General features: G+C 38.4%; 5 protein-coding genes and 3 pseudogenes across 19 annotated transcripts; 3 read left to right on the forward strand and 5 right to left on the reverse strand.

Moving 5' to 3' along the window:
• The first annotated feature begins 9,318 nt into the window (after window positions 1-9,318).
• Window positions 9,319-43,222, forward strand: PAPOLG (poly(A) polymerase gamma). 4 transcript variants are annotated; one of them, XM_024552762.3, is made up of 23 exons: window positions 9,319-9,563; window positions 12,336-12,497; window positions 14,030-14,096; window positions 19,273-19,354; window positions 19,577-19,686; window positions 20,703-20,756; window positions 22,797-22,908; window positions 25,914-26,003; window positions 28,127-28,265; window positions 29,101-29,173; window positions 29,915-30,035; window positions 30,392-30,476; window positions 30,871-30,924; window positions 32,698-32,817; window positions 33,243-33,352; window positions 34,763-34,884; window positions 35,108-35,283; window positions 35,678-35,769; window positions 35,852-36,072; window positions 36,793-36,858; window positions 37,041-37,097; window positions 39,105-39,199; window positions 39,367-43,222. In XM_024552762.3, exons 1-23 carry the CDS (start codon window positions 9,547-9,549, stop codon window positions 39,482-39,484), a joined length of 2,343 nt encoding a protein of 780 aa, XP_024408530.2. In that variant the 5' UTR covers window positions 9,319-9,546; the 3' UTR covers window positions 39,485-43,222. The 4 variants fall into 4 exon arrangements, with proteins under 4 accessions (XP_024408530.2, XP_024408531.2, XP_045045341.2 ...); XM_024552763.3 differs by having other exon boundaries at window positions 35,681-35,769; XM_045189406.2 differs by having other exon boundaries at window positions 39,105-39,224; window positions 39,367-39,496.
• On the reverse strand, window positions 34,822-114,282 carry LOC123478940 (WAS/WASL-interacting protein family member 1-like). 7 transcript variants are annotated; one of them, XR_011651251.1, is made up of 6 exons: window positions 113,717-113,970; window positions 109,192-109,300; window positions 104,112-104,163; window positions 83,080-83,267; window positions 68,739-68,872; window positions 34,822-34,953 (listed from the first exon to the last, which is right to left on the reverse strand). XR_011651251.1 is itself a non-coding variant. In XM_071221559.1 (4 exons), exons 1-2 carry the CDS (start codon window positions 114,273-114,275, stop codon window positions 68,807-68,809), a joined length of 339 nt encoding a protein of 112 aa, XP_071077660.1. In that variant the 5' UTR covers window positions 114,276-114,282; the 3' UTR covers window positions 54,759-55,061; window positions 59,611-59,738; window positions 68,739-68,806. The 7 variants fall into 7 exon arrangements, 2 of the variants coding, with proteins under 2 accessions (XP_071077660.1, XP_071077661.1); XR_011651250.1 differs by lacking the exons at window positions 83,080-83,267; window positions 113,717-113,970 and adding an exon at window positions 114,003-114,090; XR_011651249.1 differs by lacking the exon at window positions 83,080-83,267 and having other exon boundaries at window positions 113,793-113,970.
• Window positions 88,598-89,068, reverse strand: LOC112298141 (large ribosomal subunit protein uL23 pseudogene; annotated as a pseudogene).
• Window positions 107,317-108,165, reverse strand: LOC112298140 (sodium/potassium-transporting ATPase subunit beta-3 pseudogene; annotated as a pseudogene).
• Window positions 114,153-153,524, forward strand: REL (REL proto-oncogene, NF-kB subunit). Of its 2 annotated transcripts, none has more exons than XM_024552760.3 (10): window positions 114,153-114,283; window positions 124,947-125,089; window positions 126,996-127,144; window positions 131,416-131,507; window positions 142,858-142,998; window positions 144,132-144,236; window positions 144,347-144,559; window positions 145,124-145,192; window positions 145,325-145,396; window positions 146,461-153,524. In XM_024552760.3, exons 1-10 carry the CDS (start codon window positions 114,274-114,276, stop codon window positions 147,246-147,248), a joined length of 1,782 nt encoding a protein of 593 aa, XP_024408528.2. In that variant the 5' UTR covers window positions 114,153-114,273; the 3' UTR covers window positions 147,249-153,524. The 2 variants fall into 2 exon arrangements, with proteins under 2 accessions (XP_024408528.2, XP_024408529.2); XM_024552761.3 differs by having other exon boundaries at window positions 145,328-145,396.
• A 2,800-nt stretch (window positions 153,525-156,324) lies between these two features.
• PUS10 (pseudouridine synthase 10) lies at window positions 156,325-216,742 on the reverse strand. 5 transcript variants are annotated; one of them, XM_045189403.2, is made up of 18 exons: window positions 215,837-216,742; window positions 212,273-212,413; window positions 209,578-209,832; window positions 208,780-208,866; window positions 188,485-188,519; window positions 184,796-184,907; window positions 182,636-182,697; window positions 182,301-182,346; window positions 179,773-179,837; window positions 178,326-178,411; window positions 177,143-177,268; window positions 169,400-169,456; window positions 168,477-168,610; window positions 168,328-168,383; window positions 167,214-167,331; window positions 162,931-163,073; window positions 159,693-159,792; window positions 156,325-157,855 (listed from the first exon to the last, which is right to left on the reverse strand). In XM_045189403.2, exons 2-18 carry the CDS (start codon window positions 212,396-212,398, stop codon window positions 157,817-157,819), a joined length of 1,647 nt encoding a protein of 548 aa, XP_045045338.2. In that variant the 5' UTR covers window positions 212,399-212,413; window positions 215,837-216,742; the 3' UTR covers window positions 156,325-157,816. The 5 variants fall into 5 exon arrangements, with proteins under 5 accessions (XP_045045338.2, XP_045045336.2, XP_045045337.2 ...); XM_045189401.2 differs by lacking the exon at window positions 215,837-216,742 and adding an exon at window positions 215,149-215,308; XM_045189402.2 differs by lacking the exon at window positions 215,837-216,742 and adding an exon at window positions 215,092-215,308.
• Window positions 215,576-232,889, forward strand: PEX13 (peroxisomal biogenesis factor 13). Its single transcript, XM_024552757.3, has 4 exons — window positions 215,576-215,719; window positions 224,518-225,209; window positions 228,127-228,252; window positions 230,298-232,889. The coding sequence occupies exons 1-4, from the start codon at window positions 215,628-215,630 to the stop codon at window positions 230,594-230,596; spliced, it is 1,209 nt and encodes a 402-aa protein (XP_024408525.2). The 5' UTR covers window positions 215,576-215,627; the 3' UTR covers window positions 230,597-232,889.
• A 127-nt stretch (window positions 232,890-233,016) lies between these two features.
• On the reverse strand, window positions 233,017-234,132 carry LOC123478939 (small ribosomal subunit protein eS1-like; annotated as a pseudogene).
• Between the last annotated feature and the right edge of the window lie 10,830 nt (window positions 234,133-244,962).

Here is a 244,962-nt window from a genome sequence, read left to right on the forward strand (position 1 = left end):
GTCATTACAAAGGCGCTAAAGTATTTTCACACTAGCTTTTTGTGGAATTCAGAGTGGTGGCAACAATTCCTGGCAGGACTGTCTTTTCCTACACCATAAGCGATATTGGACAAGGAAACTGTATATCTGATTCAGGAAATCAAAGTAATAAAACTGTCAGCAACAGTGCAGCCAAGTGATTAGAAGAAGGCTGGTTGAAAATTTAAACACCCTTTTTACTCATTAATCTCCAACTGCTAAAGACAAACAAAAAGCAAAATTAACATGATTGTAAACTAAGCACTTGTGTCCTGTGGCTACCAGGTTGGCCTGCTGAGAGGGAATGAGTTGATCAAAGCCAGCGACTCCGTGGAGAACTGAGGGATTAGTGCTGCTTCGGGGAGCACACAGCCAGGATCCATTACCCAGCCTGTTTCAGGAACAGGTGAACACCGTAATTAATCTTGGCTTCAATTTGGAGGGAAGCAGGGAACCTACCTGCCCTGTCCACTGAGTTTATATGTTAATCCTCTGAGCTCTGGGAAAAAGTTGTTAAATTGGCATAAAGACTTTTTTCTGCCCTTCCGAATGTGTAGAGAAGAAATAGTTGGGGAGGGGTTGCTGGTTCCCTAACTTCAGGCAGTTAAGACAAGATGCCTCCCAGGAAAACTGTTGATTGCCACCTTGCTTGATTCGATGCATCTCAGCACACAGGGCAAAGGGTCTTCCAATGAAGCTAGCAGGGTTTTTAATGCAAGAAAACACTCGGAGATGCAGGAGCCTTACCCACAAACATGAACCATAAAAATCCATGTACTTGGAATTGGAGTTGCTCTCAGGGGCGCACTCATCTAATCAATGGGCTCCTGAATTGCTTAAAGCTCGTCCAGGACTTTACATATTATTCTAGATACAGAAAAATGAATAGGCATGTGCTTTGTCCCTCCTTTGCACCAATTTCATATATTTTTTAAAAAGCAATAAAATGTGCAAATGAAATATCTGTATCAGCAATCGAAATTTCACATTAGAAACACTGACAATTTGTCCTAAAATTCAATGCTGAATGAACTGGGTAGCAAAATAAAACCAAACCACAGAAGGCAATCCTTCTTCTGAGAAGAGACAATTTACGAAAATGAGCAGATGCTACAAGGTGTCCTCTGATACCCTAACGTGGAGTGGCAGAGGCCACGCCATTGCAGAGGGCTGAAAGAAAAGCAGGTTGAGAGGCCTGTCTGGAATTGTAGCACTTGGGTGCCCCTACCTCTTCCACACCTCAGAGATGGGCTGAGACCCCAATGGGGCACAAGCTAGCCATCCAAACATAAAGCTGTAAACAGTACGCTCCTTTTCCCAGAGACCCTCCACATTGTTAGACGCATGGCTTCACTATGACAACCTCCCCCATTTCACTCTGCTCCTCCCCCACAATTCTGTAACAAAATATTACTACATTTCTGGAATGTCATAACTGCCAGCTTCCCCCCCCCTTCTTTATTTCATCTGGATTTGATGTCCTACTATTAAAAATTTGTCTGGGGACCTGTCTTAGTCAAATTGGACTTCTATAACAAGATATCAGAGACTGGGTGGCTTAAACCACAGAAATTTATTTCTCACAGTTCTGGAGGCTAGAAAATCCAAGATCAGAGTGCCAGCCAATTTTTTGTCCGCCGATTTTTTGTCCTTGTCTTGGTTTGTAATAGCTGTCTTCTAGTTGTCTCCACAACAAGGCTGTGAACAAGAGAGAAGAAAGCTCTCCTGTCTGATCTTATAAAAGTACTAATCCCATCATGAGGACTCCACCTTCATGAACTAATTACCTCCCCAAAGCCCCACCTCCAGATCAGAATTCCAATTCATGAATTGGGGGTGAGGGGTGGGACTACATGCAAACAGGCAGTCCATAATAGAACCCATAGTGGTTTCTGACAACTGGATATGAATCATTGATAGCAAAGTCAACCATTCTAAATGATGTTCCAAGCAGGTAGGGCGTCCCGGCATAGTTGCTAACAATGGTGCAGCAGGGCTTGGGATGAATTCCACACCATTGTTCTGCTTGAGTTAAGGAACAGGCTATAATGGGGAAACTTACAAGGAGAAGATGGCTTGGCCTCAGATTTTCCCATCATCCCAGAGAGAGGGATGCTATGGCTAGGTGCTGTGTGTGTACCGGTGAAAGGAGATGTCCCCTAAAAGACACCTTTTTCAAATAAAATTGTGAGAAAGCAGCCTTGTCAGTATGTGAACAAAGAGACTATTTAGAGCCAGGGTGACTGAGTTTATAAAGGTACCAGCTGCCAAACACCTAGGGATCCCAGAGGCCCTTAGGAAGTTGCAGCCCCTTTTGCTAGGGGCCATTCTGGGAAGCTGAGTTTGAGCACAACCTCTCCTGCTAGCAGAAGCGGAGACCCTAGTCTCTCCTGGCACTATGTGTTGGCAACCCCAGGATTAGCTCCCAAGGTCATTTTTGGACGATCCTACCTGAAGCATCATACTCTTCTAATCATTCTTTAATAAGTGTTAGTCATAACTAGCTAGTGACCAATGTGAATAATACCATGCTACAACAATCTGCCTGGTAAAGGAGAAGTTTTGAGTAGATGAAAGGTTGATCAGAGATGAAAGAATCTCAGCCCTGGCTGGTGTGGCTCAGTGGATTGAGCACCAGCCTGCAAACCAAAGGGTGATGGGTTTAATTTCCAGGCAGGGCACATGCCTGGGTTTTGGCCAGGTGCTCAGTAGGGGGCGCAGGAGAGGCAACAACACATAGTTGTTGCCCTCTTTTCCTCCCTTTCCCTCTGTCTAAAAATAAAATAAAGTCTTTAAAAAAATGAAAGCGTTTCAGTGGAGTAGTTGTATAACATTCAGATACATCCAAATATTAAGTCAGAGGGAAAAGGCAAAATGGAGAAAACCAAAGCAATTGAGGAAAAGGAGGAAGAGATAATGAGATGAAGAAATAGATGAGGGAATAATATATGAAGTAAATTCATTCAACCAATATTTATTAAACACCTGAGCTAAGTCCTGAGCATGAGCTGGTGAGCAAGACAGAAATGGTCCCTATTTGTCCCACAGACCAGTAAACAGCGCAGGAAATCATATAAAGCTAAAATAGTAATTTTAAAGATTTTTTTTCCCTGAATTACTTGCTCTAACATTTTAACTCTCCGAAGTTGCAATTCTGAAAAGGAAACCAGTACTTTTCCTTTATAGTAGGAAACGCATCACAGAGTAACCTAAAAGTAGGAAATAACAATTTGCCACCCTTAAGGAAATGATTAAGTAAGCCAAGAATTATCAGTGAATGCTGAAACCCTTAGGTGAAAGGCTGATGGAGGGCTGATATTCACCTGGTGCCAAAGTTATCGGCCTGCAGGTTACTAGCTAGTTCCATGATGACTGTCATCACATAAACCCAGTGGTCAATCTTAGTATCAGCAATAATGGGGTTACCAGAGCTTCATTACGTAACCTCTGGTGTGATGCACTGTTCAGCTGAATCTAATCAAGCCTTTAGATCCAATGTCCAATAACAAAATATATGGGGTTTATTGTTAAATGACACCAAAAGTAAGCAATCAGAAAAATCCAGAAATTGGGACACTCTAGGGAACAACTGTCCTAATCTTTGAAAGTCAACGTCATAGGAAAAATAAAAAGCTTGGGTGGGTGTGAGAGGGAGATGAGGTGGAACATGAAAGCCAATGTCTGTTCTAAAGTAAAATACACTCGAGACCCAACCACCAAATGCAGTCAGGGTTCTTGAGTGGGTCCTAATACTGAACAAACTTGCCTCCGAAGACATTTGGGGGACAAGTGAGGGTAACTTGGGTATGTTGATATTATTGTGGTTATGCAGGAAAGTGTTCTTATTTAGATATGCAAATCAAAATATTTAGGAGTAAAATGTCATATCTGTACTTACTTTAAAATACTTTAATAAAATATAAGTGAAACATAAAAAATGCCAATCATTAAATCTAAGTGATAGGTATATGGTGTTTATTATACTATTCTCTATACTTTTCTGTACATTTATAATTTTCATAGTAATTATTAAAAGTATCTTTAATACCTAGTATTTGTGAGGGTTTGAGAAAACAGGCCATTCCATTCCTATTGTTGGTTGAACTGTAAGTTGGTATAGTCTTCACAGAGGACTATTTGGAATATATAAACTTTGTTTTGTTTTTTGTTCTTTTAAAGATTTTATTTATTTATTTTTAGAGAGAAGAGAAGGGAGGGAGAAAGAGAGGGGGAGAAACATTGATCATTGCCTCTTGTACACGACCCAACCAGGGACTGAAATTGCAACCCAGACACGTGCCCTGGACAGGAATCAAACCGGTGAACTTAGGCTTTGCAGGACAACACCCAACACACTGAGCCACACTAGTCAGGGCTAAATTTTGTTTTAAAACGTACATAGCCTTTGACATAAAAATCCCATCATTAAGAATCTATTCAATGACTAGTGACAACAAGTATAGAGGATGTATCCATAAGGATGTTTATTATAGCATTATTTATAATATAAACAAATCTGAGATAACAGGGAAACGGTTAAATATATTTTGACAGTTCCAGGTCTGTCAGAAAGTATCCAGCATTGTAATATGAAAAACACATTTATTGAAGATATAAGATACAAGAAACATTGTACATAGGACAGTGACACCTCAGTCCCCTTTGAAGTAGACACCTGGGGACCTCACACAGTTCCAATCACCATCAGCTGCCCAGTTGTATTTTCCTGAATTCCACTGACAGTCTGAAATCTCTTCCCTTTCAAAGGTGATGTTATTTTTGGGAAAAGCCAGAAGTCACAGGGCACAAGATCTGGGTTGTAGAGGGGCTGAGTCACCTGGGCGATTTGATGTTGCACCAGAAAAACTCTGCATGAGACGTGATGCATGAGTGGGCATGTTGTCATGATGAATCTGCCAACCAGTTGCCCATAGCTGTGGCTGTTTTTGTCATATTGAATCTCTCATCTGAAGAATATTGAAGTAGTACTCCTTATTAGTTTGGCCTGGTTGGGGGGGAGGGGTGTACTCATGATGGACAACACCTTCCCAATCAAAAAGCACAGTTACCATGATCTTGATCTTGCTGTGACTTTGCCCTGCCTTGTTTGGGCATGGAGAACCAGGCAACTTCCATTGGGGTGACTGGGTTCCCCTTTCAGGATCATAGCCATAGACCCACGGTTAACCTCTGGTTATGACCTTCTTGAGGAAACCTGATTCATTGGTAGCAGTTTGAATCAAGTCATTAGCAACTGCAGCACCATGTTCCTTCTGCTCCGGTAGCAGAAGCTGCAGAACAAATTTTGCCACTAATGTTTCATGCCAAGATCCTTCGTCCGAATCTCGGACACAGTTTTGGGAATCCACAGATCAGCTTCTAGTTCTCACACTGTCAGTCACTGATCTTTGTTGATTGCAGCCCGTACACGTTCAACATTCTCAGGTGTTCTGTTTGTTGCAGGCCTTCCAGAATGTGGATCACTTTCAACAGATTCTCGATCATCTTTGAAGTGTTGTGCCACACTTTTACTTGTGCTGTACTCACTGCATCATCCCCAAAAGCCTTCTGAATCATTCAAATAGTTTTTGAGGAAAAATGTTCAAGCTTAATGCGAAATTTGATGCAGATTCGTCGCTCTACTCGCTCATTTTGAATATAATGGCCACATAGTACACATGCTCACTCAATGGTGTCTACCACCCCCACTGACGAGTACAGTGAAGTCGTCATTGTTTGCACGTGCATATTCTACTCCACTCTTCTTGGCTGCCAGGTTACATTGATGTTGCACAAACTGTTCTCATTATATTAACAACGGCTGGACTTTTTCCGGACAGATCTTGTATGTTATATATTATATATAACAAAGAATACCATGTCACTGTTAAAAATAACAAAGTAGGCTACCACAGACTGGGCGGGCAGCTTAAACAACAGAAATTTATTTTCCCACAGTTCTAGAAGCTAGAATTGAAACAAGGTGTCAGCAGGGCTGGTTTCTTCTGAGGCCTCTCTCCTTGGCTTATAGATAGCCATCTTCTCCCTGTGCCTTCACACGATCTTCCCTCTCTACCCATTTGTGTCCAAGTTTCCTTATAAGGACACCAGTCTTATTAGAATAGGAGACACACTAATGACTTCATTTAAACTAAATTATCTCTTTAAAGACCCTGTATTTGGATACAGTCACATTTTGAGGTACCAAAAGTTAGGATTTCAATATGTCAAATTTAGGAGGATGTAATTCAGTCCATAACATTTACTGCCATGGAAAGATGTTTATGCTTTTTAGGTTAAAAAAAAAAAAAAAAACCCAGGGAGCACAGCAACATGTACGGTATGATCCTCTTTTTAAAAAAAAATTTTAAAGAACAATAAAATCAAACCCTCTGGTATGTGCTTACATGCAGTTTGGGGTATATTAAAAACGTTCCGGAAGAATAGATACCCAACTCTGAATAATGGCACCATCAAATCACTGGAGCCTAACACATGCTTGGCACAGATAAGGCTTTCAAAAAAAAATAAATATTTTTGAATAAATGAATAATTCTATAAGTAATCTCCTCTATTTACTGTGACTTTGAGTCATATTCCAAGAAAAAGCAGCTTCTTGACATCCTTTTTCTTGTAATGATTTAGTATTTCACCTTGTGTCTACACTTCAACATTTGAAATAATTTCATCATTTTATTTTTGTGAATAAAATGACGAAAGGTGGGTACAGATTTCCACTTCTTTTTACAAGCCCAATGGGTTAATTTAATAATTGGAAAATTTTAGCTAAAAAAAGGCACAGCTACAATGTTAACACTCCCTGCCAAAAAAGGAAAATATGTTCTTTCTTGAAACAAAGTGTCCTTACTGAAATGGGGGTTGGGGACTGGCATTCAATCCCAGGTAGATTAACAAAAAGGAGAAAATTGGGAAGAAAACAACTAAAAACAATACTTTGACACCATCTTAAACATTGGGGTGGAAGAGACACAGGACATCCAAATTGTCTTCGTCTGCCAGCTCAGAAGAATGAGTGAGTCAGGGTTGTTGGGGGTCTTTAACACAGCCCCCCAGATCCACCATGGATGAAGAAAAAGACTACCAAGACATGATCTGCTTGGGGAGGAAAGGTGGCCAATCTCTCAAGGGAGAAGGGCCTTGATCCTTTTTCTCCATGGGCTTTTATTAGGTTCATTGGCATAGGAAAACAGATAAAGCTCATCAATCATTGTCAGCCAGTAAGGATTAAACAATACAGGATTTACAGAGAACCTTGAGGGCTTAGTCTAAGCTACAGCTAATCAGCTAGAGGGCCATAAAACTTTAAGTGCCAGACTCATCTCAAGTCTGGATCCTTATCTTTTAAGCTGAGGGTACAGATTAAGTAGGTTTCACAGGAATGTAAGTATTTTCCTTAGGCCTGATACCCCAGGGAATCCGCCCCTCCCATCACAGGACTGCACTGCCCTCTGTTATTTCTTCAGGCTCAAGTCAGACAGGGAAGTAAAGCAGCCAAGAGATTAGGAGACTTCTTGCAGACAGAATGAGGACTCAGGCTATTTCAAAGACGAGGGGCGAGGGTCCATCACCCCCTTTTGCCACAGCCCCCCGAGTCCTTCCCTGCGAGCTTATCCCTGGTGACCAGAGCCTGTCTTAGGTTGATCCTCCCTTGAAGATTCTTACCCTAAGTCACTGGCTAAATGGCCAAGCTCAGGGCCAAGCAGGGTGAAGTGGGCAGAGGTGGCACTTCTGCCAGGGAGATAGGCTTTGTCTCCCTAGCGGCTTATGGTCCCAACTCTGACTCAGCCTTAACCATGGGGGGTTACAGCCTCTGAAACCAGGCAGGGTGGTTCCTAACACAGGGTAAAAAATCTAAGTGTTAGAAAATAAAATGGTATTTCTTCAGATTCATATGTTTATACATACTCTTCTCATTTAATTCTCTTGCAATCCTAATATCTTCATTTTACAGATGAGGAAAGAGCTTTTTAAGGTTAATTTTCCTGAGGTTACAAAACTAGTACGGTAGCAAAACTAGAACTCAAATTTGGGTCTCCCTTGCCCTGAAGCCCGTGCTAGCTACTCCTCTGTGCTTCCTACGATAGGTTTTGCCTTCTCCCTATCACCTGCACCCAATTGCTACTCCCAAATCTTGCTAATTTGGGCAGCATCCCCTCCCCCAAGTTTAGGTGGCTCTCTTTAGGTCTCCCTAAATCCCCTGACTCCGTATGTATCACAGACCATAATGTAGTCTGATGATCTCTGTATATGGTTTTTCTCCTCCACTGGACTGTGAACTCTTGAGAGCAGCAACTAAGTATCACGCGTGCCTGGCACATAGTAGGTGCTTTAGTTCTGCAACAGAAGGCTATCACTTATATTTGTTTCCTTACAAAACTCTGAACTTCATAAGGTTAAAGAATACATCTGGTTTTATGCACCATTAAATCACTGGAGCCTAACACATGCTTGGCACAGATAAGGCTTTCAAAAAAAATAAATATTTTTGAATAAATGAATAATTCTGTAAGTAATCTCCTCTGTTTACTCACATTTACTCACAATGTTTAGTCACATTCCAAGAAAAAGAAGCTTCTTGACATCCTTTTTCTTATAATGATTTAGTATTTCACATTGTTTCTACACTTCAACATTTCAAAATTCGTCATTATTTTCCCGTTTTCATCCTTACACTCACATGGAACACGATCTCCACTATTTGGGAGTGTGCGATTCTGATTCTGCCTTACATTTATCCTCCTATTGCAAACTGCTAGCGATTTCTTTCAACTTCCCTCACTCAACTGCCAGAAAGTCCTGAAAGTCCTGAATGGAGGCGGGAGGGAGGTATTTAGAGGTAAACAATTAACCTCCATTTACAAACTTGCTTTTCCCTGGGGTAATTGCAAAGTTACAAGTTCCTGGACGTGAACCTCTCGTGACAGAATCTCAACGAGTGGATTGATGACGTATGACTGTGACTAAAGTTATGAAATAACAGAAGTGTTTAAACAGTATTTGCCGGGCAAAGTTCTGATCTTTTAAAAAATGTGATGCAGACTCTCATTAGAGGAACAAGAAAAACATATTCCAAATTACCTTCCAAGCAGTTTGCCTGGATTGAGTCCCACGGACAGACGAAACGCTCTTTCCGAACGAGGTTTGCAGCTCGAATCCTTGCTCCTGTGGGCGGAGCCAGGAGCCCCCAGCGACCTAAAGAAAGAGGGGGCGGGATCAGGGGCGGGATCGGGGGGGCGGGCCCAGACTTCCAGGGGCGGGGCCTCGAGAACGAGGGGCAGGCTGGGAAGCGGCGCCATATTGGCGTCGGCCGCGCTGTATTGTCATAAATAGAGCCGGTTATGTGGTGGTTTCACTACTCGGTTGGATGCCTCGGCCGTAGTGAGTGAGAAAGTGAGCGAGCAACAGAGTTACAAGCGACCGGAGGAAAGTGGACAGGTAGAGGAGGGAAGAGCAACAACGGGACTCCACAGCGGGAGACACTCGCCGGTGAGGGAGACGCAGGAAGCGATGAAAGAAACGTCTGCGTAAGTGGTGGGGGGCGGCGGTTGAGGGTGAGGTGGTGCGGGGTGGGCTGAGGTGGTCGGCCCGGGACTCCGTTTCCGTGCTCTGTCAGGAGCTCGCCGGAGTGGTCTTTTTCCCTGCTCCGGTCCAGTCGGCAAGGGTACCTCCCTTACACCCAGCGGCTCACCTGGCTACCCCCTGCACAGTCGGGGACTCCAGGAGTCGCCATCTGCTTTCGGCTGTCCCGCATCCGAGGACGCTCCTAAGCGAGGGTGCAGCGGGAGGGAGGTGGGGAGAAATTGTCGGTCACTCTCCTGCCCCCAAGTACTGTCTGAACCGGTCTCTTCTGCCTGCATTGGCGCAGATACCATCCCCCTACTTCCCCCTCCTCCCTTCCGGACCGCTGTCTCCAGGTCTTCAGGAGTGAATGACCTATCTATCCCAGCCCGTTTCTCTGGAATAAAGGCTGTGGTCTTTGCGCCCTCCCCAGTCCTCCCCACCTGCTCAGAACACCTACGGGTCTATACCTCCTGCTCACACTTGGATAAGTCACAAACGGTTTCCGTGCTTGGCGGAAGATTTTGTTGTACATTATTACATTTGGGTTTATTAGGAAATAATGGGAAAAATGCGAAGAATAACATAAGCATCACTTGTGTAAACAATATCCATCTCTCCTAAAGTATAACATTGTGTGTGTGTAGACACGTATCTTTGTTTTAAAAAAATCAGTCCCAATACATCTGAAGGATTCTCCTACTTCCTAATCTTGTCACATTTGCCTCCCTCCCCAGAGTTCCCCACAGTCCTGAATCTGATGGTTATTGCTGCATGTTTTTTTAATGCTGTCACTACATACTATGTATATGCCCATAATAACTGGCATTGTTTTTGAGCTTTATATAACCAGTATCACACTTGTCATTCTGCAGCTTCTTTAGTGCAGTATAATGTCTCTGAACTTTGTCCATGTTAATATTTTTAACTCTAGTTATTAAATCATATTAACTACTGTATTGTATTCCATTGTAGGGGTACACCCTAATATAGTTATTTTCCTGTTAGTGACTATTTTAGGTGGTTTCTAGTTTTTAATGTTACAGTGTTGCAGTGAACGTTCTACATATCTTCTTGTGCTGGAATTTCTCTATAGCATGCTATCCTATAAGTGAAATTTATGGATTGAAGGGAATGTGGAATTCTGTTGCTCGCTTTTTTTTTCCCCTCCTGTCCAGAGGATGGAGTTCAGAAATACACACTGGGAATTTCAGTGCTAGTAGGAACTTAAATAGCCAACTTTTTCAGCATACATATAAAAAAAAACGGGACCCGCGATTGGGATTAGTGTCAGATCTGAAGTAGTTCTGGAATGGAGAAGAAATGATGGAAAGATCTTGGGTTTTGGAGTTCAGATTTTGACTCCTGTCTTTCTGGATCTAGGGTACTTAACCTGTAAAGTGGCACTCAGGGTTATTAAGGTTAATTGAATGATCATATATAATTAATTTCTTCCATTTACCATACACATATAAACACACACAAACTATACCAAAACACCGCTCTAGCTGTCTTAGAGGTAAAAGAGCTAAATCTTTTAAAAAGAAATTACAGCATGAAATAACTAATTGAAATTTTGTTTATTCTACAGCAGAATAAATACCAGAAAGAAATTAAAGTCACTAGTATTGTTGTTTCCCTTTTGTTTCTTTGAGTCATTAAGGAAGGTATATAGACTATTTTATCTTTTACTTGATTCTCCCTATCTAAAGAAAATTTTAACCAAAAAGCATGTAATAAGCCAATGTTTTGACCAGTCACGATTATGTTTTTGTGTGTTATGTTTACAGGGCTAATTTATTCATTTAAAAGACTGTTCTTTGAGGTTATGTTCTTACTATAGGTGTTAATGGTCCTTCATGAAAGAAAGGCTAAGATAGATGATACGGTTAGTTGATGATTGTGTTGTTTGTTTTTACTTTCCTTTTTTAGCATAATTAAAAGTTTTACCATGTTGGGCCCAAATTTTATTTTGAAATTATTAGTCTGTGTAAATCCAAAATCTCAGATACTTTGTTGCGCTGTATTCAAGACTATAATTTCCTGATGGCTAGAATCTTTTCAAGGGTAGCTTATATCCTGTGAAGGGTTGCCATTTAGTGTAAAGAATTTGACAGTTGTTCAGTGTGAAAATGGTCTAGGTACCAGTTTAAATGAAGGAACAATTAACTATGGTCACAAAACTACAGGACTATAAACTCTGAGTCAAGCAAAGGGTGTTAATTTAAGTATCTCAAAGAAAAATCTAGTTGTGATTTCTTTTCAAAGAATATTTCAGAAGGACCTTCTAATGGGATGTTTTTATTTCTTTCCTGAAGGGGGAAAACATTGTTTTTACTTAGAGTTTTCTTCCAAGTGGCTGACTGCTTTTCAGAGATTGAATCTAGATGGTACTTGACTTAAGTCTGTAGGGTATAGTGGAGGTGGCCCTGGCCCAGTGCCCATTCAGGCTCTTTGCATTTGGCTGAGTGGTGTTGGCATAGTTGCCCTGGTGCCAACACATGCTGCTTTTGGCTTGAAAAGACATCCTAACCATGAAAGATGGAGACAGTATGAATAGCCTTTCATCAGTATAAATACAAAATAACCCTTTTTCCTTTAAAAAAAGTGCTTGCACTGACAGTACTAATAAGTAAACTTTTAAAGTAGCTAAACTAATGAGTGGATTGAGAGATTCAGTGTATCAGTATGATACGATGCTTTAAATTTTTTTCCTGCCATTTCCTTGTCTCGAACAGAAACACTGTGCTGGACAGCCAGCGTCAACAAAAGCATTATGGAATCACCTCTCCAATTAGTTTGGCATGCCCTAAGGAAATTGATCACATTTACACACAGAAATTAATTGATGCCATGAAACCATTTGGAGTGTTTGAAGATGAAGAAGAATTGAACCACAGGTATGTCACTTAAAAATGCAGAATGTTTTACAGTATGTTACGTAATCATTAATTCTACAAACATGTATCAGGTACCTACTGTGTCCCTGCTTTAGGAATTTAAAAGAAGGATGAAATGAAGAGAAATCTTGGCCTTCTTGGAGCTTACATTTTAGGTGGTTAGGGAAGGAGATTAACAATTAGACAAATAAGTAAAATAAATACATGTTACATGTGATGAATGCTGCTGAGAAAAGAGTAGTGCTGAGAAAAATAAAGCTGGAAGTAGAAGTAGAAGTTGTCAGTGAAGGTTTCATTGACAACTGAGGGAAAATCTGAAGGTCAGGGGTGGAACTATGTGGATAGTTGAGAGAAGAGCATTCTAGGCAGAAGGCTTGAGGGGGAAGTATACCTGTTTTGTTTAAGGAATATATAGCAAGGTAGCCTGGGTCTCTGAAGCAGAGTAAGCAGACAGGGGAATATGGGCTTAAAGAAAGTGAGGTGGAAAGGTGTTTGGAGGGGAAGGTAACTTAGGACATTGTAAGCCATTAAAGAAGTTTTGGCTTTTACTCTGAGGGAAATGGAAAGCTGTTAGGGTCTTGACCAGAAAATTGACATGATTTACTCATGCTTTAACAGTCTCTCTGGCTCCTATATTGAGAATATTCTGAAGAGGGATTAAGTCTGAACTGAGGAAACTAGGTAGAAGGATATTCTAATAATCCGGGGAGGAAATGATGGTGGTCAGAACTGGGGAGATGGCAATGGCTGTAAGAAGTAGTAGAATTTTGGATATGTTTTAAAGATAGGGTTGTGTGATGATTGTGGAATGTGTGCTCACACACGCGAGATAGAGTGCGTGAGAGAGCTAGTGAGGGAGGAGGAGGATCAAGGATGATGCCAAGCCTTTTGGTCTCAGCACTTCAAAGGATGGAATTTCATTACCTGGGGAAAGCTGAAGGAAAAGCAAGTTTAGACAGGTCCAGGAATTCAGTTTTTCGTGTTACCTTTAAGATAACCTAACTCTACTTTTTTTTAGTGTGGATGTGGATATGCCGTTGAGTGGAAATTTGTTTTAATATCAAATTGCTTTTATTAAGAAAATTATTTCATGAAAATTAGTAATTAATTTACTCATTTTAATTATCCAAAGATTTATAGCTTTCAATGAGAGAATGCAAATCTCTATTATTACCACATTGAATTGATTTTATTCCATAGTAAGGCCCCAAAAGTTGACAACTCGTTTGGCCTTTGCCACCTTATTGAAGGTAATTTTGATTTTATAAGGCTTTTTGAATTTTGAAAATAGCTCAAACACCAAAATACTATTATCACATTTATCGTCTCTTTGGAACTCTTAGGGACCTAAGAATGCCAAAGAGATGTGCCATGTATCAACAGATGTGATCGCATTAACATGTGTATAATAGGCTTTTACCCTAACAACAACACAAAGGTACTGCCTATATGTTTAATTACTTTTTAAAGTATTGTCTGTTTGTGTGTTTGTTTGTTTGTTTTAATCTAAAGCATGTTATTTTTTATTATAGGCTGGTTGTTCTTGGTAAATTGAACAATTTAGTAAAAGAATGGATTTCTGATGTTAGTGAGAGTAAGGTAAGACTTCAAACTACAATGAATTCATAGTTTCATTACATCCTGGTATTTAGTCCTGGTAATAAGATGCAGGAGTTGAGAATAATCTCAAGTACATTAAAACTGGCTCTTTGTTGTACTTGGTAATAAATTGGCCTAGAGTCTAGACAATTAAGTCTCTTAAAAAAATGAGAATTTACCACAGAGGTAGCCAATGTCTAGCTAAAATTTCACACAAATGTTTTGCAGGCCTCACAATAGTGGGCCATGATTTAAATATCAAGAGATTTTACTTAAAAAGCCAGATTTCAAACTTCTTGTGAAATTCCAGGTCTGGCAATACTAGGCCTGCCTTCGTAAAAGGCAGGAAGAGGCTTGAATGGAATAGGGCTCCTGCCCTCCAGGAATGCCTTGCAATTTCCAGCATTCCCTGCCTTCTCTGAAGCAGCAGCTGTCATTTATCAGTCAGGTTCTGTGTTATGGGTACCTCTCATTTGCATACCTGCCTGGCCCCTGAGACAGAGGAGTTTGTAAACCTTGATTTATAATTGTACAACTTTTTCTCCTATGGTAACTTAACTATTTTTCTTCTGAAATCGATTACATTTTTCTTGCCTTCTTATTTTTAATATAATTGCATTTTTATTTGAGAATCATCACTATGAATATTATTTTACTTGCTGTACTAAAATGGATGAGGTAGAACATGTTCAACTGGGTGATACTATTTACCCGCTGACTAAGAGGCCCAAACTGTTGTATTTTAACTTTTGTTTGTTTTTTATAGTATTCCCATCTTGCCCTTAACAGACAACAGCTGTGAGTTAATGTCTCCTAGCAGTCAATGCATCTCTCTGCAAACTCCCTTACTAGTCTTTAATCTGCACAGGTTTAGAAATTACATGAACACCTGTTAGTCTTCTTTTCTTTACAACTTTTATTCTTTCTAAACCTATGATACATACTTAAAATTGGTTGTTTTAAACAAAACCATGAATGAAGTTGTGAAGACTGCTAAGTCTATAGTCACTGAGTTTAAATAAATGGTCTTTATGCTGTTTACTTTTGCTGCCATATAAATATTGGCTCATTTCTGAGCTCTCAGCAGGGATAGCAGTACTTGAAGTTTTCAGATAAGTTGAATTCTGATCAGGTTAAATGCTAGTTATGAGTAAATAAATTCATGTTAGTTTCACTGCTACTAGGTGATCACCTCCTTAAGAAAAAGACCTGTCTCATTCACGAGCAGAACCCCAGGAGAGGGCTTAGGTATTGAATAAATATTAGGGAAACCTGTTGTCCCCTCTAATCAGTCATAATTACAATGGGTATACAAACCAAATACCCAAATTGCTAGATTAATTTTGTAAAGTCAGCGTAACAAGGTTTCTAACTTCTTGCTTATGGTCTTTACATCAATTATTGTGACTGTACAGCGGTCTTTGTTTTCATCCCCATTCAAGGATGCATTCAAGATAACTCATGTTATTGTTTGTAAAGAGAACTATATTAATTTGTTGAGGGGTGCACCTGATTTTCTTATTGCATGGTGTCTTTGCGCTTTAAGAAAAAATCCAGTAGAATTCTGTTCCAGAGTCAAAGGTGTTTTTTTTTAAATAAAATTAAAAAATTGCTTTTTATTACATTTTAATTACTTTAGTGCTTTAATCTGCAAGAACAGGTAGCTAGTTATTTCATTTCTGGCATAAAACCATTGTTAAAAACTTGAAACTTTGCCACAATATGGCTTTTTTCTAAAGCAAATAAAATATCTAATTAAAAAAGTTTAAATTGGTTTTAACATCTTCTATTGCGTGGATAAGGTGATAGGTCATTTTCTGTATCAATTATAATTCCCTTTCAATTATGCATGTTTTAGTTTGTAATCTGAAGGACTTGATTTAGATAAAAGATCATTTGAATATTCTACACACAATTGAGATATTTAAACTTTAAACAGTCTAGAACTACAAATCACTTTCTTTTTAATCATTCTATTCTTTTAAAAATTTATTTTTTGTGTGTGTGTGTAAAGTATATTTATTTACATTATCTCATTTGAAACGACAGTCCTTTGAGATGACTGAAGTTGTAAAGACCTACTTCCTATTTTTCCTATCTCACAATATTTTTAAGGTTGATCCTACATAATATAGTATAATTAAGAACTAAATTTGATGCTAATACTCATCCCAGTTTAATAAAGAAACTGAAGCTCAAAGAGGTTAAATCACTTTAAAAAGGAAGGAAATCAGGGAAATGAGTTGTAAACCTGTATTTTAAACAATAGACTTAAATATTACACTTATTATTTCATTTAATGATTGTAACAAGTCCACAAAAGAGGTTTCCGATGACCCATAGCCTTTTTTGTTTGTGTAATGTCGCTTGTTCATCTTTTTCTGACTAGCTCTTTCCGTATTTGATTCTAGTGATGCCCTCTTCTCTCCCTTTGGCTTCTATTGCATATTGCATTCTCCTGGTTTTGAGTCTTGTTCCTCAATGTTTCTACTCAATCTCCTTCAAGAGCTTTTCTCCCTTTTCCTGTATTTTAAGTGACCCTACTCCCCTGGGTTTTATCCTTGCCTGTCTTCTTTCTCATGTATATCACCTCCTATTATGTCAGCGTTGATGGTTTCCAAAACAGTATCTTTTTTTCTTCTTTTTTTATATTTTGATGCGGTTGTGATTGAACTTTTTTTTTCTTTTTTTAAATTTATTTATTTCCAAAGAGAGGGAAAGGGAGGGAAAGAAACATCAGTGCGTGGTTGCTTCTTGTGTGCCCCCAACTGGGGTACTGGCCTGCAACCCAGGCATGTGCCCTGACTGGGAATCGAACTGGTGACCCTTTAGTTCTCAGGCCAGAACTCAGTCCACTGAGCCACAGCAGCCAGGGCCCAAAATAGTATTTTTAAACCTGATTGTTTCCCAGAATTCATGCATGTGTATTCAACCATCTACAAGCTATCTTTCTTTCTTTTTTTAATATTTTTTCCCCATCACCATTTATCCCCCTTATATTCCTCTTTTCCCACTTCCTGCAATCACCACACTGTTGTCCATGTCCATGAGTCCTTTTTCTTTTTTGCTCAACCCCTCCACCCCTTACTCCTCCCCCAACCCAGAGCTATCATCCTGCTCTATAAGTCTCCGTTTTGCTTTTTCATTTTGTTCATTAGATTCCATATATGAGTAGAATCATACGGTATTTGTCTTTCTCTGACTGGCTCTTTTCACTTAGCATAATGTTCTTCAGGTCCATCCATGCTGTCACAAAGAGTAAAATTTTCTTTTTTATAGCCAAATAGTATTTTTTGTTGTTGTTGACACTATTACAGATGTCCTCATTTCCCCCACTCCTTTGCCCACCTTCAGCCACCCCCACCCTCCCTTTTCCTCTGGCTGTCACCACACTTGTCTATGTCTTTGAGTTATGCATGTGTGTTTTTTGGCTAATCCCTTCCATCTTTCATCATCTGGTCCTCCCCCATTCTCCCCTGACAGCTGTCAATCTGTTCCATGTGTCACAAATCAAATCATTTTAGTTAATATGTTTGTGACAAAAGTATTTTATTCTGTAATTCATTGTGTAACTTTCTCATAAATCATGCAAGAATCATATTGAAAGTAGGAAGATATGAAGGAGGAAGGTAAACTAAAAGGTCCTGGCTTCCCTATTCTTTTGATTCATGTTAATCATCAATGAACTTACCGACTCTTTTCTGGCTATAAAATTATTTGTGATACTCTTCAAACACTAATATCCATTAAGCAGAGGAAATAACAAACACTATCCTATATACATATATTTTTATTCAAGTTAATTGGAGAATATTATTCTTCAGAACTTGCACTGGGCATTGTGGGGAATAAGAGAAGTTGGAAACATAGTTCCCACCTTCCAAGGAATTTAAACATAGTTGAGGAGATAAGTACTTAACACATAGAAAAAGAAAGGTCACTAAGTATAGTATAAAATAGGTTAAAGATAACAGTAGAGGGGCATTGAGGGGAAATAAAGAGATCATTATGGAGGGGAAGATAATTAGAGAAGGCTTCATGAAAGAGGTGGAACTTAAAGAGAACTTTGAAAAATAGATGGTATTGAGAGACCCAGAAAGGATGGGCAAGTATTCAAGACAGGGAAAATAGCAAATGCAATGGGAAGGTGACCAGATTATGTGACATGTTGACAGTTGGAGCTTCAGAAGGGAAGATCAGGAGACAAGGCAAGAAAGATCCATAGGAGCACAGTGTGGAAATTCTTAGGATCCAAGGATCCTTACCTCAGTAGTCAGGGAAGACCGCATTGGCAAGTTTTAAGTAGAAGAGTTATAATAGAGTAATTTAAGAACATCAGTCAGTGAATTTTATACAAAATAAAGACTAAGGGCAAGAGGAGGATAGTTTTATGATACTATTAGACAGCCAAGAATTGGTGTGGTAGTTGAATAGAAAGGAGGTGACATAAAGATACAAACTAAGAATTGTAAGCAAGAAGGATGACTGACTGTAGGTATAGGCAGAAAGGGAGGGGAATGAGGAACAGAAATAAAGGATTCAGGAGGGATACCTGGTTTATCATAGAATTTTTTGCTTGTTTTAGGCATGGATATTGAATTGGATCAAGAATATCCAAGTGAAAATATCTGCTGGGCAATTAGAATTGGCTCTAGAGAGAGGTGAAAATTAGCATTATAATTCTAGTACAATCAAAAGGATGTTAAAGTTGTTACATTAGCTCTCATAAGGAAATCATGTCAAGATGACCTTTCTTTGCAGAAAGGTTGCTGAGCTAGAATTGAGAAATTAAGTATATCTGTTACAAAAACCAAAGGACAGATGGGATTAGTCAAGAGTATGAGGATGTAAGGAGCCAAAAGCACATGTGTTTGGTAAAGTTCTTGTAACTCTTGAGAGTGCTGGAGCCAAAGACAGGCTACTAGAGGGGACAAGTAGAGTGAAGTGATAAAAAGCATTTTTCTTGAGATAGAGATGAGTGCATGTGTGGTGGGCATGAATTTGTTTTGTCTTCCCTCTTCGGATACCCTCATTACTTTAGGGTGCAACCAAAAGAGCTCTGAAGTTTTACAAATCTCAGCAAAGTTGACAAATACAACATATATCTGTAGCATTTAGCCATTTTTTTGCTAAGTAATTTGAACAATTGAATGGCTTTTGTTTAATTTTATTTTAGAATCTCCCGCCTTCTGTTGTGGCTACTGTTGGTGGTAAAATTTTCACATTTGGTTCCTATAGGCTTGGAGTACACACCAAAGGTAACTGCTTTTCTATGTTCTACTGATAAGAATTTTCAATAACAAACTTTTATTCACAATTTAAAATTACAAAAGAAAAAATTTCCCCTATCCCACTACTGAGAGCTAATTGTTAACATTTTTCTATATTCATTACACACTTTCTTGTACATATGTTTGTGTATACTTTAAAAATATAATACATAATATACTCTTCTTGATAAGAAATACTTTGATTTGCAGGAGCTGACATTGATGCACTTTGTGTAGCTCCAAGACATGTGGAGAGATCTGATTTTTTTCAGTCTTTTTTTGAAAAATTGAAGCATCAAGATGGCATTAGAAATTTAAGAGTAAGTGTCCTCTGGTATTTAATATTTTGAGCTTGTTAATAAGTAGCTGTAAAAGCTAGAGCTTATGATTGTTGAAGTATTTCTTAAGAAGTTGCTATATCTTGTTAAAATAATGTAGAATGATTGAGAACAGGGGCTTTATAGTATTATATATCTGGATTTGAATCTAGAAATCTACCATATATTAGCTTTTAGATTTTTGGTCAAGTTACCTATTATATCTGAGCCAATGTGCTTACTTGCAAAATGGAGATGGGATAATAACATTTTTATAAGGTGTTTTGAAGATTGATGAGATAATTTACACATAAATAAAGTTCAGTTAATATTGAATAGTAACTCTTTTTATGTGTATATATAGCCATTCATTCAGCAAATAAAATTTCAGCACCAGTGATTCATCAGAGATATTGGCCTTAGTCCCACAGATACAATGGTGAACAAGACAGTTTATGGGAGGGAGGGACTGGAGAACTAACTGAATGAATACTTTTAATACAATCTGAGGTGCTAGGGTCAGATGAAGTTCAAAGGATCTTCATCATTTGGGTGTCTGAGAATGGAAAAAGAGATTAAAAATTTGTTAGGTTGAGGGATTAAAGAAGACAGACATTTCTACTAAATCTAAACTATATTGACTATTATTTTTTTATAGATCAGTTATGAGTTCTGATTGTACTTTAATTTCTGACAGTAGCGCTCTTTGTAAATTATCAGTTTTCAATTTAATCTCAACAAATAGTAAGTATTCAGGTGATAGCAGTTCTGCCTGCCAATTTATAATGTATATTTTTAGGAGAATAAGTTAGATAACAACTCTCATAGGCATTTTGTGTATCTTAAACAACACAGTCACGACGTAGAAGTACTTACCTAGAATGTGAGGCTAAGAACATTTTCACTTATTCTGTTGAGTTAAAATATAGTTTGGGAGCAAAGGTATTCATATTATTGGCAATTAGGAAGGATGTAGAAGGGATTACATCTTACATATAGATAATTGTTTTCTTTTTTAGGCTGTAGAAGATGCCTTTGTACCTGTTATAAAATTTGAATTTGACGGAATTGAAGTAAGTGTTCTTAATATTTTTCTGGCTTTACAGTTGAACTTCTTAACTCATGAATGATATTTTTAGGTTTTTTTTTTTTAATCAGACTTAATTATTTTAAAGAATCAAATAGCTTTTAAATAGTCCCTCACCTTCCTCTCCCCTGTATCTGTTGATGCCTCATGGAAAATGAACCAACTTCCATTCCTACCCCATTCTTCTCATTCCCATAATCTCCTAACATAGTTAAAATTTTGCTTGGAACAGTATTTAGTGTTTACATTATTGTGATCTTATAAGTAATGGTCAAAACTGAGCACAAAGTGTCTAGTTTACCATTTTTTGCTATGTGGCGTTTTGCTTTTGGGGGGAGTTAATTGCTCTGTGATTTGTTTGCTTGGGCTTTAAACTTAAGACTAATTCAAAACCACCCTGTCCTTAGTTATCTAAATCTCCTTTAAATAGATTTAGATTTCTCAGGTATTCTGTAATCATCCTGAAAAAAATATCTGTCTTCTTACCTACTCCAATCCACATTTAATATTCTCCATGGCTAGCATGCTATTATACAGCTGTCATCCTGACATCTTTTTATTTTATTTTATTTTATTTTACTATCATCCTGGGATTTCCTTTAGTCTCTCTCTAGGGTTTACTTTATTGACTCTTATTTTAGTGGCGCTCATCCACTAGCTTCCTGAGAGAGAGCACATGTTTTTGAGATCTTGCATGTTTAAAAATGTCTTTATTCTTTCCTCAAGCCAAACTGGTAGTTTGGCTGAGTATGGTGTTCCACATGGAAAATGATAGTTCTTAGAATTTTGAAGGTCTTGCTTCATTGTCTTCTGGCTCCCATGCTGTGTTGAGAAGTGTGATGCCATTTTGATTCCTCATCCTTTGTATGTGATCTGTTTTGTCTTTTTGGACACTAATATGATTTTTTTCCTAGTCTTCACAGTTGTAAAATTCATAGTAATACACATTCATCTGTGTCTTTTCAATCAAATATGCTAGGTATTCAGTAGTCCTCTTTCAACTTGGGAACTCCTATTCTTCAGTTCTTGGAAATTGTATTGACTTCTGTTGGATTTCCTCCCTCTGATTCCTTTCTCCTATCTGGAGCTCCTAATATTTGTATGTTGGACCTACAGAATGGCCACCCCCCCCCCACTTTTTACTAATCTTTTCTCTTCCATTTACTGGCCACATCTGCTTCTTGTGATTTTCTCATCATCTAAACTTTCTATTTTGTTTTCCATTCCTGCTGTCATATTTTAATTTTTAAGAATACTTTTTTATTCTCTAAATATTTTTATTTATATATGCATTTATTTACAGCTTTCTGTCCTTATTTCTTGATTACAGTATTTTTTTATCTTTGCTTTCTTAGATCTGCTGAGTCTGTTACCACTTGCCCATCTACTTTCCAGCTTTCATAATATTTGCTTTTGTCTTGTATTTTTCTTTGTTGTAGTGGATTATGTCTTTAAAAACAAAATAAAACTAAAGAAAAACAAAAAAAAATTGCTGGTGTTTTAGAGGGGCCAAAAGGGAGTGAATGTAAATGTGTGTTGGATCTGCCATCTTTATCTAGAACAGGGGTGTCAAACTCATTTTCACAGGGGGCCACATCAGCCTCGCGGTTGTCTTCAAAGGGCCGAATGTAATTTCAAGTCCTTAATGAATAGTTACATTTATACAGTCTTAAAATTATTTTGGCCCTTTGAAGGCAACCGCGAGGCTGATGTGGCCCCCAGTGAAAATGAGTTTGACACTCCTGATCAAGAAATTCGCTCATAAGGTTTTTATTTATTTTTGGTTAATGCTTAGCACATATGTTCAAATTAAAATGCTTTCCCTTAATTTGAAGATTTAATTGCCCACACAAAACTTTTTGATGATTTCCCATGTGAGATTCCTACATAGTCCTTTTGGAGTTTTGGTAGAAATTCCGTAACTAGTAATTACAACTTTTTACATTTTTGAAGTGGGGAGGGAGGAGAATGGACTAGAAGGAGAAAAAAAATAATATTTTTCTCTTCTTTTTGCATCTTTCCAAAGATCGATCTAGTCTTTGCAAGACTGGCAATACAAACCATATCAGATAATTTAGATCTAAGAGACGACTCTCGACTGAGAAGCCTTGATATAAGGTGTATTCGCAGCCTAAATGGTAAGCCTCTAAAAAGACATCTGAGCTACCTGCCTGAAGAAGTTTAACAAATAGAGATCTTTTAGCAGAATTTTAATGAACTCTTTAAGAGATTGAACTGAGTTTAAAAATGATGATGTGATTTTCTTTATACAAGTAATCTGATCACATTTAAGCATCTTTAAAAGAAATTTGTTTGAATATTGTTTGTGTTTATAGTAGTGGTTCTCAAATGTGTTGGTCTCAGGACCCCTTTACACTCTAAAATTTTATTGAGGACCCCAAAGATCTTCTTTTTACATGGGTTATATCTAATGTTGGCCATTTAACATGCTCAGTATTTAATATATCAAATAAAAACTGAGAAAATTTAAAAATATTTATTAGTATTAGTTCATTTTAAAATAACAATAGTAAATCCATTTTAAGTGAATATAAATATGGTTTTGTATGAGCAATGGCTTTTTTTGCATTTTTGCAAATTTTTTGATATTTGACAATAGGAGACAGCTAGATTTTCATATCTGCCTTTACAATCAGCCTCTTACAATATTTTGTTTTGATTGAAGCACAGGAAGAGAATCTGGCCTTGTAAAGATATATAATTGGAATAGGGAGGAGTATTTTAATAGACTTTTCAGAAAACCGTGAATGTTCTTTGTTACTACACTAAAACTTGACCAGTGACAGTTTTTTTTCTTTTCCATAGCTTTATTATATACTGGTCTAATTATATACTGTAAAATTTATCATTTTTAGGTGTACAATTTAACAGGGGTGTCAAACTCATTTTCACTAGGGGCCACGTCAGCCTCGTGGTTACCTTCAAAGGGCCAAATGTAATTTTAGGACTGTATAAATGTAACTACTCCTTAAATAGGGGAAAGGAGCTTGGCACTGCCACTGGGTAGAAACAAGGTGGAGGGCTGGATTTGGCCCACGGGGTTTGTGTTTGCCACTTGTGATTTAGTAGTCTTTAGTATATTCAGAGTTGTGCACAACAGTTCAATTTTAGAACATTTTCATCATTCTCAAAAGATCCCTCATACCTATTTGCAGTCATTCACCTTTTCAAACCCCGGTCCCAGACAACCACTAATATACTTTCTATTTCTATAGATTTGCCTTTTCTGGACATTTTATATAAATGATATCATACAATATATAGTCTTTTGTGTCTGGCTTTTTTCACTGAGCATAATGTTTATGAAGTTCATCTATGTTTGTAGCATATATCAGTAGCTTTTTCCTTTTTATTGCTGAGTAAAAGTGATCTTTTTTTAAAGGTTAGTTAGAATATTGAAACTAAATTCATATCAGTTAACTTTTTATACTCTGTTACATTAAAAATCCATTGGTCTGATTCTTTGACTGGATGTTTTACCCATGCATAATTTTGTACTATCACGCCTTGATCATTTAGAAAATACTGGTGCGCAAAGTTATTTGGCTCTTCTAAATATTAATTCACATTTCATTATAAAATATCCAAAAAAATCACATTAATTAATATCATCACCAATTTTCATCAGAAATTTTTTTTATTCCCATGTCAATAAATTTAGAAAAGTCTTTAAGTATTAGAATGTTGTCAAGTTTACAGGAGCAGATACTAGTTGTCCAAAATTCTAATTTTTACTTGGAAGCTCAAATTTATTATAATCAACAAATTTTTGTCATTTGTTTTCCTTGATCCAAGACTCACTTTGTTTTGTTTTTAGAAAATATCTGCTAAATATATAAGCATGAATAACCATAGTCTGTCTGTCAATCATTATTTCAAGTAAAACTGGTATTTCTTAAAGAAAACAGGTAGTTGAACTTACCTCAGACATGTTCATATATCTGCACAAGTTTCTTTTCCTATCTTCTAACTGTAAATATATATTGTCTGCTTAGTACAGTGTTTCCACAGCTTTGGTACCACTGCTATGGTTCCAGCAGTTGTACTCACCACTGCTTTTACACCATCAGTGCAAATGTTAACACAGTGAAACAGGCAAAGAAAGCCTTATTGTAATTATAAAAATATTGGGTTGGCCAAAAAGTTCGTTTGGTTTTTTTTCTGTAAGGTGGCTCTAGTAGCATTTAGTTGTCTTTAACTTCATTTGAAACAATTTTGTTAGATTGTATTGTGACAACTGTCATACAAGTGTGCGTTTAAGAAAAAAAACATCAAAATTGATGAATTTTTGTGTATCCATTTTAAATGGAAGATGGAAGAAAATTTGCAACATTTTTGGCATTATGCTTTTTTTCAAGAAAGGTAAAAACATAACTGAAATGCAAATAAAGATTTGTGCAGTATATGGAGAAGTTGCTGTGACTGATTGAATGTGTCAAAAGTGGTTTGCAAAATTTTGTGCTAGAAATTTCTTGCTGGATGATGCTCCATGGTTGGGTAGATATATTGAAGTTGATAGCGATCAAATCACGACATTAATTGAGAAGTCAACCTTCTACTACTCCGTAGATAGCTGACATACTCAAAATGTCCAAATCAATGAAGTTACTGGTGTAAATGAAAAATGTGTCTTATTTTATGGGAAAAAAACTGAATGAACCTTTTGGCGAGCCCAGTAGGTTTGACATAACAGATTCCCAGGGGTCCACTGACTGTACTTTGAGAATTACTAGTTTATAGTACCTGTTGTTTAGCTGAATCATTATGTTTTGTTGTACTTCCAGAATGCAACAGTAAACCACAGTGTTTGTGGATAAGATTTTCATTAAAGCATTAACATTTTTGTAACTTGGGGTCATTTGATTAACAGTGAAGTCTGTGGAAGAAAGCTGAAAGATAGACCCATCTCTTATTTTAGTATTGGATTGCCTTACCCATGTGCTTTTGAATTCGTCAAAAGCAAAGTGATTTTTCATATATAATTGCTAAATTTTGAAGACAGAAAACAAACCCTGACATTTTATTATCTTTGATATTTTTAGCATTTGAGAGTCAGGAAGTTAGACATTTGAACTAACTGTTTTTGTTGCATAATGAAAAATAAATGCTTTATCTTTTTCAGGCTGTAGAGTTACTGATGAAATTTTGCATTTAGTGCCAAATAAAGAAACTTTTAGACTCACCCTAAGAGCAGTCAAGTTATGGGCAAAACGTAAGTATCCCAACTCTTTTATGTTTGAATGATAAAATCATAATTTTCAGTTGCTAATGATAGAAGCATACATGAAAACTCCTGAGTATCTATGATATTGGGGGATTGAGGTCCAATAAGATTTGGAGAAGCTGTTTCTTTTTCAGGTGCAACGGTTGTGGTGCTATAATGTGTGGCTTTATCTCCTTCTCCCTTGGGTGAAAACTGAAAAGCCCCTGACTTTCCATCTTAGATTTCAGCGAGGCAGTCAGAATGAGGTGATCTTGAAGAGCGCAATCCTCCCTGGTCTTTGAGCTCTCTATGGGCAGGAGCATCTTACTTATCTTTTTCTCCCCATCACCAGCAAAGTTTATAGTAGGTATTTAGTAAATTTATTAAATGAAGAGTCTACAGTGATGGTTTTAACTTGTTTTTACATTATAATACTCTTCTAATAAAACCTGGAAGTAACTACACTAGTTTATATGTATAGGACATAGTTGATAGCCCAGTGCTGAGGTGGCACAGCACACTTGTATTATTTGTAACTACTTATTTGTATTATTTAAGTAGTACTGTGCTTCTGGCACCAGGTTTTACATAGTCCTAAACAGTGCTCTCCAATAAAACTTTCTGTGATGGTGGAAATGTTTCCTGTCTGTGCTGTCCAATGCAGTAACCATGTGGCTACCCTTGAAACATACAAGTGAAGAACTAAATTTTTTAATTTTATTTAATTTTAATTTATTTAAATTTAGAATTAAGTGACACCTAAGAGAAATGAAAAGATATGTTCACTCAAAAACTTAAACACAAATGTTCATAGTGGTATTATTCATAATAGTCAAAAAGTAGGAACAACCCTATGTTCATAAATGGATAAACAGAGGAACCAAAAGTGATATATCCATAATGTGAAGGATTATTAGGCAATAAAAAAGGAATGAAGTATTGATATATGTTACAACATATATGAACATTGAAACCATTATGTTGAATGAACGAAGCCATTCATAAAATACACATTTTGTACAATTGCACTTATATGAAATGTCCAGAATAGGCAAATCTATAGAGACAGAAAGATTACAGGTTGCCTAGGTTTGGGAGGATTGAGGGGACAGGGCATTAGAGGGTTGTGACTGTTAAAGGTTTCTTTTGAAGATGATGAAATGTTTCAGAATTGATTGCAGTAATGGTTGCACAATTAAAAGCCACTGAATTTTATACTTGAAATGGATGAATCTTATGGTGTGTAAATGATATCTCAGTAAAAGCTGTTACCAAAAAAAAAAAATAGCCATATGTAACTTGTGGCTACCATTGTACTAGGTAGCGCACATCTAAAAAGACCTTAAGTAAGCAGAATTTGTCCTTTGGCTCAGTTGTATAGTTGGGGTAAAGTAATTTGCATTGAAAGTATATCACAATTTGTCTTTTGCTACAGATTAAATTAAATACCATGTTTTGTTAATGCTTAGATGCATATTTTTCACATTTAACATCTGAAATTGATACTTTGTATTTTTCTTTTTGTTAATGGGATATAAAATCATGCTATATTATGTAATTGAAAGGATCTTAGGTTTTATGAAACATGATAATGCTTTTTTATGGACTGGTGTAAGAAATAATAATATAAGAAATGAGTAGTATCAATGGTGTGCTGTACTTTACGGAGAAGATCCAAATTATACAAAATACTATAGTCCCCAACTTTATACTTGATTTTAAAATGCCCATGAATATGATTACTAACGAAATGCTTATTCTTCCCTGCTTATACCCTCCAGATATCTCGCCTCCTTCTTTTCACTTCCTTCTTAACCATAAATATGGAAGTGTAGGAGATTCCAGTGTTATGTTGGAGGACCCCAGTTGGGCAGTCAGAACTGAGGAAGGGAACAGCAGTGTGTTTGTTGGAGGGTGGAGTCCGGGGTTGGGGGGCTGGTAAGGTGAGCAGCTTCTGGCTTACTAATAAGACTGTGAACCTGGCCTGACGGTCTGCTTGCTGATTTTAATGTTTCTATAAGGGAAAGGATTTCTAATCAACAGTCTTAAGAAGGAAGTAATCCTGTTCTTTATGATTGAATGGCATGGAGAGTAGGTCTTAACAATAATTAACAAATATATTAATTTTTTAGGACGTGGTATTTATTCCAACATGCTTGGATTCCTTGGTGGTGTCTCTTGGGCAATGCTGGTTGCAAGAACTTGCCAATTATATCCAAATGCAGCAGCTTCTACTTTAGTTCATAAGTTCTTTTTAGTTTTTTCCAAGTGGTAAGTATTCATATGCATACTTTCACTATTTACTGACCTCTGCCTATATGTAAATTTGTTTGGAAATTTAAAAGCTATGCATAGACTTTTTCTGTTGTCTTACTCCTTTTTTAAATTAGAAGTTTAAGCCCTGGTTGGTGTACCTTAGTGGATTGCGTGTTGGCCTGTGAACCAAAAGGTCACAAATTCAATTCCCAGTCAGGGCACATGCCTGGGGTTGAGGGCCAGGTCACCAGTTGGAAGTGTGCAAGAGGCAACTGATGGATGTTTCTTGCCCTCTCTCCCTCCCTTCCCTTCTCTCTAAAATAAGTAAATAGTCTTTAAAAAAAATTTTTTAAACATCAAATTTGAGGCAACGATGGCACACCAGGATAGCGCTTTCCAGCAGTCTGTAAATGTGCACCTTTAGCTTGAGAGTGGTCATAATGCTAGCCAATTAGTAGCTATGCTTAGGTGGTTTAAGATCTCATACGTAAAATGGAGATGATACTCATATCTACTGCATGGATTTTTAAGGAGTGTTTTCAGACACTCCTTATTAGCTATTGCTGTTATTATCAGAGTAAATCCATGAAAGTAAATGAAAAGGAAGGGAAAAATTCAGACTTGAATTAGATGCAGCTAATTGGCAAAGCAGTATTTGCCCTTTGAGAGAACACTGCTTTAAAATAAGCACCCTTTATCTCTGTTACTTTCTTTCCTTTCCCATTTTTTTAAATAGCAAATACCCCAAACATTTGCTGTTTGAAAGTTGGAACCAAGTCTAATAATTTTAACATTTTGTGTAGTTGCTGAAGTGAGGTCCTATGTGAGTTAATTTTCTTATTCATGTTAGGGAATGGCCAAATCCTGTTCTGCTGAAGCAACCAGAAGAAAGCAATTTGAATTTGCCTGTTTGGGATCCTCGGGTATGTGACTTACTATGAATTTTCATTAAACTTTTTATGAAAAGGACAATTCCCTAAATTACAATCTAATGATAATGCCTCTTGTGTGCTCATCTTCTGTTTAACTATAGTCCTTTTCCGCCTCTGCTGTGTTTTTTGGTGCAGATGATATGCTTCTCCAATGATAATCCAAATGTTATGTCATTAAAAATCACCCATATAAAACTAGATGAGTGGGTGTAGCAACCAAAATGTCATAACCCATTGTTAAAAACTGTCTTACAAATAGTTTCTAATAATAAAGTACTAAAGTATATAAAAGATTTGCTTTGCAGTGCAATTTAGAGCAGATTCATTATTCCTAGATAGCATAACTCTCACTCGTCTTGCATTTTAATATGCTTTTAGAGTAAGTTCTAGTTTCTCTGAGTAACATAGGGGAAGTCATCCACTGAGTAGGTGCAGAAAGAGTATTAAGAACCATTGGACCTTTTTACAGCTATGATACTATATCCTTGTTCTAAAAGACCATTGTTCATAAGATGCACCACCAGTTTAACAGCTTTTCAGGGGAAAAATTAACTTCTGCAGAGTTTCCTTTGACTGTCAGTCACATCTGACTTCAGAAATAAAGGCAGTTGGGGAGTGGAAATGTACTTCTTAGAAATGGGGAAAGGTAGTGTCAAATTTATATTTCGTATTCAGACTTTTGGGAAAATGAAGTAGGAGAATAGATCAGTTATTTTGTTTCTAATTTCACAGGTAAATCCATCAGATAGGTATCATCTCATGCCCATAATCACCCCTGCCTACCCACAACAGAATTCTACGTATAATGTGTCCACATCAACTCGAACAGTAATGGTAGAAGAATTCAAACAAGGTAAACAAACCTGTTGGCTGTATTGCCCTTTACATATTCCCATGTTTTGGTTGACAGCAATGCAATTCTATATTGCAGTTATGCCTAGTATTTCTTAAAATTCTTTCAAATGTGTGTTTATTTTTTCAGTAATTAGTTTTCCAGAATATATGATAATATGTCCAAAAATGGAACCAGCCCAAACTGGTTGAAATTGATAATTGTGTTCTGAGAAAGAACATAATAAATGTATATTTCTTTTACTCAAGAATTTAGTGGGGTGAGAGGTTTGGGGGTAGGGTAATACAGGAGCTAATAATATGATGGTCAGTGTTCAAAATCAGTCTCTCAGTCTGTCTCTCTCGTTTTAAACTTAGGTCTCGCAGTCACAGGTGAAATTCTTCAAGGGAAATCAGATTGGTCCAAACTACTTGAGCCACCAAATTTTTTTCAAAAGTATAGGTATTTCAGATTTTTCATTTTGTGTGTGTGTGTAAAGAATATTAAACTTAGAAAGTTACTATATGATAGATGAGAGTTGTCACTTACATTTCAAATAAGGTAGAGAATAGGTTAGCAGAAATCCTATGTGATGAGATAGTGTCTATATTATAGTAGTAAATGACCCAGTGTTAGTAAAGGTTTTTTGGTTTTTGTTTTTAGTGAATAATTTTTTAATTGCGGGGTCTGGAATTAATTTTGTAAAAATCAGAGAATGTTTTGATTTTTATAAACTGTGTGCCTGCATTAGTGCTTTTGTTCATTGGGAGAGAGAAGGAAAAATTAATGATTGAAAAGCAGATACTGACAATATTGATGGCTTTTTTCCCTGATTGTTGCTGAAAATCCTTTGTAGACATTATATAGTATTGACTGCCAGTGCATCAACAGAAGAAAACCATCTGGAGTGGTAAGACTTATATTTCAAGTTCTCTACCTACTATATGGTGATAACATTTATATGGTGCTTTACCATTCATTTATAAAACACTTTCTCTATTTTCAAAGTTATTAAATCTTACTGATGACTGTTGTACATGACCATGGAGCATCAGTGTCTAAGAAATGCCATCAAATTAATGTTTCAGAATCAAAAGTGATACAAGATAATATGTGAACAGATCTTTGCCTTTTGTCACTTCTCAGTCAGTTTTCTTTTTTAAGCAATGGATTTTCTTAATGATGGCTTTTTGTCATCTTATTTATTCATTTTTAGCGGGGAGGTGAGATACATCACTGTGATAGAATCACCAATTGATTGGTTGCCTTTCGAACACTCCCCCAACTAGAAACCTGACCCACAACCCAGACATGTGCCCTGATGGATGATCGAACAGGCAACCTTTCAGTTCTCAGGTTGATGCTTAATCCACTGAGCCACACCAGCCAGGGCTTATGTATTCTTTTAATTTAGGACATAATGGCATGAAAGTTTTCAGAATTTTAAGGTTCTGTCAACAGAGGAGATACTTTGGTCAAGGAGCAGTGCATTCTTTCTAGTGCATGTAAATATATTTCCATTCCCTCTAGTGTATTGACATCCATAGCTCCATCAGGCAGAGGCTGTTAGGCCACCAGAGAAGATTGTGCTTTCCTCAAGTCTGACTGTTGGAAAAGGAGAACAGAACAATACTGTCTTTTGCTTCAAGGGCTTAATGCTTATTTCATGATAATTAAAGGGACCCTGAAAAGAAACCTTTCATTAGAACAGAGTGTTTCATTTATCTAGATCAGGGGTCAGGAAACTATGGTCTGGGCCAAATCCAGCCTGCTATCCCTTTTTATAAATACAGTTTTATTGGAATATAGTCACACCCACTGATTTATATATTGTCTATAGCTGCTTTCCTGCTCGAAGGCAGAATCATACATTGCAACAGAAAGAGAATGGCCCACAGAGCCTAAAACGTTTATTATCTCTGGGCTATTTCTCATTTTGAATGCGACAGCCACACAGTACACATATTCACTCAATGGTGTCTACCACCCTTAACAGAAAAAGATTGCCAGTCTCTCATTCAGATTGCTCTGAGGAATAATTCAGTGTTTTGTATATGTGCTCTTGAAGCACACACAGTTAAACACTAGCTTTTACTAGTGTTTAAAAAATGTAAAAATGTTCTTGTAGCTATTCTTTCTAATTCATAAAATAATTAGTATGATAGCTGGCAGCAGCCACATTTGTTAAATGGGATGGAAAAGTTGCAGAAGTCTGATGAAACTTTTGATATTTTAGTCATATCTGATCTGATTTTAGTGACTTTTTAACTGCAATATCTGTTATCATTTTGTGAAAATAAGAGAATGTGTATTTCATAAATTAAGTGCCAATTATTAGCTTTTGGGGTCACATTATTTAAATATATCTTAACCTTAGGGTTTAGACATAAAATTTGAAAGTGGAAAAAGATTTAGAGACAGATGAACCATGTTCAAATTATGACTATTTTATGGTCTTTACAGGCAGATATTTTAGATCAGGGATGCATTAAATAGGTCAGTTCTTTTTCAAAAAGAAGGGGGATTCAGTTATTTACTTGAATGGTATTTTAAAGAGTTATTAAATATATTGGACTGAATTTTTTCAATGAATATGTAAAGCATCATAGCTGATACGCTGTTTGGTTTACTTGGATATAGCTTCCAAATTTAATATGGAAAAATCTTGTCTCTTTTATTTTAGGGTTGGATTGGTAGAATCTAAAATCCGAGTACTTGTTGGAAACTTGGAACGGAATGAATTTATTACTCTTGCCCATGTAAATCCCCAGTCATTCCCAGGAAATAAGGAACATTATAAAGAGTGAGTTAATTACTTTTTAATATTATATTTCTTAAATAATGTTATTTGACGTATGCATTGTTTTAAGGTCAGTTGTCAGATTGTTGTTTAACAGGCATTGATGGGGGATGATACATTACGTATTTGAGTAGTCATGCATTAAAACAAAGTACATGCTATGTTGGTAGCCCGCAGACCCCAGCAAAAACTCCATCAGAGTATTTGGAGCATCTTTAAGTATATGTTCAGTAAGTCATTTTCAAAACCATTTAATTCTCTTTATAACAACACAGTATAACTTACCAATGTCTTGGTGTCAGTTTTAAGAATTTGGCCAAACCACTGAAATTTGTATTTATGCTTCCATAAAGACCAAGTTTTAATTACCAAATAGCATTTGTAAAATTGCAAAAAATTAATGGAAATTCTTATATTTTATTTTATAGCAATAATTATGTATCAATGTGGTTCCTCGGAATAATTTTTCGAAGAGTAGAAAATGCAGAAAGTGTTAACATAGACTTGACATATGATATACAGTCATTTACTGATACAGGTAAGACCTTGTCATCATAGAACTATGGTTCTCAACCTTGGCTGTGATGCAGTATTATCTGCCTGCGATCTGTCTGGCTATATTTTTAAAGTTCTACAATTGGTTAAGTGAATATGGTACATCCATAATAAGAAAGTCTATGCTGCTATTAAAGGCATGCTGAAACAATTTCCATGACATATTTAGGGGGAAAAAACTGCACAACAGTGCAAATAGTGCTCTACTATTTACATAAGTAAAAAATATATATATGTTTGCTTATAAATAGAATATGAGGTCTGTACAGAAGGTATCCAGCCATGTAAGATGAAAAATAGAGACATTATCAAAGAAGACACAGATACAGGAAACACTGTACATAGGACAGTGATGCCTCAGTCCCCTTCAAAGTATGCACCATAGGATCTCACACAGTTCTCCCAGTTTCATTAGCTGCCCCTTGATATTTTCCTGAATCTCACTCACTGATGGTCTGAAATCCCATCCCTTTCAAAGGTGATTTTAGTTTTGGGAAAAGCCAGAAGTCACGGGTGCCAAATCTGGGTTGTAGGGGAGCTGAGTCAGTTGAGTTTAGTTAAGGGATTGTATGTTTCACCAAAAACTCTGCAGGAGACATGGTGCACAAGTGGGTGTACTGTTGTGATGAAGCTGCTAATCACCAGTTGCCCATAGCTGCAGCCTTCTGAATCATTTGAATAGTTTCAACAGAGGAATGTTCAAGCTTAATGTAAAATTTGATGCAGATTTATTGGGCTATTTCTCATTTTGAATGCGACAGCCACACAGTACACATATTCACTCAATGGTGTCTACCACCCCCACTGACTAGCACAGTGAAGTCATTGTTCAGGCATGCACATTCCAGTCCACTCTCCTTGACTGCCAGGTTACATCCTTGTCATGCAAACTGTTCTCGTTATATGGAGAACAGTGGGGAGTGGGGAGTATGGGAGTATATATAACCCTTAACAATGGCTGGACTTTTTCTGGATGTGTTTCTGAAAGGATGTATAGTTTTTTAAAAAAAGAAACTGGCAGAATTGGTTGCTTCTGGGTCAAGGAACCAGTTGTATTCAAGGAACAGGGGTGAGGAGACTTTACTGAATACTTTTGAACCCTTTGAGTTTTGTACTGTGTGAGTGTATTGTCTGTTCTAAAACAAAAAGAAAGACTAGAGAAACCCTACAGATGATTCTTGTGTGCACAGCCAGGTGAAATGTTAGAAATTGGACATGAGAAAATGTAGTACTTAAATAGAACTGTGACCTGGTGAAAATGTTTTAGAAATACTTGTTCTGTAAGAGGGATGTGTGTGTTTGTATAGTGATGGGGAGTATGCATTTCAGAAAAAGAAAATGGAGCCCTTGATTGAGAAAGAAGTTTCCATTTAACATATTGACATTGTTACAGTGTACAGACAGGCAAACAATATAAACATGCTAAAGGAGGGAATGAAAATTGAAGCAACTCATGTTAAAAAAAAACAGCTTCATCACTATCTTCCAGCAGAGATTCTTCAAAAGAAGAAAAAGGTGAGTTTGTAATCTTAACTTTCCAATATGGTTCCTGGGACCAAATTTACATTCCTCCAGCTCCCAAACCTATTGAGAAGAAAGAGGGGCAATACAGACAATTTAAGACCATAATCTCACCTTCATTAATCACAAAAGATAATTTATTTTATATGTACTTCAGAATTGAAAAGTCATTGTTCTCATTTGCTTTTTGAAATCCTAAAAGCTTTCCCCTTTTCAGCAAAGTCTTTCTGATGTCAATCGAAGTTCAAGTGGACCTCCATCCAAAAGATCATCTCTGGATGGCAATTGTTTGGATAGCTCCAGAGACACTGATAATGGAACACCCTTTAATTCCCCAATATCTACAAACAAACCTTCTAAGCCTGATATTTCTCCTTCAGGAGAAACAGAAAGGTCTGTGGTTAAAATTTCTCCTTTCAGTCGTCTTTATGTAAGGATAATATAAAGTTTTCTTTACCTTGCTAAGTACCTTTTTTCATTGTTAAATTATTTTATTTTACTAGTTGCTAGTCAGTTTAGAAATACTGAACTATTTTTGGTAATCCCGTGGGACCCATATGGTATAGATTTATGAATATGTAGGATTACATTAGTGCACAGAAATGCACGTTTTCTGTTTAATTTTTTCTCTTAAATCTCACTGGGTCCTCTGCCCTTTTCTCCCCTTTTGTCTTTTTTCAATGAAATAGTAAAGTAGGAATGCTTGAAAGAAGTAATCCTAACTGTTAGAAGTGTTTTAAATAAGTAAAATTGTAGTCATATAATAATTATAATTTAACACTTTTAGTAGGAATAACTCTGAGCCTGCTGCTGTAATTGTGGAAAAGCCACTGAGTGTTCCACCAGCTCAAGGACTATCTATTCCAGTCATTGGTGCAAGTAGGTGTCCACTCTTTTGTTAGTACTGATTCTACTACATATATATATATAATTACTAAAATCTTTCCTTTTTCCTTTTCAGAAGTTGACTCTGTAGTAAAAGCTGTATCACCGCCAGCTGTGTGCACCATTCCTACTGTAGTAGGGCGAAATGTTATTCCTAGGATCACAACACCCCACAACCCTGTCCAGGGACAACCACATCTAAATGGAATGTCAAATATAGCTAAGAGTGTTGCACCCAAGAGATCCCATTCCCCACCTATAGATGGGTCTTCAAAGAGGTTGAAAGACATAGAAAAGGTAAAGTTACAATTTTAGTTGTGATTCAGTAGTTGAGTTTTTAAAAGTTAACTTTTAAAAAGTACTAAAGAAACTCTCAATTCTCCATAGCTATCTTAGTGTTTGGATTAGGATTTGACTGTTTAAAAAGAATATTTACCCTCACCCTAAAGAAACAATTCTAATTGTTCATCCTAAATTCAAATTATTAATGTGTCTGAAAACTTGAATGAAATACAAGTTTCTCCTTGACTTACACAGAAGTCGTCATTGGTAACTAAACAATCATATTTATTGAGTTATGTTTATCTCCTCTGCCTCCAGTAGAGGGTGGTAAAACTACTTTGTTATAAACTGAATTGTCTTAACCAAAAGATCACTCAAACTATAGAAATTAAGGGTAGTCATTAAATTCAGTCTAATATAAATTCTGTTCCATAATCAACCCATGTTTGTAAATAGTTTTTTCTTTTCTTTTCTTTTTTTCTTTTACACCATTACAGATGTCCTTCATTCCCCCCACACCCTCACCCCTGCCTTTACTACATTGTTGTCTGCGTCCATGGGCTATGCATATATGCCTATATATTCTTTGGCTAATCTCTTCCAGTCCCCCCACCCCCTCCCCTCTGTTTGTAGGTTGGTTTGATGATAGCCTAATCACTAACTAGTTTCTCAGTTTATATAGATTTTGTGTGTTTGTAGGTAATAATAGCAATCATTTTAATGTTTATATTTTAGTTTATTCGACTTGAATCAAAGTTTAAGGAATCGCGTGCTGCTGAAAACAGAAAAAGAAAATCAGTGGTAAATATATTAATAGTGTGCTTCAAAATACTAATTTTAATGAATCATGTATCAGGAAAAGTAATATATTTGAAAGTGGATCAGATCAGACCTATCTGTCAAGTTTCGTTATTTCCTGTAGAAATAAGCATTTGCATATAGGAGAGAAAGTTTACCCTTGTATATAACTCTTCTGTTTTCAGGATGCCATTGGGGGAGAATGTATGCCTATTCCAACTATTGATACATCACGCAAAAAGGTAACAGTCTTATTCATAGGTAATACACATAGGTTAAAATGCATAACTAATGTACAGAGACAAAAAGCTTATTAAGAGCCTATCACTGGGTGAAGGAAAGGGTAGTAAGATTTTGTACCTATCCCTAAGTCCAGCAGTATAGTTGAGAATTAGGAATGGAAATAGCAAACAAGGTACAAAGAATATCCTAAATGTATGTGCCTCAAAAGTCTAGAAAAGACAGAATAGTTTAAGACTTCATGGTTTATTCAGATTATGTTCAACCTTTGTTTGATACTCATCTTTAAAGAAGCAGTTTGGTGCCCAGCAGTGTAATTTCTTACCAACACTTGATCGTATATCTTCTGTTGTGCACTCCTGCTTACTATCAGAATTTAGGTTTGATAGGAAACATTTATTAATATTTTGAAGGAACCAAATGTACCAGTGTATATACTAAGTACCTTAAAACATAAGCTAAAGAGCCTCTACTCAATTAAAAAATTTATTTTTCAAAGAATTACCATTGAATCTAACAATGTATTATTAAGCACAGTAAAGTAATATACAGGTCCTCAAAAGTCAGCCTTGTATAAATCAGAGAAAGCCTTTCTCTGAGAGTTTACAGTGAACAAAGAACAAAATGGCTTATTAGGCCCTCCCCCTGTAAGGAATAAAGTGCTTCTCATCACAATCAACTGTCACCCTGGCAGGTTCCCCAGGATATATTGTTCATTCTAAAGCAAAATAGAAAGTGTCCTCATATTTTCTATTAGTTGTAGAATTTGTAAAATTTCTTTTAACATAAGAGTGAGTTATAAAAATAGGATTGGATAATTAAAACATGGGTGTGATAATTGACAAAAAAGCTTTGAAATGGATATTAAAGGATGAAAGCATGAAGTGGCATGTCTGGGTTTCGCTTAAAATATTTCATGTATAAAGGGTAAGGGTATAAAACCACACAAATGTGGCAAAATGTAAATGTCTGAGTCTTGGTTGTGATGTCTTAGGTCTTCATTGTCCTATTTTCTACTTTTATATGTTTGAAGTTTTTGGGGTTTTTTTTTAAGGTGTTATTTATTTATTTTTAGAGAGAGGAGAAGAGAGGGGAAAAGAGAGGGAGAGAAACATCAGTGTGTGGTTGCCTCTAGCACACCCCCAACTGGGGTCCTGGACCACATCCCAGGCATGTCCTCTGACTGGGAATCTGCCAGGCAACCCTTTGATTCACAGGCCGGCACTCAGTCCACTGAGCCACACCAGCCAGGGCTGACATTTTTTTATGTTATTTTGAATGGATGTGGATATCATATAGATATTTGTTTAGCCAAGATAACATACAAGAAGAATTAACTCTTGCATTCATCTCTTGACAAGAAGCTAACCCATTCTTTCCATCACACAATTGTCTGTATTTTAGGTGTCTTTGTTTCTCAATTTTTTTAGACTTTGCCTTTATGATACAATAATCTTTAGTATTCTCAGAAGCTCTCATATAGATGTCCCTGAATTTCACCATCACTGAAATTACCTTGCCTGACCACAAAGTCAGTTTTTATCTCACAGTGTTCTTCATGAATGTATTACAGAAAACTAATTGAGGGATATAATCACATATCAAAGTTTCCTCTGTAACACACTCATTTTACACCTCACACCCCAACACTTTCCTGTTTAGTGACCAAGCTCTTCCTATTTCTGTTCACCATTGCCTGACTTTGAGGAGGACTGTGTTCTGTGTGTATTTCTCAGTCCAGAAATAGTGATTGATTTAACAAAGTCCTCTTTCCTATACATCACACTCCTCACACTTCCACCCTTTTCCTATCCCTCTGCTTTTCACCTCTGATTGTGAAGTCCCCAAAATCAAAAAGTACCTATGAACATTTGGAGAAAATATTCACACAACTTGAGTATTAGGAGCTTAAGGGATTTGGAAAAACAAAAAAACTCAGTTTTATGACTTATAGACTATTTGGGCCTTATATTTGCTTTTCCTTCTTTGTTTCTATTTTTTTCTAATAGAGACTGCCCAGTAAAGAACTACCAGATTCATCATCTCCGGTTCCAGCAAATAACATTCGTGTCATCAAAAATTCCATTCGACTGACCCTTAATCGGTAAAAGCAGTGCCTCCTTACTTAGGTGAATATGCAATCATTAGTGACAAGATGCAGCCACTGTTTTAAAAATAGAAGTGGCTGTCATACATAAAATAAGGGAAAGTTACAGTCATCGGCCTAGCAACCTTGAAGTGGTTTTTGAACTCTCACACTTTGACCTGCAGATGCTGTAGCATCCTCTCATTGATTGCTACATACACTTCTCTGAGGATCACCTGCTGTCAAATTGTCATCTACAATATTATGGCTTTGTGTTGGAGGTTTCACTGCCTTAACTTTTGATGCTTGTTTCTTGATAATGGGAACCAGTTCTTGGCTCTTTGGACATTGATAAAACAAGTTCTGAACTCCCTTTTTTTTTTTTTTTTTTTTTTTTTTGTCTTATGTTGTAATCATTGTATAGAATTGAAAAGGTTGAAAACAAACAAAAAAAAAACTGTCTTGTAATTTTCCAAACATTAACACATTACTTTAGTATTGAAGCCACTTTGTGAAACCTGAGATAAATGAATGTGAGGTATCTTTTCTGCTTTCCTCATTTGTGTAGATGTACTTACTGTCTGTTATGTTGATTTAAATTATTTTTTTCCAGATTGGCACGTGGAATATTTAAATCTTTTTTGTGCCTTTCTGTCCAAGTGTTCCATAGTTACCAGGGAGGATTAGTCTAGTGATTACATCAGAGTTGGGCACCATAAATTCTCTTTATCTTTTGCCTCCCATGGAGGCCTTCAAAATACATCTTAAGAATCCAAATAGAATCAGGATACTACAAGTCAGTATATGAGTGGTGAAATTGTTACATATCCTATCTCATGCCATTCTTGTTAGCTGACAGGTATTTTTTACCGAGAAGCAACTCATTCCAGCCTCAACAATAACATACCTTTAAGTATGGCAAACTTGTATTTTTGAGGTGTAAAATTAAATTGGCATGGTAATTCCTGACCATTACTTTACCCCACAACTTCAAACATTTTCTTCACGGACTAGGCATGCAGAAATAAGCAGTGGAATTTATTGAAACCTAAAGGAATTTTTGAATGACACTGTTACCAACCAGTAATTGGCTCAGGACCTTTGTAATTTTTATTTAACTATATGAGTTGTCTTTTTTTACACTGCTTTTTTCAATGCATTTCGTAATATTTTTTAAGTTTCATGAATGCATGCTCAGTTTATTAAGATCATAACCATGTAATTCTTGTAATATGTTGATTCAGTGTTTTGTAAATGAAGTCGTATGTATTTTCAGAGTATTTTTGTATGTACTGTAAGATACCATCTTTTCAAAGAGAAAACTTTAAAACCTTTATGTCTCTCTTTAGTCTAATTTTTTAAATATGGATTATGCTTGAATTATTCTTAAAATGAAAATGTATAGATTACACAGCCAGGAATGCTGGTGTATATTATCTTCTTCAGCTTTCACTCAACATTTAGTAGATCCAGTAGGAAAAACACAAAATGGTACTTTTGAATAATGCAGGGAAAATACTTGATTGTGTATTTTATAGGACTTATTGGTTACCTTTTAGCCAGTGAAGTAATAGTAGTCCATTTTCTCTTGTGAGCCCTTTACCATTGATTGAAATACTTGAATTCTGATTGTGAGAGAACAGTATCCTCCTCCTACTCCTGTTCCCAGGATCCTTAGGTCTCAAATGAAAATTAGAGTATTTAACTTGTACAGAGGAAAACTTCTTAGAAGTACAGAAGAGCAAGGAAAACGTAATGGTTGTTCCATTATTCACTTTTTATATAGCAAAAGACAAGAATGAAATCCCACAACCAAGTTGTAGCTTCCTTGGCAAAGCTGTTCTTTTAGCTGAACCTTTTCCTTTATTCAAATACTTTGAGATTTGTTCCACAAATACTCTAGTCAAGCAAAAATGAATCATTCTGAAAGGACAAAATAATTGTCAACTGACTTCAAACTTTGAAAATTCTTTAGTAAGGGATTTAATTTTTACACAATGTGTTTGCATTTCTGTATTTAATGTCTACCCATTACCCCCTCTATTATCAGTCTTCAGTCTCTTTAAGAATCCCCTATATATCCATGCTTATTTGTATTTTATAAACAGATTCTTTGGAGTGAATAGTGGAGCTTTTCTTTAATAAGAAAACAATAGGCATAACCTTTGTGCCATAGTATAGTCATTTCTCTTGTTTTTTAAGGGTCCATTCAACATGGGGTTAAGACATAGTGGTTCAAGTCGGACCTCCAAAGATAGCATTCTTCAGCCTGTTTGGTAACTGGGGAGTTGATGAGATGTTTTTAAGATGGTGTGTTTGGTCAGAAATGAAGTTCTTTTAATTCTGAACAGCAGGTAGAATGTTCAGTAGATTTTGTTACTGTTGTAGGAGACCTCCATTGTACTAGTTCCAAGTAAGTAAAGGGAGAGTATGATGGGAGGTGGGGGTGGTTATGTTATGAGGGACTAAGTAGATGTGTTTGATTTCAGGTGTGAAACTCTACCTAAGAAATACATTTTTAAAGTCCAATGATCTGTTCTTCATTATGTAGACACATTCATTTTCACAATGGTATTAAATTTTAATCGGCTCATTTTTCAGTGACTGGCTCTGAAAAATAGTTCATGTCAAAGGAAAACAATTATTTGCTAGTTTACCCTTAGGGACAATTTGAGAGAGAGTTTATGGCTTAAAACCTTATAAAATCAGGGCAGGAGAATGAATTTTGAAAAGACTGTGTTTGTGCTTACAATAAGAATAACTTTGTCTTAAGGCAGCAGCAGTTTTAGTAACATTATTAAAATCCTTACTATGGGAGCAGTTAAGTGAAGATGGGCAATGTTGAAATGGGCTAATCTTGTTTTCCACTGTCTCACAACTTTGAAATCAGAATTCCTAACTTGGGTGTCATGAACCTGAGGGAATCCTTTGCAAATGAATAGTTTTTGTTTATACGCATTTTTCTAGGTCGGGGGAGAAAGTCATCACTTTCATCACCTTCTCAAAGTGGTTCATGACCCTAAAAGGTTGGGGAGAGGGGCTGATGGTTAGGAACCACAGCTGTACAGAATTGGATAATCCCAGAATCTTAGGAAACTCACCCCCCCCCCCGCCCCCCGTAACATTTTTCTTTGGTATAGTTCTGAAAATGTACTGTTGCTCTTAACTAGTACAGTGGGCTGATGGAGGACGCTGAAACACGAAATTTCTCTCCTAAGTTTCTTTATATATTTCAGATGAAACGCCTTCAGTATTTAGAAGAATGCTTCCTATTGGATTTATACATGCTATAAATGTTAACTTAGATGCATCTACAAGGTCAGACTTTAGTTCAACAAATTTCAATCTAAGATTGATCAGAGTAGAATAGCTTAGAATGACCATTAGAAATGGTAAAAAGTACAATTAATCATTAAAAATCCTGTTTGATTTCTGTATCATTAAAGTTCTCTTGTCCCTCCACGTTTGTGGTTCAGACCAGAACATACTGAACAGACCAGTAAGTAGAACTTTAGTTTAAAAAATATTTTTTATAAATAAAAGTGTGTGTGCACTTAATAAATAACTACCTTAAATTTTCCAAAGCTTAGAATTTAGGTCATAATGATAATGATAAATAGCGCAGATGATGGGAGAAAACCAGGTTCAATACTGGTGACTACGTATTTCCTTAGGATTTTTTCAAAAGAATTGTACAAGGTCAGATCCTTCCCAAATTCCCTATTTTTTCTGGAATAATTTTTCTGATATAATTTTATATTTGAAATTAGTATAATTTTTAAGCTATTGCTACATTTTAGCAAAGACCCACGTAATTACCTTATAAAGTACATAGGATATCTTTGAGGTAAATGGTGCTACATCACTCACTCCACAGTGTTATGTAAAATGAATGCAGCTGCTTCTACCTTTCTAGGTAGCTGTTTGTGTAGTTCATATTAATTTTTCCTGCCTTTTATTTGGATTGTCTTATTTCTTAGTTGTATACATGAGCCTCATTATTTGTCTGGAATAAGTAATCAAATAAACTTGCTTTGATAACTAGGTGTTGATGAGTGATGTTATTTGGAAGTAATTTAAGTATACCAGACATCTTATTTTTCAAACTGACAGCCAGTTTGGTCTTTACCACTCAGTTTGTGTTGGACAGATTAATCTGAAAGCGAAACTCAGTTTGTCTCACAAGAGTCACTTATTAAACATTAACACAGCAACATCTGCCTCATGTATTAGGGGCAAAATTCTGTCAGTCTTGTGAATATTGGGTGACCAGAGTCCTCTACTAATGGCGGGGCAGAGGTACATTTAGCAATCATACCTTTGGTACTGTCTACAGGAGTACACCTTACCAGCTTGCTACATTCTTGTAATGAAGAGTAACTTGTTTTTAGTCACTCCACATATCTTGAATACTACTACCGAATTCACAAATGAGAACCTGTGTCTTCCTCATTTAAGATTAGTTGTAAGCCACTTACAGCACCAGTAAATACACATTTGATATTTATTAAGCTCATTAGCAAGGCTGCCTGTATCAAGTGAGCAATGGATAACAGAAGAGCCCCCATTACTACTTGTGAAGCATGGCCTTCCTGGTTGGATTGCCAGCTCACCATCCATGGAGTGTGACTTTCTGATTAGGGCAATTCATTGCTCCAAGGATATATATAACACGGTTGTCCCACTAGGCTGAAATGTTTCAAAGTGAGTGAACATCATAACAGGTTCTTTGTGAATCCAAATACATTAAAATATTAAGGGCAAAATAGAATTTATTTTAAAATACATGTTCTAAAACTCTCTCTTTCAAACCATATGATCCAGCCAAACTTAACCTATTAGTCCTTAAAAAGACATACTTCTGAATCCTTAACAATCTGATTGTTGACATTTGGGGCCTAATGGCTGCATAAAGCCTTCCCTGAGAACTTGGCCATAGTGAATCATCATACATTCCCTAACATGTTTCTTGTACCTTTTCACATTTTAATTATTCTTGTGTAATGTTCAGTTTACCTGCTTGTTTGCCCTGATGTGAAGTTGTAGGTTTGAGAGTAGTAATCTTTATCCTAGGATCTATGTAGTGGATGCCAGAAGATGCGAAAGAAGAAAATACATGGTCCTATTTGGTTGGTGGTTTTAATTTTTTTTTTAATAATTTGAATAGTATTATCTAGCAGAGAGGCCTGATGAAGGACCTAGGGTGCAGAGGCAAACAAAACTTAGTGAAAATCATTTAAAACATGTTTTTCAAACTTTTTCAACTCTAAAGCTTAGTAAGAAATATATTTACATTGCAAGTCAGCACCTGTATACACACAAATGAATTTATATTTGTAATGTGTGTACTACAGGTTGATACTTTATTTCTCCATAAGTGCTAGTTGTGATGTAACTAAGGTGATTTCACAGCCTGTCCTGAGTCGTGAACCTATAGTTGAAATATATTGCATTTGAACTTCCCCTAAAGTTCATCTCAAACTTGGGTCATCTTTCATTATTCAGTCCTAGAATGCGGACTGGTACAGGAAATTGTACCAGAAAGGACAGTGAAGCACATGAAAGAAGTTGAAGTATGTAGATACTCCTTTCTCCCAAGGAAAAATGTTACCCAAGAAACTTGACATCTATGCATCAATCGATAATTTTTTTTAATGTAAAAGCAAAAATTCAGAAAGAGCAAGAATTGGGACATTTGGATGGTATTTACTTTGGTATTGGTCAGTTGACCTTGGCTGGCCAAGAGATGTCATCAATCCCTGGAGGGTGGACTGGAGGTAAACTGAAGGATGACAGACATATCTTAATAACCAAGAGTCATTCACATGAGATGCACAGATTATTAGAAAAGGTCTCATAAAATATCTCAGCCTGGTCTGGGAATTCAAGGATATGAGAAAACTGAGGTCCAAGAGTAAAAGTATTACTATCTCCTGAGAAATTCTAGACCATAATTATAAAAGTGTTTAACATTTACTAAGTATTTAGATGTGCCTTTTAAAACATTACGGTACTTAATCCTTAAAATGGTCCTATGAAGTAATAGTTACTTACAAATGAGAAAATTGAGGCTTAGAGATTATGTGAGCCCAAAATTGCACAACTATTAATTGGCAGACTCAGGAAGTATGATTTAAGGCCTAGTGCTCAGCCATATCTCCCATTTATGGAAGAAGTCAGATGCATGGATCAAAACCTTGCCATCCTGTAATTCTTCCATGGAATCTGGAGCTTGACTTGTAAACCTGCTCAGCAGCATCAGTGGTCATTTGTGCCGGGCTGCAGGGGGCACTGTGGCTTCCTGCAGAGAGCCACAGGCTGAGTCAGGACAGCCCAGTTCTAGCCAAGCACTGCCACCAACATCTGGGTGACTTTGACACTCAACCCCCACTGGCCTTTGTTTTCTCCCATCTGAAACACTTGCCCTTCACATCTCACAGAGAAGCTGTGACATGAAAATATTCCAAAAGATTAGCAGAGTTCTACAAACAAGATGGACAGATAATCTCCCAGAATTACAGCTTTGTAATATTCCTTTGCCATCAGTCTTAAGTTGGAGTAGCAAGAAAAGGGATTCAAGAGAAATGATACTAAGAGAAAAATGAAGGTTTATCTGATAAGCTTGATCATAATGAAAGGAAATTAACATTTCTGTCAGAATTTGAGAACAACCAAGTAAATGTTTTAAAGCAACACATTAATTTTGGGGAAATCAAAAGGCTAAATAAAAAGGAACTATAACTACAGTGTGTCACATGGCTCAGCTATCACTATTCATATAGTTGTAATAAGTAGAGAATATTGAACTAGCCCCAAATTGTAACTATACTGCGAAGGTGGGAGTGGAGAGAGGGAGACGGGGTAAAAGTGCAATCCTCATCTTCAGTGGTAGTAAGTGGAAAATATCTAAAACTGCAAAGTCTAGAATAGTGTAAATGTGATATTTAGAAATAATAGGAGGAAAGTTAATAGAAAACTAGGAGTAACTAATAGGAAGAAAGTCTTAAAAATAATTGCCTCTAGGGAGCAGAAACTGGGAATGGGGGGAGGAAGGGAGGAGATGACTTCTTTTTTAAAAGACTTGTAAGACATTTTGACTTTCAAACTAACGCATCCATGAACCAGTACACAGTTAGAGAACATGCTGGACTGTGGAACAGATAGTCCTCGGGTGCATCTCATACCACTTGCAGGCTCAGATTCCAGCTCTTCCTGACAGACTATGAGAAACTGGGAAGTACTTGATTTCTCTGTGCCTCGGTTTTTCTCTGCCAAAAAGCAGTGCTGAACAGAACCTCCCTCAAAGAGTTGCTAACTGGATTAAAGGAATCCAGAAGCTCCTGATGCTTAGTGGAGTTCAATGAATAACTTAGAGGCATTATGGAGTTTCCACAGCAGCACAGCATGCACTATGCATGGCGCTTGACCCATGACGGGCACCCCCTTCTCCTAAAAACACCCCGGAAAAGTCAAGGAAGAATGCCAGTGGCTGCGTCCCCAGCAAGACTGAAGTAATAGATCTCTACCTTCAATGCAATGATGTGGAGCTAGAGTTTCTTGCCCTGCCATCGAGCCCTCTCCAAACATAGTTCTCAGAACAGTTGTTTTAGTTGAAGAAAGTGTGTGAGACTTGTTTAATTCTCACAGAGTTTCTCTGGCTTGTTCTTCAATCTACTTGAAGGTTACAGCAGGTGCCCTGGCTAAAAAGCTCAGTTAGTTTGAGTGTCATCCCGTAAGACGAAAAGGTTTTTGGTTCAAATCCTGGTCCGGGCACACGCCAGTTTACAGTTTTGATCCTCGATCCCTGGTGGGGGCATGTACGAAACCAATCAATGTTTCTCTCTCTCTTTCTCTTTCTCTTTCTCTCCCTCTCTCTCTCTCCCTCTCCCCCCACCCACCCTCTCTCTCTTTCGTGAATAAATATATCCTCGGGTGAGGATTTTTTAAGAAAAAGGTTACAAGTTAGGCTGACATGAGAAGCCTATCAAGGCTGCCCCCGCCAGCCCGGGACTCCTGGAGCTTCTAGTAGAGCAGGTGAACCACCAACGTGCAATAGACACATCCTCTGATTTCAGATCAGACTACATCTTAAAACTCCACACATGGAGAAATGGCCACAGGAATGATCTAAAGCCACACCCATTCCCAGATGTACCTGTACCTCATTACTCCCACCTTTCCTGCGAGTGAGACAAGACTGTCTAACCCAGATCCCAAGTCACTTCCTGTCAGGGTTTCACAGCAATTCAAAGAACTTCTAAGTACAGGTTCTTTCCAAATAGATTGGTTTCTTGAAACTCACAAGACGCCAAACACCAGAAGAGAGGGGATTTCTGAAAGCCACCCACCAGGGTGGCAACTGGTACTTGATAGTTTCAAATATTAAGAAAAGAAAAAGAAATCGGCGTTGATTAGGCAGTATCTAATCTCCCTGAGCACAGGAAATGGCGACTGAGCCTGATTTGCACAGGAGGCCCTGAGGTTGCACAAAGCAGCCACTCCTCCAGCAAGGCCCACTCACTGCCTCGCAGAGACGCCTGTTTCGCTTGCCTCCATCTGAGCACACCAGAGGGAAAGCACCATTAAATTCCCTGTGAGCTCGGAGCCAGTTAGCTGCACCAAGGTCACCAGGTGAAGGGGATGGGGAAGGAGGGAAGAATGGAAGAAAGGATGAGATCTGTTTGACAAGGCTAAGTTAATAGGGCTAGTGTGAAACAGTAGCCATGAAGCTATCCATTTCACAAATGGTTGTCAAGCCCCTAACAGCCACCAGACATTGAGGTAGGCACCCAGGACACAAACACAAATCAAACTTGTCTCTACACTGATGGACCCCTCAGACTAGCAGGAAGTGGGCTGACAGCTTGGCTATGTCTGCAGTGGTCAGGGATGGAGTTAGGGAAGAATAACCTCAGGGTCCCATGTTGTAGGGCAATAAGGAGTTTTCCAGGCAAACAGTTGGGATAGGTGGGAGGGTGGAAAGCAATGCAGGGAAAAACGCATGTACAAAGGATGAAGGGTCTGGGAATTAGATGTTGTAAGGGCATGGATGCATTAGGGGAAAACATACAAGAAGAGGCTGGAAATGTAGGCAGAGTCATACGACCTGTGGATGGTCAAGGAAGAGGCAGGAAGAGAGTGAGGCTTCTGGTATGCTCCAGCTAAGAAATGGGGGGAGAAGAAACCAAGGAAACAGAGAGGGGACATGTTCTGAGAGTTTTCTGAGGTAGAACAGGTGGGATCTGCTGACAAACTGGGCTAGGGAAAGAGTAGAGGGGCTAGTTCCCTAGGGCTGCGAAACATTGTATTGTCATTAATTCTGAAAATACGGGGTGGGGTGAAAGGACAGGAATTCAGGTTTGGCAGTGTTGAATTTGGGCTGCCTTAAATTCGTCTGTGTAGAGATGTGCTGCAGACAGTGGGAAATACAGGTCTTCAGCACAGGAGAGAGGCTTTGGCTGGGTCGTCTTTTTAGATCTATGTTAGGAGGGAACTAGCCTCATCAGAGGGGGTTCTGCTAGAGAAAGAGGGAGGGAGCAGATTATCTGATTGGTCGGCCTGAGGAAGGAACTGAGCATGCTCAGCCCAGGGGGCAGGGAATTACCCCCTCTTGATCTCTCTTGCCGGGGGCAGAGTGGCTCCCAGGACTGCAGTGGGTTGATCTGTAGAGTGAACCCTTGGAGCAGACCCAAAGCCATGCTCTCCAATCAGCTTTGTCAGTAATAAAGCAAAGGTTTTGCCCTCCATCTGTCCCCTCTGAACTCAGAAGGGAGAAAGTAATAATTATTGAAACCACTGTCAAAATCCCAAAATATCAATGTATATTTTGTCTGTTGTAATTTTCCCTCCTCTGCATTCCAAGCAGGTGGTCAGGCCTGTAGTAGTAGCCTTTTCTGAGATGATTTTGCAAAGTGAAAACAGCAGTCACGGGTTTTCTGTGCATGGTGTTCGTGAGGCAGGAGCTTTGAGAGCTGCAAGTGGAGAGGAAAGAGATTCGGCCCCAGGAATGAGAATAGGGAAAAGATCAGCAGGTCCCCAAGGACTGCGGTCTGGACATTGCTTTGTGCCACTCTCTAGGGAGGTGACATGTCCTCAAAGAGGGCAATTGGTCAGGATAGTTAGGAAGGCTGGACCCCAGGCACAGGAGCACTAACTTTGCCAGAGTCCTTTGCTCCAAGCAGCAAGGCCATTGGACCTGAAGGGATCATGTGGTCAGACCAGGGAACAGCTCAGCAATCATAGCCAGAACCAAAGACCAATGGCTTTGCCTAGGGGGGCCTCCCAGGAGGAGCCAACATTGGCACATTCGGGGGTGGAAGAGGGGACATTCAACAATTCCTGAGATTAATTTCCTGCCAGCTCTGTAGAATGGGGCCTCTTTGTTAGATTAAAGTTGGTATAAACAACAAAATCAAGAAATGTGTTAGGAATACTGACTATGGAAATTCAGAGGGAGTGAAGCTGAGGAGTGTGAGCGAAGCCTAGACAATGTCAGATTTAAGGGTACATGAAGAAAGAAGGGGCTGAAAAAGTGAAGTCAGCAAGTCAAGAGACGCTATAGAGGAGAGTTAATAGCATTAAATACTGCAGAGGTCAACAAAGAAGGATTAAAAGGTAGCCATATGATCTGACATTTAGGATGACCTTAGCAGAGCAGTGGAGGTGGAAGTGAATGCAAGGAATAAAGGTCACATTCTCAAGAAGAGTAGCAGGGGAAGGAGGGAAAGATCAAGGGTCATAGATCAAAGTGGAGGGAAGGTTTATTTTATTTTACTTTGTTTTATTTTTTTAGGGAAGGTTTATTTTTAACTTAGGTGATTTCTGAATGTGCCTGAAGGGTAAGGGGAAGGAGCTAAAGGAACAATGATAGATACTTCACAGTGCCAGATCCAGAGGACAGGAACATCTGTACATTGAGGAACTAGCCCTACCAGGCCGCGTAGGAATATGGGAAGGAGGGGTAAAGTGGAAAACTGCTTTGAAGATGCCCCCATCAATCTCCACCTCCTGGTATTCACACCCTTGTGCAGTGCCCTCCCCTTCAGTAGGGGCTGGGCTTAATGACTGACTTCAAACAGAATGCTCTAGAAATGATGGTATGCCACTTCCGATATTCGGTTATAAAAAGACTGTGGCTTCCATCTTAGGCACTCTCATCTTTCCTTTCCTTGGCTCGCTCTCCCAGGGGGAAGTCAGCTGCCATGTTGTAAGACAGCCCCCTATAAAGGCCATATGAATGACCTTAGAAGAATATCCTTCAGCTTCAGTCAAGCCTTGAGACCACTGCTGCCCCAGCCAATAGCTTGACTGCAATTTCATGAGAGACCTTGAAGGAAACTCACCCAACTAAACCACAGCCAGAGTCCACAAACTAAGATAATAAATGTTTGTTAATGTAAGCCAGTAAAACTTGAATGTGGCAATAGATAAGTAATAAGAATTAAATAAGTTTGCATGCGTGGAAAGCAAACATTTGAGGAAGCATGTGCCTGTAAGTCTTTCATTTTCTGTGTTGAAAACAAGTTGAAAAGAAGAACAAAGGTTTGGCATGGTCAAAGTGGAAGATGGGAAATTTAGCTGGCTAAGGGATGCATGAAAGAATGGACCAGGCCCGGCCAATGTGGCTCACTTGCTTGGAGTGTCAACCCCTAGATGAAAAGGTCGCAGGTTCGATTCCTGGTCAGGGCACATGCCTGGGTTGCAGGTTCGTTCTCTGTTGGGGCATGTACAATAGGTTGGTGTGTGTAAGGGAGGCAACAAATAAATGTTCCTCTCCCCCTCTCTCTCCCTCCCTTCACCTCTCTCTAAGGTCAATTATCATACCCTCAGGTATGAGGATTAAAAAAAATGGACCAGTACTCTAAAGTGCCCAACTGAAACTGGTGACAATGAAGTCGAAGCTATTGAGATACACATTTCAGGAATTGTTGCCCACCACCTCGACATCCTGAAATAGAAGAGAAAGAGGTTGTTGAAATGACCAGGATTGGGAGATTATAAAATGAAGTAGAAAGCCAGAGAGTCAAATCAGTTGAAGATGCTAGTAAGAGATAGGCTACAGGAAGGGAAGAAGAGGTGATTAAAAGGTCATGTTTGGATGGGCAGAACACGGCAGTCTCAATGAAACTGATGAGCTGATGTGATGGGTTTAAGAGTGAGAAGAACCAAAAGGCCCAGGCCTGTGTTCATAGGGGAGTAGTTCTGGGTAACCAGACAACTCAGGGTGTACCCAAGGGTGCAGCTTTCTTAAATGGAGTGCCCTCTGCCAGCTCCTCCAGTCTGACTCAAGCCAGCATGAGCTCCCTCTGCCCCATCTCCATGAACACCATGCTTCAGCCACAAATGATGCCAATGGTTCTGTACTTGTCACGTCTTGCTGGGTTGCCCTCCTTTCCACCCCCCTCTTTCTCCAACACATTCAACTTTCAAGCTCCAGCTGATGTTCTACTTCCTAAGTGAGGTCCTCACAAATGCCTCCATTCTGAATTAATGTCTCTCCACCTGAAGCCTAGGAGTGCACCTGTCACAGCCCTGTAATTTGCCGTATGTTATCATCAGGTCTTCTCCATTGGAAGGTACAACCTCAGAGGATAGACAGTATGAGCCAGGATCTTTAGGTTCCTGGTGTTTCGGCAGAACAGCTGATATGCACTCAGTGGTTTGTATGGAACTGGATAAAGCAGGTAAACAAGAAGACTGAAGATGCTGAGCTGACAATATGCCTCCTGAGGAACTCGTAAATGAAAAAGGCAGTGGGAAAGAGCTGTGATGCGCACTTCATCCATTGTGCATGTGCCAGCACTCACAACTGTACAAGGTGGATCTTGCGTCGTTTGGAAAACTAAGGTTCAGACACTTAGCCATGATGTTTGTCTTTACTCCTCCCTACGGTCTCAAGACTAAATTCTATGAATATGTGGATCACTCCCAGATTTCATCTCCAGCCCAGACTGTTCCTGCACTGAACTCTAGATGACTCCCACCTGCCTATGCAGCATCTCTAATAGACCTCTCAAACTTCACACAGTCAAATCCAAACTCCTGAATCCTCCCCCAGATGTGTTGCTCCGGCAGTTGTCTTTATCCTAGTAAAGGGCAAGTCCACTCTACATGTAGGTCTAAACCTTTGACTACTCTATTTCATGCCTCTGACCCAACTATCGTCACCTCCTGACACTTCTCCCAGCAGAGGGGGTCTAAATTCAACCACCTGTTCTCCTGCTTCCAGCACCTGCTGGGAGCCACTAGCACCTGTTACCTGAATACCATCGCCCTGCTTCCACACCTGGCCTTACCCCCGCCCCAGCCCATTCTCAGAGCAGCAGAAAGGGTCTTCTCAAATGTAAACCCCCTTATTTTAGTCTACAGCTTAAAACCACCTAGTAGTGCCCTGCTCAGAGCAAAAGCAAAAACCCTGATAATGACCTACCCATTCCCGCATGACTCAGTCTCCAGTTGGTCACTGCTCTGATTTCTGAAAGAGCTTTTTCAGATAAAATTCACATACTATATAGTTTACCAAAAATGTGCAACTCTGTGGCTTTTAGCATATCCACAGCGCTGTGCTGCCATCAGCTCAGTAAATTCGAGAACACCATCATCTTAGAAATCCTACACACGCTGCCATCACTCCCCAATCCTCTCCCATCCCAGCCCTAGGCAACCTGCTCTCTATAGGCTTTCCTGTCACCGTCTATTTGCATGGTGTAGGCATTTCCTATAAACCTCTCCAATTTTATCTCCTACTTTTCAAAACCCCTCCTCCATCTTCCTCCCTGACTCCCAGCCCCAAACCACACCTTGGTCTCCTGGTGCCCCCAGCACTCCCAGCACACTCCCTTCTCAGGGCCTTTGCACTACAGTTCCTTCCACCTGAAACCCGCTCTCCCCAGATCTCTGCACAGCCACACCGTGCCCTCTTCATGTCTCTGGTCAAATGCCACCTTTTCCAAGAAGCCTTCCCTGACCTTCCCACAAAGCTGCACTCCCACCATCCCCTTACTCCAGCACCCTACTTAATTTTTCCATGTCGTTAATCATTTTACATAAATATATCACAATAGCATATATTATAATTGTATATGATAATATATAAAATCATTGTCAGTGTCCCTCTGTCCCCCATGGAATATAGACACCAGGGGCCAGGGTGTTGCCACTTTTGTGCCCTTAGTGCATGGAACAGCACCTGAAGTATACTCTCTGAATATTGTTAAACAGAAGGCAGAAATGGGATTTGAATATGAGTCTCGTAGACTCCAGAACCTATACCCTTAATCATTATGTCCTGCAGAACTTAGAGAACAGGAAGGATTTGAATGGGCGGTAAAGGGCAGAAAGTTCTAATGCCCATGCTCAGAGTGGTGGGTGCTAAGGTACATTGCCCAGCTTTCCCTCAGGATGGGGCACTCACTACCCACTGCTGGGAGTGTTGGCGGCCAGTGGCTGGCAGCTGCATCAGCAGGACCTGCCCAGCCCTGAAGAGAGCCACCTCACCCAGGCCCATGGCCCCTTCCAGAGCAGCCTGTGGCCAGTGGTCCATCGGGGGTATAAAGCCTGCCCAGGCTCCAGTTTTAAAGGGCCATTCTAGTTCTAGAGCTCCTTGTGGCACTGGCTGCAGCCTGTGTTGTGACAGCATTGAAGTTCAACTTTTCCCTCTGCCTATCCTGCTTCCTTCTCCACCCTCTTCAGGTGTTGATCTTGAGAGCACTCCCCAAACAACTTGTTCACACAAATCTCTACTGCAGAGCCCGTTGCCTGGGGAGCTCAACCTGATGTTCAGAATAAACTACCCAATGTTTTTTTGGAAAGGTCGAAGGATCTTTGGGTACTGGACACAGAATAAGCTGGGCCTCTGAAAGCCACGCCAACAACATGATGAACCAACCCAACATGCATTGGAATGAGTCTGGTTCCTCATATTCCTTTGAACAGAATGGAAAGGACAAGAATGTGGTGGTACGCATGGCCCATGATCACCTCCGCAGCTCTGGAGCATCCCTCATGTAAAAGCAGCTCCATTTCTTGGCCAAGCAGACTTGGGCTTGGGCTCCCAGTCTGTGCTGTGACCTCACACTGCTGAGCAAAATGTACTGTGACTCAGAAGTCATTGTCTCAACTAAAATTTCCTCTTAGCTATGTGTCCCACCTCCACCCCCAACACGGTGGTTATCAACACCTCCCCCTTCTGGAGCATGGCTGCTTGCTGAGTGGAAGGAAAGAGGAAAGCAAGTCAATCAAGAAATGACAACCCCAAGGGGGCAGCAATATCCCTACCTGCAGCCCAGAGGGGAACAGGCAAAAATTATTCAAGGTATGTTTGCCTGTCAACCTTTTAGTTGAATAGGAAAATAGAGGGCAGGTATCAGCTATAAGTAATAGTAAAGGCCAATGCTCAGAGGAGACTGCGTGCCAAGCTCTGTTCTGAGCACTTTTACATATATTGACTAGTGAATGAGATAGGTACCATTATTATCACCCCCATTTTGTAGATGAAGAGACTGGGGCACAGACAGCTTAAGAAAAAGTACAAAACTTATGAAGACCACATAGGTTATAAATGGTTTTAGCTGCTGTATTACACTGTTGGTGTGTATGTTTCAAGGCTGAAGTCAGGGTTTGGGGCTTACTGGGATACACTGACCACATACCAACTTCTTAGGAGCAAGCAGAGGTGAACTGCCCACTAGAAACCTGGGTTACAGAGAACACGGGTTAAGAAGAACTGCAGGGCCTTCTCTGAAAGCCCCTCTTCTTCCTGTCTGGTGTCCAAGGGACGCGTGAATCTCCCCCTGGCTTGATTCATGGTGTCTGCTTCCGCTTTGATGCATTCATTCTTTCCAGATTTTTACTTTGTTTCCATTTGCTCACAAGGGAAGGCCTGCTGGGGCGGAAACATCACGCATGAGTTAAAGGAGAACAATGGGTGCTGGGTGCCGAGGAAGCCTTGAGTGTGGTAGCTATATTGTGGTTCCTGAGCTTCCTCCAAGCAAGATCTGATTGCCACCGATGGAGACGTCATCACTTCCTCCCTCAACAAAAGGTGCTAATAAAAGAAACTTTTCCTTTCATGGGCCAGTTGGCTACTGGTTGAGTAAAACAAGATCTCTACAGACTGGTAATTTACTTGTCCTTTCATAGTATGATTGTGTCCTTGTACCTACAAGCCCCAGCTCCTCTAACACTCACCCAGGAACTTAGCTGTGTTTTCCCGTGGGCATCTCTGGGTAGTGTTGCTTATTCCCAAGATACCTTCCTTGACCAAAAAGCATGGGGATCACCTTAGGTTCCCAATTTTGCAGATACAAGAACATCTAGGTTTAGCTAGACCAACGTTTCTCAAACTGTGTTCATTACCACCCCCCTAAGGAGACTTCTCAGATACTCTTCCTAATCACCCTTCTCCCCCTGACACTACTGTATAGCAGCATGTCTCAGGGCCACAAACCATTGTAATAGCTAAGATATTTGTCACACACCCAACATCACCTGTTGAGAACACACGAGTTAGAAGCAGTGACTGGGTTCCCTAGCCTGGTACTTTCTTCCTTTCGGGTGGTGGCTGCTGACACCCTGCCCCAACACTGCAACTCTTGCTTGTGGTTGTTTATAAACTCCCATCTACCTTGTGCAGTCAAACCTTAAGCCTGAAGCAATTTCATACCCCAGGTAATTACCCAAGAGGAATGAGTGCTTGTGTCCACCAAAAGGCCAGGACAAGAACGTCCACAGCTGCTTCATTCATAATAGCCCCAAATTGGAAACAATCCAAGTGATCTTCGAAAGGGAATAGATCAATAAATCAGGCTGTATTCATACAATGGAATAGCACTGGCAGCAAAGAGGGACAAACCACTGCTACACATAACAAGATGCATAAATTAGAAAAACATAATGTGAGTAAGAGGGAACAGACATGAAAGAGCATTTACTGTATGATTCCATGTCTGTGAGCTTCAAGAATAGGCAAAATTAGTCCGTGGTGATAGTCAGAGCAGCAGTTACCTCTGGGAAAACTTATGGGAAAATTTTCTTCTCTATCCTGATCTGAGTGATAGTTATGCAGCAGGTTAAAATGTGTGTGCTTACATAAAAATTCTAACTAACATGTTTTCCCATGTATAATGTGCACTTTTTTGCCCAAATTTTTGAGGGAAAAGTAAGGATGTGCATTATACACAGGTATAATGATTACATTCCATGGGTATAATGATGGGTGTAATAATCCCACATAAAACACACACAAAAATGTTAGTGCGTATTGAACACAGCAAAACATGGTATGTGCTTAAGATGTATGCATTTAACTCTATGTAAATTATATATTAAATTTTAAAAAGATCTTTGAAAGCTCCTCAAAAAACAAAATTCAACCAGGGCTGTCTGGTAAAGATGCAGATTTTAGGGTCCTACCCAGAGACCTAGTCCATGGGGTGGGGCTGAGAAACAATCTCCTCCACCCCCAGGTAATGCGGATGCAGCTTGTCCTGGAACTACACTCTAATACACACTGGTCAAGAGTTTCAGCAGAAGGTATTTACTGGCTCCATTAGCATCTAGGTCCACATTCCCCTTTTATAAACCTAAAGATCTTGGACTGAATGGAACATATATAGCAAAATGTTTCTGAAAAGCTGTGAAGAATGCAACAGAAGTAAACCCTGGCGTCCCATTAGCTTAAATTGAATCAGTGTACTGAAAAGTCAGCCCCAGGATAAAGGCTGTGATGTTGGAGACAAGGAAAATGGGCAAATAAAGGGACCCTTAGACTAAACAGTTTTTGATTGTGGCAATTGAATGCTCTGCTTCCAGCACAGACTAAATCACTGTGTGGTGGAAGACAGAGAGTCATAGCTGGACCCTGATACCATCCCCTCCTGTTGTGAGCTGTGTGACTTTGGGTAAATTTCTTAACAGGTCTGATCTTCAGATCCTTCTTTCTAAAATGGAAATAATAGAATTTACTACATGGGGTTATCTTAAGGATCGAAGGAGAGAAAGCATGTATAGACATTGTACCATATGTAGGGGAAGAAAAAAATATTTTTCCTTCTACCTCTTAGGTTCTATAACTGGGGTCCTATAAATTAGACTAACAAAAGAAGATTAACAAGAGAAAAACAAAATTTTATTAAGATGTACACTGGACATACATGTGGAAGCACCCAGTGATGAGTAACTCAAAGGCGTGGTTAAAAGTTGGGCTTATATAGCATCTTAACAAATGAACAGAGAAGTGACGCTTTTAGAGAAGTGATGAGAAAAGGACTTTGAGTTTCTAAGGCAGCAAATTGTGGGAAGGCAAATATATGAGGGAACTAATAGAAGATAAAGGCTTGTTAGTAAACTTTCTTATGTAATTTCCTCTGGTGACATCTCTGGGCTGATAATAGAGCTGTCTCTAGTAATTAACTTCCATCCTTCCTGGTAGAGAGGGGAGAGGGAAACCTTTAGGAATTTCTGTCCTGCTTTAAGGCAAATAGGGGGAGACAGAAAGCTTTTCTTTTATCTGCTTCTTCTCAATTGCTATCAGCTCAAAATAATCCTTTTACCACAGCGGCATATTTGAGGATGGCATATTCTGCTATGCTTCATTCATACGTCTGGCATGCAGAAGGAGCTTCTGTGTGGCTTTCTACAATCTTTCCTGAAATTTAAATTGCTGTTTGCACTAGCTTCAGCCCCTCATTCACACATTGACTATGTACCTGGCACCTTTTGGGGGCCAAACATTGTGTCAGGGGCTGGGGCTGGAGAGATGAATGAGAGATAGATGCTCACAATAGATAGGGTGGGTAAAACAACCTGAAGGGCAGATGCTGGATACTCTGCACAATGCAGGCAGGCATTCCCCCAGTCTTCAGAGGTAAGGGACAGCTTTTCAGAGTTCCCCCAAGCTGAGTTTAGCAGAATAAACAGAAGGTGCCAGAAAAATAAGTCATTACTGACAAAGGCCTGGGGCAAGGAGGGGATCTAACTGCATAAACTTTCTGGGTTCCCTTTCATGGGGCACGTTAATTCAAAAGCCTGCATCAAGTGAGAGATTGTCTGTGTGTTAGGCACTGGGCCAGAGACTATGAGAAACATGAGGATGACTAAGACAGTCCATGTTCTTGGGAGACTCGTCATCTGAATTAAGCCCTCCCTACCCACTAGAGTGGTAGAAAGCAGGGGATCAGAATTACATACATAATTTGTATTTGACCTATGGTGCTAACCAACATAATTTGTACTTGTCCTATGGTGCTCAGTTCCCAGAGGGGAGTGAGGTGGTCTTGGGTGTCTTTACCATTTGTCACTAGCACCTGGTAATAGTCTCTGACCATGGCAGGTTCAGCAAGAAGTGCTGACTGGCCGCATCCAACCACCTCTATCACCCTCAAATTACACCATGGATGAGATTCTGCTTCATGGAAGTCAATTGCCAGGAAACACTCACGAGTATCAAATCACACTGCATCTCAGGGAGATCAGCAGCACCTTTTCCCAACTACCTCAGGCAGGACCCAAAGGCCACCACTTCACTTATGTTTTCAAGAAAACTTGTGATTCTCTGTGACATTGGATAACTTCTCTAGGGCAATGAGAGTTTGATTTATGCTCAGCGGCATGCTAGTAAATGTTTAAAATTAGGCTGTTTCACCACAGCCTAAATCACTGTGTAATGGAAGGCAGGGAATCATATTTGGACTCTGACACTATCTTCTCCTGCTGTGAGTTTGTGTGATGCTCCAAGAAAAAAGAAAAAATAGAGCCCTGATTTGTTTGCCAATTTCTCTGGTTTAAACACTCCCACTATGACTAATTTCAAGCTGCCAGTGTGATGTCACTGAATGTGGAGCTGGGAAGAGATGCACACGGTCAGCTCTTGCAAGTGGAAAGGAGCCTGCTCCAACACACCAGCGAGCCATGCTCTGCTTGGCCCCTGAAAGGCTGGTTCCTTCATTTAGTCAACATTTTTCCTTTTACAGGTGAACAGTTAGGTATAAAGGATGCAATGGTAATAAAAGGAAAGGACAGTCCCTGCTTCCATGGAGCTTACAACCTGGTAGAAGGGACACTGGACTATAAAATGCCAATGGGGACAGTTACTACAAAGGAGAAGCTGGTGGTGCTTTCAGAGCCTGGGATGGGAAATTGCCCAAGTGAAGTAAGTCAAGCATAGCTTCCCTGAGAAGTGATGGCTGTGCTGAGATCCAGACATTGGAAATGCCATGTGAGACAAAGAAGTGGCAGGAGAAGCACAGTGAGTAAAGGGTGAGAGGATAGTGTGACTAGAGAGAGAGAGACAAGGGTGGATTGGGGTCTGGTGCCAGATGAGGATGGGGACATAGGAAGCCATTATATCTGTTAGGGACAGTGTTTGGTTGCAGTTATAGAGACCTTAAATAGGAGTGGCTCCAACAAGATAGAAATTTATCATTTCTCACCTAGAAATAGTCCATAGGTAGAAAGTAGGCATCTTTATCCCAAGATCTTTCCACCATTCCTCTGCCATTTTCAGTGCTGGTGTCCATCTCCAAGTTGTCCTCATACTCTCAAGGTGACCCCCACAGCACTATCACATCCATATTCCAGGCAGCAGAAGAAGAAAGGCATAAGGCATAAATGGCAGCACTTCCAGCTGAGTCAGTCTTTTGTAAAGGACTTTCCCTAGAAGCTCATCTCAATGACTTCTGCAAACATCTCATTGTCCATCCCTGGCTGCAAGGAAAGCTGGAAAATGTCATCTTTTCAGCTGAGTACATTGCTACTTCCAATATGGGGATTCAGTTAGCTAGAAAGAAGGGGCAGGTTTCCCAAAGGGATGCCTTTGAAATTTCCCAAGAGTAGATGCTTTAGAGGCATTTGGATACATGGGCCTGGAACTTGGAGAAAGTCCTGTGTTGGAGAATAAATTTGTAAATGCCCTGGTGATTGAAGCTGTAGGCATGGATGAGATCTCTGAGGAAGGGAGTAAGAGGTGCTAGGATAGAGCCTTAAGAAACTCCAGCATTTGATGGTCAGTAGGGGGATGAGCACACCAAAGAGACAGAGAAAGAAAGGGAGGGATGGAAAGGGAAATGTGAGGCTACAACACCACCGTTGTGGGGCAGACCCAATCTGCTGGGAGAGAAGAAAGCCTCCTTGCAGAGATTGGCGAAAGAAGGATTGTGGGATGGCGAAAAGGAAGAGGGAGGAAGAGATTCACTGGTTCTCTCATATTTGATGCCCTGCCCTTCCTGTGACTGAGTTGTTGAACCTTCTTTCTGTTATATGAGACTTCCAATGAACCCCGCCTATTGTCTATGTCATTTTAATTCTGTCCCTTTATAGTTACCAATATAGGCAAATTGAAGCCTAAGAAGTGTGAAAGATAACTCCATCCACTGTGTCATGTGAGAAGAGGAAGCAGCTGCTGATTGCAAATGAGGCTCAGGTCTTTTTGATACCTTTGCTGGGTCCGGTTTGGGGTGAGTCCCAAATGTCAGCTCTCAAAGTCAGATCTGCGTCTTCCTAATGTGTGGCTCATGAACAGCTCTATTTGTTTGAATGAATAAATATTTGTGGAACAAGAACCATCATGGCATGCTCATTCTTTCAGCACTCTGGAAGCCGTGGGCTTGGTCAGAGTAGGGTTCGTTCAGTCATTCGCTTCGTTAGAGCTGAGTTGGTTTAGTCACTTAGTTCCCTCTCCTCCTCTCCTCAATCACCCCTTTCATGGCCCCAAGGCAGAAGCACCACATCATACATGTTCTAGTTATTATGGCAAGTAGACCCAAAGGTAACAAGGAGGCAAACAAAGATAAAGGCCCAAGGCTAATGGTTGTGTTCTGACCATAGTATGTACCTAAGAGCAAGGGCAGTCTCTGTCCTAAAGAAAAAAGTGTTAGTCATTATATAAATGACATGTCTGAATTTTCAAGGTGATGAATTAACTAACTGCCTATACAATAACTCAACAAACAGAAGCTGTTAACCAAGCTCTCTATCCCTGTGCCTGAGACAAATAGCAAAATCAGATCTGGCCAACTGGAAGAAGGATTTTTAAGTAATAGGGAAAGGGCAAATAAATCTACTGTCCTTTTTTTTTTTTTTTTTTGTGAGGGAGATGGGGAACGGTTTGAGTAGAGAGGACAAATTGATAAATCCTATCAATTCCCATATGCCTTAGAGTTCCCTAGTTACTTTGTAAACAAGGATATGCAACACACACATCCTTTCTACATTCGCATTGGCCATCACTGGCTATAAGCTTCTCCAAAGGTCCTTCTCCAAACAAATTCAATTATAGACACAGAAACTGTCAACTTCACCATTGTTGGAAATAAACATGGAAAATAACTCAGTCCTCATTCATTTCACTACAGGTCTTAGAGGTAAGCATTTCAACAAAGCCGGTCTCGGCAGCTAAAATACCACTTATCCCTATCTACTACCTTAAGAAGGAGGTAGGCAACTGGGATGAAACAGGAAATGTAAGTATGTAATTCAGGAAGGGCAATATAAAGTGCTTTTCAAACTGAAATACTTTTATCTGGGTAGAATTAGTCATGAACAAATGTTAGATTTCTCATTGGTTCAAGGTTTAATGTAACTCATAGGTAATTGTCCATGAGAGCTTATCTGGTCTTGAAAAGTCTTATCACCATGCACCATGCTTGGGTGAAATTTCTATACACTTTACCACTTTAAAGTCTCTGATTGAAAAGTTTTGGCATTCAACCCTTTTTGATTTCCCCCTTAGGAGACATAAAGCTGTTGTTTGTTCTAGATCAGTCACTGAATTAAACAAAACTCATGTACCTCTAAATTAACCAACTTACTCCTTGAGTCAACTTGTGTAATTTTCATTTATGTCATTAGTAATTGGAGGGGGGAAAATCTTCTAATGTGTAACTTTCAAGAACCTCAGTCACTCCCTGATAGAAAATTAAGAGTTTAGTGATTCATAGCAACTTCTTTAGTCCAAGAAGATGTTTCTGATTAAATGACTAGGTAGTCCCTTATATACTGACTACTTATTCCCCTGGGGCAGTGGGGCCCAGCTGGGCCTCTACCCTAAAATTTCTCCCTCCATTCTAGTTTGGGTGCTGAAAACTTGTCATCTTCTCCCCTTCCTAAGAGCAGTACCTTTACCTTAATCTGATTTATGGAGGGGAGCAGGAAGGGAAGGGTAGGCTTTCTTTGGTTAATATTTCCACTCAGACTTCCCACTGATATAAAATCACTGCCTCAACGTACTCTTTTCTCCGGGGGCCTCCAAACCTTTGCTTGGAGGGAGCATAAAAAACTATATCTCAAAGGCCAGATGGGAGGCAATACTGTGTCAGTTAAGGGCACAGATATTAGCTGGGTAACCCTGTGTGAGTTACTTTAACCTCACTGTGCCTCAGTTCCCAAATCTACAAGATGGGGGTAAAAACAGCACCCACTTTATGTACGTAAGGTACTAGTTATGACAATGATGATGATCTGTCTTTGTTTCTCCCCTCTCCTCTGATCCAGTGAGAATGAATTTCTCAGTTTCCTAAAACTCTCTTCTATCTCTGTGTCTTGCTTTCCCTTGACACAAGCCTTCTAGAATGCTACTCTCTCTAGTTAGGACAACCCTTTCCCCCAACTTCCACTCATCTACCTTCACCTAACATAGCCAGGTTTTACCTTAGACATTACTTTCCCCTGGAAACTGTCTTTGACCAGCCACACCCCGCCCCCCAAGTCTGTGGTGAGTGTCTGAATAAATCTACCAACTACACCCTACGTCTCTGTTATCCAGCACCTATCACACTGAACTGCAAGTGCCAGATCACATTACACTCCCTGAGGACTGGTACTGTGTCTCTCTTGTCCAAGGACTTAGCATGGTTTTGATAAATATTTGTTGAATGGTAGGGAAGCAAAATATGCCACTCCAAAATGTGTCTCTCTGGCATGAGGATTACTTTATTTTTAAGAAACAAAAGGCTCAGGAAGAAACTTTGACCTTCCCCCTTACTGACTAGAAGAATTTAGAGGGCCTGCTCCAGCAAGGGAGCTATCACCATAGATAACCACAGTATAATATGAAGTAGGTGTGGCGGGGGTGCTCGGCACAGCCCAGAGATGTGTCCATTTTGTGTCCCATGTCTCTGCATTTCCATTCTCATGTGAAGTGCCTTCCTCTCCTTGGGAGTCCCAAACCACTACCCCCTTCTCCTTAGCTCAAGATGGCATATAAGCTTCCACTGCCTATGTTGGCCTGGGACCCCATATTCTCATGGAACTCCCCCGTCTGTATGTACATAATTAAATGTGGTTATTTTCTCCTGTTAATTTGTCTCACGTCAATTTAATTCTTGATCAGCCACAGGAACCTAGGATAGAGGAAAAACTTTTCCTACACAACAGGCGGCCCCAGTGTGAGGCTAACTTAACAGGCGGCATGCTGCCCACTCTGGGGCAGTGTCCTGGGACGTTTGACCAGCCCGGCAGAAGGTCAAAGTCTTACCATGTCAGTCTCCTGGATCTCTGCCTGCCGGCTCTGTTGGAAGTGAGAGTGGTAATTTCTGAACCATCCAGAAGAACCTAAAAGGGTAGAGGAAAATTTCTTCCTCCTTGACAGAATTAAGGAATGAACTGATAGATGATAGATAGATAGATAGATAGATAGATAGATAGCTGATAGCTGATTGATAGACAAATGGATAGACAGAGATAGATTTAGTGTTCACTTTTTATTTGCCTTTTAAAAATTGATGACATTCGATGCCAACAGCTCAACAAGTATTTATCATTTCACTTAATTCTATCTTCACATATGTAATAGTAAAATACTGTCAGGGTAACAATACCAAGGAGGTTCTTTTAGGTATTTTTTTTTTAATTTTAACAGAGGACAAACAGGAAGGAAAAACAGGAATTGAATCCCCTAGCATGTAGTCATGTGTTTCTGTTTCTCAGAGCCTCGGTTACAGTGAAGATGCGAGTGACATTTAGATATGAAGCTAGTGAGTTCGCCTCTCAGTCTCTGGTGAAATAGGGTATTTCCATTTGGTAATTGCTGCTCTAAAAATGGCAATAGTGTGTCGTCACTCTGCTGAATAGAACTCCAGCCCAAAGGAATTTCCCTGGGAGCCCTGCTTCAGCTGTCTCCCTGGCCCCTGGGAACTGCCTGTCTGGTTTCTGACCAGTTCTGAGTATGAAATCATTACCATCTTCCTTACTATTTAGGCCACTGTCCCAGGCACTGAGAAACAAAAGTGTAGAAGGTGGACTTCGTGTCCAGCCCGGAGGGAGCAGAGGAGACTCAAGAATACATGGCCATGGAAGGGAGCAAGGCTTTGCTCCTGGAGTAGGTGGCTAGAGAGGCCAGGAGTGTATGAGGCAGCCAAAGAGATAGCTAAACTGTGATACTCTTCCTTTTGACAAGTTGACAGTGAAGCAAAGGAGGTAGCTGAATCAGGAGTGTGCTGGTGAAGCAGGAAGGATGGGGTGCGTTTGTAGGGGAAGGAGGCAGTTAAGGAGGGGTGGCTGAGCTATGTGAGAGAGGGAGGGGATAGCTAATGGAGTGAAGTGCAGTGGGAGGCTGGAAAAAAACAAGATCAAGATGGAGGAGAAACTGACTTGAAAGAATTTTTCTTCCTCCTAGACCGGGGGATCAAGACAGACACAGATTTTCAGGGAAGAGAGAAGCATAGGGAGTTCATACTGGAGACAGGCAGTCCTGGGACCAAATGCCTGCATTGTGACTTGGAAGAAGTTAAAAGCCTCTCTAAACTCTGGGTTCATCACCTGCAGAACTGGATTATCGATACCTGCCTTGCAGATGAAGCGTATGTGTTGCACCAGCGCAGTGCTTGTGGCTGCTGCATAAATGATAGGAGCTATGACATTTTGTTACCCTCCGCAGGAAAGCAGGAGGCAAGGGCATCTGCAGAAGGGAAACAGGGAGACAGTGGTTTGGGGTCTTGGGGGAAGTGAGCCACCATGGGAATAAGATAGATACACAATAAGAAGGTGACTAGAAGGAAGGCCAAGAGGCAGTGAAGGACGAGCTGAGGTCAGAGGGCAGAATTGGGGCAGTCTACTGGTAACTCTGGAACTTGAACTAGTGGGGCTCAGCAGCCTGAGAGTAGGATCCACATTTTCAAGGTGTGGACGTTTCCATCAACACTGCATTGATACTCCAATTGTTGGAGAAAGTGGCTGATTTAGTTTTAGGGAAGCTGGCTTTTGACCAGGATTTTGCTCAACGAAGTGTTGAGGTCATTTCCAGCCCCTTCTCTGCCACTATAGGAGGGATGACCTGTTTCTCAAACATCAGCCCTGGAATCAGGTTTCTACCATTGTTTTGGTTAGAGCCACTGTCTTTGCAGGTGTGAAGAGGTGGGAGTGGAAGTTACTGAGGAATAAAGAGCCAGATAATGTGCTGAAAGGTGGTTTGTGAGGGAGACCAAACTGCAACGTGCCTTTGAGAAGTTACCTTATCCTATTTGCTCATCATCTCATTTTGACAACCTGAGTATCCAAGACCAGAATTTCTCAACATCAGCACTATTGATGTTTGAGGCCAGGTCATTCTTTGCCAGGGGGAGGAGGGGCTTGTCCAGTATATTGCAGGATATTTAGCAACATTCCTGGCCTCTGCCTATTAGATGCTAATAGCAGCTCTCCCCACCTACTTACGACACCAAAAATGTCTCCAGACATTGCCTGATGTCTGGGAAGGGGTAGGAAGAGATTACCTATGATCGAGAATCACTACCGTGGGAGGACAGTGATAATATTTGAAATAAAGCATCCTGGTACCTACATTTCATCACTTTGAACTGAGCTGCGATGATCTCTCTCCCCTCCTAGCAGTTCTGCAGGGACCTTCTTCCTCACCATCAAATCCCCTAGCTGTTGCATCACCTCATGTAGCAAACCAGAGCTAAATGATTACAAAAAAGTAAATCTGAAAAGCAAGAGCTACGGAAAGAGAGAGGCATTTCATCAGGACCAGGTCCTGTTTTATAGAGCCTGAGAAGTTCTACAATTTGGGAAGCTCATTTAGGAATGCTGATGCAAAAGTATAAACACAAAATTGCTAGGCTCCCTCTTGGGGCTTTGGAAGAGGCTGGGGCTAAGCGGGGGCGGGGGTTGAATCTCAGACTTCATTAGTTCCACTAGGAACCTGCTTCTACATACCATGCGAACCTGATTCTTTGCTCAATTTTCTTCTCTTGTGTGAACTAGTTGTTTTTCAGAATACTATGTCAGATGACCACACATATGACATCTAATGTTTTTCTCTTGTAAACACATACTTAAGAAACTATCCCATTTGCTTTTTTTTCCCAGAAATGATTGAAGGTGAAACCATACTGCTTTCTCCCCTCAAAAGGTGCAAAGTTGCCCTGAGACTATGTAAAAGAAGCTTTCTAAATATTAATTTCCTAGGCTATATGGAAAATGAAATTGTTCTACTTATTAAAATAGCCCTTTTTCAAATTCTTGTGACTTACTAAAAATGACCATTAACATTTCCAGTTGGTTCCATTTTGGTTTTGGTCAGAGTTTCTTCTGAACTGAGTTTCACTCACAACTCTGGTGACATTTATCCTTCACTTCCTTTTTTTTTTTTCTTTCTGATGCCTTCTGGGACTGAGACTGAGGGATGTGCTACTCTTGTTGGCACAACAGCCTGTCTCTTTGGTTAGGATGGGCTGAGACCTGATGCTCCAATAAGCCATATTTTCCTTTTCAAAGCATTCTCATGTTTACTCTCATTAATGTTTTATGTAAGAATCTCTTGCCCTGACTGGTGTTGGCTCAGTGGGTTGGGCTAAGGTCCGCAAAATAAAAGGTCATCGGTTCGAATTCCCAGTCAGGGCACATGCCTGGGTTGCAGGTTTGGTCCCTTGTTGGGGTGTGTGTGAGAGGCAATTGATCAGTGTTTCTCTCCCTCTTTCTCCCTCCATTCCCCTCTCTCTAAAAATAAATATATTTTTTAAAAAGAACCTCCTGAAAGTGCAACATAACCAGTCTTACTCAAGAATCTAACAATAAATAAGTCCCTCCCCTCACCCCAAAGAAACTTACAGTCTAGTAGGAATGACACATAGGTGCATATAAAAAATGACAATAATAATGGTAAGGATAATAACTGAGTGTGTACAATGTTACTATACTGTTCAAACACTTTACAAACATTAACTCATAAAATACTGGGCAATCCATGATGTATGTTATAATGACAAATAACAAATATCACCTGAGGCCATATTAATTATAGCTGTGGTGAAGAGCTGTCAGGAAAGCTTCAAGGAGCAAGAGAGACTTCAGCCAAGCCCTTGAAATCACTCTGCTTTATACAGGCAGAAATGTTCCGAAGCATCACACTGACCCTTATTTCTTATCAACCCCTTATCTTCTCACACAATATTCGAGGCCACTTCAAATTTTAAAGAATGCAGCCACAGAAAAAATTGGGAAAACAAGAATTAAAACACAAAGATCACTTGAAGGATGAGAAGGGAAAGCTGTGTGAGAGAATCTAAACTAAGAATATTTCTTAGAATTGAAGTAAAAATCTAAGTGTCCTGGTAACTTGGGTATAATGAGTTTTGCATCTTCAACTTCTTTTTAAAAAGCACATGTGCTTGCTCTAAACTCTAAGGAAACTGACAGGATGAATTTTTAACCAAGGGGGTGATGAATGGCAGTAGAAATTGTTTTCCACAGATACAGAAAGGTCTTTTAAGCACCTGTTTCTAATGTGAAATGATTGTCTTGTGATGGCATTTCTGTGGAGAGCTGAAAAGCTGAGATCTAAGGAAGTCCCTTTCTGGTGTTCTAATTGGGGGGAGGGAGGCTAAAACAATGCTTTTCAAACTCTCTGGTGCATCCCAATGGCCTGGGGGTTCTCATTCAGTTGGCCTGGGCTGGGTCCTGAGGTTCTGCATTTCTAACAATGGAGAGGCAGGAGCTCACAGCAGCAGTTTTCAGCTGTGACCAGGCATCAGAATCATACACAGATGGCCAGGCCCCATCTTCTGAGTTCTGATATAGAAGCTAAGGGGTGGGCTCTAACACTTGGCATTTCTTGCTTTTTAAAACCACTTGATGGAGGTATGATTGACATGCTTTTGCAGTCATGCTGTAGATATTTAATATATACAACTTGGTGGGTTGGAGATAAGTAATTATCTGTGGACCCATCGCGACCATCTATGCCGTAAACATAGCCATCGCCTCTAAAGGTTTCCTCCTGCCCTCTTTATTTATTATAATTTATTTTGCTAACAGGCGTTGGCATTTCTAAAAAGTTTCCAGGTGATACTCACGCCGAGGTCACCTGCTACCACCACCGCCATATTTTAAGAGCCATCGGCTTAGACATTTCTCATGAATGTGAGGGGTCTCTCCTGGACTTTGCAGTAAAGTTGGGGTACAGTGGTAGAGAATTTTAGATGAAACTACTGAGAAGGGCTTTCCAAGCAGGTATTTTGTGAGCTTAAATGAAAAGGGATCCACATGCTTTAGATAATGAAGATAAGGACAGTTAGCATTTGTTGACATTCTCTCTGTGTACCAAACTAAGGGTGGAACTCACGTTTTCTCACTTGGCATCCGGCATGGGCAGCAGAGTTGGTGTTTGATGTGTGGCTGAGGAGCTGGCCCTCAGGCTGTGTGCATGCCAGGAGGTAGTGGCCCATCTCTGTGCGTTGCTGTGGTCTGCAGGGGTACCTGCAAGAAAGGCCAAAGTTGGTCCTCAGGAAACACCTTTAGATCTAGACAAGCAGTCCCTACCGAGTTCTGCTTCACAAGGCCTGCAGGAAACAACCAAAAGAATTTGGGGCAGGTGTTATCAATCATGTCTCAACCACAAAAGTACCTGAATATAGAACTGCGTTTATCAGCCCTGGTGCACAACAGAAACACCTGGATGCCCAGGACCCATCTGGAGGGAGACATTTTTAAAAACTCCCAGACAAGGTTGAGGATTACTAGTATAGTTTCCACATGGGGCAAGATGAAGGGGGCAGGGGAGGAGCAAAAACCAAACTTTTCAAACAAAACACCTATTCCCACAATGAATCTCTTGAGGGTTTGCCAAATTGGCCAGATTGTCTCTGTGCTCTTCTTCTGAGCAGTGGTTTCCCAATCTCAGGGTGCTTCAGAATCACCTAGAGGGCTTGTTAGAGGCGATTTGGGGCCCAACCCCAGTTTCAAATTCAGCAAGTCTGGGGTCAGACCAAGAATTTGCATTTGTAACTCATTCCCAGGTTGTGTTGATTCTGCCAGTTCCAGAATTTAGTTGCTTTGCTATTCAGACCTTAACTACACGTAAAGAAGGATGCCTGTATTTCATATTTTCTATTTTGTCTTGGCTTTTTTTTTTTAACTGGAGCACAAACATGCAAACAAAAATGAAAATATTGAAATCACCCATGATCTAATGATTAACCACAATAAACAGCAGCTATTTTTTCCTACACAATAGATATGTATGTGTACAGGCTTTCTTTCCGACACTATGACCATCCTATGAAGAGCAGTTTGCATCTGGAAGACATTTATGCATTCTGTTTCAATGTCCTTTAGATCAAAATCTATACATTTTGCTTTGAGCTTAGAGCAACACCAAAGTTTATTTCTTTTAATAAGACCTTATGTTTTTTTTTAATAAAAGTAGTTTTAGAAAAGCTAAATCCAGCTGTTGAAATAAAAGTTAAAGAAGCTATAGCCCAGCTAAAATGCTGTTTAGGTTGAATTGTAGAGCTATTATTTTGGTAAAGCCTCTGAAGAAATATTAAAAGTAGGATTTGTATCAAGCTACAGAGTTTGATCGATAAATGTTTTCTGTTTATAACCTCAGAGTAATGATCAAGAAACACCAAAGGCTTTCACTGTTTATAAACTTTTCCTCAGTTGAGTAAAGTTGAGAAAAGCAAACATTAACAGCAGAGCGCACTTAGAGTTTGCCTGTCCCCCACATGGGGGACAGGAGTTAGGAAATGAGCCCGGACCTCCGGGCAGGTGATGGCACAGCCATTGGATGTGGTGGTATCATTTGTGGACTAAAAGATTATTTAGTGAAAACAATGAAAATAACAACTTAGGTCACTATAGTAAATCATAAAAAACACAAATGAAGAGGCAAAATCTCCACAGCGGGCCCTGACTGGGGTGGCTCATAGGGTTGGGCATGTCCCGCAAAGCAAAAGATTGCCAGTTCCAGTCCCAGTCAGGGCACATGCCTGGGTTTCCGGCCAGGTCCCTGGTTGGGATGTGCAAGAGGCAACTAACTGTTCAATGTTTCTCTCCCTCTCTTTCTCCCTCCCTTCCCTTCTTTCTCAAAATAAATAAAATCGTTTTAAAAATCTCCACAATGGGACAGTCAGATAAAAATAATGAAAAGCTGATGGAACTGCTCTGAATGGTGAACTTGAAATTAAATTCAGGAATCAGTTCTTAAGGAGGGTGGCTGCAGGCAATCCCTAAAGGCTGGTGTTTTTGGTGGAAGGTCCTCAATCACTGCCCCGGGTGTTGAGCCTCGTGCTCACCCTCAGAGGTGTGTCCTCGGGGGCCATTCTTGCTGTTGGCCATCTGTGCACAGGGCCCTCCAGCCCTCTCTTCACTAGACATCCCTGTCTCCCCCACCACTACAAGACACACCTGGTCAGCACCCAGACTGACAGCCACGGGTCTTCCCTCTTGGCAGGAACACATGAAAAGGCAGAGGCAATGTTCTCAGCCCTGGTTGTCTCCTAAAAATTCTCCTGTCAGGGCGTCACCCAAGGGATTCTGATGTATTTGGTCTGAGATGGGAACTAGGCAGACGTTTTGTTTTGTTTGTTTGTTTTTTGGCTTTTCTTTTTCTTTTTTTATTTACATTTTACTGAACATGCTATTACAGTTGTCCTAGTTTTTCCCCCTTTGCCCCCTCCACCCAGCATCCCCCACTCCTTCAGGCAATCTCCCCTCCAGTGTTCATGTCCATGGGTCATGTAAGTTCTTTGGCTACTCCATTTCCTATACTGTACTTTCCATACCTATGCTATTCTGTAACTACCAATTTGTACTTCTTAATCCCCTCACCTCCTTCACCCATTCCCCCATACCCTCTACCCATCTGGCAACTGTCAAAATGCTATGTATCTATGAGTCTGTTTCTGTTCTGCTTGTTCATTTATTTTACAGATTCCACATATAGGTAAAATAATCTAGTATTTGTTTTTCTCTGACTTATTTTACTTAGCATAATACCCTCTATATCTATCCATGTTGTTGCTGATGACAAGATTTCATTCTGATAAAAATGAATGCTGAGTCATATTCCATTGTAATAACGAACCACTTCTTCTTTATCCATTCATCCCTTGATGGACACTTAGGTTGCTTCCATATCTAGGCTATCGTAAATAATGCTGCAATGAACTGTCTTTTCAATTTAGTGTTTGGGGTTTCTTCAGATAAATACCCCAAAGTGAAATTGCTGGGTCCTTCTTTATCCCTTTTTACAGCCTCTGTTTTAAAGTCTATTTTGCCTGGTATAAGTATTGCTGCCCCAACGTTTTGTTTGTATGTTTGTTTCCATTTTTAATGAACTATGTTTCCATTCCTTTAATTTCAGTCTTTGTGTATCTTTTGATCTGAAGTGAATCTCTTGTAGACAGTATATGTAAGGGTCTTATTCTGTTATCCATTCAGACACCATATATCTTTTGATTGGAGCATTTAAGCCATTTGCATTTAAAGTGATTCTTAGTATGTATTTATTGCCATTTTATTATTCATATTTTTATCTTTTTTTCTTCTTCTTAAAGAAGACCTTTAACATTTTTTTGTAATGCTGGTTTGGTGATGATGAACTTTTTAAGTTTTCTCTTTTCTGGGAAGCTCTTTATTTGACTTTCGATTCTAAATGATAGCTTTGCTGGATAGAGTAATCTTGGTTGTAGGTCCTTACTTTTCACCACTTTGAATATTTCTTGCTGATCCCTTCTGGCCTGCAAAGTTTCTGTTGAGAAACCAGCTGACAGTCTTATGGGAGTTCCCTTGTAAGTAACTAACTGCTTTTGTCTTGCTGCTTTAAGATTCTTTGTTAACCTTTGGCATTTTGATTATGATATGTCTTGGTGTGGGCCTCTTTGGGTTCATCTGGTTTAGGACTTTCTGCACTTACTGAACTTGTACATTTATTTCCTTCACCAGGTTAGAGAAGATTTTGTCATTTTTTTTTTTCAAATGGGTTTCAATTTCTTGCTCCCTCTCATCTCCGTAGGCACTCCATAATGTGAACGTTGTTATGCTTGATGCTCTCTCAGAGGCCCCTTTAACTATCCTCATTTTTTTGGATTCTTTTTTCTTTTACTGTTCTGATTAGATGTTTTCTGCTTTCTTATCTTCCAAATCTCTGATTGATTCTCTGCTTATCTACTCTACTCTTGATTCCCAGTAATGTAGTCTTTATTTCAGTCAGTGTATTCTTCATTTCTGATTGGTTCTTTTTTATGGTGTCTTTATCTATTTTTATGTTTCCTACTTCTTTGTTGAAGTTCTCAGTGAGAACATTGAGCATATTTATAACCAGTGTTTTGAACTCTGCATCTGGTAGATTGCTTGTCTCCATTTTGTTTAGTTCTTTTTCTGGAGTTTATGTTCTTTCATTTGGGACATGTCTCTGCATTTGTTTCAATGAATTTGGTAGACCTGCTATGTCTTCTGAGCTTGACAGAGTGCTCTCATGTAATAGGTGTCCTATAGCGCCCAGTGTCACAGGTCCTCACAGGTCACCCAATATGGGCACTCTAGATTTGACCCTGTGTGAGCTCTGTGTACCCTCCTGTTATAATTGAGCCTGGATTGCTGATAACACATCAATGAGAGGGATTTACCCCCTAGGCCATCTGCTTTGAGGACTGGCTGTGACCAGGAGCTTCTATGCAATGGCCAACCCGACAGAGCACTTCAGTGGGGCTCTGGTGACCAATGCATCTGCCCCTTCAGTGCATTGCTGATGGAGGTGCTTGAGTGGTCCTCCAGTGTAGTCTGTAGCTGGCCACCAAGTACACTGGCTCTGGGGTCTCCAATGAGGTGCGGACCAAGACCAGCTGCTGTCTGTGCCCTTTCTAGGGCTACCTGGCATGAGCTACAAAGTGATCTACAGATGGCTGCTAATTGCACTGGGCTTCAAGGTTCCCAGGAGAGGTCAACCTGCAAAATGTGGTTGGCTACCACTAGTGCTGTGCCTGGGACTACTTAGCAAGAGGTACAGGGCACACTGGGGCTAGATTCTGCTTTGAGAGATTTTAGGGAAGTCTGCAGCATGAGCCAAGATAGGGTCTTTGTATGGAAAAGCCACTGGAAATGGCTTCAGTGGATCCACAAAGTGGGTGGAGCAGGGTCTCAGGGAATCACCAGGGCAGGGCCAACGGTGTTAGCCAGGTTGATGGAGACTCAGATATGGCTCCTTCCTTTGAGCTCTGTCAGGGGAGGGCCCAGACAAGGAACAATGGCCTCTGCCACACTTCTGTCTAGGAGAAAGCTGCCCTTCCAGCCCTCACCCTGATGCCAGACCATTCAGTTCCTCCCTGTATGTCCCTAGTGCCTTTTGAGCTGCTGCCCCAGCACTAGAGCTTACAGCAAGTGAGTCTGAGTTAGTCCATGTGCAGGCCCTTTAAGAGGAACATCTGGGACTCCAGGAGCCCTCTGCCTCACTCAGCCACAATCTCTGCTGGTTTTCACACCCAGAAGTTATGGGGACTTCTTTTTCTGGCACTGGAACTTTGTGCTGGGGAGCACGGTGTAGGGCTGGGACGCCTCGCTCTTCAGGAGATACCTCTGCAACTGAAATAGCCCTCCAGATTTATAACCCACACACACAGGTATGAGACCAGGAATCTGCCCTTGGCTTCTTCTTTATATCCTTAGTTATCAAACTTCTGTTCAACTAGATTTCAGGCAGTTCTCAATGATGGCTGCTCTCAAGTTTATGTGTAATTTTGATATGGATGTGGGAGGTTCCAAGTACCCTGTTTACCTATGCTGCCATCTTTACTATAACCCTCAGCAGTTTTGTTTTTTAACTGAAGTGAAATACATGGAAGAAAAAGTGTGCAGCTCAGTGAACTATCAAAAATGTACATGTACTTTTTATTTGTGTTACCATCATTGAAGTAAACACACACATGGGCATACACACCCACACACAAATGTTACCAACAACCCAGAAATCTTCTTGTGCCCTCTCTATATCTACCCATTTCCTCCACTCCAAAGGTCAGTCTTGTCCTGGCTTCTAACACCATAGAGATGTAAGATTTTCCCAATTTTATGATAACTCATGTATTGAGGAAAATCTTTTATGTCAGGTTTCTTTTACTGAACATTATATTTGTGAAATTCATTCATGTGGGTGGAGCCACAGTTTGCAAAGTTTCGGTGCTGTTTGACACTTCACTGAAGGAAAATACCATGATTTATTAATCTATTCTACTGCTGATGGGCATTTGAGTTGTTGGTAGTTTGAGCCACTGCAAATAATACTAATGCAAACATTCTGTTACATGACTCTTGGTGCACATGTGCACACACTTCTCTTGGATATAAACCTGGGAGTGGAATTGCTTGACCACAGGGAGGTATTGGTTCAACTTCAATAGATGCTGCCAAACTGTTTTCCAAAGTTGTTGTACCATGAGCAATGTTTATGAATTTTAGTTGCTTGACATGCTAGCAGGAAAGAAGTATTTGAAAGCCTCACTGCAGGGTAGGAGCTCTGCTGAGCATGTGGTTGAGAACCACTGGTGCCATCATATGCCATAGACTTCGGAAATGGCATACGGTCTCACATATTGTTGGAGCACTGGGGGTCTGGGGTATATAGTGTGATGTTTTCACAACCACCAAAGAAGCAGACAGGGAGATATTTTTATTCCCATTTTGTGGATAAGGACACTAAGACTCAAATTACATTGATTTGCCGAAGTAACACAACCATATGGTGACAATCAGGACTAAAATCTACCCCTTTACATGTCCCAACATACAACACGACACTATTCATTATATGTCCAATGTATAGAGGTTTAGGGAAAACCAGATGCCAAGGCCCCTTCTCTATTGCTCCTGTCCCAGAGTTTAAGGAAGAAAAGACAGCAGAACAACTCAGACTTTGCCCACCACTGGGGTCTACGGTCATGGTTGTGAAAAGCACACACTCTCCTGCAGGCAGAGATGGATGTAAAACAGCAGTGTGCCCCTTCAGGAAGCTCCACAACTAGGACAGTGGTCAGCGTTCCCTGGAGCACTATGGCCTGAGTGTCCGTCAGACAGACTGGGCTCTGACTCTCAGCTCTTCCTGCTCCTCACTGGATGGCCTTGAACAGAACTCAATCTCTCTGAGTCTCAATTTCCTCAGGGTAAAATGGGACAATGCAGGTTCCCCTGCATTTCTAAAATAGAGCATTTCCACGAAAGCTTCTGTAAACCAAAATGGACTAAAGTGAAGAAACAATTACCATTACCTTATACAGAAACATTTTTGAGCATTCCCAGACCCGAAATTCAATACACACCCAATGTCTTTATTTCCTTCACCATGATCAACACGCTTAACTATGTCCAGTTTCACACTGAGCATAACACCCATTCAAACTCTGCTAGGCTTTTCCAATACCTTAGGACACATCTTGCTAACGGCTGCACAAAATAAACCAAGATAAAGCTCAGACACTCACAGACACAAGTTGAAGCTGCAGCAGCTGGATGCTGAGATGTGGAGTCCGGTTCCTGAAGAGGGAGGTTGGTGGTGGGGCCACTTTCCCTGCTTGGGATTCATCTTTCTTTTTGTAAAAGCAAAAATCCTCTTCAAATTTCTTTTGGTTAACAAAAAAAGGTACAGTACTGATACATGTCTTTTTTAAAAGTGAAATGGCAGAATGCGAACTTTATAAAAGTAAGGGACACCTATAATATACACACATGTTTTAAAGAATGAATAACATATATAAAAACCTAATACATATAAGCATTCAATCTGATGTCGATACTCTTTTTTTAGATTTTATTTATTTATTTTTGGAGAGAGGGGAAAGGAGGGAGAGAAACATCAATATGTAGTTGCCTCTCACACACGCTCTAATGGGGACTTGGCCTAAAACCAGGTGTGTGCCCTGACTGGGAATCAAACCAGCAGGCCAAACCTTTGGTTTGCAGGCTAGCACTCAATCCACTGAGCCACATCAGCCATGGCTGATATAGATACTTTTAGTATTACCAGATAGAGCCCATTAGCCCTGAATCTACAACTTTTCTCTCTCTACTGGATCTTTTCCACCAATGTACAACTGTGGTTATTTCTCCTTTCTTTAAAAAACTCTCTCAGCCTTACTTCCTCCTCTTGCTTGAGCCCCATTTCTTGCTCCCATTTAAAACTAATGACCTTTGACAAAGGAGGCAGGAGCATAAAATGGAGCAAAAACAGCCTCTTCAACAGATGGTGTTGGGAGATCTGGACAGCTACATGCAAAAAAATGAAACTCGATCACCAACTTACGCCATACACAAAAATAAACTCAAGATGGATAAAAGACTTAAATATAAGTTGTAACACCATAAAAGTCGTTGAGGAAAACATTGACAGGAAAATCTCAGACATTCCACGCAGCAACATCCTCACAGACATGTCCCCTAAAGCAAGGGACATAAAGGAAAGAATAAACAAATGGGACCTCATCAAAATAAAAAGCTTCTGCATGGCTAAAGAAAACAGCACCAAATTACAAAGAGAACCAACAGTATGGGAAAACATATTTGCCAATGATACCTCAGACAAGGGCCTGATCTCCAAAATATATAAAGAACTCACACAACTCCACTCCAGGAAGACAAACAACCCAATTAAAAAATGGGCAAAGGACTTGAACAGACACTTCTCCAAGGAAGACATACAGAGGGCCCAGAGACATATGAAAAGATGCTCAGCATCACTAGCCATCAGAGAGATGCAAATTAAAACCACAATGAGGTACCATCTCACACCAGTTAGAGTGGCCAACATAAACACATCCACAAACAAATGTTGGAGAGGATGAGGAAAAAAGGGAACCCTAGTGCACTGTTGGTGGGAATGCAGACTGGTGAGGCCACTGTGGAAAACAGTATGGAATTTCCTCAGAAAACTAAAAATGGAACTGCCGTTTGACCCAGCAATTCCGCTGCTGGGATTATACCCTAAGAACACTAAAACACCAATTCAAAAGAACCTGTGCACCCCAATGTTCATAGCAGCACAATTTACAATAGCCAAGTACTGGAAGCAACCTAAGTGCCCATCAGCAAATGAGTGGATCCAAAAACTATGGTATACTTACACAATGGAATTCTACGCAGCAGAGAGAAAGAAGGAGCTTATACCCTTTGCAACAGCATGGATGGAACTGGAGAGCATTATGCTAAGTGAAATAAGCCAGGCGGTGAGGGACAAATACCATATGATCTCACCTTTAACTGGAACATAATCAATAGAAAAAAGCAAACAAAATATAACCAGAGACATTGAAGTTAAGAACAATCTAGCAATGGCCAGGGGGGAGTAGGGTGGGGACAGTGGGAAGAGGGGATTACAGGAACTACTATAAAGGACACATGGACAAAATCAAGGGGGAGGGTCGAGATGGGGGAGGGAGGTAGCTTCAGCTGGGGTGGGGTGGAGGGATGGGGAGAAAAGGCATACAACTGTAATTGAATAACAATAAAAATTTAAAGAAAATAAAAATAAAAAAAATAAAACTAATGACCTTCACAATCAAGCACCCATCAATAAATGAGTGAATAAAAAACCTGTGGTACATATACACAATGGAATATTACTCAGCCACAAACAAGATTTCATTCTTTTTTTTATCATGTTACCATTTGCAACAACATGGATGGACCTAGAGGGTATCATGCTCAGTGAAATAAGTTAGTCGGAGAAAGACATATACCATATGATTTCACTTACATGTGGAATATAAAGAACAAAATTAATGAACAGGTAAAATTGAAACAGACTCATTGATACAGAGGACAGACTGATGGTTGCCAGAGGGGAGGGGGGCTGAGGGAGCTGCGTGAAAAAGGTGAAGGGACTAGAAGTACAAAATGGTAGTTACAGAATAGTCATGGGGATGTAAAGTAGAGCATAGGGAAAATAGCCAATAATATTTAATAACTATGTATGATGCCAGGTAGGTAGTGAAAATATTGAGGGGAACAGTTTATAAAGTATATGATTGTAACCACTATGCTATATACCTGAAACTAATAATACTATTGACAAAATAATGATACTAATTAATAATAATATTGAATGTAAACTGTATTTGAGAAAATAAAAATAAAAAAACAAGATTAGCAAAAATAACAACAACAAACAGCCTTCAGAGCATTGTTTGTACTCACTGACTGTGGGTCCCCGTCTTCATTTGTCCTAGAACCTTCCCAACAAAACTTTCACCCCCACCACTCCACTGACATGACTCTTTTCAAGGTTATGGATGACTTTAATTTTGGAGATTCCCAGTCTCACTTTACTTGATCTATAAGCAACTATGGGCGTGGTCAATTTCTCTCACTGCCTTCACATATCTCCTTGTCTTCTAGAACAGGCACCACCCTCCTCCAGTCTCCCTTCATCTCCTTGGTTGGCCCTTCTTTCTCTCTTGGTGTTTTCCTATTTCGCCCAGTCATAAGCACTAGACGGTCCCAGGACTCAGGTTGTGGGCTTCTCTTTTCCATCTACTGTCAGTTCTTCAAAAATCGCGTCATCTCTTGGCTTTAAATGCCATGTATTCATTGATGACTCCCAAAAGTTCATCTTCAGCCCTGACCTTTGCTCTGAATTCCAAACTCATTTATCTGACTGCCTACCTAGCCTCTCTACCTGGACATCCAACAGGAATCTGGAGTGTGAATTCCTGGAATTCCTGATCTTCTCCCTGAAGGGGAGAGGATCTCCCCTGCACCCCTGAAGGATTCCCTCTCAGTTCATAGAAACTCCCTTTTCCTAGTTGCTGAAGTAAAAAGCCTTGATGTGAGGGAGGGGAACTAGATGAAAGAAGGTGAAGGGATTAGCCAAAGAACATATATGCATAACACAGAGACAACAGTCTGGTGCTGGCTGGGAGGGGCAGGGGGGGGAGGGACTAGGGGCTGGTTGTAGGTGGACATAGAGTAGGGAAATGGAGACATCTGTAATAGTGTCAATAATAAAAATAAAGTAACAAAAAAAACCCTTGTTGTTCTATTTGACTGCTTCCTTTCTCACACTCCACAACCAAACCATTAGCAATTTTTTTGACTCTATTTTCAAAATATATCTAGAATCTCACTCACCACTCCTTACCATCTCTATTATTACTACCGTGGTCTATGATACTTTTTTCTTTTCCTTACGTTATTTAGGTAGCCCCCTAACTGGCCTCACCCTGTCCTTCACAGGTTATTCTCAACGCAGCAAATGAGGTCATGTAACTCCCAGCCTTAAACCATACAGTGGTTCCCTTCTTGTTAGGAACCAAAGTACTTTTAAAGGCCCTCCCGTCTGTGATTCCCCCACCCCCCCCCACACACACCTTTCTGACCTCATCATATTCTACTCTTGTGTTCTCATCCTGTCCTTGATTCAATCACACTGGCCTGCTTGTTGATCCCTAAACTTGCCAGGCATGCTCCTGCCTCTGGCTTTTGCATTTGCTCTTTATGCCAGGAATGCTTCTACTTCAGATAGCTTGGGCCTCTTCTCCACCTCCTACAGGTCTTTATTTAAATGCCACCTACTCAGTAAGTACTTCCCTGACCACCCTACTTTATGCTGTACCCCTCTTTATTTTCTCCCTTGTACTTCTCACCACCAAACACAATACACACACATTACTATTATTGTTTATCTTGTTTAATTCTTGTTTTCCCCCGTAGAGTGTAGAGGGTACATGGGCAGAGTTTTTGTCATTTTAGTTCACTCCAATTTCTCCAGCACCTGAAGTGGTGCTTGCTTATGATACAAGCTCAGTAAATATTGGTTTAATGAAGGAATTAGTCCCTACTCACAAATGGAAAACAAAACAAACAGACTTGGTAAAAGAGATCCTGGTGGAAATCCCCACAATTTGGTTGGCATGAAAGAAATACAAGTTATTTGACGGGGAAAATAGTTTTGGTTTTCCCTCTTATTTCAAAAAGTTCTATTAACAAAGACTAGCCGTTGCCTGTCCCTGTCTAATCTTTAATATACCTTAATGAAAATGAGAACACAGAAAAGAAAAGAGAGTGGGAGCCTGGGGGAAGGGTGAGGAAAGGGAGAAGAGCAGAGAGGAAAACAAATGAAGGGTAGTGGGCTCCCTGGAATGCACGACCCACAGGAACTGGACTTGCTCTGGGTCTTCTTCTGCCTCAACACAGTCCTAGAGTGGCTTCCTGCCTGTGTCTCTGCTCTCTAGGCCCTCCCAGATTCATCCCTCTTCCTAACCAAAGAATCCTTCCGGCTGCTTGTATCACTAGTGAAGCTTCTTTTAAATTGTATTCAGCCTCCCCATTTAAAATTTGTATCCTACAATGGCATGTGTGAAGACAGAATACAGAACTATTTACAGCCAGTGTAAATACCACTTCTCCCACTAGAGGTGGGAGAGGGTGAGAGGGCTGCTGACTGCCCCAGTGCCTGATAGGGAGGAGGTGGGTTGCCTTCCTTAATGGCATACCTCAATGACATCAGAATGGCCAACCACAGGAGCAGCTGGCAAAGGCAGATGGGACAGCCACTCAACTGGCATGATGTGAGGGGCACCAAAGACTGTTGCATCACTCAGCCTGCCACAGCGTTTGCTCTGCTCTGATTAGGACAGCTCTTCCTTGGGTTGAGGGGCTGTGTCTCTATGGGTTGCCTATCAAAGCCCCAGATGTCCTATGGAAGGCAGATAATCCAATCCAAGCCAGTCTCTTATACTTGCCTGGGTGAGAGTACAAAGAGACGTCTACAAAATACATGTTTAAATACCTAAAAGTTGTAAGTCAAGCCAATGGACAGATGTGTCCCATCCTCCTACCCTGAAAACAACTTGGAAGAATCTGAAAACAACTTCAGATTCTCAATCCTAAATCTGAATCCAGCTTCTCTGCCAGAGTGGTGGCCCATGGAGGGCCTGCCCTTGGTCCCCAGCCCATGCCAGCCTCCCCTCTCTTCCCATCCTGGCTCCATGCTATGCCACGGGGCCTCCTGCTAATGCAGGTGATCACCCCAGTCTGCACCTCCAAGCTCTGCTCATGTCCCCTTGGCCCTAAGGACTCCTCACCTCATAAAGCTCAGCAGGACAGGAGCAGATTTCCAAAGTGTAGCACTCAGCACGCAGGGCCCTTTTGCCTAGGTCTAAGGGAGGTGCAAATTAGTACAAGGTGGGGCACCCAGGCCTCTGGCCTAAAGAGTCGGGTACGGGCTGCTTGTCCCCACCATAACCTCTACAAGTGCTTGCAGCTGTCCTTCCCCATCAGTTTTCAAGCAAGCTTTGTCCCCCTTAAAAAGCCCTCCCCCAGACACCCTCCAATGACTACCTCAAAGCTTGGTTCCCCTTCCCACACTTCAGTAAGGTCACCAGCAGTTTCCAAGTGGCTAAATCCAAGGAACAGTTTTTATTTGTTTTACTGTTACCTCAGGAAGCTTTTACCCTGCTGATCACTCTCCCCTTAAAATGCTCTTCCACCGGCCTCTGTGGCACCACACGCTGTGCTCCTGGTCTTCCCCGTCCTCTCTTCCACCTCTCCTCTCCGTTTCTTTAGCTGGGGCTTCCTCCTTGAAACCAAACTTAGGTGTGAGCCTTCCTCCAGCCTCAGTTCCGACCTTCCTCTCTTCCCATTCTAGACTCTTTCATTGGTGCTAATGAGGCAGGAGACAACATAGGAAGAACTCTGAGACTGCTCTGCTGTTGCTGACCAGCGTCTAGCGTCCTGGTTGCCAGAAAATGCCTCTTAGAACTTAGGTAGGATGGATAGTAAGTAAACCAAGGCAGGAAGGAGGAGGGAGACATGTCTCACCCACTAACTCAGCAGTCCTGAGCCTGGTCCAATAATATTGGCAGGTGTTCCAAGTCACGAGAAACACCGTGCTAACACGGGAGGAGGGCAGTCCTTGAAATTCTGTGTATCATTTCCACTATCTGGGAAAGAAAGCTTTTGAAACTGTGTATTCATCCCAAGGCCTGAAAGGCAGGAAAGGGTCCCAAAGGAAGAGGCCCATAAAACAACTTTGGTTAATTGTCTGCCTCTGGTCACTATCCGTTTTAAGAGGGAGTCCCTAATGCTTACAGAAAGAGACCATAAATAACCTTGGGTAACTGCCCCAACTTTAATTAACTGCCTCCTGTCACGTATTTGTTTTACAACAAGATGAACAAATGGAGTCTGGAGCAAGATAAGGATTCAGGCTAACAGACCCCGACACATACCTAAGTTTGGGTAGTCACATCTCTCTAGGAAAGCTGGCATTACCTTTGTCTGTCAATCAATATGCAACTTCTTCACCCCCATCCCGCCAACTATCTAAGTCCTCAGAACAAAGGATCTGGCTCTCTCTGGCCTCTGGACCTCTGGCCACCTGGCCTACAACCATTGGGCCTCTGGCCACCATGCTTTTGGGGCTGCCCATGCTCTTGCCACCCCAGCTCTTCCTTTCACCCCCACCACAGCAAGACCCGTTCTCTTCCATGAGAACGTATCACCAATAAACCCTGCTTGCCTGCTAATAGACTTGCTGATCTGTGATTCTTTACTTCATCCACAAGAAGAACCAAGTTTCTCCTGTTAACACTAATGATTTCAAATACTGTTCCCACAGTTAGGGAAAACCTTATTCCTCCATCCTCACATCAACCCCAGGAAGAAACAGCACTGGAGCCCATCTTGCCACAACTTACCACTCTTCTCCAAAGACCAAATAAATGAGCTGATTGGGAAGGTTCAAGAAAGACTGCACTAGTTCTTGGGACGACACAGCTAAATCTGGCAATGTTCCCAGAAGACCAGGAGGCCTGGCAGCTCAGGTGGGGAGGTTCCATTCAGGGGAAAGATGTGAGGAAACCCAATGATGGCTGCAGATTCCCAGCTGCATTTAAAAAAAAATTTTTATTGTTGTTCAATTACAGTTGTCCTCATTTTGTCCCCCATTACTCTCCCCTGCCCTGCCCGCCTCCCACATTCAATCCTCCCCTCAACCGCTGTCTTTCTCCTTGGGTCCTTTATACGTGTTCCTTGACATGACCCTTCCCCTTTTCCACCCCCCATTATCTCCCTCCTCCCATCCCTCTGGGTACTGTTTGCTCTTTTTTTCCATGTCTCCAGTTCTGTTTTGCTCACTTGTTTGTTTTGTTGATTAGGTTCCTGTTAAAGGTGAGATCCTATGATATTTGTATTTCACCACCTGGCTTATTTCACTTAGCATAATATTCTCCCGTTCCATCCATGCTGTGGCGAAGGTCAGGAGTTCCTTCTTTCTTTCTGCCATGTAGTATTCCATTGTGTAAATACCACAGTTTTTTGATCCATTCATTTACTGATGGGCACTTAGGCTGTTTCTAGCATTTGGCTATTGTAAATTGTGCTGCTATGAACATTGGGGTGCATAGGTGCTTTTGAATTGGTGTTTCAGGATTCTTAGGGTATAATCCCAGCAGTGGAATTGGTGGGTCAAAGGGCAGTTCCATTTTTAGTTTTTTGAGGAAATTCCACAGCGGCTGCACCAGTCTGCATTCCCACCAATAGTGTACTAGGGTTCCCTTTTCTCCACAACCTCACCAGCACTTTTTGTTTGTTGATTTGTTAATGATGGCCATTCTGACTGGTGTGAAGTGGTATCTCATTGTGGTCTGAATGTGCATCTCTCTGATGGCTAGTGATGCTGAGCATCCTTTCATATGTCTCTGGCCCTCTCTATGTCCTCCTTGGAGAAGTGTCTATTCATGTCCTTTGCCTATTTTTTAATTGGACTGTCTCCCCCAGCTACATTTTCCAATTCAACTTTATCGGCAATGAAGTTGATATATTGACCCCTAGCAGTGGCTGATCCTATATCTCAGTTGGTTCTGAATTCAGAAATGGGGGATTCATTTGTTTCCTCCCCACCCAAAACTCCATACATGGCCCACAAAACAGGAAAGCTTAAGAAACAAACCCAAAGATAGGGGTCTGGAGATTTAAGATATATCCCAAGAGAAGGATGTTTCAGGTGTGGCTGGAATAGGAGGTGTCAGTACTTCAGTAAACACAGGAGTTCTGGTCCTTAACTGCTTGAAGACACAGCAGTTTAATGAGATGGGTGTCACAGGGCCTTGGCAAACCCAGGCCTTTGCAACCGCGGTGTACACAGGCTGTGCAGGATTTCGCAACTTATAGATGTTAGCAGGTGTGCCCAACATGGGGATTAGCTGAGGCTTTCCATCACTTAAAACATGCAGAGCTTCAGCGAACACATTCTTTAGGAATTAGTGGTTGGGAAAATTTCTCGTTGCTCCTGTGATATTTCTCAGTCAGGAACCCAATGGAAGGTAAGTTTCACAAGACACTTCCTGTAAAGGGAGCTAAACTCCACCTGTGCAAGAGCTGTGGTTCTCAAATTTTAACATTCATAAGAATCACCTAGTGAGCTTGTTATGATAGTTTCCTGGGCTCCCACTCCCAGATTCAGTGAGTCTGGGTTAAGGTCTATGAATCTGCATTTCTAACAAGTTTCCAGGCAAGGCTGATGCTGTTGGTCTAAGAACCACTTCAGAACCACTGGTTATGAATATATTGGTTATGCAGCTCTAGCTTTAGGTGTATTACATCAACTGCCTCAAACTCTCTTCCTCTTATGCTTTGTTGAACTCAATCCAATTTTAGAGCCAAGGAGTGAACTGAGGTGGAATTAACCTCTTGATTTCTTATGAATTGTCTATAGGCTCCTAGAATCACCCTCAAACTCCACCATGTGGATCAAATCCTCTCTAGATTTGCTACTTAACCCTGGCCATGGCTTTGGTCAGAGACACATATTTGGAAATTCAGCCAAAGAGGGTGGTGGTTTTTCATCAATGAACAAATATAGGAAAAGGAACCTTTACTTTATAGGTGGCCCACCTATAAGGTGCCCACCTTTTGGGGCATTAATGAGCATGTTGGTAAGCCACAGGTTAGAAAGGAATAGTAAAAAGCCTGTGTCAGGAATATATGCTCTGAGAATCAAAGAGGAGCAGGATTGGTTTAGAAACTAACAAAGTTGTTTTTTCCTTCACCAAACTCTAGTCAAACTCTTCTGAACTCTCTTCTTAAATTGGCCTTGACTTTTGGGCTTCTATGTCCACCTCTGTATTTGTTTAGTTTTAGCAAGAATCCTGCTAAGTAATTTTAGCGAGAATCCCCCACTCTCGATATCCAATCACCCCTGACATCTGTTCGGGTTCCTCCTCCTCCACCATCCCCCATGTGATGTCTGATCTCCCTGGCCTGCCTTCAGCAAGAATCCTTCCTGTTAGGAAGGTTTAGTCAGAATTCCCCCCTTATTCCTGATGTTTCTGTTATTTTCAACCCATTGACCCTCCCCCAACCCTGCTTTTTGGTTATAAATTTCCTCTTGCCCTTGTTGTATTCCCAGTTGAGCCCAATCTCTCCCCTACTGCAAAACCCCATGCAGTGGTCCCTACTATCACAATGGTCCTGGATAAAGTCTGCCTCAGTGTTTTCACAAGAGCCATGAGTAATTTTTTTCTTTAACAAAATACTGGTCTTAAAGTCAGAAAGAGATCAATTAGAGAGAGAAAAAGGAAAGTAAATGAGTCAGGCTGATATTGGAGGGCAGTGGTCAGCAGGGAAAGCCTGGGATTCAGCCAGAGACACACCTGGGCTGTTTGCAGACAGCATGCATTCAGATTGGCCAGCACCAGGCCTTACCACCACTGCCGTGTAGAGAGAAGGAGCGCCTTAAGAGACAGGTTTTGATTGTGGAGGCCAGGTTAGTCCAATGTGAAAGGTGAAAGGAGATAGCTGCTCCTAGGAAGGAGCCTAACTGCTCTCAAGGAAGGCCTTAGAAACCCTTTTTGTTTGTTTGCTTGCTTGCTTGCTTTGATTATTACTAGACCAGAACAGGTGACTGGAATCCAAAGAACTCAGTAAAGAAAAGGAGATGAGATTTCAGAGAACAGACTGAAATAATCTACATCCCACCACCCCCAACCAGGAAAGGCAGTTCCAGGAAGGTCTTGAGAAGTGCCCTCTTAAAAGGTCAGATGAGCAGTCAATAGTAAGTCTCACTGGAGTGCCACACTTTAAAGACTGTGACAGTGACACCAGGCAGTCATGCAACTGTGGCCAGATTTGAGAGGGGAGGTCTGGGATGATGAGTATAAAATGCTTCTAGCATTACCAGTGATTTTCGAGGTGGCTCAATTAGTATAAAAGAGAATACAGGCATGGGGTGTGCCCTGAGGGAACATACCCAGGAAACTTTTGAAGGGGGATTTTCAAGGAAGGCACAGGAGGATGAAACAAGCTGCACGTGAACTAGACAGGGTAGTGGTAGACAGAGTCCTGGCCTGGGCTAGATATTGGTCCAATAGGTCAACAGCTTCCTTGAAGGATCACCCACCCACGAAGACAGGCAATGTCTAAGGAGAGTCTCTGCCACCATTACCACAGCTTTACTACCCAAGGCAAAGGCAGTGTTCTGCAGACTAGCACATGGCAGAGGTGATTATCCTCACCAGCCTCAGGAAAGAGCCTCAGAACCACCACCACAAACATAGCTATACTGAGAACCCTCTATGTGCCAGGTACTGTGCTAGACACTGCGAGTGCAGCCATGACCAAAGACCTCTGCCCCTGTGGAACATATACTCAACAGCATCTTTAGTGTATAATTCCACTGTGAGTGATTCTCCAGATTAAATAAGTGAGAAAACTACTTTAGGAGGCAGGTATTACAGGCCAAAGAAATTCCAGGCAAGGGGCCATAGCTCTGGGGCAGGGAGAGGGGTGGTGCTCAGAAAGGCCAACAGTTAAATTTTCAGGGGTTTCAGCCACAATTTTTGTTGCTTGAAATCTTCCACAGCAGGAGTATTTACACCAAGGAAATTGGCAAATTAAAATCAGGGCTTTTTCCCAGAGACAGCACACTATTGCAGTGACTGCTCACCAGAGGAATTGTGGGTGTATCCTTGATTTGGCAGAGACACTGGGGAAATAGAAATTAAGGGATTCTAAATATAAGAACAGAGAAAAAAAGGAGCCTCCAGTAAATCTCAGAGAACCATTAAAAATTTCTAAATTTTTCAAGAAGGAAGGTTTCGATTTCCAGATATGATATGGTAAACTTAAGCCATAATTAACCTTCTGATGAAAGTCTTTTCCCAACACTGTAAAGTTCACAGGTCAAAAACCGTAGAAAACCGTGGCTCAGTTGATTAGAGCATCTTTTTGATACAACACCAAGTCTGTGGGTTCGGTCCTCATCAGGTCACATACAAGAATCAACCAGTGAATGCATAAATAAGTGCAATGACATATTCTTTCTCTTTCTTTTTCTCTCTCTCAAATCAATAAATAAAACTGACATATAGACTGAGAGGCATTTAGACAAGACTAATATCAACAAGATTTCCTCTTTCATGTTTTCATAGTTCCCTTTTTTCCTCAGACACTACAAGGCCTCTGCCAGAGTCTTCAGCTGGTGCCAAAACAATGGGTGTGTTCTGGGATTCTGAGAACTTTAATTTGATTGAAGTAGACATTCGTCATGATTTTTGGCTGCCCATTGTCTGAACTTCTTCCCCCTCCTTTTATAGAAGCAGAAAATGCCACTTACTTCCTCAGATTCCCTTGAAGTCTATGACAAGGATGCAGCCACGTGACCAAGTCTCAGTCAGTGAGACACATCCACCCCAGACTTTGAATCCGAGTCAGATGCGCAGACAGGGGCCCAGCAGAAAATTCCCCATGACAATAGGTCCACAGCTCAGCTGCTCTTGACAACACCTTCTCAGGACCACTTTATAGTCATACTACTAAAAGCCAGGTTCTCCAAACTTCCCTGCAATTCCCCCAACTGCCCAAAGAACTATCAATAAATACCTTCTCTGCTTAAATCAGGATGAGCTGATTTCTATAGCTGACAACCTACAATCAGGACTGACATGACTGGTCTAAGTGCCCTAGGGGCCAGTAGGTTTGCTCTAGTTTTCTAAGTTTCTTGGATGTGGGGCTGGTGCTGGGTAATCGTCAATGTCCTATTAACCCTTTGGACTCTTTTTTTTTTCTCTGTGGCTGGTGATGGAAATAATGGAAAAGTGAAGAGGTAGAAGGAAATTGAGGGCTCTGACCAAGAAAATAAATATTTTTTGAAATGACTTTAACCTTTTTTTTTTAGTATGAAATTTTTATATTTAGAATTAGCCAGATGGAGTCAGTTTAGATGATCCCAATTTTGTTGGCAACATCCAAAGCATCCTCATCTGGAGCCAGTCAAACATTTGCCTTCTTCTCCCCATCAGGCCTGATCAGGGTGTTGACCTTGGCCATGTCAATGTCATAGAGCTTCCTCACAGCCTATTTGATCTGGTGATTGTTGGCCTTGACATCCACAGTGAACACAAGTGTATTGTTGTCTTCTATCTTCTTCATGGCTGATGCGGGAGTCAGGCGGAACTTGACGACAGCAGAGTGGTCAAGTTTGTTTCTCCTGGAGGCGCTCTTCCGAGGACATTCAGGCTGCCTTCGGAGCCGCAGTGTTTTAGGCCTCCGGGAAATGGGCGACATGTGGATCTTCTTTTTTGCGTGGCTGTGGACACATTTTAGCACTGCTTTCTTTGCCATCAAAGCCTTTACCTTGGCTTTGGCTTTGGGAGGAGCAGGGACTTCCTTCTTTGCTTTGGGTGCCATCTTCGTGAAAAAGGCTGAAATGACTTTAACCTTGCTCTCATAGAATTGCTAAGGATTTAAAATTTTTTTTTTATTGAATTTATTAGGATACATTGATTAACAAAATTATATAGGTTTCAGGTGTACAATTCTATAACATATCATCTGTATATTGTATTGTGTGTTCACCACCCCAAGTCAAGCCTCCTTCCATCACCATTTATCCCCACTTTACCCTTGTCTACCTTCCCATAACCCCCTTACCTCTGGTAATCATCACACTGTTGTCTGTGTCTATGAGGGTTATTTTTTTTGCTTAACCCTCTCACCTTTTTCACCCAGCCCCCCAACTGCCATTCCTTCTGACAGCTGTCAATCTGTTCTTTGAATCTATGAATTTGTTTCTATTTTATTTGTTAGTTTATTTTGTTCATTAGATTCACATATAAGTGAAATCATATGGTATTGTCTTTCTCTGACTGGCTTGTTTCACTTAGCATAACACTCTCCAGGTCCAACCATGCTGTTGTAAAAGGTAATATTTCCTTCTTTTTTATAGCCTAGTAATATTCCATCGTGTAAAGGTACCACAGATTTTTTTATCCACTCATCTACTGATGGGCATTTGGGCTGCTTCCAAATCTTGGCTACTGTAAACAATGCTGCAATGAACATAGGGGTGCATATATTCCTTCATATTAGTGTTTTGGGTTTCTTTGGATATATTCCCACAAGTGAAATTGCTGGGTCATAAGGCAATTCTATTTTTAATTTTTTGAGGAAACTCTATACTGTTTTCCACAGTGACTGCACCAGTCTGCATTCCCACCAGCAGTGCATCCTTGCCAGCACTTGTTGTTTGTTGATTTATTGATAATAGCCATTCTGACAGGTGTGAGGTTATACCTCATTGTGGTTTTAATTTGCATCTCTCTGGGTGACATCAAGCATCTTTTTATATGTCTATGGGCCATCTGTGCGTCCTCTTTGGAGAAGTGTCTATTCAGGCCCTTTGCCCTTTTTTAAATTGAATTGTCTTCCTGGTGGTGAGTTGTTTAAGTTCTTTATAAGTTTTGGATATTAACTTGTTATCAGATATCTTTGGTAAATATATTCTTCCATTCAATGGGTTGCCTTTTCTGTGGTTTTTGGTTTTTTGTTGATGGTTTCCTTTGCTGTGCAGAGTTTTGGGTTTGATGTCGTCTCATTTGTTTATTTTTTTCCTTTGTTTCCCTTGCCCAAGGAAATATATTAGAAAGATGTTGCTACAAGAAATGTCCAAGATTTTACTGACTACATTGTCTTCTAAGATTTTTATGGTTTTGAGTCTAACATTTAAGTCTTTAATCCATTCTGAGTTTATTCTTGTGTATGGTGTAAGAAGGTGGTCTAGTTTCTTTTCTTTCTTTTTTTTTTTGCACGTCTGACCGATTTTCCCAACACCATTTACTGAAGAAACTGTCTTTACCCCATTGTATGTTCTTGTTTCCTTCATCAAATATTAATTGACCATAAAGGTGTGGATTTATCTCTGGGCTCTCTATTCTGTTCCACTGATCTATATGTCTGTTTTTATGCCAATACCATGATGTTTTCATTGCTACAGGCTTGTGGTATAGTTTGATATCTGGTAGCGTGATTCCTCCAACTTTGTTCTTCTTTTTCAAGATTTCTGTGGCTATTTGGGTTTTTCTGTGGTTCCATATAAATTTTGGGAATATTTGTCCTACTTCTGTGAAATATACGATTGGTATCTTGATAGGAACTGTGTTGAATCTATAGATTGCTATGGATAATATGGACATTTTAACCCTTTGGATTCTTTTTAAATTTTTTACTTATTGATTGATTTTTTAGAGAGAGGGGAAGGAAGGAAGAGTGAGGGAAAGAAACATCGATGTGAGAGAGAAATATTGACCAGTTGCCTTTTGCATGTGCCCCTGACCAGGACTGAACCTGCAACCCAGGCATGTGCCCTGACTGGAAATCGAATCTGCGACCTTCAGTTTACAAGCTGATGCTCAACCAATTGAGCCCCACTGGCCAGGGCATGCTTTGGACTTTAAAAAGTGGAATACACAAGAGACCATCACTGCACCTGCTGAGGTTCCCCCGTTCCCAGGCACTGTGTGAGGCCCCTGGGCTGAGGCTCAATAGGATGAGAGTTTATGTAGGAGATAACTGTGAGTTTTAATGTCTGTGGTCTTCACCCTACAAGTGAGAGGAGATTTGGTTTGGGAGTGCTTATTTCTCCCTGGGAGTGTAATACTGTATTATGTAACATCTAACATATACCAGGAAAGGAGAAGAAACTGCCAACTGCATTTTGATATGGTGCTTATCCCTTCAAATGTTTATCTTATACTTAATTAACATGCAGTTTTAAATTTAGACATAAATTTTTATCATAGGTTCTTGTGCATATATAAAAAGGAAAACATGAGCAAAATAACTTCAAGTATTCTTAGAAGCTCTTTATATTCAGAATCCAAATATGCTGAATCATGTATCTTTTCAAAGTTGAAAAACAGCTTTTATTAAATATCATTTTACTTTTTTCCCCTAAGAGATAGTTCACACAAGTCTTTACTCTGAATACCATTTTTGAATGGTATTCCAAAAAGTGGTTTTTTAAGCTTTTTATTTTGAAATAATTTTGTACTCATGGCAACTTGCAAAAATAGTACAAAAAGTTCCTATATATCCATTATCCAACTTCCCTCAATGTTCTGAATCACTTTTTAAAAATTGAAATATCATTCACATACCACAAAACTCACCCTTTTAGAATATACAACCCAGTGGTTTTTAGTATGTTCACAAAACTGCATCCATCATCACCACCCACCCCACAGCGCTTTCATCACCTTCGCCCCACCATACCCCTGCAAACAAACCCTGCATCCATTAGCAGTCATTCTCCATTCTACTTCTCTCACTCTCCCAGCCCTTTGCAATCAGGAACCTACCTTCTGTCCCTACAGCCGAACTACCTCTAAACTCAGAGTGGCCTGTGTGATTCCAGATGGCATCACTCTCTGCGTTACCAAGGGCACTGGTGATGGAGGATTTTATCCCAGCACTCTGCTCTGTTGGCTGGGTTTTCTTCCAGGCTGCTGACACCCATTCTGCCAGTTCTGATGCATATGGCAAGCAATGACACCCCTACCCTAACAACTGCCTGGCTAATGAGATTGTAATATTACTCCCAATTCTAGAGAGGTTAAAACGTGGGGGGGAAAATCACATCTTAAAAGCAGTGAAAAACTGTAATAAAAGATGGTTATTTGGAATGTTTCGATTTTATTAGCATTGCATCATTGTCAGACATCATATTGTCGTTTGATCCCTTGCATACCTTCTGGTTAGATAATATAGCCGAGCACATAGGAGACAGGAAAGAGGACAGTGATGAGTTTTCACTGTAGCGTACAATGGGCATTGATAATTTAATGAACTATTCTACTCTCATTTCAGAGGCTTCTTGGAGCAAAGGCACTCAAAGGAGTAGTGGATGGTAGGGTCCGGTGTGTGGAGTTTAGCCTCATAAAGGTGGGAGGGGGGCAGCAGGCTTCTAATTCTCACCGCAGGGAAGTCCACTGCCAGGACAGGAAGGAGAGTGACCTCCTTCCCTCTCTCCAGCCCTTATTAACCATGTGCTGCTGGTCATTTTCTGATTGCTCATTCCCCACCCTTTTCTACCCTGCTCTGTGCCTGGGCAGGTTGACTGCTACAGACTTCATCCCTGGGTCATTATCTTCTTGGGCCATAGTCTTCTGGTTTCCTGTGGGTTTGGTTCATGGAAGGGAGTTCACAAAGTGGGAAGAACAAGTAGGCAGGATGTTTACCTTACCCACTCCCACAGACCACCCCCACCTCTGGGGAGTGAGGACCCCAGTTTTGTCACTGGCTCCTTCCCTTAGCCACATTCCTTTTGGGCAGTGTCTCTGCCTGGGCTGTAGCTCCTTCTGAGTTCTGGTAAGAGCTCCTCCCCTATCCCTGTTAGAACTTCCTTGTATACAGTTCCTGGATTCTTGTACATCTCTTGTTGGCACGCTTAGCCTTGCCCACGCCTCTACAAATAATCCCTTTGCCATATTCCCTTCAATTACCTCTTTGTGTACACCACTTGTTTCCTGCTGAAACACTCAATCCTTCTCCCAAGGGTAATGAATTACGGATAGCTTGTGTGCCTCTCTCTCATCTCTCTCTCTTTCTGGGTCCACGCCTCATTGCAGCTGGCTCACAGTCCTCTCTCCTACATGACACAATCTTACTGGGGCAGGTTAAGTTTCTACAGTTAGGGGGTCTGCAGTTGGGAGCCAAAAGGTTAAATTCAAGGGGAAGATACTAAAATGTCCAGTTTTGCCTACAGATCAAAGCTGTATTCCACCATCCAGTTTAACCAATAAAAGAGTTGAGATTTTGAGCCCTACAGTCTATATCTCAGTTGGTTCTGAACTCAGAAGGTAAGGGGCATTATTCATTGGTCCCCTTAAATCCGAACAACCACTCTCAGATTTATATCTGCAGTTTAGACCCATATAGAAAGCTATCATATCAGTTTGTCAAGCTGCTCAGATAGAACATTGTGCACCCTAAACCTCTTCCAATGTGCCCTGTTTCATTCTACCATACCACTTCCCACCCAGTTGCTCATGCCAGAAACCCAAAAGTCATTCTTGACACCTTTCTTCATCCTTATATTCACACATGAATTTTCAAATATCGTACAGCCTGTCTATGATCAAATCATTAATCCATTCACCAATTTCCACCATCACCTCTACAACCTTGGTACAAGCCACCATTAACTCTGGCCTGGGCCACAGTAATAGCTTTCTGTTTTAAGGTGAAAACAAAGAAGGCAAAAATTAGCCAGTTTTTTTTCTATAGTCTTAGATGTATCATGGAGTTTCCAGAAAGTCCAAAATAGCTACGAAACATTCATTCTAGTTTAGAAGAACTAGAATCTAGCCTTTTTTCTAAGAATAAGTGACATTTTTAAATGAAAGCACCTATTACCTATGGGCCTTAAAACAACAAATAATAAGTGTCCAAGTGTTTGGAGCCATGGGAACCATAAGAATAATGCTCTCTATTTACTCCAGGCTTGCAAGTGCTCCCTAGGATGAAGACTAAGCTAAATCTGGTGGCCGTCAATAGCATCACCTCCCTAAGATTGTATAGTAAGGAGGATAGCTTTGGCCCAAGGATCCCCCAGGCCTCTCTGCCCAAGTCCATTGCCACTGAATTAGGGTAAGACTGGTGTCCTTAAGAGGAGAAGAAACACAGACATATACAGAGGGAAGACAGCCACAAGAAGACAGAGGCAGAAATTAGAGTTATACTGCCACAAGCCAAGGAACACCTAGGGCTACCAAAGCTAGAAGAGGCAAAAGTATCCACTCGCAGAACCTTTAGAAGGAGCATTGCCCAGCAGAATCTTGACTTCAGGTTTCTGGCCTCTAGAACTGTGAGATAATACATAAGCTACCCAGTTTGTGGCATTTTGTTACAGAAGCCCTAAGAAACTAATAAAGCAGCACATCGGAATTTAGTCCTCTACAACAGGGGCTGGCAAACTATGGCCATGGCCCACATCCAGCCCACTGCCTGTTTTTCTATGGCCCACAAACTATGCACTTTTTTTCAGAAGAACTTTGAAATCAATTTGAGAATACAGAACATTAATTTTGAAACTCAATTAAGTGAAATGTCAGCTCCCAAAAAAAGAATTGCATTCTTCTAATTATATTCAATTATTATTATATTGTATTTTAAGTTTCATCATTTAAAATGTGCAGAAATTTGTTTTTTCTTGTTATGAGTACCTACATAATATCCATAATTTTGCTACTTGCCCTGCATAGCCTAAAATATTTTCTATCTGGCCTTTTACAGAAAAAGTTTGTTAAACTCTGCCCCAAAGGAACCTCAGTGTCATTTTCTCCTTTAGCCAAGGGAATTGCTAAGCATCAGTGAAAACATTTAAATTATGATAAAGAGACTTGATTTTTATGTATTTTCATTTTACATAAATATTTCCCCTTATTCTTCTTTTAAATAATAGCTTTATTGAGATATACCAGTAATGCACACACCATATAGTTTATTCATTTAAAATGTATAATTTTTTAGTATATTAAGAATTTTGCAATCATCATCACAATCAATTTTAGATCATTTTCAACATCCCATAAAAAGATTTCATACTCATTCTACTCATTAGCAATCGGTGCCCATGTTCCTCCAGCCCCACACCCTCTAGCCCTAATCAACCATTAATCTACTTTCTCTCTATGAAATTGCCTGTTCTGGACATTTTCCTATACAGCTGACTGACCCTTGAACAGGGCTTTAGGGATGCAGTTGAAAATACATGTATAACTTTTGATTCCCCCAAAACTTAACTACTAATAGCTTACTGTTGACCAGAAGCCTTGTCGATAACATGAAGTCAATTAACACATATTTTGTATGTTGTATGTATTATATACTGTTTTCTTATAATGAAGTAAGCTAGAGAAAAGAAAATGTTAAGAAAACCATGAGGAAGAGAAAGTACAGGTACAGTTTTTACTGAAACAAATCCATGCATATGTGGACCCGTGCAGTTCAAACCCACGTTGTCCAAGGGTCAACTGTACATGTTCCCTGTTACTTTTCTACATTTGGTTTCCTTGATCTGAATTTTTATTCATTTTCCTTCAATATTTTACAACAAGAACAAGAAGAATACCTAAAGTGTGAGCCATAGAAGGCTTAGACGTCTCTGACTTACATTTCCCATCATGAAGTTTAGCCCGCAGCTATGGCCCGCTGGCTACAGGTCCTACATCAACTAAACATGTCCTGGACTTTCCCTTACAGAAATGTTACATCATTGACTGTTCGGAGGTCGGTAAACAGTCACCCAGTGCGCAGGGATCCTAAACCTCCCAGCCTGCACTTTTTGCATTGCGACATGTGAGGAATCAGCCCAAAAATCTGTCAGAGTTTGTTGGTAATATGAATCTCTAACGTAGGAATAAAAAGTGATAAAAGAAAATTACTTATAAAAACTGCCCTTGAGAAATATGGCATCATAGTTAAATATTTCATATTAACTAAAATTCTTTCAGAATCAAGACTTTTTAAAAATCTTCCTTGGCCTCACCAATTATTTGCTTTTATTATTGGTAATAGGTGCTCTGACTGGAAATCACCACTTCACCTTGCTTGTCATAGTAATTAGCTATAATGACTTCTAGTGGGCCTTAGGGCTTTTGCCGTAGCATTTAAATCACCTCTATTGTTCCGGTTATCTATTGCTGCAAAACAAATCACCCCCAAGCTCACTGGCTTAAAACAAATAACAATCAATTTATTATCTCCTGTGATTTCAGTGGGTCAGGAACCCAGGAAGAGCTCCACTAGGTAGTTCTGCCTTCGGATTCCTCATGTGGTTGCAGCCGGTGGCAGGAGCTGGCAGAGTGGGCATCAGGAGAGCTTGGGGTGGCTGGACATCTGTTTCTCCATGTCAGGGGCCCTCTCCATGTGGCCTGTCCCCATGGGGTAGCTTGTGGTCTTAGGGTGGTAATGCTTCTTACACAGTGACCAATGGTGCTAATGCAGGATCCAGCAAACCAGGTAGAACCTGCACCACCTTTTCTGACCTAGCCTGGACTGTCATGTAATATCACTCTGCCATACTTTACTGGTCAACCAGTCCCTAGGGTTTGGCCCAGATTCAAAGAGAGAGGCCACAGAATTCACCTCTTCATGGGAAGAGGGCCAAGGAATTTGCAGAAAGATTTTTAAACTGCCATTATCTATGCAGAAGACATTCTTTGGTTTATGCAATAATTACTTCCTTAAGAGACATTATTTCTCTTTTCCCTTTACTTCTTTGTGCTCCCCCCCCTTTCCTGATCCCCTTAAAATGTTTACAAATTAAAGATTTTGGTTCTGAATATTTTGCTTGGTACTTATGTATTCTGTAAATAGATTAATTCTTGCACCAGGCCCAAATATTTCCGGCTGTTTTGTTCTACTCTGTCTACTTCCTGTTTGGTTGACTTTTATTTCCTGTACTCTCGTCAAAAGATTTGTCAAAGCTGTAAACTTCCATTTTGGCCTAGGCACTGTGTTCTATTTCTAAATCTGCCAGTGGTCTTGAGCAACAGTATGCATAGAGTAACTATAATACAGGAAGTGAAAATTGAAATACTGTCTTAACTTAAAATTAATAGAATTAAACACCTACTTTAAGGAAAAATACATTTTAGTAGAGACCATTTTCCAAGAGCTCAGATCTCAGAGTCAGTTCACCTTCTCAGTGGTGAACTGCTCTGAGCAGTTCATTGGTTGGACTAACTGAGGATAAAGCCCCAACCATATTATTTCCAAGTGATTACAAACCTAGCTAGCATTCTCTTTTAGGGACAGTTCTATATCTCTTAAAATGTTTTGGGCTGCAAATAACAGGAACCTCAACTCAACTGGCTTAAACTATAAGAGAATATTTATTATTTCATATAACAAGGAATCTGAGGTGAGATGGTTCCAACTTGGCAACTAATCATGTCATCAAAAACTCAAAAGAGTTTTTCTAAATCTTTTTTCTGCTAATATCTTTAGCATATTGGCTTCATTTTTAACTCATGGTCTTAAAGTGGCTTCTGTAGTTTTCTTGTCACATGCAGACACAACAAAGTCCAGTGAACTCCTGGGTGTCTCTTTTTATGAATGAGGAGAAATTTATTTCAGACTCTCCCCAGCAAATTTCCCCTCCTGTTACATTGGCCACAAGTATATCACTTGCCCATTCCTAAACCATTCTCTGGCTCAGGAATGGGGTTACCACGATTGACCTAAAGATACACTTGGCATTTGTATCAGGGTAGACTACCGAAACAAAATCAACATTCTATATTGAAGAGGAAGGGGAGAGAGTATGATAGACAGGGAGGCTTTTAATATTTGGACTTACTCCAGTACAGAGGGTTAACTTCCCCTCCCCTGGAGTTTCTACCTCACTGAATGACACCCCCAATTAATATAGTTGCTTAAAGCAGAAAATTGGCAGTTCTCTTTACCTGTGTCTGACAAATATCAATTCCCCAAAGCCACTGGCTTCATTCAAGCACTTACCTTCTCTCCTCTCCATTATTATGATTATTTTCCCTACAAGTCACTGTCTCTAGTCTTGCACTTTCCCCAATCCATCTTCCACATTATTGAGAGGATAAACTTTCTCTCACGAATTATCAGGGTATTCTCACTGGAGCTCAAATGCTAAAAATGGAATTAGATGCCACTTTCACTGTCCACTTCCTCCAACATGTAAAATTTGTTTTGTGGCTGCAGAAGTATGAAAGAGTTCAGGTGCAAGGGGATTCAAGAGACAGATGTGAAAGCAGTGACAGTAGCGGACATGGCATGGTCATCTGTTGCTGTCATCAACCCGATGATGGTGGAAAAAGGGGTTAGAGCCAAAAGATAAAGGAACAGTATTCCTGACAGATTCTGGGACACTTTGGGCACAAGTGGTCCTTTCTGAAGCCTGGGTGACAAAGTGTGATATAGTGTTGGACAGAAGGGGGGTCTCCTGGGGCCAGCAAAGCAGGAGAGAAGATTCCATGACCCATTGCATCCTCTCCTTACCATGTCAGCACTACCTACCTTGTATTAGAATGGCAGATCCTGTACAGTCCTTGAAGCTGGGACATAATTTTACCTTTGTGTTGCTAGTGCCTAACACAGTGTTTAGCATGTGGCAAGTATTTAATCACTGACTAATTTAACATTTCTTAAGTTTAAGTTTCATTTATAACCACTTAGAGAAGTGATGTCATTAAGGTCATAACAAAAGTCTAAGGCAAAAACAAATATTAAAAATATACCCAGGAATATGAAAGTATAATTTTATGATTTGTAGTATTAATCTATCACTTTTAATAAACACTAAATGAAAATAAATTGCATGTTTACTATGAAAGTGAAAACATTCCATCTGGAATATCTAATATTAGGTTTAATATATTTTGAACTTCATTAGAGTTTCTGATAGCTTTTTATAAATATTAGATGAAACATTTAGATTGGATTATTAAATAGACATTGTGCTTGTCCTCAGTCTCAGCTGTTGATTAAATAAGCTTTTCTTTCTTATGCAGTAATTTAGGAAGCACAACCTTCTGCTCATAAGTCCCTAGTTTTCCAACCTTCTCACACCACGATTATACACAATCTGTTTTTTAGTTTATTTTTTAATTATATTTTATTGATTATGCTATCACAATCTGTGGTTAAACTTCACTAAAACCTACAAACCTTGGAACTATTCCCAGTTTCTTAGGACATCCATTCTCTAGCCAACTTCCTTAAAGAGCTTAGTATAAAAACTATGTAGCAACACAGGAAAATGTGAATAGCATAATACCCAATGGAAAAAAAAAAAAACAGGCTACCACATTTTACGTATAGTATATATCGTATTCACCCTTGCAGCTACATAAAATATTTGATAAAAGTGATGTGAGGATATACTCCAAACCAATGTTCTTGGATATTTTTTTACTCAGGATTGAGGATGATGTCATTTTAATTGAGTCTCGTTTTTTCTGCTTCAATATTTTAGGAGATTTTTTAAATTTATTTTTAGAGAGGGGAGGGAGGGAGAATGAGAGGGAGAGAAACATTGATGTAAGAGAAAAACATCAATTGGTTGCTCTTGCATGCACCCCAGCTGGGGAATGAACCTGCAATGTAAGCATGTGTCCTGACCAGAAATGCAATTTGGTGACCCTTCACTTTGCGGAAGGACACCCAACCAACTGAGCCACACCAGTCAGGGCTCTGCTTCAATTTTTTACCATGATCAAGTAATAGCAGGATAAATAAATCAAATCTGCATATGTAAAAGCTCTGGAAGGGAACACATCCACACATCCACATAGGTGACATTTGTATTAGTGAGGCAGAATTATAGGTCATTTTTCTCCTTTTCTCCAATCTTTCTTTACATGTATATTTTTGATGTTATGCTTTTAAAATAAAAATTTTAGCAAAGAAAATTAAGGATTTTGAATATTATTAAAGAATTTGTTAACTGGTTGGCTCAGCTGTCTTTTATGCTATTAAATTCATGATTTTGGTATTTATCTTAACATAATCATATTATGGTTCTGTACAGGCACAGTTACTACCTCTTTGGACAGGGAGGGAGGTGTTAAACCTTATGCTTCTTTTTTACAACAGTAGTAGCATCAAGTGCCCAATGGTCATATATTGTCACTCATATCAATACTAGAGTGATTCAATGTATAACAATTTATATTCCTTCAGGTGCTTACAAAGTATCTACAATACTCAGGGCAGTGTATTAAGCATTATAGGAAAAAAATGATGAATAAGACACAGACAATGCCTTTAATTAAAAAAAATTGAAGAACTGATCTTTACTTTTACCACAGAGATGTTGAATTGAGGGTTTTGGAGAAAAGACCTTAAAAGACACAGAGCCTGTGAATGCTAAGCACTCCAGATATTAGCATATTTATTAGCTTGACTGTGACTGTTAGTAAGCCAATGAATATTTTTATACTGCTTTATGTCTTAGGTCATATTTGGAAAAGTAATGTGGTATAGGGGAAAAAGAGAACTAAGAGTCTGGACGTCTAGTTTCAAGTTCCAGCTCAGCAACTAACTAGCTGCAGGAATATGGGCAAAGTACTTAAATTTTCTGTGCCTTCATTTCTTCACATGTAAAATGAAAGTGTGGAGTAAATGATCCTTAGGGTTCCTTCAAACCTTAAAGCTGACTCTTCTCTGTTGAGGCATATCAGAAACATCGTATGACTTTAAGGTTATGATGACTTTATCACCAGTTCTCAAAAATGCTAATTCTAAATCTGTACTAGTAATTGTTGGATCTCATGTGTGTGAAATGTCAGCTATTACTGTTACAGAAACCAAGTTAGTACACTGTGTCATACTTCCAGGCAGTGTTACACACACAAAACTAGCATATATAGTATTATAGGACTTAATGCAATAAACAAACATAAAGATTAAAAAGAAAGAGGCATTTTAAGGATTAATGTTTGATGACTGCTTTTTAGAGTTTTCATGTACTAAGATTTCATTTCTCTGGGTGTTCACAAACCTAATGTTTCAGTTCCTTAAATGAAAATAGGTGAGTAGGGCAGGTTTCCTCATAGCTGCAGTTCTTACATTAGGGACTGTCCCTTTCCCCTAAAGTGTGCTTAAAAGCAGTGGCACATGGACTGGTGTTGGACAGGAAGGAGAACAGGCAAAACTGATGATGGCAGGATCTGGGTGTGCTGTCACACTCCAAGCTATTTATGAATTTTTAAATTTAATCCATATATTTCCATTTTTCTGACAGCAATTCCTGCTGTATCAGCAGTTTTCCAAATTATATTTCTCACCCAGATTTCTATCTGGGACCTTTCTTTAACTCCTGCTTCTCCTTAATTCTCTATATCCAGTTGGTCACCAAGGCCTTTAACTTCTCTTTATAATATATCTTGTTTCCCTTCCTCCTCATCTCCGTATTCAATATCTGGGTTTGTTTCAGGATCATATCTGTTTCCCTGCAATAATCTCTTAATGGAGGCTTTTTATGCTACTAATCTGATTTTCTGGAAACACTTGCCTCCCTCATAGAACTCTCCTTATTTCTCCATTGCCTGTGAGATGAAACTAAACTACTCCTCCAAGCATTCTCACCCATCCATTACCAGATTGTAGCTCATTTCTCTCTATTTCCTAGTATATACTCATATTAGTTAATACAATGCTATCACAAAGAGAACTAAATGCAGTGTAATTCCATATTGAGTTCCAGGATGCTCCATGCAATCACACAGGTTCCTTCCATCTTGTTTCTCAATCATAACCTCTAGGACACAGTCCTCAAAAATTCAGTGGAACAGGCATCACAGGACACCTTTTTAGCCCTAGGGTGGGCAAACAAAGAAGCAGGCTCACTGCCTGAAAAGTCTCTGCCTCGGAATGCATGGGCACATATCTCTACTCAAGGGAAGATGGGAGATACAGCGCAGTTGAGCAACTATTTATCAAGCCATAATTAATACAGCAAAAAACGTCAGTTAGCACTTTCTGCCTCACACGTCCTCTGCTTCAACTGCCCCACTCTTTCCCACACTCAGGTTTTCTTTCTTTCTCTCCACATACTCAGATGGTACCCACCCTCCTTAAGTATCACTTCCTTCTTTGAGTATTGCAGCCATTCTCAAAGAATGCTTCAGTATGCTGATGGGTGGGTGCAGAGATCTACTTGTCTTGTGGCTGCCCAAAACAAACCTGGTAAATTCTCTCTTATTACACCTGCCACCTACCAATCTGGAGTGGTCTGTCTCTTTCTTAAGTCTCTCCTTGCCCTCTGTGTACAGGGGCTAGTTTTGAATTTCACCTGGGGGTGGGGAACTCTACAAGTTGGTAACCAACAACAGAGAAGCAACAGCCTATTTGGCTAGGGCAGGGGTGTCAAACTCATTTTCAACGGGGGCCACATCAGCCTCGCAGTTGCCTTCAAAGGGCACAATGTAATTTTAGGACTGTGTAAGTGTAACTACTCCTTAACAGTTCAGTGAGAGCTCGAGAGCTCGGGGCTGCTGCCGGATAGAAACAAGGTACCCAGCCGGATTGGGTCTGAGGGCCTTGTGTTTGCCACCTGTGGGCTAGGGGAATCTATAGAGCCTTCCTGTTAGTCAAGTCTTGCAAGATGAGTAGAGATGAACCAAGTGAAGAAGTGTGTGTTAGGCTGCGGAGAGGAGGGAGTTGGTGAGCAGGGTCTCAAGGTAAGTAAGGCTATGCAGGTTGTTTGGCCCTTAGGGAGGAAGTTCATCAAAGATCTTTTCAAGTATATATGTATATATATTTTAATCCTTACCTAAGGATATGTTTACTGATTTAAGAGAGGGGAAGAGAAACATTGACATGTACGAGAAACACCAATTGGTTGCCTCTTGTTTGCACCTCAACCAGGGATCCTACCGGCAACGTAGGTATGTGCCCTGAGTGGGGATCAAACCTGCAAATTTGGTGAACGGATGCTCCAACGAAATGAGCCAGCTGGCCAGGGCTCTTTTCAAATATTTTTTAAAATTGAGTTATAACATATACAAAATGTACAAGTCTTTATACACCAATATAGCTCAATTTTTAAATATTCAATATATGTAGCACATGTCAAAGATAAAGTTGGACATTAGTTAAAGTAGTAAAGACAGACTCTACTCAGTAACTATTGAAATAGGGAAGAGAGCATAGTGTGAACTGAACACAACTTCTATTTGTGCAGGGGTGACCCAGTGTTTTCAAGGGAAGAGGGAATAGGGAAGGGGCAGCCAGGGAACTGGAAATTTACAAAAAGTAGAAAGGGGCACTCAGCCTATGTCATTAGGCCACCTGCATTTGTTAACTGGCATTCACTGAAGTTAGGCTCCTACCTTCTCACTGAGACTGGGAGACGGGGGTCTTGCTGTTAGGTGTTGGCTGGAATAAACAGCAAATTCTTTTGCCAGCCAGGAGCTTTCCCAAGCAACAATCTAAGGGGGCTAAAGTCATCATCCTAGGGATGTGGCCTTCAGCTGTTAGGAACTTTAGCTAGCATTTATTCAAGTCTGTTAGCGTAGAGGGCAAAGTAATATATGCTGAATCAGCAGTTGTTATAGGCCTAGCTGGAGGCCTAGTTGAGAGGCGGCTCAGAGGAGCCTGAGCAGAGTTCAGTCAAGAAGAAAAGTCTTTGTCACCCACCCTCAACCCAGATCAAGACATAAAATGTTTCTAGCAACTGAGAAGTCTCCTTTGGGCCACTTCTTATCAATATCCATCCCCGAAGTTACTCAACATTCTGCTCTCCATCACAATTAGTTTTAACTGTTTTTTGAACTTGATATAAATTGATTCACATAGTATATACTCTTTTGTGTATGGCTTTTACACTTATGCTTATAAAACTTACCCATATTGCTGTGTGGCAATAGTACTTTCTTTTTAATAATCGGGGAGAAATCTAGTATGAACTCACCACAGTTTATGTACCCATTCTGCTGTTGATGAACATCTGAGTTGTTTTCTTCCTGTTGAATAATACGAATAAAGGTGACTTAAACATTCTTGTCCATCTCTCGGTAGATAAAAGAATGTATTTCTGGATAAGAACCAAGATGGCGGCGTAGGTAGACACACTGCGCCTCCTCGCACAACCAGAACTGACAGAAAATCTAACGGCAAGGAAGTCCGACACCAAGGAGATAAAAAATAAGCATTCATCCAGACCAGTAGAAGGGGCAGAGACGGGCACCGGGGCGGAGAGGACTCGCGTTGCCTTGGCGGACCGAGGCTGGCAGAGTGTGGGACGAACGGGGCAGGCAGTCTGACCACTAGCAGACCCTGCAGCCCTACATTCGCGCACAGATAAACCGAGAAGGCCAGACTCACAGTGGCGGAGAGCGGGGCAGGCAGAGCGGCGGGTAGCATCCTGCGGCCCCACATTCGCGCACAGATAAACTGGACAAACGGCGGGGAGCGAAGCAGACCATGTAACCCAGGGCTCGATGAAATAAAGCCTCTAACCTCTGACTGAAAACGCCCGTGGGGGTTGGGGTGGCAGCAGGAGAAACTCCCAGCCTCACAGGAGAGGTCCTTGGAGAGACCCACAGGGGACTAGGGTGTGCACAAGCCCACCCACTCAGGAACCAGCACCAGAGGGGCCCAGTTTGATTGTGGGTAGCACAGGGAGTGACTAAAATCCGCTGGAGAGTGGAGCGGGGACCATTGCTCCCTCTTGGCCCCTCCCCCACGTACAGCGTCACAGAGAAGCAACCAGTGTTACCCCGCCCTGGGGAGCACCTAAGGCCCCGCCCCTTTAAGTAACAGAAGCACCAAGACAAAAAAAAATGGCCCAAATGACAGAACACTTCAAAGCTCCAGAAATAATTCAACTAAGCAGCGAACAGATAGCCAACCTATCAGATGCACACTTCAAAACACTGGTAATCAAGAAGCTCACAGAATTGGTTGAAAAAATGAAGGCTATGCTAAGAGAGACAAAGGAAAATGTACAGGGAACCAATAGTGATGCGAAGGAAACTGGGACTCAAATCAACGGTGTGGACCAGAAGGAAGAAAGAAACATCCAACCAGAAAAGAATGAAGAAACAAGAATTCAGAAAAATGAGGAGAGGCTTAGGAACCTCCAGGACATCTTGAAATGTTCCAACATCCAAATTATAGGGGTGCCAGAAGGAGAAGAGGAAGAACAAAAAATTGAAAACTTATTTGAACAAATAATGAAGGAGAACTTCCCCAGTCTGGCAAAGGAAATAGACTTCCAGGAAGTCCAGGAAGCTCAGAGAGTCCCAAAGAAGTTGGACACAAGAAGGAACACACCAAGGCACATCATAATTACATTACCCAAGATTAAAGAAAAGGAGAGAATCTTAGAAGCAGCAAGAGAAAAGAACACAGTTACCTACAAAGGAGTTCCCATAAGACTGTCAGCTGATTTCTCCAAAGAGACCTTACAGGCAAGAAGGGGCTGACAAGAAGTATTCCAAGTCATGAAAGACAAGGACCTACATCCAAGATTGCTCTATCCAGCAAAGCTATCATTTAGAATGGAAGGGAAGATAAAGTGCTTCTCAGATAAGGTCAAGTTAAAGGAGTTCATCATCACCAAGCCCTTATTATATGAAATGTTAAAGGGAGTTACCTAAGAAAAAAAAGATAAAAAATATGAACAGTAAAAATGACAGCAAACTCACAGTTATTAACAACCACACCTAAAACAAAAACAAAAGCAAACTAAGCAAACAACTAGAACAGGAACAGAACCACAGAAATGGAGATCACATGGAGGGTTATCAACAGGGGAGTGGGAGGGGGAGAGGGGGGAAAAGGTACAGAGAATAAGTAGCATAAATGATAGGTGGAAAATAGACAGGGGGAGGGTAAGAATAGTGTAGGAAATGTAGAAGCCAAAGAACTTGTAAGTATGACCCATGGACATGAACTATAGGGGGGGGAATGTGGGAGGGAGGGGGTGGGCAGGATGGAGTGGAGTGGGGGGGGGGAAATGGGACAACTGTAATAGCATAATCAATAAATATATTAAAAAAAATAATGTATTTCTGTTTGGTATATACCTAAGAGTAGTACAGGCAGTCCCTGACTTATGATGATTCAACTTCTGATTTTTCAGCATTAGAGTGGTGCAAAAGTGATGTAAATGTGGTAGAAACTGTTCTCTGAACTGTGATCTTTGCCTGGGCTAGCAATATGCAGTATGATATTCTTCTGTGACGCTGGGCAGTGGCAGTGAGATGGCTTTGCCCACCTATGGGCTAATACGAGTACTCTGACAACAACAGTCAAGGCATGTCAGGTTGTTATGAGGTTTGGCAGGTTAGATGTTTTTTTATAGTTCATAATTTATATTTTTTAATAGAGTCCACAGTCTGCTAAAGAAAAGCAGTAACAAGATATTTCACAAACTATTATAAAATTTAAATCTTAGGAATTTAATTTCATTTAAAAAAATTAGGTGCCTATTCATACTGGGTAACCTAAAACTGCTGTTTAGTCTATGGTCTAAAATACCTTTTTAAAAATACTTTTTTTTTAATAAGAGATTTAGTCCCATCACTACTTTTTCATGTTTTACAATAAACAGTTTGTGTTCATAATAAAAAAATCCACACAATAATTTAGCATGTAAAAGATAACTTTACAAAAACCCCAAGACAACCTTTCAAATCAACTTTTCTTTTCTTCCTCTTCGCATACAGAATTTCTCCATACACCACATTTTTTTTTTGCAGCTATAAAGTCACTGCATGTTGGTCAGGTACCATTTTATCCCTAAAACTTAGCTGGTATCAAAATATGACAGTTAGTACTAAATCTATAAAATATTTACATGGCACAGCCCATTAAGCTTTAGACACTTGGTAATTAAAATACATTAAAAAAAGGACAAGACCCCCATGTTCAGAATCAGCTGTTCACAGTCCCCATCTGGCAACTGTAAAATGGTTCCAAAGGGCAGCAGAGGCAATAGGCAGTTACTTCAGAGGACATTGAGCACTGTGATCTGGACGCATATTATAATGTTACCCCGGTGTCATGTACCTCCCCACCCTTCTCTCAGGTGGTCTCATAATTCTAGAATGTCAGGTGCAGCTGATACAAAATGAAGACAGACAACACAACATTTACTCTGTGAACATATTCTAACTCCTACACTCACGTATTGTGATTTTGAATACAACTCATGCTAAAAACATGTCACCATCATAGTTTTTCAGGTTGGGTGATCCAACAATCTTGCACTTCACTGTTACTGCCAGCACCAAAACCGAGTTAGATGGCAACTATTGGCTGCCGATAGTTCACTAGCAGTTTTTCTGATAATATGGAAAATATTTTAAGTGTGTATTTCCCTTGGGAGGATAAGCTGATAGAGTTGTTGTGTTTTCACCCTTAGGGATACTAGAACATTCTATCCTTGGTTCTCCTTGAGGCTTTAATCCAATTATACTGTTAATTTTCACAAGAATACAAGGGTGTCCATTGGAGTGGCCAAAGACGGATCATCCACACCACTGCACATCTGATGTAAGGCCAGAGGAAACTGACATGCAACAAAAACTGGACGCTTCTGTTCAAAAGAGAACTCCATCAGGACAGACTGTGAGATTCTTCTGTTTTTCTAATGCACATGCTTTCAAAACTTATTAAGGTCTTCAAAGTACCCTTTACTGGGATACTGACTCTGGATCAGGCATACTGAATGAATATTCCAATATCAACACTGATTTTGGAAAAACGGTTAAGTCCTGGGCTAGAAATCTGGTCACGATATTTTGGAACTTCATCATTCAGAGACTGAAGCATAGCCCACATCGTGAATACGAAGAGCGCAGCTAGGAACCCATGAAAGACTAGGTAAAACAGCAAGATCAAACGCCACCAAGCTCTTTGCAGTGCGTCCCAGGAAGTCTTCTGGTGGTCTGGCTGTAGCTGAAGAGCTTCCACTCAGCCAGGTTCTGGTTGAAGGACTTCTCGTCTTTGCTCATCATGGGTGTGCACCCATGGCAGGCATGGGGGTGCCGTTTGTGGAGGCAGCCAGGATCACATAGGCACCGAGGAGCCTGGAGGCGCACCCTGGCTCCAGCGGCACAACCCAGAGAAGGCAGCAGAAGGTGGAATGGCTGAGGATACCTCCTCATTGCCGTGTGGTGCGCACTCAAGCTGATTGTGAGGTTAGGTGTATTAAATGCACTTTTAACTTAAAATGGATCTATTGGGACATAAACTCATCATCATAAGTGGAGGAGCATCTGTACCGCTGGATCATAGGATATTTTTATTTTAAGCTTAGTTGATATTGCCAGTTTTCCAAGGTTGTTGTACAAATTTATATTACCACAAAAAATCTGTTCCACAACCTCACCAACACTTGGAATGGTCCTTTTAACTACAGACATTCTGATGAAGGTGTAGCAATATTTCACTGTGGTTTTTATATGCATTTCCTTGATGACTAGTGATGCTGAGCACCATTTTATATGCTAACTAGTCATTTGGCTCTCCTCCTTTGTAAAGTGCTTGTTTGAGTCTTTTGCTCACTTAAAATATTGGGTTATCTGTCTTGAATTCCTACTGATTTGTAGAATGGATATGAGTACCAATAGGGTCCTCTGGGAAGCAACGCTAATATGCAGTGAGCAATGCAAGAGATTTATTGGGGATACACCTATGAAAAATAAAAGGGAGAAAAAGAAGGAAAAGTCAGGGAAAGTCTTCAGATGCAGGTCTGACAGTTGTGAAAAGAAAGGGGGAAAGAAGGAGAATTGAACAGGAACAGGGTCAGATAGGGTGCATCTCTGAGAGAGTCTCAGCCAGTCTAGTGGGAATCTCTGACACAAATATTGCCCATAGAAAAGTCCTGCACTGACCAGAGATAGCAAGCCCTTGTACTACCATTGTGCTCGTAATTGGCCTTGGCTTAAAAGCTACGGCAGCCCTGACTCATGGCTGGGTTGGTTGGGCATCATCCCACAAAGCGAAAGGTTGCCAGTTCGATTCCCAGTAATAGCACATACCTGGGTTCCCGGTTCCTTCTCAGGTCGGTGTGCATAGGAGATGCAACTGATCAGTTTCTTTCTCACATCAATGTTTCTCTCCCTTTCTTTCTTCTCCCTTCCCTTCACTCTAAAAATAAGTAAATAAAATCTTTAAAAAAAACAAAAGCTGAGCTAGATCCTCTCTAGAACTGAGATCTACACAGAACAGCTTCATGGATGCCACTGGCTTCTTTATCAGATGTATGTATTACAAGTATCTTCTTCCAGTGTGTGGCTTGCCTTTTCATTTCCTTAGTGGCATTTTTTAGTTAATTTTAATTAAGTCTAATTTATCTATCTTTTGTTTTTGTTGTTTATGTAATGTTGAAGAAGTCTTTGCCTATCCCAAGTTTATGAAGGTTTGTTTTCTCCTAGAAGTTTTATTATTTTACTTTTAACATTTATGTCTATGGTCTATTTTAAATAATATTTTGGGTATGGTATAAAGTTAAGGTCAAGTTTTATTATTTTCCATATAGATGACAAATATGTCCCAGTACCCGTTAATGAAAAGACCTCCTTTTCCCCCAGAGAACTGCAGTGCAGACTGTTATAAACAGGTGACTGCTATGAACAATGGTCTGATTCTGGGGTTTCTCATTCAGCCCATTGTCCTATTTGTCTAAATTTGTGCCAATATCACACTACCTTAATTTCTATACTTTTTAAATAATTTGGAAATCTGGTAATGTACATTCTTCAGCTTTATTCGCTAATATTGGTTTGGCTATTCTAGGACCTTAGCATTTCTATATACATTTAAGAATCACCTTGTCAATTCCAACAAAAAAAAATATACTGGGGTTTCAACTTGGATTCATTAAATCTATAGGTTAATTTAGGGAGAACTAATATTTTAGCAATACTGAGTCTTTCAATCCTTAAGCAGCATATCTCTGCAGAGAAGCATTCTAGGCAGAGTGGAAAGCATGAACAAGGGCAGAGAGACAAGAAACAGCATGGCTTCTGGTATACAAGAAGCTATGAAGCAGTTTAATGAGGTGTAAAGTGCAAGGCATGGAGAGTAGAAGATGAGGCAGAAGAAAGAGGCAGAGGCCAGATTATGAAGGAAGTTGTTGGCCATGTCCAAGGATTTGGATCTAAGGCTGACGGATGGTTTTAAAGCACAAGAGCGGTATGGTCTGATGTGCATTCACACAGAGGACTCAATCAGCAAAGGGTCTGAGTAGGTTTGAATGGCTTTCAAAGAGGACAAAAATGTAGACAGAATAGGAGACCGTTTCAGTAGTTAAGGTGAAATATGATGATGATTTGAACAAGGACAGTGGTAATCAAGATGGAAAAGAAAGGGATTCGTATTTGATTAGTAAAACCAGTAGGATTTGGTGACTGGATGTTGTAGGGTTGGTGGGGGTGGTGAGAGCGAGAATCAAAGATGGCTCCTAATTTTCTAACCTATTTATGGGTAGATAGTGGTATAAGGAGTATGGGAGTAAAAGTAAACTTGGGAGAGATGTTGAGTAGGTTGAGTTTGAGATGCCTATGAGTTTCCCCAGGGAGGAGTCTAACAGATAATTGGATATGTAGGTCTGAAGCCCAGAGAAAGATGTAGGCTGGATATATGGTCCTGCGACCATGGATAAATCATGAGAATGGATGAGATTACTCAAGGAGTGTGTGTGGGTTGAGAGGTATTATGCATCTCTCCCTCATATTCTCATTCAGATTTAAATTTTCCTAGTTCTTTGTCTTTTTCATAAAATTACCCATTGATATTTCCTGGGTTAAAAACAATATAAGAGACACTGTTTACTGATTTAACATTACATTTATGACCACAAATCTCAAATGGATATTCAGTACAGCCAGATATACCTTATAAAGTTCCACTCTCCCAGACCACGTTTTCAGTTTCTCTTCTTCCTTGAACCTTCTAGTCCCTTCCTGCCCTCCACTCTCAGTTAAACTTTACATCATACTTCACTATAAAAAAGGGGGGCAATTTGACTGACTACCTAATTTTCATACCATCAGGTCTACCAGGTTCTCTGCAACTGCTCTGTCCCCCTTCTTGTAACCATAGAAGTGTCCCCATTCCAATCTACAGCCAGCCTCATAACGTGTGCTCTAGATTTCATCCTTTCTCCCTTTCTCACACATTACCCCCTTCCTATCATCATCCATTTATGATTGAGTCTCATTTTTATACAAATATGCCTTAATAGCACCTTCTATAAACAAAACTTCAGTGCCAGAGACTGCTAATGCTCACTGATACACATTTTTTTTTCTCTTCTTCCTTAGCACACAGCTAAATTACATTTCTCAAGTTATATTTTTCAGCCCCCTTGTGGAGGCCGTATGGAAAGTAGATTTTGACCAGAAGTAAAGTATTCCACTTTTAGGCCTAGACCATAAAAATCTCCCATTCGTGATTCTCTACTCACTTTCCTTTTCCAAGGTGACTGATGGCTACATGTTGGTGCCGCAAAATTATAGGAACCTGGGTCCCTGGGTTATTCTTGGAAGAAAGCCACTCAACTTATACTGGACTGCAACTCAAATGATAAATAAACTTTAATTATGTTAACCTGTTGACATTGCAGTTGTCTGTGATAGCCCTTAGCCTAATATAACTAACTCCACGTCTCCCTCAAGCTATTGCCCCATTTCTTTCCTTTAACATTCTTTGAAGTGTTATCAAGACTCATGGTTTCCATCATTCTTGTCTCAACCTCCTTCTTTTAAGCTTCCTCCCCACCATTCCACTGACATGCCTCTTATTATGGTCATTAATCACCTTCATCTTGCCAAATCCAATGTCATTTCTTCATTCTTATCTTTTTCAATTTCTCAGCATCATTTAACACAGCTGACCACTTTCATTCTTTTTGAAACACTCTCTGGGACACCACAGTCTATTGGTTTTCCTTCCACTTCATAGGCAGCTCCTTTTTCTCTACCAGTTCCCTGAGACTTGGAGGATCCTAGGGCTCTTTTTAAATTTTTTGGCTCTCTCTACACTCTTTAAGTGGAATGCTGCTAACTCTCAAATCTTTATTTCTAGCCCAGTCCTCTCCCATTTGCTTTAGTTCTGCACATAACTGTCTCCTGGGATACCTAACAAGCATCTGCAATATAACATGTCCAAAACACAACTCCTGATTTTCCCTCTCAAACCTTTTCACCTTTTTCTTCCTTTTTACCTGGTTTGCTCACACCAAATATATGGGAGTTTCCAATTCCTTTTTTTTTGTTTCCTTTCCCACCTACATCCAATCTACTACCAAGTATTTCTGGCTCTGTCACCCAAATATCTTACTAAATCTGACTCCTTTTCACCATCTCCTTGGCAAAAACGCTAGTCAAAACCACTTGTACCTCTCAGACTACTTACTCCAGCAATCTAATTGCTTTGCCTTCACCCTTGCCTCTGGTGTATGCTAACAGTTTAACACATCAGCCAGAGTAAACATCCCAAAATACAGTAAGTCAATAAAACACTTAAACTCTCAGTAGCTTTCTGTGGAAGTAGGAAAAAAATCCATCCTCCTCACCAAGTGAGATTTCTTGTCTTGACAATCTCTTTACTGCATGACGGTATGGTTTAATGCGTATTCAATAGTTTCATTCTTTTCTACTTCTCTACATTTTATGGAAAGGATATTTTGATGCCAGTAGATTTTAGTTTTTTCCCCCCAACTGGATCCCCCAGTTTCAGCACTAGCATGCAGGCTGATTGATATTCCCCATTTCCCCTCCTTATTTTAGAAAGCAAGGGACTGTAGAAAGAGCATGGAACTTTGGAATCACACAACCCTGTGTTTAAACTGTACTTTTCTTTTTACCAGCATTTTGAAGTAGGAACTTAACTTCTCTTAAGTATTACTTAACTTCTCTAGACCCCGATTACCTCATCTATAAAACGAGGATAACAATACGTTATAAATAAGGTAAATGAACTGACACGTACGAGGTTCTTACCACACGAAGGAAACAAAGGTATACTAGATTCCTTCAACACACTCCTTTCCCATTCACCCTTTCCTCGTGGGTACCTCGGGCAAATGCCAGGATAGGTAGGGTACACCCCACTAATCTTGAGCACACTGCGTAATGATGCAGCGAACTCACAGTGTGGACCTTAAGAGTTTTATAAGCTTTACTAAGTGGTAAAGTTAACTGAGCCTTCGCAATTTATATATAAAGAGGGAAAATAAGACTGCAGGGGTCCCCATATGCAAATACATGAATTATAAATGAATACCAGCGTCAGCCGCTGCCACACTTCCCCTACTGCGCGCACTCTGACCCCAGCCGCGCTCCGCCGACGGCGCGGGGGCGGAGATTTGCATATGCAAAATCCGGAAGAGCGGGGAACCACCCAACGAAAACCCCGGGCTTTACTACCCTCTAGACCCGGAGGGCGGGCCCCACTTCGCCGCCCGCCCCGCCCCCAAGGGCTGCCGGGCGGCCAGCCCTCTCGACGCCACTGCACCCTCCTACTCGCTCCTGAACTTTAAACAGTGCTCCGTAGAACAACCTGGAGGAGGGGGATTTCTCAGGAGCCAGCGTCTTTCGCACGCTCAGGACTGTCACAAGCCGGCTCCCACTGTCACCTTGCGATCCAGAGGATGCCCCGCGCCAGCTACCCAGACCTGCTGCTAAGCCCACCGCAGCTCCCGGGGTGGCAGTGTGGGCGGGGCACGGGAGGGGTGGAGCGTGGGCCGCCCAGAGCAGAGGCGCGCGCACTGCGAGGACGCCCAGTCCCTGCGCCCCCGGAGAAGGCGGTGGCCAGAGCCTACGTCAGTCGTGGGAAATCCCCTTACCGCTGCGCTGCTGGCGTCTGCGTTCGGCTCCGGTGGCGCTCCGCCCCCTTCCCCTGGCTCCGGCACTCGGGACTGACGGCGCCGGGAGATTTGGAGCGCGAGAACACAGAGGGTGGGAAGGTGTGAGCTGCAAAGCAGAGGAGGGCGAGAAGGCGGAGGTGGCCGGGGGGGGAGGTCTGAGGGACGGCGGGGCCCTGCGAACAGAAGACTGGCTGGCGAGCTGGCTGACTGCGGCAGCCTCCGGTCCCGACGCGCGGAGCAGAGCGGAGCCATGGCCTCCGGTGAGTGTTCCCGGTGCCGGGGGCCAGTCCCAGACTTGGGGGGAAGGAGCTTGTCCTGGCGTCTTGCTGCTCAGTTTCCGGGACTCAGTTCTGATTGTGGAACATTCTGTCTTTAAAATCGCCTAATCTGGCAAATTGTCAACCTCGTAAAAAGTGGCTTGCGTTCGAAATCAAAGCCACGCTCTGTTATTTGATGCCATTAAATAACTTAGCCGGAAACTTAGAAATTACCAACGACTTGGTTTTGGGATTAGGGAAGTAATAATGTACCTAAAGGGAGGCGAGGAGTTCTTGGATTGGAAATTGATTTATGTCGAAATGGTGATTTTCTGTTTTAGACTAGGAATGAGGAACCTCAGACCTCAGGAGAGCTCTGCTTTTTTAGTTTAATTTCATCAAGTGCTAAGTGGTGATCGCTGTTGTACTGACAGTTGTACACAATGTGTGCCTTTAAAAGTCACGAGTATAATTTAATAGAGTTTAAAAGAAAATGTTCTTTCACCAAAGTGGATAATTTTTACTGTATCTTCTAGTTTACGGAGAAGTCGAGTTTTGGTTTTTTGTTTGTCTTTTCCTTTGTTGGAAAGAAGGGAAAAGAGGATTTTTAGAATATCCCTACTTTAAAATATGGGTAAAAATGAAAACTTTGTTTCACTTATGGAAATGTTCATTTTTAGTTAATAAATGCGTGAGTTTCTTGAGAGAAAACGAGTTTACAAAGACAGCTTAGAGGGCAAGGGAGGGAGTCTCGAATTTTCAGCCATGCTTCATGTTAGGTTAGCCTGTAACCGACGGGAAGTAAATCGAGCAGACTGCGTTCGAGTTGTATCTTTTCAGGATTCTGGTGCGGTTCCTCGGGGCGCGTTCCCGGCTGAGGGAGTGGCGTGAGCCAAGGCAGGGAGGCTTCAAGGTTTGTGGTCAGCGTTTACTAGCAGGCTAAAGAGGGACTCTTGTTTATGCTTCACCCTCCTTCCCAGCCCCTGGGACAGTGACCCGCAGTAGAACTGATGTCTGGCAGAGAAGAGGAAGTGCAAAGCTTAGAGGACTTTTTAAAGGGGTGGAGAAGGACAGTGCCATCCATAGCTACTGCTGTAGGCTGAAAAGGAAATTGGGGTGATGACATTTGATTTCAGTTTGTGGTTTTCATGTAAGAATACAAGTGGAATTTAAACTACTTCAACTTTCTCTTTATCCACTTCACTGACCCCAAACTTTCAGATAATCTTGAAAATTCATAAATTCAAAGCGCGTTTAGGTTAAAAGTGCAAAGGTGACTTGAAATAGGTTAATTTATTGGTGATGAGATCTTGTATGAAAGTAGTAGAGAATGGTGAGCATTATGAGTTTAAATAAGGTCAGCCTTCTGGCAATTGAACCAAACTTTATTGGTATATAGTACTTCTAATTCTTTAAAAACAGAGAGAAATGAATTAAACATTGATAGAGTACTGTAAGACATCATTTAAAAATGTGATACAATTTAAACTTAAGTAATGACAGTATATTCTGTGCTATTGTGAGGACTGATTCTCTAATTCAAAGGGGAAATTACTCTTAAGGAATGAGAAGTTGTGAATTATTGCAAGTTATTTAAATTGTAATTCAGTTGTTTGAAAACTACTAAGCAGATGTTTAAAACGGAGTTGGGGTGTACTTTCCTCAATCAGTTGTAAAGACCCTAGAGAAAAAGAGTCAATAAATTGTAAATTCACATCCTGTTTTAAAACAGTAATTTAACTGAGTCACAGAAAAAAAAATGTACTAAATTGTCTAGTTTAGATTCTGTTTGTAGTAAGGTAGTAGTAAAACCTCAAAAGGTATTTTTATTGATTACCAAACCTTTAAGACCATTTCTTCATTTCTCCCAGATGTTATATGTAAATAGGTATGTGTAGGTGAATATGTGATCTGTATAACAAAAAGTAACATCATAATATCATAAGCAAATTATATAAGTATCATTAGTTGCTGGGACTTTGATTATATATATTTCTAAATTTTGTTCAGGTAAATTTAATCAGATTATTTAGAATTTTACAGCTTGCATTCTATTAGGTTGTCTCTTTACATTACACCTTGATTTTAGTCTTTTGACATGATTAATTAGAATAGGCCTTGTGAGGAAAAATATTCCTGTACCCATTAGACCATCCTTACACTTATATATTTAAATAAAATTAGCTATTTTAGGCCTGACTTTAAAGTTTTTCATTGCTTTAATAAAAAGTATAAACTGTTCTTATGTGCACATAGCTCTGTTTATTAATAAATAGTACTGTCTTTGGTATAATATGTTTTACAATTTAGATAATTTATTTTTATTACTAGTTTTCTTTAGTATAGTTTTGTTATGTCATATAGGAAGTACCTGCAGAAATTGTTTCTGTAAACCACACACTACTTCCCAACTCTGTCTGTAGTGTCACTATCAAGAAAACTACTTCTCTTGAGTAACGGGGGTGGAAAATATAAGTGTGGTACAACTTAAATTTTTAAGTTAAGTAGAGCTACAAGCTGGAATTAATAGCTAAAACATATGACTTGACTTCTATTTTAAAATAAAAGACTACATGCAAGTATGAAGGCTATTCAGAAATGTAACACATGAAAATGTAGAAATAACAGTAGTATAAAGGAATGAGGATGCTATATGATAGACATGAAGGGAACAAGTGAGTGAAATGACTGGTGAGGACTCATTGGAATCATTTTTGGGACCACCTAGGGTGAGTGCATTGTAGTATCTCAAATACGATTTAAGGGACCCAGCAGTCCTTTTGTTCCATCTTTCTCTCATCTGTTCTCTGCAAGTGACTGGAATTGTAGGCACGTGATCTATGTAATTGCATGGTATATACTTTGTTTTTATACCAAAGGAAATTCTTTGTTGTAAACAAGATATAAAGTACAATAAAAGAAGTAGTATGCAACTTGTAGATCACAACGATTTTTTTTTTTAATTTATTAAGAAAACATTTTTGGGTTCCAAGGATCCAAGTTTGGATATTAGAAATCTTAAGTCCAATATAGAGAAAAGTGTTAAATAGGAAGATAGAGGGCCATTTTTCATTATATACTTTAAACAATTTACTGTTGTTTTAACACTATATATAATTCACTATACACCAGAATATAACAGGAATACTGTTAACAAAAGTGAATGTTCTAGTAATTTTTCTCCCTATCTACCGTATTTTGCCATGTATAAATTTTTAAGGGAAAAATAAGGATGTGCATCATACATGGGCATAATAATGGGTGTAATAATCCCATGTATAATGCACACAAAACCATGGGCGCACATTACACGTGACAAACTACAGTAGTTTCATGTACTCCCACAAAACCTCCTATAAATTAGCAGGAAAATATTTGTGCATTTGTGAATAATTATCATTAATATTACATGAGGTATACTAAAAATTATTTTAGATTGATACTTAAATGAACATCCTGTAATTTTTATTTTTAATCTGTTAATCAAGAGATGATTTGGTCCTCCCATCTATTTTTTAATATAGTTAAATACCTGAAAATCTAGGACAGATTTTAAATATTTATCTACTTTTTCACCCTCGAAGTGAAAGTTTTATTGAACACTTATTTTTTTACCCCCACATCAATGGACTCTCTAGCAGTAGAATCTCTATTGCCAAAATCTTTTACATCTTTTATTTACCTAGTGATGCAGACATCAGTCAAATACTTATCTGAAAATTTTCTTACAAGGATTCTTATGAACCAGTTGAGAATCTGCCTGATATATTGGAATAAACTGGACTTTAGTCTGTGATGGACCTGAATTGTTTCTTTTTTTAAGACTTTTTATTTATTTATTTTTAGGTAGAGGGGAAGGTAGAGAGAGAGGGAAGAAACATCAGTGTGTGGTTGCCTCTCACGCACCCGCTACTGGGGACCTGGCCCACAACCCAGGCATGTGCCCTGCCTGGGATTCGAACCCATGACCCTTTGGTTCACAGGCCAGTGCTCAATATGTTGAGCCACACTGGCCAGGTGAATTGTTTCTTATTCTACTTCTACCACTCTGTGATAAAAATGGGAGTAACTACTGCAGAGTCTTGTGAGAAACAAATGTGATAATGTATGCCCATAAGTGTTAGTTTTGTTTTGTAGTGGAGCAATTTTGGGACTGAAACGTGTAGGAAACAGAAACTACTAGAGACCCTTGGAACTTACTATTTAAGTGTCCTGATGATTCTAGAATTTTGTGAAACCACAAAACCAATATTAATAGACTAGATCAGATGCTAGATAGAAAATATATCTTTCAAGAATGCCCATTTACTTTTAAACAATTTGAAATGGTTTTACATACATTTAAACTAGGGGAGTAGAATTCGACAGTGATTTTTGGACTTAGTGTATTTTTTTTCTCCTTTGTTCACTTAAATGATAGTAAGCATTCTGTAAAAAAAAAGAAGTAAATCAAAAATGCTTGCCAGATAGACCATGTGTCCTTTTACCAGATTGATTGATATAATTTATCCTATGCTTGATTTCTTTTGCACCTTCCATGTCAATCTTTTTCCTTCCCTATGGGATTTGGCTTAAGTTTTCTTTTCCCCTTTGTTACTTGCATGCCATTCTAGCTATGCTATGTAAGAAATGGTAACTTTAAATTTTTATCAGAACTAGAAAGAACCAGAAAAACTCGCCTGTATCATAAGGTAAACAGGATCATCACCATGATTCATTTGGGTTCCTAGCTTGACAGAAGGAAGAATAGATTTTATTTTCTTTTTCTCCAAAGTAAGTAGAGGTGATATTTGGAAAAGTATATATTGTTAGCTCTATTTGCTACTTTGGGTCTCTGTTATCTAGTACTTTTGTGAGGGAGATGTAGTCTGTAGTCAGTTATTCTCAACCTTGGTGTTGACACATTGGTGTGTTGTAATCATTTGTGTGCGGTATTTTAAGGAATATTTTTAATGATAGTTAAAATATTAATTTTGTAAAAGATTTATTATTTTTTTAAAGATTTTATTTATTTTTTAGAGAGAGGGGAAGGGAAGGAGAGAGAGAAGCATCAGTGTGAGTGGGAAACATGGACTAGTTGTCTCTTGCAGGCCCCCAGCTGGGGGCCTGGCCTGCAACCCAGGCATGTGCCCTGACTGGGAATCGAACCGATGACCTTTCAGTTCACAGGCCGCATTAAACCACTGAGCCATACCAGCCAGGGATGATTTACTTTTTAAATAAATCAGGGTAATTAAAGGCTATCCCTATAATAATGTTTCCCACCCCCGCACCCATTTCTTCCTTGCATTTGGATAAGCTTTTTAGAGTGGGAGAGAAAGAGGAGCGAGTTATGAGTAGTCAGAATTCCTCTGCGTAGTTTATCACCCAGCCCATACTTGTATGTGAATTTTTGGATTACTTCTGTAGATATGTGCATCATTGTTTCCATGTCTTTATGTTTTAGAGCAGTGGTTCTTAATCAGGAATGTGTTAGAATAGTTTGGAAGGCTTCCAGAAACATGTCTGGGCTTTAGATGGATCTCAGTTTCTATTCAGCAGATCTCAGGTAGGCTCAGGGCATGTATGTTTTGAAAAGCTACCTAGGTGATTCTGATATACAACCCCAGTTTGAACTCTGTTCCAGGAATTTCATTGGCTCTAAATACTCACTTGCCTATACGAAGATGCATATCTTCTCAAACTAAATTGCATTTATTTTAGGTTATTTGCTGTATCAGTTACTGTGAATTTATCCCCAGCTGTTTTTAAGCTTGTTGTTCTTTCAGTTTGACACCCTGGGATCCCAGCTGTCATATTTGCTAATGTCATTCATAATTTCACATAATTTTGAGCTTTTAATATCATTAAAATAGGATAATAATTTTTATTCTGTTTTTATGAACACCAAATTTAAAAGGACCACCTGAGAAATGATAGTGTTTTAAAACAATGTTACAATTACTGTAATTAATATTTTTTCACTGCATAATTAATGCTGTTTCCCAATTCTAGCTATAAGGTTTTCATTTATACTGTGTCTACTTTTAACTTTTATTTCAGTGTAATTTCTTTTTTCATCTTACAAAGTCATACTTTATTAGGTAGGCACTATGTTTTAAAATAGCACTCTTTTTGCATAAGTGCAGATAAAAATAAATATATCTTGCAAATATTTTGGCTATATTTCAAATGTTATTCTGGTCTGTGTTAGCTTTTTACAATATTGTTCAAAATATAGGGATCAATCCCAGTTTATTAGTTAAAAATACAGTAATCAATTTTTATAGAACCAATTTTGAAGACTTTTTAGTGCTTTTCAAAACTTTAGTGATAGTATTATCACTAAAACTTTGAGTAAACTTTGAGATAGTAAAACTTTAAGGTAGTATTAGTTGAGAGTACTTATTTTTCCTACAATTCCCTGATTTGTATTTTACCTTCTTCCACTCCACAGATGACTACATTTCAGCACTTGTTTATCTTCAGGAAGAATTGTACTTCCTGGGTATTGAGGAAGGAAGTAACTGGTACATTGTACTGATGCATGATATAAATGATTTGTAGCTGGGAAGTTTTTAAAAGACATTAATACATATAAAGAAATCAGAATATCAATGGGTATGAGGAGTATGAAGATGTAGCCATTCTAGTACACCTACATAGCTCTATTTTTTTCCATAGTAGTGGAATCTGTTGAAGAAAATCTGATTAATCATGATTGCATAACTTACACAGACAAAAAGATCTTTAGATTTTTATTCATTTCTTTAACAGATAGTTACTGAATATCTGTGTGCCAGGCACTGATGATTAAGATACAATTTGTGCCTTCAAGTAGGTTGAAGAAATAAAACAAGTAGCAATAGTCTTCCCTAAATTATAGTTATTTGGAATAATTGCCATAAACAAAATACTATGGTAGTTTAGAAGAGGGGGAGTTTATTTCTAGCTGGGGAATGTTGAATATTACAATAAACTCTGGTTGTAAGACTTTTTACCAATAAAGAGCTTCTACAATAGGAAGAATAGATTTCAAGGGCTTTTTAAAGTACTTGATGTTGTGTAACTAATATTTGTCATTTTTGTAATTAAAAAATCTTTTAAAAATGTTTTATTTAATCTTTTAACAAATGCTTTTCTGTTTTCTTATGTATGGACTTTTTCATAAACACACTTTCTAGTTTAAGGGAGTGTGTAACCAATGAAATTATTTGAATTCTCACTATGAGGCTAGCACTTTTGTTCACACTCCTCCCCCCCAAATTAGCCACTTACCATTAATGATGTCATCCTATATTAAATTCCCACCAAGACACCTTTAAATAAGTAGTGGGCAGGGATTTATTTGACCTTTAGTTTAACCACGTAAGTGATTTCAGATATCACTTAAAAATTACTGTTGAGTATTTTGAGTTATTATGAGGAAAATGTGCTTTCCTAAAAATATTCCTACAAGGATATATAAGCATGTGAAATCTTTGAAAATGAAATGTGAATTTTAATTACTTAAAATATAAAAAAATATAAGGATATGGAATTATGAAATATTTATCTACATGCCTTACATTTTTTAGTAAAGTGGAAATAAGTATTATGAAATTGATTAGGTTAAAGTCAATTATTTTTCCTACCCTTTGTTTGAATAATCAAATAGGTTGTAGATTCAAACACAAGGAGTCTGAATCAAACAGAATGAAATTGAAGGTAACAGTAATACTTTACTCAGTAACCCGAAGTAGAAACTGTAAAGCCATCAATGATTCTTTTTCTCAACACTGATGTTCAATCAGTCACCAAGTACTGTCAATTTTATCTTTTAAATAATCCTTCATTCCTATTATCACTACTATATTTCAGATATACTGTCATCACTGCTCATATTACCATAACAGACTCTAAAACTGATTACCTTGCTTTCTCTTTTCAACCTCTTCATTGCCACCAGAATTCTTACTCTAAAATGCCAATTTGATCATGTGATTCCCCTGCATAAGACCATTCACTGATTCTCTGACACTCGTAGTATGAAATCCAAATTCCCAAATGTACTCTGTCTTTTGCAGTTCTTTCTAAGGATGGAAAATGCACCCCAATTACACTGGGGCTGTATTGGTGGTTCTTAAACTCTTCTCTTCCATCAGGGTTGTATCTTCTGTACTGGTACACCTTTGGACACATTGCTTTACCTAGAAGGCCTCCCTGCCTGCCCCCCTTCTCCCTCCTCCCTCTCCACCCTTTTGCCTCATTAACTCCTTTTTTCCTTTGATATATATTAGGCATTCCTGAATCTTTCGTTTCCCTTATCATTTTACACAGAAGCTTATTAGCATAAACAAAATTTTGTTCATCCCGTCTATAATCTAACAATTTGTGTTGTTTGTCTCACTGTTAATGTAAAATCCTTGAAAGTGGCAGTTGTGATACCTTCATTGTATCACTATAATCTTTGTTTTCAAGAAAGCATCTAAAATAATTGACACTGTTTATAATTTGTTATATGTGAGATACTTGGTAAGAACTTAATACTTTATTTCTAATCCTCACAACAACCCAGTGAGGTAGTGCTGTTATTACTCATTTTATAGAGTAGGAAGTTTAATAACATTTCCAAGGTTTTCATTGTTAAGATTTGGCTGGTTAGGATCCAAAAGGCACTGATAAGACCCACTGTGTTACCCTTTCTGAAGATTTGTTTGCATTCTAATACAGGATAAGTCTACAATCAAAAAATTGAGTATTTAATTTTAATATATAGGTTGCTGAAGTGAGCACACAAAAAAATGGATATCTAGTTGTAGCAATTTAGAAATCACCCAACTGATTGAGGAAAGTTTTTTTCCAGTGGAAGTTCTGTTCATGTGTCTGAAATAAAGACACATTGCTATGTACTTTATTTGTAAGGACACTTGAGTGTCTTTATTGAACTTTTGTTTCCATAATTTGGATATGAGGGGGTAAAGGTATATATGTTTTAGACAACTTTATTGAAATATAATAAATTGCACATGCTTAAAGTATGCCATTTGGTAAGTTTTGACATGTATACAACCTTGAAATCACTACTACAATCAGGATATTTAACATACCCCTCATCCCCCAGTTTCCTCATTCACTCCACGCCCCCAGTCTGCTTGCTTTCATTACAGATTAGTTTACATATTCTATGATTATATGTGTATATACATATGGAATCATACAGTATGTGCTCTTTTTGTCTGGTGTCTTTCACTCAGCATAATTATTTTGAGATTCATCTATGTTGTGGTAATTCATTCTAGAGTGGCATATTTTGAATTATATTTGTTATAGAAAGTAAATAATTTTCTTTTGTTATATCTTATTCTTTAGAAAAGATTAAGATGAGACTGACTGAAAATTATGTTGGGCCTGGAACTTGTTTTGATATATTACATATAAGTCCACTAACATTCCAATGGAGATATAAAAAACTTACATATCCTTCTGCAAGGATTTAAATGCATTTTCATGTTCAATGAGGTCTTTTAGTTTACTGTTAAGAGCCTAACATAAATGATCATCCAATTGACTGGAAAGGACTGTTTAATAGGCAAAGAAGATGAATAACACTGCTGATTTGTTTTATCCTATCTACTGAAATCTACTCTTTGGAACTAAATAAATTTTCCTGAAGAGTGAAAAAAAAAAAGAGCCTAACATGAAATCAAGCAGTTAAACTCACTTTTGGTGTACAACCTTGTACTTCTGAAGACTCTTCAGTTCTTGCCTCTTCTGGGGGAATCTTGGGAGAAACTATTCTGCTTGGTCTCATGTGAGAAGTGGGTATCCCTGAAGTGGCTATCTCAGAACCTCACGTTGCTTATCTCCCATTTTGTTTAGTTTTTTTTCTGGAGTTTTGATCTATTCTTTCATTTGGGCCATATTTCTTTGTCTCCTCATTTTGGCAGCCTCCCTGTGTTTGTTTCTATGTGTTAGGTTGAGCTGCTTTGACTCTATGTCTTGGTAATGTGGTCTAATGTAGTAGGTGTCCTATAGGGTACAGTGGTACAGCTTCCCCTATCCCCTGAGCTGGGTACTCCAGGTGTGCCCTCTGTGTGGGCTGAGTACTCCTTCCTCTTGTAGATGAGTCTTGGTTGCTGTCAGCAGGTCAATGGGAGGGATTTACCCAGTCCAGACAGCTGGTAGGACTGGCTGTGACCCCTGGCCAGCAACCACCTCCCTTCGTGGCTTGTGGAGGTGGTTGGGTGGTGCTCTGACATGGTCTGTAACTGTCTACTGCGTATGCAGGCTCTGGGGTTTCCCAGGTGCCCATGGACATGAACAAAGGAGGGGGGATTGCCAGAGGGGGTGGGGGGTGCTGGGTGGAGGGGGCAAAGGGGGAAAATTGGGACAACCGTAATAGCATAATCAATAAAAGAAAAATTTTTAAAAAAGAACTTCACATTGGCATTACTGTAGCTATTAAATGATAAAGTGCTAACCAATAAATATGATTTGAATGACTTGTGTTAACACTGTATAGGAACTCAATTTAAATGGGAATAAAAGATGTTTTTATCACTCAATCTTAATTACATTTAACCTTGTTATTTAATATTGAGAGGGGAAATCTTTTAGTCTGATGTTTTGAAAAAAATGAAATGGTTAAAATCCATTATTATTGCTTCCTAATCTTATCCTCCCTCCCTTTTAAAAAAAATTTCAGGTGGTTATAACCCATATATAGAGATAATTGAACAACCCAGGCAGCGGGGAATGCGTTTTAGATACAAATGTGAAGGGCGATCAGCAGGCAGCATTCCAGGGGAGCACAGCACAGACAACAACCGAACATACCCATCTATCCAGGTAATAGACCTTTCTCCTTCGTGTCTCACTCTTAGTTGCTTCATACTTTAGCTACAGCAATTACATTGAAGGCCCACCTTCTTTACAGTCATTTCCATGGGCTTTTCTTTTTCTTTTCTTTTTAATTAATTTGTACTAGGTAACTGTCTAGGGTCATTTCTTAAATACAGTATGGATTCTTCATCCCTGCTATCAGTTATTCATTATTTTTTGTGTTAATCTAAGTAGAGGGATTCACAAAGCTTAGTGTACATTGTCAGCTTTTGGGTGATGATTCCTTTCATGAAACACTGCACTCATGAGGAAAAAGCATTCTCTCCTGCCAGCAGTGAGCAGAATTGTCCTATAGATTAAAAACATGGATTTGGGAACTCAATTAGAATTCTTCTTGTAACCACTTGGGTAAACTAGGGACTATGGGAAAAGAGAATGAACATTTTGCCCCCTTTTTCCTTGCCTTTATTGCCTATCCCTGATACTCTGGGTTTCATTGACTAATTTGAAATATAGTTACTTTTAAAATAGTTGTTGATCCAAAATGATTTTGGCAATATACTATATTGTAAAATATATTTATATTAATATACCATATTTCATTTGATTTTTAATGATTTTTTATCCTTTAAATGTCCATTAAAAACCTTAATGGCAAAGTGGATTTTGAAAAGTGTTATTTAGTCTTTCATCAACAAATCTTAATTCACTGTTTTATAACTAGATTATTTACAAAGTTTATTCTATTGAACTTAAAGGGAATGCTAAATTATAAGATAAGTCAATGACAATATTATTGAATTCCAAGTTCGTAATTTTTGTCACATTTTTTGGCAGCAATATGGATTTGAGTTATCTAAGTCCTTTTATTTAAATGTTAAAATAGGAGAAGTGCTAATAAAAGGTAAATAAGAAAGCACTGTTCTTCTAATCTTTGAAGAGCAATTATTAACTCTTTTCCATAATTCAGCTTATTCTATAGGTTCTCTGAAATATTTCTAAGACCTGTATTTTACCATTCCAGGAGGTCCTGAACACTTTACTTCTTGAGTTCTACATCAGCCCCTATTGCAATTTTAAGTGGTTACTCTCTGTTTCATTCAAAAAGGCAATAAATACTTCCTGGTTTCTTTTCAAATTAAGTTTAAATTCAGAATTATGGATTTTAGTGTCCTCTTATCTGTAAAGTACCCATTGTTACCTAACTACCTTGCTTCATTGTTATAGGCTGGTTTTTATATTCCCTGCTTTGTGTTTGAAAATATGCTAGCTTCCAAACTAAACATTAGTTCCTCCCCATGCTCAGAGTGTCCTGTTTCCATGCTTAACTCTCCTCTTTATTCTCAGTGTTCTAGATGTACTTACTGTGTGAAACAATTTTGTGAAACTCAACTTGGTTTATTGCCTGCTGTACAGTGAACACTTGGGATGTGCTTACTGATGAAGAAGTATTTTTGTGAGATAAAATGTCACATATTGTATTAAGTAAAATGGTCCTCTGTATTAGTGTGCTATCATATTCAGTGTAGCTTAAATATACACTTTGAAAGGATATTTATGGTATGATAATCTAAGAGCTTGGCATTCAGTGACTTAACATCTAAGTATTTTCTCATGCTCTATGATAATGTTTTGGTATAATGTTATTTGTTTTTAAAAGGAAAACAAGCAGAATCAGATGATATGACCAATTGAAATTAATATGCCAAGCAACTAAAATGTAAATTCTTCCTTAGTGGTATTCTCTAGGGAAGAATTCTCTCTAGTGGGAAGTTTCATCTAAAGTGTGGTTGCCAGCCAATTGGACTTTGTCTAGTGCTAACTACATTATATGAATTGAACTCTCATTTATTAGATCAGTCCTTAAAGGGAAATATTTATGGATCATCTATTTTATTCCCCCCCTTTTCAGATTATGAACTATTGTGGAAAAGGAAAAGTGAGAATTACATTAGTAACAAAGAATGAGCCATTTAAACCTCATCCACATGATTTAGTAGGAAAAGACTGCAGAGATGGCTACTATGAAGCAGAATTTGGACAAGAACGCAGACCTTTATTGTAAGTATACATCACAGCCATTTTCAGGTATCAGGTACGCATGGGATACTCTGTTTCCTATCTGTGTACATCTGATATTTTTTAGCAGAAAAAACTAATTCCTCATTCTACTTCTATTTACTATAGTGTAATTTAAATTTTCCTACCATTTGCATTAGAAGCACTGTTTCATTCTGTATTAGTAGACGTAGCTCATGATGGTAGGAGGAATACTTATTTGTTGTTACTTGAAGTAAACATATTGAGTCCTGGCTGGTGTGGCTCAGTGGATTGAGCGCTGGCCTCCGAACCAAAAGGTCGCCAGTTCAATTCCCAGTCAGGGCACGTGCCTGGGTTGCAGGCTGGGTTTCTGGTTGGGGTGTGAGAGGCAACCACACATTGATGTTTCTCTCCCTCTTTTTCTCTCTCCCTTCCTGTCTCTCTAGAAATAGATAAATAAATATATCTTTTAAAAAAACATATTGAATAGATTATTTTATGGTGTGATTTCTTAGTATGAACAATTAATGAAAAAATTTTGTTTTTCATAAATTTTTACTCTTTCTCTTTACTAATAGTCAATTTTAAAATTGCCAGAAATGTTAGAAAATCAACTGGAAAACTAGAATTATTTAGGAAAGGACAGGTAATGAAATTAACATACAGCAATAGTTCTAAGATTGAAAATTATTTATCACTGTGTTGGTAATGCTGCCAAAAGATGGGTCCATTCATTATGTTGATGAGAAAATAAATTAAACCTTCCTGATAGGTAATTTTAACAACTACATAGTAAAAGTCTGAAAAATATGAATGTCTTTTGAACTAGCAATTTTATTGCTAGGAATTTATCCTCAGGAAACAATTAATTAAACATGTTCAGACACTTAGCTGTGGTGATGTTCATTACAACTGTGTAATGGCAGAAAGTTAGAAACAATCCAAATGATAAAGGGGAATTAGTCAAATAAAGTGGTATATCTACACAATGTATTCCTATGTAGCCTAATAATAACATTGCCAATATGTCTTTGTACAGAAAGATATTTACAATGTTAGGTAAATAAAATAGGTTTAAAACAGTATGTGATTAATAATCTTTTTGTTTAAAATAAATGCGTATATACCCATGGTAGTATATACACTAAGGGATTAATAATAGTTGTCTCTGGGTGGATAGGATTGTGGGGTTTCATGTTTTTACTTTATAATTCATTTTATAAAAGATTTCATTTATTTACTTTAGGGAGAGGGCGAGGGACAGAGAAAGAGAAGGAGAGAAACATCGATCAGTTGCTTCTCACACCCGTAACTGGGGACCTGGCCCACGTAACCAGTGCATGTGCCCTGACCAGGAATCGAACTGGCAACCTTTTGGTTTGTGGGACAAAGACCAGCCCACCGAGCCACACCACTCAGGGCTATAATTCATTTCTTATAATAAACACGTATTGAGTTGAGGGGAAAATGAAGCTACTTACAATAGGAAAAAAATAGTTGCCTCTTTATATATTAGTAGTAACCATTTAGAAAATATACTTTAAAATATTTTTCTTACAATAAGAACACAAAATGTAAAATATCTAGTTATACAAACTTGGCAAGAAATATTTCCTATTTATATTATTTGACCTCCTAGCAGCATTTTACACGGTACATCACTCCTTCCTAAACATTTTGATTCCTTGATTTTTTGTGAGAAAAAACTCCTGTTTTCCTACTTTTCTGGCTGTTTCTTAATCTTTCAGGCAGTTTAATTTTCAGGCGGTTAAAGGGACTACCTTTCACACAGGTGCACACATTGAATTTTTAACAGGTACCTCCCTAAATAGTTCTGAATCTACCCACTTATCTCAGTGACCTCCATCACTACCACACTACTATTACCGTAGTCTAAATGTGGGCTGTAAAGAATAGCCTTCTCACTGGTCTTCTCACATCAGCTGTTTTTGTGCCTCTTCCTTCCCATTATGTCTTCCAGTTTAGCCCAAGTTATCTTTTTAAAAATTAAATTAATTTATTCAACATGGTCTTTCTAAATACAAATCTGATGGTCACTTCTGCTAAAAACATGTTAATAGCTTTATGTGACTTTGGGAATTAGGACAACATTCCTTATAAAGACCACATGACCTACTTGTATTTCTAGCCTTCTGTTATACTATGTTCTCCTTGAACTCCATACTCGTCACAAAGGTCTTCCTTTAGTTTTCTGTGCTCAGTGCTCTTCTTTAGGGTCCTTTGCATGTTGTTTTCCTTCTGCCTGAAGTCGTTTTACTCTCCTCTTCCCCTAGTTCACTTCTGTTCATAATAAGTATCACTTCCTACAAGAAGTCTCTGTGCCCCCTCTGAATGAATTGATCATTTCATTCCCATCGTAGGGCTCCCATGCCATCATGCACATCTCCTTTATAAAAATTATTGTGGTTTCAGTTTAGCATGTATGTGTGTGTGTATGTGAGTGTGTGTGATAACTTAGTGTCTCTGTTTCAGTAGACTAAAGGTTAGCACTTTTTTTCTGTAAAGGTCCAGATAGTAAATATTTTAGGCTTTGCAGGCCATATGGTCTCTGTTGCAGCTTCTCAGCTCTACTGTTGCACCATGAACGCACCCATAGACGATACATAAACAAATCCATTTAACTGTGTTCCAGTACAATTTTACTTAAAACAAGTGGTGGGCCAAATTCAACCATTGACCGTAGTTGGCCATCCCCTGCACTAGACAGTGAGTTACATGAAGGGAAGGTTTATATATCCCCATTATTTTCCAGAGTTTTTGGTACATGGTAGGAACCCCAAAGCTTGTTGAATGACTATGAATGAATGAGTCATTCATTCAAGCAGTCTCTATGATCCTTGGTTTCCTCATGTCAGAATTTCAGAAATCTCTACCATTAATGTTCTGTGAATACCAGTCAAATACAATGATTCAGATGAAACTGAATCAAGTAGTGTATAAATATATTAAGATAGAGGATTCTTTAAAATCTTTTGTCAAAGAAAAAGTGAGAACCAAGTTAAGAACCTTTCAAAGAAATGGAATACTTTTGAGAAAGAGGATTGTGGTTTCGAGGTTTCAAGAAAGGGCTATGAATTTAAGATTCTTCTTTTAATTATTGGCAGCAAAGGCAGGTAAGGTCAAGGATATTGTAGGTGCTAACGAAATCACAAGTGTGGTGCGTGTGCAGAGCATGAACATGCGACAGCAAGGGCATGGAGAGGGCACGCAAGGCAGGCAGCCTCCTGTTGCAGATTGCCATGTGAAATTTGAACTAGTAATGATGTTATAATCGTTTTGCTTCCTTATTCACACCCACCCAACTTTAATGATGTCATGGTTTTTCCATGTGGGAAGAAGCATGACTGGTGGTGGTAGGGGAGTTCCCCCAACCATCATCTATAGTACACATGCAAATTAGTAATATTTGTAGCTATTCAGAAGTTTTCCATAAATGACATTATAAAACTTTTGTTAAATATTATTGTTAGTATCAAACATCTCTCTAATTAAAAAACACATTCAGTGCTTTCTTGTGATGAATGATTATTATAACTTTATATAATACCACATAAAATGCATTCCACCACTACCAGCAGTGAAGTCAGGGCTCGAATATCAGATGTCTGTGGAATGGAGAGGGTCAAGTTTGCGAGGACTAGCAGGCACCATAGCGAACTGGAGAGCCCTGCATCAGCTCCAGCTGTACCAACCTACTGTTGTCAGACCTTTAAAATGTTCAAGAAGCTGGAAATCCAGACATTTACATACAGTTACCTGATTTTTAAATGTTGGTATAATCTATGAACATTTTTTAAAATGTAGACAACATTGTTATGGGCTCAACAAAATATACCTGTGAGCTTTAGCCCGTGAGCATCTTTTTACAACTTTTGCTTTATATTATCGAATATACAGATGTTATTGATTTGATAATGAATTTGTTTAGGAGGGGAATTTTGGCTTTTTGGTGTCACTTTCTGTTAATTCTTATCTACTTTGGTATATTTGGCATAGGCATACTAGTAAGGGGTAATTATAAAATACTGTATGTAAAAACTATAGAGTATATGTTATTTTTCTTTTAACAGTTTTCTTAGACATATAACCTTGCTTTTTTTACCCTCACATTTTTATCAGAGCAATTGGAAATGTATAGTGTGATTTACCATTTCTATCTGAGAGTATGATGACTGTTCTCTGTTGGATTGTATGCTTGATACTTGCAGTATTCTTTAGTATTTATATATTTAACTATAATGCAGTTTCAAAGTTATGTGTTTTCCTTCTAGCTTTCAAAATTTGGGTATTCGATGTGTAAAGAAAAAAGAAGTAAAGGAAGCTATTATTTCACGAATAAGTGCAGGAATCAATCCTTTCAATGGTAAATATGTTTGATATAGTCATTTCTATTATTTGAATATTGACTTAGTTGTACGATTTTTATTTGTATTTTAAACCCATGTTTTAAAAGCTATCTTAAGTTCTGTGCTCATTTTTCTACTTGTTGACTTATACCTGTGTCTGAGTAATGAAATAATTTAAAATCTATTACAGTGTTGAAAAAATTCTTATGCTTTCTTATATCAGTGAAAAATGCCATTCTTCTATAAGATAAGCCCAGAAATGTTCTTTTTTACATTCCAGAAAGTAAAGCTCTTTTTAATTGAAGTATCATTGATATGTAATATTATATTAGTTTCAGGTGTACAACATAGTAATTTGACATTTATATACCATATAAGAGATCAGCACAAGAAGTCTAGTAATCATCTGTCACTGTGTAGTTATTGAGATATTATTGACTGTATTTGCTGTGCTGTACTTACATTCCTGTGACTGACTTATAACTATAAATTAGTACCTTTTAATCCCCTTCACCTTTTTTCCCATCACCCCCACTGCCCAACCCTCTGGCAACCATCAGTTTGTTCTCTGTATCTACAAGTCTTGTTTTGTTTTGTTTTGTTTGTTTCTTTGTTTTATCTTAGCTATTTTCATTCTACCGATAAGTGAAGTGATACAGTATTTGTTTTTCTCCGACTTTTTTTACTTAGCATAATACATTCTAAGTCCCATAGTAGTGCTTATGTCTTTGTGAAATAGTGTTTTCATTTTCTTTGGATAAATGCCCAAAAGTGAACTGCTGGGTCCTTCTTTGTCTCTTGTTATAACTTTTGTTTTTAAGTCTGTTTTGTCTGGTATAATAAGTATTGCTACCCTAGCTTTTTGTTTTGTCTCCATTTTAATGAAATAACCTTTTCCATCTATTTACTTTCAGTCTGTGTGTGTCTTTTGAACTGAAGTGGGTCTCTTGTAGACAGCATACATAAGATCTTTTCTTTTAAAATCTATTCAGACACCCTATGTCTTTTGAATGGAGTATTTAGTCTATTTACATTTACAGTAATTATTGATTGGTGTGTACTTATTGCCATTTTAATTGTAGCCTTAACAAGTGGTTGGTCTAACATTTTTACTATATGTTTGCCTTTAATAGTGAGATATTTTTTCTTTAAGATATTTTCTTATTTCTTGTTTTGGCCTTTTCTTTTCCACTTAAAGAATTTCCTTTGACATTTCTTGTAATGCTAGTTTAGTGGTGATGAACTCCTTTAGCTTTTGTTTGCCTGGGAAACTCTTTATATCTCCTTCAATTCTGAATGATAACTTTATAAGGTATTCTTGGTTGTAAGTTTTTCCCTTTCATAGATATATTGTCTTGAATATATTCTGCCACTCCCTTCTGGCCTGCAAGGTTTCTGTTGAAAAATAAGCTGATAGTCTTATGGGCATTCCCTTATATGTATCTAGTTGTTTTTCTCTTGCTGCTTTGAAGAGTCTCTCCTCCCTTTAACTTTCAATGTTTTAATTATGTGTGTTGATATGGGTCTCTTTGGGTTCATCTTGTTTGGGACTCTCTGTGCTTCCTGGACTTGGATATGTTTCTTTTGCCAGGTTAGGGAAGTTTTCAGCCATTATTTCTTCAAATAGGTTTCTTGTCCCTTTCTCTCTTCTCCTGGGAACCCTATGATATGAATGTTAGTATACTTGGTATTGTCCCAGAGGTCCCTTATGCTATCCTCATTCTTTTAAATTCTTTTTCCTTTTTCGTCTTCTGATTGGGTGATTTCCATTGTCCTGTATTCTTGATCACTGATCCATTCTTCTGTGTCATCTGATTGAAAGAAATTACCAAAAGAAATGAAGAATTGTTCCAGTCAATAGTATGATTAGAATTATTAGCAAAGCAAAAAGCATTTTATTAATATGCTTAAAAACTCTGTATGAGGCTTTTATAAAGTGCTCAAACTTCTTAATAAATTTGAGTTTTAAAAAAGAGATCTTAAATTGTAAAATAATCAAATACAGGGTGGATTTTCAATATCACTTGACTGATGAAGAGCTAGTAACAGTCTGGTGTGTTTCCTTCAATCTCTTTTTATGAATATAAACATAAATGTACAGTACATACTTCTTGGAATATTAAACGTACTTTTGGATAATTGCTTTATTCAGTGAATATTGAATGGACATCTTTTTTAAAATTTTTTTTAATTTTTATTGTTATTCAATTACAGTTGTATGCCTTTTCTCCCCATCCCTCCACCCCACCCCAGCTGAACCCACCTCCCTCCTCCACCTCTACCCTCCCCCTTGATTTTGTCCATGTGTCCTTTATAGTAGTTCCTGTAAGAATGGACATCTTTTCAACTCTACAGACTATTGAACATTTTGGTTGTAGTAAGTTTTTCTATTATTAAAAAATGCTAAAATAAACATTCTTGTACACAAAAAAGCACAATTTCATTTCATATTCTTATACATTGACTTCCACAAAGAATATGTAAATTTGCACATTGAAGTGTACATGTACCGGTACCAAATCATAGGATAAGGGAATTGTTGTCAAAGCATCATAGACACCACTCCATTTGGCCAGTGGGCATTGTATAGTCTTAACTGTAGTTTTCCCACCTTACGGCTTGGAGTAAATTGAATGACCTTTTGAGATTCTTTCAGGCCTAATATTTCCCATCTGAACAAACAAGCATTTAATTTTCAGTTCTAACCCTACGATACCTTGGGGTTTCCCAGAATGAGGTTGAGAAAATGATTGTCTTGATGGTGAACTGTTGAGATGTCTTCATTGTGCCCCTTTCCAGTCAAGTGTAGTTTCCCACAACAGAAAAAGTAATTGTGATTTATCGTAGCAAACCATGTGTATGTGCACAAATTAGTTCTAGTATGGCTACCGTGTGATTTGGCTTTTCTTGTTTTAAAAACCCCTAAGTGGGACAATTGTTGTAGATGCTCTTCTATTCACTATAGTGGGTTTGTTTACTTTGGTGCTGGTGAGTGATGTTGAATTGCTAGAGGCCAGAATAGGCTGGTTGGCTCTGTTTTACCACCCCTTTCAACCTTTTCTTGACCCTTCTAAACAGAGTAAATTATTCTGTCTGTTTTCCAAAGGTGCTGTACATATTTCTAATGTGGTTTTGCTCTAACTCTGTTTACATGTTTCCCTTTCACTAAATTGTTAGACTCTGAAGAGCAGGACTGTCCTTTATGCATTTCTGATACTTAGCCCATGTGTGGCACATGGTAGTGGCTTTATTAAAATTTTTTGAAAGAATAAATGAACAAATGAATGGATGAACATGCCTTGTTTGTACTCATGTACCAAAAATAACTCAAGTTTTTTTCCTTACCAGAAATGGTCTGAAAGCCTTTTTAGTTCTTTCACCCCCAGATAATATTCTCCTAATTATATCATTCACTCAGCAATTAACATGAAAAGCTTTGTGACATCTAATGGATCATTTAATTCTTCAGCAGTTGTCTTCTGAGATGAATTTTGTGCTCATTGTGGACAGGGTCTATGATGGTTTATTTATATTTCATTTTGGTACCTAAACAATATGTCTGTATTATTGTTATTTTAAATATCTATCTTTACAACTAAGTGCCTTGAGGTGATAAGCTTCCTACAGTAGGTTATCCATCTTTACAACTTATGCATTCATTCATCACACTGTAGTGAGATTGTAGCCAGTGCAGTGTGACCGATTAAAAATGAGAAAACAAAGCTGTAATTATTGGAAGCTGTTATTCACAGTGCAAATTCAGATAATTAAAATAATAAAATTTTAAAAAGATTATTAATAATCTCTTATTGTTAACCTCTATCATGTACTAAAGTCTTATGTTTTCTTACATCTGTTTGGAACTCAATTCTGCTCCACTGGTCAATCTGTCTATTGTTACCCCAATGCTGCACTGCCTTAATTAGTACTTTCTTTATAACACTATCTGATAAGTTCAGTTTCTCATCAGTATTCCTCTTCTATTGAGTATCCTACTTTTGCTGTTCAGAATCATCTTATCATATTTAATGGAAAATCATGATAAGAGATTAATAATCTCTTCTCTCATTAATAATTTCTTTATTAAAGAGATTATTAAAATAATGTAAGAGGGTGAGTGGATATAAAGTTAATATACAAAAATCAGTTTTATTCCTATATATCAGCAGCAAATAAAGGAAATATTGTTAGGAAATACAAAGTACATCGCAACATATGTAAGAAATGATGATCAAGAACTGAATCTAAAAAACAAAGCAAATAAGCAGAACAGGAGCAGAATCATAGATTTGGAGATCATGTAGAGGGGGAAGTGGGAGAATTGGGGAAAAGGTGCAGGGATTAAGAAGTACAAATTTGTAGGGTCAAAATATTTGGGGGGATGTTAAGAACAGTATAGGAAATGGAGTAGCCAAAGAACTTAGATGCATGACCCATGGACATGAACTAAGGGGGGGATTATTGGAGGGATGGTGGTACAGGGTGGAGGAGGGCAATGAGGGGAAAATTGGGAAAACTGTAATAGCATAATCAATAAAATATATTAAAATAGATTTCTTTTGGGAAAATTTTATTATGAGATAATGGAGAACACCTAAATAGATGGAGAAGTATATCATATTCTCTAGTATCAATATTATAAAGATGACATTTCCCCCCAAATTGATATACAGATTCAATGCAATTCCAAACAAATTCCTAAGAAGATTTTCCATTAAATATGATAAGATGATTTTGAACAGCAAAGGTAGGATACTCAATAGAAGAGGAATACTGATGAGAAACTGAACTTACCAGATAGTGTTATAAAGAAAGTACTAATTAAGGCAGTGCAGCATTGGGGTAACAATAGATAGATTGACCAGTGGAGTAGAATTGAGAGTCCCAAACAGATGTAAGAAAACATGAGACTTTAGTACATGATAGAGGAAGTATGCCAGATCAAGTGAAAGGGAAGAAATGTTCGATAAATGAGATTGTAAAAAGTGATTATTTATTTAGGTTGGATTCTCTACTTCTCGTCATGTATCAAAGCAGTTGAAAATGGATTAAAGACTTAAATGTAAATCAACACTTTTTTTCTTTCAATGTTTGTAAATAAAAATTTTATCTTACTTTATTGTATTTATCCCCCCCGTACTCTCTTCCACCTCCACTCATCCCCCTCTTCCCCCACAATCACCACACTGTTGTCTGTGTTTCTCTTTTCCTCTATCCCTCTACCCCTTTGAATCCCCCTAGAGCACCAACACTTTTAATGTAGAAAATATTGGCAAATAGATTTTAGTCTGGGTTAGAAAAAGATAAGACACAACTGTCTTATGTGAAATGGTCGTTAATTTTGATACTGGGAAATTTTATATTTTTAACTTTTAAAAAAGATTTTATTTATTTACTTCTAGAGAGAGGAGAAGGGAGGGAGAAGGAGATGGAGAGAAACACTGATTTGTTGCCCCTCATATACCCCAAACTGGGGACCTGGCCCACAACCCACGCATGTGCCCTGACTGGGAATCTAACTGGCCACCATTCAGTCACAGGCCAGTGCTCAATCCACTGAGCCACACCAACCAGGGCTATTTTTAATTTTAGTTTACTGTTTTTTTTAGTTCTAGAAATTGTATGGTTCCTTTTCTAGTAGTTTCAAGTTCTCTACTAAACTCTGAATCTTGTAAATTAACTCCTTGCATATGTTAAGTATAGTTACTTTAAATTGTATCTGAAAACTTCATTCTTTGGATCTTTGGTTGTTTTTCTTTTATTCTTTTTCAATTTTTTATTTGGCATATAATATTAGTTTCAGGTTTCACTAAGGTGATTAGACATTATATAACTTAGTAAGTTACCACTCTTTTAAATCTAGTACACATCTGACACCATACATAATTATTACAGTATTATTGACTTTATTCCCTATGCTATACTTTACATCCGCATGACTATTCTATAACTACCAATTTGTACTTCTTAATCCCTTCACCTCTTTTACCCATCTCTCTACCACCCTCTATCTTAAAGAAGACCTTTTAACATATTTTATAATACTCATTTGGGTGGTGATGAACTCCTTTAACTTTTTCCTGTCTGGGAAACTCTTTATCTGTCCTTCAGTTGTAAATGATAGCTTTTCTGGGTAGAGTAATCTTGGTTTTAGGTCCTTGCTTTTCACCACTTTGAATATTTTGTGCCAGTCTCTTCTGACCTGCAAAATTTCTGTTGAGAAATCAGCTGACAGTCTTATGGGAGTTCCCTTGTAAGTAACTAACTGCTTTTCTCTTGCTGTTTTTAAGATTTTCTCTTGTCTCTAACCTTTGGCATTTTAATTATGATGTCTCTTGGTGTAGGCTTCTTTGGGTTAATCTTGTTTGGGACTTTTTGAGCTTGCTGGACTTGTATGTCTATTTCCTTCACCAGGTTAGGAAAGTTTTCCATCATTATTTCTTCAAATAGGTTCTCAATTCCTTGCTCTCTCTCTTCCCCTGGCACTGCTATGATGCAAATGTTGGTACACTTGATTTTCTCCCATAGGCCCCTTAAACTACCCTCATTGTTTGGGTTCTTTTTCTTTTTGCTCTTCTGTTTGGATGTTTTCTGCTTCTTTGTCTTGCAAATCTCTGATTTGATCCTCTACTTCACCTGCTCTACTGTTGATTCCTCATAATGTGTTCTTCATTTCAGTTAGTATAGTCTTCATTCCTGACTGGTTCTTTTTCATGTTTTCTGTCTCTATTTTTATGTTTCCTATCTCTTTGTCAATGTTCGTACCAATTTCATCTACATTTCCCCGAAGTTCATTGAGCATCCTTATAACCAGTGTTTTGAACTTTGCATTGGTAGATTGCTTGTCTCCATTTCATTTAGCTCTTTACTGGAATTTTGATCTGTTCTTTCATTTGGGACATGTTTCTTTGTCTTCTCATTTTGGCCACCTCCCTGAGTTTGTTTCTATGTATTAGGTAAAGCTCTATGTTTCCTGGGCTTGTGAGAGTGGCCTTATGTAGTATGTGCGCTGGAGGGTCTAGTGGCACAGCCTCCTCGATCACCAGAGCTGGCCACTCCCCTGCACCCCCTGTGCAGGCTGTGTACACCTGTCAGTTATAGTTGAGCCTCGTTTGCTGTTGGCATGTCAATGATAGGGATTTACCCCCAGGCTAATCAGGTACAAGGACTGGTGGCAACTTCTGTGTAGGATCTACTGTGATGGGGCCCTGGTAACAGAGCAGGACTGACTTCAGCCTGCTGAGTCTGCCCCTTGAATATGTTGCTTGTGGAGGTGATTAGGTGGTGCGTTGATGTGGTCTGGAGTTGTCCATTGGGTGCACTGGCTCTGGACCCTCCCAGAAGATACAGGCCAAGGTCAGCTACCACCTATGCCTTGCCAGGGGCCACCTGGCATGAGCTATAAAGCCATCTACAGATGGCTGCTACTTCTGCTGGCCTTGGAGGTGCCCAGGAGACACCAAGTTGCAAACCAAGGCCAACCGCTACTAGTGCTAGTCCTAGGGCCACCTAGCCAGAGGTACAGCACACACCAAGGTCAGATGCTGCTTGTTTGAGAGATTTTTGGAAAGTTAAAAGCAGGAGCCAAGACAGGCCATTCATACTGAAAAGCCACTGGAAACAGCTCAGGTGGGTAGAGCAGGGTCTTAGGGAATCACCAGGGCAGGGCCAGTAGTGTTGGCTAGGGTGACAGAGACTCAGATATGGCTCCCACCTATCAGCTCTGTGTGGGGAGGCCCCAGAAAAAGAACAATGGCCTCTACCAGCACTTCTCTCTGGGAGAAAGCTGTCCTTCCAGCCCTCACCTTATTACCTCCCTGTATGTCCCAAGTGCTTTTTGAGCTGCTGCCCCAGCACTGGAGTTTGGAGCAAATGAGTCTTGAGTAAGTCCATGTGTGGGCCCTTCAAGAGGAACATCTGGGACTCCAGAAGTCCTCCATCTCACTCAGTCGCAATCCCCACTGATTTTCACAGTCAGAAATTAAGGGGACTTCTCTTCCTGGCACTGGATCCCTGGGCTGGGGACCCGGTGTGGGGTTCGGACCACTTGTTCCTCATGTGGTACCTCCACAGCTGAGATAGCCCTCCTGATTTTTATCTGCTACATGTGGGTGTGGGACTGGCCTGTTCCTTGTCTCCGCCCCTCCTGCTAGTCTCAATGTGGCTGCTTCTTTATATCCTTAGTTATAAGACTTCTATTCAACTAGATTTCAGAAGGTTCTGAATGATGGTTGTTTTGTAGTTGTAATTTTGATGTGGTTGTGGGAGGATCTGAGTACTACATCCACCTACACCACCATCTTGATCAGAACACCTCTTTTTTTTAAATTAATTAGTTTGTCTCCTCATATGCCTGGTTATTCAAGATAGAGAGTATCAGTCATTGTATATGAAAAATTGTGGGGATTTTAGTCCTAAGATGTTGTTATCTCCCTTCAGAAGACTTTCTTGTGCTAGATGGGTGGTCACACTCGCAATCCCAGGTCACCTAAACTCAGTGAGTGATGGGATATTTGAAGCTGGGCTTTCATCCTGTCAGTCTCTGGTCTCTTTCCAGTTCACCCTTACTTCTAGGGTGTAACTCCTCAAGTCACTCCAATCAGAGCATTGGACATTTGTCAGATTCTCCATCCCTGGAAGACCCTAAATTCCTTTATTTTTCCCTTGTAGTTTATTGAGAGTTTATTTCAACTTCTCATCATCATAGCCACCTCTTATAAAATTGCTAGGCTATATCTGAAAAAATGGGCCCTCTTGTTTCGAACTTATCTTACTGCATGTCTGTGATACTGTGATTTTATGGTATATTTGGTCTTTATCCCCATTCCTAAAATCCTTGGAATTTGCTAATTGATAAGAGTAACAAAGGTAAAAAGAATATCTTTTGTTTTCATAACAAGCCCCTTTAAACTACATCTGAGTTTATGTCAGTGAGGTGACTTGGAAAACCCCTAAAGATGGGGAGCTCTGATTGCTGGAGAAGCCAATCAGTCATGCTATTAGAGTTGGACCATTCAACCTCATCCCTTTACCTCTGGGAGAGGGAGGGGCTGGAGACTCATGTTTTGTCCACCTTTTTTTTAGTTCTCACCAAAGAGTTGGTCATTTGCCATTAGCAAAAGTAGAAACATCCATTTTGACTTTTATTTTATAATTTTCTTTAACAACCTATGAAAATATCTAAATGTATGGTTAACAGGCCTTTCCTTAATTTTTCACTCACTCACTTAACTAAGAAAATGTTTAATATTTATTATATGTAAGCCACTATGTTACATGTTTAGTGAAGATGCAGAAATGCATCAGACACTCATTGTGCCTTCATGGAACTTAACCTAGTTGGGTAGAAGAGGATAATCATGTAAGATATCTCCCTCTCTCTCTACAGAGAGAGCAAGCGAGCAAGAGAGAGATAAGTATAGATAGAGAGAGAGAGAGATAAAAACTTTGAGTGTGTAAGAGAGGTATATAGCTCAAGTGCTGCACTGACTTAGAGAAGGGAGATATATTCCTCCCATTTCAAAGGATGAGGTGAGGCTATGTAGCAAAGAAGAGGCTTTGCACTGGGTTTTTATCTTTAAACTGAATCAGTCAACTATTAACTTGCTTGACGTCATTATTGATTGATCTTTTCTAGAACTTCATATAAATGGAAGCATAATACACGTTTTATATCTGGCTCCTTTTGCCCAGAATGTTTTTGAGATGCATTCATGTTGGGGTATATATCCACAGTTTGTTCTTTTTTATATGTATGACTGTCAACAATTTGTTTGTATAATTCATATAGGTTTGTTTTTAAACTTGTCAGGTGCACATAGCTAATAATTTATTTAGTATGTATTGATTACTTATCTTTGGAATTGAGAAACATTAATGTCTTGAATTCTGAATTTATAAGGCTATAAAAATTGATTTGGAAGAGGTAGACCTCTCATTACCTACATAATTGTGCCAGTAGAATATGCTGCTGTGATACAGGTGTTCGTATCATGCATAACATTTCATTGTACACATATGTTCTTATGGACTCCTCCAAAAGGTAGGCTTAAGAATGCTGCTAATGGGATAATTTTGAATCTTGTGATAACTACTGTGACTATGTAGTTTAAATATAAATAGCCAAAATTATAGTTTATATCATTGTCTTTAGACTAAAGAATTTGGGTTTTTAACTGCTTTCAACTTTAGTATTTAAATTTTTAATACTTTTAGAAAAATAAAATTTTCATAAAATTTAATATATATTTCATGCTTTTTAAATATGACTATGTTATGATTTATTGCAATAGCTTACAATATTCTTTGAAAAGCTAGTAATATTTTCCTTTGGAACTGGATTTCTTTTCCAATATCAATTTAACACTCACTATATTCTTTCATAAAGAATGGCTTTTCATATTTTTTAAGAACTGTAAAATTTTCCTGCTCTAAGGTTTGTTTGCCTTTTTTAAAACAAACCAAATTTGCACATAAAATTTCTTATGAACACTAAGCTACCTTATCTCATCTAGTATCCTCTTGGTATTTAATTCCTAAAATACTGATCTAAATTTTAGTATATATCCCTTTTGTCATTTTATTCAAAACATATGTAAAATTTTCTAGCCCTGGCTGGTGCAGTTCAGTGGATTGAGCTCTGGCCTGTGAATTGAAAAGTCACGGATTCTATTCCCAGTCAGGGCACATACCTGGGTTGTGGACCAGGTCCCCAGTTGGGGGTGTGTGAGAGGCAATCGATCAATGTTTCTCTTGCACATTGATGTTTCTCTCCCTCTCTTTCTCCCTCCCTTCCCCTGTTTCTAAAAGTAAATAAATAAAATCTTTAAAATTTTCCAATAGAGTTCAGTTTTTAAGAGCCTAGGCTCTGGATTCAATTACCTGAGTTTGAATTCCTATTCTGCCACTTCTTAGCTATGAAACTTGGGACAAGTTTAAAATCAGTTCATCTTGTACAAATTTAGGAGATAATTTACAGAGTTCTTAACACAATGACTGAACTAAATACATGCTTGTTGAACAAATGAATGAGTGTCTGTTCTCTGTTGTATATACCCTGTGATCATCTTTGTAAAAATTTCATATTAATGTCAATTTGGGATTCTGCTCTGAGTTCCAGATGACTTGGGTAGTAACTTCCTGACCACAGCCATAACTTAATGAATACTGTTAGTGAATATGTGATATACTAATGATAAAAGGCATTCTTTAGATTGTGTATCATTCTATTTTTATTAGTGCAGACGTGGATACTATTCGAGGTTATTGGACATTTAGGGCAGGGAGGAGGACCTAGCAGGATTTGAGTTCTATGTGAATACTCTACATTCTTTTCTTTTTCTTTTTTTTTTTTAATGTGTCAATTAGTCCCTGAACCACAGCTGCTTGATACTGAAGATTGCGACCTCAATGTGGTGAGATTATGTTTTCAAGTTTTCCTCTATGATGAACATGGTAACTTGACGACCACTCTACCTCCTGTTGTCTCTAACCCTATTTATGACAACCGTAAGTACTTTATATTCTTGCATTCGTAGCCTTAGCTTGTTTTTTTATAGTTTAATTTTTAAAAATTAATTTCAGTAATTAGAGAAACTATGTTTATTATAGGAAAAATTCAAACATTCCTAAAATAACAAGAGTTAGTAACCTCTATAGTTAATCTCTTCTCATTTCATTCTCTGAAGATAGTCACTGTCCTCCGGTACCTATTTCACCAGTTTCTTCTTCATATATATACAATACATCATCATCATCATCATTATCCACACAGTATGTTTTTGGCAACTTTTAAAAAAATTATCACTAATCTTTTTTTTAACTTTTTTTTCCCTTTTGGCAATGTATCTTGAATCTCTCCCTTTCAGGCACCATATTCATGTCAGTAGCTGCATAGCGCCTTCTATGGCTATATCATAATTTTATTAAATTCTTACCCTATTACAGTAATGATTGCAAGACATTTGGTTTGTTTTTTTCTTTTTGCTGTAACACATTTTACTGCAATAAATATCCTATATTTGGATATCTTGTGCAAATAGGTCTCTGTCCTAAATTTGCAGAAGTAGAATGTTGGGAAATGCTAGATCAAAGGATACAGATACTTGTGGTTTTTAAAGATTATGAAAATGCCCTCATATTGTGTGTGTGTGTTTACTCTTATAAATGATCGCCAGTGGTATATGACTGTCCCTGTTTTGCCTGTAGAAGGATAGTGGGACATCAGGTTATAAAGGTAGATTAGAGTGTTCTTTTCACGGAGGGCCTTGAATGCCAGGGAGAGTTACTGGATTATTGCCCAGGTAGCAGGAAGCATGAAAATTGCATTGCCTTAGGGTTATGGCCATGATTTAAGAAGATTAATTTGGTGACAGTGTTTAGGTTGGATTGGAAGAATCAGAATTTGGAAGCAGCAAGATTCACTGCCTAGAAATGAAGTCACTCTAAACTAGGTTAGACAATGCAGTTAGGGAGGAAAAGAACAGATGTGGATGGTTAATGTGTTTAGTGTTCCTAATTTACTTATACATTAAACTTTTTTTATCTATTCTGTAAATTGGTTTCCTAAAATTCTCTACTTCAAAAAGGAATAAAATATATTATTAAGGTAGCAACCCATTAAAAAAATTCTTCATACTTAGGTGCTCCTAATACTGCAGAGTTAAGGATTTGTCGTGTAAACAAGAACTGTGGAAGTGTCAGAGGAGGAGATGAAATATTCCTACTCTGTGACAAAGTTCAGAAAGGTATTTATTTGTTTTTTGTTTGTTTCATTGAATTCAGGATATACTTTAAATTACTAGGTACATTTTACTTTGTTTTCCCATTGATAGTTCTTTGCTTTCATATTCACTAGATGACATAGAAGTTCGGTTTGTGCTGAATGACTGGGAAGCAAAAGGTATCTTTTCACAAGCTGATGTCCACCGTCAAGTGGCCATTGTTTTCAAGACTCCACCATATTGTAAAGCCATAACGGAACCAGTAACAGTAAAAATGCAGCTGCGGAGACCTTCTGACCAGGAAGTTAGCGAATCTATGGATTTTAGATATCTGCCAGATGAAAAAGGTGTGACTTCTTGGTGGGAATGTTTTATAAATTTCTTAAAATTAGTTCTGCTAATAACATTTTTGTAGGATACATTGTTATGTTTTCTTCATAGTTTATGTTTCTTTTCCTGACAATTTTCAGCTGATTTTTCAACCAGTTGATCTTTATGCTCTTTGTAGCTCTTTCTTAGGAAAAGAATCTGGGATAATTTCAAAGTATCTAAACCATTTATCGAAATTTGTTTTATATTTGAGGGGGGTTTTGTGTCTTTATTGTACCCTTTTTTTAGGTAGCAAACTTGCCAGAGAGTGGTCTCCATTTTGTTCCTTTTCTGCCCTTATTGCTTAGCTGACATTGTTGACTTATAAGTGTTAGAAGAGAATAAAATTAATATCAAACTATTTTTAACTAAGAGAAAAGTATCTTTTACCACTGGCTTAGGATACTCTGCACCACTTATTAAATCCATATTATGTGCATTTATTTAAAGCATTTTCTATGTAGGAATAAAACACTTTATTTATTAAAGGAGAAGAAGCATGATGATCCATTCACATGCTTTTATGGTTTTTTTCTAACCAGATACTTATGGCAACAAAGCAAAGAAACAAAAAACAACTCTACTTTTCCAGAAACTGTGGCAAGATTGTGGTAAGAATGTTTTGGATTGATTCATAATTAAATAGATTTTGTGGGATATTTTTCCTTTATTCAATTTTTCAAATTTTAACTGATAATGTTATTTTTCAAATTACATTTAATAATGGAAAAACTTTATCACAGCAGTTAATTTTCCTGAAAGACCTAGACCTGATTCCCTAGGACCAACTGGCGACGGAAGATTCATTAAAAAAGGTATTTTATTTCCTATAGAATATTCCTTGTGATCAGAAAGACAAGTGCTTTGCACAGTATATTGGAATTCCATTCTTAGGAATAAAACTTCTTTGATATCTCCTACTGCTATATATTTTTTCATGCTTTGAATATTGAATAAATTGATTTTGGCGTCCTGAGGTCGTATTGGAAACTGGTTTTGTGGAGTTGTTGTTTGAGAAATTACTTTTGTTCATATGGTGATAATTTTACTAATTATAACATGTCATGCAAGAAATGTTTTAGATCTGGCCAGTAGCCTGTCTATACACGGAGTTTTGTTGGAGCATAGCCCTGCCCATCTGACTGCATGTTGTCTGTGGCTGCGTTTTTCACCACAGTGGTTGAGTTGAGTAGTTCCAACAGAGCATGCAAAGCCTAAAATATATGTTCTGGCCCTTTATAGAAAAAAAGTTGCCAGCTTCTGATTTGGATCATTCAACCAGGGTTAATTAGAAGTCTTTTTCATGTCACATTCTGAAATCAGTGCTTTTTCCTGGGTTAGTATGTATAGCAATGTAAATAAATAATGCGTAAATACACAGAGAATCCTTAATTTTTTCTGACTGGGAATGTGTAGTACATTAGTGTTATATCTTAATACAGCTTAGAAAGTTAGGCAGTGGACTTTCAGTTATCCCTAATAAGTTCTTCCATTGCTCCATTTTTCCTTGAAGGTGGAGAAATGAAATGATTTTGGGCTATTTAGAGTCCCACTAACTGAAATTCTGATATTCATCTTTCATTTTTCAAAAATACCTTCATAGGACCTCAGAAGATAGATTTTCAAATTTAACTGGAGTGAAATTATCTATGCCAAAATAACAGCAAAATTATTTATCGGTATTTGTAAAACACTAAGTGTCACAGAATTCAGTTTTGGGCTCATGTAATAATTTTAGTGCTATTTAACATTTTATTTGAAATGCTACTCAGCGTCCTTAAATTTTCTTTATTAACATGTTTGTGCAATTTTTAGAAATAGTACTTTTTATAATTTGTTCATTTCAGTTTTGTAAAAATATATTTCCCCTCCCCCACAGAATCGAACTTGTTTTCTCATGGCGCAGCTTTAGCAGAAATGCCCAGGCCTTCAGGAGTTTCAAGTCAAGCAGAACCCTACTATTCCCCGAATGTACCCATGTCCAGTGCATTGCCACATCATCCTTCAGCCATACCCCCAATGGTACCTCAGCCTTCTTCAAGCTGGTCCTCTGTGGCCCACCCCACCCCATGCTCAGTCAGTACAAATCCACTGAGTAGTTTTTCAACAGGGACACTTTCCTCTAATTCACAGGGTATCCCACCATTCCTGGAAATGCCTCTTGTGAGTGAGTTGAATGCTTCTAATCCTTGCCTTTATAACAGTACTAATGACATAGGCAGAATGGAAGCATCACCCATGTCATCAGCTGACTTATATGGTATTTCTGATGCCAACATGATGCCTAACTGCCGTGTGAATTTGATGGCGCCCAGTAATGACAGCATGAGGGAAACTGATAATCCGAGACTTGTGAGCATGAACATCGAAAGCCCCTCGTGTAACTCAGTGTTAGACCCAAGAGACTTGAGACAGCTCCATCAGATGTCCTCTTCCAGCCTGTCAGCAGGCGCCAGTTCCAGTGCTACTGCGTTTGTTTCACAATCAGATGCATTTGAGGGATCTAACTTCAATTGTACAAATAACAGCATGATAAATGAGTCGGGGTCTTCAAACGGTACTAATGCAAACAGCCATGGTTTTGTTCAAAGTCAGTATTCGGGTATTGGCACTATGCAGAATGAGCAATTGAGCGACTCGTTTGAATTAGACTTTTTTTCCAGTTAACTTGTAAGATTTAAATAGTGATTCAAGATTTAAATCTTTTTACATGTTTGCAACCATTTTAATGTTACCTATATAGATGCAGTATTTTATATTTTTCTCTGACCAAGACTATAATACAGCAGGATTTGGGAGATTTAGTTTTCAAATGATAATGCAAAAATTTCTTGATTAGGGAGAAGTATAAAACTTTGGGTGTGTAGGAGAGTTCTTTGACAGTCAATCTTGGCGCTGGAGCTCCTCAGAAAATTTTTCAGGATGTAAATAAAAGATGAATGTTCAGTGCTGAAGCTGCCACTGAAAGAGGGGTGAACTCATTTTCCAACTTGAAGAAGAGCTGGGGAAAGTTCAGCATTTACAGGCGACCTTTGCTTCAAGAATAGATAAATCCACACAAACTGAACTTCTAGGCTACGATGTGGTGTGGAATCCTGCATTCACTGCAGGTTTCTTTAAACTAGTACAAATTTCAGCCTATACTCAATCATTATTGACCATAGGAAGTATATAATGAGTCTGTGACATGTTAAATATTGAATAAAATCAATTTTTCTGTATTAAAAAAAAACAAACTTTGAGTATGCAGAATATAAAGTCGGAAACTGCCAGAAAGGGAACTTTCCAAACAGAAATTTAAAAGGGCTTTAGTGTTTTCTTCTTTTGAAACATGTGACCTGACACTGTGTGTGATAAGAATTCTGTCTTTAGAGTTTCACCATGTTTCCCTAGAACAAAGTGAAGAGAACATTAGGGTAAAGCTCCAGCTTTTCCAAATATGCTTTTTTATATTTCTTTTGTAATGTATTAATGTATTCTTAGTTAAATGAATTGATATTTGCTTTTGAGCAAATTTAAAGTAAAACTTGTAATGGCTATGTCATTGGAAAAATAAACTCCTTGTTATTTTTGAGGTGTGTGGGCTAAGGTGACCCCTAAGGGGTCTTTCTGAGGCTTTTGGGAGTTTCTTAGATTTATATGTAAATCAAAAATTTTTTTAAATGCTAATTTGTATCAAGGCCTTTTCTAGGTATGGGGGGTTCTCTACTTTTCGGACTATTTAAATCCGTACTTTTAAAATTGCTGGCAATTTTCTGTTTGCACCCATGTTTTTAAGGAGAAGAAATTTCCTTGCACTTCTTCTCTTTCTTATGTGTCCTCCCTCACTGTGATCTCACCCAGTTTCATGCTGTCAACTCTGAAATTTTATCTCTAGTGTAGTCCTGCCCTCTGAACTCCAGAGTTGGAGTTCACCCATGGGTGTGAAACTGCTCATTTGACACCTGTACCTAGAAATGTAATTAAAGCTCAAACTCAACATATCCTTGATCTTCCCTTCCAAACTTGCTTCTCTTTCAGTCTACCCCTAAGTTAGTAAATGGCAGTGCCATGCTTCTGGTTGCTCGGTCCAAAACCATGGAGTCATCCTTGATTCTTTTTCCCCATTATCTCCCATATCTTAATCTATAGGCAAATCTGGTAGGTTCTACCTTCAGAATATATCCAAAGCTAACCACCTCTTTTGACTTCTACTATTAACATCCTGTTCCAAGCCACCATCATCTTTCCTGGATTGAAGCTATAACCTCCAGAAGCCCTCTTTACATCCTTGTACCCTTAATAGTCTGTTCTCCCTAAAGTAGCCAGAATGATTATTTTTAAGCCAAGTCAAATCCTTTCATTCAATTGGTCAAAACCATCCAGTGGCTCCCCATCTCAGAGTAAAGACCAAAGTCCTTAACATTAGCAGGCCCTCTCTCTCTCCTACCTCATCTGCTACCATTTTCCCCTCTTCGTTCAGCTCCAGGTACTTTGACTTCAGTGCTCCTCTTCAAAAACACCAAGTACACCCCTGCTTCAGAGTCTTCATACTTGGTATTCTCTCTGCCTGACTGGTTTTCTCTCAGGTACGTGGAGAGCTCACTCCTTACATCCTTCAGTCTCACTCAACTGTTACCTGATCAAAGCCTTCCTTGACACTATATATATCAGCACACCATGTCCCCCCTCCTTTATATTTTCCGTAGTACATCTAAGCATTCATTTACTATTTGTTTTCTTATACAGGAATATAAGCTTCATGAGGGCAGGAATATTTGTGTTTCGTTTGTTGAATACGTTTGTAGAACACGTTTGTAGAACAGTATCTGCCCGATATTAAATAATCAGTAAATATTTATTGAACATTCAAGGTAGTAATGATACAGCTTTGGTTTTTGAAACAAAGAATAGCTTTAATTATTAGATGTTCATGATTTTTATAGTTCTGTTTAATGTAACATTGGGTTTATGTCAGAATCATACATTCAAGACAAGGATTAATAATGGTAATCCGAATTGTTGGAAAGCAAAGTAATCCCAGTAGAAAAATTACGGTGAAATTTGGGCAAAATCTTAATTGTGATGGAATTGTCATGATACTAAGTAACTTATTAAAGACATACTTTATTTTACAACTAGAACCTACCATAAATGTTAAGCATATTCTCAGCTAGGAATGTGTCATTTCACTTATAGAGCATCCAACCAAACCATAAATTTAGTGGGACAATTAAAACTAGTTACTTTGGTCAAAACAGGGAATGCATGAATGTTATATAAATAAAAATTCTGAGTTGAATGATACTGGGAAATGAAAGGAAACCAAGATAAGATTTGGGGTCAGAATATTTAGGGAGCAAAAGAAAAAGAATAACGATGAAAAAGAATAAAGCCAAGTACTGTTATTGTTTCTCAGAAATTATGATTTCAAAATGAAACACTTCTGTTACATAATTTTGAAAATCATAAGCATACCACATACTTCAGTAGAACTTACCAAGAAGAAAGAAAAATCTGGACACAATTTCCTACCTGTTCAAAATATGAACCCAAGATATTTTCAGATAGTGGTTAATAGGTGGTACACTTTTTTAAAAATGTAGAATCCTATAATTTTATATTAATTTAGCATCGATCAGTTAAACACTGTTAGAAAATCTAAATGGATTTTTAAAATTAGGTGAGCAATTGACTTGCAGTTTTTCTGTGTAAACCAAAGTAAGGTACTGCTACATCTGTGATAAAATGTATTTCTCCTAGAATTCATAACTTAAAAAGATTTTGACTGCTTCTTCTCTATCTCTAAATGTGTTTACACTTTCTCCTGTTCTTGTAACATCCCACTCTTAGTTTCTGAGGAATAGGTGACCTTATGCCTTTCTAAACTCTACTTATATACTGGACCCCTTTCCCTCTTTCTCTTCCATTCCTCTTCCTGTTTCCTTATCCTCACATCAGCATTTAGTGCCCTTTTTTGTATTAACACGATAAACATGTTTTCTAGCTTAAAAGGAAAAAACCTCTCCTGCCATCTTCATACCCCTTTCCTTCCCATCCAGACTTACAAAGTGCTTTCAGGCTCCATTTCTTCACTTCCCAGTCATTTTTTACCCTATCATCTCTGTCTTTACCTCCTACTATTTTCTTATGATATTCTGGGAAAAGTAACCAGCGACACCCTCCCTTGTGATATTTTTTTCTGCTTGAACCATCGGTAACCTTTGGTCCCACTGACCATTCCCTCCTTGGATACGCCCCCACAGTTCCAGTGGTAGACAAGATTCTTCTCTGAGGTTGACTCCCCGCCATCCCTAATCTCAACTGGACCCCATTGGTGCTATTTTTCCTCCAGGGTGACCTTATCAATGCCCACGGCTTCAGCCTTCTCTTACTCGATCTGAGTATCTTTATGACTGGCTCCTCCTCTTGCATATTCTTTCACTAATGGCATTACCATTTACCCTGCCATCCATGATATTTAAAGGAAACTTCACACTCATACTTAGTCATCAAGTCCTTTTAAAAAATCTCTTGCATTTGTCCCTGCATTCCTGCTAAGTTTAGTGTAGGCTTTCACTCTTCTCCCCCAACAAGAATCTCTCTTCCGTATGCTCCAGTTAAAAATAACACTCCACTCTTCCTTATTCCCTATTACATAATTGTCATTCCTCGAAAAAATTCTATCAGGCCACTGAGCCTCTGTGCTTTTAACATTTCCCCACTCTGCCTGTGTTCTCCTACAACCATATCACGTAGTCTTTAAGACTGGGCTTCTCCTCTGTGAAACTCGGTCCTGCCTCCCTTGTTGAGGAGCAGCTTTGTACACGCCCCTATTGTAGAACACCATACTGAATTAAAGTCATTTAAGTTTGTCTCTTTCATCTTTGGGACTTGTTCATCTGTTAGCACAGTCCCTGGCATAATAGGTGCTGAATAAATGGTACTATTATTGGGGAGTCAAGGGTGAAATTGACCTAGGAGTGAGTATAAAAATGTGGACAAGGATGTGGTTCTTAAAGGGAAAGGTACTTAACCTGAAAGGAAAAGCAGCGATGCCAAGATTATCAAGCTTGTGAAATAGTTCACCCTCTGCCTCCATATTGTCAACTGTATCAGGTACAAATTTTACAGTTATTAGGATTGTTTCATACGTCTGATTTTGCTGCTTCTCTCTACTGTAGGTGGCAAGTTTAATTTCAGTCCTCCCCAGGTGCATTCGCCCAGCACCTTACCCTTGCACAGACACTGGAGTATTCATGTAATCAATCACGACACATTTCTTCCAGTCTAACGTGCAAAGCACCATGTTTGGTGCTCACTGTAAGTGATATAGAGGTGAATGAGACAAAACTCTTTTTCTCAAATATATCAGTCCTTTTCTTTTGAGGGATAACATATGTAAAGTGCATAAAGTGGATTAATTTTACAGCTTCATGAATATTTACATACATAATCACTTCCAGCACCCCAGAAGTTTCCTTCATGCCATTGCCAATCTGCGTACTCCTCAAAACCGCTATTCTGATTTTTACCATCAGTACCCTATCTTAATAGCCTTTAAATTGGTAACTGGGCTTCTCTATCCATCCCTGAGCAGAAACAGCAGAAACAGCTGGAGTGTCATTTTGTAACCTAATGCTTCAGGAAAACTAATTATGCTGTCCGTGTTAAGAAAGACTTGTAATTGGTGGCCCAGGCTGCCTAGTAGCACCAAATAAATTGTTATAAATTGATTTATTGAGAGATTAAAGAAATTCCCATGGGATGTTTCAATAGCATGCAGAAATGAAAAGGACAGCAAATTTTTAGTCAGACATCTGGGTTTTAATCTTCAGCTGTGCTACTTAGAAGTTGTGTGGTATTTAACAAATCACAACTTCTGTGGGCCTATCTCTTCAGATACAAAATTGCAGATGATACCCAGCCTACCTACCTCACAAGGCTTGTTGTATTGAATAAAATAATGCAGATTTTATTATTTGCATTATTTTATGCATAAAATAAAGGTGAGATTCAATCTTATTGAACTCAATAGTAATCATGTCATTTTTAATGCAAACCAAAGCTTATACCCTCCTCCAAAAGACTCCATCATGTCTCTGTTACCCTCATTAATAAATAAAATACAGATACAATTTATAGACAATTATTTTTTTCAATCCTAAATGTCTATGGCTTCAGGGGAAAAAAAATACCACCTGCTAATAATCTATTTAAAAGGAGTGGAATTTGTCATACTCTAATGTTCTAATCACCTACTTCTACAAGTTGGTGCTTCAACAGATGAAGTTTTTAGGGATATTGGCAGGTAAATAAAATACAAACTGGTAAAAGTATCAAATATTCATCTTGTTTTCCTTCTTGAACTTTGTTGTCAAACCCTTATAACTTTGTATAAAATGTACTAAGAATCAGGTCAGGTTGGAGTCTTTGGGGTCCGTTTGTGGGGTTCCATCTCAGGAAACTTCACTGACGACACACTTGATTTTACTGGATCATTAGCTGAAAATACTGGTCACTGGCACACAGTTCAGGGAGCTTCAAGATGAAATGGCAAGGAAAGCACAATCAAGTCCTTGGGGGATGGGCATTCTTAAATGCACGGTTCAGACTGGATGAACCCTTTAGAAACGATTTCTGTTTTAAAAGAATGTACTTAAAAATACTTTTAACTGATGACTATAGATCCCCATGGAATGGCACTATTACTATATTTTTTGGGCTGTTCTAGGTATGTTTATACGCTTTTTAGTGACTAGTGAATTTGGATGCACTGGAAAAATTTTAAAAGTTCTCAGGTACTGTTTAATTATTTAATTGTTAAGTGCAGTATCAAAATGCAATTCTTAAAATGTCAATACCTTTTATTGTACAGAATATTGTCTCTGTAATATCTTTGTAAACAGTGATTTTTTTTCTTGGTAATATAATAAATGGAAAAATTCTAAAACCCTTACTAAATGTTGTTGCTATTTGACTTTAAAAATATCAAAGAGCCCTGGCTGGTGTGGCTCATTGGATTGGGCGCCAGCCTGTGAACCAGGGGGTCACCAGTTCGATTCCTAGTTGGGGTGTATGCCTGGGTTGCGGGCCAGGTCCCTGGTGGGATGCATGAGAGGCAGCCACACAGTGATGTTTCTCTCCCTCTTTCTCCCTCCCTTTCCCTCTCTCTAAAAAAAATAAATAATTTAAAAATCATAAAGGAATATCAAAGAGATTTTCTTTGCATTTATAGCATCTTCCTCACAGAAAAAGCTAGTTTGGGTTGCTTAGCAACACTAGGCATTTTAATGAAACACTATAGCTGAATGTAGTTGAATACATAACTGTCCTTTGAAATGACATAATTTTACAGAGTATTAAAATGCTTTTTAAAAATATTTTTATTTTCTGCCTTCCTTACTTCCTGCCTGTTTCTCTTCCTTCCAGAATAACTGAGGACAAGTCATTCACTTATTCTGAGCAAGGTACAGGAAGGTATTACCACAGTGGGCGAAGGTGCTGGCCCAATGAGGGATTACAGTGTATGGAGCCCAAGGCGAACATGTGAGGGTGGTAGGGAGGAGTGTCTCGGTGATCTGAAATGAGGATGCAGTGATAGATTATTCAAGAGGGGGAATGATCTATTAAGTTAATATAGTAAAGCTAATGGGAGCCAGATTTCTCACTCCCAGAGAAAGAAATGACAAATGTGGAAAGGGAGAGAAAACTAGAGTAAAGGTTGCAACTGGAAATACTGGTATAGCTCATAGTTTCAATATATGTAAAGAAATCCACAGAGGTGCCCTGACCAGTGCGGCTCAGGTGGTTGGGCATCGTCCTGCAAAGTGAAAGGTCGTTGGTTTGATTCCTGGTCAGGCAGGGCCCATGCCTGGTTGCAGGTTTGGTCCCAGGTCGGTGTGTGTACGAGAGGCAATGGATCAATGTTTCTCTTCCTCTTTCTCCCTCCCTTCCCCTCTCTCTCAAAATAAATAAATAAAATCTTTTTAAAAAAAGAATACATAGAGGTAAGCATGTGTGCGTGCGTGCCATGCAAGGGCTTGGGAGCAGCAATGCCACACAGCAATGAGCATATCCCTAGTGCCCACATTTTGGTTTCTAAATATAATTTTCCACTAAAAACTAGTTCCTCGTAGTGAAATAGCCCACTCTAGGGCGGGTGAAGATGAAACACAAGATGAGCCTGGAGTGTCTTTGTGTTAGAAACAACTATGAACATTTCTCCAAGAATAATGGGGACATGTCAAAAGGCTACAGGACTCAGTTTGATGAGGCAACCAAATCAGTACTTAGAAATCAAAATATACATGAGTAGCAAACCATAACTAAATAAAACATAAAGCCATGAATCCACAAGAAGGAAAAGTTCTGCCTAATTGAGAACCTAGTTCTACAGAATGTCAACCAATAAATGTTAAAGGAATTAGAAAATCATTTGGAATTTGACAATCATTGTGGTTAAAATCAATTCAGTTGAAAATCTTCAATGAATGCTAATCCTAGTGAGTGAAAGTTGGATGGTTCTCTCTATATTTATTAATCAAAGCAGAGGGGGAAAAGTAGAAGGGCTTGGCAGACACTACTTGTATTAACTGATCCAAGCCCAATCATTGGTTAAAAGCACAAATTAAAATTGTGTGACACTTGATAAGATACACGAAGAAGATACCATCTCTTTTGTGTTATTCTTGCTAGAAAGGTACAACCTGAATCTATTAATGAAACACCAGGCAAAGTCTATAATTGAACAAACTACAAAATAACTGGACTAAATCATCAAAGTGTTTAAATAATGAAAGTCAAGGGAAGATGAATTGTTTCAGATTGGTAGAGACTAAAAAGACAACTAAGTGCAAAACGTAATCCCTTGACTATGTATCAGGTTAATTCCTGATCTTGATAGTTACATTGTGATGAATGAAGTAGAACAATGACCTTGTCCGTAGGAATTACACACTAATGTATTCGGCGCGATAGGCCATCGCTGGCTCAATAGTTCAGGGAAAAAAGTTCCTTTGCACTTTTCTTGCAAAACTTGAAATTATTTCAAAATTTTAAAAAATCATAAAAGTAGTATTTTTCATAATAAAGGTACCACTTAAGAAAAATTAACTCAGAAAAGCTTGTATCAAACTTCATTCTTTTATGTGGACCTAAAAATCAAAGAATAAAGCTCCAAAAGAAAATATCTACCTAAGATGTTTCTCTTTTTGGAAATGGAAATGTAACTAATAATTTTATTTTACATAATTTGAAAATGCAACTGGTTACCTTATTTAGGAAATTTTTCATTTTCCCAACTTCTATATATTTATTTTTACTTTTCCAGGTATTTAGAGTTGGTATTTTTCCTAAACTAAATCACAGACTATATTTGGGACAGAAATGTTAAGCAGTACAAATGACCCTTTCTCTAAGTATTATTTAAAAGATTTAATTTAAAGCTATAAGAGGTCACAAAACTAATTTTAAAATGTTTTTATATAGGCAACACAAACTATAATACTTTAATTACTTAATGTTATGAGTTCTGCGTAAACAAAGATCTACATTAATTTGTGGTTCATAATTCTATGAACATTTGGAACAAGTACTCACAACTAAAGTTTACTCTTTTCTTGAAATTTTGCATAACCACAGGGATAGAAATTAAGAAATAGAAGTCTTCTAATTTCAGCTGGCTAAGGAGGTTCTTAAACCTCTTTTGTAGCAAAATTTCCCGAGAAACCAAGAAACATGCACACAAAAGTTCTTACCTTTTTATCAAAAGTTAATTTTTATTATCTTTCTCATTTATAGCATTGAAAATAGTGAAAAAAATTGCTATTATTTACATAATGAAATTTCATGTCAATTAAAATACTTTCCTGATTTCTGTAGTGAATAATACATCTTAGTATCTTTGAGTTGTGTTTAATGTAGAGAGGGAAACTGAGTAATCCAATACTATCCAAGCCACACCATGTTCTAAAATAAGCTCAGACAGTTGGATCAGGGTGACAGAAATTATACTTAAGTGTGAAATTTTAATGAGACTCCTTTCTGAAAGTTTTAATGTCTCAGCCACTTTCTGCAGATTTTGCTTATTTAATGTTTTTCCTCTTCATAGTATCAACAGATGATGAACTTACTAACAAATGGTAATCATATGAGATCATAAGAAACACCCTTGGGCTATTTTTGGATAAGCTCCTTGATTTGGCATCTAAATTCCAAAAGTCAGTTCTCATGGTCATGTGCATGTAAGTGACATCCACAACTGCCGCCTTCGTACACTGTGTGCTCCCTAGCAAGGCTTATTAGAAAGGACCTACGGACCAGGCAACTTAAGTCCGAGTCTTAGATAGGAAAGCAACTAACAATCTTAGCTAAATCATTTACCTTCTGTTCTTTGGTTTTCATATTTATAAAGTGGTGGTGATGATACCCTACCTACCTGATGAGGCTGTTTGAGGTTAGATGATATATTGAAGCACTCTAGAATCATATCAGCTTACCTTCATTTGGCAATTTCAGTTTTTCAAAATCTTATCCCTGGCATTGAAGTTATTGAAGGCACTTGTGTCTCCTTATTTAAAAGATTTATTAAAGTCTCTTACCATGGTAAGCCTTGATTCCTAAGGTTTTACTTTCCTTCCCCAGGAAAGATACTGACAATTTTAGATTGTCAAAATAGTAACTTGAAGTCATTAGCATTTGTGATAAATCACACCAAAAGTACCTCTATTGGTAATAGCTTGCTAGAAGCTTACTGGGAAAACATTAATGGTGTCAGATTTGCATTTGATATCTTATTATAAGATACTGTGCTGTATAAATATAGATATAGCTTATTAGCATCATTTAAAAAATTTAGAACATGATTTTAAAGGTGGTATTTCTCTTGTGAAGGGAAGTTTTGCTGGAAGAAATTACAGCTTCTTAAGATTATCAGAGTATGCATCCTGTTTGTGTACCTCTCTAAATGAAAGAATTAAGATAGAGAATGGTTTCATTATTCATAGTTTTGGCTTGTGGGAGTTGGAGAGGGAACAAGAAAAATCATTAAGACATCCTTAGAACAATGTAACACACAATATACACATACTGCATGTGGATCCTGAGATGTTACAAGTTTAAAAATAAATAGATCAACATGATCCAAATGGTTTCCAAGACACTGTTATGGTGAGTAAGCAGCCATTTTACAATGTATGCTGAATGGACGTCCACATCGTGCCATGAAAACCCTACTCTGCTTCCAGATTTGAAAGCTAGTCATCCAGAGCAGGGGGCCAGTCAACATCTACAGACTAGAAGGAAGAAAACAAGTCATTAAAACATATTACTGTTCTAGGAAGCATTTGCTGATAATGCTGTATAAATTTAACACTTCTATCATTACTATAACAGAAGAAACTGCATTTGAAGGAAAAAGCCAATGAATACAATTGAACACTCTAAACCCAATTCTAGTGCTTGGGATTTTGGGTCTGCAGTCTGTTGCTGAATCTATTAAGTATTTGGTTACTCTGCTGGTTATTAATTGTGCCTTTTGACTGATAAGACACTAGAGTACACTTAAAATTTTTTAATTAGCAAAAGTAGCTAAGTTAAAAGCAAACATTCAGGTGGCAACACCAACTTTCCCTCTGAAATCTCAGCAACTTTTATTCTTCTGATCATTTTCATTTTCCCTTATTTCCACTCGCCCCGGTCTAGTTCTTCTAAAACAAAACCTAATGAAATTACAGTACCAGACTATTTTGGGCCACGTTCCAGGGCTTAGACGTATTAAATTGCACCTCATCTTAACTACCCTGGAGGGCCTAATTTAGGAGAAAGTTTTTTAAAAATCCACTGTACCGTGTTGTTTGAGATGTAAAGATAAAAACTTGGATTTTTAAGTTGATCAATGAGTCACCTCACATAACAGATTCAGAGAAATTTTATTCCAAAAGCCCAAGTAACTTGCATATCTATGTGTGTACCTTTTATAAATCCCAAGAAAATATTTTGGTACTGTTTCAGAATATAGCCATATACCCAACACCCATATATAAGGTAATGGGTGGTTTCTCAAGCCTGAAAACTAAACCCTTCTGACCATAATCAGCATGTGTCAAGCGCAGGGGAGGGCAGGCATGCTATAATGTTGAAAAAGTTCTACAAGTGATTCTAATGGATAATCAGAGCCGAGAAACACTGGCCTGTGACTCTGACATTCCTAAACTGTACTAAGGAGTAAGGTAAAGAAGACAAGTGCAACTGGGGTTTTCTTTAACAAGGTGTCTTCGTCCAAATGATATTCTCTCTGAGGAGGCCACCTGCAACCCTGAAGATGCTATCACTGGCTGAGCTGAATACGATCTAATCTGAAAGCTCTCAGGAGAACTGCCGGTGAGGTAATAATGCCCCAGTGATCACTGGACTACCATAGCTGCTTTTACCCTAGGTAACTATACCCACTTCTTTTTATAACGGGTACAAGTTCCAAGTACAAAATGTCAGCCTCTCCTAAAATTGGAGGGGTGGGGGTGGGGAAGGGCTCTATTCCTAATGGGAGCACAACTCGGTACTCAATACCTGCTGATGCTCAAATGAGAAAGATATTTATGGAGAACTTCCTGAAAGATCCATTCCAATTACTTGCGAATTTAACCTTGTTCCAATTCAGATTATAAGAGTGGAGAATTTGGACCACATCCAAGGGGTCCATGGAACTGCTTTCATTAATAACCATTGGCTCGTCGCATTCCCTACCTGTCTCGAACAGACATTTCTGATTAGGCTGCCTTAAATTCTTTATAAGACAAAATCAGTATGGGAATGAAGTACAGAATCAAAGGACACCGGAAGGGCACTTACAACCTCATTCCCATGCCTGTTTTAATGGTTTAGATCTCATGCCATATGTAAAGAACAATTAATAAATTAGCTATATATTTGCAAGAATCATAAATAAGACCTTGTTTTTTTTTTAAGATATAAAAATTCCAAGATAGACCCTCCCTGCAGTATAATGCTACTATAAGATTCTGACCATTTCAAACACCTCTTAAGGTGAGTAGTACTATTTGGCTTAATGCCAAAAAAGCATACTTTTGAATTCAAAGTGCAAACAGGCATTTCCACAATAAAATGGTTTACCTCAACATCCAGCTCAAGAATGTCTGCAGTCACATCCATCAGAGAGCCAATGTTCGGCTTGGTTCTCCCAAAGTCTCCATGTACAAACTCTTTAATGTAGCTGGAGTTTGTTTAAGGAAAAATAACATAACCATATGCAGTACCCATTGTTTGGTGAGATTTGATAGATGAAAGAGAAATAACAAAAGTAGAAGTGTTAAAGAAGAGAGGTTATTTCTGAGCTGTGACTTGTGACATACGTCTTAGAAAGTAAGCTACAGCAGGCTGGTTCCTACCAGCCTGGTAGCCAACACCGGGACCCAGGACTCGTGTTTACATTACATCGAACTTACCAAGAGTCATCATTTTCTTTTTTCTTTAGCTCATCTCCAAGTGCCAAGGATTGGGTATGGATTTTCAAAATAAACTGTAGAGAAATGCTATATTTACTGGGTTGGCCAAAAAGTTCATTTGTTTTTTTTTTTTCCGTAAGATGGCTCTTAGTAGCGCTTACTTGTTTTTAACTTCATTTGATTGTGACAGCTGTCATATCAGCATGCATTTTTAAAAAAAACATGAAAATTGGTGAATTTTTGTGCAGCCATTTTAATTTTGAACATGGAAGAAGATCCGCAACATTTTTGGCATATTATGCTTTATTATTTCAAGAAAGGTAAAAATGCAACTGAAACACACACCAAAGATTTATTTTCTTTGCCACAACTTCCACTTTGACATTTTTCTAATCCCGTTTTTCAATAATAGCAGCCAGTATCTGCCAGATGATAGGTTTCCAGTCCTACCGAGTGACCTCAGTAATGGCTTTCCTTGTAAAATGACTCGGTGACACATGCAATAAGATGGGAGGGACAATAAGACAATTTCGTCTGATGAAGGCCCTTCAGAAGGATTATTAGAGGACCTAAGTTCTAGTTGTTCGGCAAACATGGTTAGCAGGAGGATTAAGTAAATTCTCTCTCCTTTTCAAAGGGGCAAGTTTGTGTTTTACTCATAGGTCTTCAAATTTTGAAGTCAATGACTAATCCTGGAATCACTTATCAAAAAGATTATGTTAGCATTCCTTACACAGGACTCTACTACATACAGCCTTGACAACCTTTATCTGAAAGATGTTTTTGCCAACATTCAGTAAAAGTTCATTCACCATTATGCTGTGGTCTATTAACCAGCACTTAGTAGAAAAATGTAATACAGCCCTGGCTGGTGTGGCTCAGCAGATTGAGCACCAGCCTGTGAACCAAAAGGTCACTGGTTCAATTCCCAGTCAGAGCACATGCCTGGGTTGTGGGCTGGGGGAGTGTGAGAGGCAACCAATTGATATTTCTCTTGCACGTCAATGTTTCTCTCCCTCTCCTTCCTCTCTTCCCCTCTCTCTGAAAATAAATAAAATCTAGGAAAAAAATGTTTAATATAATTTGAATATGAAAAATGTTCTCAGATGATGAATTAAAAAACATAATATTTTGATATATCCTTACTTTCTGAAAGTTTATTCACTCTACTTTCACCAAATGTTTTGATTCAAGCATAAGACATGTAATTATCTAATAACTGTCTTCTTTACTAAACTCATAATTACTTAACAACTATCATTCTTTTTTTTCTCACTTTCTTTAGATAATGCTACTTCTGAGTAGCAATGATGAGGGGAGATGACCAAAAAGCCCCCAAAAAACCAATTATAAGGTCCAGAATGGTTCTTAATCATACTAAGAGGGATGAGTGTAAGTGAAATGAACTAGTTCACTGTACTGAGCAATATATGTAAAAAACTCACATACTTCTGTGTATAACCACATAGTATCTAAAGCTTTCCCCAACAGTCTCTCTTGACTAATGCCTTAAGTTACATGTATTGTGTACATGGCTGGTTGTAAAAATATTTTAATGAGATTGAAAAGATAATAGCTTCTCCAAAATACTACTGCATTTCTCCCTAGTATACCAGAACTAAAGCTGGGATATGGTAAAAAGAATTATTTTTTAAAATCTGTAATTACTTTGAAATCCCATCCACATTCCATCTATAATAGGCAGATTGCTCCAAATAACAAAGATACAAAGACCTGCCCACTGCAGTCTAAGTAAACAATCCCTTACTCCAAGCGGTAAAAATTTAGGAGATTTTAGAAGTTACCTATACCTGTTTCAAGGGGGAGATCCTGGTTACTCCTGCGGTGGGACAGTGGCGACAGAGAGTGAGGAGGTTGGTGGGGAAGGAAAGGCAGACTAATCGCATATAGTGAGAATGCTATCAGATGATTAAAACTTGACATTTTTCCCCCTTATATCCATAAGTATATCATTAGTTTCATACTAGTTAGAAGGCATTTTGTCACTTCATGCTATTGGTTCACAAAAAATATGAAACCAAGAAACAAAAACTAGAAGCAACTTTGAAAAGCAAAATAAAGCTAAGACTATGACAGCTCTCTAGTATTTTTTAACCAGCAACTCAGACTCGATACAAAACCATGCAAGGCAGAGTGAGTAGGTTATCAACAAGTGATCAGCCTTGGCCTATTTTCTTATTATGGACCAGCGGCCAAATAAAGATCATTATGTAAAAGTAGGGCCACTCCCATCTGCTATCAGTGTGTTTAATCATCTGGGGCAAATGCTCGGAAAAGTTGAGAGGACCCAACTGTGGTCATGAATATGTGACTGGAAAAATGCAGGCAGACAGTCCTGGCCAGGTCGCCCAGTTGGTTGCAGTGTCATCTGTGTACCAAAAGGTTGCGGGTTCAATACCCAGTCAGGGCACATATCTGGGTTGTGGGTTCAGTCCCTGGTCAGGGCGCGTACAGGAAGCAACTGTTAGATGTTTCTCACACCAATGTTTCTCCTTTCCTCTCTAAAATCAAGAACAATAACAACAACAACAAAATATCCTCAAGTGAGGATTTTTAAAAAATGTGTAAAGACAGCAAATGAACCAATCAAAAGTGTTTCCTGAGTACTCACTATGGGTTCAGCATTGTATAAGACACTAAATATTTTAAAGATCACATTGAACTGAACTGCTGCCTCATGGTTTAAAATGTCATTTTGAAAAATACAAATTTAATGGGGAAAAACACCACTCAAACCCCCCCTCCCCCCGCAAATATTCTCCAACTTAATCCTTTCCCTACTCCCCTCCTAGATCAAGTTGAGCCTATTTTTTTTAGGGCAGCATGAACTCCTCCTCCAAAAGGGTTCTGGTTGGATTCCTGCCATGTGGAAGCTGAAAGGATACGTTCCAGCCTGCGTCTTCAGGTAGAGGCGGAAATGATGCTCATCCACATAGCATGTCTCCATGGAGTGAATGACACGAGTTCGTACAGCGAGGGGCCTCCGGTGAAGGACCCGGAGAGGTGTTTTCTGGTCGATCTTTAAGTCCTAGAGGAGGATATGATACACAACTAGAGAGTCAACACTGCTGCCCACTGAAACTCGTCTTGGCACCTCCTTTGTCACCCATGGCTCACCACAGATGTTTTCTTCAGAGAACCCTATCATCTGTGGCTGTCAGGGTAGAAACTAGTACCTTCAGGTTCACACTCTGTGGGACTTCTCATAACCTAGCCCATAATTACTTGTTTTCTGGGCCCCAGCACACACCCTTAAAAAAGGCTTTGAGGGAAATGTTCTCCAAAGTCTCCTTTGCTCTAATATTTAACAAATTGATTAGGACCCTGGAGTTCTATCCTGCCCTTTGCTTTCACAGCTCTTCCAAAAGACATGTTCGTACCGGTTTTTTCCTAACCCAACTTAATAACATAGTAGTGGGGATTTCGGGCAGCAGTCAGAAATAGGTTTTGGACAGTGGGGCATCAGCGTCACTTGTGTGTACAGGCCGTGCGCATGTTTTAGGGAGAACCATATACCTGCTCACAGGGTTATTTTTTGGTTACATGAAAGGATGTATCTGGAAAATTAGCAACTGCATCACAGCTTTAGGGTAGTATTTCAATATAGTAATTACAAGTAGGCGTGTGCAATAAACCAGGACCTTTTAGCATGTTAGCCCGTTCATATTACTTGAGAATAATAATACTGAATGTCTTTTTATAATTCAAAATTTTTAGGGACACAGGTTTGTTTTTCTCACAATCAGAGATTTCCTTTTATGTCACAAGATATAAATTAAGAAATAGAGGTTAGTGTTGTAAAAGGCAAACTAATTTCAAGTTTTAAAAATAGATATTGGGTATAACCAGAAATGTAGGTTCCTAAGAACTTTAAATGCTCTGCAATTCTTGTTGGAACAACTCCTTTCTAATTTACATGATCAGTGAGTGCCTGAAGCTGTATTAAGAAAGATTTCTGTCTGGCCTTCCCTCTACCAAGTTCTTTACTGAGAGAAAGAACAAGTTCTGACAACAACGCACTTGAAATGCTGTGACTGCTTTTTATCAGGGTGGTGAGTCAACAGCCCCTCCTAACTCACAGGGGATTTTTGCTATTTTAATTTTTATTTTTTCCAATTACAGCTGATGTTGAGTATTATGTTAGTGTCAGGTGTACAGCATAGTGTTCAGACATTTATATAACTTATGAATTGACCCCCCAATAAGTCCACTACCCACTTGGCACGATACATAGTTATTACAATATTACTGACTATATTCCCCTACTCTGTAGTTCACATCCCCATGACTAACTCATGGGCTTTATGATTCCACGATTCCTCAATTTTAATAGCACTTTGTTCTGATGAGATTAATTCTCTTCATAACGTTTTCTCTGGCCAATAAGAGCAAAAAAACGGACAAGGCCAAACTTTTAAGGAGCCTGTAGAGATAAGGCCTCTGCTTTAGAGTACAGAAACCACTGGCCTTTAAATGTGTGGCTGCCCAGGGAGTGCTCATCTCCCGATTCCTTTACGTCCGGTCACTCCCAGAACCCCGGCCCATGAGCCAGTCAGAGGGGTACTGACTGAGCTGGCAGACCCATCACTGCTTCTAAAATAAGACTCAGGTCAGCACACTCTCGTGTGTCTTTTTTGGTCTGATTGATTTCAGCAGGCAAAAAGAAACCAATTCATCTACTCTGACATTGCACTCCGATGTTCCCATACCGCTGTATTTTCAGAAACACGTATAAACACACACAAATGATTGTTTTCCCCTTGGAAGTAGGCTGCCCTTACAAGAGAGGAAGAGAGTAATAAATTTGAAGTGACTTGCTCTCAGAATGGGGCATGCCTCAGTTTTACATATATATTTTTTGTTTACCAGTAGGAATATTTGAAAACTGTTTTAACCCTTACACTTAAAAAATTACCACACATCAAGCAGCGTCTAGTCTCACCAGTCCACTTGGGATGTTGACCATTAGAATAAACCCTTTTACTACTTAGGCTATACCTATAAAACTCATCTTTCAGTACTGTTTCTGAATTAGCACTACAGCTACCCCTGAACTCTGAATCTATTTTTTAAATGAGTTTATTTTCCCCAAAACATTCTGAATAACTTGTACATATGTGATAAAATAGAGGTTTAAAAATTTGTTTTGCAATCTTAAAAATATCTATCTATAGTATAAATATGATGCTAAAGGCCCTAGATAACAGGGCCCAAAGCCAAAAGGCCTTATATACAGAATCATGGGGCCTGAGAATGGGAGGGATGCTCACAGGGGCATCCAACCCCATGGCCCACGGGCCGCCTGCGGCCTAGGATGGTTATGAGTGCGGCCCAACACAAAATCGTAAATTTACTTAAAACCTTTTTTTTGCTCATCAGTTTTTGTTAGTGTTTGTGTATTTAATGTGTGGCCCAAGACAACTCTTCTTCCACCAGTGTGGCCCAGAGACACCAAAACGCTGGATACCCCTGCCAGTCCATCCCTTGTTTTATAGATGTACTTCTATAAACAGGTGTATGTTTTACCAAAACCCTTCCACTCTAAACATTTTCTGCACTTCATTTTTTTCTCATAATGTCATGGGTGTTCCTGCAAGGCACAGATATAGACCTACCTTCATCTTTTTTCTATTTTAGGTTTTTTAAACACTTGTATCATACCACAACTTGTACTACCATTTCCTCATTAAAGGAAATTCATTTTGTTTCCAGTCTACTGAATGTATGCAACCAGCCTTCTCCTCTGTTCCAATCAACAGATGTTATTGATCTCAGAAAAATAAAGTGATGGCTTTATTGTTACTTCGATCTGGAAGTGGAATACCTTTTCAAATGATCTTGTCCACCTGAAGTTGTCCTTTTTTCAGCTGTTTCTTCATATCCTTTGTCTAATTTTCTCTATTGGGGGTTTGTACTTTTCAAAAGTATAAATCCTATTTCTGGTATCTTTTGCAACTTGTTTTCTACATAGTCATACATATGTGTACAGACACACACCTGTGTGTGTGTGGTTAAGTCACAATGTATCATCCTCTACACTTACAGCTTGTTCTTCTTTTTCTCTCACCATTTGTCAGGAACATTTTCAACTCTGTCAACAAATGTTCACTTACCACATAATTTCTAACTGCCTGGTTATAGTAGTCCATCATATAGATGAGCCATAAGATTCAACCAACCCCCACTGGTAGCTCATCTAGATTATTACAAAATATTTCCCACTTAAACAATGTTCTGATAACTATATATGAACATCTTTGTGCCCATTTATGTTCATTCCTTGCATATGAAAGTAAATTATAGGAAAAGGTGGGGGCATATGGGAAGAAATGTTCAAACAGGCACACCCTCTATAATGACATGCTCATATGAAGGAAAACCTAGCATGTGCCAAGGAAATTTGTGCTTTACACACTATCCTGTTTTATTTATCTGTAACATGTTTTATGTATGGACTTAATCTTAGCATCAACTCTGTTAGATAAGTCCTGTTTTTTATTTCTTTTGTATAAATGGCCAAATATAATAGTATCATTCCGAGTATTTTCTATGTGTCAGGTACTGTTGTAAGTGATTTATGTGAATAAACTCATTTAATTCTTCTAATTTTATAGATGGAGAAATTGAAGAGGCTAAGTCACTTGTCCAAATTGTCTTAGCACACAATTAAGAAATACAGATGCAGGATTCATACCCTAGCCATCTGTCCTCAGAGGCAGGCTCTTAATCACTAGCAACACTGCCTCTCAGATGGCCCAACCAGAGTGGCTCAGTGATTGGGTGTTGTCCTGCAAAGCAAAAGGTTGCTAGTTCTATTTCCCATCGGGGCACATGCCTGGGTTGCAGATTCAGTCCCGACTGGGGCCAGGTCAGGGCACATAGGAGAAACAAGTCATTGATGTTTCTCTTCCTCTCTTTGTCCTGCCTTTCCCCTCTCTCTGAAAATAAATAAAATCTTAAAAATATATAAAAATAAAGACCGCCTCTCAGACTGGGTAGATGAATTGCCCACCCATTCAACTAGTAAATGGCAGAGCCAGGATTTAAAAACAGGTCTTGTGGTCCCCAATACCCATGTTCTGTGATTTGCTGGTAATAAACCAGTAACAAAGGACTCTTTCCTAGGCAGTGGAAAAATAAAATAAAAAGAATCAGGGTACTTTACTACCTTTATGTCATTTAGGAATTCAATGTCTTTCTTCTGTATTGCTTTATCTGTCCATATTAAGGCACTATAGGTCTTGGTCTTTTCTTCTTCACCTTCTTTCATGTGTCCTATTGCTTCTCTGAACAAAAACAATAAAACAAAGTTTGTCTGAATATATAAAATACACACAAGACTTGCCCCCAATTTCCCTTTCTTTCAAAATGGCTCTACTGAGACACAGTTCACATACAATTCCCCTCCTGTTTTAACTGTACACTCCAGTGACTTTTAGTATGTTTGCAGAGTTGCGCAGCTACGACCACCATCTCATTTTAGAATACATCCATCACCCCGAAAAGAAACTCCATACCCTTTCCAGTCACTTCCCACCCGGTTTCCCTGGCCCTTGGCAAGCATTAACTGACTCTGTCTCTGTAGATTTCCTAACTCTGAACATGTCATGTAACATGGAACCATACAGTATGTGGTGTTTGGTGTCCGACTTCTTTCACTTCGTAATGTTTTCAAGGTTCATCGTATTGTAGCACGTATTAGTACTTCACTCCTTTATTTTCCCTTCATTCCTTTGTATTACTGTATAGTATCCCATTGCATTGTGGATGTACCACATTTTGTTTATCCATGGACTTTTTTGGCTATTATATATCACACTACCATGAACATCCACGTAGATTTTTTGTGTAGATGTACATTTTCATTTATCTTAGGTATATATCTAGAAGTAGAATTGCTGGGTCGTATGTTAATCCTTGGAGACGCCTCCAGACTCTTTTCCAAACTGGATGTACCTGCAATCCCACAGCAATGTAGGAAGGTTCCAATTTCCCCACATTCTTGCCAACATTTGCTATTTTCCACCTTTTTGATTATAGCCATCGTGGTGAGTGTGCAGTTATTAACAGCACTGAGCATTTTCCAATGTGTTCATTGGTTTATTCATATATCCTCTTTGGAGACATGTCCATTTAACCATCTCCCTATTATTAATTGGTTGTTCTCTTATAATTGAGTTGTAAGAGTTCTTGATCTATTCTGGATATAATTCCCTTACCAGATACATGATCTACAACCGACACTTCCCTTTTGACATTATCTCCAGTGAGCCTACCCTTACCTTGTGACAAGCTGCAAGTCACGGACTTGGATTTTGTTAGACGACTTATTAATTTTCTGTAGTAGCAGAAAAAGAAAAACAATTAGCGACTCCCAGTCAGTTACAGAGCTGCAGAAACAGGACGATTTCCATGTCATGAAGTGGTTTACCTGCTGAAGTTCCTTAATTTCTTGTGAAGTGAAATGTACTCTATGAGGATTCACCAGCTCAATTGCAAAGGGCCTTCCTGGCAGCACACACCCCGCCGTGAAACAGAAACGTGTTGATGGAGTTAACATTCGGGCTAATGCAAGAGGGTTAGGAGGTGTGAAAAAACGAGTTGAGCTCTAGAGGACTGAAAGTTTAGCTACATCTGAGGGAGGGAAGGATGTGTGAAAAGAATCAAGGGACTTTCTGGGGGCGGCTAGACCCCAGCACAGGCAATATGTGAAAGTGACTGTTTTCCCAGAGGTCCATGAACAAGCCTGTGTTAATTACAAAGTAAAATCTAAATAACTGCTAATTGATTTGGTTACTCTGGTGAAATGTTGTCACATGCAGTGATGCCCAGGCGTAGCAAGTTGAAATCCATCCTCTTAGCCTAATCCACTAGTGAAACAGAAAAGCTGTGATTCTATGAGAGGAAGGGACTATAAATCTCAATAGCTCAGGATTAACTCTCTCATTTTTCTTGTAATGCAACACTGTAAAATGAGAGAAATGAGGGCTAAAAGAGCAAATCACTGTTTTAAATGAAGATGTGCATTTTAAAAACTGCACTGGTCCTGCTGAAATGTTATAAAATGGAGCAACTAATAATCAGACTTTTGGAAAACATCAGGCACCTCCTTGTGAATGCACATAAGTCCCTTGTAACCTACAGGCATGCAATAAAAATGGCCTCTGAAGAAATGATCCCTATAAGACATAACAATCATATAATTTATAGAGGTAGCTCCATAATCCACAAAGCTTTCTCACTTGGAGAGAAGCTCTGAGCTTGGCCTGCTTTGGTTTTGAGGAAGTGACTAGAGTCTGAAAGGATGACAATCTGAGAGTTAGCTCTAGTCGAGTGATGCTGTGGCAGCCTTACCATTTCCTAATGTTCTCACATCAACATCTTCTCTTCCAGAGGACGAAAAATTAAAACCTTCGGAAAGCAGATAATGAAAAGAATCAGAGAAATAATAGTTCTTAGACTTTCATTCCCTCCCTTCGGTAGAAACCCAATTTGTCTTGAACAATTTATAGGAGAATCCCAAAGGATAGTCATCGTCCTACCTCTAATTCCACTCTCTCCTAAAAACAGCACTAATCATAATAAACACCATTTACTGAACACTTACTTTATGCCAGGCACTGAGCTAAAATTTTTTCACAAATTATTTCACTTAATTCTACCTGGTGATGTAGGTATTTTTTTTTTTAAAAAAGCTTCTGAAAGGTTAAGGACTTTGTCAAGGTCACAAGATTAAATGGCAGAGCTACATGTTTCTAATGTCAAGGCCAGACCTTAACTATCATCCCACGCCACCATCCCACGGAAAAGCCAAAGCAGAGCACAGTTTGGAAGAAGGCCGCACACCACCCTGGCCACAAGCTTATTGTGAAAAATCTATCATTTACTTTCTTCTTTTCCTTAAAACAAAACAAAAATATTTATTTGAGAATTAAACTCTATGAAAGGAAAAGGAAGGGGAAAATGTTTGACTCTAAAAGTAAATTCATTATATAAGCAAACCTAAGCTGGAACCACGACAAAACTAGTGTTCATTCTAAGATAGAAGGGTCATCACAGACTCATCTGTGATGGGTCTGCAAATATTGGAATGGCAAGTGGTTTAAAAAAAAGGGGGGGTGTCACATGACAACTTTCTTAGACACAGAACTGACTGATGATTTCATCATCATCATCACCACAGGCAACATTACCAAGAGAAGCATTATTCTAAATACTTGTTATATCTTAACAATTGAGATAGGTACTATCATTAGTTATCTCCACTTATAAGGAAGGTAAGACGGAGACAAGGTAAGTAACTTAAGAGCATATCACTGACAAGTGGTATGGTCAGTATTTGAACCAGGTAGTCTGGTTCCAGAGTTTCCTTTTTATTATTATTACATTTTATTGATTATGCTCTTATAGTTGTCCTGATTTTTTCTCCTTTGCCACCCTCCACCCAGCAACCCCCACTCCCTCAGGCAATCCCCCCACCATTGTTCATGCCCATGGTCATGCATATGAGTTCTCTGGCTGCTCCATTTCCTATGCTGTACTTTACATCCCATGGCTATTCTGTAACTACCTATTTGTACTTCTTAATCTCCTCACCTCTTCACCCATTCTCCCCCAGAGTCCCCTCCCATCTGGCAACCATCAACATGCTCCCTGTATCCATGATTCTGTCCTTGTTCATTTTGTTTGCTTAGTTTGTTTTTTAGATTCAATTGTTTATAGATTTGTATTTTTTGCCACTTTATTGTTCATAGTTTTGATCTTCTTTTTCTTAAATAAGTCCCTTTAACATTTTGTATAATGGTTTGGTGATGATGAACCCCTTTAGTTTTTTCTTGTCTGGGAAGCTCTTTATCTGCCCTTCATTCTAAATGATAGCTTTGCTATGCAGAGCAATCTTGGCTACAGGTCCCTGCTTTTCATGACTTTGAATATTTCTTGCCAATCCCTTCTAGACTGCAAAGTTTTTTTGAGAAATCAGCTGACAGACTTATGAGAACTCCTCTGTAGGCAACTTACTGCCTTTCCCTTCCTGCTTTTAAGATTCTCTATCTTTAACCTTTGGCATTTTCATTATGATGTGTCTTGGAGTGGTCCTCTTTGCATCCATCTTGTTTGGGACTCTGTGGTTCCTGGACTTAAATGACTCTTTACTTCACCAAATTAGGAAAGTTTCCTTTCATTATTTTTTCAAATAGATTTCCAATTCCTTGCTCTATCTCTTCTCCTTCTGGCACCCCTATGATGTGAATGTTGGACCTCTTGAAGTTGTTCCAGAAGCTGCTTATCCTATCCTCATTTTTTCAATTCTTTTTTCTTCTTGTTGTTCTCATTGGTTGTTTTTTGCTTCCCTATATTCCAAATCATTGATTTGATTCTTGGCTTCATCCATTCTATTGTTGTTTCCCCATAAATTGTTCTTCATTTCAATTAATGTATCCTTCACTTCTGACTGGGTCTTTTTTATGCTGCTGAGGTCCTCACTAAGTTCCTTGAGCATCCTTATAACCAGTATTTTAACCTCTGAGTCTGAGAGATTGCTTATCTCCATTTCATTTAGCTCTTTTTTGGGAGTTTTTATCTGTTCTTTCATTTACACCGTTTCTTTATCTCCTCATTTTGGCAGCCTCCCTGTGTTTGTTTCTACATATTAGGTAGAGTTGCTTTGACTCTGTGTCTTGGTAGTGTGGCCTAATGTAGTAGGTGTCCTGTAGGGTACAGTGGCACAGCCTCCCCTATAACCCAAGCTGGGTACTCGAGGTGCACCCTTTGTGTGGGCTGAGTACACCCTACTCTTGTAGTTGAGCCTTGATTGCTGTTGGCAGATCGATCGAGGGATTTACTCAGGCCAGTCTCCTGCAAGGATTGGCTGTGATCTGTGTCCTCCACGGAGGATCAGCTGTGCAAGGGCAGTGTGGTGGTGCTCCAACGTGGTCTTGTAGCTGTCCATTGCATGTGCTGGCCCTGAGATTTACTGGGTGGTTCAGGCCAGGTTCAGCCCCCACCTGTTTGCCTGGGGACACCCTGCCTGAGCTATAAAGCAATTTGAGATGGCTGCTACTTGTGCTGGGCTTGGAGATTCCCAGGCAAAGCCAAGTTGTGAATCTAAGCTGTCTGCTGCTAGTGCCAGGGCCAGGGGCTCACTGAGGTTTGCTGTTGCTTATTTGAGAGTATTAGGAAGAAGTGAAGCGTGAGCGAAGATCAGACATTCATATGGAAAAGCAGCTTTGGTGGGCCTGCAAGTTGGGTGGAGTGGAGTCTCTGGTGATCTCCAAAGCAGGTCAAACAGTTTTAGCAAGGTTGATGTAGTCTCAGATATGGTACTAGCTTGCCAGCTCTGTGGGGGTTTAGAAAAGGGACAAAGGCCTATGTTCACCTTGATACCAGGCACTTCAGTTTCTCCCAGTATGCTGCTGGTGCTTTTCAAGCTGCTACCATAGTGTTGGAGCTCAGAGGGAGCAAATCTGAATAGGTGAGTCCCTGTGAGTTCTTTAAGAGTACTGCTTGGAGATCCAGCAGTTTCTTCCACCAACTCAATTCCCTCTGGGTTTTGCAGCCAAAGTTGTGGGAACTTACATTTCTGGCACTGGAACCCTACACTGGGGAGCCTGGTGTCAGGCTGGGACTCCTCGTTCATGAGTTATGCCTCTCACGTTTTTATCCACCACACGTGGGTGAGGGTCCAGATCATTCCATGTCTGCACCCCTCTACCAGTCTGGATGGATGTGGTTTCTTTAATTCTGTAGTCAGATTTCCATTCAATTTGATTTCTGACAGTTTTTTTTTTTTTTTTAAGATTTTTTTTATTTTTAGACAGAGGGGAAAGAAGGGAGAAATAGAGGGAGAAAAATATCAATGTGTGGTTGCCTCTTGCACACCCCACACTGGGGAACCTGGCCTGCAACCCAGGCATGTACCCTGACTGGGAATCAAACCTATGACCTTTTGGTTCACAGGCTGATGCTCAGTCCACTGAGCCACACCAGCCAGGGCATGATTTCTGACAGTTCTGAGTGATGGCTGTTCTATATTTTAGTTGTAATTTTGATATGGTTGTGTGAAGAGGCATGTCATGTCTGCCTATGCTGCCATCTTGACCGGAAGTCCCCTCAGAGTTTCTTAACCACCATTCATATTGCACCACCATAAATAAGCCAAAAATGCTCAGGCTTATGCCCACAGGGAAAGCAAGAGCAGCCTTCTTGGACCAAGGATTTGGATTTTGGGAAGCCTGGTCAGTTATTAAGAATGGTAGAGTTTAAGGTCTCTGAAAATAGTGCTTGAAGGATGGAACTGAGGCTCACACCCTGAGTTTTTCATTTAGGAGCAAATATCTACAGAATGTGTATGCAAGACACTGTGCTGATGATGTGAAGACACCGGCAAACAAGAAGTGCATAGTTCTCATCCTCACAGAGCTCACTATTTCTGTAGGGATGTAGACTATAACATAGTGGGTAGGGCCAGGGCAGGAAAAGTACAGGAACATTCCTGCACTTAGAGCACAACTGCAATACAAGCTATGAGGTTTGTATTTATTCCTCAATAGTCCGGCCACTGCGGAAAGCACAAGATTAAGAACAAGGCTGGTGGGAAGAACAGATGGGAAAGGTAGAAGGTGGGTGAATACCATTCTGATAGCCATTTTTCTCCCAGGAAAGATTCTAAACACAAAGTTCCCATGTAGATTTTAGAAAAAGGAAAGCTAAAAGGCTTTAAAAGTCCTATGACAACTATACTCCAGACTAGCCCTCCTTTGTAGGAAACATAGGTTCTGTGCTGTAGTGTATCACACACTGCCACAGTGAAGTGGCTCCCTTCTGCCCCACAAGGCCCAAAGCTGTGGGTCTCACCGAGAGATGCAACCCAGGATTGGTTAATCAATAGATATCCAAGGCATGTCTAGAATTCAAGCTACTAGTTAGGTTCTTAAATCTGGGTGACCTGTGCTGTGTTATTCCTGAGGGCTGGCCAAGTGGGCAGCCATGAAGGGCACAAGGTCAGGTTCTTCTCCAGATGGAGAATGTAGGCAGGGAGTAGAATTCTATGGCCCAATAAGTCCCAAAGAACCCCATTCCCTATTTATACTCTATTATCAAGCTGTTTCTAAACACACAGCAACATTGGTCCACACTTAAGAGTAGCACTAACTAGGGATGGAAAGCTAAATGGAAAGTGCAAAGTGGCATCTGGGAAGCTGAAAAAATACTGACTCCCTGAGCTATGATTTGTCTTCTACCTGTTCGCCTCCTTCTCCAAACTAGCCATAATGTCAGGGGACCAGGGAGTCCACAGTGACTGGGCCATAAACTGTGACAGGTGGGAGTAGGGGAATGAACAGGACACAGAGATGGGTCTACCAGTGACTGCTAAATCTCAAATTCATAAATTAGCCCATAAAACTTCCCAGAAACTCCAGCCCATCAATAAGAAAGAGGAGCAGAAAGCCAGGCTCTTGAGAAGTCCAGAGAAACACTAGAGTCAATAGACAAAGGGAGAAGGAGTACTTACTAACTATATCTTTTAGAAAAATGTTTCACATTTTGACCCTACACTGAGAAATACTTTGTGGGGCAAACTTGACGAGTTTATTTGTATGTAGTTATTATGAACGCAGCAGAAAAAGAAGGGAAAAGGAGACACTGCCATTTAGGAAACACAAGTTTAAACATAGTTCATTTTGAAACTTGGTTGAGTTTTCTAAATCCTGTGAGTTCTTTGAACCTTCTGCTCAAAGAAACGGAAGTTTCAAAGCAAATATAGAACAAAGGTAAGAATGATCCTCAACTACATAGGTGGTTCGGCTAGTCTACAGGGCCTCACAGCCATGGGCAGACAATGGGACTAAAAGATGGGCAGACACCAGATGATGAAGGCCTTAGAATATCAAGTTCAGTGGTTGGACTTGATCCTGTACCTAGTCATTGACCAGTTTTCAGCAGAGAATTGGCAAATATTTATTCAATGAGTGATGTAAGGAATGTATCAGGGGAAATTTTTCTTAGACACATTGATATTGACAATCTGTCAAAGTTTATTGCTCATTAACCAGGGAATTAGCAACTATATAATGTGAATGAAGTAACTGAAAAACAAGTTTGTATCTCCCATTTAGGGGAAGGAAACTTTCTGTAAGTAGCTAGGCTGCTTTATGCAATACTGGTTTATATATTTTCATAGAGCTGTGAGACTTAGAGGTACAACAGTCAGAACCATCTTCCCTGGGTTGTCAGATAGTAGCCACACAAATAACAAGTAATTTACCTGAGAAGCATTTAATCAGGTATTTCAAACAAGAAGGTGTTATCCCAAGAAGAAGCCAATGAACACATAGGCCCAGAGGTCTCTGCTTTTTCTTTTCTTTTTAAAAAATATTTTATTGCATTCTTTTTTTAAAAATATTTTATTTACTTTTAGAGAGAGCGGAAGGGAGAGAGAAAGAGAGGGAGAGAAACACTGATGGGTTGCATGTTGCCTCTTGCACACCCCCACTTGGTTGACCTTTTGGTTCACAGGCTGCTGCTCAATCCACTGAGCACACCAGCCAAAGCTCTCCTTTTTCTTAAGCAGCTCTCAATAAATTTCCTCAGCACACAACTGTATGTGTTAAGCACACAGCTTTGTTTCTTTTCAGTTTAGGGACAATGTTTCCACCTCAGATGGAAAATGATAACAAACTACCTTCCTGAAAGATAGCAAGGGTGAAACATTCAGCTGTTTCAGAGCCCCCCAGTAGCCCTACCCATCATGAGGGCTTCCTTGGGACCCAAATAGTCAGAACTGAAAGGTTCTTGAGTCTTCCCACAGAAAGGGAGTCAGTCAGGTGGCCCCAAAGAGAGTCTGAAAGAGACTTTTTAGGCCAAAGCTTTATTTTCACTTCTTCATAACTTGGGTAAGTCTTATAAAATAACCAGATTAGGTAGATAAAAGCTCATGGCAATAGCCCAGAGTCTATTGCTAAGATTTTGGAAAATCCTAGGTTGCTAGGTCAATTTCTTCTTCATTCAGTAAACAATTCTTAAAGACCCTTAAAAAGAGGGCCGCTCTGCCCTGACCTGCATGGCTCAGTTGGTTGAGCATCATCCTGCAAAGCCAAAGGTCACCTGTCCCAGTCGGGGCACACGCCTGAGTTGTGGCCCAGTCCCTAGTTGGGGTACGTGTGAGAGGCAACCGATCAATAGATGTTTCTCTCCCTCTCTTTCTCCCTCCCTTCTCTTCTCTCTAAAAATAAATAAAATTTTTATTTAAAAAAAGAAAGAGGGCCAAGGGGCAGCCACATCTCATCTCAGTCACCGCTTGCTATCCCTACAGCAAGCCTGTCTTAAGGTTTTTCAGAGAAGGGAGGATGTCTAGTTGATCCCTCAAAAAAGCTATTCTAATTATTCTAGGAAACCCATTTCAAGAGTGATTTATTTATTCACTGCCTACAGTTTTTCCTGAAATATAACATGATTTCCTGTGGTTGAAATACTAGCCCCTTTCCTCTAGCCTAATCCTAGGTGAAATCATGAGGCTTTATGCTGCCTTTGACCTAACAGGCCAACTGAGACAAAGAAAATACAAACCTGACAGGATCCGACTCATCCCACAAACCTGGGCCCAGTAATATCTATGAAATTAAAACACGACACAACTCCCATTAAGTCTTTGTAAAATGGTAGCTGTTGGTTTCTTTTCTCTGGGCTTCGTACTTCATCCCAGGGCATTTTAGCGGCTATTATGGAAGCCAGGCATTTGCCAAGCGCTGAATGTGCGAGCTGTACTTTAATTTTCCTCATATTCCCTAAAAGAGGTCAAGGCAGAGGTGTCCCAAGGTCAGGGCTTAAGTGCATTCATTTAAAGTAGTTTTGATTGTTCTGAATTTCCCCAGGAAACAGCAATCGTTTTGAAAAAGGAAAGAAATCTTGTGTACCTTGGCTCAAACCCAGCCAAGGTCAGAGAAGCTCAAACACAGCAATCCCTGTTTATGGGAAAGTGCCAGGCAAGGGGCCCAGACTTGGTGGTGGTTTACAAAATGCAGACATCTTCCCTGCCACCTCCAACAAATCTATTCATCAATGACAATGTATTTAAAACATGAATAATTTAACACTCACTCTCTGCTTTGAAAACTGTCAAAAGATGATCTGAAATTAATTCTTCCACTGAAGATTCCAGCTTCCTTTCTCCATCAATTATCCAAGGAGTTTGTGGTAGATTCCTGGAGTATTTATTGTATCTCCCTGCCAGAGACATATAAGGTAGGCTAGATGAAATGATATAACACAGTGGGATAAAAAGAAAAGCAACAACTATTTACTGAGTGCCAATATCCTATGACATTGAACAAGGCTTAGCTTTCAACTACCTCATGATCTAATCTGGGGAGCCAACACATAGACATATACACTACTATGTGACAATATTTAAGGTAACAATAGGAGAGATGACTAAAGACATGATATGATCATTAAATGAGTTCTAAAGGAATCCTCAATATATTTATTAATCTGACTGGCTGACTGAACAATACTATAGAACACACCAAGGATAATGTTTTAAAAAAGAGCAACTACTGCTTTACACCTGATTAATAATACTTTCAATGTAATAGTCATCACTGATCATGTATTCCAAAGAGTTCAAAAACAGGAAATTTTGAAGTTTTTGCAATTTAAAAGAAAACACTCTAACAGAATATGACTTTTGCTTTATGAATAAAGCCACCCTAAGGCAGATAGCTTTCATTACCCTATTTCATTCAATAGTCAAAAGTAAAGATAAATTTCATTTCAGTTATTACTATAAAACAGCTATAGCTTTCAAAACAAAACTGTCCGCTAGATAACCCCTTGGGAAAGTCAATACAACAGTTTTTTTTTCAGGCGGAAGCCAGTGTTTAGTCATTTTGCAGATAATAAAATTATGTTTTCAAGTTCATTTTCATGTTATATAAAAAAAATTCTCTCCAAGGCTGTGTTTCTCCTGATGTGTTTTGGGTCTCAACATCTACCCATATTTCCATTTGGCCATCTCTGATGAAAACTATTAAAACCTAGGAAGTTTTAATCTTCCCTTTGATTCCCTTTGGCATAGCATTTTAAATAGCGGATCTCCTGAATGACCATTAAGAATGTCACACAATCTAAAATAAGCTTGGCTATCAGTTCTAGTTCTCAAAGAGTTAACTGACCAGAACCCAGTAACAACAATAAGAAGGAAAGAGAGGAGGAGTCAGGTGAGTTTTTCAGAAAGGAGGTAAGTTGACAGTGTAAGTATATTGTAGGCTAAAAACTTTACCAGCCACAAAAACAGCACCATGAGCGCATTCAATTTCAAGAACGGTACATACAGCCTTTGGTGAGTTTGGAGGACAAGGAAACTGCCTGCAAAAAGAAAATAAATTTTACAACTACTATGTTCCAGATATGATATTGAACCATACAACTACAATGAATCAGCATGGTCCAAGACCCAGGGCCTGAGTCTCTTGAGGACTAAGCCTCTCCCTAACTTTAAGGTTAGGAACCAGAGGGCCTTTTAGGCCTCCAGAGTACCGCTTACAGTACATGAATGCAGCACTAAGTAAATCAGGGCCTGATTTACTACTGCCTTTCATTCCCAGGAGGTCTCACGTTCCCAGATAATAATTTCCAATAACCTTGAGACTTCAGAGAAAAATCCACATATATGAAGAAGCCTCTCCAGGTTCTTTAGCCATTTTGCTGTCCATGAACACTTGCTTACAAAAATCCTCCATCATCCGGTTAAAGCTGGTATGCGGTGAGACTGGCCACATGAGCCCCACCTGAGGGGAGGCTGCTCCACCATTTCTCTCTCTTTTTTTCTTCTCGTTTCAACTATAACCTCGGGAATCAGACCAAATAGCCAGAAAAAGTGGAATGTAGCAGACTCTGACCTTTTAGCTAAGAAACTTCAACTTAGGACAGCGAAGAGCAACGTATGGCTTTATTCTCTGTCTACCATCCGGGAACTTCCACAGCCACGGACTATAAATGACTAGATGTGGACTTAATGCACAATGCTTGGCTTGCAAATCTCATACAGTTTCCCAAGTTATCTCAGCAAAGAAATCACTTAGGGACTATTGCTTGTAGAGAGTAAGTGTCTTTACTTTCTAAAATTTAATAAAAGTATTTCCATTCTGAGACTCATTTTTAATCAGTAAAATATACAAAACCTTCTTCATAACGGCATTGTTTGAAATTTATTCAAGGATATTCTAGAAGGATGACTATGATAATATTTTTATTAAATAAAACAAATACACTGAGAATTAAAATATAAGGCTTATTGTATTTCAACATATTTTAACAAGTGGGGAACTCCTGAGCCTTTTTCTCCCTCTTCTGGTGATGGATAACACTGCAAAGTGCAGAATTTCAACTGCAGAGTCAGGAACCCCATCTCTAAGTTCACTGCTCTCTGTTACCTAGTTGATATCTTAAGCAAGTCAACTTCCTCTTTGAACCACAATATCCTGTTCTAAAAGGTAAATAAGTTGGACTTGATTAATAAATTCAAATTTATTTGACAAACATTTATTGAGTACCACTGCATGCGAGACACTGAGCCAGGGGTGGAGGATATAATGATGATGAAGGCACAGTCCTGGTCCCTGAAACACATCCAGTTTCGTCTTAGAGCTAGACAATCCAGAATGTCACCAACATTCCCTTTGTTCTAAAATTCCATGATGCTTCCTTATTTCTATGCTTCTACTTACTTGCGGAAATCCTCTTCTTTTATCTTATTCAAAGCTTTCATAACTGCCATTCTAGTGAATACTGACTATATAGGGTAAAATGAAAAGAAAAGACATTTTATCACTTAGATAAGAAAACATCAGAGGTGAAACAAAGAACATGGCTGGAGAAATTACGGTCTGCTATTTTAAACCATACTTAAAAGGGAGTAATATACCTTAATAGTGTCAAGAAAATAAGTAAAACCTAAGTGTTCATACCATCAGTTCTGCATTTGGTCTGCTCCTCCTACAGCCCTCCTCTTCAATCTGGTCTATGTCTGTAGTACCAGGTAGGCCTAGCAGAATGTGTCTTCTTCACTGCACTGCCCCCCTTCCCTCAAAATGTGGCATTATTTAAATATAAAAATGATGACATTGCAAGAAATGTGCTTTGAATAGCTTTTCCCGGACCTTGAAAGGAATTTAGATTGATGCATCTGTCTTTTCTTCTCCACATCCCCTCAGGGGCCACAGTATATAATTTAGGAGTTGGCTGCAGGGGTAAAGGATAAAACAAAGCCAACCAGCCTACCTGGCCTCTAGCAATTCAACATCACTCACCAGCACCAAAGTAAACAAATCCACTCTAGTGAATAGAAGAGGGGATTATAGAGGAAAAGGGTGAAGGGTTTGCAGGAGCAATTATAAAGGACAAATGAACAATAACAAGGGGGGGTGGAAACAGGGGAGGGAGGTGGGGAGGGCAAGGGTGGTGGGGAGGGGTAGGGGGAAAAGGCAGAAAACTGTACTTGAACAACAATAAAAAAATGTTTAAAAAAAGAAAATCTACAACAAATGTCCCACTTAGAGGTTTTTAAAACAAGAAAAGCCAAATCACACAGTAGGCATACTAGAACTAATTTGTGCACATACACATGGTTTGCTATGATAAATCACAATTACTTCTTCTGTTGTGGGAAACTACACTTGACTGGAAAGGGGCACAATGAAGACATCTCAACAGTTCACCATCAAGACAATCATTTTCTCAACCACATTCCAGGGAACCCCAAGATATCATAGGGTTAGAACTGAAAATTAAATGCTTGTTTGTTCAGATGGGAAATATTAGGCCTGAAAGAATCTCAAAAGGTCATTCAATTTACTCCAAGCCATAAGGCAGAAAAACTACAGTTAAGACTATACAATGCCCACTGGCCAAATGGAGTGGTGTCTATGAGGCTTTGATAACAATTCCCTTATGCTATGATTTGGTACCGGTACATGTACACTTCCTCAAAGATAACAAAAACTAAACCTAGATCTTCAATATAAATATGGTTTACAGTCATTGGACAGAGCTTCTCAACTGGTATGGCAAAGCAGTCATCATCAATTCCTGTAGTTCATAAGGGCTGAGGAGCAGGGCTTGGGACAATGGGAACCCCCACGCCTACTGCTTTCAATTTAGAGCAACTTCATCTATGACTCTCAGGGTGCTGAACAAACATGGTAATGTTCTAGGTATACCCATGATGTGAGACAAGTAGGAAAGCACTGCTTTGGGCTTGGTTTGCAGTTCTAATTATTTCTGCATAGGGCATTCAGCAAATGTTACAACACCTCCTCCCCACCCCTAACCAGTTCCAGAAAGCCCAGTGAGTAGTCAAAGCATAAGGAAGACCAAATGAAGTATCTTTGACAATAAACTTACATTCTTTTTAACAACCAGAACAGTGCAATGGATGTCAATAATTTAGGAATGCCTGATCCTGCACAAAACCAGCTAAGTAACTGGGACATGAAAGCTTGACAATGTCATGCCACGCCATTCTATCCTGTCCTAATAGAAGCTAAAAGTGAATGCCAACTAATTTGCTCATTAACATGAAGACCAGCTCACATCAGACAGTAAAGGGGAGTTTCAATAATATGCCCTTTTTGCAAATGTAACTTGAAATAGGCGCTATTAATTCTAACTAAAAGATAATAATAATATACAGAAACTACTATAAAGGACACATGGACAAAATCAAGGGGGAGGGTGGAGGTGGGGGAGGGAGGTGGGTTCAGCTGGGGTGGGGTGGAGGGATGGAGAAAAAAGGCATACAACTGTAACTGAATAACAATAAAAAATTAAATAATAATAATAATAAAATAATTTTTCAAACACCAATTGCTAGAAAATGGTTATTAGACAAAAGTTTGGAATGCTGTTGAACTTGCCATGGATTTTCCCAGATGACATAATTTTGGGAATTAAAATCTAAATGTCAAATATTCCCAAATGGGTAATGGAAACATCATCGAAACCTGGATTTCAAATTCCACACCAGGGCAACAAGCCAGTGACACAAACACAGGAAAATGACTGCATGTTCCGACTTTCTAGCCGGAGGCAAAGGTGTTGACAGTTGAAAAAAATAAAAAATAAATGTAGAAAATGAAAAAATTTAAAGACTGATTCTTAACAGATTACCACATTACTAATGCACACCTTTTTGCTGTTAGTTTGAACATTCAGCTCAGACAAAACTCACTAAAGAATAAGAACCAGGAATCCTTACCTGTTTGTTTCTGGCTGGCTTGAAACAATCTGGGCATATTGCACGTCTAAGTAAAATTCAAGTTAATAGAAAAGGTTAATGAGTTTATTTCAGGGTGGATATAATTCACATACATTTTATACAACCTGGATGCTAAACTCAGGATAGCAGGAGTAGACAAAATAACTCCTTATACAAGCTGCCTTGGTTTGCCTACACCTTTACGTTAGCACATTTTAAACCTACTAAGACAAGTTCAGATATACTGATTAGAAAGGAGCAATACTATTTTCATGAAAACCAAAAGGCATTAACAATGTTACACAATTAACATTGTTGTTTACTTGGGGACTTACAGGAAGTGGCAATCCTCAACTGTTTCTGGGTGGGCAAAGACCACACTCACTTCGAACAGGCTCTAAAAATTATAAAGACAGTTTAAAAATGGTCAAAGGAAACCAACATCTAACAACTTATGAATGGAAACTGAAATTAACTCTCAAAGACTGGCTCAGAAAGAGTGACAAGAAAAACTGGAAATACTACTGTTTTCAAACCTACTTGTTCATAAAACATCTATAAAGAAAATTGTCTTTTTTCTTTTTTTGACTTCTAAAGTTCAATCACTGGTGATCCTACCAAAAAAACAAGTTTAAAATAAATTTGTATGATTTTTGTACGTGTATATAAATTAGATGTGAAGATGAATGAGAATTCAGAGAATTGGAAAGAGGTAACCAAAAGAAATGAAAAATTGTTCCACAATACCATGATTAGAATTATTAGCAAAGGAGAAAGCATTTTATTCACATGCTTAAAAACTCTGTATGAGGCTTTTATAAAGTGCTCAAACTTCTTAATAAATTTGAGTTTTAAAAAAGAGATCTTAATTTTTTTCTTATTACAAAAGCAATATATACAAATTGTAAAATAAATACAGGGTGGATTTTCAATCTCACTTGACTGAGGGAGAACTAGTAACAGTTTGGCGTATTTCCTTCAAGCTCTTTTTATGAATATAAACATAAATGTACAGTATATACTTCTTGGAATATTAAAGATACTTTTGGATAACTGCTTTATTCAGTGAATAAAGGTCATGGACATCTTTTCAACTGTACAGACTATTGGATATTTTTATTGTAGTAAGTTTTTCTATTATTAAAAAATGCTAAAATAAACATCCTTGTACACAAAAAAGCACAATTTCATTCATACTCTTGTACATTGACTTCCATGTAGCATATATAAATTTCCACTTTGAGAAAAAGGTATGAATGTCATACCATGTGACAATCTTAATTTTTTTATTGAGTACTGTGTTTACTGATTGCATTGAATTGTCAGCAAGCTTATTAGCTACCCTAGAATACCCATAATAGTTTTTTTTTGCTCTCTATTCTAATCCACAAAATAAAATTAAAATTACAACCCATTCTTTTTACTCAAGAAAACTTCAGTCCTTCTGAATCTATTAGAACATTATTACTGCTTTTGTTTTCTATTTTCTGTTCTGATTCAACATGTAAAAAAATTATTTGTGCTTCAAAAGTAAAACCTGAGGTAAAAATATTTTGCATCAATGACTTCTCTAATTTCCAAAGTACTTTCATTACCTCATTTCCTCTTTATACTATCTGTGGTGGCTTTATTTTCTATTCTCTCAGTATTCGGTTTACAGGACAGTCAGTTTATTCTTATTAACTGAGGGAGACAGAGCTATATAATTCAGAATTGGGAAAGAAAAAAATTTTTAACTCTTTAATTTTGAAAGGTGGTTTTATTATTTTACGTGAATAGGGGTGTGTCTGGTATGCAGGGAATTTCCTTCAAGCAAAATGATGAAGCAATGGGGCCATACTATTAAAATCTAACTTAAGATGAACTGGAAATATGTCCTGTTTCCACATCAGGAAACTTGTTGATCTCTTCACTAAAATCCAATCCACTCCAGGGACTGAGGCAAGGTCTGCTCTGGAACAGGGGTGCTGGCTAAGGGTCTGGCTTCAAAGGCAGTCTCTGCCAAACATTAAACAGAGAGACTTGAAACGCCAATCAGGCAGCACAGATCAGCTACAGTTGAGTAGATTCTGTTTATTTGAAAACAGGATTAGCCATAGATAAGGAAATTTAAATAGTCTAGACTTGACTCTACACATGCTCAGTTATTTATATATCGCTTTGTATCAGCAAATCTGTCTCTACAATTAAAATGTAAATATATTAAAGGCTTACATTCATTTCTAACCTTTTAAGGTGAATTAGTGTACAATTCACCTTAAATTCACCTTAGAAGTGCACTTCTAAGTCTTGGATCACAAAGAAGTCTTTAAAGAAGAAAGAAAAACTTTAACCTCAATTTAAGATGGTTAGAAATTAACATTTTAAAGGCTTAAAAAATCCATCATTGGATTACTTAAAGGGAAGGTTCTTTCGGCTAACCATACCTCTACCATATATTGAAGTAAAACTGGTAAAACCAAAGAACAAAATTAACAATGCTGATGACCTGATACCTTTCCATCAATGGGAACACCCAGTTCCTCTGAAAACAGCGGATGCGTTATCCATTTGTAGGCTTCTTTTAGCTGAACTATGTCATTTCTTCCCAGCGACAGATTCTGCTTTCTGAATAACAAAAATTCACTGACATGAAAAACTTCACTTTTTCTACTAAAAGCAAGAAATCATGCAATTATTTTAAAATATTTATTAACTGCCTACTATGTCCCAGGCGCTATTTTACACATTAGATAAAAAGTAGAAAACAAAGCAGACAAACATTCATGAGATCATGAACCTTACATTCTAGCAAAATCCAGAAACTGTTTTTTAAAATGGCATACAGGACAGTTTACAAAGTTCCAAATACAGAAAGCGTACTAGTGAGTTTTTCTGAACTAGAATTGCCAGATTCCAGAATTTATAGACTGCATCAGAATACAGAAAGGTGGGACAGAGAGGACTGGTTATTGTTCAGGAACTACAGAACTGCATAGTACAACACCCAGACTGAAATTGTGTGCATCTATTCTCCTCCTAATAATGAAACTTACTTTTGGGAAATCAGTGTAAAACCTGTACTTTTCTTTACTGCTGAAGAAATATTAAATCCTAAAGTATCAATGTTCTGAAATGCTCATCAACTTAATATCAGATAAATGTCTGAATAAAAATCTGACATTCCCCCCAAAGCTACTCATGAGCTAATAGATAGGTTTGGGGAAATCCCAATTATGACTTCTAGCTTTTCGTTTGTAACCTAAACTGTGACAGAAAGGAAGGAACTGAGGTAAGAGGACAGAGAAACATGGTGTGATAGTATTACAACTGCTCTACTCTGCTGAAAACACTGCAGTATGAATAATAAACAACAAGCTCATATCCTTCATATAATTAAAACTTCCAGTCAGTCTTATGGCTATTCACAGGGCTACTTTTAACAAGAGATATTAAGAGCCAACTTGTGACTCATTTCTTTAAATGTCTAATTTTCACTGCTAGAAATGAATACTTAAGAGTCAATATCCATTATAATTTAATTCTTCAAGACCAAAAGAAAATACTAACCGAAGGCTGAAAACAAGAAAGTAATTTAGCTAATGGCTAAATTTAATTGATCTTTAAAAACAAATATATAAAGACCATTGTTCCTTTAAAAGTGCAAATTAAGAAAGAGTTTATCTAACTCATTCTTATCCACCTGAGAATGTAACTGGTCACAAGGAATGCTTTCATATGCTTTGGTATTGTGGTTTAACAATGAAATACCCAGATAAGCCCTACACCGGACAAATAACCAAATTATTTCTCTACATTTAAGAACTTATTCAAACACTAAGTGTTTGAGCCTCATAAACTGTTCCTAATTCCCTAAATATCAGAAATATTTTAGGTATTTTAAAAGACTATCCTGATATTGTATCAATAGTTTAATGATATTTGCATAAAAAGCATCACAATTGAAAGGTAAATAATTAGTGAATGAGAATACATTTTAAAGGATAAAAAGTTGAAACAGAGAACACAAGAATGGAAAACTATTTAAAAATTGATTATACCCTAGAGTACAAAGGGCTGCAGCAAAAGTTAATCCTAAAAGTGGGTTAAAACATTACTCATTATATATTTAAGAAAGCTGGTATTTTTTTTTAATCCTCATCCAAGGATAGTTTTACCGATTTTTTTTTAGAGAGAGAGGAAGTTGGGGGAAATCAGGGAGAGAGAAAGAAAGAGAGAAGGAGAGAAACATGGATCCATCAGTTGCTTCCTGTACACATCCCAACTGGGGATCAAACACACAACCTTTTGGTGTATGGGACAAGGCTCCAACCAACTGAGCAAGCTGGCCAGCACAGAAAACTGGTATTTTTAAATCCTTCATAGTCTTTGAAGTATATTTAGAGTTTCTCAGCCCAGTTTAATAAATAAATAAATAAATAAATAAATAAATAAAAACTTCAACTATATGTATTTTTTTCCTTCTGGATTAAAGAACTAGGGGAAAGGGTTAACACATCTTGGAAACCTTAACCTTATATATAAGGAGAAAATACAATACTTAAAGTGCCAGATTTTCAATCCTGCAAGTTGAATGTGGCTAATAACTTTTCTAGTTTAATTTAGGGTAAATGTTTTCACAGAGGTCCCTAGCATATCCTGATGGCCCTTTAGAGGAATTAGTAGTCATTAAGGTCAATTCAGTCTTGATTTAGTACTCAGTAACTGCATTTCCCTCCTCTGTCAGGTAACTACTAATGAGGATGCCCATTGCAATCACTGTTGCTATAGACACAACATGACTACCAACTAGAGCAAAGATGAACGAAAATATCCAACACAATTTTTTCTGAATTCCTTGAATTAATTATTTAATGGCAATTCTTTCACAATCTTTTGAACATAAAATGACCTAGGGACACTGATGATAAATATTAGTGTTCTTTCTATATTTTTGCTGTTCCTGTATCCCTATGTTGAATATTGCACAAGATCTTTTTGAAGAACTAATAAAGCTTAGTTTAAAATCCTTCAATAAGGAATAACAATAGCAACTCACAAGCAATGTGGATGGAAACTGGAAAATTCAGAAAATACCATGTTCAACAGTGACCAGAGGGGAGGGGGGATAACGGGGGAAAGAAGGGGAATGGTCAAGTCAAGGAACATGTAAAAAGGACCCACAGACAAGGACAATGCGGGGGGGAGGATTGAATGTGGGAGAGGAGGGGTGGGCAGGGCAGGGGAGAGCAATGGGGGAAAAATGGGGACAACTGTAATTGAACAACAATAAAAATTTTTTAAATAATAATAAAACAGGAAATACCTATTTAGTCAGGGACACTGACCTCTTTTCCCTTAGATGTCAAGTTAAAAAAAATGATAACAGCAAACACACACATACACACACACGCACACAAAGAAAACACCATGTTCTGTACACTAAAAGATGTCTCAAATATACTATCAAATTGTATTATGTCAGAATCACAAGCATTGGAGACTAACCTAACTAAACTCCAAAACCTTTGATAAACATGTGGTTATTACCCTCCTTAAAATGCAGATGTTAAATATAAAACAAACTAAAACCAAAAGAAAGTGATTAAGTGATCACTTTTTTAAATATATCACTTAACCAAGTACTAGATTTTAATACAGACACCTATACTTCTCTCTGAACTTTTCTCTCTGGTGTACCCAGGAACCTCCAGCAGTCACATGGTCCTTCTTCAAATTGGTAGAGAAATTTTAGTTTTAAAATCCAAAAAGCTCTAAACAATTAAACATTTTTTTCTTAGCTCAGTTGGCAACCAAACTCTGACTTGAACATGTGAGACTGTTTACAGACTTTGTTTATCAAACTTAGTTTCTAAAATCAGTATAAAATTTATCCTTTTAAAATAACTTGCCAAACTGCATTATATAAGTATAATGTAGACCAATAAATATAAACTATGTATTTATATTAATGTTAAATCTACCAAAATATGAATCTTTTCATAGACTGCTAACATGCTATGCAAATAAACCAATTAAGCAAGGCCGACACCTAAATTTGTACTATAAAAATTTTCTTTGTGCCAATTTCTCTAGTAGCCAGTGAACTCACTCTAAAAAAAGAGATAGTAGTAGTAAAAGTACTTTAAGAATCAGGTAGCTTATATTTAAATGGTGGTAAAAATTCCCTACCTAAATTACTTACCCCATTTCCTGTTTTACCAGCAACCATGCAGCATGCTGTAGGCAATTTAGTCACACCCAGAAACAAGAGAAAAGGGAAAAAATGTTTATTGAAATTAAGTTCCAATGTCATTACTAAAGTGCTTAACTAATTTGCTAATCAAACTCCCCTTTTTGGGAGAGCAGTTAAGTGTTCAGAAATGCAGCAGTGACCTCAGCCTCATTTACAATCAGAAATGAGGTTAAGATGTCACTTTGCAACACTGGCTTGCTGTGGCCTAGGAATTCAACAGGGGTAGCCCCCACCTCCCTACAGATTTCTATTTCTCATGAATGAGGTACAAGTGTTTTTTTAACATGAGTAGCTTACATTTTTTCTTAAAATATCTTCTTATTTCATAGGGAAATACCCAAAGTGAGTACATACTATGTCCCTAAAACACAGACTTGAAGACTTAGCTTTGTTTTTGTCTTTTAATAGGGATAACACATTTTTAACTATATCTAATTAATAATATACACATGTAAGTGTTTAGAAGTAAAAGGTACATTTAATGTCTGGCACTCAATCCACTAAGCCACACTGGGCAGGGCTGTAACTCACTTTGGAATACAACAAAAACTAAGGTGGGTGGTATATAAATTGATGGCTAGATATATAATAAAACAACTATAGAAGAAGAGTAACAACTGTAGAATCTAGGTGGGTATATGGGTGTTCCCTGTACCATTCTTTCAGCTTTACTATATGTTTGCAAATTCTCATAATAAAATGTTAGGGAGAATGTTCTGGGAATGATTAATAAAGAAACTGAGAAAATTGCTAAAATGAAGAAATAACATTCACAATCATGGTCATTATGAGGATTAAATAAAATTCAGGTAAAATGTTCTGCACAGTAAACATGTGACACTAAGATTTCTCAGTGTGCCATTAGACTGCCATAGCTTTCACCTTGGAGAAAGGTGATGACGTGTCCTGCCTCGGTGTACAGCACTCTGTGCAGGTGGCAGAAGCATACATGTGTAAGTGTATAAAATACCACATATTGTCTCTCTCACTGGCCAGTCATTACCACTCACATCCACCTCAAGACCTGGTTACGTCTCTCTGTCTATCTATTGGGGTGGCCAAAAAGTTCGTTCAGTTTTTTCCTGCATGATGGCTCTCCAAGCCATTACTACATGAAATGTTAAAGGGACTTATTTAAGAAAAAGATGATCAAAACTATGAACATTAAACGGGCAACACATTCACAACTATCAACAACTGAATCTGAAAAACAAACTAAGCAACCAGAACAGGAACAGAATCATAGGTATGGAGATTATTTGGAGGGTTATCAGCTGGGAGGGGAAAGTGAGAGAATGAGGGAAAAGGTACAAGGAATAAGAAGCATAAACAGTAGGTACAAAATAGACAGGGGGATGTCAAAAATAGTATAGGAAATGGAGAAGCCAAAGAACTTATATGCACGACCCATGGACATGAACTAAGAGAGGAGACTGCTGGAGGGAAGTCTGTTACTGGGCGGAGGGAAACAAAGGGGGAAAAAATTGGGACAACTGTAAAAGCATAATCAATAAAATATATTTTTTTAAAAAGAAAGTTTATGGGCATGGTATAATGTACAAATTACTAGCGCTCAGAAGACCTGGTTTTGGGATTTCCTAAATTTCTCTCATTCAATTTCCTAGTGTGTAAAAATGAGAGAACTAGACAAAGATAATTACAATTTAAAATTTTCTGAATGGCTAAAGTTCATCATTAACAAACTTTAGTTAGTATACTGTCTTATAATAGAGTCTATTAAGATTTACAGGACTTAGAGATCATTAAAATAAAAAAGAACAATTGTCTCCTAAAGCTGAAACCTTGTAGTCAGTGTTGCCCCACCTTCCTTCGGCCTCCATACTTTCAAAAATCAATAAATACTAGTTTCCCCACCTATAACAGGATATTAATACTCCCCCTGCAGGAATATTGTAAGGATTTAATGAAATTGTGTATGTGAGGAACCAGGTAAGATTCCTGGCAGGTACTTAATAAATGGTAACTATTATTGTTGTTTTTAAATTAAAACCTTACCTGCAATTCACAAATAATAAAATTATTCTCCCTTAAAAGATTGACAAGACTTGAGGGCTTTCCCTCAGATCCCAAACTACTCTACTATAGGTAGTTCTGGAACCTCCCTCATCAACGAAATCCTCTTGAGTCTCTGAGCTACAGAGAGCTATGTTATCTGTCCCCTCTGTCCTTTTTCAGTAACCTCTTTCTCCCCTCTCTTGAGGCAAGCTCTGTTCTCAACAGCCACATCCAGGTGACACCATCAAGTATGCAATGTTTCCTGTCACCCTCCGTCATAAAGTCGGGCCAAACTGGAGGTTGCCAAGGGAAACCAGATTGCCATGTGCAACATGCAAAATTAAATCAACGCTCTTCAGTATCTGAGATCTGCTAAAGGATTTTGCCTTTCTGATCCTCTGCAAGCTCCCTGCTCAAGCAATATTAACATAAAAGGGCTCTACACTTCATTATTTTGGGGGCACCACCAATGTGGTGAGATCTTTACTGAGAATACAGAGTCTCTGCCCATAGAGAACCCATTATCTATCAACACAAGAGAATAAAGGGAATAAAGTGATAATAAAATTTAATAATAATCATATTGATAAAAATAATAAGACTACATAACGGTGGTGGCTATGACAAGGATATATTTAGAGAGAACATGTAAGTCATCCTCGGCTCAGTCTTGTAGGGGAAGTGACACCTAATGCAATCTCTAAAATTACTTAGAATTAACTGGGTAAATAACGGGGAAAGTATGTTCCAAATAAAGAAAACTCTATGGCGCAATAACCAGAGGGTGTCAGGAAAGTTCTGGCAACTATAAGTCAGTGGTCTCTAAAGAGCTGAGGACATGTGACTGGGGGGTACAAAGGAGGGCACGGGCCGTAGATCATAGCACTACCGCCCCTGTGCTAAGGGGTTTAGATTTTACACGTAAGGGGATGTGGTGCCACAGAAGGAGATTAAGCAGTGGAATGGCATAATCACATTTGTCTTCAGGGATGCTCACCCTGGTTGCAGTGTGAATTAGAGGAGGAAGGTGGACACCAATGGAAATGAACACACGTAGTAAACTAAAGAAGTAATTCAAGCAAAAAATAGTATATTACGACAGTGCTGCTGGGGATAGAGAAGAGTAGGCAGCTTTAAGAGATAATGAAGACACAAAGAAAACTTGGCGATTAGCAGTGATGTTGGGGTTTCTAAATTACTATTAATGCCCTTAAAACTCTAAAGTCTTTTGAATCCTATACGTCTCTTGGTCTCATTAATAACAAAGACAGTACAAATACAGACTTCTACCAACAGGGAAATGACAATAATTGTTTGAGAAGCTAGCAGTATTACCCACTGCTCCCTGTTCTCCTTCCTACACATACACATGCATACATATACACACTTATGTATTTTTCCTGCACACAAATAGCCAGTTGGGAACTAGGCTTTATAACGAGGTTAGTAACAATAGAAACTCTTCTTCCCTCTTCTCACCCAGCATAACTGCCTGAGATTTCCTTTTTCTCCTCCTCCTCCCCACTCTCCAGTCTGCTACAACCTTGAACATCTGCCTCAAAAGGGCCTGTTCCTCACCTTGTGTCAGGTCTGGGGGCGGGTGTGGTGGCAGAAAGAAGCTAAGAAAGGGAGAATACACTCCTATTACCCAGTTGGACTCTACCACTTGGCTGAGGTAAAGACTCCTCCCCCACATCTCCTGACCTCCACCCTCTCCTCGCCTCCACCTCACTCCTCTTTCCCCCCAGTCTCTGATATCAGACTCGTGATATAGTGACTAACGTCTCAGTCTGGGTGTCTCTTTTGATGAATAAAATTTAGGTCAGGTATGCATAAAAACCTCTACAAATCCTCTACATTATTTTTCCCTACAGTGCTAAGAAAAAAAGAAAAGTAAGACACAAGACCTTCTCATTCCAGCTTTTCCTACTACTCTTGGCAATGAAATCCTTTAGGTAGTATTAAAAAGGTTGAACGTTTTTGACAGGCAAGAGGGGAAACACAAAGACAAATCAGCAAAGACAGAATGGATTTGCAGGTCCAAATTAAGTTATACAGCTCTACTGACCCAATAACAGGAGAATTACTATTTCTAGGTTGTGAGTTTTAACTCAAAGGAAAATTTCCATTGTGCTATCCAATACTCTAGGTGCTGATGCTTGCCTAGCTCTGAGGGATGTAATTGGAAATAATCATGAGGAAGTCCTGTGGAGATGGGAAGGTGGAGTTGGAGTGGAAGTGGGGAGGGGAATGAGCAAAAACAGAACAGCTACAATGAATGAAAAGTTCTGGGACAGACATAAAGACAGGTATGGCTCAGTTTGTCTGTTAGTGTCATATGCTAATGAGGGGAAAACTTGGCAACCAAATTTCATGTAACTCTACAGTTAATAACCCCAGGAAAGCAAAGATATCTCAACAAAAACTGTTAACAGCTGGGTGTGGCTGAGAGGATGCAAATATATTCCTACTAGAATCTGAGTTTTGAAAACTAGCATCTTCGGTAAAATACCAGTAAAGTGAACTTGCAGATTCAAGAGGCTTCAATGTATCAACTGATTCAATTTCAATAATCAATTTCAATAATCATAAATACAAGTTCACTTCAAAATTACTACTAAGAAAAACAGCTTTTAAAAGTAAATTTTGTTTTGAAATACCAAGGAGACAAATTAATTGTTAATTGCTGAGAATCTATTAATTGTTGAAAAAGGTCTCTTCAATAAATAATTCAAGAAATCTATTTAAAGAATTATTATTCCAGAGGAGAATTATTTAAAAATTATTCCAAGTTACCCCAGGAAAATTACAAGACTAGAAGCAGTCTGTGTGTTCAACTGGATTTATACTGAACATATCCTTAAGGATAAGGATTTATTTATTCAATGTTTAAATTAATTTTTAGATATTACTTTTTAAATATACTGAAGGAACTTGTTATTATTAAATCATCAGACTTCTAGATTCAAGATGGTGAAAAAAAGACCTTTCTGCATCCCGCCCCGGAAAATCATCTCAAAATAAAATGAAGAATGAGAAACAGAAAGCAGAAACTCTATATAACAGTGAAACAAGAAAATAATTCCTCACCCCAAATCTCCATCTATGAGGACAGAAAGAAGAGGCAGGAGTGGACAGCAGCACAGCCCAGGAAGCGGATCCCTAAGTGTCAGCAAATGGGGATACTTGCTCCTCCAGACCCGGCAAAGCTGAGGCCTGGAGGCGTACCGCACTGGAGGGGGAAACAGGAGGCTAACAAAGAGGGAGTGGTGGAAGGCTTGCATAAGGAATGGCTGAGTCCCCGGCTCCCCTTCCTTGACACCAAGCAAGAGCAGACAGTTTTACTCTGGGAAATGAGCTGGTGGTATCTGCACTCAGGAGTCCCTGACAAGAGGACGGCTGGAGTGAAGCCCTGCGAGGAAAACGGGAGGGTTCAGTGAGAGTTCACAGTCTGAAAAGAGACCTGCAGCTGCCTACCCTACCCTGCTCTGGGCACTCGGCCAGCCAAGTGTATACCTCTTGGGACAAGAGATGAGAGGGTTCTTCTTTGGACAAATTGGATGGTTTCTGTGGCAACACTTTCAGATAATAATACATGGTCCTTCCATTAAAAATCTCAGTTTACTACCTGTTCTCTTCCATTTCTGCCTTTGTAAACTTACTAAACTTGCAGTAAGAACAAGCTTCCTTAAATAAAGAATATCCAAAAAAAGAGTTAATAATATACTTAATATTAAAACTCTAGAAACACTATTAGTGAGGGTCACACAAGGTTCACCATTAGTGAGGTATCACCACTATTATCTAACATGTTGTGGAGGTCCTAGTCAATTCTATGAGATAAGATACACACAAACAGACACACATGTACTTGCACTTACATACACATACATATAATATATATAGTAAAAATTTGCAAATAAGGTAAATGCATACCTAGATAATCAACTGAAACCCATTAGCATTAACAATGGAGACTGGTAAGTTAGGCAATTACAAGATGAATATCGTATATACACACACAAACATACACAAATTACTTTCCTAATAACAAAATAGAAAAGGTTATGAAAAAAAAAACCACCCAAATTGCAATTAAAACTCAAAAACATCTTAAAAACAAAGAAATTCCAAAATATATCAGAATTGATTAAATGCGAGATATAAACTACAATACAATTGAAAGATATAAACAAAGAACTCTTTAAATGCAGAGAAATTTGTTCCTAGATGAAAAGTTCCATAAAAATTAGAAATTTAAGTTTGTGGAATGACCATAGACAAAGGTAAATGACAGGCTGGCAGAAATTAAATATATAAAAGATGAATAAACATTATGTCCAAAGAGCACTTACTAATCAATTTTAAAAAGTCAAATAACCAGACAAAAAGAAACCCTAATGGTTAGTAAACATATACAAAGATGTGAACCCTCCCTTGCAAATAAAATAAGTGCAAATTAAAACAAGACAATTTCTGCATGTTGGTTAGAAAATATGAAAGAATACTGTAATTCCTAGTTGCGCAAGGGTACAAGGTTGCCCTACACTGTTGTAAAACAGTATCATCTTTTACAGGGGCAAGTTGGAAAAACGTATCAAAATTTTAATCAATTCAAACAGAACAGTTGCTTATTTCTTTGAATGTAAACCCCATTTCCCACAAATACAATAGCTAACTTTAGAGGTGGTGTGGTAATAGAATGCTTTGTAAGCTGTAAAATGTACATGCACACACACGCCATGTGCCCCGATCTTGTTTATAAAAGAAAATTTTTTCTCCAAATTAATGAATTTTATTATAATTTGAAAAGTAGGTTATATGTCAAGCTATTTATATTTGAGTCTTTCTAAACTGATCAAAGCCATGCACTGAAAACTTCTAACAAAATCTTCCCAAATAAACGATAAACACCTCTGATCTATTAAGGTGTAATGTGCCTGCCACCCCTTTCCTCTCCAGGGTTTGCATAAGTAGTCAGAACCAGGACGGTAAGGAGGTCATAAAGTACCCTGGGAAAAACATCAGATTTCAAGATAGAAAGAACTAAGTTCTCTTCCTACTTAGCAACAAGTGATTTGGCGGAATTACTGGTAAGTGCCTTTTTGGTGCTTGATTCCTCTCTGTAAAACAGGGAGAATGCTATTTCTTGTGTAATTAAATGTTTAAATGAGATAGCCTACCAAAGAAATGTTAACTGTTGTTTTATAATGCTGACTCTCTGCATATAATTAAAAAGATATACTAAATTACTTCTTGAAGCACAATAAACAAAAAAGGGGCTTTCTTCAAGCCTTGTCCCTTCCAAACTTTCAGTTCTAGTTTTAGTGTACATGTTTAAGGAAGGAGAAATTTGAAAAATTTTATTGTGAATAGAAGTATAGAACAGCATCTGTATTGGGTCAGCTTCTAGCTATGAAAGCTGGTTAACAGGCATGCAAGACATAAAGGTAAATGATCAAGATAGATCTAACCACACACCCAACAACAAAATGTAGTAAGACACTGGGGAAAGGAGACCTTAAATGCTGTCCACTTTAAATCCTGCCAGTATCTTTATTAAGATACCTCGATATAGTATTAGGAAGGAAGAGAGGGAGAGGGAAAGGGGGGAAGAGAAAGAGAAAAGGAGAGAAAGAGATAGAAGTAGACATGGTGTGAGAAAGAAGAAAAAAAGAACCACAGATTCCTAAGAATAATTTGGTGAAGCTTGTCTAACGGCAAGATCAAATGACAAAGCTTTGGTGTGAGGGAAATTTCAAGTAAATTTCCAGAGAATGGCAGTGTGATGAGTTATATACCACCACTAATTTGTACAATAGGATATAAAAGTAGAAGCTAAAATAACCAAATAAAAAAAGGCCTAAGTTCATGAGATGTCAAAAACAATTATTAAGTACCTCATGAATCTAACAGACAATGAATTTTATCTACCCTTCTCTTCTATCTATCACTCTTCCGTTACACATCCTTAAAATCTGCAGACATTGTACGGATCGTGCGCCAGTAGTCCTCAGAGAGCTGAGGCCATGTGGCTGGGGAGTGCAAGGAAGAAAGCAGGCCTTCTGGGTGTGAGTCCTATTAAATGCCAAAAAAGAATATAAACCCTACTGAAATATTTTTTCACATTATTTTCTCTTCATATTCTTCTGTATAATTAATTTGTAAACTAAAAACTAAACTGACACATTTCCACTAGGGTTGTTATAGTACAAAAAAGTATTTCTAACCTCACAGATAAAAGGAACAGTATCCTTTGGTTTTGGTAATTTGTTTAATGTAGTAAATAAAAATAATTTAACTAGAATAAAATAAGACAAATGCAAAAATTACATCTTAAAAGTAAACAAATATAGTTGGACTTCTGGGTAAAGAGAGAAGACCAAATGCAGGGATGAACTTTTTCTAATCTTCTAAACCAACAGTAAAGAGATAACACACATATAAACATAAGGTAAAAAACAAAATAGAAAAACATCATTGAAATTAAAACATGATATCAACAATGTGGTGATTGCTAGGGGGAGAGGGGTACAATCAATAGAAACTACATAAATTAAACAAATGGAAGTTCTGGAAATACAAAAATAATACCAATTAAAAACTCAGTAGACAGGCTTAACAACATTTTAGACATAGCTGAAAAGAAAATCAGTGAACTGAAAGACAGGTTAGAAGACAAGACCCAAAATGATACAAGAGATTCAAAAGGATGAAATATTACAAAAAAGAAAAGGAAGGGGAGGAAAAGAGGGATGGAGGAAGAAAGAGTCATAATAGATTCCATGAAAGGTCTAACATATGTAATTAGAATCTCAGGAGGAGAGGAAAGACAGAATAGAGCTGAAACATATTTAAAGAAACAATGAAACTGATAAAGATTTATTAGGTAGGACACAAGTAACATCAACCATAAGAATAAAAAGCTAATGAATTGGATGCTATCAAAAGTAAAAGTTTCTCATCTTTGACAGATATCATTAGGAAATTAAAGAGCAAGCCACAGTATGCAAAAAGACACTTGCAATACATATACGTAATAAGGATTTGTATCTGGAATATATTAAGGGCTCCTACAACTCAATGAAAAGAAGACAAACCCAATTTTTTTTTAAACAGGAAAAAGATTTGCTTTGACAAAGTCAAATGTAAAGAGACTTCACAAAGATGAATGGCAAGTAAGCACATGAAAAAATGCTCAATATCATTAGTCATCAGGAAAATAAACATACAACCTCTACGTACTCACTAGAATGGCTCAAATGAAAGAGAATGACAATACCAAGTGTTGACAAGGATGTGAAGCAACTGGAACACTTACATACTGCTTGTGGAAACTAAATTTAAATGGATAAATCCACTTAGGAAAACTTTGGTTCTCATAAGGTTAAACATATACCTGCCCTATGACCTAGGCATTCTACTCCAAGGTATTTACCCAAGAAAAGTAAAAACATATATCCACACAAAAAAACTGTACACAGAAGTTCATACCAGCTTTATTCATCGTAGCCCAAAACTAGGACAATACATATGTCTATCAGTTGGTGAATGGATAAACAAATTGTATTATAGCCATATAATGGGACTCCACTAAGCAGTAAGAAAGAATTAATTACTGATACACACAATATGGATGGATCTCAAAACCATCATGCTGTGTCAAAGAATCTAGAACAAAAGAATACATAATAAGTGATTTCATTTATATGAAATTCTTTTTAAAAATGCAAACTAATCTATACCTGGAAGCAGATTAGTAGCTGGTTAGAGCTGCGAGTGAAAGTCCTGCAATTGGCCCATGAAAACTTTGGAGGTAATGGAAATGTTCTCAGTCTGGATTGTGGGGATGCATGGTTACTTGGGTATACGCACCTGTCAAAACTCAATAAAATGTATCCTTTAAATTGGTGCAGTTTATTGTTCTTAAGTATAATTCATAAAGTTAAAGATACCATTAATACCCACTGAAATACTAAAATTAAAAAGATTCTCAAGAAAAAGATTCTCAATACTATGAGTCAGTAATGATACAGAATAACTTCAACTTTCATACACTGTTGGTAAAAATGTAAACTGGCACAACCACTTTGGAAAATAATTTGGCATGATCTAGTGAAGTCAAAGAAGTGTATTTCTTATGACTCAGCAATTCCACTCATATGTGGATAAACGCCTGCACACATGCACTGGAATACAGCTACGAGAATGTTTATGGCTTCACTGTTGAAAGTAGCCAAAAACCAGAAATGACCTTAATATTCATTCACAGTCGTCTGAGTAAACTGCAGTATATTCATGCAACTGAATACTGTTCAGCAATGAAAACAAACAAATTACAGTTCCACAAAGCAACGTAGATGAAACTTTCAAAACTAGTATTTAGTAAAAGAAGCCAAACACAAAAGATATATAATGTCATGATTCCATTTCATATAAAGTTCAAAGTCAGGTCCATTTAACCTCTAGTTCTAGAAGTAAAGACAATGGTTACCTTTGAGGAGAAGGAAGGAGTCAACTGCTGGTGAATATAAAAATAAAAACATATTCAGGAGAACCAAGATGGCGGCGTAGGTAGATACACTGCGCCTCCTCTCACAACCAGAACTGACAGAGAATCCAATGGCAAGAGGGTCCGACACCAAGGAAATAAAAAGTAAACATTCATCCAGACCGGTAGGAGGGGCGGAGATGGGCAGCCGGGGTGGAGAGGACTCGCTTGGCTGTGGCAGGACCAAGACTGGTGGAGTGTGGGACAAACGGCGCAGGCAGTCTGAGCACTAGCAGACCCTGTGGCCCCACATTCGCACACAAATAAACCGAGAGGGCCGGACTCAGAGTGGCGGAGAGCGGGGCAGGCAGAGCAGTGGGTAGCACCACACGGTCCCACATTCGCGACCGGACAAACGGTGGGGAGTGAAGCAGACCACGCAACCCAGGGCTCCAGCGCGGGGAAATAAAGCCTCAAACCTCTGATTGAAAACGCCCGTGGGGGTTGGGGCAGCAGCAGGAGAGACTCCCAGCCTCACAGGAGAGGTCGTTGGAGAGACCCACAGGGGCCTAGAGTGTGCACAGGCCCACCCACTCAGGAACCAGCACCAGAGGGGCCCAGTTTGACTGTGGGTATCGGAGTGAAAGATTGAAATCCGGAGGAGAGTGAAGCGGGGGCCATTGCTCCCTCTAGGCCCCTCCCCCACATACAGCGTCACAGCGCAGCGACCAGCATTACCCCGCCCCAGTGAACACCTAAGGCTCCGCCCGTTAAAGTAACAGACTTGCCAAGACCAAAAAAAAAAAAAAAATGGCCCAAATGACAGAACACTTCAAAGCTCCAGAAATAATTCAACTAAGCGAGGAAGAGATAGCCAACCTATCAATGCACAGTTCAAAACACTGGTTATCAGGATGCTCACAGAATTGGTTGAATCCGTTCGAAAACCAGATGAAAAAATGAAGCCTATGCTAAGACAAACAAAGGAAAATGTACAGGGAACCAATAGTGATGCGAAGGAAACTGGGACTCAAATCAACGGTGTGGACCAGAAGGAAGAAAGCAACATCCAACCAGAAAAGTATGAAGAAACAAGAATTCAGAAAAATGAGGAGAGGCTTAGGAACCGCCAGGACATCCTGAAATGTTCCAACATCCGAGTTATAGGGATGCCAGAAGGAGAAGAGGAAGAACAAAAAATTGATAACTTATTTGAACAAATAATGAAGGAGAACTTCCCTAATCTGGCAAAGGAAATAGACTTCCGGGAAGTCCAGGAAGCTCAGAGAGTCCCAAAGAAGCTGGACCCAAGGAGGAACACACCAAGGCACATCATAATTACATTACCCAAGATTAAACGCAAGGACCTACATCCAAGATTACTGTATCCAGCAAAGCTATCATTTAGAATGGAAGAGAAGATAAAGTGCTTCTCAGATAAGGTCAAGTTCAAGAAGTTCATCATCACCAAGCCCTTATTATATGAAATGTTAAAGGGAGTTACCTAAGAAAAAGAAGATCAAAAATAGGAACAGTAAAAATGACAGCAAACTCACAGTTATTAACAACCACACCTAAAACAAAAACAAGAGCAAACTAGGCAAACTAGAACAGGAACAGAACCATAGAGATGGAGATCACATGGAGGGTTGTCAATAGGGGAGTGGGAGGGGGAGGGGGGGGGAGGTACAGAGAATAAGTAGCATAGATGATAGGTGGAAAATAGACAGGGGAAGGGTAAAAATAGTGTAGGAAATGTAGAAGCCAAAGAACCAAAGAACTTATAAGTATGACCCATGGACATGAACTATAGAGGGGGAATATGGGAGGGAGGGGGTGGGCAGGGTGGAGTGGAGTGGAGGGGGGGAAATGGGACAACTGTAATAGCATAATCAATAAATATATTTTTTTAAAAAAACAGAGACAGTGAGCTCTAAATTGTGCTTGACTTTCAGTGCTTTGCAACACCTTGTAAAAATATGTTTTGCATATTTTTTGGACCATTTAAGGTCTGAAGCAAGTTCTAGCCAACTAACCTAACCAAAAATTGGGCTACAAATTTTGAAAATTCCATAGTACACTCAGAAAAAGTTTGTCGATTGAAGTGAATTTGAGTTGGTCTTAAATGGTTCTTAGAGAAAACAAAAACTAATTTAGGCACAGTGCTTGTCACACACAAAATAAAAACTGAGTCATGGAAACGAACAAAACGCAGAAAATGAACATGCTAAATCAGAGAGTCGGGTTAAGGAATAAAGAGAGCCAGCTCAGGTCTCTACACACAGTATGAACTTGAAAAGTGTAGCTCTCTGTACTTGAAGTCAAAGCAATTTCATCATATCCTGTTCTGTGAGCTAAACATAATTAGAAAAAAACAGTGCCCTTTAGAAAAAGTAATCACTTCAATCAATTACAGAGGGGTAAAATTACTGGAATATCCAAATAAGAAAAATCCTAGATTAATGGCTAGGAATTTAAAAGTCCCCTTATAAGCACATGTAAACTTTTTGAATATGTGCATTTTTAGGACAAGGGTAGTATTGCTTTCTTTAGATTCTTAATGAGATAATGATCCCACACTGATTAAGAACCCACAGATTTAAGTAAAAATCCAAAGTCTTTTGAGTACCCATTTGTCAGAATTTAAGAAAAAACAATTCCATAACTATAAACTGCTACCATAGAAATGGTACTGCTTTTATTTTTGGCTACTTTTCTGGGGCTGTGTATAATTATACTACTTAGTGTAAAACATGGAGATATTATGAAGTATAGCAAATGAAAGGAAAAAAGGTTTGATCTGACAAATAGGACACCAACCATATCAAGTTGCGTATCAGAAGTAGGTGTTTCATACAACCAAAGTAACATTTAAGAGACTATATGCATTTAAAGTCGCTAGAGCCCTCAAACTCCCACATACTCTCCCTAAGGAGGGACCAATAAGCCAAACTAATAGTACCATATTGCCCTCTACTGGACTCCACTAGTAAAGATAAACCTAAAAGAATTAATAGGTTTTAAAAATGTTTTTTTGTTGTTGTTTTTTGAAGGACTTAATGGAATGCTCTTTTCCCACAAATGGAAGTTTAGCCTAATATTAGCACAAGTCTGGGTCATTCATTCTATGGTAATTTTAGTGTGGCAGTAACTTAATGTGGTGAAGATGTTTAGAGGAATCAATCATGAATATAAGGTAACAAAAATAACTACTATAATAAATATTTTTCTTAAAACTGTATAGAATCTTGGAGTTGAAAAGGCTGCATAAAGTCTCTAGTCTAACCAACTGTGTATATGATACACATTCCTCTATGTATCTGCCAAGTAGTGGCCCAGCTTCGGCTTAAAAATTCCGGTGATAGAAAACTCATCATCCTTGAAAACAGTTTATCCTGTTACGGATAGATAATTCCTTATAGCTGAAAACTATTTCCCTTCTGATCCTATCTCTGCAGCAGAATACACCTCAAATATTTAAATAGAGCAAATTAATTCCACTAAATCGTAAACACAAGCTCCTTCCAGTGGCTCCTGTGACTAGGTTGCAGATGTCCCCAAGGTTCAGAATGCACTCCTCTCAATGTGCATTCATGTTTTTTAATTGCTGCTATAACAAACTACTGTAAACTTAGTGGGTTAAAACAACACAAATTTATTACCTTATAGTTAGGTCAGAAGTCCAACATGGGTCTCACTGGGCTAAAATCACAATGTCAACAGGACTGTTTCTTTCTGGTGGTTGTAGGCTAAGAGAACCCATTTCCTTGCCTGTTGTAGATTCTAGAGACCACCCACATTCCTTGACTCATGGCCCCCTTCCACTATCTTCAAAGTGAGTAGCTTTGCATCTCCTTGACCATTCTTCCATAATCACATCTTCCTCTGACCCTGACCCCAGCCAGGAAGGGTACTTTTAAGGACTCGTGTGATTAGACTGAGTCCATCCAGATAATTCAGGATAATCTCTGCATCCCAGGACCCTTAATCTTAATTACACCCAGGAATCCCTTCTTAATTTTCACACACAGTAACATTCACAAATTCCTGAGGCTACCACAAAATGCCCTCCCATTTGTCCTTGTTCCTCCGGAAGTAGAATGCTCCATCGGAATATGGCACTCCAGGGATGGCCAGCTCTGAGTAAAACAGGATTGTCACCTTCATCTTTCCACATACCGTACTTCTAAAATCTGGACTAAAATCCAAAGGGATTATCTACATGACACCTCTAATTCTTATCGGGCTATTAACTAAAACCCATAGCCGTGTCTGTAAACACAGTTTTTAAGCCACTCCTGCCTATCCTTTACTTGGCAGTTTTCTAAACCCAAGTATAATAACTTATGTTTATTTCTGTTCAATTCATTTTGCTAGATGTTCCCTATTCTTGATATGTTTTTGGATCTCAAGTCTAACACTCTGCCTATTTGCTATACACTCAGCTCTTGTCATGCACACTTGTAGTGTTTCCATTGTATCATGGATAGAAATCAGGAATAGGACAAGGTATGAATAGTGTCCCGTAACACTTCAGAAATCTGTCTAAAGTTCCATGGTTCTTAAATTTCAACGTGCACGTGAACTGTCGAGGGGTCCCTATTTGTCCCATCTCCAGATTCTGATTTAGTAGGTCTGAGGCAAGGCCCAGCAATCAAAAACTTTCCCCAAGTAGGTTTCAGGTGGTTGACGTGCAGAGCACATTTGGAGAAACACTGTCTAGTTCCATACCAATCATTAATCAGCTCCTTTTGGGCATGGCCAGTCAGGCACAATCCATCCAACTGTCTTCACACCCTGCTCATATTCCTGCCACTTTCAGGAAGTTATCATGAGAAAGAAACCTAGTCTAGCTGAATTCCAGTCACACAGGTGCTACTGCATTTCTCTGCTCCACCAGTCCTGCTACCTGTAAACCGAAGAAACATGGCAGACATAATTTGTTCTTAGCAAACCTTTTGGTGTGTTGACAATCCAGTTTGCCTTATTCTCAACGCCCACAAGGTATTCTTTAGTTCCAGACCTAGAATCTTGCCAGGGTTTTAGGGTCAAGCTCACGAGTTGGTACTTAACAGAACCAACTTTTCTTAACCTTTGGAAAATTGGAACTGCCCTAATCTGTCTCCAGTCATTTGGAAAATCTATCTTTTAAAAGCTATCAAGGATCATGGACAGCAGCAAGTTCTTTCTGAATCTATCTTGGAGTGTAATTCATCCAGGCCGGAATACCTGAACCCATTTCGAGAAGCTTTGCCATGTGGAGCTTTCATTCTCCCATACCAATAACCATTCTACCCTTTTCAGATGAAGATGATTTTTCTTGAAAGAACAGAAGTAAAATGGGATTTACAGAGTTCTGCTTTCTCTCCATCATCCATCGGCAGTACACCATCAGTTCCAAAAGCAGATCAATTCCCTGTCTCATCTCTTTCTTGATCTAAACATAACTCCCAGTACCTGAAGTCTTCCTTAGAAATTCTTGCAAGTCCCAACTCATTGAAGATTTTATTTTCTAGCTGCTAGTCTTACAAATCTAAACCTCCTGCTTACATTTGCATTAATTTGACTTTAGCTTCTCTCTCTCTCTTTTTTTTAAATGGATCTCAGGTTGACAAACAATTTAACTGTTAGAGTTGGATAATATATACATAGAGACATGGAGAGTTGTTAGGCTATCTTACTACTTTTGAAATTTTCCAAAATAAGAAGTCAAACAAATATATATAAATATATAAGTAGAAAGGGAGGGGGAAAGGGAAAAAGAGAGAGAAGGAAGAATTCTTCATTTTTTCTCCTTCATTTTCATCCCTCAATTTCTTTTATTGGTTAGGATAATCTGGTTTTAATTAAAGTCTCAATTGCACTTTCTCTGCGCCTCCCAAACATTTTCCTCTATCTTCCAGCCCAGATTCCTATGCCATTTTTCTTCAACTGCCTTTCCTTTGGACTGCATGAAATCCATCTACCAAAAGGCTAGGATATGTTCTAATTATGCCTGTTTCTCCCTTCCTATCAGGAATACAAATCTTAAAAGGTTGTTCATTGCCATTTAGGACTACAATAGTTCTGCCATCAGTCTTTAGGACAGTGGTTCTCAAAGTGTGGTCTTTGCGCCAACAACACCAACATCACCTATGAACTTGTTAGAAACACAAATTCACGGTCCCATTGACCTATTGTATCAGAACACCTGCAGATGGGGCCTGGGACACTCTCCAACATGAGTCCTATGTATATTCAAGTTTGAGAACTACTACTTTAGGAGAGGAAACTGTCCCAATTCAAAAGCTGTCAGACAATGTGCTTTTAACCAAATGTGATTTCCATCAAGTGCCTAAACACTGGGAGTCCCTCCTGCTACTGTATACATTAACCTTTGTGACTAGTTTGTGTGTGCAACAAATCACTTCTTCCTTTGGCCAAGGGGCAGACAGCACACTTCCACTTCTGTATCTGTCCCATTCTCTCATTTTATTTATTTTTTAGAAGATTTTGTTTATTTACTTTTAGAGAAGGGGAAGGGAGGGAGAAAGAAAGGGAGAGAAACATCAATTGGTCACCTCTCTTGGTTGCCTCTTGTACAGGCCCTGACTGAGGGCTGAACCTGCAACCCAGGTGTGTGCCCTGACCAGGAATTGAACCAGTGATCTTTTGCTTTACTGGATGATGCCCAACCAACCAAGCCACACCAGTCAGGGCTCCCTCTTGTTGTAAATTCTACTCTAGATGGTGTCTAGCATCATTCCGCTTGCAGATTCTCAGTGCAGGTATAATAATTTCTTGTCATAGCACACTACTCTATCTCTCCCCTTGAGATATCTGCGTCTAAAATGAAGACCTCCTTCTACTGTTACACCCAAATGGTAAGCCCAAATCCAGAACGTCACCAAGATAGTCATGAGATATTTATTCCTCTCCCTTATCACCTCAACTGTATTTTGTCATTCAAATGTTGCATGCTGTTATTGAAGTTGTTGAAGCTTCTAGTATTATGTCCAGCTAGTTTCCATATTCTTGTCTTTTGTGAATCCCTGGATACTGCCTCCATTTATTCTGCTTACCATGTCTTACTTTATGTCTAACATAGTTTCATCAGATAATCTATTTGTTTTTCTCCTCTTTAGTAGTATTCAGTCCAAAACTGTCCTGACCACACCAGCTGGTTTCTAGGACAGCACACACAGGAGATGTACTCCCTCCCTCCCTCCCTTCATATTCTCCCAAATTCAGCGAAAGGCGATGATGATGACACTAACTGTAAGCTTTTCTTTCTAAGATCTTAAAATTAGTGCTTTTATGATGATAATAAATAAAAACTACAGCTGTAGGCAGAAAGGGATTGGTAGGGCCAGGAATGTAGAGATTAATACAAATTAAATAGCTTGATCTTTAAAAATCCTTTACTTGAGGTCATCTGTTTCCTTGGTTCTTTTGTAAGCAGGAATATAACAAACACTACCATGTTATTAAAAAACTATTTGCTTTCAATTAATATATCTTTGATCAAAATTTTCTTCTACAGAAGTGGGAAAGAATTGACACAATTGTATACTCCTCTCTGAATTATGAGATAACTAGTACAAATCAATTCCATGTATATTAATATGTTTATTCTACACATAGACAAGTAAGTTTTAAGTTTTACAAGATCTAAATAGAAAACCACATTGTAGAAGAAACATGTCACTAATGAAGTCAGAAAATTTATATTCAAAATGCAAGAATAATCAGAAGATGTGTAATTTATTTATATTAGGAAGTGTAACAAGTAAGTTAGTTAACTGGCTTGAAAAGCAATTTATATTGAGTCTGGCCCACAACATATCTCAACACCAAAGAAGTAATAAAAGACAATAATAATACTAACAAAACATAATAAAAGAAAATCACAAAGTGAAACATAAGTACAATTTGCGGAAGAAATCTAGGTTTGAAAATAGTATGCTGTATATAAAACTGCATACTTTTTGAATAATTATTATTCTTAAGAAATAATTGGGTAAAAATATACTACTTATTAACAAAAAGGAAAACAATGAGTTACTTAACACACTAACTGGTGGGAAATATTAATTCCCCCATAATAGGAATAAGTTGCGTATTTCTGCTAAATAGTTTAGTGATTAAAATCAGTTAGAAAAAGTAAGTAGAGTTTAAGCAGAGTAATTCTGTTTTGTAAAATTGCATCTCCTGTTTCTGATATGAAATATAAATACTCCATAAGTATTCAGTAAATATTAAATCAACACTGTTAAAATCATCACATAAGTGATACATATGGACAACACAAATTTTAATGTACAAGATATAAACTTTGAGAGGAGTTTTGTGCTAAGGTATATAACCACACTTCGAAAATATTCAATTGTCACTTGAACAAAGCAGGGGTAAAAAGGGCACCCCATCCTCCCGCAGTCAAAAATCTGTAACTTTTGACTCCCCAAAAACATTACTAAGAGCCTACTGTTTACCAGAAGCCTTACCAACAATATAAACAGTTGATTAACACATTTTGTATGTTATATGTATATTATATATTGTATTCTTACAATGAAGCTAAAGATATTAAGAAAATCATAAAGAAAATACTTTTACAATATTTATTGAAAAAAATTGTGTATAAGTAGATCTGCACAGTTCAAACCTTTGTTGTCTAAGAATCAACTGTGCTTCTTTTTCCTATTTTTGTTACTCAAACACTGCAACTTTTTACAAGTCACTTAGCTTTTGGAAATCTGTTTCTCTCTATGAACATTGGACCCTGAAGATGACCTATCAGTGAGAAATGCTTTGATGATTGACTAGAAAATGACTTTGTGTTTAGAAACCTCAGTATATCATCCCCATTACTCTTCCATTTGCTTAGTTATCTAGTCATCAACAGAGGTACTACTTAAAACCATCTATTCTTTTTCACTTCTAAGCTCTTATCCATCATTCAACAAGTTTTAAATCAATTTTCAGCCTTTTGGGGGCTAACAAATATGATCACCCAAAGAAAGTGACGCGTATAAGACAGAACGTTCTGGTGATGTTTTGGGATTCTTAATGAAAAGATACCTTATACATAAAAATAAATAGATATGTTTAGAACTCATTGTTGTAATTTGAGATTACCAAGGCCATTCTCCATATACTTCATGTAACAGTATTAATGAAAAGTTTTATGTTTTCATGTCAGTTTTGACATACAAAAATGTTACAGTAATGACTACATTTTTTTATTATCAAAGGAAAATATTATTATAAAATAAACATAAGGCTATTTCCCTTTCTACCAATGACTAAAAGAAGTGCCATTGTTTTGTATTATACTCCAGAAAATAAGGAGGTTGACCATAATTGAAACATCTCTCTCCTAGGACCATTGTAAAATGTACACTTAGTCCTTCCCCCACCCCCACACTCAAGCCTCTGGATTCCTGGTCAATTCTCAGAGAAAGATCTCTGACCACATAGAGTTAATCCTCAATGAATGTCTTCTACTGAATGAGGACCTGTTAAAGAGATGGCAGTCCTGTGATGAACACACTAATCAGAACTAAAAATTCTGTTTTTCATCCATTCACTCAATATTATTAAACAGCTATAATATAATGCTTTCAATCACTCAATAAGTAATCAATAAGTAAACAAAGTGTAAAACATATAATATGGTAAAGAATATCGCTTCATATTTTTTGAGAAACCTCTAGCAGGCATTTCACATGTAGCTTTAAGCGTGTAAATGAACTTACCTCTCTTACGGATAGCTGTGGTGGGAAGGAGACTGAAAACACCAAGTTGGTGAATTCAAATCCAGAGGCCTCAACCTTTCGGCACACCTAAAAAATCATCATATAAAAATTATTTTTTACACATAAAAATCTATTATGTAAATTCCCAGGAATTGCTAAAAATTTTATAATAATCTTCATCACATAAACTTTTGGTCCAGATGACACTGCCAAACCTCCCAACTTTCCCCTTTGAGTAGGGAACTCTCATAAACATCCTGGAATTAAACATTTGCTAACCATGACCCTGAAGACTGGTATCACCAAAACAGCCAGGACTCACCTGCAGAACAATCTGTTGAATGTCAAAATAGTTTTCTTTTAGGTTACCCCATAATTTAAGAAAGATTTTAAGAGGCAACACCACATTTAAACATGTACCTCCCACAAAGCTGTAATTCTTATCTTTTCTAGACACTAATAGGTATGACTAAGAAAGAACTTTCCTATAAATTTCTACTTCTGCTAAGTAGCAAAAGGAAAGCTGCTATATATTTTTCAATTGAATAGCACTCATGACTGAAATAGATGAATGGATATATATTTCATTAATTTCCAGGTATCATGTTGATAAAAAGGTAATTTGAGATAAAAAGGTTTTCACTTTTAAAAATAAATTAAGAAAATGTTTTAATAATCCATTGGTATAGAACAAGTTGAAATGAATGGCATTGTTCCTGTAGATACGAGAATTCTAGGTCTTTAAACTGAAAGCCTCTGCATAATTGCACATATAATAACAAAAGACAGATTATTTACCTTTTTAATGAACTCTTTTTCACAGAACTCTTGGAGAATTCCTAGGCACACATTGCACACATTTAACTTTGAAGCCTTGGAAGCAATGTTTCCATCTTCAGTACCGGAGACCCTTCCCTCTCCATTCTGACTTGGATTATCAATCCCATCTTCCAATTCATGTAGTCGAATTTTCTTGGGAGGTGGGTTTGGAACTTCCAAAATTAATTCGTCTTTTTCAGTTTCCAGAAATTTCTGTAGTTCATTGAGCAACTCCTGGAAAGTTAATTTACAAAAAAAGTAATAACCCTAAGGGTAAAATGAAACATGAAAATAGGAGTGAATATTATATCACAGACTTACCCAATGTTGATTTATAGTAATTCTAGAGTGATGAATTAATTTTATTAGCCAGCATGGGCTTTCTGGGGAATTTAAAAGGGAATTACCTGACTTCTATAATAGATGTGTGAATATTTTTCAAAGATGTTTCATATATCAGTGAGGCTAAAGTCCTAAATCTGAGGCAGAAAGGCTCCATTAAGAAATATTAAGAAATGTATTAATTTGGCTTGTAGTTCTAATGCGGGGTCATTCACTTGCTAATTTCAGTTAAAGACCCTTCAATTCTAATTATTAACAAATAGACATACAAACTGACTTTCCATTATTGCTAGGTGATTTAATAATCTCACAATCACTAAAACCTCGTATGTACAAATGTGAAATCTGAAAAATTAGACAGAGATTAGACATCTATTAAGTAAAAATAATTTCAAGACAATTTACTAAACAAAGGTAAACAGATGTTGGCAATGCTAAAATCTGGCACCATAATTACAAACCATTTATATGCATTAATCAGAAGAAGCCCTCTACTATTGTACATTCTGGTTTGCCTAATTTTTGTCACTCTTTGTGTTAGAATGTTAAAAGTAGCCTTCCTTTCACACCATGCTCGTATTTCAGACAATCTACTCATCCAAATACTCACAGAACTTTTCCTTTATTTTGTCTAAATTAAACAGGTTTTATTATTCAGTTGCTGAATAAATATTCATTTAAATTCACTCAGATTACAATTTAATGACTGTAAAGGGAAAAGTCTTTCACTCAAATTTAATTCATTTTATTAAGACATTAGCTCTTTTATTTTATCTTTAACAGAGAAATACTCATACATGCACATACATACAGGCATATTATGATCCACACAAATATGTTTATTATTACCTGAGATGTATAACGTCGGTATAACATAGTACATATATATGTATGTGTACATATATAATTATATAATAGAACAGGTCAAAATTTAAGTACATTTTCCAAAAAAAAGTCTTCAAATATTTTCATATTTACACAAAATGATACAAACAAAAGTTGGTAACACTAAGTCTCTTATATAATACATATTTTAAAACTTACAACATATGCACAGAATAATAGATTCTAATGTGTTTAAAAATGTGTAAGAGAAGTTACACAAAACCAGGTTTATTACTTTATAATCATAGCGTGTATAAATAAATATACACATATATTAGTCATCATAGCATATGTACCATTTCCAGTTTTCAAAGTGTTTTCACATACTTTATTAGATATTGTCCCTTAAAATCCTGTGAGGTGGATGTTATCATCATTCCCAATTACAGAGGAGAAAACTGAAGATGGAAAGTGGTGGAACTGGGATTCAAATCCATGTCTTCCAGCTCCAAATTCTAGGCTTTGGATTCAGACAGACAGTTCATATCCTAGCTTGCTCACTTAATAGCTGTGTAACTTTAGGCAGGTTGCTTAACCTCTCTGTGCCTCAGTTTCTTCATCTGAAAATAGAGACAATCATAGTATGTACTTACTACCTAATAGGTTACTATGAGGGTTATATGAGAGCTTGATATATAATAACGCTGTATGAAAACTAGATAGTTATTATTTCAAAATAATAGAAACAACTAATACATAGGAAAAATGACAACTATTGCTAACTCCTGGGCAATTTTTAAAAATTATAAGAAACTGAGTGTGCATACATGTATATGTATGTGTTTGTATTGTTTACCTAGCTGTATATTTACATATATAATTACTATCTGCCTCTGAAAAGAACACCACTATTAGAATAAAATATATTTCACATAATATTATATATTTTATGTGAAAGTATTCTATTAAATGTCGAAGCTCTCTGTGTATTATCATAAATGTCAAAGACCTCTATATTACTTTTGTTATTAATAGCAATAAATAATAATTTAATAGCATTTGTTTCTAGAGGGTTACAAATACCTATTTGGAAATGAAAAAAATATAGACAACAGAAAAAGAAAAAATGCAAACAAATCCACAATGCTTCCACTTAACAGATTTAAGGACTCTCACACCCTCCTGTTACACCTTACTAATATCTGGTGAAAAGCACTACTTTGTGAAATTCTGTTTAGATACTCTTTCGAAAAGGTCTACAAGCATTAAATGTACCAGGGAGTTGCTCCACTAAGATTCCACTATATTAAATGCCAGATGTAATCACTTAAGAAGAAACTTACATTTTTATGGTAATGTAAATTCCAAAATTAGCATTATCAGTAATTATTTTATTATAGTTTTTTTTTAATTTAATGAAGAGTTATGGATAGATACTTCCCCTCAAATGTACAGGTATTCACTTAAAAATAAAGAAACATTCTTAACTTTTAAAAAATGAAAATACCTTGTAGGAAAGTTTGTAAGGTGCATGAAAATCCACACCACAGAACCTGAAGACACATCTTGGACATGTACCAGTACTGAACAACATCTGGGCCACATGCTTGTTTTTCTCAGTCAATGGAAACATATTGAATAATTATAACTAGAAAAAAATAGAAAGTAAAACTAATGAGCATCTTTTGTGTTTTATTTTCACAGACAAATATGTATCATCACCTTTAAGGATAAAAACTAGCTTTTATTTGAAAAACACTATTTTATACTCTCCAATAATGTACCTTTCATTATATGCACACTGAAGCACAAACATGTAAGAAATTTATTAGATGAATCAGATATATTTCTAATTGTCAAGGGATTCATTTAGCATTCTGGATTATGATAAAGTACATTGATATACCTAAATCAATCAAAAGAAATAAAAACAATAAAGAATGATTATCTCTGAGAAGGGTACTGAAAACAAGAGTACGGAGTAAAATGTGCTTTTATTTTGTACCATTGAGTATTGTTTGAGAACTCAGAGTAGTAAATTCAATAAACTTCTCCTACTAGAAATTAACAATTAGTTTGCTAGAAATATATCAGATAAGTTTATATAATACTTGACTAACCTTAATGATAGGTGAGCAGTCAATTTAAACAAATTGATCAGTGGATCCAAAAATATCAGTTTTACTTTGATGATATTAACTAAATGAAAACAATTAGCAGAATAAGAAAAATCTGCTTCTTTCATGCACAGGTAAAACCTCCAGCAAAAACACATTAAATGCAAAATATTTTAAAGTAATTAATTACTGTCTGAAACAATTTGCTACTTTTCACAATTTGAATAAATTCACTTAGAAACAAATACTAGAGAACAGTGGAAATCCAATATTATTCTCTTGTTGCCAGGAAGGAGGGGTACTAAATTACCTAATCATTCTGTTTGGCAAAAATAGATGGTCTTCTGATTAATGAATCAGTCCACATTAAAATGAGGAACTAGCACAATGTCATTACATGGCAATGTTTTGGTATGGTGTAACTGTGGCCACACCAATAAAATACAATGCACCTTTTAATTTGTGCAGTTTCATAATTCAAATGTACATGTTTAAAATTTGTGGGAGGGTAGGCCCTGGCTGGTGTGGCTGACTGAGCGCCAGCCTGTGAACCAAACGTGGCGGGCTTGATTCCCACATGCCTGGGTTGCAGGCTAGGTCCCCAGTAGGGGGTGCGCTAGAGAGGCAACCACACATTGATGTTTCACTCACCCCCTTTCTCCCTCCCTTCCTCTCTCTCTAAAAATAAATAAATAAAACCCTTTAAAGAAATTTTAAAAATTGTGGGAGGGTGAAGCTCTTACCAAGTGCTTACTATGAAGATGTCATTCTTATTGGGTTTTTCAACCCTTTAAATGCGCTAACTTGCAAGTTCCTAAAGGTTTGTGGCCACATATCAAGAGTAGAGCCTTGACACAAAATAATGACTCCTCCTTTCCATTAGTTAAGGTCAAGGATTTCACTTAATTCACAATTAACCTTCAACTTAAAAAAACAAAAAACCCTTCTTCCCCAATAAATAACATCAAGAAGTAAGTGCTTAAAAAGGACAATTTGTACGAAGATTTCCCTGGGGACTTAAGTTAAATAGTTTCGATAAAACGTTTACTTTCTCTCCTTTGTCGAAAGACAATGTTTATTTCTCCAATAGGTTCTCTAGAAATAAAGGTATCATCATGCAAGGTCAATAAAAGATACATTATAATCTCTTGGCTCTGAGAAATTCCCAAACATGTTGAGAATTAGGAAACCTCCTTCCTGAGTAATTTGAAGGGGCCTTAAATTAAACAAAACCCTCTTAGTGTGTAATCACTTGAATGGATTTACAAACCTCTCGAATAATTTTCACCTAGCAACAATCTAGCGACTTAAACACGTTAACATTAAACGGAAATGTTATGCCTTAAATTTGGTTGTTTCATCTTAATGTACAGCGCTGAAATGATAGGATTTCCTAGAACATCAGAAATCAGTTGTTCCATAAGAGGTTTATTACTTTTGAAAGGAAGCCATAAGAAATGTATCCCACACAGTAAGGTTTTCATTGTTGGTTACCTTTGCTAAGATTTGTGCTTTTCGTTTACATGTTTAGTTTACGGAAAGAACGGGAACAAGTAATTGCAACAGAATCCCCCCCGCCCCCCCCTTCCCCTTGTCGGGATCCCTAAGGGGACAAAGTCCCTTCTCCAGAAACCAAGCATAACTACCCCAGTCTCTGGCTTACTGGAGGAGAGGATAGACTTTCTTTTCACCTCTCGGAATGTTACAGAAACCATTCACTGCAAATAGGAAAGGAGCAGGGCATGTGAAAAGGCACCATAATGACCAGGCTGTCTCACATCCCGTGATCTTTTAAAAACTCACTCTGTACTGAAGGGTGTCATTTGTGTCGTGGTGGTGAGGGTGGGGTGTGGATATCTAAAGAAGGAGGCGCTCACAACTACATTTTGCTACCAATACACTCCACTGTGAGATCTCCCTTACACCCAAGATGTAATCTCGAGTCTCTTTTTTTGGCCAAGCCAGACCTTCCCCCTCCCTCCCCCACCCCCGGCTACGGTCAAGTCCAAGAAACTTCCCACTCACTCCCTCTTGCTAACAAAGCCGCCCCAGCAGGAAGAAACGACCCCCTCCATCCACACCTCTCGGGCACCCAGTTGGCACAACCTCACCTCAGACCTCCCAGCCTCACCTTCTCCAACGAAGCCGAGCCTGAGATTTAACCCCTTCTGGCCCTCAGAGTGAGCGCGGAAGACGAAACACAACGCACCTATTGCGCCTAGCAATTTTGTTCCCCGAGGAAACTAGAGCTATAGAACGAACGTACCAGCTCCCTCTCGGGGGGGCTGAATGAACCCTCCCCTGCTTGTGTGTAGAAAAATCAGTAATATTGTCTGGATTGCTGCCACACACCCCGCTTCTCCCTCGGGGGTAGGAGTGCGTAGGACAGAAGTCCCCGCCTGAGCGGGACTAGTCCCAAAGCTGCATCCTTGGGACACCGACATCTAAGACATTGTAGCCGCTACCAGAAATATCGATGAGACCTTACGTTATCCAGGAGGTTTAGAGCGGAAATTATTCCCGAGGCAAATAAAAAAAGAGGGGGCATCTCTCTCCCATGGATTAGTGGCATCCTCCTATCCTCTGGTCCCAGCTGACAAAGCACCGCGAGCCTCGTCCTGACTGCTGGGCTGAGCGGGGTGAAGGGCTCGGCGCTCTACCCGTTGCGCCTGCTGCGCGTGGGGCCCGTGAGCCGGGGCCGGGTCTGTCCCAGCGCTCAGCCGCAGCGGAACGGAGGTGGAGGAGATGGCGTCCCAGCCGCCGCCTCCCCCAAAACCCTGGGAGACACGCCGAATTCCTGGGGCCGGGCCGGGACCAGGACCCGGCCCCGCTTTTCAGTGAGCGTGGGATACCTTAAGCCATGAATTGGGTGGGCCGGATCAGGGACTTTGGCGGGGGCGGTTGAGGACGTTGTTGGGGCGAGGTTCCCCTCCCCCTCTCAACCAGTCCCCAACCTTGAGGAGGCTTGAGGTGGGCCTTGAGGAGGGGTCGTACAGGGCAGTCTCGACGTCTGACCACAGTTTCTGACCCTCTGGCTCTTGGTAGCGACGTTCTCCAGGGAGCTCCTGGGTGCCTCTCTGAGTCCCGAGGCTTGGAATAAAGCGGGGGGGCTCCTGCCCCTTTCTCTTTGCGGGACACCTTGGCAGTACCGCTTGAGTCCCTTTAAAGCGATAGACTTTTAATCTGTAGCGAATGAGAGTGACGTTTGCCCAGCCCCGGTACAATGGGGAGCAAAGTCTCTAAAGCTTTTAACAGCTTCTGGAGGAGTTGGTGAATGCACAGGTCACTTTTACGCAGCTGGAACCTAAGCCTGTATAACACTTGGCGTTGTTTTCCCGCATAACTCAACACTGTATCGGCAGAGATTTGGAAAAGCTAATTTAAAGCGGGAGCTCTAAATCTAAGGCCTGTGGATGGCCTTTGTGTGCAAAATAGTGTGTGATTTCTCTAAGGCCTGCGTTTTTGTTTTTATGTTAATCAGCATTAAATGGATCTACAACTCAAAAAAGGTTGAACTAGATTGAGAGAGTTTCATAGCCTTAGGTGTTTTGTGTTGAGTGTATCTGGACTTCTTAATTCAGATAACGAGACTGGAATGTCACATAACCTATGATATAAAAATCCCCAACATACTGGAGTATATCTCTCCTATGCTCTAAAATCTTGTAATCTTTTATTTAAACGCTCAGATGCTTGAACACAATGGCTCCCTAATTTAATAATGATAGATATTTAACAAGTAATGAGCTTTAATAATGCTGTAAAGCTGAGGTGACACTTTCTACTTCCTTTTTTATGGTGATTTGACTTACTAAAAATTTGGACTGCTTTGGAGGAGAGAGATTTATTCTTGCCTCTGTTAAAGTTCTGTTTATGTAAAATTAACCATTTCTCACTCTTCAGTGTGAATTATTTTAAAGCTGTAAAGATGGGTAGAGAGGAAGATAATGAATACTTGTGTATGCATTCACTGCCAGCTTTAAGAAATAATATTTTGCCAGATTTACCTCAGATTTTTAAAAAATTAAAATTATAGAAACAGATAAACCCTCCCATTCTTCTTTCCTGCAGTAACTACTGTTCCTATCTGGTGTTTAGTGTACCCAGTAGCTTTTATACTTTAGTACTTAGGTTTATGTGTATATTTGTATATATTTTTCAAACTATCATTTTGCAAAATGTGTTTCCACTAAATATTATTTATTTTGAGGTTTATTTTGTTCATACATATACCTGTAGCTCATTTTATTTGCTGTGGGGTGGTCTATTGTGTAAAAAAAACAAACTATTGTGTTGTAGGTATTAGAGTATTAGTTATATATTTAAAAACTGCTACAGTGAACATTCTTGTTCCTTTCTCCTTGTCCATATTTCCAAGGGGTTCTCTAATGTGTTACTAGTAGTGGAATTGCTTGGTGGAAGGGTGTGCCTATCTTCAGGAACTGGTAATTGCAAGTTGTTCCCCAAAGTGGTTGTATATCAGTTTTTACTATTCACTAGCAAGGTTTTCTGTTTTTCTGTGTTCTTTCCAGCACTCATACTGTGGGAGTGTAAAAAATAACTTTTCTTCTCACCTTTTAAAGTTATTCTGGCTGGGCTAATCCGATTAACAGAGACAGATGAACAGGAGAAAATTTATAAATTATTATGGATGTACAGGAGACACTGGGCAGTTGAAGTTTATATGCCATTTTGGACTAAGGGGAAGCGGGGATGGGGGGTGGTTTGTTTGGGACTTTAAAGGGCAAGAAGGCAATTCACATGGAGATGGAAAAGCAGATGTCCATTACACACTAGTTTCTATTGAGCTATAGTTATCTATGATATCTCCCTTCCTGGAGCACTTCCTCTCCTCTATCAAAATTCCCTTTAGGCAGTTAGGAGGAAGATCAAAGTTTCTTTCTGAGTCTTTTGTTCCTTAGTAACCAGCTTAAAATCAATATTCCAAAAGCCTTTTTTGGAGGTGGCAAAATTTTGGTTCCTCTCAGTGATGTTATTTTTTTAGTACTGTATTTGGCAATCTAATGGGTGTGAAATGAAATGATATTTCACCTTTAATTTACACTTCTCTGATTTGTAGTAAGATTGAATATCTTTTGAAATGTTTATTAGCCATTTGAGTTGCTTCTGTTGATTTTTTTTGTTGCCCACTTTTCTATTGGCTTTATTTTTATTAGTTCATAGGAGTACTTTATTGTTCATACTAAACCTGTTTTCTTTGTATGTTTTTAATATCTTTCGGTCTGTAGCTTATCTTCTTTATATTAATATTTATTTTGTTGTACAGATACTTTTAATTTTAACGTATACAAAATTTTCATATTGATTATGCTTTTTGTGTCTTAGTTAAGAAATCCTTTCTCCTAAAATCAGGAAAAATTTTTTCTATTTTTTTCTTTTAAATGTTCTGCTTTTCACATTTATCTCTGTAATCCACCTGAAGCTGACTTTTTTGTACAAAATCAATGTGAAATAGGCAATCTAATTTCTTTCCATGTGGATAACTAATTGTCCTGTACCATTTATTCATCTAGTCCATACTGGTTTATAACGCCATCTGTATCATATCAAGTATTTTTTCTAAGTGTGTGGTTCTGTTTAGGGGACTTTCTGATATATTCTATTGGTCTGTCTATTCTTGTACTAGCACCATACTGTCTTTGTAATAAGTTTTGATATTTGCATGTCAAGAACCTTCACACATTGCTATTACTCAAAATTGCCTTTGTTACATTTAGCCTTTGTTGGAAGACTTACTGAGATTTTTACTAGAACTTTATATTTTATTGGGGCTTTTATTTAATGATCAAGTAAGTCTTTCCATTTGTGAATATTGTATAAGGTACAATTGGTGAGAATTTGACCTTATTGGTATTAAATAATGTTTTGTAATTGTCTCCATAAAGTGCTTTCTCATCTTTCATGAGATAAAGATATACATCCAGCATAATTCTGACTTAATTTATTCTGATGATTTGGTTATAACTCTTTTGTGTTTCATTTTGACAATCTTACCATTTACAAATAAGCCAGCATAGATGGCCAACATTCTTTATTTCAGTTAGTGTATCCTTCATTTCTGACTGGATCTTTTTCATGCTGTTGAGGTCCTCACTAAGTTCATTGAGCATCCTTATAACCAGTGTTTAACCTCTGCATCTGACAGATTGCTTATCTCTACTTTGTTTAGTTCTTTTTCTGGAGTTTTGGTCTGTTCTTTCATTTGGACCATGTGTCTTTGTCTCCTCATTTTGAAAGCCTCCTTGTGTTTGTTTCTATGTATTAGGTAGAACTGCTATGACTCCCTGTCTTGTAGTAGGTGTCCTGTAGGGTCCTTCATGTGGGCTGAGTACACTCTCCTCTTGTAGTTGACCCTTGATCACTATTGGCAGATCAATGGGAGGGATTTACCCAGGCCAGTCACCTGCAAGAACTGGCTGTGACCACTGACCACCAAGCTCTGCCCTCCACAGAGGATCAGCTGTGCAGGGGGAGACATGGTCTGTAGTTGTCCACTGGGTGCACAGGCTCTGGGGTTTACTGGGAGGTGCAGGCCAAGGTCAGCCCCCACCTGTGTTCTGCCCAAAGCCACCCTGCCTGAACTATAAAGCAATCTGAGAGGGCTGCTACTTCTGCTGGGCTTGGAGATTCCCAGGCAAAGCCAAACCCTGAATCTAGGCTGGCTGCGGCTGGGGACTCACTGAGGCCTGCTGTTGCTTGTTGGAGAAGATTTAGGAAGTTGTGAAGCATGAGCCAAGACCAGCCATTCATATGGAGAAGCAGCTTGGGCAGAGTCTCTGGCGATCTCCAGGGCAGGGCAAAGAGTGTCAGCCAGGTTGATGGAGCCTCTGATATGACACCAGCCTGCTGGCACTGTGGCTCTGGGGGAAGGGTTCAGTAAAGGGGCAATGGTCCCCCTTTCTGTGTAGGAGAAGGCTGTCCCTCAGCTCTTGCCTTGATGCCAGACACTTCAGTTTCTCCCTGTGTGCCACTGGTGCCTTTCAAACTGCTACCACAGTGCTAGAGCTCAGGAGTGAGTCTGATTAAGTCCTTGTGTGGGTTCTTTAAGAGGAACTGCTTGGGACTCCAGGAGTTTCTTCCACCAACTCAATCCCCACTGGTTTTTGTAGCCAGAAGTTATGAGGTCTTATCTCCCTGGTACTGGAATCCTGGGCTGGGGGTCCTGGTGTGGGGCTGGGTCTCCTCGCTCCCAAGATATCCCTCCTGAATTTATATCCCCCACACATGGATGAGGGACCAGCCCATTCCACATCTTTGCCTCTCGTACCAGTCTGGATAGATGTGGTTTCTTTAATTCCATAGTTGTCAGACTTCCATTCAATTCAATTTCTGATGGTTCTGAGTGATGGCGGTTCTGTTTTAGTTGTAACTTTGTTGTGGTGCGAGAAGGTGAGCCGTGTTTACCTATGCCATCTTGACCAGAAGTTTAGCCAACATTTTCATACTGGTTCCCACTTTCATTGGAATGCTTCTCAAGTCTCACAATTAAGTGTAACATTTGATTTTTTGTTTTTGATTGATTTCTTATTGAACTTCTAGCTCTCTACCTTGCTCAGATTTTTATTATGATGAAATACTAGATTTTATGAGTAACTATTCTGTCTGTTGAGATCATCATGTGCATTTTTAGTTTGATATGCAAATGTGGTTTATTGTATCAGTTAACTTTCTACTGTTGAATCATCTTTGCATTTCTGGATGAACTCTGCTTAATTGTGATTATTTTGTAAAATACAATGCTGGATTCTGTTCTGATATTTTAAAATCTTTACATATATGTTCCTAGGTGAAGTTGGCCTATAATTTATTTCTTTGTACTGTCATACTTTCCTGGTTTTTTATCAAAGTTATATAACTTAAAGAAATTTTTCTGTTGAGTCTACTTTTTATTCCTTTATAGATAGATTATCTTTTCCTTAAGAGCCTTTAAGATTTCACCTGATACCTTGGTCCCTGCAGCTTTTTTATGCTCTATCAGAGTGTGGAGATGCAGACACACATATAAACATTGTTTTTCCTTCTGCTCAGAACCCACAGTGCTTAGTCCGAAGATACATATCTTTATTTAATTCAGGAAAATTCTTACCAGTTATATCTCTTTTTTTAAGATTTTATTTATTTATTTTTAGAGAGGGGAAGGGAGGGAGAAAGAGAGAGAAACATCACTGTGTGGTTGCCTCTTGAGCACCCCCTACTGGGAATCTGGCCAGCAACCCATGCATGTGCCCTGACTGGGAATCGATGCAGCGACGCTTTGGTTCACAGGCTGGCACTCAATTCACTGAGCCACACTAACCAGGGCTCCCAGTTGTATCTTTAAATATTGTTTGAATACTTTTCTTTCCCATCTCTTCCGGAACTCTTATTAAGCATTGTATCAGGGATAGTTTCTGCTATAAGTAACAATATCTGACTCACTGTGCTTTGGCGTTTATTGTTTAGTTAACAAGAAGTGTAAAGATCTGTCAACAACACTGTCATCAAGGGGTGTACATTTTTTTCTGACTCTTTTTTTTTTTTCCTGTGAGCTTTCTAACAGTTTTGGCCATCTGTGTTATTTTTTACTACTTTGAAAGGAATCTCTTTATCCTCTGGCTGCTTCTCAAGATTTCTCTTTGTTTTTTGGTTTTACAAAAGTTACGCTTTGCTGAGCATCACTGTGGTTTTCTTTGAGTTTATTTGGGTGAGATTTATAGAGATATTTGAATCCGATTCGATGTCTTTCATTAATTTTAGAAAAGTCTCATCCATTATCTCTTTAAGTATTGCTCCTGATCATCATCATTTTACTCATTTGACTCCAATTACATATATGCTGTGTATTTCACTATATACCCTGTCTTACCCTCTCTCTTTTTTTTTTTTTTTTGGTATGTACGCTTTGGTTACTCCTGCTTCATTCTCAGTGCTTTCTTCCGAACTCTCTTCTAGTTCACTGATATTTTTCTTTAAGGGTCTCTAATCAGAACTTAAACCAGTCATTGAGTTTATGGTTTCAGGTATTTGTTTTTCTTTTTAGTTTTAGAACTTCCCTTTGGTTTTGCTTTATAGTTTCTATTTTCTGCTGAAAATTTTGAATCTTATCTATTTTCCCTGAATATATTGATCATAGTTGTTTAAAGTCTGACTAATAACTTTATCATTACCCACTGTGGATCTCTTTGTATTGCCTAATGTCGCTTTTTTTTTAAACGTAATTTTGTCATCATTTAGGCTTATTTTTTAATGAAAGCTGAACACTGTATAGAGTCAATTTTAAACTATCTGAGGCCTAGGATGGTAACTTCCTCCAGTGAGTTTTACTTTTGACAGGCACCTTGGGCCACTAGCAGTCTAGGATCATTTGAATCCAGTCAAGAATTGAGCTTATTTGAAACTGTGGTTTCAGTTCCTACCAGGACTAGTCTATTTCCTGTAAACCTTCTTACCCTTACTCCTAGCATATGTCCCCTTAAGGTCCCAGTCTATGGCGTGGGGATTTATGTTGGCCCTCTTCTTTGAGGGTTCTAAACTCTAATTTTGTCTCTTTAGCCCAAAGAGTCTATTAAAACCAAGGCTCAGCTTCTCATCCTGTCAGCCATGTCTCCCAGAACTGGCCCTTGTCACTTGAGAAATATCTCAAAAATGGGCATCTGGGTTTTCTCTTCCTCATGGATGTTGGCTCCATAATTCCTCAGTCCCTTGTTCTCTCATGCTTTAAATAGATAATTTTATATATTTTCTAGCTTTTCTAGTTGTTTTCAGTGCAAGGGTTAGTCTGATTCTAGGAATGCCATTACTTGAAATGGAATTCCCTAAGTTCTGTACTTCTACTCTGTGCCTTAGATTTTGTTTTTCTTTTGTTTTTTCTTGCCTCATAGTTACAAGATAACCCCTGTGGTTGTGGGCATCATATCTAAGATCTGTACTGAATATTTTTCATATTAACATGTTTTTATTTCATTTCAGTTTTTATGTCAAAGATTTTATTGCTTCATTATCTCTTTGACCATCTTAAACATATTTAGAATTTTTGTTGGGCTGTTATATAAAATTATTTTTTTCCTTGAATGAGTTTTCATTCTTTTTTTAATCCTCAACCAAGGATATGTTTTTATTGATTTTAGAGAGAGAGGGTAAGGGAGAGAGAGAGAGAAACAATGATATGAGAGAAATATCAATTGGTTGCCTCCCATACATGCCCCAACTGGGAATTGAACCCACAGCCTTCTGGTGTACAGGACAATGCTTCAGTCACCTGAGCCACATGGTCAGGGCTTCTCCTCAATTCTTTATAAGGAGCCAGTTTACTCTTGACACCCAAACGTGACAAAGACAGTAAAAAGCAAATTCTCACTTAGGAAAATAGATGCAAAAATATCTTTAACAAAATACTGGCTAACGAAATCAGGAATATATATTGGCTCTTCAGTTTTCCTTCAGGAATGGAGGTTGGTTTTAACATTTGAGAATTAATGTAATTCATCATATTAACAGAATAAAGAAGAAAAATCATAATCATCTTGATAGATGCTGAGAAATTATTTGATTAAGTTCAGTGTTTATTTGTGGTAAAAACTCTTAACAAATAGAAATAGAAAAAGAAGTAATAAATTTACAACAAACATAATGCATAATGGTGAGCTGCGGAAAACTTTAAGATCAGGAATGAGACAGGATGCCTGCTACCACCCCCATTCAAGATTATACTGCATGTCCTAGACGCAAAACAAGAATTAAAAGAAGAAATAAATCTTACCAGCGTTCACATATAATGTGACTGTAAATTCTTAAGATTCTAGAAAATCCAAAACAAGAATCCACAACAAGATTGCTGGATATAAGGAACATATTTTTTAATCAATTATTTCTGCATAACAGTAACAAAATGAAATTTTAGAAAGACACCATGTACCAAAAAAAGAAAAAAAAAAAAAAAAAAACTCCATGTAGTAAACTATAAAATAAAACATTAGAGTCCATAAAGTTATTTTTAAAAACCATTTTTGAGAAAAATCTTTAAAAGACCTAAATAAATGGAACATATATTGTATTTGTGGGTTAAAACTCTCAATATTATAAAGATGTCAGTTACCTCAAATTAACCTGCATATTCAGTGTAATCCCGAACAGAATCTTAATATGGTTTTGGTGGGGAGAGAGGATTATAGAACTTTCAGCTGATTCTGAAATGTATATGGAAATTCAAAGGGTCATGCAGTCAAAGCACTCTTGAGGATGAAGAACATTGTGGGAGAACTTGTTTTATTGGATACTAAGATCTGTTATAAAACTGTAATAATTATGATAGTATCATTTAGGTACAAGGATGGACAAATATCTAGCAACCAACTCTGAGAAAATGGACAGGTGTCTTAAAAAGAAACTACAGATTGAAGATAGTACTAATAATGCCATCATAAATGAACTAGAATATAGTGTTCATTCAGCTGTTTTATCTTATGCATTTTCTCTTAACACTGAGATTCTAACCAACTAGATATTACAGATTATTTCTTACTCTTAACATATCTTCAGTAGAACCTCATTGCACTAGTTATAGGAGGTATTTAATAGTTAATTTGAATTAAATCTGTTGTGTTTAAGTTACTGTTTTGAATCTTTTTTGGTTTAGATCTGCTGATTTGGGTCCTACTTTATTGACAAGACCTGGACAACCAGCACTTACCAGAGTGCCCCCACCTATTCTTCCAAGGCCATCACAGCAGACAGGAAGTAGTCTAAACTCTTTCAGACCTGCTTACAGCTCATTTTCTTCAGGATATGGTGCCTATGGAAATTCATTTTATGGAAGCTATAGCCCTTACAGTTATGGATATAATGGGTTAAGCTATAACCGCCTCCGTGTAGATGATCTTCCGCCTAGTAGATTCGTTCAGCAAGCTGAAGAAAGCAGCAGAGGTGCATTTCAGTCCATTGAAAGTATTGTGCATGCATTTGCCTCTGTCAGTATGATGATGGATGCCACCTTTTCAGCTGTGTATAATAGTTTTAGGGCTGTATTGGATGTAGCAAATCATTTTTCCCGATTAAAAATACACTTCACAAAGGTTTTTTCAGCTTTTGCATTAGTTAGGACTATAAGGTATCTTTACAGACGGCTACAGTGGATGCTAGGTCTAAGAAGAGGCTCTGAGAATGAGGACCTGTGGGCAGAAAGTGAAGGAACTGTGGCCATCCTTGGTGCCGAGGACAGAGCAGCTAACTCAGCAAAATCTTGGCCAATATTCTTGTTCTTTGCTGTTATCCTTGGTGGCCCTTACCTCATCTGGAAACTGCTCTCTACCAACAGTGATGAAATAACAGGTAAGAGTAAAAGAATGGATTCAGAAACCATATAACAATCTCAAATTCCGAGAATAGATTTGTTAAATTAGCATTCTTTATGTTATTTGTATTTAATTTTTGATCCAGTTATATTTTTAGTTAAGAAATTCAAAACCGGAAGAGAAATAAGTAGCAGAAACAGGTTTTTTGATTTATTCATTGTTCATTCGGTGTAATAGTACACATTACCTAACTGCTGTTTACAAGGTACTGAACTTGATGTTACAGAGTATATAAAGATACATAAGATATAATCCCCCTCTTTTTCTAAAACTTATTGGCAGGGAGGTGGGTAAGACACATACACAGGTAATTATAATGAGGGAGAAAGAGTGTGATAAGGAATGTGACAGTTAGGGAAAGACAAGGTTTATTGTGCCTTTTTATATGCAAAACACTGCTAGGTATTTTGTGTATTTTATGTCATTTAATTTTTACGATAACCCTAAGAGTTAGAAATAATCTTCACTTTGCAAGTGACAGAACTAAGGTTTAGAGAAGTCGCTTGCCCAAGGTGACATCTTTAATAAGGTAGAACCAAAAACAAAACCAGGACTGTTTGTTAAGTTCCTACTCCATCAACTGCTACAGAGTGCTATCTCAATTTGAAAAAGTAAAGCTTTTTTATTTTTTATTTTTTGTCTGTTGGTATCCAAGAAGTAGCATATAAGTTAGATTTTTAAAGGACAGGTAACAGCTTTGAACAAAAGCACATAGGCAGGAAATGTGATGTTTGTTTAGCAGCTGTCCCACAGTATAGAATAAAAGGATAATAAGGCTGAGAAATGAGGTTGAAGGCTAATAATGGAAGATCATAATCTTCATTTAGTAAGGAAAGGATTTGCGTGTATGTATTTAAACAGTTATTACATATATATATACATTATATATATATATATATAATGTTCTTTTTTAAAAATTGATTTTAGAGAGAGAGGAAGGGGGAGAGAGAGAGCGAAAGAAGCATAGATTTATTGTTCCACCTATTTATGCATTCATTGGTTGATTTTTGTTTATGCCCTGACTGGGGATTGAACCCACAACCTTGGCATATTGGGATGCTGCTCTAACCAACTGAACTACCTGGCCAGAGCATATAAACAATGTTCTAATGAGGTTAGTCTACCTCAAGTGTTTAAGATAGATCAGTGCAAGTTAGAACAAGTTGAAATTGTTTGGTAAGATTCATAAAGAATGTTGGGTTATGTTTACCTTTGTATCCCAAAAAGCTGTCGACCTGCTTGGGACATAGAAGGTGCTTGATAAGTGTTTATTAATTTAAGGATATCAATTATGATGCTTCTGCAATTGACTGTATTAGAAATAATGAAGGCCTGAATTAGGGTGTGTGAAAAGCGGGATTCAACAAATTTGGTTACCAACTGGATAGGTGTGGTACACAAAGGGAGAGGTGGAATCAAAATGTCCTAGACCCTTAAATTTGGGTTATTAGAGAAATGAATGTTTCATTCATCAATTCAATAAATATTTTTTGAGGACTACTATATTCTAGAAGCTTGGAATATAGTAGTGAGTAAAACATTAAAAGAAAATGCCTGCCCTTCTGACTATCTGGGGAAGACAACAATAAGCCAAGTTAAAATATAAACAGTTGACCTTTGAACAACACAGGTTTGAACTTCAGGGTCCATTTATATGCTGATATTTTTTTTCAGCCCTTCCTATATGTGGGTTTTGAATCTGCAGGTTTTGAATCCACGGATTCAACCAGCCATGAGTTGAAAACTATGTTTTTTCATTCCCAACCCTGGATGATATGAAGGGCCAACTATAGAGTCAGAAGATACACATGGACTTTGGACTGCACAGGGAGGGGTGGGAAGAGGAGAGTGTTGGCACTCCTAACCCCTGCATTGTTCAAGGGTCACCTGCAGAAGTCAGAAGGTAGTAAGTGCCTTTGGGAAAAAAATAAAGCAAAGACAAGTGTTGCTGAACCAGGGTTAGGAAGTGAGGTTACAATGCTCCACCAGTCTGGGAACAGCAAAGGTGCAAAGGTATTTAAGTGGTAGTGTGCCTGGCATGTCATGCGAACAGCAAGGGAGCCCATGGGAAAGGAGCAAAGTCTGAGTAGCAGGAAATGAAGGAGGGAAAAGTGCAGTGTTTGGGACATCCATGCAAGTGCAAAGGAAATTTCTGTATTTCAAAGTCCGTTGAACTATACAATTGAGAAGTTTCCAAAGTTCTTTTGGAAATGATTAATCTCTCATGTAATGACATGGTAAAAAGTTAATACAAAAGAAGAATTTAACAGAATTCTACTCTATTCACCTTATGGGTGAATATGCTTAATTAAAACCACAAGTTCATTGGATTGATATCAGGATTTGTCAGTACCTATCTGTGCAAAAGACATTTTCAAAGATGAAATACCTCAAATCTCTATGAATGAGCATTAACAGATGAATATTTGCACTTGATATGATAGGAAACACTGCCTTTGAACCCCAAAATATTATTCTACCCCCAAAACTCCATTTTAACTCAATTTTTATTACATTTTGAGTTTTGTCAAAAAATTATGGAAAAGTCATTTCTCTCACTCTGTAAGTATCAACAGTATCTTCAATTTGCCTCATGACCTGCAGAGCCTAAAATATTTAATGTCTGACCCTTTGTAGAAAAAAATTTGCCAAACCTTGGCTCAAAGTAAGGGAGCTAAAATTTTGAGCTTGAAGAAAAGGGAAAAGTTTCTAATAGATATCCTAGTGAACATGCTGTTGATTTTATATCATGTTAATTATAGAATGTACTTTAGGGGGAGACTTTTTCTTGGCAAATAAATGTATGCAGTTTGCAAACCATAACCAGTGAAATAATTTCATTTTATTTTTGTGAGTTATACTGACCTAATCTTAATTCCTAATTTGGTTTATAGACAACACCAATTGGGCAAGTGGTGAGGATGACCATGTAGTTGCTAGAGCAGAATATGATTTTGCTGCTGTATCTGAAGAAGAAATTTCTTTCCGTGCTGGTGATATGCTGAACTTAGCTCTCAAAGGTAACAGAATATGAATAAATTGAAATTATCTGTGAATTTTTAGAAATTATAAGTGCAATATTAAAAATTGCAACAAGGGGTATTGGTTATTGTTGGTCAACTCAAAGTAGTTACTAGGATTTCTCTTTTGTGTCTATTTAGAACTTTCAGGTTTGGGTGGTGGTGGAGAAATACCCCAACAAAGTTGTTCCAATAATATTTCACTGATATAAGGAGTTTGTTTATATAACCTCTTCTAAACCCAAAACACTTGAATTCCAAACTCTGTTAATCCCCACACAAAAACATGGAATAAACACTAAATATAACAAATCTAACAAAGAAATTATCTAGCGTTATTTAAACATCCCTTTCCTTCAATTGCTGGGGCTGTTATTGCTTTCTTTCTTACTTAAATATTTACTTCAGAAACTTCAACTTGAGTATTTTAGGAATTACTGTCACGAAGTATTTAGACCAGGTCACTAACAGTTTTTAATTGCTCCAGGCAAAATGACCTTTTTCTTCAGCTATCCCCAGTATTGAGGAACAGAATTTTTGTTCATTTACAAAAAAAGATCTTTTGTGTGTTTGTGAAGATTCAAGTTTGCTACAAAAAGTCACATAGTTGGTAAAGATACTAGTAATAATAATAACCCTTAACATAATGATGCTGTGAAGTGTGAACTGTTATTATCTTGTCCCTGTTTTACACATGAGAAAACTAAGACTCAAAATTCTGAGTAAATTGCCCAGTATCACAAAACTAAGATGTAGTGGAGCTGGACTTTGAATGTAGGTTTATCTGACTCTGGAAACCTGTACTTTTAAATACTTGGGCTGTTTCCTGTGTTATCTATTAATAGGAGCTTTAGCCTTTAATTGCTTTTAGTCATTCTTTACATAAAGAAAAAAAATGCCATCAATGTTCAAATCATTAGTTTAATGTGTAAATAATTTAAAATTTTGGATCAAATTTGCTAAATCTCTGCCACATCCCCTCAAACACAAAATCTTGGCATCTAGGTATTATGTCCATATTTTCCTTCTAGTGAAAGTTGCACCTTACTATTTTGGATTTCAAAAGAAGGAATTCTTTATAGGATTTGTTGTTAGAGGTAGGACTAATACAGATAATTAGTTTTAATTACTCTAAATAAAGAATAAAAAAAGTATCTCTCAATTACATTATAATTCAGAAAAATGTCTTTGATTATTTTTCTCCTAATATTGCCTCTTAACACTTTGGCTTTGCTTCTTTGCTTTCTTCCATTGTTCAAGTAAAGTATGTTGGCACATTTAGAACAAAATCAATCACAGACATGGTTAATTTGTTTTATATTTTTATAGCATATTAAACATTAAAGTGTCATATTGTACCTAAACTATAATACTGAACTAAACTGTAACAGTTTAACAGCTTTTTAAAGACATGGATAAATAGGTGGGAGAATACCAAAATACAAAACTGAATATATTAAATAATCTTTCCTACTTTAAGCCTAGGTTAGTCCTTTAACTTTTTTCATATGGCTAGAGATAACAGAGGTCTTCATTTTTGCCCATCTTGGATTAAAATTAACATTCACTGTCTCCAGGCTTGTTCATCATAATCACATGGGATAAATTTTACATTTTGGCTAAAAGTATGTAAAGAAAGCTGGCTTATGTGAAGGTATATATTTATTTCCTATACTTACGCCTGACTTATCCCGTTGAGAAGGATTGAGAAATTCATTTCTCAAATTCCAGTTTAAAATGAAAGATGTTGATGTTAGTTTTCAGCTTTTAGGATAGCTGAATCTTGTTACTGTATGAATGGACCAACTGATATAAGCTTTATGTTCTTGAAGGTTGAAAATATATTTAGTAAGTATAAAATGTATAAATTGTAAGAAGGGACCCTAGACATGTTAAGTCTGTCGTTATTTGATATTGAATGCATGTATATTATTTGTTTATGTATTGTATTATATATAGTTGTAACAGATTTTACATATTTTACTATCAATATTCTGTTGAATTTCCAAAGTATATAATTACAAGGCTGTCTTTTCTTTCATCAGAACAGCAACCCAGAGTGCGTGGTTGGCTTCTGGCTAGTCTTGATGGTCAAACAACAGGACTTATACCTGCTAATTATGTCAAAATTCTTGGCAAAAGAAGAGGTAGAAAAACATTGGAATCCAGTAAAATTTCCACGCAGCAACAATCTTTGACCAACACAACACTAATTAAAGGAGCCACAGCTGCTGATTCTTTGGATGAACAGGAAGCTGCTTTTGAATCTGTTTTTGTTGAAACTAGTAAGGTTCCCGTTGCACTTGATTCCACTGGGAAAAGTGAAGATAAACAAGATCTTTGATATCTTTCATGTTTGCCTGCAGTTGAACTGTAGAGTACTTTTTAAAAATTACTTCTTACAAAGAAATTATTCTACAGTTCTGTGGACACATTTATTAATTGCTAATCCAGGTATTTTGCTGCTAGAAATTGTTAAAGTTGTACACTAGAATGTTGGTCTAGCGACCTGGTTACATTTTATAAGTGATTGGACCACAAGGATGTTTGTGTCACCTAGATTTTAAGATTATGGAAACTGGTATCATTTTCATCTTATTTAAAACCCTATGTTTATTGAAGGAGTAAGAGTGATGAACTACAGAATATACTGTTTGCTAAGTAGAGATTATTAATGCTTTTTAAAATTCTACATTACTTACATTGGAATCCTCAGAAATTGAGTGCTAACATATGAAAACAGGAAAAAGGCTAATTTTTTTTACAACTTATATTGAATAATAAAACTTTTCTGGATCTGTATTACATTCAGTCTTAGGTTGTTTTAGGCAATAATGTTTTTGCCCACTAACAATTGGTACCATCATCTTTTATTGTATTTTCAAAAATATCTTGAAAAGGTTGCTAGAAGCATGGTGAGGGAGATGGTTTTAGAGTGATACTTAGCCCTTGTAGTTTTTTCCCTGCTAATAAAAAGGCTGATGCTTATCTTTCTTACAGATTATTTCAATTTCTTCTGAGCATCAAAGAACTTTTTTTTTCTTTGGAATATGACTAGTTTTCATCCTGCATTAAACAGAATATAGGAGAGATTTACTTTCTTTTTTTCCAACCAGGACTCAAGTCCTTTGAGTTTGTGCTTAATGATATAATCAATTCTAACAGTAATGATTTAAAATCTTTCCATAGATTCTCTGTTTCTAACTAGTATAATTACTTTTCAGAAGTCCATATGCAGGCTATTCATTGAAAATACACATTTTTTTAGGTTTAGTTTTTACTACGTCCCTGAATTGCCATTTAGCATATGATAATGCTATGTGACTTGGTTTTTATTTAATAATGACTTTAAATGCAGTTAAATTTCAGTACACTGAATATTTCCACAAAAAGTTGGAAAATTTTTATACTTACTGTGATCATACTGCAAAATACTGTCAGGAATACAAGTGTACAAGAATGTATTCACAGGTATTGCTGAAAACTTGCAACTTTTTATAAAGAGTTTGATTTAGTATTTTTATCTTTCTTTTTATAGACCTTATGTTAACCAAATAAGTAATTCTAGAACAGTTCAGGCTAACACATATAGGAAGCAAATATGTACTCAGTATAGAACTTTACTAAAGTCTTCTTGGGAACCTATCTTTTGAAATGACAGTATAATAAGTACCATATTTAAAACACAAATGTTGACCCTGTGCAGAAAAAAGTAAAAATATAGCAAAGTTTACATATTTTAAGTCTGTTTTCTAACACCCAGGTATTAGCTAACCCTCAAGTTGAGATAAAGCTTCTTGTATATTATTTTCCATTTTTGTTCTATATTTAGAGGTTCTGCTTTGTTTTATTATAGAGTAATCTATAGAAATTTTGTTCTTGAAACAAACTTTTTAATTTGGTGTTGAGACATCTGAATTGAATGCTAAGTGAAATGTACAGGTGAAATGTTGAGTCAGTGCTATTTAAGTTAGAAAAGGTAAGTCTTTACAATAGAATTTGTGACTGGTATTAAAAATGTATAGGGAGAAGAGTATAGCACAGAATGAATAATAAGAATAATTTCACTTTTTTTTTTCAGTTAAGTATGCTAAATTTCAATACATATTATCTGACTGGTAACTATAGATCTGAAAATTCCTTTTCTATTAAAATTCTGGGAAAGGAATTTAAGATTAGAATAAGAGGAATTTTATAATCTTTTTTTATTATGACAGTTTTGCTATACTTTTTTAGATGACATGTAATGTTCAAGGCTTCAATATTGTTATTTTTAGGAACTTACTTAAAAAGTACTACTTTACAGAAATTACTAACCAAAACCAAGACATTTTCAAATAAAATAATAAATCACAAGTTACAATAAGAAAATAGGTTTTATTTACTATTTTTTTTCTGATTTTATTTTGTCAGTTTAGAAAGGAAAAAGTAAGAGTACTGTAAATTTTCATGTTTTAACATTTTATTTATACGGATATACTTGATTTAGTCCGTCAGTGTGTCATAATTATACGTTTACTTGAATATAACTGTCCTTCATCTTGTGCTTTAATGGAAAAAAGAACAGAAATTGAATGCAGTTAAATTTTATTTTTTAAAGTTACCCTTATTGGACAAATAAAAATAATTAAACTTGATTGACATCCTTTGAAGATAAACTGTTAATTCTTTTTGCAGGATTAGAATTGATATAAAACGTTTCTATTTTTCTTCATGTCATTGTGTATATTAACTACTGCAAACCAGTGTGTCTGTTCTACTTCCTTGTGAGTTAAAGAAAAATATCAAATTTACATTTATATATAAATTATCAAGAAGGTGAGTTAAATAAAAATAAGACCACAAATCTAGGTTTTGGAATCTAATCTGGCACCACTACCACTTACTATAAGATTTAAGTCACATGAGTTTTAGTTTCCTCATTGATAATGTTGAGCATAGCTACATCTGCCTCACATGAGAGAGCTTTTTTTTTCACAAGTAGGATTTTTTATTTGTCACCATTAAGTCTGAATTTTAAACAGATTCTTGAACTGGGAGCTTATTATCCATCAGCTTGTTCAATGTTAGCACTTGTCTCATCACCCGTAGCTTTTCCAGAACTGCTACATTCATTGTGAAGTTCTGTGAGTTTTTCCAGTTCAAACTTGAGCTTCTTTAGCATTTTGACTTTTCTAACAAAGACATGATGGAGTGGATAAATAGATTGGCAAGCCTTTTCTATGTCTTTTCCAATGCTATCTGGGATCAATTTATTGACCACTTCTTTCATGTCATTTGTCTGTACCTCTCAGGTAATAATTTCCATAATCTTTTTCCAGGTTTGGTGGACCTGTTGATGCTGAGCATAACAGGTTTTCAGAATCTGATTGTTGCATTTTTTAGTAAAACCAACACAGAACTGATGAAGCAAATAACCATCAGTAGTCTTGACATCAACAGGAGCTTCATTCATGACCTGCCATTTTTGGACCATGGAGCACATTTTGCCATGGGTAAGATCCATGCCATGGAAATTAGGCTGTGTGCCCTGAATGTCACCAGTAATTACCTCGGATTTTCTATAAGCAGCTACATCATTCTGCAGATCAGCTAGGCTCACCTCAAAAACACAACCCTTGAGACCATCAGACACAATTTTGGTTTCTTGAGTTCTCATGACTAGTGTTTTTCCAATATTTCTCGTATTGAACATAGCTGGTACTTTCATATTACACCAATCTTTCATAGAAAATGGGTTGACCACTTTTTTCTGGGCTTTTGTAAGGTGCTTGTTCTTGCCAGCCACCATATGCTGTTCAGATTGCCAAAACGGAAGAAGTTGAGAGTGTTTCTTAAAAATATAAAGCCCAGTCAAAAATAAGATGTTATGGCAGTTACATGTTTTATAAATGTTTCCATGTAGACTTCGGCCAAGACGGGGGTGTAGATAGATACACTTTGCTTCCTTGCACAACCAAAAGGACAACAACCAATTTAAAAGAAAACAACCAGAACTGCCAGAAAATCGAATGTTATGGAAGTCTGACAACCAAAGAGTTAAAGAAGAAACAATCGTCCATACTGGTAGGAGGGGTGGAGATGGGCAACCGGGGTGGAGAGGACACACAGCAAGGCGATGGCTGGCAGACCAGGCAGTCGCACATTCATGTGTGGATAAACCAAGAGGAATAACTAGGGGGTAAGGTAGACTGTACAACCCAGGTGTCTAGCACATGGAAATAAATCCTCAAGACCTCCGGCTATAAAAACCTGTGGGGTTTGCAGTGGTGGGAGAAACTCCTAGCCTCACAGGAAGTCCATTGGAGGGACCCACATGGTCCTAGAATGTACACAAACCCACCCACCCAAGAATCAGCACCATAAGGGCCTAATTCACTTGTGGGCAGCAAGGAAGGTGACTGAAAGCAGGGTGAGAGCCAAGCAAGCACCACTGTTCCCTCTCTGACCCCCCTCGCCACACATACACACACACAGCACTACAACAACAATGTGGGTTGCCCCACCCTGGCAAATACCTAAGCCTCCACCTCTTACAAAGTAGCTGGTGGGCCAAGATAAAGAAATACAGCCCAAATGAAAGAACAGATTAAAGCTCCAGAAAAAGAACTAGGCAACAAGGAAATAGCCAACCTATCAGATGGAGAGTTCAAAACACCAGTAATCAGGATGCTCACAGAAATGATTGAGTATGGATGCAAAATAAAGGAATAAATAAAGGCTATATAAAATGAAATAAAAGCTAACAGTGAAGGGAAATGGGACTCAAATCAATGATTTGGGAAAAAAATACTCAATTGCAACAGAATGAAGAAACAAGAATTCAAAAAGAAAATGAGAGGCGTAAGAACTTCTGGGATGACTTTAAACATTCCAACACCTGAATCATAGGGGTGGCAGAAGAAGAGGAAGAGCAAGAAATTTAAAACTTACTTGAACAAATAATTAAGGAAAACTTCCCTGATTTGGTGAAGGAAGTAGACATGCAAGTCCAGGAAGCTCAGAGAATCCAAAGAGGCTGGACCCAAGGAAGCACACACCAAGGCACATAATTATATAACCCAGATTAAAGATAAGGAGAGAATCTTAAAAGTAGCAAGAGAAAAGGAGACAGTTCTACAAAGTAGTTCCTATAAGACTCAGCTGATTTCTCAAGAAACTTGGCAGGTAAGAAGGGGCTGGAAAGAAGGATTCAAAGTTTTGAAAGGCAAGGACCTACACCCAAGATTACTCTATCCAGCAAAGCTATCATTTAGAATGGAAGGGCAGATAAGGTGCTTCCCAGGTAAGGTCAAGTTAAAGGAGTTCATCATCACCAAGCCCTTATTATATTAAATGTTAAAGGGACTTATCTAAGAAATAGATCAAAACTACGAACAGTAAAATAATGACAAACTCACAACTATCTACTGAACCTAAAAAACTAAACGAACGAACAGAATCACAGAAATGGAGATCACATGGAGGGTTATCAGTGGGTAGGAGGAGGGGTGTGTTGGGGGAAAAGGTACAGGGAATAAGAAGCACAATTGGTAGGTATAAAATAGGAGGAGGTTCAGAACAGGAAATGGAGAAGCTAAAGAACTAATATGTACAACCCATGAACATGAAGTAAGGGGGGAAATGCTGGAGGGAGGGAAGGTTCAGGGGCCTGGGGGATAAAGGGTAGAAAAAAATGGGGTAACTAATAGTATAACCAATAAAACATACTTAAAAAAGTAAATATTTCCATGTATATTTAAATTTATTATATCCCGTAAAAATGTCACAAAGTATTATCAGTCTAGAATTTCAGATTGTTATCTTATAACTTTGTCTAAGTATAATTTTAAATTATTTTGATGAATACCAGAACAGCCTAACTTAGGAAAACAGGAATATTTGTTCAGCGCAAGAGATTTTGTTTTTTTCATCATTGACTTGAAATGTCATTTCATATTATATAGTTTTTTGGAACTGTTTTTTTCTAATTTATTGATTTTAGGAAGGGAGAGAGACTGAAAGAGAAAAAGAGATTTGTTGTTCCACTTATTTATGCATTCATAGGTTGATTCCTGCATGTGCCCTGACTTGAGATAGAACCCACAACCTTGTCATACCAAGATGACACTCTAACCAACTGAGCTACTCAGCCAGGTCCTGAGCTATTTCTTTTCAAATCAACTAACTCACCCTGGCTGGTGTGGCTCAGCGGATTCCCTATCAGGGCACTTGCATGGGTTGCAGGCCAGGTCCCCAGTTAGGGGCTTGTGAGAGGGAGCTGGTCTATGTTTCTCTCCTTCCTTCCCCTCTCTCTCTAAAAAAAGAAAATAATACTCTTGAAAAACAGTCAAGTAACTCACAAATCCTGTGAGATACTATATAATGCCCCATAAATAGTTTTCCACGTTTAAGTTGTGTTTAATCTAACTTAAGTCTTGATGGTGTTTCTGCTCATGTAAAACAAATGTTTTGATTTTTAAGAATTCCATTTGCTCAGAATTAAGTCAGTTACAGATCATATTTTTTATTGACACCAATATCACTAGTCTAGAAAGGCTACATTTTTGTTTTGTTTTATTGTACCCTAATAGTTTTTGCTCATCTTCTGCCTCCAGTTCTATATTCCTCATACCTTACTATATTTACTATTTATCTTTCCAAGCCTTCTTCCAGATTTTGGATATATTTCCTTGAAAAACTATAATATTTATTTTGTATAAGTTCTCAATTTTATAAAATTGATGTTGTGAAATGAATCTCATTTTGCTTCTAACTTTCATAAAATATTAGGGTCTTAAGACCTATTCATATTACTTTATATAACATGCTTCTTACTGATACATGCTATTCTATTCACATACAATAGTTTATCTTTTCCTCTAGTCATCGATACTTAGGTTGTTTCCTGCTGTTCCTACTTCTACAAATGTATACATGCCTTTCTATGAACCTTCCCTGTAGTTTCTATAATAGTATATGTGTCCTAAAGAAGAATGGCTGGGTTTTAGGTGTATGCATTTTTAATTTTAGTTAAATAATGATGCATTGTCCTTATGAATGGTTGGACAAGCTTACACTTGCACTGACAAGATATGAGGGTTTCCCTGTTCTCTACATCTTTAGCAGCACTTGATATTTTCTGATTTTTGTTATTCTGGTATCTGTGAAATTGTACATTGTCTTAATCTGCATTATCTGATTACTAATGAGGCTAAGTATAGGCTTTTTAGTCATTCTGTGGAAAATACTAAATTTGCCCGTTTTTCTTTTTTTTAAGACTTTATTTTTTTAGAGAAAGGGGAAGGGAGGGAGAAAGGGAGAGAAAGATCAATGTGTGGGAGAGATACATTGATTGGTTGCCTCTCACTCGCCCCCCAGTGGGAACCTGGTCCGCAACCCAGGCATGTGCCCTGACTGGGAATGGAACCAGCAACCTTTTGGTTCGTAGGGCAGCACTCAGTCTACTAAGCCACACCAGCCAGGGCTGCCCATTTTTCTATAAGGTTTTTCTCTTTCTTGCTGATTATAGCACAAGGAATTCTTTATATATTCTAGATGTTATTCCCTTGTCAATTTCAGATATCATATATAACTTAGTCTTATCACTGTTAAATCTTGTCTTGGTGTCCTTCACGGAATGGAAGTCTTTAATTTTCTCCTCAACTGTTTGTTAGGTCTTGTTCTTTCAGTTTTATAGTTTTATCATTTACACTTAGGTCTTTAATTTTAATTGGAACTTACATTTGGATGTAGTATGAGATAAAAGTTCAACTTTTTCTCCAGCTAGTTACTAAGGGGAAAGAGTTAACAAAACCCCTTCTCTCTCTCTTGCTCTGGGAAAATTATCTTGGGTTTACCTTTTCTTTTGCACAATTTTAGAAATCTACAGGGTTAAGGTAAATACAGAATGTCAAATGTTTAACCAGCAACATTTTTTTTGATGTACAACAAAAAGGCACAGGCTTTGAGACTTCTGAGTAAGGTAAATCTGGTAACTGAGCTTGTTCCTCATTGCCGAGAACTGGAATGGGAGATCTTCAGGGATTTTTACAAGACATTGCTTCCTCTGGCACATGAGGCTTCTCTAAGGAGGATGCTCTCCTCTCCATGTCGTGTTTACTGTGCTTGCTTACTATGCTAGTGCCAAACTAAGTGACCTTGGTGCCAGGTTACATCCTTTCAGGTATTGTGAATATGAATGTCTGCTGGGCATTATTGTAGGATTGTAGTCAGTTTTTCTAATACCATCTACTAAATCCAAATTTTCCCCTTTTCAATGCATACCATGTTCTCATAAACATGAAACTATTTGGGGCTCTCAGTTCTGTATTATTGATATGTCAGTGCCTTTTCCCATATAATACTGTCTTAATTAATGTAACTTAATAATGCCACTGTAATATGTCTTAATATCTGATAGGTGAATCCTCCCATTGTGAAAATTAGCTATTTTTGTAATTTTATTCTTTTGTATGAGTTTCAGTATCAGTTCATCAAGTTTTTTAAAACAAGCTGCTGTGATCTTGATTGGAATTGCATTGAATTTATGGGTTAATTTAGAGAGGATTGACATATTTACAAGGTCAGATCATCCCATTCATGAAATAATTTCTCCCATTTATTCAGGATATCATGCATTTTTTTTTTGGCTAATTCCTGGGAATGTTAAAATTTCTGTTGCCATTGATAATGGTATCCTGTTATTTCTGGTACAGAGAAATATGTTGAGCTTGGTATGCTGATCTTGTATTTGTGGCTTATTAGTTCTAACAGTATCTATCCTCGTGGGTTGCCTGTGTAAATGCAAATGCAAAAAGCTTATTCCTTTCCAGCCTATATACTTTCCATTCCTGTTGTTTTGGCCAGGTTGTAGTCTGTAATTGACAGTAGCTATGGTAACAGGCATTTTTACCATATTTCTACTTCAGAGTCCATAGTTGCTCTATTAAATGTGATATTTGCTGTGAGTTTCAAGCTAGTCTTTATCAAAGGAAGTTCCTTTTTTATTGGTAATTTGAATCTGCATTTGTTTAGGTCTTTTGATTTTTCATTTTTAATTATAGTAATATAATGAATAACACTGATTTTTCTGATATTGAACCATTCTTGCATGCCTACTTGATAGCATTTTTTATAAAGTAATTTGTCTTATCAAATATATACATATAAATGAGTGTGGAAAGTGGTTAATATAAAAATGAGGTAGCATGCAGAAACATAGCTGTATATAGAAGGCAATATTGCCACTGTTTGATAAGGTGCCCCAGGAGAAGTTAAGCTAAAAAGGAGCACTGGATCATAGTCTGGCTTCAGTTTCTCTGAGAATTTATCAAGAGGTTTTTTTCTGGAGAAGTCATTGGGCAAGGCTCCAAGCAAATCTTGGCAAATCTTGGGAAGTCTAGGATTATCCAGAGTTAGTATATTTTTGAAAGGTCTATCAGCTACTAGAATTGATACCTGCCAATAACAACATGGGCTGGGGGGTTGTGAGCTGCTTAGGCTTTTCCACTTCCAAGCTCCTCGTGGGCATCCTTCAGTTCTCAGGAGCAGATCAAAACAGAAGACTTGTGTGTTCTCAGATGATTCTGGGAGTAAGGCTAGGAGAAAAGGAGCAAGGACTTCAGCACAGGGTAAAACAAACTAAATGCAGCTATAATCTAGGCCAGGCTCACCCAGCCATTATCAAGTTAAAAATATGGTGTAACAGGCAGCACTTTGAAGGCAGCTTGCAATGTGTCTGAGTCATCTGCACAAGTTTGAACTGGCTGTGCTCTTTGTTATGAAGTTTCTACTTTCCTACATAGTCTTTCCCCACCTCCTACCCCCTGTGTGTTATCTCTATCTTTCATGATAAAGAGTTTCCTCAGGTTTCTGCTGAATTCTGGTTGTATGTTTAGGAATAAGAGGCTGACCTATATGGCCCTATGTGACAAACCCTCAATATCGTACTCAGTGGTGAAAAACTGAAAGCTTTTCCTAAGATCAGGGACAAAACAAGGATGTCCACTCTCACCCCTTATTCAATATAGTACTGGAAGTCCTAGCCGGAGCAATCAGGCAAGAGTAAGAAATAAAAGCATTCAAATTGGGAATGAAGAAGTAAAAGTGTCACTTTTTGCAGATGGCATGATTCTTCATATAGAAAACCCCAAAGATTCCACCAAAAAAAACTATTAAAATCAGTAAACAAATACAGCAAAGTTGCAGGACAAAAAATTTAATGTACAAAAATTCACTGCATTCCTACATTCTATTAATGAAATTTCAGGAAAATAAATGAAAAAACTTCTTTTGCAATTGCAACAAAAAGAATAACCTACCTAGGAATAAACTTCACAAAGGATGTGAAGACCCTAAATACTGAAAACTGCAAAGCGTTATTTAAGAGAGATTGAAAAAGATACAATGAAATGGAAAGATATTCCATCTTCATGGATTGGAAGAATTAACATAGTTAAAATGGCCATGTTACCCAAAGCAATATACAGATGTAATGCAATCTCCTTCCCAATGTCTTTTTATTTTTTTAAAAAAGGAAAAAAATAAGGTTTGTATGGAACCACAAAATACCCCAAATAGCCAAAGCAATACTGTGCAAAAAGAACAAAGGTGGAGGTATCACAGTACCTGATTTCAAGTTATATTTCAAAGCAGTGATAATCAAAACAGCATTGTATTGGCAGAAAAACAGATATACAAAATGGAACAGAATTGAGAGCCCAGAAATAAACCCACATGTATATGAGCAAATAATTTTTGACAAAGGAGCTAATAGCATACAATGGAGAAAAAAACCCTCTTCAATAAATAGTTTCTGTGTACTGTAGCTAACTACAAGGAGTGGTGCCTGATGCTTTCCAAATGTTGAATGTTTCAAAGGTTCAGTAGCATCAACAATCTTAGTTGTCAGAGTCCCTGTCTTGGGTGTCATTTCATTCCATCTGCCAAGTCAGTTACCTAGCATCCTTTTGCTTTCTGACTTCTGAAAGTCTCATTCATTGCTGTTTTCTCTTTTATGCTTTGTCCTTGTTAATACTTCTCAATCTTTTTTCTCCCGCCCCCATTTTTTTTTATTTTGAGAATTTAATGAGTTTATTTGAACCAGACTAATGACCTATGACAGGGAGCAAGATCTGAAATGCTCCAGAGAATAACAGCTTCACAGCTTCTTTCATGCATTTGGAATTAAGGAGGGAACATTGGAAGGCAGGTAGAGTCTGGAGAAAGCAAGGCAGGGATTGGATTTCAGGATAGCTAACCAGATTGTGCTGTCTTGAGGGTGGTTACAGTTTATTTAAAGGTGTGTTGTTACACAGAAACAATGGACAGGGCTTACTTGAGGCAAAGATAAAACCTTTTACTAAAGAAGTTATATGCCTGTGGCATGACTAACCACATGACCCTCTCATTCTTTTTTATTTTTAAAATGTATTTATTTTCCATTATCATTTATCCTCCATACCCTCTTTCACCTCCACCCACTCCCTTCCCCTTGACCCACTTTTTTTTTTTCGTTTATTTTTTCTTTTTGTTTTTTCCTTTTTTATTTCTTTCCTCTCATTCTTTTATTGTCATTTTGGGGGATATTTTTAGGAGAAAGGAGATAAAGGTGAATAATCAATCTCTTGTATTTAACTAGAAGCCAAACTGGTTTTGTGCAACCAAGTTTCATAATACCCTTGAGAGAGTTGTCAATATTGCTCTTGAATGCACTTCTCTCTCTGCTGTCGTGAACTCACTTCAGCAGGCTTTTGGCTCCCACCAGAACAGCTTGTTGGGGTCAGTGGCCACTAACTACTCTGCTATCCAGTAAACAGTCTCGGTCTTGATTCCACTTGACCTATGGCAGCACAGTTGATCACTCCCTCCTGCTTGAAAATCTTTTTTTTTTTCTCTTGGCTTCAAATATGCCATAATGTCCTAGTTTTCCTACAGTATCGTTGATCCCCTTCTTTTCAGTCTTCATTGCCGATTTCTTCCCATCTCCTTACCTGTAAATGTTGATCGACCCCAGGCTCCTCTACTCCATATGCATTTCCTTGATGATCTCATCCAGGCTGGTGGCTTACAATACCGTATGTTCTTGACTCCAAAATTTATATCTTCAGGCCTTATCTTTTTTCTGAATTCCAAAATCATATATCCAGCTACCACTTTGCTATCTTCACTTGGTATCTAAAGTTTAGTATGCTTAAAAATCCTTACCTTCATTTCAAAACTTGTTTCTCTTCTATTCTCTTCCCCGGGCTAGTAATTGACAACTATATCTTTCCATTGGTTTAAACCAGAAACTTTGGAACCCTTTTTTATTTCTCTCATTTCACCCCACATATTTTATTGTAATAGCCTATAACTTGTCGCCCTTGTCAACCTGTACTTTACCAGACCTGTAGTCAGTTGTCAAAACAGGAGCAGAGTATTCATTTTTTTAAAAACCTAAGTCATACATCGCAACAGTCCTCTGCTAAATTCCCTCGGGTGGTTTCCCATTTGACTCAGTAAAAAAATCAGAGCCTACAAGTGGTTATGCCGTCCAGCCCCCTTCAACTCTCCCCCTTCCGCTTTCCTCAAAGGAGTCGCATGGGCCTCCTTGCAGCCACTTTAATACTCCAGGCATACTTCCACCTCAGGACCTTTGTGCATAGTTTTTCTTATGTCAGGACACTCTCCCAGAGATCCTCTTGGCCCTCTTCTGAAACTTTCTGGTCATTGTCCAAGAGTCATCTCAATGAGCCCATCCATCTCACCCTGTTTCAACCTGCAACAGTAGGAGACCAGGATCAGCTTCCCCTCACCCTCACTCTACTTACTGGCCCAGAGCTCCAAATCCTGACCGCTTTGGGCATCTACCCCTCAGGGCACCCATACTCCTCCCTTCGGCCTGCAGGTTCCCAGTTCACTGGTTTGACAGATTTTGCCTGTCCCCCAATTTCCTATGAGATCCACAGTGCTTTAATATGTGTACCCCAGCACAATGCCAAAAATTAGAACTTCCCTCCAATTTCCAGACATGCATAGCCAATTATTTCAAGTTTTACATTGTAAAAGAATCAGTAAATGTGTTTTTGTTTCTTTGATATGTTTTGTTTAATACTTACTTTGTAAAAACTAATCTTTAGTTTGAAATTAACTGGGAAACTCAATACCCTCAACGGGGTATGAGGAGAAAGCAGTAATGAAGAAACAGTGTTAACACCCGAAAGTAGGAAAGGCATAATTTCTACTAACAAACTTAATAAATCAGCAAGCATGTATATTTCATAATGTTTTTCTCATTTACCACAGATCTTCACAGGTCCTTAAACTAAGATAGACATTTGGGAACTTCTCCTTTAAGGTTTATGAAGATTCCTAAGTGCCTCCTGACTCAGAGAAAAAAATAGATACATTTATAGCTGTAGTTTTAGAATTTTATAGTCTATGTCAATATTGTTTGAAAATTTTCATTCATATATGGTACATGGCAACTAAACTCATAAATTGGTCGGAAAAATCCACTCCTCGACCATTGTATTAATGATCAAACATATACTACTTTATTTTTCCATTTGTATGTGAAAACACAAATTTTTAAAAATCAACCCAAATGAATTTATTAATATAAATGTTTAACACATTTTCCATTTGAAACTTGTTAATATTTATTAAGTTCTAAATAATATCTATTTCACTGAGCTGTTGAGGGGATTCTGTGTCAAGCACTTAGCAGAGCACCTGACACATAGTAAGCGTTCTTGTTAAAGGTGGTAAGCACTTGTTAACAGCCAGGTTATCAAGATTCGGTTTTGTATCGTGAGCTGTCTTCAAGGACTACAGACTTACTAAGGGGATTAGGTGCCCTTTAGAAACAGGGGTATTCTCTTGTAGCAGCCTATTAGAAGAGTGGAAAATTACCTCTACCCTTTACTAGCACAGGTGCTGTGGGACAAGGGAGAAAATATCATTGTTCAGGAATAAGCATTCAAGATTCTACAGTGTTGGGCATAGAACCACCACACACATAAACACATATGTGATGACACCATGTAGGTCTCAGAGCACGAGTCACACCAATTTAAGTGGGTTTTGTGAATGGGGGCCTCCATTTTTGAGTGGTAAAAAGAACTCCACACTGAGACATGGTAATAGATTTTTTGGGGAAGTGAACATGGCCTCCAACACACCTATTTGATTTCTTTCAGACCTTGGAGCAGATGAAGGAAATGTATTTATTGCTTTGTCTTTTACTTTTCCACATTATTTTTGTTTTTGTTGTTGTATACAACTCTTTGCCTTGTCATGAAGAAAGTTACGTTTAGTTTTAAATCTTGTTCTGCAGCAATGTTTGGTAGCAGCTGGAGTCCAAAAGGCATTGCATTTATTTATTGCATTTATTTTCATTGTCTTTTATCCATAAACATTTTTCTGTGTGTGTGTGTGTGTGTGTGTGTACTTCACAGTACTGACAAGAGTTCCTTTTTTGTTTTACATTTCACTAGTTAGATATGTTTCAAAAATTGCCCTGGCTGGTGTGGCTCAGTGGATTGAGTGCTGGCCTGTAAACCAAAGAGTCACAGGTTCAATTCCTGGTCAGGGCACATCTAGGTTACAGGCCACGTCCCCAGTGGGCTGTAGCCAGAGAATCAACCACACACTGATGTTTCTCTCTGTCTTTCTCCTTCCCTTCCCCTCTGTCTAAAAATAAATAAATAATTTTTTTTTAAAGAAATGTTTCAAAAGTAGTTTAAT

Source organism: Desmodus rotundus, chromosome 5 (assembly GCF_022682495.2).
Source record: "Desmodus rotundus isolate HL8 chromosome 5, HLdesRot8A.1, whole genome shotgun sequence".
NCBI classification, from domain to species: Eukaryota; Metazoa; Chordata; class Mammalia; order Chiroptera; family Phyllostomidae; genus Desmodus; species Desmodus rotundus.

Excerpts from the sequence above, each read along its gene's own strand:
- PAPOLG (XM_024552762.3), top strand. Across the intron at positions 14,097-19,272 it reads CTGATGTTAGTGAGAGTAAG|AATCTCCCGCCTTCTGTTGT; the intron begins GTAAGACTTCAA and ends ATTTTATTTTAG. Across the intron at positions 22,909-25,913 it reads GTGTATTCGCAGCCTAAATG|GCTGTAGAGTTACTGATGAA; the intron begins GTAAGCCTCTAA and ends TATCTTTTTCAG.
- PUS10 (XM_045189403.2), bottom strand. The coding sequence starts at position 212,398 with ATGTTTCCATTGACTGAGAAAAACAAGCATGTGGCCCAGATGTTGTTC. Across the intron at positions 169,457-177,142 it reads GACAGTTTTCAAAGCAGAGA|GTTTTAATTTTTCGTCCTCT; the intron begins GTGAGTGTTAAA and ends TGCTTTCCGAAG. Across the intron at positions 159,793-162,930 it reads CTGAAGACGCAGGCTGGAAC|CTACATTAAAGAGTTTGTAC; the intron begins GTATCCTTTCAG and ends AACAAACTCCAG.
- LOC123478940 (XM_071221560.1), bottom strand. The coding sequence starts at position 114,275 with ATGGCTCCGCTCTGCTCCGCGCGTCGGGACCGGAGGCTGCCGCAGTCA. Across the intron at positions 68,873-114,002 it reads CAGACGCCAGCAGCGCAGCG|GTACCCCTGCAGACCACAGC; the intron begins GTAAGGGGATTT and ends CCTTTCTTGCAG.
- REL (XM_024552760.3), top strand. Across the intron at positions 144,560-145,123 it reads ATATCTGCCAGATGAAAAAG|ATACTTATGGCAACAAAGCA; the intron begins GTGTGACTTCTT and ends TTTTCTAACCAG. Across the intron at positions 145,397-146,460 it reads CGGAAGATTCATTAAAAAAG|AATCGAACTTGTTTTCTCAT; the intron begins GTATTTTATTTC and ends CCTCCCCCACAG.
- PEX13 (XM_024552757.3), top strand. The coding sequence starts at position 215,628 with ATGGCGTCCCAGCCGCCGCCTCCCCCAAAACCCTGGGAGACACGCCGA. Across the intron at positions 215,720-224,517 it reads GGACCCGGCCCCGCTTTTCA|ATCTGCTGATTTGGGTCCTA; the intron begins GTGAGCGTGGGA and ends TTTTTGGTTTAG. Across the intron at positions 225,210-228,126 it reads CAACAGTGATGAAATAACAG|ACAACACCAATTGGGCAAGT; the intron begins GTAAGAGTAAAA and ends TTTGGTTTATAG.